Here is a 266,527-nt window from a genome sequence, read left to right as displayed (position 1 = left end):
GGTTTGGTTCACTTGGACGATTGGGTCAGGGCTCAACATTTGTGTGTAGGTAGGTGTGTTTTTTTTAATAAATGCAGCTCACCAGCCTTTGGCTTGCATCATGGACTTGGAGTGCCTTAAACATTTATTCGTCTTGGATCTGATTCTTGTGAACTGAGCTACACCAGCTATAGAACTGCTTAGGTGCACATACATAGACTTCCAAGGAAATAAGTCTTCCCACATGCAGCAAGCTTAGTGGAAGCCTCATTTGTCTTAGGTGAAAGGGGGGGGGGAGACTTGCAGAATAACTGGAGCTGGTTTCAATAGGCCCTCAGCGACTTGTCCTCCACAAATTCTGTGGCCCACCTACGTGGGGCAAGAGTTGATCTGGCATAATAAGAAGACTGTGTGCAAAGAGGAGGTCTTAGGGATCTGCAGTGGGCCCTTAGCAGTTGCCTAGAGGGTTAAAAATAAAAGAATAAACCCGCAAACTAGTACAGTAGGCTTTGTCAGCTACAGAAAGCCTCACTATTTTATCACCATTTCTTTTTACCTCTCTTTAACTGTGAAGTGTACGCTTTCTAAACATGATGTACAAAAGGGGTAAATGTATAATGGTAACTGTAATTGGGTTAACTCACTTTAGGTAGCCCAACTTCAGGAGCAGGGGCCAGAAATACTTCAAAACTCTGTTAGCTCTCACAGTGCAGCATACCAATCTGCTGGCTTTCAGAACCTGTAACTCAGAGCCCCCTCTTATCTCATTCAAATATACCAGTAGTTGCTGCCACCATTGCCTGTCTATACTCCCTTACTTATGGTCTCAGGTAAAAAAAGCCAATACACCTTTAATCGCTTTACTTTCCCAGTTGAGTCTTATCTAAGGCTTCTGGATGTAGACTCAGAATACCTTTAGATTCACCCAACCAAATCAAAACTCGTTTTAAAAAGGGGTTTGTTTAGAACAATAAAATTATGTAGGAATAACAAATGCTCTCAAATAAAATATACAAGGGATAGTACACAGGAAGAAAATAAAAAAGGCTCTTAAATCGATCTACTTTAGTTAGCTGGACTGTAATCAGAACTTCCACAGAGTGAGCTTGCTGGCTAAATGAATACAGCATTCAAACAATTCTATACTACTGTCCCTCAACACAGAGCCTGAAGGTCAGCATTCCAGGAGGCAAAACAAAGGAGAAAGAGTGACCAAATGCTCTCCTTGTATATCTCTGCTTACAACGTTTTGCATGAGGTACCTGGCACGTACACCTCAGGTGACTAGATTGCCACCTGGGCCCTCCAGAAAAGTACTTCCAATTTTGTAACTGCAAGATGTTTCTCAACTGTATTCAGCTACTTATCTTGCTTTACCCCAGTGCAAGAAAGGAACTGCTTCTAACAACCCTTTAGCTACTTCTTCAACTCTTAACCCAATACTGTTTCTCCCTACAGAAGGTAAGTAATCTGGCTGTTCTCACATCAACTTGGGGCACAATCCTAAAGTTCCCTTGGGCTGATGCAAGTCCCTTGTGCAGGCCCAGGAGGGTCAAATGTGCCATAAAGCACATTTGCGCCTTAGGAGCAAGCTGCACTAGCACACGGAGGTTGCATTCAGCCTCTGTTCCAGCTTGCCCCAAGTAGGTTGCATTGTCTAAACTTGGCTGATATAGGGGTGTGGGGAGGAGGCAAGAGGGAAGCATTCCGGGGCAGGAGGAGGGTGGGCGGAGGGTGAACCCAGGAACATGTGACCAGGAAGTGGTTCCAAGCAGCTCTGGAGGTGGCGCAAGTCCGAGGTGACCCACTGGGACTGCAGCGGCTTATCCGGAAGTAAGGGGAAGTGTTTCTCCTTGCCTCCAGCTGAGCTACTTTGGGCACCTACCCTGCGCTGGATACAGCGCAGGCCTCCTGGTTTGCCTATTCCAGTGCAAGATAGGATTGCGCTGTTAGAGGTATTTAATGGTGTAGCTGCTACTGCAGTCCTTTTGTATCTTACAAAGAGGGACAACTGCAATTTTCAGGGCTGCAGGAAGCATTTGTACTTTCCCCTGCTTCTTCCCCAACTTCTATATTTTTTCTTATTGTCTCTAAAGAACAGCCTTTAGCTATTGGTTAAAGGTTTGCCATTGAGTTACCCAAGACCTGGAAGATGGTGCCCTGTGGCATCCATAACAGGCCTGAAGGCCATTGGGCAGTTACACCCCCTACCTGCTAGCTGAAGCAGCCATAGGTGCACACTGGCCAGTACTGCAATGCAAAGAGGTAAGAGACCAGTTGCAGGGCCAGAATGGAAGAAGGAGGCTGTGTTGCTGTGGGAGACGTTTTGGGATAGGACCCTTCAACGAGTTGATACTTAGGGGAGAGAGATTTTTAAAAATCGTATTTTTGTAAGCCCCTTGGGTGTAACCATAGAAAAGGCAGTGGTATAAATGTCTAAAGAATAGAAGCAAAAGTGATAGGTAACCTGTGGTGCATGTTTAAGGAGCTAGTGTGCCCTTTCAACCTGCAAGTGATACTTGGATGTGGTGAGTGCTGTACAGTTTGAAACTTGAAGTCCTCTTGCCTAAATTTACCAAGAGATGTCATGTTCAGAAACTTCTGCAGGTGTTGCCTTTATTTGCTGTCAACAGCATTTGCTGCAGCTGTTCATAGCAGCTAGCAGCTGCTTGCAATGCCATAGCTCATAAGCTAGGGAAAGATGTGCAATTCCCCCACACCAGGTTGCTTCAACAGGAGTGTCCTTCAGCATCAATAAAAACTACACCAACACTATGATGCGAGACTCATGGTGGACTGTAAGCCTGCAATCTCCCAAAGAGGGGATGACCTAGAGTAGAGTTTTACTGCCACTTCCTCATTTGCATGTTTTGCAAGCCCTACAGCAATCCTCTAGGGTTTCTCACCTTTAATAAGGGCCACACATGGAATGCTAATTCGATTCAGGGCCATTTTCTGTAAAATAGAAATATTGTAAGCTTAAAGCTTTTGACATAGAAAATGCTGTATGAATTAAAAGTATCTGTAAACTCTCACTCTTGCCGGATAACAATCTTCTGTCTAATGAGAATGTGTGCAATTTCAGCCTCCGTCTTGACCTGCAGAAACCTTCAAGACTATCTTATTGTCTGTTGTCTGCCACAATTCTTGAGATTTCTTGAGGTTTGCATGTTGTGGATACTCAATGCAGTGTTATCACTGTCTACTTCAGAATGCATGGATTCCTTTACTCTCAAGATAATCAGGCACTGAACTGCAGCACAGCAAGATAATGGCTGGGGAGGAAGGACTAGGCTAGCTTTGAAAATCTGCTCAAGGCTTCATTGACATTTCTATTTATAAAATGCACAGGTTAGGCAGTAGTATGCAATTGATAGTGCACCTTGTACAGTACTTAACCTGTGTTCCCTACTCTGCAGCCTCAAGCTGTATTATGTGCCCTTATAGCCCTCTACAAGCCTCATTCCTTTAACTATTAAAAACCTTCTCCTTGATTTTAATATTAATAAAGCAAATTTTAAAAACAACCTTGAGGAGTATACTGAACCCTGAAATCCACAATAAAAATGCATATCAGTGCTGGATTGGTGAGGTCCTAAGCTATATAAAGCTTTAAGGCTCCTTGTTACTTTACACCAAAATTTGCTGCACATGCTGTTTAAAAAGGTCTATTTTATATATTCAGCACACATACAATTCAAAGTTTATGCGCCCCCCTTCAAATTCTGAAATTTTTTTGCGACCCTAAACTGTAGTTTGTTTAGGCTTATGCCTAAATCCAACACTGTTGAATATACTGAAGCAGAAAAGTGGCTTGAGATGTGGTCAAACAGTATGATGCAAAAGTGACAGATGTGCTAAAGGAGAAGTGGGGAGTAGATGAATGAATATTTTGCTTGTCTTATTGTAGTAGGGTTAACATCTGTGCCTGAATGGGCTTTTCCAGCGAGGGATTCTGAAGAATTGGGTGAAGTAGTTCATAAGAGACAAAATCCTGCGTATTGTCAAATTAAAAATGAACAAATCACTGTATCCAGATGTGAAATTGCTGATGTTATAAAAATATGCAGGAGACATATAATTATAGACTAAAATAATGCCTGGTGTGCACAAACTGGAGAAAAGCATTTCTCCCTCTCATAATAGTAATGGGATCCACTGAAACTGATAGGCAGGAGGGAGGGAATAGTACTTCTGCATACAAAGTGTAATTCATTTTTGGAATTTATGGCCTTGGGATGTGGTGATGACCACTGGCTTAGACCCAATCTAAGCCAGAAGTGTTAGAATTCTGAACTCCTTCAAACTGTAGGTGGAGAGGAATTATTTTTAATTTTCCCCATGCAAAAACAAAAAGGTAGTAAAGCTGCATGTGGTTACCTGTATGTGACAAAGCAGCATATCAAAGAGGACTGTGCTAAACATATCCTCCAATGTGTTAATTTACACCATACAGTGAGGGTTTTTGTTTGTTTTTTGTGCATGGGGAAGCATCTTAAAATATGACTGCATCCCTGCAGGTTGAAGTGGAACTGCCCACATCTTCCTACCTCTTAGAAATCCGTAGATTGTATGTCAGATGGCTTGAAAAAGGGAACAAATTCTTGGCAAAAAAGTCTATTAAACATTAAACTTACGTGTTTGGAGGTAGTGTGCCTCTGAAAACCAGTTGCTGGAAGGTAAGAGCAGAGGAAGGTTATAGTCCCATGCTATGTTTGTGAAGTTCCAAGAGGCATCTGGTTGGCCACTATGGGACTTTTTGGACTTTTGGTTGAATTTGGCAGGCATCTTCTCATATTCTTAACTCAGTTTGTCCCTGAGTTTCTTCTCCTACCTGCTGATGCCTTGCTAGCTAGGCAATGACAGGTCTAGGTTCTCTGTGGTTTATGCCCTGCCACCTATGGAAGTCCACAGTTCCTGACAGTTGGGGCCACTGCACCCATTTTATGCTAGCTGTATTCAGTATCTTGATGACAGAACTTGTTGCGATGCTGAGTTTGGCTTGCTTGTGGTGACTTGGCAAAGGCAAGATTTGTAGTGATGCACAAAGAATTCTAGCAGAAAATACTGGCAGCTTAAAATGATCTTGAATAAGTGGAAGGAACACCAGGCTCTGATTCAGACAGAGCATTTCATTTCTTGATTGCAGGCGGCAGTTCCAACTATGGCACAGCTAAACATTGGCAAGGTATGAACTGATCAGTGGCGCAAGCAAATGTACCAGGCAGTAATCCTGGTGAGTCTCTAGAGTTACAGAAGCAGAAGAACAACTGTTCCAAAACAGATCCCATTTAAACCAGCATCATGCTATGAAAATGTAAGTGCATGCAAGTCAAGAAGGTATGATGATTACAAATATATATACTGCCTTTCAGCAAAAATAAGTTCTCAAAGTGGCTTACGTAGAAGGTGCATGAAAGAGGTGTCATTTTCCACAAACATAATTTGCCAGTTGGCATTTTGCTTCCAAATTCACATCAGAGTGGCCTGCAAAATGTTCACATTCTGCTCACGGAAAATGAGAAGAAACCTACGTATCTTCTGCTAGTGCCAGGTTGATGAGGGCCTGGGGAAAAGCTCTGCACCATAGCGGTCCCTCACCTGCTCAGTGATGGTGCACTAGGTGCTACCACTGCTGCCAGTGCTGAAGGTTCATGGGTGGGTATTGCCCAGGGGACCTTCAGTTAGTGTCTGACCTGGTCAATGATGTTATTCTGCATCTATCACCAGCAGAGCTTCCTCTCCCCCCCCACCCCAACAGCTTGATAAGGAAAAGTGGTTGGCCAGCACAAAGTGGCTATGTGCACCACCCTTGGGAAACAGCAGCATGTAGGATAATAAGACCATGAGGAACATGATGGGTAGAGGTGGGGGCAATGACAAATCAGTAAGAAATGTGAGTAAAGATGCAATCAAAGAGAAAATGGAATTAATTACATAATGCACACAATCTGTCATTCTCCTTGTTACAGGGGCATTATAATCTAAAAACAAAAGATGGCATAAATGAAACATTTTTACTTGTGCTTATCTTTTGGAAACGTTTTCCCCACACAATGCAGAACACATTTCTTTTTCACACATGCAATACAGTATTATGCTCTGTGGATTGTGCGTTTTGTTTTCTTTAAAGCCCTTTCTGCCCAATGTTGCATATATGCTAGCAAATGTGTACACCTGTGGGCCAGGCAAAAATGGGTTAATGAAGGCGCTCAGGTCAATTAAAGCATCTGGCCAGGACAGCATTTAGAGACTGCTTGGTAATTGGGTGAGGTTGGATTAACACCTCTGTCTCCTGTGACTAATCTTTAGCCTCTAAGAAGCAGGTTCGATTCTCTCACTCTGCTTATAGAGAACACGTGGTTTGGAGCTGGACAGTGCCCCAAGCACCTGGAGTAAGCTGTCCGGCAAAGATCTTGGCACTGCTCAGGTCCAGCCTCTCCAGTCAGTTAACAAGCTGTCCCTGAGGACATCTGAAACTGTGCAGTTCCATTGCTGTGATGCCACTGCAGAGGATGGCCGTGACTGTGGGGAATGGAAGGAAAGTTCAGGGGCATAACAAGGGCAGTATGGACCTGCCGGGGTGAAAGAAGCCCCACGTTTTACTGCTTTGCAAAAGAGCCTGGAGCGGCCTGTTTTTAGTTATTGCAAGTATAAATAAAATGGCAGACTGTGCCTTGCAGTTGCCTGGAACTGCCCGAGCCTTTGTCTTCAGTCTGTCAGTGCAGATGCTGGACTAATCAAGCTGTCATGCCTTATTTGCCTTGCGGTGCAAATTTAATCCTGGCCTTTCTTCAGGAAAGAAACCCCCCCTCCTCCATGAATGCCAGTGGCCTGCTGGAGTGCTCTTGGTCCAACTACCTGGCAGCCTTGACTTAGGGTCTTAGCAAGACATGGCTGGAGTGAGACCTTGTCAAAGACAAAGGCCTTGCAGAGATCCAAAGCCTACTTTTCATAGCCATAGCCAACACCAGAGGGTCAGCATGGTTGCCCGCTGCAAAGAGCCCCCTAGGGCTGCTCCAACTCATGATTGCCCTCTTGGCTCATCAACTTATGGCAGTGTTATTCAAACTGTGAGGCACGGCTCTTTAGGAAGGCGCCAGCAACTCAAAGGGGAGGCGCGGGATGTCCTCTTGCAGTGATACAGTCACACCCCTGGGCAGAATATGAGCCCATCTTTTTTTAAAGCAGAAGAAACGGGAGTTGCTCTGAGAGGGACTTCAAGAGTGGCTGCTGCTGCTCCGCCCTCTTTTCCCTCCACTCCAAGGCTGCCGCCTTCTGTGTTCGCTGCATGTTGTTTCCAAAGCTTGCTCAGCTTGCAGTCCTTAACCCTCACTGATCCTTGTCTGGTTGGTTCCTAGTTCCCAGCCTGGGATCGCTTCTTATCAAAGTGAAATCTCTCTTTTCAATCCCCTCCCTCTTCTATTCCCCCCTTTCAATCTCCAAACCTTCCTGCTTTCCTCCCCCTCATGAAATAAAATGCTTCCTATTTTACCAGTCACCAGGGGGTCTTAAAGTTGTTTCCATGCAGTTGCCAAAGCAGGGGAGGGGAGAGAGAGAGAAGCACACACTTTGTGTGTGTGTGTGTGGGTGTGGGTGTGGGGGGGTGTGTGTGTGGGTGTGTGTGCGCGCGCGTAATGTTGGTCAGACTGGTTGTTCACAAAGTTCATTTGATAAAACAATTCTATTGGTATGCTTACAAAGTTAAAAAAATGAGTCTTCCTGGACCAGACAAAATCTACCTACTCCAGCATCCTGTCTCCAACAGTGATCAGCAGCTGATCATTTATAAAGCATGTATATTGCTGTGTATTAATAATATATTTTTAAGATCTGCATTTAATTAATGATATGATATTAAATATTAATATATTTAATATATTTAATATTGGGCCGGATCCCAAAGGATCTCCTCTATGGAGAACTCGTGCAAGGAAAGCGCCCTACAGGTAGACCACAGCTGCGATACAAGGACATCTGCAAGAGGGATCTGAAGGCCTTAGGGATGGACCTCAACAAGTGGGAAACCCTGGCCTCTGAGCGGTCCGCTTGGAGGCAGGCTGTGCAGCATGGCCTTTCCCAGTTTGAAGAGACACTTTGCCAGCAGTCTGAGGCAAAGAAGGAAGGCCCATAGCCAGGGAGACAGATCAGGGACAGACTGCACTTGCTCCCAGTGTGGAAGGGATTGTCACTCCCGGATTGGCCTTTTCAGCCACACTAGATGCTGTGCCAGAACCACCTTTCAGAGCACGATACCATAGTCTTTCGAGACTGAAGGTTGCCAATACAATAATATATTTAATATAGTTAATATTTCTGGCCACTTCCTGTTTAATGATGTCACTTCCAGCCCTCAGGAACATGATTGGGAGTCATGGCCAACAGTCAGGGGGGTCAAGGGAGCCACTGGCTGAAAAAGTTTGAGTACCACTGATTTATGGGGATAATTGGGTCAATGATGGCTTTTCTGAGGAGAAGCAGCAGCTCCCATCTGCTCTCTTTCTGGCAAGGAGAAAGCAATATCAGTAGCTGCTGCTGATACTTCAGTGAAGAGGAAGTGAGCCAAAAGGGAGTATCTGACACAAGCTCCTCCCTTAGCACTATGATGCTGGCATTGTTCCACAGCAGTCCCCTCTTTCTCTGAAATTAATCTATCAAATGCAGGTAAAATATGCACACCTAGGCCTTCTGGAAGCAGAAGTTCATTTCCATTATGGTGCCTTCTTCTCCTATATATGAAAGCAAACAGATGTTTTGAAGCTGGCACAGTGGTGTAGTTAGGAAATTTAGCACCCAGGGCAATAGATTTTTAACACCCCTCATACACCCCCTACTTACCTCAGAAGGCCTTCTGGACACCTTAAAAAGGCACTTTACCAAAGACTGGAAGTGCCTTTCTAAGGCTTCTGAAAGGCACCCCCTTGACACCACCTCAAGGCATGGTACCCAAGGCAATGGACCCCCCTAGCTCCCCTTAGTTATGCCACTCAGTTGGTGTATGCCATGAACACAGGAAAGTGTGTAGCAGAGAAATCTCACAAAAGGACACCACACGCTTCAGTAAAATTGAACATCAGCGGGGATATGGCTGCAACTGGTTTTACTTAAGGCATCTATAAAAGTGATAACATAAATGTTAATGGGGGGCAAAGTACTCCTTTCTACCCCACCCCCAGAGAAATTAAAATCCAGCAAGCTGACGGAGACTGTCGGTTGGGCAGCAGCGGCAGCCCATTACTTGAGGCTGATTAACCATTGATTAACCATTGCTATTGTTTCCAGCCCACCCCTTTCACTCATCATCATTTCAACAGGCACCATGCTTCAAGCGTTGTTCCCACATCTTCATGTCTTCCATCTGAAGGAAAGAGCCCCTTAAACAATCTACAGCAACACTTGAACAGTCTGTTCGTTTTCAAGTTGATTCCTTCAGTTGAGGGGTGTGTGTGTGCGTTACACCAACTCTTTGGGAAGTGGCACCTGGGTAGAGAACAGGAAGAGAATATATTAATGATCGGGGGAGGGGGAAAGGCCTTTCCGTCTCACATGCCCATAGCTACCTCCAAACAAAAATGTCTTTTTGAGACCAATTGCTAACTGTAAAAGTAACCAAAAATGGAATAAAAATAAATACAGAAAAACGCGACAGGGAAAATGCATTTGCCCTAGGGAAGTCTATGGGAGGTACGCAACTGTCACACAGAGGAATTTTATCATAGGGTACAAATTTTCTTTCCATTGGATCAAAATTTCATATGATCCAATAATTTATACGACCATAATTACAATACTGTATATAAAACTATAACTAAACCCATATATAAAAATGTGAATGCTAGTCTTCACCCAATATGTGCAAACATTTTCTGAAATCCCAGGAATTTTTTGGCTCTCTCCTTTAGCTTCCGGGCCCCCCATGAGCCCTGGTATGCCTTGACAATTTTAGCACCTTGGCAGTGTGCTATGAGATGAAAAAGGTTGAAAATTGCTGCACTAGCAATGAGTGATATAAAACATGGGGAATCATGCCTTTCACATTTTGTGTAACTTTTAAAAGTTGCAAACAACCCTGTAGTGCCTATATATGACTTCCTGACCATACAAATGTCACATTCACTGATACACTTAGGGCACAGTCCTAACCAGCTCTACTCAAAAGTAAGTTCTGTTTTGTTCAGTGGGGCTTACTCTCAGGAAAGCGTGGTTAGGATTGCAGCCTCAATGTACCAGAAACAAAATAATCCACACTGAGGGGCAAACAATATGCTTTTCACAACCAGATCCTAAGCACACTACTTAGAAGATCCCTCCATTGCAGATGACCTCACATCTATGTAAGCATTACCAGGGTTTTGTTCAGAATAAGCAGCGGTCCATCATACATATATAAGGTTTAAGTTGAATTTAAACAATTTTTTTTTTAAAGTTTGCCAAGGCAAAGGCTGCAATCCTCCTGGGAGTAAACCCTGTTGAACACAGTGAGGCTTAACTCCATGCATAGGATTGTGTTGAAATAATAATAATTTTGCTGTTGTTAAAGCTTCACATTTTTAAGGTTCCAATTTGGTATTTGTTTGGGATATGCATTCTGCTGAGTTACAAAGAACCAGGAATACTGTCCTCTCCTGACAACACTCAGACTGTGGCACTTCCCACTCCGTGAGATTTGCTTTGCCCCACCCTTTTTTATTTTCCACAACCAAATTAAGTCTGTTTTGTTAGATAAGCATTTGACTTGTCTTTTGTGTAATGGTTCCATTATTATTGTTGTTGTTGTTGTTGTTGTTGTTTAACAGTATTTATATACCGCTTTTCAACAAAAAGTTCACAGAGCGGTTTACAGAGAAAAATCAAATAACTAATGGCTCCCTGTCCCAAAAGGGCTTATAATCTAAAAAGACGCAAAAGAACACCAGCAGACATCCACTAGAAAAGACACTGCTGGGGTGAGGCAGGCCACCCTCTCCCCGTGCTAAAAAGAGGAGCACCCACTTGAAAAATTTTTCATAATGTGTATGGTTGTATTATTTTATACACTTTGTTAGTTTCCTCAGGTGCTCTGCTCAGAGGAGAAAGGCAGCAAATGAATAAATGTCACAGTGGGACTGAGTGTGCTGGTTGCTGGCTTTCCTTTAAAGAGTTTCACGCAGAGCTGGTGCCAGGGGTACACTCAATTGCCAGAGATGGGTATGTTCTGAACCCTCTCTCCCCGATCTGAATTGATCCTAAGTGTCTTCAGCTGGTCAGAAAAAGAAAAGGTTGTGTAATCGAATACAGGGCCGGCTCCTTCTCCTTACTGAGCTGGGCAGATTCCTGGCTTCATCTGGAATTGTTTAGACGAGGTGACAGGTTGTCCTTGCATATGGTCATCAAACACATGTTTAACTATCAAATTCATTTTTACTGAGTTCTGTATCTTGACAGCAAAGAGGGCCAAAGTGAAATTTATTTATCGGGAGGATCACAGTTCAATGAAAGAGTACATTCTCTGCATGCAGGAAGTCCTGGGTTCAATCAACTGGGGTTTCTAGGTAGGGCTGTATTGTGTCCTGAAGAGCCACTAGCGGTAATAGTTGACCAACAGATTGATTCAGTGTAAGATATTGCTTTACATTGGGGCTCTCTGAAGCAGTGCAGTCTCACAGCTTTTATCTTTGCTATCTGTACAGAATTAGGGTCCCATGTGAGTACGTATGACTTGTGAGAAGTTGATGTGCTGAAATATTGGGTCTGCCCTGTCCAACAGCACCAAAAGTCCCATGCAGTAATGTCCCAAAATTGACAAAGGAGATATATGTAGATATGTTCCTTGTGTGGCATCCTGTAGCTAAAGAGTCAGAACTCCAAATGGTGACACCTCCCACTCCCCTCAAAGTAGGAGTGTGTGCACTTGTGAGTGAACAAACAGCATCTGGCCAGTTTTGGAGCAATAGTGGGGAGTTGCACTGGTTCAGGTGCCTGGAGCTATTGAGCCTGCCCTAGTTGGTAGCACCAGGTTTGGGGTGCAGCTCCTCTCTCCAGGGGTCTGATTTGAAGTAGTGGATATGCAGGCTGGTAGGCATGTACCTGGTATGGGCCTTCACTGATGCGCCACTTGTCCACTTGCAAATCAAACACACATCACTAAAGCAACATGAGTCTCCAGTGATCTCTCATTCAAAGGAAAACAAATTCAAATAGTACTGCCTCTGAAAGTTCTCATCGCGCTGGAAATCGTGAGCCTAAAATACTAATAATATAAGGATTGCTCCTAGCAATTCTGCTGTTTGGAATCATGTATTTCAACCCTAAATTAATAAGTTGCAAAAAGAAAAAAGCCGATGGATTCTACAACCTGTAGACAAACTGATTACGCTGCAGATTGTTTGTGCATAAGAGCTGCTAACGTTTAATTTTTAGTTGAGCCTGCTGCATCAGGTCAAAATGAGAAAATATTAAACTGATTCTGATTCTTATATTGTCATTTTTTTCCCCAGACAGGGAATTAGCCCAGGTGTCTTAATGAAGGGAACTGACAATAGCTGAAATATATATTGCTTGACTTTCAACCTTGGAAAATTATTTCTGCACGACTGCGGAAGACTTAATTAAACATGAGTACCATGGGTGACCTCAGTGATTAACAGGTGCAACGCATTGGTCTTGATCCAAGTGAAAATATCTGTGGCATGTCAAACACCCTAAGGACAGAGATCTAATGTGGACCAGCTTGTTCAGTAGGCAGCCAACCAGCTGTGTAATTGAGAGGCGGAGGGATTTGTCAGAAAATGCACCCCATGTCTTTCGGTGCTCTCAATGGCTGTCATTTGAGATGCCCCGCCCAGGACCATAAGGATTAAAAAAGTGCTCCTCACATGAAGCAAGTACCCCAATGCCATGCCAATGTAGCTTTGCTTTATGGTTTGTACTGCCTGTCAATAGTTTTATTTGCAATAATTTATAAATTGGTGGTTATCTTTTACACATATGTAGGACAAATTTACATATATAGGTACATGGCTAACTTGGATCCAACCAATAATGATGGACTCAATGTTCAAGGTACTGAATAAACAAGAGTGCTTGATCAGCACTGCTTAAAACTTAGCCTAGTGCAGTGGTTCCCAACCTGGGGTATGCGTACTCCCACGAGTCCTTGCCAGGACCTTTAGGGGTACTTGAAAAAGAATTGAATAATGGTGGAAAAGGCATGTCTAATATGAGGGGTACAATTTATGGAAATGGGCTGCCAAGGGGTATGCAAGTGAAAAAATATTGGAACAACTGACCTATTGGTATGAGCATACAGATATGAATTTTCCTTGTATTAACAGTGATTCATTAGCCTAAACTCTAGGTATTTCCAATAAAAATAATTGGGTCAGTTAGAGTTTGGTGACAGCAGCTCACCAAGGTCTGAGGAAGAGACCAACCCAGTTACTTTTTACTGGAAATGCCAAAGATAGAATTTGGGACTTTTCTGGCTGCATGTGCCGTGAACTTTTCCCAGAAGTTCTCTGGATCTTATATGGTAGCAGCTTATTCTAATGAAATGTTCTACCTCTTTTAATTATAGTGATGTTTTACATCTAAACATGCAGCACTCAGTTTGCTCAACCCTAGGCTGCAATCCTACCCACACTTACCCAGGAGTAAATCCCATTTACTATCATTGTTAAAAGAATATACAGAGTAGCTTGTTAAAAGTAAAGGTCTGTAACATTTCCCCAAATGCATTCCCCAAAAACCATAGTAACATCAACTCTAATATATTAAAAACAAAATATTGAAATGAATGGAGACCCACCTGAAATTGGCTCACGACCCACCTAGTGGGTCCCGACCCACAGTTTGAGAAAAACCGCTCTAAGATGAGGTTACTGCTCAAACCAGTGGTCTCCAGAGTTTGCACCGTGGCACTGGGGGAGCCTGGGTAAACTCACAGGAGCACCATGGGATGTCCATGGGTGGCCTCTTCTTCCAGCTCTCCTGGGCGCCACCATCTTGGATCATGTAAGATTTCATGATTTCATGGATATTGCACAAGATTTGGTGCGATCCAATATTGTGGTGCCTGGGAGAGTTAGGAAGAAGAGGCTGCCATGACCCTGAAAAGTTTGGGAACTGCTGGGTCATGCAGTATCTTCTTACTTACATCATCTTTCCGTCATATGTACTCACCGGTTTAAGATAAGCCACATTGCTCTGACGAATATCGTTCAGCAGCTTATCTCTAGGGGTTACTTCAACCAGAGGAGGTGGCCGCCTTCTCGGAATAGGTTTTAGTGTCTTGATCACATCTTTGAGATTAGTTTTTTCAGGTGGCTCCACATATTCCGGTATAGCGGGTTTGCGTTGGATTCTCTTGAGTTTCACTATTTTGAAGGAGGGAGGGTCCTTGTGGCTTTCATTTTCAATGACTGGTTTTCTTGGAGGTTCATGTTTTCTGCCCACAGAAGGAGCTTTGGGAACTGGTGGCTTTGGAGGTTGCATTACAGGAGGCATCAAGGAAGCAGGCACTGGTCCCCCTAGTAGTTCCCACATCCCTGGAGGCAACCCAAGTCCATTCTCCAGCATGGCTATTAGCTCCTTCTGCTGCTTTAATTGCTGCTGTCTTTGCTCCTCTATCCTTTTTTGTCTCTGTTTATCAAGGTTTCTGCTGAGCAGATTGGTCACCACCATTCTGGGACCTGGAAGTTCAAAGTGATAACCGATTTTCAGCAGTGTCGGGTTGGCTTTCAGTAGTCTAGAGATCTCCATCTCTGCTTGATGGCCCAGCATACTTCTCTGGTTGTGAAAACGTAACTCAGTCAGCTTCTCGTTATACTGCAGGCACCTCATAATAGCAACAATTCCTTTCCCGGAGATGAAATTGGAATCTATATTCAAAGTCGTGATGCTTCTGTTTTCACGCAGCATGTTGGCCAAGGCGAAAGCAACATTGTCATCTGCCCCCACGTTGGCTAAACTGAATGTTTTGATGTGTTTGTTCTTTTTCATGGCATTGACAAAATCCACCAGCATTTCCTTGGGGATGTTCTCAATGTTGTTCAAGTTGAGTTCTGTCATGCCTGGGTCATTCTTTCGGACTTTTCGCAGGCTCTCATCTAAATTGGTTTGATTTCCTGAAGGCCGTGCACTTAACTGCATGAAACTGGTGTCTATAGCTAATTTTTTGGGAAGATTCAGTTTTGATACTTGCTTTTCATTATTTTCTTGGTTTTCAGGATCTTCTCCTGATTCATTTTTCCTTCTACTATCTTCGTCTCCATTCAGTTTCTTTGTTCCCAGATCTTTATCTTTTCCAATGTCTTCATCTTTTTCAATTTCTTCTCCATCTTTTTCTTCCTCCTCCTCTTCTTCCTCCTCCTCTTCCTCCTCCTCATCTTCTTCCTCTTCTTCCTCTTCCTCTTCTTCCTCCTCTTCATTCTCTTTATAGTCTCTCACATCTCCATTTATTTTCCCTGTAATATCTTTTGCCATTTGGTTTTTAGTTCTAATATCTGCAATATGCTCTCCAGATCTCTCGGCTGTGAGTCTCTATGGAAAACAGAATACTAAAAGCTGAAATAATTTAAAATAATTTTGTCACATCCTCTCCAGGAACAGTATTGCTGCCCCCATCCTTGCACCCACAAAGCCCCCTGGGAGGGTCTGTCACCCTCCCATGTACCCAATGGTATAGCCATTGAGCCCTCTACCAGGGTCACCTAGACAGTCTTATAACACACTGCTGCCAACCCACAGCAAGCACTGCAACCAGGACGTGGGCCTCAAGTATGTCCTGTGATGCCTCTCCCAATGTCGGCTTCTTAGTTGCTGGAGCAACAGGGACACTAGGGAGGTGGGATCTGTGCTGAAAATGGGGTGGAGGCCATATATGCCCACAAGGCAGGCCCCAGTATAAAGGGTTCTGTCAGGGCCAGTGATGGGGCAGTAGTAGCAGGATGCAAGTCTGACTGCTCTGTTTCCACAGCCACTGGAGGAGGCAGTAGCCCCAAGAAGGCTGTCCTATGGAAAGGAGAAAGAAGCAGGTGCTGTACAATCCCCTCCAATCTCGAAGCCAGTCTGAGGTAACAGAAGATGCTCTCCAGGTTGGGCAGCAGGATCCTTCCCAGATGGCTAGAGGGAATGACCCAGAGGCTGAGCAAACAAGTGTTATGTGTACAACAAGAGAGGATTCCCACTTCCATCCTGGGCAAAGGAGTGGGGAGACCACATCCATTCAATTAAACCAAAAAAGCTAACATTTAAATTTGGTTTTCCTCCTGTGATGAGCTACTTTAAAAAGAGATCAGGGGCTCAATCCTATCCAACTTGCCAGCATGCCTGATATACTTATTTTTGGTTTGTGAGGAACTGATGCAGATACCCAGTTCTTGGATAAACACCTGAAAGTGAATGGCTTGGGTTCACGCTTGTCTGTCTTCCCACTGACATGTCTGTTCTTGTACAATTTTCTAACATGAGACTTCAGGACTGGAAGCATTTACTCTTCAAATTATGAAGTACTTTTACATTCCTGTGCAGTCAGGAGGGGGGGTGGAATACTTATCAGTCAATAAGTCAAGAAATAATTTGAAATTAGGCTTATAGTAACACGGCCACTAAACAGTTTCTTAGAACTTTTATTATGGGTTGGAGCTAGACTTCAAATTGAACTTTTCTTTCTTGTTCTTTTTGGCTGCTTGCTCTGTTGTATCATGCTCTAAACCAGCAATTTTCAACCACTGTGCCGTGGCACACTAGTGTGCCGGAGTGGTCCACAGGTGTGCCACAGGTATGGGGGGGGAATCATTTATTAGTAGGGCCAATGGGGATGTGAGCCCCCCACTGGCAGCATGATGTGCCTTGTCAACTGTCAAAAACGTGATGGTGTGACTTGACAATTTTAGTGCCTTGTCAGTGTGCCACAAGATGAAAAAGGTTGAAAATCGCTACTCTAAACAGTAAAGAAGCGTGTTTGCTTGGTTGCAATAGTATGAGTTATTCCTTAACAGAAGTTACAAAAGCAGAGATGAGGACAGGATGAAATTTGTCACAGAGGTGAAGAAAATGTCAGCAGTGAAGGGAGTCATGCAGTATTTCAAGAAGGGCAAGGTACTCTGAAGTTTACAAATTAAAGCCAGACTGTGCAAAAGAGCAAGTCAGCCAAAGTGCTTTAAGGACAAACCAGACCCATATGCCCCCAGGGAGAAGCCTGAAGCTCAACTGGACAGACTGGTGAAGTTTTCCTGTGAAGGAAACTCTCCATTGGAGTTTACAGAATGGGCAGTTCCAGGTGTGCCAATGGCTAAACCAGACCAGACCATCCACATTTGTGGGGATTACAAAGTCATAATAAACCAAGTCTCCAAGTTGGACAACTATCCCATTCCACATACAGAAGTTCTGCTTGCAGTGCTTGAAGGAGTTCTGCACTTTAGCAAATTGAACATGTCCCAGGCCTACCAGCAGATGGATCTGAACTGTAAGAAATGTACCATAATAAATACTCAGATGGGTTTGTACCAATACAATTACATTGCCCTATGAAGTTTCTTCAGCCGCTGGGATATTCCGAGGCTGAACTGGATATGTTATTATTGGTCAACATTATCAACCCTTCAGAACTAACTCCTCAATCTGAGAAGTTCTGAGAAGGGCCTGAAATTCTGTACACTAATCCTTTGATCCGCTCCCTTATTTGGGGACATTGTATAAGTTCTTGGCCTGTTTTCAGCAGAGCTGGTTCCTCCATTGTAATGAGTAAACAGAAGGTGACTTCTTTAACCCCATTTTTCCCACAAGATAGCAGCAACTAATGCCCATTCTGTACAGACAAAAGAGTTTAGACCGATTCACACATGCCCATTCTAATCCATTTCCAATGTCTCAGCCAAATATTTTATTGAGCCACCACAATAAAAAAAACGATCATGCTTTACACTATCTGAGGTGCTATGAAAGCTCAATCTGGGTTGTTTGAATTTTGGGGGTGGGTTTTGTACATGCTAGTCTAGTCTTCATTTGTTTTTGCCAGCACTGAACATATAAATAAGAACTCAACCTTATGGAAAATGGGAGGGAAGCTGATCTCTAATCTGTACTTTGCTTCCCCTACTCCACTCATTCAGGATTACAAATGCTTCTCATGTTATGCCTTTTAGCAGGAACATGCAGTGCACATTCAAAAACCATAATGTGTCAGGGGGCAACAAAACTGTGTTGGAAATAAATTTCTGTATGATGAACTGGTCCTTAAAAGGTTTTTCTAAACCTGCCAGTTTCTAAACCTGCCATTCGTTGAAACATTTGGTTAGACTAGGTGTTATGATGCACACAAATCAAAACCTCACCTGATACATTTTTGGACTGGAGTCTCCCCCCATATTAGGAAAAGGAGCTTAATATGTTTGAGGCAAAAAAAAATTATTATAATGATTAGTGAAGTAAGGGATCTATTTAGATAAGATACATTTAGCCTTTGTTGGCATTGTACTATTCTCCATTAAGGCCAGTTTAACTGTGCAGAGAGATATTTTTCTTTGTCTGAAGTGAGGCCACAAGAGTTACAGGGCCCAATCCTATACAGTGCGCGCAGGCTCACCACCTGCACACACTGTTGCAAATGTGCTGTAAGGCATGTTTGCGGGCCCTAGTGCCGGTGGAGCACTGGTGCTAGCCCAGCCCTGGCTGACGTTAGGTTAGCACTAGGTGAGCACTGGAGCTCCGCTGCTTGGCGGTCATGCGGACCGCCAGCTAGCGGAGAGATAGATGGCGGTGTGGGGGTGGTGGGAAGGAGGTGTTCCAGGGCAGGGGGGAGGCGGGTGGAGGGCAGGGAGAGGGTGGGGAGGAGGCATGCCAGGGGGAAGGGAATGGGGCAGGAGGGAGGCAGGACAGGTAGACCTGTGCTCCACCGGATCCTAAGCCTCCGTTTTGGGCCGCCAGCCTGACACGGAGGCGCAAAATTATATGCCGACCCTTGGGTTGACGTAGAATTCAGTAGCCCCATTGCGGGGCTACTCGGCTTACCCAGGTGAAGGGGACAAAAGAATTGAGTAGCCCCATTGCAGGGCTACTCGGCTTACCCAGGTGAAGGGGCCACTGGCACTGCCTGCGGAGTGTGCAGGATGTAGCGGCAGCCATTTTCAGTGCTGCCCTGGCCACTGGGAGCGCAGGATTGGGCTGCCCATCTCTTGTTCTTTTCAACTGATATCCTATACTAGTATAAAGGCACAGGCTGAGTTTTGGGATTTCGTTCATATAGTTTCCTTTATTTTTGTAAATATATCCAGTAGACCCTCCTTATCTGCTAGCTTGGAATCCACAGGTTTCAGTATCTGTGGCTGCTGAGTGAGCAGCTGGAGGGCCTCGGCATGCAACCGGAAGTGGCTTCTGGTTGTGTCCTGTGATTTCTGAGGCCCTCTAGCTGTGGTTTTAATTATTTGCGGAATTCAGTATCCACAGTGGGTCCTGGAACAGACCTCCACAGGATCCTTAGGACCCACTGCATTGCATTATGTACTAGCTTTCTGCCTTGGCATTCAAAGCTGTTTACAATTTAAAATTACTAGAACAACTTTTTTTTTTAAGATACAAGCAATACAACAGAGTTGTCCCAAGTCATTAGTAGTCCCTTTTAGGAGCTGATGGCATGACCTCCCTGGCCTGGGATCTTTTCTTCTGCCTTCCCTGAAAACAATCAAATCTTAAGTAGCTCCGGATATTTCATTTACTAGGCCTTTGGTAGTGCTGGAGGTACTGAAATGTTTCAGGAGCACTGACAGATGCTGCAGTTGTTGTCCCATTCCTCCACAGATCCTTTCACCCACCTTTCTCCAGCTGCTGAGGGGAAAATCGAGAGTCCTGCTTTTCATAGAGTTGGGTGGATGAGAGTACCACACATGAATTAGAGTTAGATGAGGCAGTGGCATTGCTAGGGGGGGTACAGGCCACACTGGGTGACATGCACAGGGGGGTGACACCACTACTGGCCAAAAATTTTTAAAACTTGGTATTTTCAAATACTACCATCCTATTATATATCATTTGATGTAGTATTTCATGCAGAATTCAATGAAACAAATGTTGTTTAAATATCTCTATTCTAACTAAAGTTATCGCCATAAAACCAGTTTGGGCCGGGCGATGGTGCGTCACCACACTCACTGACCAGGGCATTGCCCCAGCCACTGCATGAGAGGAGGTTCATCTTGGGGGTGATGTGCTGGGGGGGTGACACAAATCCTAAAGACATCACTAAGAGGAGGCAGAGCAGTATCCCCTCTCAGTGTCTCAGAGCATTAAAAGATTACAATAAATATCTTCTTATGAAAATGAATTTAATTATGCTTTATTTTCTGAATTGCCTCATATGAAGGTTAAATGTGACCCTCAGAGCATCAGACTTTAAGCCTGCCTAAGTGTAGGAGCAAATACCTGAATGCTTAGATTGTTCCTAGATTTATTCCTAAGTCAGGTGGAATTTTGTGAGACCCAGGCACGTTTCTACTAAGCACAGTGACAGGGTTTAATGCTTGTGTGTATACAACACATTTGCAGCTGCCAAACACTGGACACAATCTCTGAATACTTTTGTCATTTTCTCTTCTCCACTACCATTAATTCCTCACAGGACCTGTGTTTCTTCTGGCGGATCATTCTAGTTCTCCGCTGCTCCCCACATACTGATCTTTTGGTTATCCCAGCTGCTTCCTTTCCCTGCTTGCCCTTTCCTTCCAGATGCATCATCCCGTTTCAGAAGTACCTATTGTTTAAGCACACTTCCAATCTCTTTCTTCTTCCTCCCCTTCATAGAGAGGGACATTAAATTAACCCCACAGGACACTGTAATGGAACCCAGTTATGGATTACTTTTATGATTTTTAAGTGGGATGCTGAGATTTAGTTGCAAGGACAATAAAACTAAGATGTACTGTGCTCTTTTATGTGTAACAATACGCTATCCTTATGCCAGAGCTAGGAGCATTGTAGAAAGAATATATACCCTGAGGTTGTTTTCAGTAAGTGTAAGACCCTGTCCCATCCCAAGTCAGCAATATATTAAAGCATTTTCTCAGTGTCAACCGCATCTAACAACAGTGGGGTTCTTGAACCCTAATTCTAGTTATTGGTAGTTCCTGCTCTTCCTTCTTTTTTTTATGTGTTCATGGATTTGCTGTGTATGTAAGAGGGGAAGACAAGGATCCACTGAGAGCAGTTTTCCTTTCAGGGCAAATTGTATCTTTAAGGGGACAAGATTTTTGTTCGGACCACAATGCAAGGTGAAAGAGCGAGGGCGCAATCCTAACCAATATTCCAGCACTAACCTAGCCACAGTGCAGGCTCAAGGTAAGGTAAAAAACATGCCCTGACCTTGAGGAAGCACCCCTTGATTGCCTCCCACTGCAGGATGCAGTGCATGCTACATTGGCAGAGCTATGTCAGTGCTTGAAAGTTGGTTAAGATTGCGCCCTAAATCTCCCTTCACACTAGTGCCACAGTCTCAATCTGGATTGAGGCCTCCTACAGCTACTATTTTGGTCAAAAGATAGGAAGATGCTGGCATGTTTTGGGTCATGTCCAATTTGACTTGAAACTCTATGCCTTTTCACTTGTTTCTGCCTATGCACAGCTTTCCCTTTGGTGTTCATCTAGCCATGTTTCTACAAACATTTTTGTCATACATCCATATTGCCTGGCTCATTTTATTCCAGCCTCACTACTAGTTGCCAATGTCTGACTTCTACCACTACATGAGCCTTCCAGGCAGGGACCACATCATCTCTGCACAGTGACAGTCTTATGAATGCACAGTCCTAAGGGAGTGCTGAAGAGCATGGCATTCCCAGATAATAACTGGGGAGAAATTCAAATGGTTGCTGATTTATTGCAAGGGATCCAGGCGACGTTCACCCTGCTTGTGCCTCCATAGAACACATTTTCCCAGCACTGAGATTTTGAAATTCACTTGAAATTCACCCTCAGCTGAAATTGTTGCATTTGTGAAAGGATGCTGTCGTGGTTGCCTACACTAAGCAGGGAGGTGGACTAGATGACCTCCCAGATGTCTGCCAACTCTAACATTCTATGGTTTTGTGAATGATGGGTATGTGATGGTTGCACTAGTGTCATGTGTACATATAGAAAAGTATTTGACACAGAAAGGCCCAGATAATTGCTCAAGCCTATGGTGGCTAGGAGAAGGATAGTAGAGGCTCCCAATATTGCTCCCAATTTTGTCCCAATACAATGGCACCAGTGAGAGCTTATCTCTCAGGGCAAATAACAGCCATGGAAAGGGCATTCCAGAATCCATCTGCACTTAGAATTAAAGCCTTTCTTCCCCACAGTCCCAATATGGATTGCATCCCCCCCCCCAAACAAACACAAAACTGCTATTTACCAAATCAAACAAAAACAAGAATGATAGGTCAAAACAGCTTGTATCTGACCTTGGGGAGCACCTCCCCCTATATGAGCCCTTTTTTCTGTTAAGAACTCACACAGAGGCATGGTCCAGGTGCAACCTACTAGACTATATGCTCAGTTAGGTCACAGAGCAGGGCCTTTATGGTGGTGGGTTTTTCCTGCTTCCTTAAGAAGGCCTATTTAAGTTAGCTTCTTCCTAAATTCGTAAACACTTGGTAGAGAATTCCTTTTCCAGAGTCATTTTTGTACAGTTTAATCTGTTGTGTAGGGATTCCTGAAGTGAATTATTTTAAAATTTTGCAAGAAATTTGATATGTGACAAAGACAAAATAAAACTCTTTCATTAGTACATTGACAGCCCAATCCTATGGGCTCATAGTGCTGCGCCAGTGGGGAAGCGGAGGATAGGATTGGGCTCTAAACATCACCTGTTCTGAAGCATTTTCAGTTATTGTCATTTAACAAAATTAAGACTAAAATCCATAATGTCTTTTCAAACACAGAATGTCTGTACCTTCCATACATTTTCCTTTAAGATGTACAAGATCTTTCCTTAAAGATTCCTTAAAGACGTGTAAGAAACTGTTCATAAGCATATTTAATAGATGCAAGGGGAGCCAATGTAAAAATATGGCACTGCACATGTATGTAAAGCATTTACATTTCCTGCTTCTTACCTTTGATGGTAAGAGAGTGACCGGAACACTTTCATCCTCCTGCGTGTGTCCCGCTGTCTTCTGCCAGTACAGGTAGTCAACAAGGGACCTGTGATCAAAGTTTCCTGTTGGAATTTTTTCAGTCTGATCTCTCTGTATCATTCCCACTGGCACTTGTGGGTCCGGAGCCATGACTTCCATTTCACACTGTAGCTCCCTCAGTTCTTCAGGGGACAGGTTTGCTAAGATTTCATCTTCATCTATCTCCCCAGAGCAGATCTCTTCCTGGTCAGAGTTCTGGCTGAACTCAGACATGTTGTTGATGGATGAACAGAAAGAAGCACCTAAAAGGAAATGTCAAAAGACAGCCACCAGAACGGGCAAAAATCTGGTGATTTCCACAACCCTAGGAAATACTGTCCATGCGTGCTTTGTCAGGAATGGTAGCTCGACTCGAGCGTCAAAGAGGCTTGTGCAAGAGCCAGTGGGGCCGAAGCATATGGTAAATCTATATTAAGCAGCGCTTGGCTGGAGAATGAGAATTTATGAAGGTGCTGCTATGTTCTGTTTTCAGCAGCTTGTGTCAGCTGTGTAAGCCCTTCTGACATTTCAGTACAGCTGCTGTGTAGCTTGAAGCATCTTCATGGCAATTTTCTAGAGGATTCCCCTAGGGAGATGAGTTTTCGTGGCTCATAATATATACACTAAATATTTATATATAGGTGAATGTTACTCCTGGTGACCTGTCCCTGACCTCTACATGTGTAATGTCCAGTTCAAACTTAAGTAATACGCAGGCTTTGTCTTGGCAACTTTTGTCATCAATTATTTTCACTCTTCACATGTGGCCTTTTCCAGTCCTGGGGAAATGACTGATATATGAGGGTGGGTTGAAATGACATTGGCAAACGTCACTCTGTTTGTTGCTGCTAGCAGCACTGACAAGTGCCCTGTTGGGAAAGCAGCACAGATGATTCACATGACCCAAAGGGCCAACTGCAGAAAGAGCATCTAAGGCCAAAAGAAGACAAAATTATTGGCATAAAAGGAAATGGAAAATGTTACTGGCACCATTACTTTGTCAGTGAAAATCTAGCACTCAGCCTTTGGAAAAAGGCCAATCGTTATTCTTTGCTTTTGTCCCATAAATAATTGATCTGGGTATTTTCTCGTGGTTGCAAAACTGACTTGAGTTGTAACAGTGAAATGTTTCCGAATGCTGACTAAAACGTCCAGTGGCATGAAGAAAAATGGGCCCTGCTTTTAATGGAGGTGGCAACACATCAACTCAAAGTAGCCTATGATAGGACCAGTCCAAATTATCATCCTTCATCACTGCCTATGTTGAACTGGTTATAGTCTGCCATTTAGGATCTAGCCAAGATCTTGGGAATCTTTGTAGGATGCTTGAAAGGATTCTTGCACAGGATTATTATGAGATTTTCACACAGTTGGGTAGATATTATTGACTGGTTTGTTTTATCCAGACATCGTCCTTCCCAAGGACATGGGGTGCCTGGTTTATCCCATTCTGATATTGCAAATACCATCGCAAAATGTAAGCTGTTCCCAGTAAAGCTGCTTTTTGCAGTTGATTAGTGGTAATTTCTATGGCCCCTATGCTGTTCAGGTGCTCTTCAAGGTGTTTTGGAATAGCACTGAGGGCCTCAATCACCACTGGGATCATTTGGTCTTCTTCTGTCACAAATTGTTTTTGCTGTTGTTGTTGGCCAGCTTAGAGTCAAATTAGAAGTTATGAGAAGTGCTCTGTTAGTATTGGTGATGTGATAAGGAGACCTTGTGCCAGTGCTTTCCCCTGATCTGCCTTTATGCCTGGGCCAAAATAGGTAGACTTGACTACTTTCATGAGAGACAAGCAGTGAGAGACTATCCTCAGAAGTTTCCTTCCCAGGTATATGGAGTTTTATTAAAGACAACAACAACAACAAAAATGTAGACTATAGTGAGTAGCCAAGGGTGTAGAAGGACTTTGCCAAAGCTCGGGCTAAATTCAGCAGACAACTGTCCAGTGAAGATTTAAAGATTAAAGATTAATGTGAAGATTGAAAAAGTTTATTATAATACACAAAAGGAGGGGAGGTTGAAAAATTAAAAGGATGGAAGAAAAAAACAAGCAGGGTTGGAAATGGAAGGTGTTGTGAATATTAGCCAGCAAAAGTAAAAGCAAAATAATTCTCTAACGCATTTTGGCTTTCTGGTCCCTGCCTGTACGGTACTTACGTAAACCCTTAGCTTTCCAGATGCCATGACAATAATCTGGGTGGAACTGGCCATGTGCAGATTCACTCTGAGAAAGCTGGATCAGAACACCCACAAGAGTCCTTGGGCTTGACTGTAACTAACCTTGGTTCAGTGGGATCATAGGCCCACATGATAGAATGGTTTGTGGTCATTGCTCTTGCTGGACTCAGGTTATGAAGACCAGCAAGCCACAAACTTCCTATTACTTGGGCATGTGGTCTTTCTGCAGTGACATTGATTCCAAAATGTCTCTTTCATGTTGAACTTTACTCTGAGCCTTTGGTTAAGGTAGTTATATGGGTTAAGAAAGGAGCAAGAGAAGGTCAATTATCACCTTTCTTTCTTTCTTTCTTTCTTTCTTTCTTTCTTTCTTTCTTTCTTTCTTTCTTTCTTTCTTTCTTTCTTTCTTTCTTTCTTTCTTTCTTTCTTTCAGTGTTAATTCGAGCAGTGCAGGGGGTTATGGAGTAATATTATGTTGTGTAGAGAGAGGGAGAGGCGTGTACCCTTGCTAATTGGGTAAGAGAGTCACTTTTTCAAGAGAGTCCTCTTTTTAGCAGGGGGAGAGTAACTGGCCCTCCTCACCCAAGAAGTGTCTTTTCTAGTGGCTGTCTGCTGGTGTTTTGCATCTTTTAGATTGTGAGCCCTTTTGGGACAGGGAGCCATTAGTTATTTGATTTTTCTCTGTAAACCGCTTTGTGAACTTTTGTTGAAAAGCAGTATATAAAAACTGTTAATAATAATAATAGGGAGAAGAAGTTTATCCCTTTTCTCCTGCCATGGTCCTGTTTCAGATAGGGCTCCAGGGGCTGCTATTTCAGAATAATCTTGCACTTCTAGGATATTTAATACGATAATTTTGCAGACATTTAACATTTGTCTGTGCTTTGCAAATTAGTGATTTCTTTGAGTCATGAGCATTTAGGGAACAGCGAAATATGGCAACAAATTCATGCAATGTGAGTGTGTGTCCAACAGAAAATTCCTGGTCGTGGGTCCAATTGGGACCAGGACTTGCAGGAAAAGGGAAGGTCATTCTTCCCTCTTGAGCCAAAAATCATCCCTTTGACACTAATTGTTACTTCACTGGCAAATCACTACCTCAGGAAGATGAATGTTAAGCTTTCAGGCAGGATGGAGGAGGGAAGAATGAACCTTCCCCTCCTTTCAAGTTCCTGTCATGACCAGATCACTCCTCATTGCCTGTTCAATTTTTCCCTCCCAGAAAACTAGGAGCTTCTGAGTGGAAGCATGATTGCATGAGAATGGTGAGACCTTGAAGCAGTTGACAAGCTGAGCTGAATGATTCCACCTGCTCTTGGTGTGAGCAAGAAGCATCTTGGCTGCCCTCCATGTGAGAGATGGAGCTGCTTGTCAGCCTGCGTGGCAGAACTGGAGGCCAGAAGTGAGACCAAACCAGGAAGATCCATCTGAAATGTTGTTGGTTCTTGAAAGAGAGAACCTCCATGATTGTAAAAATCCCCTTGAGGGATTTAGAAACGCCTGCCTATGTCAACCGCCTTGAATAAAGTCAGAGGAGTAATCCGATGACCAGAAAGGCGGTATATAAATACCTAGTTGTTATTATTACGTATTATTGCATTGCACAGATTCGTATGCACATTTAGTTTGACCCCCAGCTGTTTTACTCCACCCCACAGGGGTTCCAAACCTGTCCTGGCAGCCTCTGATTTGGAACAAAGAAGCAACAGTTGGAGAAAGGGTTAAGCCCCCCCCCCCACTTCTTCACTGCAATTTCCCTCCCAAAGTATGTGCTCCTGCAGTAAAAAAAAAGGCCTTCAGGTTCTACAAATGTTTGCATGAAGCACATATATTTCCTGCGGTGATGTTCAGAGATGCATTTGGACCCCTGCAACACAGTTTAACTCTCTGCTCAAGCCCGACACCAGTGGCATAGATATGAATATATATATATCTATATATCTATATATCTATAGATATATAGATATATAGATGCCTATAGATAGATAGATAGATAGATAGATAGATAGATAGATTTCAGTTGAACAGGCTTTTCTTCTGGAAGACTCAAGCCACTAAGCTGCTCCAGATGGTTGCTCGGGCAGTTCCTGTTTGTTGTGGGAAGCAGAACATTCAGGAGGAATGTGGCAAGGAAGCCAGACATTGCATATCCCATGACACCGAGCTGTGCCCTTCAGCTATTTCAATAGGATACCGAAGGGGGAAGAGAAGCTGAAGGAGCTCATAAACAGCAGCTATACTCTGAGAGGCTTTTCCCATTGACTCTCCACAGCTTGAGAGATATAGGTGCACACTGGCCACCGTCATGTTGGCTGAGGCAGGTGTGTCACCCTCCCAGCGCACGTCATCCGGGGCAGTTGACCCCCAGTGCCCCCTTAGCTATGCCACTGCCCACAGGTCACGCTCAGCATTTTATCATTGCTGTTATCATGGGTAGGCTAGAAGTTACTCTGCCACTGTGAAGTTTGCACTTCTGCAGCAGCAGTCCTAACTCACTGATAGTTTAGGAAGTGCTGGGGGATGTGACACTGGTTATTCCTCTGCCTGGTTTACCTTACAGTGCAAACCACCGGTGGGGATGATTTTATTCCTTCTCTGTGCCAGGATGAAGTGTAAAGCCAGTTGTGGGTTGTTGTGCTTTCTTTTCACTTTCTGTTTCTCTAATCTGTGAAGAAAAAAAAAATTAAAGCATTAGCCTGCGTCTAACATTTTCAGTCATGTTTCATTTTGTGCAGTATTTATTTACAACACGTCTACCTAGCCAACAAGATCTTCGAAATTCTTACAAACAACTTGAAAACATTTGCAATAAACAAAAAGAAAGCAGCCAACAGGTTAAACAATGTGAGCTCTACTTTAGGACAGTGAGCTCTGCTTTGGACAAAATTGTCTTTTGGGGGCATATCGGTGCCAGCAGAGGGGTGACAACCAATTTCTTGGCTTGGGCGAAGACAGTCAGACATTCTAATGTGAAATTTTCAAAAGCCCCAAGAATTTCATATTTCTAGAACAAATAAGCCAGGATGCAAAGGATCATGCAATTTGTTCCATAAACCCACGGGAGCTTTAGGGTGCAATCCTACCCAACTTTCCAGCACTGGCATAGCTGTGCCAGTGGGGCACGTGCTGCATCCTGCAGTTAGGGGGAGTCCCGGAGGCCTCCTCAAGGTAAGGCGATGCTTGTTCCCTTACCTCGGCATTGCATTGCCCTTACCTCAGTGACAGAAAGTTGGATAGGATTGTGCACTTAGTTGCATTGTTCATGATCTGCAATCCACACCTTGCCACTGTCTTGCATGACAAACTGCTGTTGACATGGAAGGCAGTTTCAAAAGCAGAGGGATAATAAGGCAGGGGGATAACAAATTCTCCTGGGAATTTCCATGAACTGAAGTATTCTTTTGAATCCTGGCCTTACTGTCCAATCCTGCCCTCCCACCAGCACTGGTGCAGCTGCACCAAAAAGTCACGCACTGCATCCTTTGGGGGGGGGGGGTTGGTTGGTGGGTAGACCAGGAGGCTTCAGAAGGAGTTTAAATCCCCTTTCCCCTTCATAAGCCTACCAAAGGGTCTCCTAGCACTAGTCTGAGGGGGAAAAGGAGGTGGAGAAGCTACTGCAGGAGGGGATTGGATCTGACATGCACCATCACTGCCAGATTACCCCTTTCCGCAGCTTCTCCACCCCTGTTCCACCCCCCTCCCACGCATGTTCACTCTCCCCCACCCCGCCCCACCTTCCCTTCCTCAGTAGGCAGTGTATTGGAATCGCAGAAGATTCTTGAGGAGATAGTGTGGTGCTAGCAGTGTCCCCTTGCTCAAGAACAGCCAGGAAACCTAGGGTTAACCCCAGGGCTGCAACTAGCAGTGAGTGTGCTGCACAGCTGCAGCCACTAGAGGCAGCCAGGTCATTAGAGGATGTCATTAGAGGATGAAGGGAGAGTTTGTGGGGTGTAGCTGGGGAGAGAGTGTGGAGGAGCAAGAGGTGACTTGCTAGCTCATCAGATTGACTTTCTGGCTTGCTGACTAACAAACGAATGGACTGACTAATGAACTGGCTAATGGATTAATGAACAGGCACACTGACTGGCGAACTGGCAGATGGACAATGAACTGGCACTAGAAGAGCTGCTGCTTAGAGAACTGGGAGGAGAGTGTATTGGAATCGAAGAAGATCTGGTGAGGAGGTAGATGTGGTGTCAGCAGTGGCCCCTTTAAGGGTAAGGTCTGGGCATCCAGCAGAGTGTGCTGCACAGCTGCAGCCACTTGAAGGCAATAGGGCCCTCAGGGATATAAGGAGTACCTGAGGCAGAAAGGAGGTGTGGGTAGGAGAAGGAGGAGAGACTGGAGAAATTGGTGAATGGACTTTGAAGATACTGGAGTTTGGTGTGTGGCTGCTGTGCCCAAGACCTGCTGAGGACCAAGGGTCTGCTGTAGTGGTGGGAGGCTGCTGGCAGGAGAGAGGACTTCTGCAGGTTGAACAGGCGAGCTACCCTGGAGGTGGTGTTCAGCAGGGCAGAACCAGGGTCATTGGTTGGGGGAAAGAAGGAGAGCTAATTTGCTTAAAGTGGGCATAATTCTCCAGGCAGAGCTTGGCATGGAATCTGGCAGAACAGAGGGACCCTACAGGCAAGCTACCTACTAGTCACCTTCCTGCTGGTGCTGGGGTATGTTTATATGCTACTAGCGTTAGCTATGCTTGGGCCAGGGGGGCTAATTAGCTTGAAGTGGGCATAGGTTCTCTAGGCCAAGCCTAGAACAGGAAGTTGACAAAACAGGTGGCTGTCTCTGTTGATGCATTCAGGAAAGTCCTGGCCTTCCTGCCATTGCCCCAGCATCACGCTACTCACCCACGCTGCCAGAATGTGCTTTTTTTTTTTGCCACAGCTGTTTTGTGACTGTTGCTACCATGTTCTGCTGACAGCAAGGCCCAGTAGGATTGGACCATTACTGTAGACCAAGGGTGATCAAACCCTGGCCTGGCTGCCATTTATGGCCCTTTGGGACCCCAAATCAGGCCCGTGGGGAGCCCCCAGTCTCCAACAAGCCTCTGGTCCACAGGAGACTTGCTGGAGCCTATGCTGGCCTGGGGTGACTATGCTCTGCACAAGTGCTGACTGTTTGACCTCTCACATGAGCTGCAGGCCAAGAGCTCCCTCCACTGCTTGCTGTTTCACAACTGTGAAGCAGCAATGGCAGCAAAGGCCTTTTATAGGCATTGAGCTATTGCGAGACCTTCATTCAGTCATATACATCTCAGTCAGTTTCATATACATATACATCATATACATATACATATACATATACATCTCAGTCAGTTTCATATACAATTCAGTCAGTTTCATCTCTAATATATTCATTTATGTAAATTTATTCAAATTTTAAATGCAGCAACTGTTACCCTGCACATGCCTGATCTTGTCTGATCTTGGAAGCTAAGCAGGGTCAGGCCTGGTTAGTACTTGGATGGGAGACCGCCTGGGAACACTGGGTCCTGTAGGCTTATACCATAGTCTTTCGAGACTGAAGGTTGCCAACCAAATGTAAATTAATTCTTTTCCCCCCAGCCCCCAACACAGTGTCAGAGAGAGGATGTGGGCAGGATGCAGGCCTGGGGCAACTCAATCAGTGTGGGACCTGATGGCTTTTAATGGTCATATGTTGGTCATGGAAGTGTAGGGCCCAGAGTGGCTGCCACCATTGCCCTACCCAAGAGATAGGTCTGTCTAAAAGAAAACTTTCTGTTTTCAGTCAACAAAACTGTTACTTGATAATACAGTTGAAATGTTTGCTTTCAATTTTTCTTTTCATGAATCACTGGAGCAATATCAAGTAGCAGTGCTATGTTGGGTAAAGCAATGATGTAAAACAGGAACAAGCCATTTAGACAGCACTTAATCATGTCATGTAGAGAACTAATATTAGGATATTCCAGGATCTTGTTTACTGCTGAGGAGCATGTAGAGTGTCTTTAAAACAAATTGCCCAGCCACAATATTTCTTCACCAAGTATTATTCTGTGTTTAGGCTGTTTCTCAAGCTGCCCAGAAATATCTCTTCTTACAATTTGTCTTACTTGATTTGTATGCTTAGGAAATGCTTCTTCCTTTTTTGCTGAGAACACCCCCCTGTGAACTGTTCCTTTATTTAAAATAGGACAGTTCTTATTAAGTATTCTGGATACTTCACAATGTAGTGGGATAACAGATCCCAAAATAGGTTATTTTTTACGTCAGACCATGTCATTACAAACCTCTCTGACACTGCACATAATGTGTTTGTTAATAGGAAGCTAGTCTATTTTCCATAAAATGGCTATTTCCACAATCAGTTGCCCTGACCTGCGAATAAGTGTTTTGTTTTTTTTAAAGGACAGGCATGCGCCACTTAACAACTCTTTGCTTAATGATAGACCGCATATATGAAGGTGGTCAAAGCTCAATAAAGATGCTCTTAATGAGGCAATCACATCTCCCATAGCCTGCAGCAGAGTGTCTGTTTACACAACAGAGAGGCTCTTAATGCAAAGAAGAGGCAATCTATCTCCAGTAGCCTGTGCAGCCAGCTAGTGTCTGGCAGGGAGTGTCTGTTTACACAACAAAGGCAATAGATTAGACTGAATGTTCACTTAATGAACTAATCGCATAACAACAGGGATAGGAGAATGTATCCCCATTGTTAAGTGGTGCACACCATAGCGTGTACCTGCACCGTTATGTGAAACCATGGAGTCTCTCCTTATGGAGTCTAACCATATTAAATCCTCTTAACACCTGCATAAGCCTTCTGTTCTGCAATGGGTCTCTTCAGACCTGCTCTAGCAATTTCGCTAGTGCAAGTTCAAGGAAAGAAAGGGGGCCAGGAGGCTGCAGCAAAGCAGGTTAGGATCTGGCACGTGCCATCACTGCTACATCTACCCCTTCCTGTATCCTTCCCACTTCCCTTTATGCCCCCTACCGGCCCAGCTTTGCCCCTCCCCACCCCCGTTCTGCCCTTCACAGGTGAGGGCAAAACATCAGGGAGATCAAATTTGCATGGAAGGTGGTCTTCAACCTCAGAAGCTTATAATTACAAACTTTTGAACTCTGACCATGAAAGCCTGAGGGCATACATTGCTATCCTGTCGCAGATCTGCTTTAGCAATTTTAGAACCCCTCTTGGCATGCTGACTATCATACTCTCTGCTACTATTAGATCCATTAGATCCATGGGCAGGAGGTCTGGTCTAGAGGGTAGAAGCTCCATTAGCCCGAAGATAACATCAGAAGGTCACACAGGCAGCTTCCTGAAGGGCTGAGAATGGTGAGACCTTGAAGCAGTTGACAAGCCCAGCTGAGTGATTCCACCTGCTCTTGGTGCGAGCAAGAAGCGTCTTGGCTGCCCTCCATGTGAGAGATGGAGCTGCTTGTCAGCCTGCGTGGGAGAACCGGAAGCCAGAAGTGAGACCAAACCAGGAAGATCCATTCTGAAATGTTGTTGGTTCTTGGAAGAGAGAACCTCTATGATTGTCAAAATCCCCTTGAGGGATTTAGAAATGCCTGCCTATGTCAACTGCCTTGAATAAAGTCAGAGGTGTAATGCGATGATCAGAAAGGCAGTATATAAATACCTAGGTGTTGTTGTTATTTATTATTATTATTATTATTATTATTATTATTATTAAAGTTACAAACTTTTTTTGTACACTTGTAGGACATATGTCTTTCTGTCATCACCCTGGCTTGTCTCCCTGATGATCACCAATGAAATTTGGCTACATGATTATATCCAATACTACAAAGAACTCTTTCCGAGGAACTGCCTTTGGAGATCCTTTGCTGGAGGTGCTGAGGACTGACTGTGGGGCCTTCTGCTTTTGGAATCCATCAGCTAATGAGGCTGAGAGTAGAAGTAGTCTTAGCACATTTCACTGTGAAGGGGTCAGTTTGTGTAGTGCTTAGCACAGTATGTTCTCCGTTGGGGCATCAAGAAACTTCTTTAAATAGCTTCACCATCAGTTCTATTAAGTGATGAGTTTCTTTCTTTCTTTCTTTGCCTATTAAAGAAGTCTCTGCTTAAGGTGGTTAATCCCTATTACCAACTACAGTACTCTTTCAAAATCATATATGAAAGCCAATTACTGAAGTCCAAGTTTGTATAACCTGTTCAGGACTGCATAATGGGATGAATGCAACAGCGAATCTCTTCACTTTGTCTTACTATGTAGTTTTAATCTATCTTTTCAATATAATCATGAACTCATGTATACACTACTACTGCATATTCATGCTAACAAAAAGTACAGTCAAGCTGAAGGAGAATGATTCAATATCCTGTAGAGACTGCCTATCATAAAATGTAAGGACAACTTGCAGCTAAACTTAAGCATGTGTTTATTATAGTCAATTGGATTCAGAGGTGTCCCATTGTCTGCCATTGCCACTCACCTACTCTTTTAGTAGTGAAAAAACATGTCACACACCTGTCTTATTTTTCTAAGATTGTTTGAGGTGGAAGAACGGTGACATGCATAAGAACATAAGAACAGCCCCACTGGATCAGGCCATAGGCCCATCTAGTCCAGCTTCCCGTATCTCACAGCGGCCCACCAAATGCCCCAAGGAGCACACCAGATAACAAGAGACCTGCATCCTGGTGCCCTCCCTTGTATTGGCATTCTGACATAACCCATTTCTAAAATCAGGAGGTTGCACATACACATCATGGCTTGTAACCCGTAATGGATTTTTCCTCCAGAAACTTGTCTAATCCCCTTTTAAAGGCATCCAGGCCAGATGCCACCCCCACATCCTGCAGCAAGGAGTTCCACAGACTGACCACACACTGAGTAAAGAAATATTTTCTTTAGTCTGTCCTAACTCTCCCAACACTCAATTTTAGTGGATGTCCCCTGGTTCTGGTGTTATGTGAGAGTGTAAAGAACATCTCTCTATCCTTCCCATGCATAATTTTGTACGTCTCAATCATGTCCTCCCTCAGGCGTCTCTTTTCTAGGCTGAAGAGGCCCAAATGCCGTAGCCTTTCCTCATAAGGAAGGTGCCCCAGCCCAGTAATCATCTTAGTCACTCTCTTTTGCAGCTTTTCCATTTCCACTATGTCCTTTTTGAGATGCGGTGACCAGAACTGGACACAATACTCCAGGTGTGGCCTTACCATGCAGAGTGACCATATCTCATAACTACAAAAGAGGACAAGGCACCCCAAAATGCAGAGCATCCAAGAAAAATGTAGGACATGATAAAATAAAAGCTAAAAACACTTGTATATTGATTTCACGTGGTTAATTTAAACACTATATTATTAAATTTAAAACTATATTGCATATAATTTATTAATTGCAAGAAAGCTATGCGGTGCCTGCAGGGGCCCACTCACAGGGAAAAGGAGGACATTTAAGTTCATTTCCAGGACATGTGTCTAAAAAGGAGGACCTGTTCTGGAAAAAGAGGGCGTCTGGTCACCCTGGTGATATGAGATCAGAAATCCTGACACTTCAGCTATATGGTGTAAGGCAGTGAAAGGTGCATTCCAAAAAGCACATGTTGAAGGGAACCCCTCTGAACATTAGGACATATTTCTGCAGAAGCATAAGAACATAGCATAAAAATAGCCTTGCTGGATCAAGTCCAGTGCCCATCTAGCCCAGGTTCCTGTGTCTCACAGTGGCACATCAGATGCCTCAGGGAGCACTGAAGACAATACAGTACCTGTGGGGGCCTCATCGCTCCTCAGAATGTCTTGCACCTTTTGGGCAGTGCCCCCAGAACGCTAGTGCGCAACCCACTTCTGTGGTCTGTCACACCCCAGAATCGACAAGGCATCTGGCTTTAGACCTCTCATATCCAGGGAACATCGTTATTTTATATTTTGCATCTGTAAGCACAACATCAATCCCTCTTGTCTTACTTGTGTTAAACACCAGGGTAGCTATCCATACTGCAGTCCATAAATGGTTTCCTGATGTTATCAAATAAATCAACTGTGGTCTCTGGTTGGCATCTTATTCTCTCAAACCATGTTGTTTGGGTCACTGAAGCTATCCATTCACCACTTGCAAATCTCCTGCTGATTTCTGGTCTGTAAATAAAGTACTTAGCCGCCCTCTTATATTTCCCTGATCTGCAACCATTCCGTCTCGGGGCCATGAGCTTGTCTGATCTGCTCACTTAAGGTCAAGCCTCTTGTTAGGGGCTCTGTGGGGAAGCAATCAAGGAGCAGGAGATTCTGATACTAACGAACAGCAGATTAATTTGACATTTCCACATCCTGTGCCATACTTTTGGTGGCATGGTGCTCACAGCAGAGGAGCTGTCTTGTTTAAGGTTAGGCCTCAGCTGTGCACATTGAAAGTGGACCTGCATTGGTTTTGTACAGTATTTATTGCTCTTTTGTAGTATGGCATCTAACAGCAGGGACTGTGAGCAATAATACAGATGGCCCCTTTTATCTGCAGGGATCCATTCCAGAGGGCCTCCCAGGCAGGTAAGGAAACCACAGATATGGGGGAACTCTATTTCCGCGCACTTCTCCTGCCCACTTCCTGTTAATGTTCAATTAGTCTCTTCAGGTGCTCAAGCTGCCTCCCTTCATATCCTGCTATGAGCTTGCGTGCTTACAGTGTTCAGTAAAAGGAAGAAGCATTTTCACTGTGCCAGTGATAAGAACCTGAAAACATAATTAATGGGGTGGAGAACTGGATCCACAGAAACCGGATCCACTGATATGGGGGACACACACCTGTATTGGCCTATGTATAAAGCTGTTGCAAGAATTACCAGCATCATCTTTAAAGTGATTTTTGAGCTCTTAGAAAAGAAAGTGCTATGAAATGCTGAGTGTTATCACAAGCACTTCATCAACCCACTATTATATTGTTTCATTCTTTCCCAGCATGGTTCTGGAACACTAAACCTGACCTGAATTAACTTCCATCCCTATACTATATGAGGTGGGACGCTGGCCGGCCATTACAGGGGAAAGAGAACAGAAAGAGTCAGAGATGGACCCTCCCTCTTCTTGTTCCTCCCTCCAGCCCAAGGATTGGCTTTAGCAGTGACCCTGAAGCTGCCATTATGAAACTCCAGATCAGTGAATAATAAGATCAACCTGATCTACAACTTAATCCTGGATGAAGGCGCTGACCCGGCATGTATCATGGAGACCTGGTTGGAAGTCATGGGAAGGGGGAGTAGTCTTTCCCACTTGCGTCCCCCAGGTTTCCATGTGCTTCAATAGCTACAGCTACAGGGATAAGAAGGCAGAATTCTACCTAGATGTGATGCTGAGTGGGTGAGACAGGACAGGGATTCTGCTGGTCCACCATCCTCTTTGCTTCTGCTGGTCTATCACCCTCTTTGCTTCCCAGCAGATCCCCTGCCTGAGTTGGGGCGGTCACGGCAGTGGCGCTTGAGTTGTGCTGGAGGATTTTAGTGCCCATGCCAAAACCCCCAGTGTAGGTGCAGCTCAGGGTTTCATAGCTGCCATGGTCACCATGGGCCTGACACATGTGGCCACACAAATATTTGTCCTGGTCTTCTTTGCAGGGCAGATGGATGGTGATCTGATGGCGGAGGAGATTAACATCACTCCTTTGACATGGACAGAACACCTCCCAGTAGGGTATAGAAAAGGGGTGGCTCCTTGCTTCTGTAGAGGTGGTGGACCTAATTGTATGGTCTATCCTTTGAAGGATGATGAAGTCTGAGGGTTTCCCAAACTTCCTTTGGGAAGTTTCCTGCTGCTAGGGCCAGTGGTTTGGCGCTCTGCTTCTGTTGGGCTACAGTGGCTGCTGATTCATTTCCGGGCCCCAATTCAGTGTGTTGCTGTTAACTTTTAAAGCTCTATAGCAGGGGTGCCCAAACCCCGGCCCTGGGGTCACTTGCGGCCCTCGAGGCCTCTCAATGCGGCCCTCAGGGAGCCCCCAGTCTCCAATGAGCCTCTGGCTCTCCGGAGATTTGTTGGAGCCCACACTGGCCCGACACAGCGTGAGGGCGACTGTTTGACCTCTTGTATGAGCTGTGGGACGAGGGCTCCCTCCACTGCTTGTTGTTTCACGTCTGTGATGCAGTAGCAGCAGCAAAGGAAAGGTCAGCCTTGCTTTGTGCAAGGCCTTTTATAGGCCTTGAGCTATTGCAAGACCTTCATTCATTCATATAAGTTCATTTTTAATATATTCATTTATGTAAACATATGTAAATTTATTCAAATTTTAAATGTAAATTAATTCTTTTTTCCCCCGGCCCCCGACACAGTGTCAGAGAGATGAAGCGGCCCTCCTGCCAAAAACTTTGGACACCCCTGCTCTATAGTAAAGCTCTATAGAGACCACCTACTTCTGCATACTCCATCCCATTCCCTTAGGTCAGGGGTGACCAAACATCATTTCTCCACATCATTTCTCTGACACTGTGTTGGGAGCTGGGGAAAAATAATTAATTTACATTTAAAATTTGAATAAATTTACTTAAATAAAGATATTAGAGATGAAACTTATATGAATGAATGAAGGTCTCGCAATAGCTCAAGACCTATAAAAAACCTTGCACAAAGCAAGGCTGGCCTTTCCTTTGCTGTAGCTGCTGCTTCACAGACGTGAAACAGCAAGCAGTGGAGGAAGCCCTTGGCCCGCAGCTCACACAAGAGGTCAAACAGTTGGCCCTTGCACTGAGAGTAGTTGAATTGGTTCAGCATGGGCTCCAGCAAGTCTCCGGAGGACCAGAGGCTCATTGGAGCCTGGGGGCTTTCTGAGGGCCAGATTGGGAGTCCTTGAGGGCTGCAAATGGCCCCTGGGCCAGGGTTTGGGCACCCCTGCTGTAGGTCATTAGATAAGGCCCTGCTGAGAGATTCACCACTGTCAGATATTAAAGGGGTGGTGGCAAGAAGCAGAGTCCTTTCAGTTGTGGCACTGTGCCTCTGGAATTCTCTTCTGTTTCTTCAATCAAAAATTTCCAGTGAGGCCTGGAGTTTTGTTTTGTTTTTTAAAATATTTCAGTTGGTTTTTGAGGATGGGTAGGAGGGTGGACAATGTTTGGTGTGGTCTGACATATTACGTCTATTTGGATGGTGTAGACTAGACTGGCTATAGCCATGCCACTGGTATGCGTCCACTTACAGTTCTGTACCAGTGTTGGAACATACACAAAAGGGCAGGATCATCCCTTGTAAAGACATCTGATTTGCCATTAAGCATTAAGGCTTCAGATTTTAAAAATTTGTCATGGAGAAAAATAATGGCAAGTTACAGTGCAAGCCTCTGCATATCTACTCAGAGATAAGTCCCATTGTGTTTACTGGGGTTTACTCTTAGGAAAGTGTGCATAGGATTACAACCTTAGGCATAAATATAAAGAACAGCTAATAATCCTACATATCTGGTCATCAGCAGTACTTGATTTTTGATGGTTAAAACCTTGAATGTCTCTCAAGTCACCTGCAGCTAATTCAGGGACTGTGATAGTTTAACTAAACAGATTTGTTCTGGAAAAACTTGGCTGCTGCAAGTGGCAGCCCACTGGCATTCTGGGAAGCAGTTTACTGACATTGATGAAGATTAATGACTTGTAGAGGTGCCCCATAATAAGGGCCACTGAATGCTGCATTAACTTTTCCCCACTTAGTTAGTAAAGGAATATCAATACAATGGCTTCAAATTTAAGAACATAAGAACAGCCCCACTGAATCAGGCCATAGGCCCATCTAGTCCAGCTTCCTGTATCTCACAGCGGCCCACCAAATGCCCCAGGGAGCACACCAGATAACAAGAGACCTGCATCCTGGTGCCCTCCCTTGCATTGGCATTCTGACATAGCGCATTTCTAAAATCAGGAGGTTGCACATACACATCATAGCTTCTAACCCATAATGGATTTTTCCTCCAGAAACTTGTCCAATCCCCTTTTAAAGGCATCCAGGCTAGATGCCACCCCCACATCCTGTGGCAAGGAGTTCCACACGCTGAGTAAAGAGATATTTTCTTTTGTCTGTCCTAACCCTCCCAACACTCAATTTTAGTGGATGTCCCCTGGTTCTGGTGTTATGTGAGAGTGTAAAGAGCATCTCCCTATCCACTCTGTCCATCCCCTGCATAATTTTGTATGTCTCAATCATGTCCCCCCTCAGGCGTCTCTTTTCTAGGCTGAAGAAAGTTTAGAAGTGCCACAACACAATCCTAGGCATGTCTACTCAGTGGGATTTACTCTCAGGTAAGTGTGCATTTAATTACAGCCTATGTTTCATAGTCATGGTGAAAAATACATTTTGTGGAACTGTAAAACGTGGGATTGTCTGGGATATGTATATAACGTAATAACTACCACTGCATTACTTGTGAACAAATTATGGAAAAAACAGAAATTTTCTCCAAGAAAAATCAGCTAAGTTTTATCCTCTTGTTTTAGATTTGTTTTGTTTCCTTAATATTAAAGCAGAAGGTATGACAACATCAGAATGCATAGGGCAAAATAATGAGCTGAAAATATGGAAGAGAATATGGATCAAAATTCAAACCACAGATGTTTATACCCAAAACTTTAACTGGACCCTAGTGCCTCCACGCTTCAGTTCTCATCCCAATGCAGTTAAGTATATACACAACTTATATTTATATATATATATAAATACACACATATATGCATGCATGCAAATCTTAGCAGGATTTCCTTTATAATCATAAGAACCAGAAAATTCGTTTTTGAAAAAGGGAAATAAGATTGTCCAGTTTCTGGTATAATCATCTGGTACTCCCAAATCTTTGTCTTATAACAACAATCCTTACGTTCATAGTGTGCCAAAACAAAAGAAAATTCTGTATATTGCTGCCTATAAGTCTTTGATACCGGTGCACCAACTTAGAAGTAAGTGCTAGTGAAATGAACAGGAATTAGTTCTAAGACTGGTGTGTTACTGCATACTCAAAATCATGAAGGGGTGATTTTTCTGAAGAGACTTGATGGTGTAGAAAATGCCAAAACATTGCAAGTAGTTATGATTTCTAATGCAAGTACTCACCTATAGCCTGGGCAGGTATACTAATCCCAGGAGAACAGGACCCTGTCACTGTTGTCGTCAACTTCTGTGCATCTTCTCCAAAAGCTTCAGTCTTTTTTGGTCCACTTAGAAATGAAAAGCCTTGGCAGATAAAAGAGAGGCAGCGGCAAACACATTCACCCGGGGCCTCCTCATGTGTCACCATTTTAATCCTAAGTAGTGGGGTCATCAAAACATGCTTGAAGTTCCTCAAATGTTGAATGGGTTCTATTTTTAAGATAACTGATGGGACATGTGCTTACTCGAAATACTTCAGAGCAAATTCGGCCCTGCTGGCTTTCATTTTTGCTGAGAACCCCACCAGTCACCCACTCCCCTGAAGCCCGTTCATCACCCTCTCTCCATGCATGCCCACTGGCAGTGCCAGAGCATGAACTACAGCCAATTGGAGAAGGATGTATCCATGAAATGTACACCTTGTCTTGTTTGTAAACAACTTTGTAACTAAGCATGATGATGAGGGGGGAGTCTGAAGTTGAAGAACACCGACAGGCACTGAATTATGCCCCTCAAGACCCAGTAATGTCATATGGGGATTATAAAGGGTCAGATGATGGCTTTGTGATAACAACACTGGCCTTGGTTACCAGAGTTGTCATAGAAGTGCTCTGAAAGGATCCCGGAGACCCATCCAGAAACCCAATACGCTTCTACAGTCAATGCAAGCAGTTCTCTGTCTAAAGAATTTATACCTGAACTGGTTTCCCTGTGCAGAGAGGAATAAATGAGGGAGCGATAAGTAGATATTTCTCCTATCTTCTCCCCCAGGGTCTTATATTTCAGATAGAGATACATTTTTAAAATAAATAAAGCAGTGCAGGAATTTTCTTCCCAAGAGTGTTTTCTTCTTTTCAACATTAGCAAGGCATACTTTTCTTCATCAGAATGACCACTGTTAGACTTGCTGGATTTGCTGGCCCTTTGGCCTGCTCCCACAATTCCCCAGATATTCCCCAGGCATCTCCCAAGCAGAGCATGATGGCCATACCTGCTGATTTGGACCCAGCACCTAGCAGTCAGAGGTATCCTTGCTCTGGACATGAAGGTTCCATTCTTAGTATTTACGAATGATTTATTGGTCCATTCCCCCATGAAACTGTCAAACCTTTTCAAAGCCATGTTGTGGCAATCCATTTCAAGAGTTGGGCAAAGTGTCATCTTTCGCTGGTCCTATAATGAATATAACTTTGTTGAATGACATTAAGTTTAGCAGTGTGGGGCGGAGGAAAGGGGACAAATATTAAACTAGATATTATGATGAAAAGGTTGGGTTCCCAACCAAGCATTTATCTCATAATATTAACGCAAGGAGGGGGACATGGAGGGAGAGGATAAGTAAAAGATGAATTTTCCCAAGTGGTTTTGAGCGACTCTCCTCAGTGGGTGCTAAAGCCAAATGTGAGTATGAGCTATTGATTTGTTTATTCACATTTTAATACCACCTTTCCTTCAAGGATGGTCAGGGTGGTGTGCATAGTTCCTTCCCACCTTTTGTCCTCACAACAATGCTGTAAAGTGAGGCTGAGAGATTGTGACTGGCGCAAGGTCACCCAGGAAGCTGTCTGGCTGAGTGGGGATTTGAATCTGGGAGTGCAGGAGATGCTAAGTGCCCCCCCCCTGCTTCCCGTTCACTAATCCTTTTCAGGGTCCCTTTCTCCCAGCTTTCTGTATCATGTATCACAGGTTATGACTGCATGTTTGCCGATGCAGTTCCATCCTCTTCTGTCCATACTGCTTTAAACTTCTGACCCGTTCCCTCTTACTAATCCTGCTTGTGACTCCCTGCTTTTTCAGCCTTTCTTCATAAATGCTAACCCTAGATATTGGATATTTTCTTGTAAATTACTTTGTGAACTTCTTTTGTTGAAAAGCAGTGTATTATTATTATATTTTTGCACTTATTATTATTATTAAATTTTCACACAGTCATGTTGTTTTTGACTAGATTTTGTATATATCCACCTATCAAGTCCTTGCCAAGGGCCTAGGATAGGCAGTTATTTTTGTTTTTATATTGTTACGTTACAAATATTGCTGTGGTATATGCGTTGTTCCTAGTAAGGTGGCCTTTTGTAATTGACTGATGGTGCTTGTGTTCATCCTGATGGTGTCCAAGTGCTTTTCCAGCTGTTTTAGGATAGCATCCAAGGCCCCTATGACAATTGGGATTACTCTAACTTTCTTGTGCCACAGTTTTTCAGTTTGTATTTATAGGTCTTTATACTTGGTGTTTTTCCTCAGTTCTTTATCTTCTGTTTTACTGTCACCAGATACTGCAATGTCTACTATCCAGGGTATTTCTGACCGCAAAGCCAACGCCATGTTCCCTGGTCTCGTTTAGTGGTTTTCCCTGCCAGAAAAATGAGAAATTTCTCTCCTTGACAGATCCTGAATCCGGCAGCCTCATCTCTGGAAGGGCGACGATGTCCATCTGCAGTCTGCTCAGCTCCATGCTGATGACAGCTGTTTTGCATGCATCGTCTATTTCTTGCAGGTTGTCAGAGAAGCCAGGTGTCATTGTCCTTACGTTCCAGGTGCCCTCCACATCAGACCCCTTTGACATCCGAAGTGGAGTGAAGCAGAGCTTTATCACACCGACCTTGTTTGGGATTTTCTTCACTCTCCTGCTGAAGCAGGCCTTTGGAACTGCAACAGAAGGCATCTATCTCCAGACCAGATCAGACGGAAAGCTCTTCAACCTCTCCAGACTGAGAGCAAAGTCCAAGTCCAACTGAAATGTCTGCGTGAATTCCTCTTTGCCGACGATGCAGCTGTCACCTCCCACTCTGCCAAAGATCTTCAGCAGCTCATGGATTGTTTTAGCAAGGCCTGCCAAGACTTTGGACTGACGATCAGCCTGAAGAAAACACAGGCCATGGTTCAGGATGTGGACTCACTTCCCTGCATTGCAATCTCTGTGCATGAGCTGGAGGTTGTCCATGACTTGTGTACCTTGGCTCAACGATTTCCTACACTCTTTCTCTCGATACCGAGCTAAACAAACACATTGGTAAAGCAGCTACCACATTTTCCAGACTCACAAAGAGAGTCTGGTCCAACAAGAAGCTGACAGAACATACCAAGATCCAGGTCTACAGAGCTTGTGTCTTGAATACACTTCTATACTGCAGTGAGTCATGGACTCTTCGCTCACAACAGGAGAAGAAGCTGAATGCTTTCCACATGTGACGCATCCTCAGTATCACCTGGCAGGACAAAGTTCAACACAGTCCTGGAATGAGCTGGAATCCCCAGCATGTATACAGTGCTGAAACAGAGATGCCTGCGTTGGCTCGGTCACGTCGTGAGAATGGGCGATGGTTGGATCCCAAAGGATCTGCTCTATGGAGAACCCGTGCAAGGAAAGCACCCTACGGGTAGACCACAGCTGCAATACAAGGACATCTGCAAGAGGGATCTGAAAGCCTTAGGAATGAACCTCAACAGATGGGAAACCTTGGCCTCTGAGCATTCTGCTTGGAGGCAGGCTGTGCAGCATGGCCTCTCCCCGTTTGAAGAGACACTTGGCCAACAGACTGAGGCAAAGAGGCAAAGAAGGAAGGCCCATAGCCAGGGAGACGGATCAGGGACAGACTGCACTTGCTCCCGTTGTGGAAGGGATTGTCACTCCCAAATCGGCCTTTTCAGCCACACTAGACGCTGTGCCAGAACCACTATTCAGAGCGCGATACCATCGTCTTTCGAGACTGAAGTTTGCCAACAACTATCCAGACTTTCTTATCCTTCTTGTTGCTAATGGTTATGTCTGGTGTGTTTTGTGGCAGATGTTTGTGTTCTAAAATCCCAGCGACTTCTTCATTCTCTACCACTTTTAGTAAGCTCCATTGCACACAGTGGGACTGAGAGCCCAGTCCTGAGCTCAGTGCATTGGCCCTACACTGGTGCTGAGTGTTGCAAACATGCCTTGAGGCATGCCCATGACATTCAGTACTTGGTCAGCACTGGTGTCAGCTCAGAACCAGTCCGTGCTGAGCCCTGCGCCACCCAGAAGCCTGGAGCAAGGGATGAGCTCTGGGCAGCAGAGAGGTTTGCCAGGGTGGGGAGAGGCATTCCAAGGCAGGGGAGGGCAGGGCAGGGGAAGGTAGCAGAGCGGGAGGGGGGCAGGACTGGCAGAGCTCTGCTCCACCGGATCCAGAACCACACGTTGGGCCTTCTGACCTGGGGCCTCTGAACTCTGTGTCAGCAACATAACTGGTGTAGACTTGCGTAGCCCCATTGTGGGGCCTGTGACCTTACCCCACGGTCCCTTCCCCCCAAGGCAACACTGGTGGCTGCCAGGCATGCATAGGATGCAGTGGTAGCTATTTTGGTGCCTCTGCTCCTCTGGGCACCAGGCAGCTCAACTGGTGCTGTAACTTCTCATTGGGCTGTTAGTTCTGAGTGGATATGCACAGGATTATGCTGCCAGGTAGCTAATGCTAGTACTGTATCTGACTAAGCTCCACAGGGGGCAGTATTACCTAAACACAGGAAATACAAAGAGTAATTTTCAATGTCTTTAGAAAAGAACTTTAAATCCAATTAATACATTTTCAGATGGTGACACTTGTGTTGGAAAGAATGCCATTTTTTCCAAGTAGATTCCCAGAGCAACATGGAGGTCCTAGGCTAGGAAGTGGGTCCCTTGCCACCCTGGGATGTGTGAGTGGGCCTTTAGCCAATGCACTTCATTTTGCCTCTTCTTATTTCTCCCTCCTGCCGCTTTGCTGGATTACTCAGAAAGCCATGACCTATGTGGTTCCAGAAATACTTCAGCATATGAAACATCATTATTCATCTTTCTGTTCTCCTCATGGGTCATAACTGACATTTTGCTTATAGGTGAAAGAACACAGAGGTCTGCTCTGTCCATGCCTCCAGTCTGGAATCATTCTGATGTTTGTACAGCTTGACCCCTATTTATCTTAAATTTCTTAGCCTTTGATGACAGGCTTATTCAGACTTTGGCAGGCATTCTCCAAACGTCGGCCTCTTTCATATCTATCTTGTTGTAAGAACCAACTTTCATTCATTTCTCATTCCTTTCAGATTTAGGTAGTGCCTTCCTCTCACAACCAAGAATGTTGCTTTTCTTCTTCTTCTTCTTTAGTCCTTAACTGGCACTCGGGGAGCAGATTGACCTCTCAACCAATAAGCTGCTGCTGGTGCTGCTGGGATCCATGTATCATTCATGACAGGCTTCTACTCTTGGCGATTGTTGGCAATATTCCTAGTCGTTGATGGTCAATGGCTGGTTTTTTTAGATCTTCTTTAATGGGTTTGAGCCACGTTTTCTTAAGTGCTGCCCCTTGAACCCTCCAGTACAGTGGTTCCCAATCTGTGGTCTGGACACCACAGGTGGTCCATGAGACCCTTGGAAGTGGTCCCCCAGGTCTCAGGGCAAAAAGACGATCATGTTTGTTCACTTCCAGTGTCTTGACAAGTGATTGCTGCCTTCCAGACCGTTGAAGTGTCAGCTGTGGCTGTAGGTAGTCTGTTACCTGCCCTCTCTGGTGGCCCAAAGTTTAAAGTGCCAGCTGCAGATGGGTCCATTCTTCACCCTTTCTGGTAGCTTGTGGAGGAGCACTCAATCCATGAGATGCTGCCTCATGGACTATCAGAGAGGGCAGAAAATGGACCTCCCTTAGCTGACATTTTCAGTGTCTTCCTGAGTGCTCCCCCATGGGCTACCAAATTGATTTCTATTGTTTGTGTTGTGGGGATGGAAGGGGTTGGATATAGTCCACGACAATTCCAATGTTTGCCTAAGTGGTCTGCAGGATCCTAAAGGTTGGGAACCACTGCTCTAGTAGGTAGGTTGCTCTCGCTAGAGGATCTTGTGTGGCAGGTGACTGGTGTTCATTCTGAAGATATGGCCAAACCATTGCAGCCTGCATTTTTGTACTTGTTCTTCAACTGATAGTTGATGGTCGTGCCTTATCCAAAGCCTGGAGAGCTTCCCCTTATATGGTATAAAAATGTCACTTCTGGTTTCCCAAGGGAGTTTCCCAAAGTAGTGGTTTGGTTCCTGGTTTCCCAAAGTAGAGTTCTTTTGTTTGAAACAGCCATTCTGAAGCCTGCCAAGGAAGTGGGAAGATGCACCCTGCCTCTTTGGGCTTCAGAAAGCCCTCCGGAGGGGACTGGAGCACAGCTCCAATCCCCTTTGAAGGGTTCCAGGTGGGGCTAAGTCTGGCCCAACACAGGTCCAGGGACCCCACAGTGGGCCTGATCTGCAGATGTAAAATCCATGGATAAATAGGCTCCACCTGTACTTGTTTTTGCAACTTCTTCTACAAGGGAACATGGTCCAACCTAATGATTGCACTAATGAAGATTGGGGGCGGGGGCGGAGCGGTCATCATGACTCAGGATAAGGAAAAAGATTGTAAGGGAACCCGGATAGACCAATCCAATGCTGGGCATACACTAAGAACATAAGAACATAAGAACAGCCCCACTGGATCAGGCCATAGGCCCATCTAGTCCAGCTTCCTGTATCTCACAGCGGCCCACCAAATGCCCCAGGGAGCACACCAGATAACAAGAGACCTCATCCTGGTGCCCTCCCCTACATCTGGCATTCTGACTTAACCCATTCCTAAAATCAGGAGGTTGCGCATACACATCATGGCTTGTACCCCATAATGGATTTTTCCTCCAGAAACTTGTCCAATCCCCTTTTAAAGGCGTCTAGGCTAGACGCCAGCACCACATCCTGTGGCAAGGAGTTCCACAGACCAACCACACGCTGAGTAAAGAAATATTTTCTTTTGTCTGTCCTAACCCACCCAACACTCAATTTTAGTGGATGTCCCCTGGTTCTGGTATTATGTGAGAGTGTAAAGAGCATCTCCCTATCCACTCTGTCCATTCCCTGCATAATTTTGTATGTCTCAATCATGTCCCCCCTCAAGCGTCTCTTTTCTAGGCTGAAGAGGCCCAAACGCCGTAGCCTTTCCTCATAAGGAAGGTGCCCCAGCCCCGTAATCATCTTAGTCGCTCTCTTTTGCACCTTTTCCATTTCCACTATGTCTTTTTTGAGATGCGGCGACCAGAACTGGACACAATACTCCAGGTGTGGCCTTACCATAGATTTGTACAACGGCATTATAATACTAGCTGTTTTGCTCTCAATACCCTTCCTAATGATCCCAAGCATAGAATTGGCCTTCTTCACTGCCGCCGCACATTGGGTTGACACTTTCATCGACCTGTCCACCACCACCCCAAGATCTCTCTCCTGATCTGTCACAGACAGCTCAGAACCCATCAACCTATATCTAAAGTTTTGATTTTTTGCCCCAATGTGCATGACTTTACACTTACTGACATTGAAGCGCATCTGCCATTTTGCTGCCCATTCTGCCAGTCTGGAGAGATCCTTCTGGAGCTCCTCACAATCACTTCTGGTCTTCACCACTCGGAAAAGTTTGGTGTCGTCTGCAAACTTAGCCACTTCACTGCTCAACCCTGTCTCCAGGTCATTTATGAAGAGGTTGAAAAGCACCGGTCCCAGGACAGATCCTTGGGGCACACCGCTTTTCACCTCTCTCCATTGTGAAAATTGCCCATTGACACCCACTCTCTGCTTCCTGGCCTCCAACCAGTTCTCAATCCACGAGAGGACCTGTCCTCTAATTCCCTGACTGTGGAGTTTTTTCAGTAGCCTTTGGTGAGGGACCGTGTCAAACGCCTTCTGAAAGTCCAGATATATAATGTCCACGGGTTCTCCCGCATCCACATGCCTGTTGACCTTTTCAAAGAATTCTATAAGGTTTGTGAGGCAAGACTTACCCTTACAGAAGCCATGCTGACTCTCCCTCAGCAAGGCCTGTTCGTCTATGTGTTTTGAGATCCTATCTTTGATGAGGCATTCCACCATCTTACCCGGTATGGATGTTAGGCTGACCGGCCTATAGTTTCCCGGGTCCCCCCTCTTTCCCTTTTTAAAAATAGGCGTGACATTTGCTATCCTCCAATCCTCTGGCACCATGGCTGTTTTGAGGGACAAGTTGCATACCTTAGTCAAGAGATCTGCAACTTCATTCTTCAATTCCTTAATAACCCTTGGGTGGATGCCATCAGGGCCCGGTGACTTATTGATCTTTAATGGATTGCAGCAGCAGCACACACCAAGATCCCCTTTTCTCAACCCAAAACACCCTCTGAGACTTCTTGTGCTTATGCCAACAAAATAGCTAACATGGATCATTCTAAGGAGACACATTGGAGGCCATTTTTACTTACCTCTCCCAGGCCATCTGTCTTGTTCCCATCCCCACCCTAGCATGTAGCACATGTTCTTTCAGCGCACTGCATTGTACAGGCAGGTGGGGATAGAATTGGGCCATTAATTACTTTAAATGAATTTAAGTCTCCAGGACCAGAAGAACTACATCCCAGGATACTAAAGTAGCTGGTTGGTGTGATCTCAGAGACTTTGTCTATCATCTTGGGGAAATCTTGGAGAATGACAGTGCAATCCTCTGCATGTGTACTCAGAAGTAAGTTCCATGAGTTCAATGAGACTTATTCCCAGGTAAGTGTGTATAGAATTTCAACCTAAATGAAGTGACCAAGGCCAGGAGCTGAATAAATGTTAACCCTACCTTTAAAAAAAGGGGAAAAGGAAGATCCAGGAAAGCACAGACCAGTGAGCCTGACATCAATATCCAAAAAGATGCTGGCTGGAGCAGATTATTAAGTGGAATGTCTGTGAGCACTTAGAAATAATGGGGTTATTTAAAGGAGCTAGCATGGGTTTGTGGAGAACAAGGCATGCCAGACTAATCTTGCTACTTCTTTGATAGAGTGACTAGTCTGGTAGACTATGGGAATGTTATGGACACAGTGTTCTAAGATTCCAGCAAAGCATTAGACAAAGTCTTCCATGATATCCTTGTGAATAAAATGGTAAAATGTGAGCTAGATGATACTACTTTTGTGCGGGTTCAAAGCTGGTTGAACAACCATTCACGATGACAACCATTCAATGACTCTATGTCAACCTGGAGAGAGATATTGAGTACCAGAGGGTTCTCTCTTGGGCACTGTGCTATTCAACATTGTTATAAATGATCTGGATCGGGGTGTCCAAACTTTTTGGCAGGAGGGCCACATCGTCTCTCTGACACTGTGTAGGGGACAGGGGAAAAAAGAATTAATTTACATAAATGAATATATTAGAGATGGAACTTATATGAATGAATGAATGTCTTGCAATAGCTCAAGGCCAAAGAAAGGTCTTTCCTTTGCTGCTGCTGCTGCATCACAGATGTGAAACAGTAAGCAGTGGAGGGAGCCCTTTTCCCACAACTCACGCGAGAGCTCGAACAGTTGGCCGTCACACTGAAAGCAGTTGCGACAGGCCAGCGCGGGCTCCAGCAAGTCTCCAGAGGGCGAGAGACTCATTGGAGACTGGGGGCTCCTGAGGGCCAGATTAGCAGTCCTCGAGGGCCACAAGTGGCCCCAGGGCCGGGGTTTGGGCACCCCTGATCTGGATGATGGGGTGAAGGGAATGCTTATCAAACCTGTCGATGATATGAACCGGGAGGTAGCTAATACCCTAGAAGAAGACAGAATCAATACTCAAAACTATCCTGATAGGCTTGATCATTGGGCCCACACCAAGAAGATGTTCAGCAGAGAGTAACATAAAGCCCTGCATACGGGTATAAAAAATCAGAGGCAGAGGTACAAGATCCTGGAGATCTGGCTTGGCAGCAGCACTCGTGAAAAAGATCTAGGCATTTTAGTGGATCACAAGCAGAACATGAGCCAACAATGTGATGCAGCTATGACAAAGGTTAGTGCAGTAATGGGTTTGCAATAACAAGCATGGGCTTCAGATCATAATAAGTAATAGTTCCACTCTATTCTGCACTTATTTATTTTATTTTTTCACATTTTTATACCGCCCTTCCTCCAAAGAGCTCAGAGCGATTTACAAAGCTGCTCCTCCCCTCCTTCTTGTCCTCACAACAACCCTGTGAGGTAGGTGAGGCTGAGAGAAAGTGATTGGCCCAAGGTCACCCAGGAAGCTTTGTGGCTGAGGGGAGATTTGAACCTGGATCACCCAGGTCTAAGTCCACCTCCCAAACCACTACACTACCCTGTCTCTTGTCAGTCCCCATGTGAAATATTGCATCCAGTTTTGGGCACACATTTTTAGGAGGACATGCACAGAGAAGCGTTCTGGAACTGGTCAGGCATTTAAATCAAAGTTGAAAGTTAGCTGCACCTAAGGTAGCACCGAATCGAAGGAAGGGAGGAGGATAAAGTGAAAAGCAGGTTTTTCTACTTGTTTAAATTAAACCTATACCTAACCCAGGTTAAACTTAATCTAAGTTAGAACATAACCTAAACAGGTCAGTAAATTGGGACACAGGATCTAGAGAGCAATAAATAATTAAACAAACCCAAATAAAAACTAGTTTGAGGTTACAAAAACAGTCCAGCCTAAGAGAACAGAACTAGGAGGGAAAGAACCTAGGAAGGGGCAATTCCCAACCCATTAAGAGCCCCATTAGGCTAATCCAAGCAGTCCATTCAGGAGCCTGCAGAGTAGGTCACGCCCATCAGCAGCCGTTTGCCTTCCTGAGCTTTTGTAAACTCACCTGGGGAGGCCAGCCCCCTTTCAATCAGGAAGGAAGGAGGGAGGAGGAGCCAGCCAGGAGTATAAAGCTAGGCGGGCCATCGCGTGAGGCTCTCTGCAGACGCGTGTGGCCTCTGGGAACCCAGTGCCTCGGGAACTAAGTGCCAGGTAAGGCACGAGAGTTTAGCATCTGGGCGAGTTCAGCAGCAGGGCGAGGAGGCCAGGGCCCCATACACTGCCCTTCCTCGTCCCTTGAGAAAAGGGCTGCTATCCAGTGTACGGTTTTTAAAAGGACCCCTAAATAAAACAACAACAACAACAACAAAAAAGCTATGCAGTCAGACAGCCAGCAGCAGGGTGGGGGCTATCCAGTGTTCTGCATCGAGTGCCACATGTATGATTATATGCCTCTGGGGCATAAGTCATGGGTGTGTCCTCGGTGCAAGGAGCTCCAGGGTCTCAGGGAACGCGTCCGCTCCCTTGAAGCCTTGGTGGCCAACCTGGAGAAGCGCAGGCAGGCAGAGGAGGACCGTGGGGAGACTTCCGGGGACGATCAGGCTTTGTCCCAACCTCAGGCGTGCAGCTCCTCGGCTGCCCGGGTGAGAAGTCTTGGGACTGGAGGACGTCATCCTGGAGAGGAGGGAAACAATCCCCTAGGGAGGACCCCTTCTCCAGGGGATGGGCCCGTATCCGAGCGCACTCGGGATACTCCTTGGTGGGAGGGGGGTCGGGGGCTTCTTGTAGTGGGGGATTCGATTATTAGAAACATAGAGAGGGGGGTTTGCGACGGATGTGAGGACCGCATGGTGACTTGCCTGCCTGGTGCGAAGGTTGCGGACATCACTTCTTGTCTAGACAGGCTAGTAGACAGTGCTGGGGGAGAGGTAGCGGCTGTGGTGCATGTCGGCACCAACGACGTGGGCAAGTGTAGCTGGGAGGTCCTGGAGGCCAAATTTAGGCTTTTAGGCAGGAAGCTGAAAGCCAGGACCTCAAAGGTAGCGTTCTCTGAAATGCTACCTGTTCCACGCGCAGGGCCAGCTAGGCAGGTGGAGATCAGGGGTCTCAATGTGTGGATGAGACGGTGGTGTAGGGAGGAGGGGTTTAGATTCGTTAGGCACTGGGGAACTTTTTGGGACAAGCGGGGCCCATACAAGAGGGACGGGCTCCATTTGAACCAGAATGGAACCAGACTGCTGGCGCATAACATTAAAAAGGTGGCAGAGCAGCTTTTAAACTGATCCCTGGGGGAAGGCCGACAGGAGCTGAGGGGCATCCGGTTCGGGACTCCTCATCCCTATGGGATGAGGATGGGGAGGTTAGAGAACAACAAGACAAAGGCAGAGTAGGAGAAGAAATTGGGAAAGGTAGGGTGATGGGATGTGGTAGACGGTTTGGCACAAGGAGAGGATGCGGGGACAAAGGAGCGAATAAGCAGCCCATCCTGGGGCATTCCGTGTATAAATGCTTTTATGCAAATGCCCGAAGTCTACGAGCAAAGGTGGGAGAACTGGAATGTCTGGTGACAAGGGAAAATATTGACATAGTGGGCAAAACGGAAACCTGGTGGAATGCGGAGAATCAGTGGGATACCGCAATCCCGGGCTATAAACTCTACAGGAGGGACAGGCAGGGGCGTGTTGGAGGTGGGGTGGCCCTTTATGTTAAGGAAGGGATAGAATCCAGCAAAGTAGAGATTGAAGGTGGGTCCGACTCCACCGTAGAATCTCTGTGGGTTAAATTACCAGGCTTGTGCAGCGATGTAATACTGGGGGCGTGCTATCGTCCTCCAGACCAGAAATCTGATGGGGACCTTGAAATGAGGAAACAGATCAGGGAGGGGACAAGGAGGGACAGGGTTGTAATCATGGGGGACTTCAATTATCCTCATATTGACTGGGTCAATTTGTGTTCTGTTCACGATAAGGAAACCGGATTTCTTGACGTGCTAAATGACTGTGGCTTAGATCAGCTAGTCACGGAGCCCACCAGAGGACAGGTGACTCTGGATTTAATTTTGTGCGGTACACAGGACCTGGTTAGAGATGTAAACGTTACTGAGCCATTGGGGAACAGTGATCATGCTGCGATCCGTTTTGACGTGCACATTGGGGGAAGAATACCAGGCAAATCTCTAACAAAAACTCTTGACTTCCGATGGGCGGACTTCCCTCAAATGAGGAGGCTGGTTAGAAGGAGGTTGAAAGGGAGGGTAAAAAGAGTCCAATCTCTCCAGAGTGCATGGAGTCTGCTTAAAACAACAGTAATAGAGGCCCAGCAGTGGTGTATACCGCAAAGAAAGAAGGGTTCCACTAAATCCAGGAGGGTGCCCGCATGGCTAACCAGCCAAGTTAGAGAGGCTGTGAAGGGCAAGGAAGCTTCCTTCCGTAAATGGAAGTCTTGCCCTAATGAGGAGAATAAAAAGGAACATAAACTGTGGCAAAAGAAATGTAAGAAGGTGATACTGGAGGCCAAGCGAGACTATGAGGAATGCATGGCCGGCAACATTAAGGGGAATAATAAAAGCTTCTTCAAATATGTTAGAAGCAGGAAACCCGCCAGAGAAGCGGTTGGCCCTCTGGATGGTGAGGGAGGGAAAGGGGAGATAAAAGGAGACTTAGAGATGGCAGAGAAATTAAATGAGTTCTTTGCATCTGTCTTCACGGCAGAAGACCTCGGGCAGATACTGCTGCCCGAACGGCCCCTCCTGACCGAGGAGTTAAGTCAGATAGAGGTTAAAAGAGAAGATGTTTCAGACCTCATTGATAAATTAAAGATCAATAAGTCACCGGGCCCTGATGGCATCCACCCAAGGGTTATTAAGGAATTGAAGAATGAAGTTGCAGATCTCTTGACTAAGGTATGCAACTTGTCCCTCAAAACGGCCATGGTGCCAGAAGATTGGAGGATAGCAAATGTCGCGCCTATTTTTAAAAAGGGAAAGAGGGGGGACCCGGGAAACTATAGGCCGGTCAGCCTAACATCCATACCGGGTAAGATGGTGGAATGCCTCATCAAAGATAGGATCTCAAAACACATAGACGAACAGGCCTTGCTGAGGGAGAGTCAGCATGGCTTCTGTAAGGGTAAGTCTTGCCTCACAAACCTTATAGAATTCTTTGAAAAGGTCAACAGGCATGTGGATGCGGGAGAACCCGTGGACATTATATATCTGGACTTTCAGAAGGCATTTGACACGGTCCCTCACCAAAGGCTACTGAAAAAACTCCACAGTCAGGGAATTAGAGGACAGGTCCTCTCATGGATTGAGAACTGGTTGGAGGCTAGGAAGCAGAGAGTGGGTGTCAATGGGCAATTTTCACAATGGAGAGAGGTGAAAAGCGGTGTGCCCCAAGGATCTGTCCTGGGACCGGTGCTTTTCAACCTCTTCATAAATGACCTGGAGACAGGGTTGAGCAGTGAAGTGGCTAAGTTTGCAGACGACACCAAACTTTTCCGAGTGGTGAAGACCAGAAGTGATTGTGAGGAGCTCCAGAAGGATCTCTCCAGACTGGCAGAATGGGCAGCAAAATGGCAGATGCGCTTCAATGTCAGTAAGTGTAAAGTCATGCACATTGGGGCAAAAAATCAAAACTTTAGATATAGGTTGATGGGTTCTGAGCTGTCTGTGACAGATCAGGAGAGAGATCTTGGGGTGGTGGTGGACAGGTCGATGAAAGTGTCGACCCAATGTGCGGCGGCAGTGAAGAAGGCCAATTCTATGCTTGGGATCATTAGGAAGGGTATTGAGAGCAAAACAGCTAGTATTATAATGCCGTTGTACAAATCGATGGTAAGGCCACACCTGGAGTATTGTGTCCAGTTCTGGTCGCCGCATCTCAAAAAAGACATAGTGGAAATGGAAAAGGTGCAAAAGAGAGCGACTAAGATGATTACGGGGCTGGGGCACCTTCCTTATGAGGAAAGGCTACGGCATTTGGGCCTCTTCAGCCTAGAAAAGAGACGCTTGAGGGGGGACATGTTTGAGACATACAAAATTATGCAGGGAATGGACAGAGTGGATAGGGAGATGCTCTTTACACTCTCACATAATACCAGAACCAGGGGACATCCACTAAAATTGAGTGTTGGGCGGGTTAGGACAGACAAAAGAAAATATTTCTTTACTCAGCGTGTGGTCAGTCTGTGGAACTCCTTGCCACAGGATGTGGTGCTGGCGTCTAGCCTAGACGCCTTTAAAAGGGGATTGGACAAGTTTCTGGAGGAAAAATCCATTATGGGGTACAAGCCATGATGTGTATGCGCAACTTCCTGATTTTAGAAGTGGGTTATGTCAGAATGCCAGATGCAGGGGAGGGCACCAGGATGAGGTCCCTTGTTATCTGGTGTGCTCCCTGGGGCATTTGGTGGGCCGCTGTGAGATACAGGAAGCTGGACTAGATGGGCCTATGGCCTGATCCAGTGGGGCTGTTCTTATGTTCTTATGTTCTTAACTGAAACGTGTTCAGCTAATTGTTCGGAGGACTGCAGCTAATTTCGTGAGGGGTCTGTAAGTCAAGTCCTAGCAGGAACAGTTTAAAAACTGTGATATGTTTAGCCTAGAGACGACTAAGGGGAGATCAGATCACTAACTTCAAATCTCTGACAGACTGTCATAGGGGGGGAAGGGGATGAGCTACTTCCTGTGGTTCCTGGGGAAAGGATTAGAACTATTGGGTTGAAACTTCAGGGGATTCAGGCATGACATCAGAAATTTCTTAACTTAAGAACTGTCCAGAAATGGAACTGTCTGTCTGCCTTGTGCGGTTGTGAGATCTCCCTCACTTGAGGCCTGTGGGCCAGATGGAGCCTGCAGAAGCTCTTTATCCAGCCTGTGAGATAATTGGGTTCTCCCAGCACCACCATCAGTTGGTCTCATCCACTTTCATCACTGCTATATAGATAAATATAATTCCTCCAAATTTCAGTACATTTGCTTCTGAAGACATCTGGAACAAAGAGGACAGTGTCTCCTAAAATGTGAGAAATTCCAAAGACCAGAGTATGTGGCAGGCACAGAAACTGGAAAGGATCCTCAGTCATGATGTCATTAAGTGGCCCTTGACCACCTGTAACCTCTCAGCTTCAGCCCCTAGCCTACTGTATTGGAACAGAAGCATGATGCTAAGCTTTAATGAGAGAAAGGCCATTTTGTTCATTGACATCATATGCAAACAGTGTTCTGAGACCCTTAGGTTTTATATATTTAAGTGGCCATTAAAGGAAAATAAACCGACTCAGTGAATATTCACTTCTAGAAGAAGCCATCAAGATTCAAGACAAAACTGGGTGTTTGTGCACTTTCTGTTCAGATGTATTGGGACTCTCTTGTCCATAAATGTTCCTCCAGCATGTACTGAGGCACATGAGCACTAGAGGTCACCACTGCTCCAACTCAGAACAGGCTTGGAACATTAGCTAAGATCATTGCAGGCATTTGCCAGTAGTCCTTCCTCAAGAGGTTTGTACCTGTGAGAATCTGCAATTTGTGAACCAGGATCTTCACAACCTGTCATTGAAGCTAGCTTAGCGTGCTACCTGTGACTATGGATGGTCCAGAGCAGGCTAGGAACTCAGGCGGCACCAATTCCACTCCTTGCAAACATACAAGGCGTGGAGGACAGCGTTTGCACACCATGCACTTTGTAAGTAAAGTGAAGGGGGTTCCCCCTGCTCATGCACCTTCCCATATCATCCATAAGGGGGTGCATGCACATGCAGAGGGGGCATTTGGAGAGATTTAAGCAGGACAGAGGCACATGCTGCCCCTGCATGGTATTCATATTGCTTTGACCAGATCTCAGCATTTGTGTTCACATGCACACTGTCCCTGTGCATAGTGTCTGCCTGTGCTGTCCATGCGGAGAGTGGATGGGATGCGTGGCAGAGAAGGTGTTTGCTGGTGTGCTTACACTACTGCCTCCCCGGAAACATAAAAAGAGGGCTTACAAACTTTCTAGGCATGGTGGAAATATCAGGACTGGAGTCTGGATTTTCCCAGTGAACAGAGCAGTCATTTCATCTACTTGGCCCGGATGGAATTAGGTTTTAGGAGAACCTGCGTAGGATGTGTTTGGCAGCATCTCATTACTTATGTCTTAGCAAAACAAATGCCTTCATGGCCCCCTCACAATTGATGGTGGAGGGCCATATTGCTGCCAAAGGAAGGAATGCCCTTTTTTTTCCTGGGCAACGGGCTTGCCACCCTACCTGTTGGAAATGTTTTTTTTTGGACTTTGGGGCTTACTGCCAGATAAGACATCTTTCAGAGGGAAAAGTTTCTTTTGTTGCCTGTGCAAGATCCACACCTACCCCCGTTCTTTTCTTTTTTTTTTAAAAAAAAAACCATTTTAATATACATATTGTGTTTGATGTGTTATGTATATTGGGCAACAGAGAGGCTAATCCTATCCACCTTTCCTGCACCGGTGCAGTCGCAATGCAGTCCCGAGGTAAGGGAACAACTGTTCCCATACATTGAGGAGGTCTCTGTGACTGCCTTCCCTCCGCAGGATGCAGTGCACGCTCCATTGGCACAGCTGCACCAGCACTGGAAAATTGGACAGGATTGGGCCCAGAGATGTCTCAAAAGCAGAGGTGTCATGGCTTGTTGTTGCCCACTGGTGTGACTGTTGCTGCACATTTCTGTGGCTTGCCATCACCGGGAAGGTGAGGGGGACTAAACCAGCTTGGAGGGGACTTCTGAGCTTCTCCTCATTAAATCCAGGGAGAATAGCAAAGGAACAACCAGAGAGTGGGTGGGAGGGAGCAGCATTGGAACTCTGGATGAATTACTAGGCACAGCTCTTCTCCTTTCTGCAGCCCCCCCCCCCGCCACCATATGTTTGCTCCCCAGTCCTAACTGCTGCAGGGACCAGCGGGCATGGGAAGCAGCAGCAGCAAGACTCACTTGATAAGTGGTCTTACTTGGTTGCTCCACCCCCCACCATAACTGAGGCAGACGCAGGACAATTATGGTGGTGGTTTGGTAGGCTTCTTCTCCTGGCCCTGGATGTTGCACAGTAAGGGTTTCAGTGGGAGTGCTTGATTGAGGGAGCAGCTTTGGGGCAAGAGTTTCCTGCCCTGCTATTGTATGAGTGTGCTGTGTGTGGGTGTATTTGCTTGTTGCTAAATGTTTTCTACCATGTCTTTTGCAATAATAATTTATTCAGGTATGCGCTCTCTCCTCCCTCTCATCCTTCAACTACCCCCTCAAAATCCACCTTTTCCACAAGTCCTTTGGCTTAACCCCTTAATTCTTATGAGGGCAGGAATGCTTTGTCCAGCTGTGCAAGATTCTCTCCCACCCTACTGGTGTATTTCTTTTTAAACATTGCGTATCTGAGTTCATATTTGAGCTCATATTCATCACTTTCTCCTCTGTCTTTTCCTCCCCACTGTTTTCTTCCCTTTGTCTGTTTGGGGTTGTGAGATCCATGCAGACAGAGGCCTGTCTGGGTTTTGGTTTGCTTATGAAGCTCTGTGAAGGTCCCTGTATGCCTACAGTGCTGGTCTTACAGAAGTAGCAACAACCAGTGTGGGGAGACAGAATCTGTCAGCTGCCAAGGGCTGAGCATGTCCACCTGCTCTGCCCCACCCTCTTGCCATGTGTCAGGGAGCTGCTGTACTGAGAACAGCTGCTGAAAGGGTACTGCCAAGTGGAATTTTATGCTTTGGGAGGGCACTGCGAGTGCCAGGATGCTGGAGCCCCTGGACTCAGAGCCCTGCACTGAGCTCCTGTGGCACTTCCCGCCTGCCCTCCCAATGACGTACTGGGCCATTGATATTGAGGGTTCAGGGATCAGTCCAGCCATGGATTTTCTAATGAGCAGGAGCCCTTGACCAGTGCCTAACAGCTGAGCCCCCCCCCCCCAGGCCACCTGTGGGGAGAGACCTTCACATGAACCCTGATCTGAGGCACACATACTGTACTTCTGGCTTGCAGCTGTCCCATTGAGCTACAGTTTAGACATTTCATTTACCCATTTTATAATTGCAAGGCACTAGGAGAAGGGGAGAGGGGTTTGTGTGTTTCATTTGCTTGAACTTGTGCTGCTTGCTCGGCTTAGATTCCTTGTTTGAGTCAATTTTTAATATTTTCGGTTTTATTGTACAGAAGAATGATTACAAAGTAGTGAGCATTAAAAAAACTAATAATGCTGAGCTGATCATGTATTCTATTTTACTATATAATAGTTACTAATAAAAAAAGGAAAAGAGGCAGATGACATCTATGAAGATGGAACTCCTTGCCATAGGATGTAGTGATGGCATCTTGCCTGGATGCCTTTAAGAGAGGATTGGACAAATTTCTGGAGGAAAAGTTCATTACAGGTTAAAAGTCATACTAGGTATGTGTAAGCTCTTGGTTTTAGAGGCAAGCTGCCAGATGCAGGGGAGGGCACCAGGATGCAGGTTGTGTCTGTTGTCTTGTGTGCTCCCTGGGGCATTTGGTGGGCCATTGTCAGATACAGGAAGCTGAACCAGATGGGCCCTTGGCCTGATCCAGCGGGGCTCTTCTTATGTTCTCCCCTATAGAACATGGTTTGGTCTGTCATGTGTGACTGAGTCAGCTGGAGCTATTTCCTTTGCGACATCTTCTGCAAGGCGTCTGCTTCCTGCTGATGTCACGTTGTGGTCTGGATTGTGAAAGCTGGTCTGTGGTCAACTACTAGCGGATGAATAATTCCATCTCACGAGAAAGCTTAAACGTGATGCCCTTTTAGCGCCTTTGATTCTATGACAAACGATGTTAAGCACAAATCCTATGAGGTCAGGATGAAAGAACTGAATATGCTCTAAGGCAGTATTTCTCGAACTGTGGGTCGGGACACACTAGGTGGGTCACATAGCACCTAGCTCAGCTGCCGTTGAAAATACAGGGTACAGAGCTGCTCAGCAGGGTAGGCTTCCGGAGGGAGAAAGGCATGGAATGCTGGAAAGGGGGGGAAGGCTCTGTGGTTGGAGAAGGATCCAAGTTGGTGTTCTGCTTTGAATTCAGAGCCATGCAAAATAACAGCATAAGCACGCTGTGTAATGGAACCTTTGGCTGATTGCAGCTTCGGTTTAAAGCCTAAGTTGATGATGTCACTTAGTCACGACGTCATTTCCAGTGGGCCCTGATAGATTATCATTCTAAAAAATGGGACCCAGTGCTAAAAGGTTTGAGAACCACTGCTAAGGTAAAGAAGTTTAAGGGGAGATTCTTAGACCCTTCTAAGTTACTTGAAAACACTAAGTTACTTGAAAACCCTTCTAAGTTACTTGAAAAAACTGTAAATTGTGGGCTGTTGCACCTTTAGTCATGATGATGATGATGATGATGAATACAACAAACCTTTCTTGATAGTGCAAGTGGATGAACCAAATGATCCATGGGGTCAGTTGCGAACCTACCATAAGGTCCAATGGGGCAAAAGCCCCAAGCGTGAGGCGATAGGACCCTGCGGAAGCCTCTCTGAGGCTCCCAACAGGGATGGAAACTGTGCTTCCAGTTTCCAGGAAGCAAAGTTTATCGCGTTGGGGAACCTCAGAGAGGTTTCCCCAATGTGGGCAGAAGTCGCGCGAGGCTCCATGAGCCTCAGGTGAGTGGGGCAGGGTAGCTTTTTGGGGGGGGTGGGGGGTGGTGACAGCCCATGGGGGGCACCATTGTGTACTTTTTCCCCGGGAGCGGGGCTGTGGAGGTCTGCTGCTGCATGGGGTCCATTTTCTGTGAAGGGCTCACACTACTCATCTACAGCATCCTGAGTTTCTTTGAGGAAAAGAGTGGATAGGGAGATGCTCTTTACACTCTCACATAATACCAGAACCAGGGGACATCCACTAAAATTGAGTGTTGGGCGGGTTAGGACAGACAAAAGGAAATATTTCTTTACTCAGCGCGTGGTCGGTCTGTGGAACTCCTTGCCACAGGATGTGGTGCTGGCGTCTAGCCTAGACACCTTTAAAAGGGGATTGGACGAGTTTCTGGAGGAAAAATCCATTATGGGGTACAAGCCATGATGTGTATGCGCAACCTCCTGATTTTAGGAATGGGTTAAGTCAGAATGCCAGATGTAGGGGAGAGCACCAGGACGAGGTCTCTTGTTATCTGGTGTGCTCCCTGGGGCATTTGGTGGGCCGCTGTGAGATACAGGAAGCTGGACTAGATGGGCCTATGGCCTGATCCAGTGGGGCTGTTCTTATGTTCTTATGTTCTTATGAAAGGTGGAACACAAATGATGAGAGGAAGGAGAATGATGACTAGCACTGCAGGAAACTGGGGAGTTTGGCTATGGGGAAAATCATTGCGTTAGTGTCCTATCATGAGCCTTTGGCTACAAAACGGCTTGGTAGTCAACATCTCATTATCTGCAAAGGAAGTTATTTCCAGGGCTACTTTCTTGCAGCAAAGAAACCATTTGGAATGCAGTTCTTGTCTCTAAGGTGTCATAATACTTATTACCACCACTAGTAATGCTATTGGGCAAGGTGCATGCAGATTGGTGGCTGGATGGGGAAATATTTATGTTGGCAAATAGTTTCTGCGTGAAACTATGCCATCGCGCACAAAGCTGCCTTAGGTCCATTTAGCCAAGTGATGTCTGCTGTGACCAACAAAGGCTCATCTCTGCTGTCTGAGCTCCTTCTACGTGGAGGTGCCAGAGGTTGAGACATCCTGAGACATTCTGTATGCAAAACGAGTGTTCTGTACACCATTCAATGGTCCTTCTTCCATCTTTGATGAGCTCTCAAGTCCAGGTCTTTCTGGAATCTTCCACTTACCCAAGATGGCATTTACACTTAAGTGCAGAAACCTCTCATTCTTCACATTGCCTGAGATAAAACAAATAAAACATTTTATCTACATAAAAGGAACTCTACATAGGCTCATCATTATTGTTTCTTACCATTGCACAAATTGCAAGTGCATTAAGGTTGTCATCCCTGATACCATCCAAAAAATGTCATATACTGAGGGGGGAAGGAGCAAAAGTTGCGATTCAAGAGGGACTGGCGATTAGTTAAAATGGAAAGAAGTGTGACAAAGAAGATTAGCAGCATGCCATCCTTTATGGATCCACCCATCCCCTTCACTGGAAGGTGTACTTTCTTCCTCTCAGAGTCTTTATGCTGCTTATTGGTGAACATCCAATCTGAGGTGAGAGGGAGGGGAAAAGCAGGTTTCAGCCAAAATCAGAATTGGTTGGCAACCTTCAGTCTCGAAAGACTATGGTATAAGCCTACAGCACCCGGTATTCCCAAGCAGTCTCCCATCCAAGTACTAACCAGACCCAACCCTGCTTAGCTTCTGAGATCAGACAAGATCGGGCATATGCAAGGTAACAGTTGCTGCCTTGTGAAGGAACATTCTGTGCCACCATGAGGCTTGCTGGCTGCTTTATTTACCTCCTTGACCACATACTTAGCTTTGCTTTGCTTAGAGAAAGGGAGGACAGCTGTCAAGTTGTCAGCACCCCAGGTCAGGTTGTTAGTCAGTCATGACATTAGTTTGCTGGGGAGCAATTGTTTTGATGGGCTGTGTCTCGGAGGCACCAACAGCCTCAGTATCGGGTCAAGGTGTTACAAGCATTTCAAGGACAACAAAAATTAAGAGGTGTCTGCTGAGCCAGAAGAACCTGCAATGCTGGTGAGGGTGCAACCAGAACTTCCCTTCCCTTTCCTTTTCCTGCACTCCTACTGCCTTTGACATTTTGAAAGTTACCTAATTCTCATCTAATTTCATAGAAACCAATTATAATACATGATGAGTTTGGAGAATGAACTGAGCACTGTGGGCTGAAGGACCTACATTCATATGTAGAAGCTGGTAAAAAGCTGGAGAAAAATCTAAGAAAAGGCAAGTCTCACCATGATCGGTAGGTCCTGGAATTAATGGCTCTCTTTGTAAGTAGAAGTGTTTGTTTCCAGTGAGTAAGGCAGAATTACAACCTAAGTCTTACTGAACACAATGGGCTTACTTCCGAGTTAAATAAATAAGTTTTCAAGCACCTCTATTTATAAGCTTCCTATCTCCCTGCATTACAATCTCTGCACATGAACTGGAGGTTGTCCATGACTTTGTGTACCTTGGCTCAACGATCTCCGACACTCTTTCTCTTGATACCAAGCTAAACCAAAGCATCAGTAAAGCAGCTACCACGTTTTCCAGACTCACAAAGAGAGTCTGGTCCAACAAGAAGCTGACAGAACATACCAAGATCCAGGTCTACAGAGCTTGCGTCCTGAGTACACTTCTGTACTGCAGCGAGTCATGGACTCTTCGCTCATAACAGGAGAGGAAACTGAACGCTTTCCACATGCACTGCCTCCGATGCATTCTTGGCATCACCTGGCAGGACAAAGTTCCAAACAACACACGTGCTGGAATCCCAAGCATGTATGTATTGCTGAAACAGAGACGCCTGCGTTGGCTCGGTCATATTGTGAGAATGGATGATGGCCGGATCCCAAAGGATCTCCTCTATGGAGAACTCATGCAAGGAAAGCACCCTACAGGTAGACCACAGCTGCAGTACAAGGACATCTGCAAGAGGGATCTGAAGGCCTTAGGAGTGGAACTCAACAGGTGGGAAACCCTGGCCTCTGAGCAGCCCGCTTGGAGGCAGGCTGTGCAGCATGGCCTTTCCCAGTTTGAAGAGACACTTGGCCAACAGTCTGAGGCTAAGAGGCAAAGAAGGAAGGCCCATAGCCAGGGAGACAGACCAGGGACAGACTGCACTTGCTCCCAGTGTGGAAGGGATTGTCACTCCCGAATTGCCCTTTTCAGCCACACTAGACGCTGTTCCAGAACCACCTTTCAGAGTGCGATACCAGAGTCTTTCGAGACTGAAGGTTGCCAACAATTCCAGAAGCTGCCTTTTCTTTTGAATTTATTTTCAAAATTTATAACCATGGAGAACATTCACCCTGAGATGCACTTCTGTAGCCCGTTGCTGGTATGAAATTCCTTCAACTGTATGTAAGATTCCAGAGAAGGCCAGGGTAAGGACCTCATGCTCTGAAATGACCATCAATGGCGTGAGACAACCCTGCTTTCACAGAGGCAGTATAGAAATGCAATAAATACAACTGATCTCTCTGCCCTGAATCCAAATAGGGAGCTCCATGCAAGACACATTCTTTGCAGTTATTTTGTTCATCTTCAAGATCCTGACTCATCAAAGGAAAGGAACAGAAGGGGAAATACACTAAAAGGAAACGTTGGCAACAGGCATCAAGGAGCTGTCTGGGTGCTTCATTACAATGTTACCAGTTTGGGTGCAAATTGTGGAAGAATGTGGACAGCATTTCCTTTGTTTACAAAGGATTTTGTGCATGTAGGCTACTGAGAGCCATGCTTGCTTATTTTGTTGGGAAAAATCCTGCCAATGTAGGAAGGGGAAAAATTAAGGACAGCATCACAGGTGGCATATTGAACACGACACTGCTAAACAGATTAGAATAGGAACAGGTCTCTTGGCTTTACCCACACCATTACGATTTCATAATGGTGACTAATCAATGGCCTGTGACCAGTATTGCTGGAAAGGTGGCTTATTTCACAATGCAAAAAATGGGAGAGGGGAAGCAGGGTGATTTATCTGAATTTATAAGGGTAAGCAGGGCTGGATTAAAGCAAACAGGACACCTCTCCTAAATAACGCTGTCACAGTTGACATGTCTACAACCTATAGACCAATGATTTTCAACCTTTTCAATCTCAGGGCACAATGACAAGGCACTAAAATTGTCAAGGCACACCTTCAGTTTTTTGACAATTGACAAGGCATACCATGCTGCTGGTGGGGGGCTCACATCCCCCAATGGCTCTACTAATAAATGACCCTCCCCCAAACTCCTGCAGCACACCTGCAGACCATTTGTGGCACACCAGTGTGCCATGGCACAGTGGTTGAAAATGGCTGCTATAGACAATCTCTTTGCTGCCTGCATTCACACAAGAAAATACAGTATTGGCTCTCTAACCTTATCCAATTAATGTCGTACATACACTCTGCCACCAAAAACAGAATATGATCATTCTGCTCAGACTGCTAACGTTAGCAGAAACGTAGAAAGGTGAGGTGTGTTTTCTACACAGATATTCCAAGGAGCTCCTGTTAACAGCAATGAGTATCAGAGATGACCAAGTAATGGAAGGTAATTCAAAAAAGAGGGGAACCAGTCAACACAACTTTGGAGTGCAGAATGGCTAAGAAGAGCTCCAAGACAACTATATAAATGAAAGTTATTTCTATAACTATCTAAATAAAATTAAAAGTTATCCAGGACATAATTGTATAAAACTAAAAATACCTCCCCTTTTAAGACCTTTTTTTTTTTAATCAACTACTCCATTTTTTTAATGACATCTACTTGTTCTGTAATTTAATATGGCATATTTATTTCATCTTTGAACACAGTAAGGCCTCAGTCCTATACACATTTTCCTGGCATTAAGTTCCATTAAACATCATGGGAACTTACAAGTAGACATTCACGTGCTCTTTGTGTCCTTAAATCCCACTTCTAAAATCTGAGTTTAGTTCTGTTTTTAGACTAGTGAAAGCACAAATAACTTTATATTAATAGATTACATTTACCCATCTAACTTTTCTTTCACTCCATTCCAGTTACCACCCTATGCATGTTTCGCATAAAGATGCTCTCCTTCTGAGCAGTACTCTGTTCCATGTAGTTAACTGGGGCTCTTCCTGGAGTGATATGTGCCCTCATCCTATTACCCTGAGGAATTCTTAAGATGTGAGCACTTCAGAAGACAAAACCACAGCATGCCAGAAGAAAACTTGTGGCTGTTGAGGTGAGCGAAGTTCCAGAATTATTGTTTGATGTAAGGCCCCATTGTTAATCTGGTCTGGCCAGTAGCACTAGGTGTGGGCGGTCCAGGTCACACCTTTATCATGGTGCAGAGCCAACGCGCACATGTTTAGGCTTGTTTCAACCTTCAGAGGAGAAAACACAGGATTGTAGGCATGTGGTCAGAGCAACAAGGGGCTTGTCACCTTATATTTTCACCTTCTCTACATCTGAAGCTTCCCAAGAGAATGCAGGAGAGTGCTCCATACCTATGAGCATGTTGTGGGTATTAAATATGGTGAACAATTGTTGTAAAAATAATAATTAGCATTTGTATAGTGCTTTTTGAGTGTGTGAAGTGCATCACTTGTATTATCTTGATGTCATCTTTACAATGAACCTGTAAAGTTAGTAACTTCATAATCCTCACGTTGGAGCTGGGGATGACACAGTCTGGGTTTTCAGGACTGTATGGAATAAAACCTATGTAAACAAATACAAAAGAGAATACTGCAAATATTTAGTAGCGTACTTTTAAGTTTATTGACCTAGACAAAACCATAGGTCTTTAAAAAGTCAAGAGCAGTAAAAGAATAAGCAAAAAAGATTTTCCTGTTTCTAAAAGGCTATACAAATATGCACAAAAGAAATAAATTAATTTTTTTTGTTTCATTTTTCTGTTTATTCCAAACTTTAACTCTAATAATACAAATGACTAAGGACCAGCTTAACAAATTCAGAATCTCTCTGTATATATATATATATTTATATAGAATTCTTTTTACATGCTTTGGAGTAAAAAAAATGGTCAAAAACCTCATTTCTATTCACAATATGAACAAGGAGTGATCCATCCTATTTTTAAAAAAGAGATCCCCGAACAGCACCATTATATGGAATCCTGAAGCACAGTATAGCTGAGAAATGAAAACTTTTTTTTACAGTTTGCAAAATTACACTAGGTAATCTGCAGCTAATTTGTTCCTACAGGTAGATATGAGGTAGGCTTATCCCTCGTTGAAAAAACCTGCAGTTGATTTCTCTCTTTTTTCTTCTTTTGCACAGAAAACAGTATTCTGTGATTTTGTGAAAATGCAAATTTACCACTGTGTTGCCCTGATTTATAGAATCCATGTTGAGGAACAGGCTTTCATACATGGATTAGCTGTGAAGGCAGCAAAAAAGTGGCCTTTCCAGTGGGGAAAGACATGCATCCAGCTTCTAACAGGTGATCTGCATTGTCAGATCTAGGCCAGATTCTAGCCTAGAAAAAGTCCAGGTGCCCTTTCCTCTGCAGTTAGTGAGAATATATTGAAGGTGGAAGAGCTACAGGGGACCAGCAATAGCCACAAAGTCTTCTGTTATGCTCCCAGTTTCCTATACTGGGGTATGCAGCTTTTGCACCTGCTTTTCAGATAACATGTTTTACAATTTGAATGTCCTTAGATTTTAAGGCACCATCTCAAATGGATGTAGCTGCATCCATCTTAAAAGACAATACTGGCCAATATAACCAAATCACGCAACTGTGTTTTTCACACTGGTAATGCACTGTGCTCCAAATTTTCAACTTCTCATGACGCATCAAAATCTAGCATTTCTCTGTGCATTCTACATTAAAACCTACATGCATCCTTGCATAAACGAAATCATGGAAAAAGCGTAAATTACATTTTTATCCTCGAAACAGTTGGACGCTGCCTGCTCCCGCCTCTAAGAGATCCACCAGCTGTAGGCTCAGCCTGATGGAATAGACACTGCAACAACAGTGTCTTTCTTTCACTCAGGACAATATGACTGAAGAACACCGTTAATCTTGTTGCAAATACTGTTTAAAAACCCAAACTTCTTTCAAGGCTGCTGTAATATGAAGTGAACTTTCTTTTCCATTTACAAGCTCATGGTGTCCTTTAGCAGGCCACAAAATCCAGCATACGCAGCGGCAGAAGTGGATTCTGAGATCTCAATTTTCTGTTTGTCTGAATTGTGCTCTTAAAATTTATAAACAAGAATCTCCTTTTTCACATTTTTGGAAGTTTGCATCTTCAGCTATTTCCCAACTTCTAAAAGGTGCAATTAGAAACCCTTCAATTCCGGATTGCATTTGATAGGAGACGTAAAACCAGACTGTTGAGCCTACTGTTCCTCATTTAGGCTATTTGGATTCATAGAGATGTGCTAGTGTGGGTAAGATGTGCTAGTTTTCTTTCAGCTTTGTCTCACTGACCACTTCTTCCCAACAAATTCCTCAAGTTTGAGCTGCACTGGGAAGCTTATTTCATAGAAACACATGGTGCAAGGCACATAGGGGTAACTGAAGCAGACGTTCACACTAAAGTTCCAGGCTTTGAATCCTCATGCCACAACAGTCTCTGTTCACTGCCTTGCAAGTCGCCTTCCAAATGGTTCCTATCACCAATGCCCAATTGGCTTGTCTCGGTGTATAACCTGTAAAAGAAATATGGCATCACTGATATGCAAAGCGAAGAAGAATTTCAGGTGCTGTTCCAGTGAATCTTTGGACATGCTTCTTTTTTAACAACCCTATCCACAAAAGTAGTACTTTGCAACTGGAATCAATGATGTGCGTGACTGGGAGAGAAGCCTCAGTATACTGATTAAAACTTCTCAGTAGTAAAGCAGATGCTTTGTATACAGAAGGTTTCAGCTTCAACCCTCAGCATCTCTATACAGAGCACAGAAATATTCCCGTCTGAAATGCTAGAGACCTTCACCACCTTCTGCCAGTCAATGTTGACAACATAAGAAAGAGTTAGATAACACTGAGCTAGGTGGACGTGGTCTAAGGCAACTGCCTAAAACTGGTCCTTGGGAATGGCCTGAAGATCCATGAGCTAGCTTGTTGAAACTAAGCAGATCTGCTGGGTCAGTTACTAAATTGGAGGTTACCCGGAAACCCCATTGTGAGCTCAATCATCGAAGAAAGGAAGCATATAAATAACAAGAATGGGATCCATGCTGCCTCCAGCAGTTAACCCCTGCTAATTGAGTAAGAGGCACTTTTTAAGTGGGTGCTCTTCTTTTATTTAGTGGACCTCCTAACCCCAGCACAGTCTTCTCTAGTGGCTGTCTGCTGGTGTTCTTTTGCATCCTTTTAGATTGTGAGCCCTTTTGGAACAGGGAGCCATTAATTGTTTGTTTGATTCTCTCTGTAAACCGCTTTGTGAACTTTCCGTTGAAAAGTGGTTTATAAATACTGTTAATCACAACAACAACAACAACAACAACAACAACAACATCCCAGAAGAAAACAATCACACTGAAGATGAATATGGGTTACAGATCAAGCCTGTGTATATGGGTTTACTTGTAGATTGTGAGCCACAACAATTAACAAATGGGTATTATGTTGTAAACACTACAATTAAAAAATGAAGCTGTGTAGTTATTTGAAATTCTATCCTATTCCATTCTGAAGGGTCAAGAGAGGCTACCAATATAAAAAAAGCTCCTTTCAATTATTATTTTGATATTATATGATTTAAAGAGCATATGCAGAAGCAAGTGCAAAAAAATAGATTTCACATGAGTCTTATGGCCATGGGAAAGCCCCATGTGTGCAAGTGGGGCTTCCCCATTGCCAGTAATGACAGATGAAAGCAACTAGTAAGAAAAGGAGCTCCATCTGCCACACTGGCAATGATAGCAGTGCTATGGATCAGAGTTCTTGAAGTGAGTTGCCCAACAACAGTAGCTCACTCAAGAATCTGAAACCCAGTGAAATGTTTTTAGTAAGAAGCTGTTTTTAATGCACATTTTTAGTCAGTCCATAACAAACCATAAAGCTTTAAGATGTTTAGGTAAAAATCAACAGGAATATAGGTAGTTTACATTCCTTTTTAAAGCTATAGTTCAGTGAATGAAAGAAATGCAAACAGTTCACTAGACAACTTCATGCAAGTCAGCTCAGCGATAAGCAACAGGAACAGCAGCCAGCCCATTATAAACCATAGATAAAATGTCTTGAGTACTTACTACACTGAGCTGGCTACATATAGCACCAGAGAATTTAAACATAATCTCATGTCTGCAAGCACAAGCAGTCCCCTGGACAGAAGGTCTTTGTTCTGATGGATGACAGGTGGAGTTGGAGAATGAGAAGAGGGAACAGACACGAAACAGAGTGCACAAGAACTGCTTGAAAACCCACTGGCAGCACTTGAAAGAGGTGCTAGCCTACTTGCTCTTGGCAGAATTACCATGAATACATAGGGGAAATTGAGTGGAAATTATTCCTAAAAAAGGGAGTCGGGACAGCACTCTAAAAATCAATGGAATTTAGGACAATTCTGCTATTGCATTAACATCCTAATTTCATCTCATCTCACCTCAACAATTGTGCATGCCTCCCTCCCCCCTAGACCAGACTGAAGCCAAATAGGCTGGATCCCCTTCCCACACTCATCCAGTTAAGTCTGTTGAGAGAATGTATGCTAAGGATGTGCTGTCTTCCACCATGCATAGAAGCTGACATCAGTAACCAACTCTGACAGTTTGCTTTGGTTAATGTTGCAGTTTGGGGGTTGCAGTAGTAAGTGAGAGAATTGTGTCTGCTCATGCTGCTGCTGTAAACTATGAACCAACTCACATCTGGCCAAAGATTCTTCCTGTACGTTGGAGGAACTGATGTACAGCTCTCCATCATGGATATTCAGGTATATATATTAGGCAATGTATCATAAAGTAAAATCTTATGTTTTCACAAAGAAGTCCAATTAGAACAATGGAGGGGAGGGGGGGGAGAGAATTGCACAATCTAGGTATGAAGCACTCATGATACTGATGGAGGAGGCAGCATACACAACCACTCCTATATTGCATGGTGGGATCCTTGGCTGAACAAGGGAGTGTAAAAAATTTGCATGCTGTTTCCAGCATGTAGGAACGCAGGAATCATAAAGCACAAGAAATTGTGGACTTGAAGGACTGTACAGGTAGGTGTAGGAATGCTTCTGCAATGATTAAGAGCCCAGTCCTGAGCTCCCGGGGTGCACGGCTGTGGCAGCACCGAAAACAGCTATGGGCAGCTGTGGTTGGCACCTTGGGAGAAGGGGACTTGTCCCCTTCCCCCGGGTAAAGGGAGTAGCCCTGGAATGGGGCTAGTCAATTCATTGTCCCCTTTCCCCAGGTAAAGGGAGTAGCCCTGGAATAGGGCTAGTCAATTCATTGCCGAACAAAAGGTTGGTGGTGAGGTAAGAGCCTTTGCATCAGGTGCCGAGCCTGACGCAAAGGCTCAGGATCCAGTGGAGCGTTGCTCCATGAGTCCCGCCTCCCTCCCTCCCTGCTCCCTCCCCTGGTGCGCCTCCCCGTCCTCTCCCCGCCTCTCCGACATGCCTCCTCCCTGCCCTCCACCCGCCCACCACTTGCCTCCCTCCTCCTTGGAACGCCTCCACTCGCCCCCGCTTTCCTCTCTGTTGCTCGGCAGTCCATGTGACTGCTGAGTAGCGGAGGCCAGGCATCTGCCAGAGCTTGCCCAATGCCGGCCAGTGCTTGGCTATTATGGGCACTCGCCCAGTGTTAGAGCTTGAAAACATGCTTTGTGGCACGTTTGCGACAGTGACAGTGTGCACTGGCGGTAAGCCAGCGTGTCGAGCTCAGGATTGGGCTCTGAAAAACAAATCCAACTGAAAACATAAACCAAAAGCAACTGTAGATGGTTGGCAATTTAGGTAGAAGATGTTCAGACTTGAATATATGACATCAGTGGAACCATATTATATCCAGTCTGCCAAAACTGTGACTGCCAAAGGATATGGAAGGAAGCCTGCTCTCCATCACTAAGGGTGCTACAATACAAGACTGCATCCTTCTTTATCAGCAATTTAAATGTTGCTGGGTATTCTAAAAGGCAGCAGTACTTCCTTTCTTTCAGAAACAAACGTGTCTACAGTTGTCTCACAAAGAAGAAGAATTAAGGAGATTCAAGGCCTCTGTCAACTTTAAATCTCTTGGGTTGATAAACTGAATTTTGAAGCTTGCTGGGTAAAAGCAGATTTTGCATTTCCCAAGTCAGACTTCTTCAAACAGAAGTAAAAATGGCATTGGTGGTGTGCACTATATGAGATTTCACTTCCTCTGTTACTGCAATGCATAGCATTGTGTTTTTTTCCCTTTCTCCCTCCCTGTATTTAATGCCTGCAGACAGACCCTATGATGTTCTTGCATGCAAATATAATGCTATTTCTGGAAGTGATCTTCCAGTGGTGAGTTTACCACCATGCATTTAGGAACATTACATGATTGATACAAATACAGAATGCAATTACATTTGGATTGGGGCCTAAACGAACAGGTACAATTTTTCAATTCTCTAAACTGGGATAGGTAACACAAGGCCTGCCCTTGGCCTGTGCATCTCTGATACTTCTGTCATATAATGGCCCCTGCAGACCAATTGTTTGGGAAGAAAGGGTGATGAAGTACCTATGGCCCACAGCCCCACAAGACAAACTCTCATTGTACTTTAACTCTAATGCAGTGGTTCTCACACATTTAGCACCAAGACCCACTGTTTAGAAAGATAATCTGTCAGGACTCACCAGAAGTGATGTCATGACTGGAAGTGACATCATCAAGCAGGAAAATTTTTAAAAATTCTAGGCTGCAATTCTACCCATACTTACCCAGGAGTAAGTCCCATTTACTATCATTGTTAAAAGAATATACAGAGTAGCTTGTGGTCTGTAACATTTCCCCAAATGCAGTCACATACCATGGGAGCATCAAGTCTAATATATTAAAAATAAAATATTGAAATGAATGGGGACCCACCTGAAATTGACTCACGACCCACCTAGTGTTTGAGAAACACTGCTCTAATGAATTTCTGGCTCAACCCAATCTCAATACATTTTAAACTCAAATCTTATTGATAAATAGATGCCTTGAACGCTATGATATACAACAGAGGTCTCAAAACTTTTTGGCCAAAGGACCACATCAAATATCTGGCATGGTGTCGAGGGCCGCAAAAAATTTTTTTTAAATATAAAATTTAAACAAACACATCAGAGATGGAACTTAGATGAATGAATGAATAAATGAATGAAGGGGATCAATTTCCAGGATTTCTTCAAGCACCAACATACACCATGGAAATAAAGAACACACATGAATGGTCTCCCATTCTCCCACCTCCCAAGCAGCTTACTCAAATACACAACAGTAAATACCTCAGAACCAGCACATCACAAGAAACACCTGGAATGTGTTTTGGCCTTCTAAGGCCTTCAGAGGGAACAAAAAGTTACGGCAGATTTTTTTTGGAAAACCAGGAAATGACTTTTTAGGCCATTAGAAGGTGTTCCTTGGCCCTTAGCACACCCTCCGGATGGCCGTGGGCAACACAGAGGCTTGCTGCGGGCCACTTCTGGCCCATGGGCTGGGGTTTGGAGACCCCTGATATACAACATAAAATACTGTGACGAATAAAAACAACAGTCATAATATAAAAAGAGCCATGCTGGATCAGGCCTATGTAGTTCAGCTTCCTGTATTGCATAGTGACCCTCCAGATGCATGAGTTCTGTATTAAGTCAACAAGTTCTGTGTGAACATTCAAAAGGTGACCTTCCTGCATACCGTCCAACATAAACAAGCTACAACAGTTTACTGTAGATGGCTCACCTGCTCTGCAATGGATGGGGACCATACACATTCCCATACCCGCTAGCGTAAGACGACTGAGACAGTGTGTCATAATCAGAAAGTCCTAGAGGAATCTGATTCCGCCAGTTCACAGAGGCATTTGTAGAAGATGCTAAAAGCAAAGAACGATAAATAACAAGAGGAGTGAACAACTTGGTTTGTTAAATATTCAAGAATACGTCACAAAGCAAATACTTATAACTATGGTCCTATCTGACGCACACACAGTGAACCAGAGGATGCCTGGAACCTCCAACTGATCTGTTGACCTGTGGAATCCATGTTGGCTTTACCAGGGTTGTCCAAAGTTTTTGGCAGGAGGGCCACATCAGCTCTCTGACACGGTGTCAGGGGCCTGGGGGGGGAATTAATTTACCTTTAAAATTTGAATAAATTTACATAAGTTTAAATAAATGAATATATTAAAGATGAACTTATATGAATGAATGAAGGTCTTGCAATAGCTCAATGCCTATAAAAGGCCTTGCACAAAGCAAGGCTGGCCTTTCCTTTGCTGCCACTGCTGCATCACAGATGTGAAAGAGCAAGCAGTGGAGGGAGCTCTCATCCCACAGCTCACACGAGAGGTCAAACAGTCGCCCTCACGCTGAGAGAAGTTGCATTGGGCCAGTGCAGGCTTCAACAAATCTCTGGAGGGCCAGAGGCTCATTGGAGACTGGGGGCTCCCTGAGGGCCGCATTGAGAGGCCTCAAGGGCCACATTGAGAGGCCTCAAGGGCCGCAAGTGGCCCGCGGCCCGGGGTTTGGGCACCCCTGGGCTATACGAATGTGTTCAAAGAAGAACGACATAAATTCATGGGTGATAGCGATGTACTTGGTCAACCTGATACAGAAAATGCGCAAGTATGTGGCAGGGATTCTCTCCTATATCCAGATGCTAATCCAATTAAGCCACAAAATGAACAACAGCAAACTAAGTGCTCTACTGCTTCCTTCTTTTAAGTTTCAGTTTCATATTAATGCAGAACATGCAACAACAGAACAAAAAAAATTAACGTGCCCTTATCCTTCCTACCCAACTTCCTTTACTACATTTTAACATAATAGTGTATATACTGTATATCTATAAGTAAAAATCCTATATACCTTCTTTATTTCTTTCTTTTATTTTCCTGGGCATGAATTAGTAGCCAGTACACTGTCTTAAAATTATCTTTGTTGCATCTTGAAGTCTGGCTTGAATTTGAGGTGAGAATTTATTATTAAAATCGCCCAGCATTATCCAATCTATTTCTTTCAATGTCCTCAGAATTTTCCAATGTACTATAAGGATCTTAGCAGCTATCAGTTTCTCATAAGAACAGGTGGTATTTTCCTCCATCTATACAGCCCAATGGATGAAATTCAAGACTAAATTCTATTATTGCTATCCTTTTCTTACCTACTTCTCCTGTTTACACAACAATATTGGAAGTATCCATTTTGAGGTTAAACACACTGTTTTAACTACAGTACTTTTATCCAGTCACTACGGGAGGCAGGATATAGAACTGGACAAACCATTTGTGTGAGACAGTAGGCTTGTCCCTAGTTTCTTAACCTCCTACACAGTGTTCACACCCAACTATTGTCTAAACCAGTTTGACCATCCTCTGAAAACCAGTCTAGCAAGCTTATTTGCAAATTGTTTTAGCTTAATTCTGCACAGTAGGCTGGATACAGAGCTAGCCTCTCATAGGGCTTGTGTGAGTGAGTGAGTGAGTGAGAGAGAAATTACAGAGCTAGTGTAGTCCATTGGCTAGAGAGTTTGACTTGGATCTGAGGGATCCAAGTTCAAGCCACAATTCTGCCACAGATTTGTTGTGTGGCCTTCGGCAAACCACTGCAACCTGCCAAATAGAATAATAGAGTCCTACATCACAGGACCATTGTAGGGGCAAGAAGTGGTTGAACATTAAACTTTCTGTGAAATAGTAGTACTAGGCAGAGTTGAAATTTGCTGTGCTGTATACCTCCTCTAACCCTGAATTCTCCAGCAGTTGTTACGCTCCCAATGGCTAACAACAAGACAGCTGGTCAGGCTCACTACATTGATGAAACACCTCAAGTTATTCTCAAAGGTACTGATAATCTTCAGCCGGGCTTTGTGTCTACCAGCTGAACAGTGTAAAGTCAGTGGTTCCCAAACTGTGAGCAGTGGCTCTCCCAGGAGCTGTGGAAACTAGCTGGGAGTCACAAAATCCACATGAAAAACCCATTAGCTTATATACAATGCATAGGATTGTAGCCCTAATGGGGAGCTGGAACCAATGACCTAGTAAGTCAAGGGAGCTGCCAGTCGAAAAAGTTTGGGAACCACTTGTCTAAAGCCCTGATACACACACAGGGAGTAAATTTCACCATCTGTCAGGCTGGAGGGGCAGTTCTACACATTTAGCAGTATGACTTTGCAGTGAAATGGAAAAGTTATTATGATCAGAGCAGACTCTCTGTGCATATTGGGACCTCTATACCATCAAAAGATTAGTAGGCAGTGGTAAATGGTAAATGGCATCTGTGAGGTCGCACAATGAGAGGCAGGAGTGACAAGTCTCATAAACTGCTCATTACCTGAAGAGAAAGATGATGCCCGGCTGCTTGGACAACATGGCACCTGCAGTCCAGCAAAACCCAAGCTCCTCTGTGATCCTCTGTCAAGATCATAGCCTGCCTGCAGGCCAAGAGGGGGGTCTTTGTGACCAGAGGCACGTTGGTACCAGCCACGAAGATGCTCAGCCACTAAGGCCTTGTTAATGTTTTTGGTGATGTGCTCTGTTTTCACAGACGGCTTCCGCGGCAGACGCAAAGTGGCATAAGGGTTATGCGATGCTCTTTCTATCTCGTCTTCATGGAAGGACCTGAATTCCCGATAGCGACGTTCATAACCATAATGAGCCGACGAGCGGTAGGAAGGGTTCACAGTGTACTGTCCCTCTGTGCCATTCTCGTACACATAGCCACTATTATAATATACATCATGTTCTGCATAAGGGGCATAGCCAAGAATGTAGCAGTTGGCTGAGGGCTGCCCTGGACTTTTTGGGATGCCATTGCGGATGTCCTTCTGGGCTAGGTTTGGCATGCTTCCTGAATTGGCAGCAAAAATGTTCTGTTTTTTGGACCGTCTCCTGTTCCGGGGACGATTGTCAAGCGTCTGGGTCGTATAGTAGGGGCTGGGGGTCACACAGCAGTATTCCGCGCTGGATTGGCTGGTATAGGATGACCCATCGTCTAGGATTTCTGTACTGTTACTTCTTTGAGATTTTGAGAGTGTGAGCACAGGTGCTTCGCTGGCAGTCTCAGCTAGTAAGTTGGTTTGAGACCCTAAACTACCGCTCCGCTGCCTGCAGTGCTGTGGGGAAATATCTGGCCTGGAGAAACAGAAAATAGTATTTGTAACCAACAGGACAGTTGTATAAAATTGCAGAGCAGGACAGGCTACAACAGTTTAGATAGACTGGGGTTAAGTGTAAGCGTTCAAAAGACCGAGCAAGAAAAAACTCGTCAAGATGCCTTGACAAGTCTCTTGAGGCATAAAATGATAAGCAGGAACTTCTTCAGTGTTCATATCAATTCTGTGCATTTGGCATTTAAACATATGACATGGTATGGACAAGGCAGTACTGGACATTTTTACAGAAATGTTTCTGAGTAGAGTGGTATCTGCATATTGTTTTTGTTTTAAGTGCAAGCAGGGGATATCTGACTGCACCCATTTCAGCATTTTTCTTCTGATTTCCTTCCAACTGGGAACAAGTTCCAAAAGGAGACTCAAGCCAACCTCTGAATTTTGCAAAAGGAATTTGTGCCTGGGAATCAAAGTCTATCTACTGCAGTCCTACATCTCCAAATAATAATAATGATATCAAATAAAGAGTACTAGTTAATAAGACCAGATGCTGGGTGTTTCTGGCATTTGTCCTGGAAAGAGTGGAATTCTCAGTGGGTCTGACCTATAAAAGCTCAGTTTCCAACATTCCATACACTTGAGCTGACCAAGAAATGGAACCCAAGGTAGGATTATGAAGATAAGGGCTGGGTTCTCAGTGATCCTGGAACTGTCTGTATCCTCTCCTATCCCCATTCATCAAAACTGATGGGCCTGTTAACTGATACAGTTAACATTTCTATTCAGTAACATCCTTTTCAGAGTAATGAGATAATGTCATCTTGAGATTTGCAAGAATTCAACACAATCAGACTGACTAATCAAAGACAACATGTGCTATCCCAATGCCTGCTTGAAGATATAAAGTACAATAATCAAACAAGCTATTTTCAACCACTGTGCTGTGGCAGACTGGTGTGCCGTGGATGGACTGCAGATGTGCCGTGGGAGTTTGGGGGAGGGTCATTTGTTAGCAGGGCCACTGGAGGATGTGAGCCCCTGCTGTCAGTGCGGTATGCCTTGTCAATTGCCCAAAAACCTGATGGTGTGACTTGACCATTTTAGCGCCTTGTCAGTGTGCCGTGAGATGAAAAAGGTTGAAAATCACTGAGTTAAACACATGCATTTGCTTAGTCTAAAGGTCACTAAAGTGCACCTACATTTTCTATGGAGTATTAGAAGGGAATCAACTTACGGTAAATGAGTGCTACTGTAGGCATTGCGGGTGAGAACTGGTGTCGTAGGCATACTTCTTCCCCCAAGGTGTTGCCTCTCCACAGTTCTGTAGGGACTGCTGTGTGTTGACAAAGGGTCTCTATGATAATAAATAGAGGAATCCAATATATGGCCACCATCCCAATATCTTCAAAAAGATGCAAAGCAGAAAAGGAAAGAGCATTGGCATTAGTTGCCGACAGATTGAAAGGGCAAGATTTCTAGAACAAAGAGGAGAGAAAACAGCAAAGAACATGCAGAACAAAAGAACATTTATCTTGTTGTACAGCAGTTTGCAAAACAGCTGATATTCTGAGAACTAAGAAGGAAGAATGTAAAAGATAATGAAAAAGGATGACGACCATATTAATGTTCCACTGGCAAGATGATATAAATTCACTGAATACTATGTGAACTATGTATTATAATCCCAAGCAACAGAGAATGTAAGAGAGTTTTTTTTTTTTTTTAAATGTTAGTGGAGATTCAGAGAAGTCCATGGCTGCACTCAGGCAAATCTATGTTTGCACCAGGAATCTTTGAACATCTCTCTCCTATTGTAACCCCATCAGAGGCTGCTCAAAAGGATCACCTAACTTTCTGAAACAGCTTTCTGTGGGACACAAGAAGTTGCAGCAGAAAGAGGAGGACCCAAAAATCCCTAAGTATGAATGGAGGATCACTGCATCAAGCCCAGGCTCAATAAATGTGAGCTTTACCCAACATCACCATAATAGAAATTTTTTTAAAATCTAGTCTCCAACACATAAGATGAAATAGGAATCTGGGATTTTTAAAGGCGCAAAGACAGCACTAGAAATTCATATTTGGTTTTCAGATGAAAGCTCAGATGGAAGAAATTACTCCAAAAACACAAACATTTGTGCTATGCTGCATTTCCACACTAATTTTTAGAAGAGAAAGGCAACTAATTAATAACAAAACCAACAGTTTTCTGAAATCTCATCATGTTAAAGGAAGTGATCATGCAGAAAAAGTCTTTAAAATAAAACCACACAAATGGCCACACAAACCACATCATGCTGTTGTGGTTTTTGGCAATGTCAGAAATCTTATACCTGGAATTTCTGGATTCCAGAAGCTGTTCATTCATGGAAGGCTTCCTGAGATGGATTCTCTCCACACCAAGGGATTTGGGTGGTGGAGTTTTTGGAGAAACTGGCACAGAATTTGTTCTCTGGCCTGGTATTGCAAGGGAATCGTTGCCTGTTCAAAGAAACATAATTAAAATTTGGTGAGATGTGAGGTTCCACGTAGAATACTTGCAAGCTGTACATCTTTAACAAAGAAAAGCTCTCTGGACCATGCAAGGTCACTTACCAGCAAGTTTATGGCTATGCAGAAAACTAGGCAATGCTAAAGGTAAGAGGTATTATGTGATAGATAAAACTAATGGATTTATTAAGATACTAACAAGGTCCCATTGTTATTAATAATGGAAACAGGGTTTTAAAACACATTTCCGAAGATATTGTTTAGGGAGCAAAACTTCAGACTAAAGTTCCTTGACAAAAGAGTGAGGAAATGCAGCAAAGCAATTTAATACTGTCAGTGGCGCAGCTAAGCGGGCGCAGCATGTAGCAACTGCACAGAGCAACAAGCTTTAGGAGGGCAACAACTTGAGCTTGACACCAGTGGCCAAAATTGCGAAAACCTTGGTTAATACCATCAAGTTATAGACCATTTGATGCAGAATTTAATGCAGAACGCAATGAAACAAACTGTGTCATAATATCTCTATTCTATAAAAAGTTATAGCCAAATAACCAGAAAAACAGAATTGCATTACGTAACAAAATCAGGATTTTCTTAATTCAAAGTTGACCAATGAGACTGATTGTTCTGAGAGCCAATTAGGCGTTATGATACAGCAGGGAACTAATAAGCATATGAGGTTCTGGGCTTCCCACATCCGGGGCCACCTCTGCTTTTGCCATCTCCTGACCCTGACCCAGAAATAATTGTGGTGATGTCATCTTCACCGCAATTACTTCTGTGCACTGCCTCCTCTGTTCCCTTGAAGAAAAGGGGGAACGAAGGAGCCAGCCCAGGCTCTGACGGAACCTTTCACGCTGCTTCTGAGCTGTGCAAAAGGCTTCATTGGAGTGTTTTGGGGACACTGGAAGCGGCACCCAGGACAGGCGAGCATCAGTTCTAGAAGGCAGGCGGCGCGCTCTTCCTGTGCACAGCTTCCAGTGACCCGAAAGCAATCCCATGGAGCTTTTCACCCTAGAGCCTTACAAGGCAAGGAGAGGAGGTGGCCTTGGATGCAGCTGCGAACTGCGCCGAGAGTGGCTGAAGGAGCGAGGTCACTCTGTAAGGTTCCCTGCTGGTCTAAGCGCCACCCCTTCTCCATCAGCAGGGGAGTGAGCTAAGAGTATCTGCGCTCCTCCAGCCACTCTCTGTGCGATTCTTGGTGTACGGGAGAGGGCAGGTGGCAGCAGTGCCCCTCCCAGTGCAGGGCCTGGGGCATTTTCCCACTTGACCCACTCTAGGTACACCACTGCTAATAAGGTGTTAATAAGTGGGAAGTGGGGGGGGGGGAAGGCAGCAAAGCAAGTGGGCAGTGAGCTGCTGGGGGGAGGAGGGAATTTTCCCCCATTTTCACTTTTCTAAAAGCCCCATCGTGGTGTCTCTTCCAGGGCATCATTTTGAACTTGGCACTGGGCTACATGATCATTAGCTATGCCACTGAATACTTTGCAACAATCATAGTAATATCTCATACATAAACTTTTCAAATAACTTCAAAGTAAACATTCTAAAAACAAAATGTAACCATCATTCAGATATAAAAATATCTCAGTAATTTCTCCCATTCTTTTTTCCAAATTTAGTAACTCAGTCTGCATAAACAGCTTCTTTTCTAATAACTCCTCTCAATTATTTGCTATTGTAAATGAATGTTACTGAATTAAAACAAGGCCTCTGTTTCTTATGGACAAACGGCGAACATAAGTTTGTTTATCTGAAGATTTATATACCACTTCCCCACAGACTGGCTCTCAAGTTCAGAAGGTAATATGAAAAATTATCTAACTCTCCAGAGTCACAACTACATGTTCACTTGGCTCTCTCATGGAATACTTTTCTAGCACGGGAATAAAAATAGAACACTAGTTGAATGGAATGATGTTTATTTACTTCTGTTCTGCAGTGTGACACTTTCAGTGCAATATCTTGTGGCTTTCAGCCTGCATTGACAAATCTTTCCCAAAGAACATCACATCTAGACATACTTCAGTAGTGATGCTAATTACAAGTTTGAAAACACCCTCCCCTCATGCACAAATATTAGACACCCACTCACCCACCCATACACAGAGGCTTTGGAACCAACTTTGGAAATCCCATGGGGTCAAGAATGCGTAGAAACATTCTCACAGCTAACAAAAATTTAGAAGAGATTCTGTATGACTGGATACAATTGAGATATACACAATGAGCTGTCAAGGGGGGGAAAAACACACACACAGCCAGGAGAAAAGATTGTGAAGAGAGGTAAGGAAGGTTAAGAGTTATTTTCATGGATATCTGCCAAGGACATCATCAACTTGGAAGCAAATGGTTAGTGGAAAGCAGTTGCTCCTTGGCACTGTCTTTTCTTGAAGATACCAGTTGCATTTTAGTTCAGTCTCAAGTATATAACAGCTGTGGCAAAACAGCTAGGGATAGGGAACATCTATAGGAAGGCTACTAATAGTCCCATATATTATTAGGTTTATCTGTCTCTTGGCAGTATTTTATTATTAAATCAGACTTTAGTCATATGGCTTTTAAAGTATATATAGGGCCAGGTTGATAAATCCACTTAAGTGTATACATTTTTTTGAAGTAAGCTTTCTTTTTGCTGGAGGCATTTGTGAATAATCCAGACTCTCTTTATACAGTTAATCTTATGTACACAGTAAATACTTTAATATTTACAGTACTGTAGTAATATAGTTATGAATTGAAGATTTGTTGCAAAGAAAAAAAATTTATGGTTGTATTTTCCTTTTGCTTGCTCAAAAGCAAGATCACATAGACATGGCAGACTGTGTAGAACCATAATCCATGTTTTTGGGAATAGTCAATCAGAAAAGCATATAGCTGCGGTTTTCAAACTCCCAGGGAGTTTGAAAGCCACAGTAAGTTCTTGCAGGGGTGAGGGCCAGTCTGAAAAGCCCTGGCATATAGAGTGGTGGTTTCCAAACTTTTTAAAGGTCCTAGAGGCTGCTGCCTAATTTATAAATGCCAGGGGACATGGCTATAATGGTGATTGGGCAGCAGGGCTCCCCGCCAGGAAGCAGATTGTTTAACCCTTGACGCACATTGCCTAATCTGCCCTTTCAAGTTTTGTGATCCAACAAAAATTGGGTAAAGATCCAGCGGTGGGTCACAGATTCACAGTTTGAGAGCTACTAATATAGAGGATCAAAATTACGGGACACTTCAAGGGTTGTATGAGTCACATATGCATAAAAATGTTAATATTTCTGTTGAAGTGATAATGAACGGAAAGGGAAGGTGCGTCTTGAGAACTAATGATTAGCTGAAGGAATATTGCTGTTGAACCCAACCTATCGTTTAGGTGTCAGGAAATACCCAAACCAGATGTCACTATGGTAATTAAATAAATCCTATGAATCCATCTCTCTCCCCCCCCCCCCATCCACTGGGTTTGCCATTGCCCTCACTATGTAAGTTCTGTTTAGGTTCCATAGGATATCATGGGTTGACGTTGTTAATGGTGGTAACACCAACAGAGTGAGCATGAAGAGAAACATACTGTAGTTGATTGTATTATATGATGCACTATGCTGATTTGTAATTATTCTGGTGATGCACAACATGCCTATTTTATTGCTAAGTTAATAAAACCATCAGCAAGTAACTCTAGTTTTTCCAGATTATAACTTTAGGACACATGCAAGTTACTGTGGAGAAAATGGCCAAAGTAGTCACTCTTTGTAACATCAAAATGGTCAGCTTTATTCAAGGGATAAGCCGCTAGAAGGCTTTGCCAATTGCCCAAATCCTACTTGCATGTGACTATCCTGATATTATGAACAGCCAATTCCTCCCTGCTTGTTCAGCATAGGAGTAGGGAGAAGTACTCAGAGATCCTCTCCCTATATGTAACCTGAAGTGTGACTTCGAGATCTCTATAAGTAACCTTAAATCCTTATAAGTACTCCCTTTAAGTAACCTGAAATATGACTTAGAGATTCCCTGCAATGTCGTGTCTGAAGACATTATCCCATGTCTGAATCCTTCATGTTGAGCTAATGAACTTGTCCAAAACTAGCATTTGGTATTGATCCTATGAGCCGATATGAGTCTATTGTGGCAAGCCAGCTGATACATCTTCTCACTCTACACGCTGTATTTAGCTCCCTAGCATAAGAATTGGATTTAAATTGCATTATGCTTCCCAGACTTTAGCAATACATCTTTTAACTTTTATAATTTTAATTTTCTGGCTGTGATTGAGGATGTGGACACTAAAACTAGAAAACCTTTAGTACTAAGTCTGACATTTCAGGAGAGCTCAGCTTGTGCGGCAAATACATTTGCACACTGTTCAGCAAATAGAATTAACCCTGAGACTACAGAGGTTGGTTATAACTAATTTTAAACAATGATTTGTGTATCTGAGCCATAACATAATGGTCACATACCTTCTTCAAACGTTGTTGTATCAGACAAGGAGCTGCTCTCAGATGGGATTATTTCATCTGTGGGAAATGAAAAAATGGTTTTAAAATGACACACTGCAACATGGAACATTAAATACAGGACACAGTTTCAGGAGTCAGACAGGCACAGTTAGGTATATGCCACACATACAAGATGGGGTATAATCGAGGATGAAACAAATCTAACACACAACATAAACGCAAACCTGCAACTTTAAAAGAATCTAAATATACATTCTGATTGCAGGAGCGTTTTTTACTCTACAAATGTCTGATGCTGCCCATGTCAGCTGTTTCCAATTTTTAAAGTTATCTTTATATTATAATAGACCTTATTGATGCTGGGCGACACACACACACCATTTGCTACATTCTGCACAAGTGTTAATCACTATGCAATGTGCAGGACTCATACCAGAGGCTTCTGCAGTCATCCAGGAACTGCCTAGGACAAGTGACACTGACAAGACTGTGGGCATGACTGCCAAGTACATCCTTAATCTCCTTTGCAGGGAACAACCGAGACCAATTGTCTGGGCACCGTCCAATGAACACTCGAGACAACACACATGGGAGAAAGGACCACTTTATTCGCATTTTAATACAGCAAGGAGGCTGAGACCTGCAGTTGCAGGGGCAACGACAACCCCTTTGTGGTGCGGAGGTGGGACCACTGGGCGGCCCCAGAACCAACTCTGTCCCCCAGGCTGGATGTGCACCTGACTCTAAGCTGTGCCCCGTTCTTGGGCGACACAGCTCATCCAGGTCTGTCCCATAAGGGGAAGGCAGCCGGACTGCGGGCTGTGCCTCCTTGAGCCACTGAGCCTCTGAGGAGGACCTCCACTGTCCTGGCCAGGGCCCTGGTCAATGTCCTCGTGCCACTGAGCCCCTGAGGACTGCTATTGGGTTCTGCCCTGCCTATGCTGTCTGAAGGTGCACTCCAAAGTCCCAAGCATGCCTCTACCGCACCACCTGCCACAAGGAGGGGTCAGCCTAGCGCTTGATCCCCCCGCTCCCAAACGGGGAGAAGCGCCTTAAGGCCATCCTGCAGGTCTCTCAGAAAGATGTCCGCTCCCTGCTCAGACAAGTACACCCCATCTTTCCTGCAGAGAGCAGGCATCGAGAAGGCAATGGCTGGATGCAAAATGACCTGTCCACTGGTCCATGCCACAAACTGGCCAATCTCTTTGGTAACCTTTCTCCTCATCCTCTCCATCTTAGCACAGCGGCTGGCACCATGCCAAGACCAAGACAGTTGGTACATCTATTGAGCTACTTGGAAAAACCACAGCTGCAACTGATTCACTGCTCAACCAGAAGGCCAGTCCTTTGAAAGTAACTATTAATCTCTCTTTGTATTGGTTATGTCAGAATGATAGAGATGATTGGCTATAATCACAGTAACTTTTGCAGAGTGGAAAGAAAAGCATTTAGAAGATCCCAAATAAAGAAGTTGATAGAGATATCATCTCCTAACATGGTTAGCTGTTTGCAGTTCACAATGAGAATGGGTGATGCATATGGGAAAGGCACATTCATCTATCGACTATACTTTAATTGTTTAATTGGCAAGGACTTTGAGAAATTTTTTTTTAAATAGAAGTTTAAGAAGTTTAAACTGAAATTCCACTTCCGGTTTAATCACTCTTGCAACTTCCACTATTTAGAAGCCACGGGGAGTTCTGCTCCTTAGGGCTCTCCACACACCCAGACCCTGAAAGCATGTATGATTAGTTTAAAAATAGCCCCCCTTCCCCTGCAGCAGCACGATCCTGGTGACTGGTTCACTGTTTTCCCCTCCCCCAGCCCCTTAAAGGGACAGGGCATCATTACATGAACTGGTGGGTCGTGACCCACCAGTTTGAGTACCACTGCTCTAGACCAATTGTTCCCAAACTTTTTAGCACTGGGACCCACTTTTAAAAATGACACTCTATCGGGACCCAGCTAGCTTTACAAGACTTTTTTAAAAAGGTGATCTAGAAAGATTTATTTATTTATTTATTATGTAATAATAAACAGAAAAAGACAAACATCATCTCCCTATATTACACATGCTTGCAAACTGCAGGAGCAGCTCCAGTATCAGATTTTTTGAATAGCCTCAGAACTTGAGGCAGTTAGTTATCTGATCTTTCCATCACCCTTTGGTGACCCACCAAAAATCAGGTTGCAATCCACAGTTTGGGAACCACTGCTCTAGCTCTTATATTAGTAGATTATTGAAATGGAACTTTTTGCCGTTTCTGTTCTTTTCCTTGTCTGAGAAATTCTGGATGAGTATGTGTGACTGTACATGTCTTTTCTCTGTATTAGCAAAGAATGCTGCTACAATTGTATCATTTCCCCTTTTGTTTGTGCAAAAATGTTTCAAACATGCCATTCCCATTTTAGAGTCTTGCAGTAGTTAAAATCTTGTTTCCAAGTAAAATACACCAGTGCGGGGCATATGTTCCAATTCCACTGTGAAGCAACATCTCTCACACATAAAACAGTGAAGGATGCACACAGGAGGTAGCAACAGCCCATTGTGAACAAGTCCCAAGAGGGACTTCCTGCTGTGTTATCACACCATATACTTAATTCATGGATCTCTAAGGGCAGGAGCAAACATCAGGATAATCTACTCTAATGTCCTCTAATTATTACTCACTGGGTCATGCCCCTTGATTTATGTTTTTCGAAAACACATCAGTGCAAGTCACATAAGGAGTAATTCCCAAATAATATTACACAGGTATTTCTTGGGTTTTTTTTTCACTCCCCACAATTCTATGTGATTTCTGGAAAAACCTGAAATCTTGAATCCTTTTGCAAGAAACAAATCATGCCAAAGGGGCTCTGCATTAATCCAAAGATTAATGCACAAAGACTTTGTGCAACTTCTTTCAAACACAAAGCCTCCATATACAAGGGAAGGGCAGAAGCTCGGTAGCAGAGCACAATCTTTGCATGCAGAAGGTAGGACTGAGAAAAATTCCTCTCTGAATCCTTGGAGAGTTGCTGCCAGTTGGTCTCAACTACATTATAGTGAGCTATACTGACCAACTATTGTATCAGACAGCTTCCTATGAAAATGGAATGGCTCCATCACATTGGACGGATAGAGAAGACATCAGCAATTCAGTGTTGATGGCAAAGCCAGGCTGATGAACTCCTGATGCGTGGAAGGAGAAATTGGCAGGGGCCATCAATACAGGCAGACTCAACAAAACTTCTTTTATCAGGAGCAACTCTACCAATTTCACTCTATAGCTATAAAATTTCACTCTGAACAACGAAATTACAGCCAGCACATACTGCTAATTTTGGTACAAAAATATACTACAAAAAGGCTACACCAAACCTTGTCTTTATGCTGACATGCAGTGTAAGGGAATTAATTAATTGTAATTAAGAGTAAGGGGATTAGCAGTGTCTGGATACAAATATCAGGTTCAGTATTCAAAACATACGTTTTGTTTTTAAGGTCTTGTCAACACAGTCCCAGGTGGAAGCTCTGACACTAAAAACAGCTAAGGTGAAGGACAAACTCCAGCTTTAAAGTCAGAAATGTTCTGACACAGGACGACAACCCCACGTGCCTAAAGCCATGCTGATGTCAAGGAAAGCAAGCACATCAGTACCAGGGCAGGTCTGCTAAGCAGATCCAATGGCTCAGTTGCGCTTTGCTATGTAGTTGTTAGACAGTTGCACAGTGCAGGCCAGAAGGAATTGGTTTTTCAGTGGCACACAGCTGAGAATAAAGATACCCATGGATTGGCACCTCTTGCTGGTGCTGCTCCAATAGGAATTGTTCAAATTTCTCTCCCAGCTACTGGCACTTCTCAGGCTCTCTCCTACTTGATTAAAAATACCATTTTAGTGTCTACTCATTTTCTCCCCATGAAAGCACTGTCATACTATAATCACTCTTAAACCCCTTATCCAGGTCTACATATCAGGTCTACAGATCAGGTCTACCCCTGCTCCAGGTCTACAGAGCTTGCGTCCTAAGTACACTTCTGTACTGCAGCGAGTCATGGACTCTTTGCTCACAACAGGAGAGGAAACTGAATGCTTTCCACATGCGCTGCGTCCGACGCATTCTTGGCATCACCTGGCAGGACAAAGTTCCAAACAACACAGTCCTGGAACGTGCTGGAATCCCTAGCATGTATGCACTGCTGAAACAGAGACGCCTGCGTTGGCTTGGTCATGTCGTGAGAATGGATGATGGCCGGATCCCAAAGGATCTCCTCTATGGAGAACTTGTGCAAGGAAAGCGCCCTACAGGTAGACCACAGCTGCGATACAAGGACATCTGCAAGAGGGATCTGAAGGCCTTAGGAGTGGACCTCAACAAGTGGGAAACCCTGGCCTCTGAGCGGCCCGCTTGGAGGCAGGCTGTGCAGCATGGCCTTTCCCAGTTTGAAGAGACACTTTGCCAACAGTCTGAGGCAAAGAGGCAAAGAAGGAAGGCCCATAGCCAGGGAGACAGACCAGGGAGAGACTGCACTTGCTCCCAGTGTGGAAGGGATTGTCACTCCCAAATTGGCCTTTTCAGCCACACTAGACGCTGTTCCAGAACCACCATTCAGAGCGCGATACCATAGTCTTTCGAGACTGAAGGTTGCCAACAATATAAAAACTCCTTAATCTTCAGTTTGATAAAGTGAACTCCTTAAGTTTCCCCATGCAGCTGCCTTTTCTCAAACCCCTGAGGCATTCATATTGCTCACTCTCTCTCTCTCTCTCACACACACACACATATCCCACAAAATACAGGCACTAACCACTCATATCTGTCCATTTACTAGCATTCACTTCTCCTATATGCATGACCACAGAGGTGTAGCTAGGTCATTTGACACCCAGGGCCCATAAATTTTTGTCACCTCATACAACATAATCAATCAATCAATCAATTATATTATATTATTAATTAATTCACATTTTTATACCACCCTTCCTCTAAGCAGGTCAGGGTGGTGTACAAAGTTCCTCCCTTTATTTTGTCCTCACCACAACCATGTGAGGTAGGTGAGACAGAAATAATAATAGTCATGACATGAAATGAATAATAATAATGGCCAGAAAATAAATGAAGTGAATATTTCCCCACAAGCAATGGATGAAATTCTGCACCTAATGGTATATAACATGATGGTATTATTCCTGAAAGCCACGATTTCCAGAATTTTGGTCACTAGGGTGTCCCGTCCCCCCGGATGTCTCATTGGCCTGTTTTGAGTTAAGGCAGTGGTTCTCAAACTTTTAACACTGGGAACCACTTTTTAGAATGACAATCTGCCCAGGACCTACTGGAAATGACATAAAGCAAAATAAAATAATTATAAATAATTAAATTAAAGAAAAACAGGTAATTAAATAAGGGGAAGCTAGTCAAGTTTCACCAAGTGAATTTTCTCTGTAGCCTGCCTATAATAACACCCCCCACCCCGCACACAAAAAATCAGTGAGATTTTCAGCCCTCCCCAATGCCCACCTTACCAGCTCAAGCCTCTGTTTTATTCTTTGGGGGTGCTGTCTTCTGGAGCAGTTGTTGAGCTCCACTTTCATCAGATTGGGACCATGCAGCTAGCCTTGCATTCCCCTTTGCCTGATTTGATCAGGAGCCAAGGCACATTTGCTTACTCGCGAGTAAACACGACTGTGTGATTTACTTTTGCTTTCCATAGGGCTCAATACATTCATCTGCTTGGAGGAAGCAAACTCCTTCTTGGGTGTTTTTTTGGGGCTGCTTTCATTGGATAGGAACCAACCTGGTGTTGTTGCATTCCTCTCAGCCTGCTCTTCCTGTCGCACGACGGCATGTTTGCCTACTCACAAGTAAACGTGCGATATGGCTTGGTTTCACTTTCCATAGGGCTCCATGCATTTTTTGGTTTCCGGTTTTTGGGCTATAACATTTGATGGAAAGGAGATAATTTCCTCCGGTCTTCTGCATTGCATTCAGCTGGAAATTCCACCTCTAACAGTATGATGAGGTTACTTGTAACCTCTGTGATGTTAGCGATATTGGGTCATTTGTGGTGTCACCCCCCAAGACTGGTACCTGGGGCAGACTGCCCCCCGCTAGCTACACCACTGCATGACCAATACTGCTGTGACACACATATGCCCAATATAGCTAAATAAAACAAATGACTGTACCCCAGTCCCCAGGGTAGTCTAGGCTAAAGCACTTGAATACAATGTGGCATAAGAATATCATTAATTCTCAAGCAGGTTAGGTTCTTAGCTGAACCTTAGGTGAAACTAAAGTGAAACTTCTTAGGTGACATTTGTTACCTTCTTAGGTAATAAATGCAAAGGGGCATAACACTGTCAGAGGCCACCATCCCCCCCCCCAAAAAAAAAGTTCCTTGGAACAATGTTATAACATGACTTAGCATCACTTAGAGGTGCATTCCGGGGGCAGGAGACGGAATGGAAGCCACCTTGAGATGCTCTGCTGCCACTGCCACAAAACAGATGGCAAAGGGGTGGCAGAAAGGGTAGGCTAATTTGACCTTCTGTCTCTGAGCACTTGCCCACTGCTCCAAATTTAACTGCAAGTTCTCTCCCTGGAGAACTATTAGCTCAGTCCCAGTTATTAAAGTCAGTCTCCTGATCACTAAAATGAAGGCAGTATGTACAGCAAAGGGAAGCAGGTAGCAAGGCAGGCAGAACAGCTCTGAACTTGAAAGTCTGACACTTAAAAAAAAAGAAAGAGCCCACAGACAGTTGATGGAAGACCTGAATTATGGATGGCCTGGTTAGTAATTGCTGAGGGTGTTAAATCTGCCCCAGGTGGTTCCCGAGTCACCATCGACAAAAATCAGCGCATTTTCAAATCTTCTCTCAAAAGCCACTTTTTCCACCAAATCTTTAATGCAATCCCTGAGCTCCTACAATATACTGTAGTTAAGCCAAGTAAGTGTAACTAAAATAAACCCATATATAACACCTCCTATTTGCCACCAACTTCCATTTCTCTACTGTTTCTCGGTTATCTCTCCCATTTCAAACTTTAGATTATAAGCTCCCCAAAGCAGGGACCTAACATTTTGTGCTTAGCAGAGCACCATGCACAATGACAGCAGTTTACCAATAATGAAAACATCATAATTCCAGTCCTTAAAAGATTTCTATAATCATGTATACACTTCTCTTTCAATGAGTTTCTAATACAGGCCCTTCTTCATCCAGTTTCCAAACTTTAACAGTGCAATTCTTTGCATATCTATGCAGAAGTAAGTTCCACTGTGTTCAATGTGGATTACTCCCAGGAAAGTATCTACAGGACTGCAGCATTAGACAACCTGCATAGGGCACAAGCCTAACCATGTCTACTCAGAAGTAAGTCCTATTTTGTTCAATGGGGCTTACTCGCAGGAAAGTGTGGTTAGGATTGCAGCCTTAAAAACATTTTTTTCTTATTATGTTGCTGGGAATTTAAAAGATGTGACATGCTGTGTTTTGTTCTCATTCTGCACTAGCCTTAGCCAACGTTTGCTACACTTGTTAGGACCAGGCAGAGTAAAAATAAAAAGCAGTGCTTTAATTATGTGCTTGAATCATCACAGGACCAGTACTAGCCAAGGCAGCAGGCACATGGCAGCCAGTTTTTGCTCAAATCAGCAGCATTTAATACACAACAGAATAAGGTACCGCACTCATTTTGGCTAGAAGGGTGCCGCCAGCTGTGCACAGCAATTCTTTGGTTTGTGTTCTCCCTCAAACATGCCTGTGCTTGTGTTACTTTGTCTGTATTCCCTTTTAACCACATCTTACATAAAACACACCAGTTAGATTATAGGTAAGCTCCAGACTTTGCTGAAGTCAGGGGATAAAGAGCTATAGATTTCAGCTAGGTAGAACTGCATTGTTCCATCAAAAAGATATTTTTGTTCCAAGGGAAGAGAACTAAAACAAACACACAATAACACACATACTTGGAAAAACAGAATACCCCATCTGGCTCTTTCTCATAAGGAACACTGGAGGAATTTTGGTACCTGGTAAAGTCAGGGCTGACTTCTGTGAAGGTTTTTTCCCACATTTAATCCGATACTCGTTAATGGAATTTTCAATCTCCTGAAGCTTTTTCACTGCCTCGGTATATTCCTGCTTCCTTTTCTTCTTCACATTTTTGCATAGATCTGGTTCACCAGCAAGTTTCTTCGCTGCTTCTACCAGCTTTTGCTGTATAAGAAAGTTGCTCTCCAGGTTTTGCAGAGCTGGGTCCTGCACAGACACACACGCACACACAAAATCAGGGATTTTCTGCCTTAGAATTTAGACTGAAGTCATGTATTTAAGGTTTAAATTGAGAGAAATGTAGTCTCTTTCATAACTGTAAGAAGTCCTGGGCAGGGGCATCAGCAGAACCACCACTGCCAGTAGATTACAAGGTATGGTGTGATATGCCAACCTATACTATGCTTCTTAGTTCTGCCATGGTGTCAGGAATCTTACAAAATCTTCACTCTTTGAAACCAGTGAACACCAAGGTTTCACCATAGCCACCAATGAATTTGTCTCGCCACATTCAGAAAAAACAGGAACCAAGCTTTCCTGCAAAGGCTATAGTAAAACAACAATGCCCATAACGCTGGAAGCTTTTATGAGTCAATGTTTGTAAACAATTAGGTAGACCAGATGAAAGACAAAACAACATGTATCAAAGCAGTGCCTTATTATGTACCATGCAATTTTGCTTCAAAAGCATTTATAGAAGCATATACTCCTTATACTTGCTCTATGCAGGGGATGAGGTCCTATTAGCAGAGAGACTGTAAATGCCCATTAGCCATGAGGACAGTAAAAGCCAGCCAGCCACAGCCTTTAAGGCAAATTCTCAAGTCACTCCCTATCTAAAGAGAATGATAATATGTAAAAATGTAATGCAAGAACCAGAATACATTCACCTCTCTCTCTATTCCCACCCCCCCCACCCCCCAGAGAAGATCTATGAGCTAAGAAGTAGCTTCTGGCTTCTTGTTATCTCCAGATCTTCTCAAGTATGTTTTTGGCAAGAGTTCATGTTGACCTTTTGGTGCAGTATCTCCTACCGTGATAAGCCTAAAACTGTCAGTTCCAAGATACTAGAAAGGTAAATTAAAAATAATTTCTCAATCATAATATAAATGGGCAGAACTAAGAACTACTGGTAAGTAACAGCTTTCCTATGCCTTACAAGTTTTACTGAAACCAATGGTCAACATTACCAATAATAAAAATAAAACCAGGTTCTTTGCAATGACCAGATAGCCTTTAAAGCCTTCCAGTCTGCATGGAAGCAATGGTGGGAGAGAAGCAAGTGTTTTTCCCTCTGTGTGGTCAGCTGGTGGGCTACTGAACAGAATGCTGAATTAGATGCTGGATTTTGGTCTGATCCAGCAGGGCTTTTCTTGTGTTTTTACATAAGGACTTATCTAGCACATAAATGATTGGCAGTGCAATCATATGCAGGTCTATTCAGAAGCAAGCCCCAATTAGTTCAACAGAACTTACTCCCAGGTAAATATGTATAGAATTGCAGCATAGGAATGGCTTAATCTTTGTTTTAGAACAGAACTGAACATATTTTCAGCGATTCCTTATTTGAGAAAGCTTCTCACTTACTCGATGCAGCTAAAAGGAAACAAAAGAGCCAACAGAGGCTACAGCTTTTTATAAAATGTTCTTCCAACACTTTTTGGCTGCCCCATTTTTGCTAATGAAATCTCAAAGGGGCTGTACGTACCTCCTCGCTGGGAAGCAGGTTGCCATCCAATTTGAATGTTGTGCCTACACGCCTTCTGACCTGAGGTGGTTTTTCTCCTGTATTCAGTGGATATTCCTTTGGCATTTTCCCAGTGAGCTCCTATGAAATGGGGAAAAGGCACCATTAGGAACATTAGAATGATTAAGTTCTAAAACTCATGCCGACAGCAAGTAAGGAACAGGCCTCACCGCTTCTCGCAGGCATATCTTCTTTAGCTCCTCAACTTTCTGGATAAGCTTCTCTTGTAAAAGCTTTTCTTTCTTTTTCAGCTCCAAGATTTTCTCTTTCTTTTGCTCTTCGCTGACCTCTGAATCTTGTGAGCCTGGCAGAGTAAACAATTTTAATGTGGATTTCTTTTCTTGGTTTTAAACAGTGGAGATGTTTTCACAGCTTTTCTTAGTTCAAGTAGGGCTTTTCAAAGTGAATCATCAGTATGTTACATTGGCACCACCAACAAAACTCAATGGACGCACTCAGTTTCCAGCCAAGATTATTTATTAAATGATTTATATACTGCCTTTCCCTTCAGATAATGGCCATTGCATATGAATAAGTTTTGAGAAACCCGACTGCACAAGATTTGAAACATTAGTTAATAAACAAATGCAGAAAGTGCATTGTTTGCTTTTCACCTTCTGAGAGACTTGCAATCACATTAGAATCAACTTTTCCATATTTACTGCAGACCAAGAATGACAAGCATCTGTATTTTGCACTGTTCAGTAAATAGGTTGCAAGGCTTCACTCAGCAGGTCATATGCATAGCTTAAGACAGATTCTTAAGATTCTTCCCCGCCCCATAGTTGCATGTTTTATAGAGAAATCTTGATCAAAGATTCTTTGTATTCAGTCTTCAATGTGGAACAACCTTTCAAGTCTAGAATTTTCATTCTGTATACTGACTGGATGGGAGGGTATCTGGGACCCCTGCCTTCCCCATGCACATGATCTTGAGCACCACGATGGAGAAAATGTAGGTTATAAATACAATTAAAAAAGACATATTGGCAAGCAAAAGCAGATCACATATATGAGTCTTCTACCTTAAGTCTTGCTAAGCAGCTCCCACAAAAACAGCATATATAGTCATGTCTTGGTATCCATTGGGGTTTGGTTCTGGGGCTCCCCACAGATACCGAAAACCGTGTTAAATAAAAGCAGTTTAAAAAAAAAACAAGACAAAACAAAAACAAAGTCAGGCAGTCAATTGGGATGCTGTTTTCAGCTCACTCAGAGAAGGGTGGCCCCCCTCCCTTTGCCTTGGTCTGTTGGGGAGTGAAATAAGAAAGTAAAATAATCACTTCTGCATTCCATTCTTCGGTGGGCTGGGCAAAGGGAAGGGGTCGTTTTTCTTGGAACAAGCTGAAAATAGAAGTTCTAATAGAGTATTAGAACTCCTTGACCAATTCCCTAGAAAAGAAGTTTTTAGGACGGGGATGTGTTTTTCCCCCTTCTCCACAGATCAGCAGCATCCTTCTTATCTCCAGTCGCCATCAATGTCAAGTCTAATCCTTAGACAAAAAACTAGTGTATAAAAAGGTTGGACCTGTACAATGAATTTGCTTGGTAATGATAAAGGCATATTTTCTCTGCTGACCCTTCCTCTATTCAGTAACGAAACTCAGATGGTCATCAAGAATCAGACAGCAGGCATTTGAAACAAGATGGCTTACCTGATGAGATTAAGCTACCATTGCTGGCCATGATAAGTTGATTCTTTGCCTCCAAAGCTGCTAGTTTTGAAACCTTTGGTGTTCCCATCTCTGTCAGGTCCATTGCAATATCATCCAAACTTCTGGCAGAGGGAATTTTTGCCTGCAGCAATTTACAAGCACACAAAATACAGTGAACCCACTATGTATCATCAGGTTACCTCTAACAAGTCTCTGAACAAAAGGTAATGGAAGATGGCATTTCAGATTACACCAAGAACTTAATGTGTATTATTTCACAACTTAACTTATTTCAGGGACACTGATTATTAAAACATATTGAGTTAGAGACTCGAAATGAACAAAGGTGAGAAGTGGGGGAAAGTTATTGCATAGGTTGAATACTTCATACATGTGGTGAATGTCTTTTTATAGTTCTTAACTGAAGGCAGCATGAAACAGATTAAATAACTGTTTTTGGTGAATCAAGTAACAATGGCAAATCCAGTCTATATGTAAACTGAGCTTATAAACAGTCACACACCTACTTACTGTGGTTAGTAAAAATGGCCTCTAGCTGACAAGATAGAAAGGCATTTGCAGATTAGAAGAGAACCAACTCTTCTTTTAAATGGTGATATACCACAAATGACTAATAAGTTCTGTGTGGGTGAGTTAGGAAAAATGTTTGTGGGCCTAGGAACACAAGAACTTCAAAAGGGCCAAGCTAGGTCAGATCAAGTGTTTACTGCTCTGAACTGGGAGGTTCCTTCAAGCAATCATAGCTAATAGCCACTGACAGGCCTATCCAGCATTAATTTGTCTGCTCTCTTTCCAAAGCCAACATTCTAGACATATGAAGGTGCCACATATGAAATTAGACTAACTTCTACATAAAAAGGATGTGATCTACCACTGAGCTATAACCTCTCCATCTTGTGGACTGCTGTGAAAGACCAATATAATCTCCCTAAGGAAGTCCCCAACGAACAGGACAGTTATACATTTTAAGCAATGCAACTAAAGCATTTTTTTTTGCTGTTGATGATGACAGTAACTTACTTTGCTTTGTTTTCTGTCCAAGTAAAACTGATGTTGACTGATTGCCATAACCCAGATGGATTTAATCAAAGAAGTGTTCGCGTACCAGGTTTGCACCACAAGGCCGCTCTGCCCAAAAGTCCGTCTTGAAACTGAAATTCTAAAACATTTAAAAACAAATTCACATAAAGCTTCTTCTTTTTAACCTTTTCAGGCTTTCCTATCTCTTTCTGAGTCGAAACACACAACACTCTGCAATGTAGTGGCTAATCCCTGTCCTCCACTCCACCCAAAGAAACTGTCAGCCTGTTTTCATTGTTGGAATTTCTGGTCTTGTCCTCACTGAGGTGGTAAACCAGTGTCCGGGCTACACTGCTGCAGACTGGAACTTACATGATTTGAATGTTCCTCCATACAAAACAAACAGACAAACAACCTTTCACATGAAAAACTAGATGTTGGAGAGAGAGGTTCTAGTATAGCCCCCTCTCAATGAGCCACTTTGCTATGTGGAGGGGACTGGGTTCAGCCCAGGCACCAGCTTCCTGCTTTGGTAAGAACTACGTCTGTTACACCCAGGTCTTTTCTTTGTTAGAGAACTAAGTCACAAGAGCAAAACCACTCCCTACATAACTGTATAATATACTGTATTAAGTGTAAAACAGGTTGCTACTATGGTCAGAAATTTCGTGGAAAATAAGTTAATTCATACAGGCTCTGTAAAAGGAGAGGTCAGATGCCTGTGAAAACACTTAAATTCTGTGCCCCTTTTCCATTTTCAGTTCAAGTGTCCATCAATCTACTCCTTTATCACTTCAAAGAAAAATGTTTTTCCCTGTTTTGGAAGTTTGTGGGGCAGGAGGTCTGGTCTAGAGGGCAGAGCCTCCATTTGCCTGAAGATAACATCCACAAGGTCGCCAGTTCGAGGCCACCGGCACCGTGCGACCTTGAAGCAGCTGACAAGCTGAAGCCGAGCGATTCCATCTGCTCTGAGCGTGGGAGGATGGAGGCCAGAATGTGAAACCAGATCAGAGTGAAACACCTGGACTGTTGTGGTTCTTGAAAGATAGAACCTTCTTTCAATTGTAAAAATCCCTACAGGGATTTAATCAGCCTGCCTATGTAAACCACCTTGAATAAAGTCTTGAATAAAGACCAAGAAAGGCGGTATATAAATACCTGTATTATTATTATTATTATCTCTGTTACTGTATTTCAAAATAGTGGTTTGAAACAATGGAGATGGTACACACAAGGTGAAACAGTTGTGGAAGTGGCCAACGGACTCAGAGTGCCACCTATGTCCATACGCCACTCAAAGGAGCTTTTTACCTCATTTCCTGGGCGGGTCAGCCATTTCAATTTACATTACTGAGCCTGGACAGGAAACTTCATGGGGAAAAACATAACACTAGTATCGGTGCAGGATACAGGAGCAGCATAACTGTGAAGACAGCTCCTGAGAAAACCTTTCTACACACACCTGCCATCTTGATTCGGTACATGGATAATACTGTGAAGGGGGATGCTCTTTAAACTAGATTCCTAATGGAAGTCTTCCAATTTGGGTTATATTAATAAGGTTTTGGCTGTAATTATTTTTTAAATATCAATGACTACTATAGCTATACACTGAAGCTTCTCTGACCTAATATAATCCCCACATTTAAAGCATACTATTAAACTGTGCAAAATAAATTGTAACATTGGAGTATCTACCATTCCAACGAATATTTGTAGTATGAATGGAAGAGGTGTGTGTGTGGGGGGGGGGGTTGTGTGTGTAATAGCAAGTGTGCTATATTGAATTTAGAAATTTTTTTGAGTGATCACTTAGAAATATTGTCCCCAAATTGTTTAGGCACAAGTTTTACAGCCTATTTAAGTATCACCTGTTCATTTATAAATTAGATTTGTTGTAAACATTCCCAGTAGAATATGACCACAACATATTCCGTACAGTCTTTTACAACAGAAACTATTATGTATATCTTCTTAAATAAAAGTGGGTCCATACAGCTCCTTTTTGTGAAGTGACTTAAAATACATCGGTAAATTGGAAAACCAACTGCCCAATACAGGGCCCAATCCTATGGCTGGGCAGTGCAGGTCTCCCTGGCAATACTCATCGCAAACTCGCTGTAAGGCATATTGTGGAGCTGAGAGAGGAAAGGCACTACTGGGGAAGCCAGCAGTGGTTGACGCTGGGCGTCTAAGTCAGTCAGATGACTATTAGGAGCCACCAGCGGTAAGCTTCCCTGCTGAAATTGGGCGTGGGGAGGGTGGCCTGGGAGTGGTGGTTCAGGCCTGGGAGGGGGACGGGGACAGCAGCAGAGGCTGCTGTGCATCCTGTCCCCCCTCCCGGGCCTTGGAGCCCAGGTCTCCTCAGTTCTGCATCAGCTAAATAGCTGGTGTAGATCAGAGTAGACCCATAGGGACTGCTGCGGCCCAAACACAGAGTAAGGAAACCAATGTTCCCGTACCTCCAAGCTGCCTCTTTGACCCTGTGGCGGCCATTTTGGCACCGCTGTACCACGGGCCTGCATAGGATTAGGCTGACAATCTCTTTTCCACTGTTGCTCAGATAAATATTGGATGTTGCTACAATATCTGTGGTGAAATATTGGCACATCATGTACAATTAAATACATTGAACCTCCACAGAATTCACTGTACTATACACAGATACCTGTGGATACAGAACACCTGCTTACCTACGAGGATCATGAACTTCAACCGCAAATTTCTTCTCACGGAAATAGAGATTCTCCAGTTGTTTCCATTGAAATAACTAGAGGAGAGAGAGAAATAAAACAAAATAATACAATGATCTAAGAATCAGCACTTTCTTTCTTTACCCTGGCACATTATTAATAATTCCACTGAGCATGAATATGAATGCAACCCAACTTGCAGCTGAGGATCAACTATGCAGAAAGTCTCAAATTAATTTTTAAAGTGCAAAAGGCCTAAGCAGTGAACTTACAGCATTTCTCTTAAAGAGCACACTGCAAATTGTTTTCTGCAGATGAATCTGAACTGTAGATAGTTGCATCTCCTTCATTCACTTGTCCACTGCTCCCCTCCCCTCCCCCCAAACCAGGAACTGTATCCCCCCAAACCATTCTGTATCCAAGACCACCAGACTTGGGGTGGGGGAAAGAAATCACTAGTTTTTCATTTATTTACATGTTATCTGAGAAATATAAAGCAACAAAAACATCATGTATTCTTCTCCCTGTGACCTCTGCCACAACCACTTCTCCACCATGCAACAGGATCCTTGGTTGAGTGAGGAAGTGTGAAAAATTTAACTGTGGGTCAAGAAAGATCAGATGTGTTTCTGTTTCAGCATGGCACATCATGGCCCAGTAGGAGTACTGGGAAAATTCAGCGTTTAGAAAACCCAGGTGTCCCAATGCATAGGCACCAGAAAGCTCATATCCCATACTGCCTTATTTCTAAAATCTCACACCATGGGCATCACATAAGATGCAGCAATGTGGTAGCCTACTTTTATCCCTCCAATTCCCAGGGATGCAGATCAATCCCTTTTAAAGAAACCATGAATTGTTATGGTAAATAGCTCAAACAGTGTTGCTAGGGTTAATACATTGTTGGGAGTGCAAAGTGCTTCACATGTATCATCATGATTGTATCCTAACAACTATGCTAAGTGGTTATTATCCCAATTTGCAGAGGTGGAACTGAGGCCAAGACTGAGTGGCTTATCTAAGGCAACCTAATGAGTCCATGGCATTGGCAAGAGACAAATGCTGGGAAAACTCTGATTCACAACTGAGTCTCTTTGCTGATACATTACACCAATTTTTAAGCACATCTGATTCTGCACTTGATTGTGGCCATAGTTCCCGAGATATGTAGTCTTAGAACTGATCTTGTATATGGTCACAGAACTGTGGTGTTCTTACTTATAAGTGGTCTTACACTTACAGCACGATCCTATAAAGTTTATGAAGAAGCAAGCCCCATCCTATGTCAGTGTTCAACAAAACATACTAACGGGTGAGGGCAAGAGGGAAGTTCAGTGGTGTCAATGAATTTAGACACAATTTCCAAGAAACTCATGATGATTCAACTCCTCCTTTTACTGAACTGAAAGTCAAACAGGAAGTAAACTGCAAAGTAGAATTTAAATAAACTGTACAGTTTCATTTTATTTTTCTCCTTCTATCTCTTCCACCATGCGTATAAGGTAACATGATTAGAGCTTTCCACATATAGCTGCCATTAGTCCAATAAGTCAAGGGGAATGGCCTGCGTTTGGAGCATTCATGTCCCAGAGTGAAGGCAGAAGCATCCACAATCCCTCCCTCCACCATGCAGAGGACCTTTGGTCAAGTGATGAGTGTGAAAAGTCACCCTGTAGTTTTCAGCACCTGAAAAGTGGTATATAAATTATTAATTATTATTAACAGTATTTATATACCGCTTTTCAACTAAAAGTTCACAAAGCGGTTTACAGAGAAAAAATCAAATAACTAAATGGCTCCCTGTCCCAAAAGGGCTCACAATCTAAAAAGATGCAAATGAATACCAGCAGACTGCCACTAGAACAGACAGTGCTGGGGGGAGGTGGGCCAGATATAAATAATATCTAAAAGCCCAAACCTACATAACTCCCCCAACCCCAAAGCAGCCAAGCTAATGTGGCACATACTGCATTCCAAGGGGGAGTTTTAGGTCCCATAAGCTTCCTTGAGGTAAGTGAACATTAGTTGTCTTGCCTCGGGGCAAGGCTCTGCTGCTTTGATGGGTCTACTTAGACCTGTGCCAGCTACTTTCCATATACAAATACACTTGAAGTGGTTAATAGGAAATAAAATGACACAATGAATTTAAACGGACAACACCAGTACTTATTACACTGTTGTTCAATACACATAGTTAGTAGTTGGCAACCTTCAGTCTCAAAAGACTGAAAAACACACCACAAAGTAACTTCTTTTCTCAAGTGACACATTATTTTGTGAACATAGGTTTATATCGCAAACTATTCCACGGACTGAAAAATTACACTTTTGGAATTTTCTAATATATAAAAAATTGCTCCTAGAAAGGCAGCTAGCGTGCCTGCATGGGCACGCTAGCGCTGATTGACACGCTAAACCCCCTATCAGCCGGCAGCAGGGCTTTGCTGCCAGCTGATTGGCTGGCTGGCCTTGGGGGGCAGGACAACTGAGCCTGATCTAGCGCGCAGGCGCTAGACCCGGCTCAGTTCCGTTCCTGGAAGCGACCCCCTCCCACCCGCCCTGTTAGCTAGTCTGGGATTAGCTGGTCGTTCTACGGAGGACCGGGTAGGAATTTTTGAGCATCATCTGATTGGCAATATGATGGTGCTTTGTTTTCGCCTACCTCAGACTGGCTATGGAGCGTGTTTGGGTCTGCATATATCTCTTACTGTCCTGGTCACTGGCGGTAGAAGTGCGGGGTGGGTAGACAGAAGACCTTCTCCGGCGTCCGATCTAAGCCAGCAAGGGCAGCGGTGAGCCAGAACCGCTCTTTGGATGCTTGTCCGGCTCGAGGAGGCAGGCTGGCTAGCCCCTGGTCTGAACTTTGGGGCCTTGCAGGGGTGACCTGAAGGCAGAGTAGTTCGGCTGGCTTACCCTCTTTGGGCGACAGTGAAAGGCGGGCTTAAGAACAATTGAGCTACGCCTGGAGTTGGGTGGACGCCCCATGAGACTGGGGGACGTAGACGGCTAGGCCGTTTCCCCCATTTAGAACCCCGCACTTAGTTTGGGTATTGTTGCCTATTTTGCCTTGTTGCGCTTGTTGTAAGTTAATAAAGTGGCCCATTTAATCCCATACCTGCTGTCGGCTGTATTTATTGGGGAATGCGTGGTAAAGAGCTCATTCACATTGCTTCCCTGCCTGGAAATTTCAGGGAAAAAATGACTTTGGACAGAATTTCACATGCCAAAAAGATAGTCCTGCGAGCCCTAAGAACCCTAACTCATGTTGCGTACAGAGTTCCTGAGAGGAGTTTTACTGATGCTACCATTTGAGCAGAGTTGGCACTCAGTGCTGGCAGCAGTGGTAATGCCTGAGGGATTTATTTGTTGGCATATGCAATAGGTTTTGCATAGTTCCTGAAAGCAACTTTGTGTGTCAGTTTTCAGTGGGAACAGGAAGTATGGGGGAAGCAACAGGGGAGCTGTGGGTGGAGCAAGGAAAGAAGAAGCACAAGAGATGGGACTGAAGTGTGGAGAACAGACAACTTGGAATGAGTGGGGCATGGCAAAGGAGTCAGAGTCTATCCACAAATCCAATAAGCTATTAGCTTGTATGAAATAAACTTTTCCATGAGAACTGTCTTCCTCTCAGTGGTAGACTAATCAAGAAAAGTTATTTCTATTATAATCAACAAACCTATAGAAGTTACCTTCTTCTGGGCCTTGCAGAAGGAGGTGATGCTGCTCCCCAAAGTTCTCGAACACCTGTACAGAATAATGCTTTTCATAGCTGCCTGTCAAGGACACTTTGGACGCACAGAGTTTGCACAGGTGTAGTCAATAGAATGATTTAGTTCAAAAACCTTTTGTGGCTGATACTGATGTAGGAGATGAAAATATTCCTAAAGGACAAATTTGGACTAAGGAGGCTCCCAATGCACCATATTGCAGAAGTGACCTCAACTTTTCTGAAATTGCAAAATGCCGGCTTTCACAAAGCTTTTACTGATATGCAGAATGATTGTTTCTATGGCACTAACAATCCAATCTTGTGCACAGTTACTTGGAAGGAAATGAAATCCACTGGTCTTTGAAATTTACCTTTGATCAAGCCTGCTCTAGATTGCAGTCTTACTAAAGGTTTACAGTAGACCAAGTTCCAGAATTTTTATCTATTTAAATTATTCATACCTGGTCACGCTTCGGTGTTTCCATTTTCAGGGCAGCTTACTTCCAAGTCAGTGTGCATACAACTAGTTGGGAGTAAGACCCACTGAACATTAAGCCTTGTGATGTTCAGTTGCCTTAGGCTGCAATACTATGCACACTCAACCTAGGAGTAAACCCCAGAAATAATTTTTTGAGTAATTGTGCATAGGAAACATTTAAAGCTGCAGCACAATTACAATGCAATCTTGTGCATGTTTACTCAGAAGTCAGTACTACTGAGTTAAATGGGTTGCTTGCAGGTTAGCACGCACAGGATTGCAGCCTCAGTATACACAGTAACAGTTTGTGTGGAAAGAGCTTTACCATCAGTGCCCCCCCCCCCAAGTCTCATGCAACATTTCACTGCTCATATATATAAGCCTGGGATGTTACATTTTTAATGGTCACGTACCTCTGCAGCAGCTAAACATAAATTGTAGACAACAGCACTCAGCAAGCATATATTTCAAACACATAAAAGCTTATATTTTTATTTTAAATGCACTTATCCCATGCCATAAATAAAACATAATCTTTTGCATGTGTTCATAGAAACACCACAACAGCGCTATTTGGACAAGCCTTTCATCTTCAGAAATCCTGCCAGATCCAAACAGTATCTTTGCCCAAACTGAACTTTATTATTGTTATTAAACCCTAATCCACTCAAAAGTGCTGAAAATGGAACTGGATTGGACTCTGTTTATTACAAACCCAGTTCTCCTTCCAAGAAAAGAAAATAAACATTCTCAAAATAGGTTTAAAAAAAAAAAAAAGAAGGAAAAGAAAAAGAACTGGAAGGTTAACCATTGCAAAATAGAAATTTCACCCAGGGGAAAAAATAGGGACTCTGTATCAAGGGAGAATTTGAAACCATTTCAGCCTGTAAGATGATTCTTCTGATAGCTGGGCAAAAACTATACAGTGAGCTCTCTAACCTTAAACAACAATAAAGAATCAAACAGCTGACTTCAGCTGAACTATATATCCATCTAGATATCCTTTCGGTCCCAGATCTAATACAATCGCTATTTCCTGCCTATTTTGAAAAAGCACAAGCACTCGGTCTAATGTACACTAACACTTCCCAGCAGTAAGAAGGTAGAGCAGATGAAAGCAGGATGTAAGATATACTGAACGTACCTGTTAGCTAATCAGATCTTCTGGTTTTCTTGAACGTTCTGTTAATCCAGAGGTTTCAAAAGTGCAGGGATGTAATCCAAGGTTTCAAAAAAAAAAAGCATTCTTAGGAAATCTTCCCCCCAACCCTTTTCCCCTAGTGCCAGGAAAACTTCCTGGCTCAACTCCTCTGTACAGCTTCCAGGCACTTAGGTGTAACTAGTTTCGCAGACAGCCTCCCTCTGCTGACACACTGCTGACATCATCAGCTTTATCAGCAGGGCTGTCTCCCCATTCCACCTTCTCTCCTCCGCAGATACCAGAAAGCTCAAGAGGGCAAAGGAGGCACAGTGATGGGTGCCTCACAAGAGGAAAGCCAAACCTTAAGCTACCATGGGAGAGAGGGAACAGCTCTCCGCTGCAGTTCTGGTAACGTCAAACAGCAATATAACAACTCAGCAGCTTGTAAGAACTACTCACACTTAGCAAAAGGCAACAGGTTCACTACAGGAAGAGTCTGCCACATTCCAGCTGCATTTCCCTTCAGCTCAGATGTCACATTCAAAAAAAGGAGGTGTGTGTGAAACAAGATATCTTCACAGTACAGCCTCCTTTTTCTTGCTGCCTTATCACACTGACTAATGATGACTCCTACCCTGCCTCCCCCCTCTTTACGACTTCCTTTGGAATTTTTAATCTGCAATGACATACGCAGTGCTTTCTGTATGGCTGAAGGATGTGGGAAACCAAAGAGGGTACTGACAACTCACCAAGAGACAACCTGTTCTACTGCAAGCCTGTGAACCAGGTGGAGTTTTGGCACAAGAATACGCAGGAGTCATTTCACCTTGGTGAGCCCTTGTGGTTTGCTGTTGGAAATGGCTGTATCAGATGGCCAGGTAGATCTGAATATGTTGCTACGGAGATTTCAGCAACAGAGACAATTTTAAGAAGACTCTCCGGGCATATAGCTACTTGTTCTGTTGCAAACTTTCCAAGTGAAGATGAGTCTAGACATATAGCCAAATGAGGTGGGAGAATGGACTGTAATTTTTTTTTAAATCACTCTGTCTGGAGAAAACTAGCACAATGAGGAAAGGGCTATACCAAAACCTTTCCCCTGAAGTGCTAGTTTTTTACTCACAGGGAGGTTTTCCCCCTGCGAAGAGGAGTATTCAAAACCAGTATTTCTGTTACCCTGCACATGCCTGATCTTGTCTGATCTCAGAAGCTAAGCAGGGTCAGGCCTGGTTAGTACTTGGATGGGAGACCGCCTGGGAATACTGGGTGCTGTAGGCTTATACCATAGTCTTTCGAGACTGAAGGTTGCCAACCAACCAACCAGACTGAAGCAGCACAATCCATTGTACTCCCTCAGCATTTTGCCACCTCATTCTGCTGCATGTGTAGGCCAAACCTGTTCAAGCCAATTTTATGTGCCTATATTGGCAAATAAATCCTAGTGACTTCAATGGGGCTTACTCCCAGGTAAGCAGGCACAGCATTTCTCCACACAAACAGACTTCAATTTCTCCATGTGTTGATCCATCTGTACAAAGGGATCAGGGCCAGAGTAGCAAGGATACCTGAGGATACTCTCAGGGTAGTGGGGGCAGCAAGGATTTGGAGGTGGCCAGGTAGAGAATACACCACAATTCCATACGCACATCATTCAAGTGAAGAATTTATTAGGTGCAGAACTTAGTTTCCTGAACACTGCATTTCTTTCTAAATCTTAAGGCAGTGATTCCCAAACTTTTTTGACTAGCAGCTCTCTTGACCTACCGAGTCATTAGCTGCAGCTTCCTATTAAGGCTACAATCCTATACATTTTATATGGGGGTGGGATTTTCCTGAAGATTCTGTGGCTTTCCTGGTTAGTTTCCGCAGCTCCCTGGGAAGTCAGCACTCACAGTTTGGGAACCACTGGCTTAAGGCATATCTTCAGTCTCAAAAGTTGTAGGGAGAGATGGCTGAAAAGGATTTCCAGTTTGGGGAAAAAGACCTTCCATACCTTGACTAGCTCTTTGCTGACTTCCCAATTGACATAAACATCAAATTATGCAGAAATAATAAGTTGCAAGGAAATACACACAATTTGCATCACGAATCCTTACAGCATGAAAAGTTGGTGGGTGCATGTATGTTTAGCCCAGAATAGATTCAGTAGCCTGGCTCACAAGAACCTCATTGTGAGACATGGAATCATCCTTTAGTGCTTTATACTGTACTTGTCATCTATTTGTCCAAAGCACCCTTGAATTTGCTCTCTCTCTGTGTCTCACTACAGGCTCTCTGACCATATGCTGTAGTGCCAAGTTCTTGCATAAGCTTAGTCTAACAGTGTCCCTAAAGAAGAGAAATTAAAAAATGTGCATGATACAGAACAGCCAAGCATTAACGGGACATTAGTGCAGCAGAGATTTTTGTTTTTAGAAGAAGGGTGTCACACTAATAACATTTTGCTCGAGACTCCTGCCCTAAAAAGCATAATCCTTTCATAAAGTACTTCACTTTTTGTCAAGCAGACACCAATCAGCACCAGAAGATCCACAACGTCACTTATCAGTTAGAAATCGTTCTGGAATGAATTACCTAAAGCACCTTCAGATTCATTCTAGAAGAAAAACCTATCCATTCATTACAAGAGTGTACAATGTTTAAGTGATTATGTGTTTATTTCCCTTCTCCCATTCATGAAAAGAAAGTAGAAGCTATCCTGATGTATGGTGGACCACAACTCTTCAAGCTATCTCTCTCCCCAGTTTCTTATAAGGCTAAATTTGCCACCCTCATCAAGGATCTTGGCAGCTCCTTCATTCATTAGCAGTCCTCACAGCAGCTTGGCCCAGCTTCACCCTACTGCTCTGACCCTGTTAGGATGTAGACAGCTGACTTTCACAACTAGAAACATCGATATCAGCTGAGGAAATGTGACAAGTTTCTGACACCTCTGGTGTGAAGTCCGTCTTCAGGACAGTGACGAATTTAAAGGAAACTGAATTACACTTTCACATAAAGCAGCCTTGTAGAAATGTCACAATGAGCTATTTGATCTTGGTCTGAGTGACTTTCTATGTACTAACAGCCCATTTGCTACCTGGATGAGTTCCAATAACCAACAATGACAGTAGAAAAAAACTACTGTTGGCCCGCCAATTGTGCGAGGGTTACATTTTGAGGTTGGCATGTAAAACCAACATTGCATATAGTCAAAACACCCTTAAATCCAACAAACACGCACTATATCTTTAAGAACTAAACACACAATACAAGAGACAAGCGGTAATTGAGGGATCAGTAGCTTCATTCTCCAATTTCAGGCTTGCTCCTGGGCATAAACAGCATAAGTGAATGGTGGTCAGAACTGCCTACACAAGTGGTTCTCAAACTGGTGGGTTGCAACCCACCCGTTTGTGTAACTTTCCCCCCGTTCCTTTAAGGGGAAGGGGAGGGAGGCAGGGATTCGATCCCCAGGATTGCGTCACTAAGGGGGGCGAGGGGGGTGCTTTGCACTCATGTTATGTAGGCAGGGCTCCAGCAGGCTGCAGGAGGTGCGGGGAACCCTGCGCTACGCAGGGCTCCCCACACCTCCTGCAGCCTTGCCTACATAATGTGAGTGCAAAGCACCCCTCCTCGCCCCCCTCAGTGCGTGATCCTGGGGACTGCATCACTGTCTTAGCCCCTCCCCCACAAGAACTTACTGAGGGAGTAAAGTTCCCTTAAAGTTTGAGAACCTCTGGCCTACACTATTTGCATGTTTTTCTTTTGGGGGGAGGGGGTAAGTATGTATTCTTGAATTTGTGCAAGTCAGTCACATGTAAGATGTGGGTGGACTATATCTTTTTCTTGCCATTGCTACCATTCCATTGGTTTGCTAACAGCATGCTCAGTCACACTCAATACAACACTTCCACCATTCCACGCCCAACAGTTTCACAACTCCTATCTCTTTTGCAGGGCCTAGGAGAGGGGGGTAAAGGGGGTAATTTATACCCAGGCCCAGGGTCAAAAGGGGGCCCCAGGAGCCAAAGGAAGGGGCCCAGAAATTTCCTGGGATCTGACATTTTCCTATCTACTCAGACTTGTTGCCTGTATGGGATGCTGGGGACACTACCATGACGGGATGCTGGGGACACTACAGATGTCACATGGGGGCGTAGATCTGGGCTCCAAAGACTTTTCCAGTTGTCTCTACCCTCCTCTCACCCTGCTTTGCCCCTCCCTGCCCCTTCTCTGCTCACCCATCTCCACCCTCACCTGCTCTGTTTCACCCCTCCCCTTTGCAAAGGGGCCCAAAAGAAACTTTGTACCCCCTGATAACATTCTTCTCAGAGGACCTGCTCTTTTGTAAACTAGGGAGCCAAAGTCCTCTCAGTGGGTGCTGTTGTATCACTAGACAACTACATAAGAGTCTATGAACATCCTCAACTAGGCAGTCTTGAACATCCATATTCCCCCAGAGCATTCTTGTATCCAGTTGGATTCATAAACCTTCATGGGCGAACTGAATAGAGAAGAGTTGAAACATATCGAATGAACATACGAAGGGCCCTGCTGGAAAAGGTTAAGGGTCCAACCAGCACATGGAGGTTTGATTTCACCATCATGACTAACCCCCAGGAATTTGTCCAAATCCCTTTAATACCATCTAGCCAAAGACAATCTTTGCAGCAAATCCTAGAAATTTGTCATGTGTTGCCACGAGCAAGTCTTTTCCTAAAACTACTGCTTCCATTTTCCAGCGTTTTGGGAGATAATTTCTTTTCATCCACTCCCTCCACACTATTCATGATGTTATTTATCATGCCTCACCCAAGCTATCTTTATTTTTTTTCCCTAAACTAGGAAGCAAGCAGTAAAGCAAATCAATCCATATCAGAATTTTTGTTCCGTGTTCCCTAATATGATTGGTCTTCATAGTTTAAAAAAAGAAAAGAAAAGGAAACTGTACCTTATACAGTCAAAGTGTTGCTGAGTCTTGAAATGTTTACTGGTGCTGGGGGATTTCCCTATGCTACACATGAAGAGAGATTACAAACTGCAAGCAGTACTAATTTAACAGTTTTGGTTCAATAGCTTTGGGGAGTGCTGCTTTTCCATTAGAATGATTTGTGTTTGATAGGGGCAGTTCCTCTCTAGTTGTATTGTATTGGCAACCTTCAGTCTCGAAAGACTATGGTATCGCACTCTGAAAGGTAGTTCTCTCTAGTTACATTATCAGTTTATCACAGATGGTTTTCTTGGACTTCCTTTTTCAATTCCCCTATCTACCTGCTCACAGAACATAGCTCAATCCTAAATAGCAACACCGGCAAAAAGCTCAGCAATGATTATCAACCAGCAGGTTCACAAAGATGCACAATGCCATTGCTGTGTAGGATAACTCAAAGGCAGCTAAACGACTGCAGTACTTTATCTTAAAGCTGTACCATGAAGCGTGTGCAGCTGAACACACACATTTGCTATGTACATAAGTGATGGCTTTAGTAAAGCCATTTATCATGCTTTGTATCAGTGTTAATCATACAAGTGCACTAGAACAGCAGGAAAAATTAGTTTTGAATGAAGAGAACAGTGAACGTTATATATGAGAGCAATCTGGACTAGCAGAATGGGAGACTAAGTGCCACTGGCTAGAACCTTTCCATTATGTAACAACACTGGTGTGTCTGCTATTGCTTGGTGACAAACTGCAGCCAATCCTGATTCCCTGGCACAAGTGTCTCTATCATTCACACATTTTGTTGTGTCCAGACATTACATCTGTATGCATATATATGAAATAGTCCTAAGTAGGTTGGCTGAAGTCTTGACTTGCTCTTTCTGCCAAGATTGCCCAATCCCAATATCTGCTGTTAGGGGAGAAAAGTATGCTGGACTATTAAAAAGGGGCAAGTGTTGCAATGTCAGTCAATGAATCACAGAGCCAAGACATCAAATGAAGTAGGCAACAAATTTTCCCCTCTGTAAAATGGGACCCTGGCAAGATGATCAAGAACAGGAAAGGATTATCACTCTAAACTTAAAGGCAAAGTCAAGGACATAGAAGCATAAATAAACTGATTCCAGCCCCCTCCAAACCAACAGATCAGGCATATGTGTACCTGTCATAGGCCAAACTGTAGAAGTTTATTCCATTAACTTTAGTTGCTCCTAGGTTGTACATTTCAAGAAGCATGAATGATCCACATCATGAGATTACTTTGTGATGACCGAGAACTATGACCTTTCTTCAGCAGTGTTTCTCCATCAGTGGTATGGGCACCACCAGTTGTACTTGATGGTGTCTGGTGGTGCTTTTGAGACCCTTGTACATCTGCCACCTGGCAGTGAGACCAGGAACATGGCACAACAAACAGCGGAAGGAGGCTCAGCAAAGTGAGCAGAGTGCCAAAGCATGCTTTTCCGCATTCAAAAATGTCCTCCCATCCACCTGAACCTCTTACTGGTGTTTGTCATGTCGCCTCTGGCCTCCCAAACCCAGAAGCAACCGGTGATAATGTCATCACCAGTTACTTCTGGTGGTACTTCGAATAGGTGGACCATGTGAGGTGGTACAGTGGAGGACAAATGTTGAAAAACACTGCCCTACAGCTAATGACAAAAACCTCTACAACTATATGACTGAAGAAGCAAGAAAAAGAGCTGGCCTGGCCTCTGCAGCATTTGGTAAGGCAGTGGAGCCCTTTAATCACCAAGATGGGTGATAAAACTACTTCAGATATATGCAGCCAATGTGGGCTGATATTCACGTACACCAATACTTCCCTGCACGTTTCACTTTTGAAACATTTTTCAAGTTGATAGCTATAACCTATTGCCACAAGTCAATACCTGAACTAATGAAGATGATGTTGCAATGATAAGCCAGAAATTTCAGAAGTGCATCATTGTTCATTAACTTATTAAACCTTGCAACACTTACCAAAGTTATATGTTAATAACTTGTTAAGACTTTGAGAATTGACCAACTGAGTGCTACAGAAATATCTGCTCAAATACTCAAGGGAAGAGCCAACATTTTTCATCCAGGGGCAAACCATAAGCCTATATATTCAGGAGGGTATCAGATTTGCCACTGAAAAGCAGACTCTTAACACTAGCACAAAAGCCAGCCCTAAACCTGGTAGAAAGAATATCATCACATACCAAAAAAGTGAAATGTTTGGGTTATTCTGTTTAGTTGCAGAAAGCTGCATATTCATACTAAGGCTGCAACTGAATAAACATGCATAAGATTGGATTGTAAGTTTTAGCAATTCAACTGGTTGTACATTTCCTAGCTTCTCCTAGGCACAATCCTGATAGGCAAAATCTGGGAACTTCTCCTGCACAAACTCTACCAGGAATTATGCAATAATCATTGACACTGAGAAGTGAAGAAGGCCTCACACAACCATGAATTCATGATGCCAGCAAGTTGGGCTGGTTCCATCTTAGTGGTGCTGCATCCACACAGTGTATCCTATCCTATCATCTTGTTTTTGCTCATTGGTTAGTAATCTTTCTAAACTGACTGAAAAGCATGTGGTCTGATTTCACAGTGCATGCAAAGGTCCAATATAGTGGTTCCTTGGCCGCTCTCCCAATCTGTTAGGCCGGGTCCAGAATCTGGCTACACCTGAGGTTGAGGTCTCAATTGCTGCTTCCCTACCTGATGGCATGTGGTGCCTTCCTACAACAAAAGCCCCAAACCTTACCTCTAAACCTGCCATTCCTGTCCACCTCCACTGCATGTTCCACACTGTCTAGTGTATATGTAAGAAGGCAAAAGTGCTGAAAATGAAGGGTGAGGAGAGGGAAGGGGTGGGATTGAACAGCAAAAGAGGAATGAACAGGAGTTAGAACAGTAAAAGAAGAATTAACAGATGCAAGGGCTGTGGTCAAATTATGGGGGCGGGGGCAGAGATGTGCTGCAGAGACGGTTGAGGAAAAGCGTAGTTCCTGCCAACCTACTTTATTCGCAACAGTCTGCCTCATAGACCATTAAAGGTCCTATGGCAGTGGTTCTCAAATGGTGAGCCATGGCTCCCAGGGGAGTCACAGAAACCAGCCAGGGGAGCTGTGGAATCTCACAAAAAATCTGTCATTCTATACAACATATAAGATTGTAGCCCCAATGGGGGACTGTGGCCAATCACAGCAGGTGATTCAAAAGGTCACCAATCAAAAAAATGGGGAACCACCACCCTATGGTAATCCTCACAAGGGAGTAAGGCCTCAATCCTACTGGGGCCTTGCGTTGCAGGAACTAGTGTTCCAACAGCGCAAGGTCTTTTACAATGGCATGAAAGCTGGACCAAGGTCATGCGCTGCCAGACCGCTGCCATAAACAGTGAGAGGCATGGGATATTATGCAACAGCCCTAAGAGGCTTCAAAGATGCTGGTGACTTGGCAGCGGGGGTGGGCTGTGCTTGGGGAAAGAGAATTACAGGTGGTTTGGGGGGGGAAGGGGGGTGTTAGGGAAGAGGTAAATGGATCTGACAGCAATTGTGCATGCTGGATCTTATCCCCATTTTTCTGTTTGGACTGCCCCACTGTCTCTGCTGACTTGCGCCAGTTATATCGTTGATGTAGGTCTGAGGAGACTCAAAGGCAACTGGGCAGCCTACCGGGGGTTAAGTAAAAAGTATTGCCTCCTGCAGGCTATACTATGTTAGGTCTTACTATCTTATCTTATCGGTCTTACTATCGTTGCACCATTGAGAGTGTCCTAACCTATGATATCTTGGTGTGGTACGGAAATTGCTCTGCAGAGGACAAAAAAGCTCTGCAGAGAATTATTAAGATCGCACAGCACATCATCAACCTTCATCTACCAGCTTTCGAGGACATCTATACATCTAGCTGTCTGCAGAAGTCACATAGTATTCTGAGAGACCCCTTCCATCTGGCTCATAAATTCTTTGAACTGTTGCCTTCGGGTAGACGATACAGAACTATTAGAGCATGCACCACACGATTCCTGAACAGTTTTTATCCCACAGCCATAATTACGTTGAATAAGGTGATATAGTTGTTACCATGCTCCTGGGCATTATGGTCTGTTATATGTTTTTATATTATGATGCATGTTCTATAGAATGTGTGGGTGAGTGTGTAGAGTGTGATTGTTGGAATTGTAGTACATATTTATGCTTGTATCTCAAAGGTGCATAAATTTCGTTGTGCTGTAGCACAATGACAATAACGTTACTACTACTACTACTACTACTACTACATGTGGTGGGGGATAGAATTGGGCAGTCAGTGAGCTATTAGTACCTTTTTTAATGATGCAATAGATTTTCCTACCTCCAGAAATAAGACTAAAAATGTGACACTTCTAGTAATATTTTCTAGTAATATTCTTCTAGTAATATTTTCCCCTGGGGGCTGGGGCTAAGAATAGGCCCTCAGTTTGGCTGTACGTGTCGTAAGAGGCGACTAAACAGCCACCAGGTAAATGGGACTCATTAGCCTGGGAAGGCAGCTCATCTGAGAGAAGGAAAACTCTGATCCCAAACCTCCACTACCTTGTGGCTACATCCAGTTATGGAAAAGGCTTCAGGAGTCAACCTCTGGAGCCGAAGTCCCTGAGGCAGTTCATGGCTGAACATAGTCACATTCTGGCAACTCCTGCGACGCTGCTGGAACCAACCGTACTGGCTTCTGCCTTTCCATTGGACCATTTCAGCGACGTGGAGAGGGGGGATTTGCTGCATGGGTAACAGTCTATCCTCCATATCTACCTTACCCAGGCTTCGCGCACTGGAGAGGACACTGTTCTGGAACCACTATTCAGAGTGCGATACCATAGTCTTCCGAGACTGAAGGATGCCAACTAATAATATTCAAAGAGCAACTATCACCTGATTTTGAAAGGTTAAGAGAAAAGAAATATCATGATAGTGTTTCTGCAGGAATTGGACAAACTGAATTAACAACCAGTCAGTTCATACAAAGGTCTAGAATGAAACTCATTATCTTCCTGATCCCTCTACAGGGAAGTGATGCAACATCAATAGTAGTCTGACAGGGGTAGTCTGACAGAATTTATTGGCAGTTCATTACTGGAAATATAAAATCTAGACTGAGATGAAGCAACTAGATATTAGAGATGATCACAGGATCCAGAACACATGCATCAGATGATGAATCATGAAACGAGGCCTCGCATATTGCTAGGGGCAAAAATAAAGTCAGGTACTAGAAAGTATACTGATAGTTTCCTTTATTTCTTTCTTAATTTCCATCCTTTACAGAAGACAAAACCAACTGCATTTCTGAACTCCTGAATAAAGAGCACTCTTCCAGAGAAGTTGATGAAGTACCAGACTTGGACTGAGAAAATGCAGGTTCAAATCCCTGCTTAAAAATGAAACTTAGAGCGCAATCCCTTATGCAGCTCTAAGGTAAGCGAACAAACATTCCCTTACTTTTAGGAGGCCTCTGTGAGTGAAACCCAAATGCAGGATGCAGCACACGGCACTGAGATAAGGGGTTAGGACTAGCCCTTAGTGGATGAACTTGGGTAAATCATCACCTGTCAGTTTAATCTACCTCACAGACTTATTACAAAGATAAAAAGAAAAAACCACAATGTACAAGCTTTCTCCCCATATCCAATATCTGCAGATCCCATCCACTCACATCTTTGGCCCTTCACACCCCTTAACACATTATTTTACACAAGCTTATTCCAAATCAAGTCAAAAGAGAGCTTGCTGATCAACATCTATAAGAACTGAGCTAGAACTTAAATCTTGTGCAATCTTTCTTGGATGAACTGTGTCACTGCACAGGACACAGCTCAGTCTCTGGAGAATTCTATAGATTAGAGTTCTCAATGTTTATCCCTCACTGTACCACTTCGCATGGTCTACCTATTGTAAGTACCACCAGAAGTAACTGGTGATGACATCATTGCCTGTTGCTTCTGGGTTGAGAGGCCTGATGCAATGTGACAAACACCAGTAAGAGGCTCAGGGTGGACAGGAGGGCTTTTTATAGCACATGAAAAGCATGCTTTAGTGTACCAATTTAGTGTACCAATGTTTGTCACGTCACATTGTTGGTCTTGCTGCCAGGTGGTGAATGTTCAGGGGGGTCCCACAACTACTACCAGAAACCACCTCAAGTACCATTGGTGGTACACATGCCACTGATTGAGCAACAATGCTATAGATGGTAAGAATATATGGAGGGGGGTGAGAGTGCATCAGTTAACAGTGTAATCCCAAAACAGCACTTAATGCAGGTTCATTTTTGGGTCAAAGGTTGTCCCTTGTAAAAGAGCCTATGAACTGAGCTGCAACAACAGATGCTTCCAATGCTGCATCACCTTTTCAAGTTTTGGAGATGTGCAATGGGAATAACCTGAAGATTCTGGAAGGACTAGATGCAAGAATGAGACAAGGGCTTTGCCATAAAGATTCCAAAACCTTTGCAAGACACTTCTCTTATTTCTGCATATTTACTGACATTAAACAATTACCAAGATATGCATCTCTCAATGTGCGTTTTCTGGTTATTTTGTTCCCTACATGCATTAAAGGGACAAAGCAAGAAAATGTAATGTCGGAACAAAAACATTTTCTAAACCTTGGAATTCTCAAGATTAAGGAAAGTGAAAACCTGAAACTATTTTAGTGGGTTTTTGTTTTTGTTTTTAAATGTGTTCCAAGTTGATAATTCGACAGGTTTCCCTATTTTAGAAAATTAAAAAAAAAGAAGTAAGCAGAAATTGTTTTCATGATCGTATTGTGAAAAATACTGTATACCAAAGCCTTTCCTTTCCATAACCAGTCACTGGTTGTGAATTTATTGATAGTTTGGGAAAGTATGAGATTTAATATGTTAAGACCTGTTGTCCCAGAGGAAGGTGAGGAGAGATTTGAAGGAAATGAGAGGCAGCTTCACAGCATTCTGGGAAGTTCTTGGCATAAAGAACAACAAGGAAGAAAGGGCAAAATTGTTTGAAGGAGCAGAATACCTTTGAATGGGTGAGCAGGTGGGAAATTACTATTTTGACAAATAAGGATACAAAAACTTATTTACATTTATAAATGCCCTATATAATGTTAATCTATTAGAAAGGTAGAACTGCCCACTGCAGATTCATTTCTATTCAAGGAATCGTTTAGTTTACCAGATTAGAATTCTGCTTTGTCCTCAATATACCATGCCAAAATCATCTACGCCCCAATAGCAAAACCTTATTATTTTATGCATACACATAATGACAATGTTCAGACATCTATAAAAGCTTCTAAGATTATAGTATAACCAATTTATTTAAAACCAGTTCATTGCCATCTAATCCATGGCTTTCGTTTACTCAGAAAATCCACACTAGATGGCAAAAGGGTTTTGCATAATCAGATGTTTTTGCCGAAAACCCAAAAATGTTCACACACATGATCTGGAACAGTGATGAATTCACTGCAACAATGAAGGACTTCACTTCTGCACAGTGGGGAGAAAGCCGAGTTGGCAGTGCAGGCAGTGTGGAAATAACATACATTACTTCAGCGGAAATCCATTATTGTTGAAATTACTGCTGTTGAAAACAACTACTTCTTGAGTGTGAACCAAACGCACCCAGCCACATTGATATAATCATGGCTAGTTCACATTTATTTTCAAGTGGATTCTGATTATTTTAATGAGTTTCAATCTTCTCTTCAAAGCTTCAAACTCCTCTAAAAGTAATTTGTAATCAAATTATAAGTGTTACTATTTAGAGCAATTTCCATTATAATTATTCACACTAGGCAAAACTGTTCCATTTATTTCAATGGGAATAGTTTAAGTACATCCTTCTCTCTTTCCCATTCAAGTGCTGAAACATGCTTAACTTTGGTTTGTGTGCTTTAAGGGAGAGGCGGGACATGCAACCACAAAAAAAGCTATGCCACTCTTCCCGTGGATTAGATAGGGAGCTAATTCCAGCTGCTTCTCCTAGCTTGAGCAAAGTAGCCCCAAGCACTGTGCACTGTTCTTTCTGGTTATACACAGAGCTAGTGGTAGAAGGCAGTGACGGAGGAAGGGGGAGAGGGGTGTTCACACCACAGGTACTGCAAGTGGCAGCTGTAGACAGGATTTACAAAATAATTTCCCATTTTCTTCTTGTAATAAGAGTAGGGTGATTAGAGTTCCCCACCCCCACCCTTTTGCCTGGGACAGAATTATTCCCAGACTCTGTGTTGAAACTAAAGGATGCTTGCAGTCATCTCTGACAGCAGCTTCAAAGAATGTGGAATTGACTAAAGGCCAGGGAAATAGAGAATCTTTCCAGCTGGAATAGTGCCAGAGAAAGGTAACACACCTAACTTTTGCTAGAGATCCCATATCTAAAAAAATCACAGAAGCTTTCCAGACTCGAATGCATCAGTAGAAACTACATACAGTCAGCAGTTCCTAGTAAATGCAGTTAATACAGTGTGAGTTTCAGCATATTAAAATTCTAAATCTTGCAAGATATAATCCATGTATATCATGGTTAATCTGTAAACTACAATGGAAATTGTAAAGTTTTATAGGGAGCAGCTGACAATGGAACACAAATAAAAGTCTGTGTGAACAAGTGTGCCTAGGGTAAAAAAATTGTCTCTGAAACAGAAAGCTTTACCATACAGACACTTTCCTTTTCAAAACCAAATGAAAACTCTGAGGACATCAGTGTTCACTTATGCTTATATCTTGTGCTCATCGTGCCAGCTTCCTTGAATCTGTATTACCAGCTTTGATGTATACACAGTGAACAGTAGGCAGAAGCCTATTTTCTCCTCTATATGAGCAGATACTCTAATGCAGTGATTTTCAACCTTTTACGTCTCATGGCACACTGACAAGGTACTAAAATTGTCAAGGCACACCATCAGTTTTTTGACAATTGACAAGGCACACTGTGCTGTTGGTGGGGTGCTCACATCCCCATTGGCCCTATTAACAAGTGATCCTCCCCCAAACTCTCGAGGCACACCTGCAGACCATTTGCGGCACACCAGTGTGCCACGGCACAGCAGTTGAAAATGGCTGCTCTAGTGATTGCCTTTGGTATCAAACAATTACTGTTTTAGGTCTAATGTAAGTAGATCCTCACAAGCCTATGTGGTGGAGCCATGGAAGTGTTCATAACATAAGTTTTATGTTGTATATACTCAGAGGCAAATACCCGTTCCTACATATTTTTTTCTTTTCTTCATTACCTTTGTTTATAATGTGGGTTTACACATGTTCATAGCCATGATTATTTCCCTTTGTGTAAAACACACACACAGAGCAGCATGCAAACTGATGTTAATGTAGAAGGATTTCTATAACAAAGATGGGTACATCCATTATCTAAGAGGAAACAATAATCCTCTCTTCTCTGTTCATTAAGACAGGCAGAAACTAAGCAAGTTAAAGTATCAGGAGGTAATACAGTATTACCATCTTGGCTAACATTCCATTGCTAAGAATCTTTTTGAATGTGCCATGTACTTTCCGTGCATCTTATCAAGCATACCTACTCTCTTATGCTGAGAGACATCCATGCTGACACGAAGGAACAAGCTCATAACCTGAACTACTTCTGTACATCTGACTTGCTAGTTGATCTGGCCTATTCTAGGCAAATATGCATTTGATTTTGAGGGGAGAACATAGAACTGAAAATACTCACAAATATGCTTGCTGGGTGATAAGCACTTGTACTATCACAGACTTTAATCCCTGGCATAAATAGTTAAGAGAGCTGTAGCACTGGGCCTCCTGGGTAGATAATTCTGACAGATAATGTCTGATATATGGATCCAGCAAAGCCTGTGCTATGAGGAAAGAGAGGCATGGGTACTGTCATCTAATCAGCTGCAAATGGCATTTCCCTCCTCAAATAGCTACCTAATTACAAAGTCCATTTTTCTCCTGTTGTCATGCCATGCCTGGAATTAGTGGATCTTAGCAATCAAACTGCAGTGTATAAGTGTACTTGTCCCAGATCTTTCCTTTTAGAATTAACCATTGATCAAGACTTAACCATTGATCAACATTTGATATAATAGAGATATTTCAACATAGTTTGTTTCATTGCACTCTGCATGAAATTACACATCAAATGATATATAACATGTTTGTATTATTGAAAATACCAAGATTTAAAATTTTTTGGCTAATAGTGCTGTCCCCCCACCCCCCGGCGCATGTCACCCGGTGCGGCCTGCACCCCCCACACCCCTCTAGCACTAGAAAGAAGCCAAGTTGTCTTGTTAGAGCCAGTTAAAATATTCAGTGACACATGGAAAAGACCTCTGATGGGCCACTTCAGTATGCTCCCTGCACAAGGAAAGCTAAAGTATCAGGGACAAGCGTTCTAGCTTAGCTTAATCCTTTCCATGGTAAGCCAACTGTCAATGAACAGGGGGAGTCTAATGCGGGTGTTTTCAAACAGAGGATCCCTCCACAACAGGACTGTACCACATGCCTCCCTGAATCTCTGGATACACTTTAAGGGTTACACTACTGCACTACACATTTGCTGGAAATATACCACTGTGGAATGCAGGTGATGGATTTCAAGCTTTAGGGCTTCTCTGTCTAAAAAGAAAAGCAAATCCAAATCTAGAAAATGAAGTCAACATGGAGAAGGCAGAGTTTAAAATCTCCCAGACATTCATGAAGCTTACTATCAGCCCATTAGAAAGAAAATGCCTGATAAAGGGAAGCATCTAAATACACTCTTAGGTCCAGAGAAGGCTAACAGCCAAACAACACGGCTGAAGCTACGTGAAAGAGCAGGCAGACCATGTTTGACTTGGTGATTAATGGGCCCTTGTACATTTTTTAAACATTCTGTCTAGACAGTGGAGGTTAACTGCCCCTTAACTTGACATGCTGTCACACCCCTGCTCAAAATAACAGGGAAAAGTGAATAGCGACTACTCTCTCAACAAAAACAATGGAATGGAACACCACATTTGGGGAGAGGCCAAAAGCTCAGTTATGAAGCACATACTTTGCATGCCTGGCATTCCCAATTTGACCCCCAAATCTTCCAGTTAAAAGGAACTCAGGTACCACTGTCAGAGAGCTAGGGGTGCTGCTATCTTACGGAGTAATGGTACTAGGCTAGAGGGCTCATTTATGTTCTGGAAACTCCATGTTCAGAGACAAAATACTAATGGGAGCCAGGGACAAAGACAAAGGAAAAGTGGATACCTTCCTGCCTAGATTGTCATTTTTCTATACGCACCTGGCAAGCCATTGTGGGGAAAAAACGGATGCTAGACTGGATGGATTTTTTATTTGATCAGGTAGTGCTGTTTGTATGAACTAATGGTGTGACAAGTATAAAAAAGAATAGCTTATACAAGAGTTGGTCTAGCAACATGGCTAAAGTTGCACAGGGTGGCCCTTGGGGGTTCTGTTCCCAGAATTCCATGAATATCAAATCAGCGGATGTAAAAATCAGCAGATTTGGGCACCCCAAAGCCTCAGAACGATGATTTCATTGTGTACAAACATTGTGTAGTCCGACTACACAATGATCAGATAACTAGTATTTTTGTGTTTCAAATGTTCTTAACTTGCCTTTTCTTTTTTTTATAAAGTGTATTTTGGAAAGATTGCCTGCATGTATCCCTTTGGTGAAACACTAGATTGGATTATAAGAGTTTGCACTTCTAGATGACTCAAGCAGGCTTTCTAGAGTTAATAGTATTCAAAAACTAAAATATAGGAACATTCCCAATCAAAGAAAGATGGAATGCTGTTAGTGAAAGGCACGCAATGTGATTCTAAGCATGTTTTTTTTTTCCTTAGAATTGTGTTCCGTGGGATTTACTCCCAGGTATGTTTGCACAGGTTTGCAATATGAGATACATAGCTATCACCCCAGGCAATCTTTAAGTGTAGGAGAATTCATGTTTTCATTATCCACCATAGATATACCAATTATAGATATACCACTTAGCCCATTTCTGTCCTGCCCATAGGTGCACACATTTGGTCCCTGTTGCATATACACAACACTGGACAGAAATGGCTTTTAAACTCAGTGGAAACTTATGGTGAAGTGAATGGTCAAAGGTTTGCTTTCTCCAACAAAGACACATCTGTAGATTGTTCAACAAGGCAACATACCTGTATGCAGCTCCCACAACAGCTGTGCGGCATACAACAGAGAATGAAAGAAAAGGCCAGGGCAATGGAGAGAAAGTGGGTGGGGGATATCAGCAGTTGATGCCAAGCAACTTGTGGAAGTTATGACTTATTCTAAAACAAGGAGTTATGGAAGAAGTGATGAGAGTGCAAACAGTTTCTTTACGCAGAGGGTGGTTCTGTGTTTGCCATGCACAACAAAACTGCTAGCTCAAAGTCAGTGAAAGGAATTAGGCTAAGAGTGGTTGCAAGGAGAAAGTAGTGTACCTGTTTGGCAAGGGTGTGAGTTAGAGATGAACAAACATGGGATATAAGATGTCAAACAGCTTATTTCATCACACATGGTAAAGACACTGGCCACAACCCCCAACCCATTATAATTTATGAAAATATGAAATTGCTAATAGTGAGTAGCACTTGTATAGCGCTTATGAGTGTTGAGAATATTTCACATGCACAACTGAGTAGTAATACTTTCAACACCCCTGTAAGGTACTTCGTGTTTGTATGTTGCAGAGCCTGCATGGAAGGCCGAGCCTGAGAAAAGAGTGACTTGCTTAAGGCCACAGGGTGAGTTTGTCACAGAGGCAAGCTTCAGATTGGGAAGTCCTGATTCACAGTGTAGTCTCTCACAACCCAATCCTATGCGTGTCTACTCAGAAGTAAGTTCCACTGCAGTCAATGGGGATTACTCCCAGGAAAGTGTGTACAGGCAATCCTTGGTATCTGCGGGTTCAGTACCCGCATATTTGAATAGCCACAGGTTCTGAACATATGAGTGGGCCACCTGTTGCCCTATAAAAAACCAGAGCTCTGCTCTAGTTGGGTCTAGAGCGCCTTCTGAGGGCCAAAAAGCACAACTTCCAGTTTTTGGCTGAAAACTGGAAGTTGTGCTTCTCAGCCCTCAGAAGGCTCTCTGGACCTGACCGGAACTCTGCTCAGAAAGCAACGTTTGTGCACGATGAAAACCTAATGATTGAATAAACAAAAAATGAAACTGAGAGCCACCTGAAAACTGAGTCATGGTAACAAATGCTATAGGAGTTCAAATCCAGTTCTTCAGTCACTCAGAGAGCAACTAGGTATGACAGTAGCAAGACTTTTGGTCTAGCCCATTCTCTGTAAAGCGGTACAGTAGTAATTAGAACACATAATGGGCAGGCAGGGTAGAACTGAACTCCCCCCTCCCCATTTGTGTCCACCAGAAAATGCTCTTAAAAAAAAGAAAAAAAAACTGGTTGCCTCTACAAGGAGAAAAAGTTTTAGACACTTTGTGAGTGATAGTGATAGGGGTCCCGTTCTCCCTTGGCACCTTAAATCACTCCAGCTATCAAACTGCTTTACAATGATTTCGCAGCAAATCCAAGTTTGCATGTTCAGCATTTAGAAAAAACGTCTTTAGCTTCAGCATTTAAGTGAAGATACCACAGATCAACCTAGGATCTTACGCATGCAAAGTGCTCTACCACAGACAGCCCAACCCTGAAGCTGGTGCTAAGGCTCAGCGCTGGCTCTGGGTGTTGTGAACGTGCCGTAAAACACATTCATGGTACCTGGCAAGGAGTGACAGTGCCGGTTGGCGACAAGCCTCACTGCCACAAAGAGGATGCTGTGCCACCGCTAGAAGTAAACAAGGCCGCCGGGGTGGCGCGACTTTTCGGGGTGCGGAGGGCAAGCGGGAGGCATGGGGGAGACATAACTTGGCAGGGGAAGGGGAGAATCAGGCCTTCCAGTGTCTGCTGCTGCATCCTCAACCCCCCTGAGAGCCGGGTGGCCCGACATTTGGGAGGTTGCGACCAGATTGTGGGTGGGTCACAAAACTGCACATCACAAGCTATTAGCAGACAAGCAAAATGCACTGAGCCCTATAGAAAGTACTGAAGTTTACCCACAAGTAGATTACCATGCCTTGGTCCATTGTAAAGGAAAGGTTGAGATGAATCCAATGCCATGAGAATGATCCTGATTCGATGAACACAGCGCCCAAAACACACCTGAGAATGAAGTTCCTCCCTCTAAGCTGACAAACATATTGAGCCCTATGGAATGCAAAACTAAGCCATACGTTTGGGTTTACGCATGAGTAAGCAAACACGCCTTGGCTTATGTGGAAGGTCAGGTGAAAGGGAGCGCAAGGCTACCAGAATTGCCCTGCTCCTATGCACATGGAGCTCAGCAAGTGCTCCAGAAGACAGCCCCCCCACCATAGTACAGTTAAAAGAGGCTTGAGCTAGTAAGACTTTTTTTCTTTTTTAATCTTCTACATGTACTCTCATTGGCACACTCAGGTTTGACCTCCATTCTGTGTACATAGGACTTCAGAGGTAAAGAACCACTGACATCTACAGTCATAGGTCTCAGGGTTGGGAAAAAGCTCATCTTGGGAAAACGCTCCCTGTGAGAAAGGGCAGGACTGAACTCTATGCACTATTAAGAAGAGTAATATTTAGATACTGTATTGCTTTTAAGCAAAAAAACTTCCTGGAGCAGTCTAGGTAACAGACAGTAGCTTAATTCTGCTATCCAAGTCTACTTGGGACACATGATCCCAATTCACCTTCCTCCTAAAAAGTGGCAGTCCACTCTGTAGCAGAATGCACGCACAACCGAATACAGGTTGAGTCTCATTATTCGCGAGGGTTCCGTTCCCAGGACTCTACAACAGTAAAAAGCAGTTTTTAAAACTGTGATTTTAAAGGAGTGCATTTTTTCCCTTCTCCAGAGATCAGCACATTCCTTCTCATTTGCAGAGGCCATTCGGACTGAGTCAAATTCGTGTATAAAAAATCTGTGTATAACAAGGTTGGACCTGTACTTGTGTTGGCTGAAGCTTACATGGGGGATATATTAAGATAGAAATATTTTTAGCAGATTGGCCAAGTGACCTACATGCTTGTATTTTGAGGACACAGAGGCACCTAATGCCCTCAGCAAAATGTGCCGCTGGCAGAAAATCCTTGCAAAAACTTGACCCCTATTTGCTCTGAGGGCAGGAAGAACAGCAGAAGAACCAGCTCCTGGCTCAGATATGTAGGTAAGGCAGAGAGGTGTGGCTGAGAAGAAACAAGGTGTGTTTCCCCTGAGGCGTCATTGTCACTACACATGCTTATGTCTCCTTATTACACCTACCAGGGCAAATGAGCTCTTCCCAAAGGACTTTAGGGCTCATTCCAAAGGTTTATGATCTGTTCAGGAATGAGGTTGGGACAGTTCCTATACATACCATATACCAGAAAGGAGGAAAAAGGTCTCAAGGAGGGGGCTGAGGAAAGCAATGGAGTATCACAGAAAATAAGGAAATGTTCGAAGGAACAGTTTATGTGGCTAAGGGTACTAAGGGCCCAATCCTATACTTATCCCAGCACCAGTGCTGGGTGCTGTAAATGTGCCATAAAGCACGTCTAAGGCACCAGGAGAGCATGGAGCACTGGTGCTGGGCCTACGCCAGTCTGTGCTAGGCCCCGCGTGGGGATGCTGACGCCGGGTAGCACCTGTGGTAAAGTGCACCGCCAGGTGGCAGTGCGGGGTTTCTGGGCAGGAGGGAGGTGTTCTGTGGTGGGGGAAGGTGGGGTAGGGAGAGGAATCGGGATACGGATAGGAGCTCTGCTCCGCCGGACCCTATGCTCCATGTCAGGCTGAAAAGCCCAACACAGAGCTCCTCCAGTCTGTACCAGCAAAACAATCGGCACAGACTGGAAGAGACTCATTGCGGCCCCTGCACCCTTACTTGGGGGAAGGGGACAAAAGTCACCTTCCCTCCCCCCGAGGAGGAGGCCTCCTGCAGTCCCAGTGGGGCCACTGGATACAGTGGTTGCCATTTTGGCACTGCTTCATCCAGTGCCGCTGTTCGAATGGGGTTCTAAGTTTCCATATTCTCTAGTTACTCACTGAGACCCTAATCCTATTCTTCCCCCTGCCCCGCTGGTGCAACAATCGCCAAAATGGCTACCGCTGCACCCTAAGGGGAGGGGCAGTTGCAAAGGGATCTTCTGTTTACCTGGGGGTAAGCATCTGCAGCACAGAGGAGTCTACTTGGACCTGCTCTAGCAAATGAAAAGTTTTTTCCAACTTTTGTTTTTACTGTCCTGCTAGAAGAAGCTTCGCATATTACATTTCTGCATGTTAAAAGCACAGTGGCAGGACGGTTTTTTAAAGTACAGAGTTTCTCTCCAAAAGAAGCTTATAAGCCTCTATTTATATGATATAGAAAAAACTGCCTAAAATCTCTTACGACACAGCATTGGACAATTGGCATATTTTTGCAGTAGGAGAAAATCACAAAACAGACACTGTGGCTGTGATTTTCTATTCTGAACAATTACTTTAGAATGATCTGCACCAGCTTTCCAATATTGATCTGCACTAGATCTGTAAGAATGCAGAGGGCCAGCACAACGCTTTCGGCTGCAAACCTAAATAAAAGTATTAAAAGTATTATTAAAAGTATTTTAAATACTCATTAAAAGTATTAAGAAGAACTAATTAGAAACCACACACTGTGCTCGTAAGGGAGGCGCTCCCAGAAGTAAACATAGCTCCTCATCTTTTGAAGCCTATAGAAGAGTTGAGAGGGTTAGGAAAGATTCTGTACTACAAAGTTCCAGAAACATTTTGTAAAATAAATCAAACCACTTTTTTTAAATTGAATCGTCATAGCACCACAAATGATGCAAGCAATTGCCGAACTTGGGAAACAGTGCTTTTAGATCTCTTTAAACAAAGATATGTATAAAATTCTATGGTTCAAAGAGCCATAGCACACACACCCAGCAAAAAACAAAGTATATGATGAATGGCTTTATGTTCAGTGATAACTTGGAAAGGACGATAAAACTACCATATGAATGATTTTCAAAGTTACCATCAGCAAACAAGTCCAACAACACATTGCCGCTCCTTTCATTTTCTCATTACATTGCACCAATAAGGAAACACCACTTATAAAAAAAAAAAAAAACCCTTCCATCTCTCTTCCAAAATTCCCACAACCACTTTACATACGCATCTGAATGGAGATTCCAAAGGGGACATGCTAGTTCAGTGTTTTTCAATCACTGGGTCATGACACCAATGGGGTCACAAAGCCTCAGCTGGGGCATTGCAGCAACCTTTCAAAGCCTGCGTAAGAGAGGGCTTCAATGATTGTAGGGCCTTATCAAAACTGAGTTTTTGATATAATCCTGCATTGTCTCTTCCCGCTGTCTTGCCCAGCAGCTCCTAACGCTGGCCATGCTCAAGTTGCTACTTCACAGAGTTGATGTGATGACACAAAAGTAGGGGAAATGGGGTGGGCAGGATTGGGGGAAGATCCAATCGGGTCCCGGGAGTGGCTGGTGTCAGTGGTGGGTCCCCAGACTCATTCATTCATGGCATGAAAAAGGTTGAAGACCACTGTGCTAGTGTACTATTATTACTGCCAGCACTGAGTTGAGTTCACTTATCTGAATGAGGAGGAACAATCTTTTCCCAAAAGAGATAATTCATTAGATTATTAGTATTATTTTTTAACTGAACAATTACTTCACATTCATTTTATCATGCTGCTTCAACTTATATGTGTTTAAAACAGAGATGGACTTACCTTTCTAGGTTTGACTTTATCTTGTAAATCGTACTGACCGATTCCTTTATAACTGATCCCAAGCCACCATGGGATGCCTTGCTTATCCTGCAGGACAAAAGTGGGCAAATGTTGAGGCCTAGTTAAAAACTGCAGAGTTGGTATAACATTTAACTGCCTCACTTTGCAACAAGTATCTGCAGGTTAGGGAGGCTAAAGCAGCTCTTTGTTAGCACACCTGCAGCCAGCAGAGCAAGGATTATTGTTTAAAAGTGGTCTGCCATTCCTTTCCCAGCTGGAAGATGCTGTGCAAACAGGCAGAAAAACAGTGGGGAAGGGAAGCTGCATTCTTTGAATTGGTGGCCACAGGAGGGGCATGTGGAGGAACGTTTGTGGGCCGTAAAAAACAAACTAGGATAGAAGCGGGATGTGACTAAAGTTCAGCTGCACTGGGCCACTGTAGAAGGGAAACAGAGGGCTATACGTTTAACCTTTCATAAATGACTATGTGCAATAAAGAGGCAGAAAAGACACAAAGAAAGGAAGCAAGTAAAAAGGTAGCTTTTTACTGTGTCTGCTTCTTCTCTTGGTGATATTGTGGTAGTTGTCAAGTTTTACAGAGTTCTACAAACAAGAAAATAATGCAACATAGTATTGTGTAACAATTTAGAGTGTTCAAATACTATTAGTATAATTTTACTATTGCAGGTGGGGGGGACTGAAGCTGGGAGACAGTGGTTTGCCTAAATTTATGCCAGTGGTCAGACTCAATCTAGACACTCCTAGCTCAGAGCACAGGCTGCAATCCAACCTACACTTACCTGGAAGTAAGCCCCTTTGATTATAATGGACTTATAGTAGTAGACATGCATAGGCTTGTCTGAGGCCCTGAGTCTATTAGCCACTAGCTTACTGTTGTAATTCCTGTGTATCTTTTTACAGCTGCATGGTGAAAGCATAACAGTGCTGGCAGAAGAGCTCTGTGAATGCTGAAACCAGGAAGAACCGATGATATAAAGTATAAATAGTGTAGGTATAATCTGAAAAACTAACAGAACAATGCTGCATCTGTTTAAGCTCTGGAGAACTGTCAGGGTGAATGATTCTGTGAATGATTACATCCTGCTAAGGATCCAAAGTCCAACTAATTGATTTTCAGATCCTACATATACCCACAAAATACATATAAGTACATTATTAGCAGGGGCTTTTAGTGCTTCTGTCTACCAACTTTTACTGGGCTGAGCTTAACTTACTGCCACTATACTGTGGACAAACATGCCAGTCACACACTTTATGCTGACTTGCCTAGAGCTTTCCAGTTCTAAGTATTCAGCAATTCAGAAACCATATTTAGAAGAGAAGCTCTTACGCAGTCCCCACAAATGTATCATTACAAAATATTGTATCTCTTTAGTGTGCTTGCCTCAAAATGTTTAAAAAATTAAACACACAAAGAGCTTGAGGACAAAAGTTAGCATGAATGGATCTCCTAAAGTCTTTTGCGCAAAGTAGTTCTGGTATGGGGGTCGCAATTTGGACTAGGGTTAATATGTGGGATTACCCGTTGTCCATATGCTTGCATTTTTTCATTGCAAATCAATCACCCTCAGGCCACTATTCAAATGGAGGAGAAAACAGCAGATACAATGTGGATGGTCCACTGTGAACAGCAAGCCCAGGTGGGCTGAATTTGCATTATGGAGGGTTCGAGCACCATGACAGAGCTCATGCTTTGCATACAGAAGGACCCAGGTGCAATTCCTGACATAGGGTTAAGAATGACTCTTGTCTGAAACCCTGGACAGCTGCTGCCAGCCAGTGGACCAATGGTCTGACTGGTTAGCTTCCCATGATTCAAACAATCAGTATACATGTTGAAGGAGAACGGGTTAATCCCCTCCCTTATCTCCTTGTTTCAAATTCCCTTCACCCCATGGTAGGTCTCTGCAGAAGAAAAAGATCCAACTGCAAATCTTTCACATCACATAATTGCACATAATAAACAAGATATTCAAAGTAATCTTCAGGTCACTAACCTTTACTCCGTAATAATGGACTCCATAAGTAGGCAGAGCTTCAACCACTTTCATGTACCTATGGAAAGATTTACAGGTAAATGGACTGGTTATTTTAGAAAATCTTTTGTTAAACACGCATTCTCAAAGTGATGACTTTAGAGCAGGGGTGTCCAAAGTTTTTGGCAGGAGGGCCACATCAGCTCTCTGACACTGTGTCAGGGGCTGGAGGAAAAAGAATTAATTTACATTTAAAATTTGAATAAATTTACTTATGTTTACATAAATGTATATATTAAAGATGAACTTATATGAATGAATGAAGGTCTTACAATAGCTCAAGGCCTATAAAAGGCCTTGCACAAAGCAAGGCTGGCCTTTCCTTTGCTGCCGCTACTGCATCATAGATATGAAACAGCAAGCAGTGGAGGGAGCCCTCATCCCACAGCTCATGCAAGAGGTCAAACAGTCGCCCTCACGCTGAGAGCAGTTGCGACAGGCCAGTGTGGGCTCCAGCAAATCTCCGGAGGGCCAGAGGTTCATTGGAGACTAGGGGCTCCCCGAGGGCCGCATTGGGAGTCCTCGAGGGCCGCAAGTGGCCCCAGGGCCGGGGTTTGGGCACCCCTGCTTTAGAGTAATATTTAAGTTGGCTTTAAGCAGCAGCAGAGGATTTTTAGGTTTCATATTTTCAGAATGGATCAGTCAACAACTTCATACACAGATGTTCAAAAATAGGAGTTCAAACAGCAACAAGTTGCATGGTCAACATTTCAAAAGAGCTCAGTAAAAGGACATTATGTATTCTTTTATTTAAAAATTCTTTTATTTAAAAATATTTTATTTATTTTTATTTAAAAAAAATCAGCAACTCAAGCTATTATCTGCGCGGTGAAGTTTGCCAGGTACTCACCCTGTTTGACTTGCCTAAATAACAGCTGAATTCCATTAAAAATTTGGCTCCAACTGTAGTGGCTGAGTGCTCTACAGTGTAGGTTTGAACTATTTTCCAACTTTAGCTCTAAGGCATGTTATGTTCTACTGAACACACTCCCATTGTAAATGTAGCTGACCTACTTCATGGTTATATGACAGAAATTTGAATAGTAAAGGAGATATAACATCAGAGAAAACCAACCAGGAAATGAGATCTGACCAGCAAAGTATCCATTCATATTTGTCAGATGTCTACACAGATTTTGGATCAGTTTCTGGTTATGGTCCAGGTACCAAAATACAACGTTGGTTCAAGACTTCCTGCTACCTGAGGTGACATACTAAAAGTCCCCCCCACCCCCTCAGAACCTAGTGATCTGCCAGTTTCTGCTCCTTCCACTTCCTGGATTTGAAAAAGAAGAGGGGGGCAGAGGAGATGTCTAGCCCACTTAACTCCTCTTTCCACATTTCCTGTTCTGTTCTGCATGCCCTTTGGCATTTCCAATCTAGGGAGTGGCAGGGCAGTTAAGGTGAGTGCCCTTCCCCCGAGGAGACCTCCGGTAGCCATTCTGGCACTGCTGCATTCAGCGGCGCTGCTGAGCATACAATTGGGATGCCTGGATTTGGGGGCTTGCTTTGAAGCCCTTTTCCCCTTTGTACCCTGCCTTTAATCAGGAGATTCGCTCAGTCTTGACACCCTTGCCCTGTAACCACTGCAAAGCACTGCATTCAAATTCAGCAGATACATAAGAAACATAAGAACAGCCCCACTGGATCAAGCCATAGGCACATCTAGTCCAGCTTCCTGTATCTCACAGCGGCCCCACCAAATGCCCCAGGGAGCACACCTGATAACAAGAGACCTGCATCCTGCTGCCCTCCCTTGCATCTGACATAGCCCATTTCTAAAATCAGGAGGTGGCACATACACATCATGGCTTGTAACCCTTAATGGATTTTTCCTCCAGAAACTTGTCCAATCCCCTTTTAAAGGCATCCAGGCCAGATGCCATCACCACATCCTATGGCAAGGAGTTCCACAGACCAACTTCACGCTGAGTAAAGAAATATTTTCTTTTGTCTGGTCTAACTCTCCCAACACTCAATTTTAGTGGATGTCCCCTGGTTCTGGTGTTATGTGAGAGTGTAAAGAGCATCTCTCTATCCACTTTATTCTTCCCCTGCATAATTTTGTATGTCTCAATCATGTCCCCCCTCAGGTGTCTTTTCTAGGCTGAAGAGGCCCAAAACGCCATAGCCTTTCCTCAAAGGGAAGGTGCCCCAGCCCAGTAATCATCTTAGTCGCTCTCTTTTGCACCTTTTTCATTTCCACTATGTCTTTTTTGAGATGTGGCAACCAGAACTGGACACAATACTCCAGGTAGGGCCTTACCATCGATTTGTACAACGGCATTATAATATTAGCTATTTTGTTCTTGATACCTTTTCTAATGATTCCAAGCACAGAATTGGCCTTCTTTACTGCCGCCGCACATTGAGTCGACACTTTCATTGAGCTGTCCACCACCACCCTAAGATCTCTCTCCTGATCTGTCACAGACAGTTCAAAACCCATTAGCCTATATGTGAAGTTTTGATTTTTTGCCCCAATGTGCATGACTTTACACTTAACTTACATTGAAACGCATTTGCCAACATTTACAGATCAGTAAACTTGCTCTGCAGTGCAACCTCGCCACTGGTTCACAGATCAGTGCCAGAGGAAGGGGAGTGCCGGTAAAAAAATTTAAATATAACATTTAAATAAATCAATTAGAGATGGAACTTAGATGAGTGAATAAAAGAATGAATGGGCTCATTCATTCAACCTCTCCAGCCCTCAGAACACCCTCCAGACACAATTAGTTCTGGTCAAGTTCGGTTGAGCGGGGCCAGAGGTTTCAGGGGACAAGAGGTTGGCCACGGGCTGGAAAGAGGCTTGCTGTGTACCGCATCGGCCCCTGGGCCGGGGTTTGGAGACCCCTGATCTACACAATAAAGTCTATTTTGCTGCACTTTTCACCCTTTTCCTTTCCTGCTGAGCCATTAACTGTGCGAATGGCCATTACACAAAATCTGCACAAAAATTAGTTTCCCTCCATGTGCGCATATTTAAAAGCATACCTGGTAACAAGGGGAATCTGAAGCACATGTCCCATGATGAACCGAAGAAAGCAGGCACCATTACAACTCTGCAGTGCCAAAATCCAAACTGCCACACATTTGTTAATGGTGCATTTTTTGGTCACAGACCTCACTAAGCTCTCTACACTTTGATTTCCAAACTAAACTATCAAGTGTATTTCTATGAAGCAGATATTGAATGTAGATTTGAATGCAGGTTATGAAAAATGATTTGTAGAGTAAGTATAAACCAATTAAAGAAAATAATTGCATATTATGCTTCAGAAGACCAAAGATCATGGGCAGGAAAGTAGTGGAATATGAGAACATAAAAGTAAGGCTATGAAGGACTTTGAAAGAAGAGTCAGGAATTTGTGCTGGATCTAGTGCAGGGAACACATATCTTCTACATTATGCAATGAACCAAGGATAATGTCAAAATAACAAGCTTTTAGTAAGGCCCATTCTGCCACTCCATCTCTCTCCAAAATATTAATAGTTACATAATGTTTTTCAACATAATGTAGTTCACAAAGTGGTTTACATAGAAAAATATATCAGTAAATGATTCCTGGTTCCCAAAAAGACTCGCAGTCTTAAAAGAGGTGTAGAAGAGACACCAGCAACAGCCACTGGAAAGGACATCATGCTGGAGTAAAGAAGGACAGTTGCTCTCTCCCTGCTAAATATAAGAGGGCAGCATTTCAAAAGGTGCCTCTTTGCTCAGATAGCAGGAAATAGCCAAGTAAACACTTACTCAACAATGGCTTGTCCTCTGGTCAGCCCCTTATTTTGTATGTAATGTTCAATGACTCGGTCCTCACTGTGGAACAAACAAAATGGTTCATTAAGGGAGATATTATTTTACACTAAAGAATGTTGTGGGTGTTTTAAAACATTTTAAAACAGATACTAACCAAATCAACACAGCTTATCTGAAATTTGCCTATTGTGTATGGAACTACTGATGTATTATATTTCTACCTCATCCTTCTTCAAGGGAGCTCAAGGCCCCTCTTTTTGGAATAAATCTGCATGGTACGTTGAAGATTAGGACAGGACTGTTCACATGATATGTTTTACCAGGGTACTGGATGTCTGTACCCAAATATATATTTCCATATGAATTACTGTACCTAGGTTCATTTTTACAGGCCAGCAATTCAAGTACAATGCAAGAAGATTAAGGGAAAGTGTAAATAACTGTTTCGAGGTATGAAGATATACCAAATTGCAGCTTAATATGTGAACATCCCCAAAGTGACAGCCTCAAGGCCACCCAGTACGCTTGCGGCTGTAGGGATCCAGGTCTCCTTGGTCCACATCCAATATTCAAGGAATGTGCCATTGCAAATTATCTCCTAATAATATCTATTCTGAAGCTTGAATACATGAAGAATTAACTTGGAAGCAAAGATTATCATATATTTTATCTCTCACACACATTCACACAGCCCCCCCCCCCATTTTATCAATTTCAGCTAAAAGCCAAGATGAACATTGCCACAAGAAATCTTGGAGAAAACCCTGATATCCATGCTGACTATGTCTGCAAGCATTTGCTAGTAGTTTCTAGCATTCATTCAGGGCCCCAACTGGATTTTCAGGCTGCCATTTACAAACAATTTACTACTGTGAATGTCAATTTCTCTAATTTTCACACAATTAGAATTATTCTTAAATGCATATACTTACACTTAAATACAGTAAACAGATTCATATTTATGTATAGCCTCCTAAACTTTGGCACTATTTACATTCAGAGTTTGGGATTAAACACATTTACATTATTTATTCAACAGCTTTTCAAACAAATAAGAATTGGAAGGTACGTTTAACTGTCTCATTAAAATATTTACATGTGTATGTTAGTTGGGTGTGAGAGTAAGGGTGCTGTGGTATATAGCGTTTTGACCTGGGGCTGAAAAAATCTCAATATAAACTTTCACTCAGCTGTAAATTTCACTGGATGACCTTGGGCAAGCCACAGTCTCACAAGGATAACTTACTTCATAGGGCTGTTGTGAGGACAACCTCGGGGTGTGTGTGTGATTATGGACACGGGCCTAAGAGGCTTGGAGAAGAGGCAGGATACAAACATTAGATGTGTCTTACCAATAGGCCAGTGATGGGTGCTCCTGGAGCGTCTTAGTAGGAAAGACAGGCAAGTTCTTTAGATCTTTTCTTGCATTTTCATCACTTAAAATACAAAAGAAAGGTAGAGTGTTTCAATCTTGAAATCACAGAAGTGGCTATCAGCTTTAGCAAAAAGTGTTGAGTTTTACCCACTCGAAAGCATGTTCATTCACACTATACACACCCACTCGAAAGCATGTTCATTCACACTATACATTCACACAGCTGTCATAGCAATATAACTCTATAGCCTTTCTTGCCTAACAAGTCAGAAGAAAAGGAATTCACCTATTCTACTGTTCTGATTAGAAACACAGTGCTATTGATGAAGGCCAGATTCTAAAGAAAAACAAATGATAACATTCAGTGTCCACTAAACCTTTACAATTGAAGAAGTTTTGATGAGTGATACATTCTGGTCCAATTACCTGATAAAGTTTATCAAATCCCCCACCCCAAAGCAACGTGAAAAATGGATGTCAAAGATCCTAAGCAAATTGTATTCAACTTTTAAACAACAACTAATCAGGGCATCCCAATTATTCCCGTTTAGGGGATAGAAAAAAGGAACAGCTAAAGGGGAAGAAGAAGAAAAATTGTTTTTCAAAATTATAACTTTCCCAAGATCTAGGGATTGGATAGAAATCTATTATTTTCTGAAGATCAAAAAGCACATGTGGCTGTTGGCAAGGACAATGTGGGTAATGTTTTTAAACACCTGTTTATTTGTTTAATTTAGCCAATCAGTTTCTGCAATATTTCCAAAAGCATCCGCAGAGATCGGAACAAGAACCAACATGACTTCAGCATCAAGAATGCACTGGGCTGACTGATTCATTAACATATGCCCCATTTCTCAATGAATCAAGCTGCACAAGTCATACAAGGTGTTCAGTTCTAGTTCAAAATGAGGTTGCAAAGCACACTACATCCTTAAATAATTTAGTATATGGGAAAATTACACCTCAGTCCCAAACCTCTTGTCGTGTATATATCTGCTCTCCATAAAGCATAGCCTAAGAATGCAACAGTAAGCAGCATTAAGCATTAAGCAGCATCCAAATTTTTTTACTAAAAAACTCCAGCTGATAGAGGAGCCTCTTTTGTTGAACTGGAAGATTCAACATCAAAAATATTTCTCCATAACTTAGAATACATTATTTTTACATTTAGATACAACACATTGGAATATTGAGAATATCTGTGACTAGTTAAGGCTCAAAATATTCTAATTTTCACCTAGGCCAAGAAAATTACACCTACTAATTTTAGAAACTTTAAAATTTTTATCATGGATTAAGGACTGGATGGTCTGAAAATTCCACAACTGTGGGTAGCCTCAGCAGCAATTGACTGAAAGTTTTGGAATTAAACTTTCAGCCAACTGCTGTTGAGAAGAACCAAAACAATTGGAACAAGTACACTGGCCCTCCTTATACTGAGAAGAATGTTGCAAAGGAGGCTTATCATGAAAGTCTCTAGTCCAGTGGTTCTCACATTTTTAGCACTGGGACCCATTTTTTAGAATGAGAATCTGTCAGGACCCACCAGAAGTGACGTCATGATCAGAAGTGACATCATCAAGCAGGAAAATTTTTAACAATCCTAGGCTTCAATCCTACCCACATTTACCCAGGAGTAAGTCCCATTTACTAGCATTGTTAAAAGTATAAACAGAGTAGCCTCTTAAAAGTATAGATCTGTAACATTTCCCCAAATGCAGTCACATGCCATGGTAGCACCAAGTCTAATATATTAAAAATAATATATTGAAATGAATGGGGACCCACCTGAAATTGGCTCACTACCCACCTAGTGGGTCCTGACCCACAGTTTGAGGAACACTGCTCTAGTCTGAAGGTGCCTCCTCCTTGCCCTGACAGCCTCAGAGAAGTCTGAATTTAAAACCCAGCTTACATGAGAGAGAAGCAATAAGGTTGGACAATCAGAAGAAAAGCAGGGTTAATTAGATAGTGACAGCCTAGGCCACCTAGAAATCTTTAAATGAATGATTTAATGCAAATAAGGGTTCAATCCTATCCAACTTTCCAGCACTGATGCAGCCATGCCAATGGGCCATGCATTATATCCTGAAGTAGGGGGACAACTGCAGAGGCCTCTTCAAGGTAAGGGAATGTTTGTTCCCTTACTGTGGTCTGCACTGATGCTACATAGGTGCTGGAAAGTTGGATAGGTCTGAGTCTTCAAATGCATGCTTTCTTTTTTTTCTTGGAGGGGCCTAGCCCCATTTGCCCTTATGGAGGAACCTCCACCAACAAACAGACGAACAGCAAAACCAAAAGGTAACACCTATGTGTGAGTCTCTTAATAATGTCTTTTCCAAGCCTGTGTGATTTAGATCTTCCTTGTGGGAGAAGGCAGATGGAGGTGGAGGCATGACAACCAGCAATGCTAGAAAATTGTACCGTGGGGCCTTGGTACCCGCGAGTGATCCATTCTCTGACTCTTCACTGATACAGAAAATTGCAGATAATCAAATCTGTGATTTTCTGCCCTTTTCTCACTCTGAAGGGGGCCAGAGCTGTGCTCCCAAGGTTGTGCTGGCTCTAATCCAGGCTCTAGTGGCATCTGCAGGTCTCAGAGTGGCCTGAAGAAGTCTCTGAAAGCCGGAAACTGGTTTGCTTTTGAAAACCAGAAGTAGCTTTCAGATGATTCTGCTGGTCATTCTGAGGTCTGCGGCAGCCACTAGAGCCTGGATCAGAGCTGGCACAATCCTGGATGAGATACCAACACAAAGGTAAGCAGTTAGTAAACAAGAGTAAATCCCTGGTTTCCAAACTTTTTCAACTGGTGGCTTCCTTCACCTATTCGGCCATTGGCTGCGGCTCCCCATTAGGGCTTCAATCTTATACATTATAAAGAGCAGTGGGGTTTTTGTGAGGATGCCATGGCTCCCCTGGTTGGTTTCTGAGGCTTCCTGGGGAGACACAGGTCACAGTTGAGGAACCACTGCCCTACACCAACAATGGACTGTCGTATATGCACTTCGTATATGTGCTAAGCAACACACCTCTGTATAATAAAATATTATGCAACATGAATGAACGTACGTATAGGAAAATAATTTTTACCCAAGCCATACCACGAAAGTATTATGCTATGTACTGCAGGAGGCTTTGTACTGAAAGTGGCAAGAGAACATACAGTATTTAGGGCTCCATCCCTTCTTGTAGCAGCGAGTAACGAAGTGCTTCATGGACTGTTCCTAATTAGCAAGTCACATGTCTGGCTCCAGCAGACAGTATGAAGAGATCACACACAGACTGACTTTTTTTTTTCCTTCTCTATTGCAGATATTTACAACTCGAATATTTACAAAGAACGTTTGAAAACCAAGGGGTTATAACTTTTGTAAAAAAGCAACCAATGGTCAAACAATCTCATTCAAAGTCAATATGGAATACTGACAACTTGCAAGAATGACCTCAGGGTATCAGGCGCACTCTCCCATGCATCAGGGAGGAAACGCTTCTCTCTACCTGGGGATTTATTGTCAAGCGAGTGGGGATTATTCACGGTCTGTATGATGCTAGAAGAACCCCATAAGGCTCTACAAGCAGCAGGCTTGTTATTGCTAAAATTCATGGGTTCTTCCTCTTTGCACAAAAGTCAGATTAGCCAAATTAGTCCTGGTTCTTTTGTGCAGCAGCAAAACTGAAAGCTTGTTATCATAGTCCTATGTGCTGATTACAAAGACACCTCAGACGACAAAGAAAAATAAGGCATATGTACACTGGCAGAGAGTTGGCAAAACTTCAAGGGAAAGTGGCATTAGAGTGCAAGCACTATTCTTACTGTGCCTGCTGTGCACAATCAGTCTAGTCACAGAAGCGCATAGGCAGGAGAAAACAGGGAAAAAAATTAGAAATAGTGGAGTAAAACTGTATACAACAGAATATCTGCAATGTGCTATGAACTGTATGGACTATGTGAATATTATGTGAAAACTATAATAATTTCTGGCTCTGTCAATTGAAGAGTTGGACTGGGCATGTACAGAAAAACCGGAAGTGACTTTCTTTTGACCTAAACAGCCATTCTGAGACTGCAGAGGCTGCAGCTCAGAAGAGCCTCCGGGCGTTGCGCAGGGGGGCCCCCTGCATCCGCAGATAATTGAAACTGAGGATATGGGATCTGTGGATACAGGACCCCCTGTACTAAGTAGGTTATATTGGTGGTATAATGTCAGGAGATGCGGCCACAGTCATCACAATTAGGTGTTAGAAAATGGTTTTATTTTTCACAGATTTTGGGGTGCAGTGTTTTTAAAAACAAAAAACAAAAATGAGACGTGCAAAAAGCAGTGTTATATGTTTTCATTTTATTATCATTTTTTTTAAAAAATCGCACCTCTATTCATTGTCTCCTACAGGCCTCCTGAATTCTACTCTTCTTCATCACTGCACTCAGTTAAATTCTGTAAATATGAATGGGCTTTATCCAGGTCATCTATTAGTACAGCAACCAACTTAGCATTGCAGATATTCATTAACCAATTAACTAATCTCAAAATACAAAGGACACAATCTTGCCAAATGGGAGTACTTCTAAATTGTATTGATTTCAATGAATGAGTTAAAGGTCTGGGTTTAAATCTTTCTACATCAATTAGACTTGGAAAAGTGATTAATCTGGATTGGAGTGTTCCTATCCTTTACTGATCTAAATCACTGTTTGCTCTCCAAACATATTTACACACACTGATTGAATTGACTGTCTTCTACACAGATAACTGAAATCTATTTCTATAAAACAGACATAAACTTACTCCAGAGACTGCAAATGCTCCTTTAACTAATCTGCTACAAGGTCAAATGTTTTTGAAGAAAAGTGGAATTATCTTAAAAGTAGATAATATTTTGAAACTAGTTATACCTATTCCTAAAGTGCACTATTATTAATTGCTTAAAAAGAATTTGTCACTTGCAATGCATATTGTCTGGCCTGCACAACTACCCTGTAAGGTGGATCACTATTCTTTGCATCTTATATACGAAGAGCTGAGAATGCGGACAGTGCTTTGCTTAAGGCCAACAACGACCATATGAAATAGCAAGGATTTGAATCCAGATTGCTCTAATCCTTGGACACTTGTCTCACAAACCAATGGGGCTGTTGAGATTTGTAAATCTGCAACAAAGGAAACAGAATTGCCATCCACCAAGAGATGCATCGCATTTTTACATCCATTAGTATTTCGCAAATGAACCGCATTGGTGAGTGAAAGCTTATGCCACAGTAAATCTGTTAAGTCTTTAAGGGGCCTCAAGTCTCTTGTGCGTGTCCACTGCTGGTAGACATTCTTGGTGTTGAGCAATACAGAATATTTAATACTTATTTTGCAGGGCTATACAGCTGAAAAACAAAAACTCTGCTCAACTGAAAACGAAATGTAATTACGGTTTTAGATTGTGCCTGTGAGAGTAAATTAAAAACCTCTACAAACAGGCATCTATCCTGAATGTGGTGACAATTCCTGGAGCACAGCTCAAACATTAAAACCTCAATTGGTTTTAGACTCTTAGGAACATAAAACAATTTCTGCTGCAACTCCATCTAAAATAAAGCATGGGCACACACTTGGTAAAAACAATGATGAATTTGGCCTATAGTGCCATACACTTCACTCATACTGCTAGCTAATCTTATCATACATATAGAACATAAGACCTTACAACCTCATGCATCAACCTGACAGCTTTAAGGAGTTACCCTAGATACTGCTTTCCACTGCACACCATCAAAAAAGCATTGTTTTTTCAGAATCCAAAGCACTACACAGTCTCAGAGCCCCAGACAGTGACATTCACCAGGAATCTCAACCCCATTGCTGCAACTGAAGCTGTAGCTTGGCAAAGGAAGGGGCTTACCATGAAAGAGGAGAGGAAGCCCAAGGAGAACACCCATATATCCTCCATCCATCCTGCTCCCTCTCTAACTCCCAAGAAAAGAGATGGGTGTAAAGGGCATACATGAACTCATGATAAAAAAAAAAAATTCAACTTCCCTGGTTCACTGCAATTAGGATAATAGAAAACTGATCTTGTACTGGCTAAACTGTCCTTTTCCTCAAAAGTCCTTTACATCACTGTATGCCAAAAAAACAGGATGCAAGGTAAACTTGTATTCTTCAGAAAGGAAAGCCCTGTTGGCCATGAACCCACCAACTCCCATGCATCGCAAAAAACAATGATGAGTAGCTCAGCCACCTTGGTTGGCGAATGTCAAGCACTCCACTCCATTTGTTAATGCGAGTGGTCAAAACACTCATGACACATTCATCCTGTCAGAGCTGACGCATACAGCAAACAGGGGCAACAGACATCACAGTAATGCAATTCCTGTATTGGATTAATGAGTATTTTCTTAACGGTAACAGTACCTCCTCAACAGATAAATTCCAAATGTAGACACCAAGGGGGCTACTAAATGGGTGCACACCTATAGAGGCTGGAGCAAGGCTGCTGACTGGAAGCGCTTTCGCAACTGTACCCATTATCAAGCACTTATTCTCCATGAGAATACAGAAAATCGCAGATAATCAAATCCACTATTTTCTTCCCACCTACACTGAGACTGTGACCAGAGTCTTGCTCCAGTCATGTCCTGAGCCCTTCTGAGCCTTGGAGAGGACATGCGTCACTGTGCATAGCCTCTCTGAGGCTCAGAAGGGCTCCCAGACGTGGCCAGAACGAGGTTCTGGTTGCGTCTGGGAGATCAGCAGGAGGGAATCCTTGGGTCCAGAATCTGAGGTAAGATGGATCCACAGATAAAGAGGCCCCACTTGTATCTGTTTAACACAAGGTTCAGTCTCCATCTTCTTCACCTGGAAGATTTCAGACAGCAGCACAGCTGGGAAAAATCAGCTGCCAGGTTAGATAGGCCTGCATTACATGGGTCTCAACGGTACAGGGTTGCTCTTTACAGCCTGCCCAAGATGCCCAATACTCCGTAATCTGCCGGTGACTCCACAGACTGCACTGCTTTTAAAAAAGCCAAGTCAGTTTTATGAGAAGAAATGCGCCAAACAGGTGTTTCACCATAGCACAGCTCTGGCTGTTTTTAAATTAGAGCAGCTGCTTTCCTTTGAACAGCTTTCCAATGTTTTTCCCCTGGTAACATACATAAATCGTTATCATTGCAATCCTCTCTGCGAGTCTGCAATGTGATATGACTACAAGTAGTTAGCATTTATTCAGCACCAACTAACTGCATTCTGTACAAGGAGCAGAAGGAGGAAAAGATATACTCCTTCCATTTGATGTACAAGTTCCTGACTTTACAATTAAGTCACAACATCAGCGTCTGTCTTCGGGATATATTTTTCAACAAACTCTTTCCTCTTACAAACTGTGTTTATCGCCCAAACAATGATAACCCACCCTCTACTTCCTCACGCTTGTCAGCTATCAGGAATTCATTACGTTTTTTGTGTTCTGCTACACCAGACAGTAGTTATCTTTGCAGCCCATGGGCTATAATGGAAATCCAATGCGTCAGCTATTTAAAGAAATGGGAAGCCCTCCTGGCAGCAATTTAATTAACTTTCAGGGAGTACGCATGGCTAGCTCTGAGCTCTGGAAAAAAAAGTACTATAAGAAAATGGAATCTGAGATCATTTATCAGAAAATAAACTTTTAAAGAGGTAACAGACTCTCAAGATCAACTATATGCAATACACACAGCACAATCCCTAAACATTCCTAGTCAGACCTAAGTTCCAATGAGTTAATTGGACTAAGACTTGCCCATCTATGAAGATGACTTAGGCCAGGGGTGTCAAACTCGTTTCATACAGAGGGCCGAATGGCATTCACGATGCCTGCTGAGGGCCGGAAGGGATGTCATTAGGCAAAAAGTAATGTCATTAAACAGGTCATAACCAAAAATAAGAACTTCTCACTTAGAAATTCATTAGCTGCAAATGACAGAAGAGAAAACACACAAATCTTTATCATGTTTCAAGATATGGGAGAGCCCAATTTTCATGCAGGCTGCCCTTTCAGCAGCAGTAACACCTCAGCACTGCTCAGCAGCTGAGAGCCTGAGGGCCAGATAAAAAGCTTCCGCGGGCCGCATCTGGCCCCCGGGCCTTATGTTTGACATCCCTGACTTAGGCAATTGCCTTGGACAGCACTCTGGCACAGGCACCCACTGCCTGCCTGCCTGCCTGCCTGTACTCCTCTACCAACTCCCTACATTCAAAGAGGAGTAGGGGAATGGACCTAAAATGCAAGTGTGGAGGAGAGGAACTTGAAACTTTGCAGGGATGGCTGGCAATACCAGCCCATCCTACCTGGTGCAGTGCAGCCTTGGTCATAATGTCTAAAATGAGAATGGATTGGGTGCATTGCTGGATAGTTTTTCATTTACTTTTATGTTAACCGTATGCAGGGAACACAAGCATATGCACAAGTGTACATGGTGCTGGGTGATCACCAGAAGAACATAGCCCCAGGCCAGTAATGTGATGCTGATTCTAGAACTGATGGCAAGAGGCTCCAGATCTACAGGTCAAGAGGAAGGTCATACTTTTAATCATCAGAGCAATCGTTGCTGCACCCCACTCTGTTACGTTCACTTGGATAGTCTTGCCTGCTCTGAAAATCCTTATGCAGGCACAACTTGGTGGTTTCGCAAGTTTGACCTTGTGACACAAGTCATCTTCTAGGAGCCTCCTGACCCAGAAAACAAGTTGTTAGCAAAACAAAAGCATCTCCAACCTCCTTCCTTACCAACCCCATGGCTAGACTCCGTCAAGGAGGCATAACCAACCTCCTGAGATAGTTAATGCACCCTCAACCAGATGAAGAAACAAAAGAAGCACCCATTTAGAACTGGGGAAAAGCTACCAAGGACCATCAGCTAACAAAGAAAGGTCCCTTCATGAGTTCACCCCACAAAAAGCTCCCATAGGTATGAGTGAAAAATATATTAAAAACTGGGTCACTAGAGCCTTGGGGTACATTGCTTTCATCTTGCCTCGTTGTCACTGTGCACTGGCCCACTGGTACTATGTGAATCCATCCCCATTTCAGCTGCAATCCAAGGACCACTGTGCCCAACTGGCACTAAGGATCAGCAACCCTTGCTTCCCTCCCCTTTCCAGTCTCTCTTCCCACTTCTCTTTCCAATGCAACCCAAGCTGCTGTGCTAGTGCTGGCTGGTCAGGCATCCTTGTGGGCCACTTTGCAGCACAACCATTCTTCCCAGGAAAGCAGCTCTAGTTCTCTTTCTCTGCTTCCCTCCTTGGACTTACTAAGGATACTGACTAGTACAAGGCTGGCCAAACTGCGGCTTGCAAGTCACATGTGGCTCTGACATAAAACGTGCGACTCTCACAAATATGGTGCCTGAGTTCCTTTCTGTATTACAATTGATATAAAAAGGTAAATAAAAACTTTTCAAGCTGTATGTTTACCAGGTATAAACAGAGTTCACTGGATAAAAAATGAAAGTTTAATGTTCATTGTGAATAAATATAAAAATTTAAATGCTTCTTAAACATTGTGGCTCTCAAACACCTGTAGTTTATGTTGCTCTTATGTTAAATAAGTTTGACATGGTCTAGTATTTAAGAGTTAGCTTCAAAGCCCTCTTTCTGCCCTAGTACCCTGCTTTAATCATGAGATTCGCACAGACCTTACACCCTTAGGGTCTACAGGGTGTAGATCTACCCTGTAGATCCAGCAGACTGGTAACCTTGCTCTTTTGTGCAGCCTCACCATAAACTTGTAAATTCCCAACATTTCTTTGTTTCATGTGCAGTCAAATTAATGACATGTTTACTGTAGGTTCTTATAACTTTCTGTGAGTGCTGTGCATATGAGAATGAAACTACTTCTTCCTTCTGATCCTCCAGTTTCTCTTTCTTCTTTCCAATCCCCCAGTTTTAATTCTCTTACATTCTTCCCCTACATGCTCAAGCCCCCAATTTCTTAACCCATGGTCTTCTTATGTCACTTTTCCCCTTCTTCTCCCCCTCTGTGCCTCTGCCATGATGCACTTCCTATCTCTTCTGAGAATTTCCTTTCTCCTTCTCTTCAATTTTCTCCACTCCGTAGCAATGGCTTACATTTAGGACCTGCGAAGGAAGTGCTTTATTTTGATTCCCTGACTTCTGTGAATTATCCCCTTAATAGAATTGCACCATTCACTCTTATCTCTCTCTTCATTTTCCACCGAACCATCGAGCTATGCCACTGACTACTACATAGGATCCCAACACAGGAGGTAGTTTCCCCTCCCCCATGTGCTCAAGTTAAATGTGTTTAAAAACATATAAAGTAACAGGTAGTTGTGACCTGGACCTCTACTGCTAATTTAAGTGGTCATTAGCCTTCTGATATGACAATATGTCACTAAGGCCCAAATCTTAACCATCTTTCCAGCACTGGCATAGCAGTGATAATGGGAGGTGTGCTGCAGTTGGGGGGCACTCATGGAGGCCTCCTCAAAGTAAGGGACTGTTTGTTCCCTTACCTTGGAGCTGCACTGCCCTTATGTTGGTGCTGGAAAGCGGGTTAGGATTGCGCCCCAAGTCACTCTGTGTCTTTAAGAGGTTAAACAAAAGCAAGTATAGCTCCAGCAGAGATTTTTCCTCCACTGGGACTGTACACTATCAGTGCAGTCTGCTTTGTTCTAACAGAAAGGAGGAAAAAGTGCTGCGACCCTCAGCAACATTTCGTGGACATTCCACACTTTGTTTTCTTATACACTAGAGGGTAGGAAGAAGGCAGAGAGAATACCAGCTGTCTCCACTCTTCAGTCTGTTTATATACACACATGTGCAAGTTTGAGAGAAAAGCAACTCCAGTTGTGGGAGCTCCCAAACAAAATTTAGCTGATGAACAACTGTTCTCCCTGCTTCAGCGACAAAGGTGATAGAAGTAGCATCAACGTTATCCTTGTTTTGTGGCAAGTTAGGGGAGAAGCTGCAACTCTGCAGCAGCAGAGCAAATGCTTTGCTTGAAGAAAGCCTCAGAGGCTATTCCAAGTATTTCCAGTTAAGGAATGTTAGCTAGCAGACCTGTGAAAGATTTCAGCCTAAGACCTTAGAAAACCTCTGCCAGTGTGAGTATACAGGTCTTGCCTAGTTGGACAGAAGGTCTGACTCAGTGTAAAGTAGATCTTATCTATTCAACATTTGCCTTGCACTACCATCTGGTGTGCATTTCTTCTGGCTGTCCAAATAAAAGCCTGTGTGATACATGCTAACTACAATGGTTCTTATCTAGAACTAGAAACCTAGAAAACAGCCTTGCACTCAGCCAGTTCATTAGTTTGTTTAGCTCAGTACCACCACAATAACAGACTGTCGCTCTAGACCAGAGGTCTCCAAACCCTGGCCTGGGGGCCAGATGAGGCCCCCTCTGATCTCCTGATCCCCTCTGGCCCAGCTGACCAAATACAACCAGAATTGTGCTTGTGGGATGAAGGAATGGGGGTCCATTTAAGTGTGTGCTTTATTTCTTGAGCTTTGTTGGTGCTTGGAGAAATCCTGGGCATTTGAGCCCATTCATTCATTTATCTTCCATCTCTAAAGTATTTACTTAAATTTTATATTTAATTTTTTTCTGGCCCTCAACACTGTGCCAGATATTTGATGAGGACCTTCAGTCGAAAAGTTTAGAGACCCCTGCTCTAGATTCTAAGGGTCATTCCCAACTCTACCTCTCAATGCCAGGGATTGAACCTGGGCGTCCTCTGCATGCAAAGCAGTTGCTCTATCACTGAGCTATGGTCCCATAGCCAAAGTCACACAAAATTTGCTTAGAAGAATGGATTTAGAGATTATAAGGACTTACAATTCTATCAAAGCACTATGGAAACTGCCATTTATAACTGGTTGGCAACCTTCAGTCTCGAAAGACTATGGTATTCCCTGGTATTCCCAGGCGGTCTCCCTGGGAATTCCCAGCACCTGGTATTCCCAGGCGGTCTCCCATCCAAGTACTAACCAGGCCTGACCCTGCTTAGCTTCCGAGATCAGACAAGATTGGGCATGTGCAGGGTAACAGTTGCTGACATTTATAACTAGACACTGAGTATTTGTAATAGATTGTACTGTACAGTATTTCACAATATGGCCTTCAGTTCAGACTTGTGTAGTTCCTGTATACTCAGAATACACACAACCTCTTAAAGGGAAAGAAAAGAAACATTTGAGCCCTTAATAATTAGGGCAGAAGATTCAAAAACACTGGCAGCATTTGCTAAAACCACAGGAAGCAGTGGCATCATTAGGGGGTTGCGGGCCACACTGGGTGACTCACTTGGTGGGGTAACACAACTACTGGCCAAAATTTTTTTAATCTTGGCATTTTTGATTAATACCATCATGTTATATACCATTCAATGTGTAATTTCATGCAGAATGCAATGAAACAAACCACGTTGAAAAAAATCTCTATTCTACCAAACGTTCACCAAAAAAACCAGTGGGGGCAAGATGATGGTGCACCACCACACCCACAGCCCAGGGTGTTGCCCCGCTAACTGCATGGGAGGAGGTCCATCATGGGGGTGATGCACTGGCCTCCTGCACTGGGTGACACAAAGCCTAGTAACATCACTGACAGGAAGTCTAAGGCCCAAATCCTAACCAACTTTCCAGCATAGGCATAGCAGTGCCAATGGGACATGTGCTGCATCCTGCAGTTGGGTGCCGCTCATGCAGGGCTCCTCAGAGTAAGGAAATTTTTGTTCCCTTACTTCGGAGCTGCATAGCCCTTATGTTGGTGCTGGAAAGTGCATTAGGATTGTGCCCATAGTGTATGATCACATATGACACTAAAGTAACTTTTACGCCTCTCTTATGCTATTTACATTAATCCCTAACCATGCTAAGGAAGAGAAAAGTTGAAGAGAGGCATTTGTCCTGTGCATGAACATTCTGATGACCTTCTGAAGTGAGAACACTTAATAACCATAGTAGGGTTTCAATAGTTAAGATAGCTGAGGTTCCCTCCACAACTCTTGCTCACTCCTAAGTCTAAATACTTGCTAATTCTTTTTCATTGTCTGTTAGAGACCCAGGCTGCTCAAAGCATATGGCTATCTTCATAAACAGCCACCATAAATGTTCTATAAATATCTCATCTGGGAACCTTCCCATGCTGAGCTGCTCTGGCAAAAATTCCCTGGCTTACTTCAAAAGGTTTTGCATCTTCCAAATCTGCCATTCTCTTGCCAGATTTTTTTTTTAGCTTTTAACCTACTGCAGAGCTTTCAAGTAAGGAAACACTGTGATCTCTCAGTATTTAAAGCAAACATTGCCTTCCCTCTAAAACACTGATGCTGCCTTCCCTCGGGCCCTCATTAGCAGCCTACAGTAATCATGCTGATACAAAGTGATCAGTACATAGGCTGATGCCTGGGCAAGACCCAGGCTTTTGAAAATGAACAGGGCATCATTTTCTCTAGTTTGCAGATCCATCTTGAACAACAACGAGGTAGGAAGTCTAAAGTCCACAGTTTTGCCTCCAATGCTTTGTCTCATAGCTTGGAGACTCATAGCCCAATCCTGAGCTCCCGTGGCGCACAGCTTCGGTGGCCCCGAAAACAGCTGCCGCTGGATCCTGCGCGCCACAGGCTACCGCAGACGGCACCTCGGGAGAAGGGGACTTTCATCCCCTTTTCCTGCATTAGGGAAGTAAGGGATGTTTTTATTTGTTTTAAATTATGTTTTTAATCTGTTTTAACCTGTTGCAAGCCGACTTGAGTCCCTTCGGGGAGAAAGGCGGGGTAAAAATAAAGTTTATTATTATTATTAGCCCCGCAATGGGGTTTTAGGTCAGTGGTAGGGTAAAAGCATTTGTGTAGGGCGCCGAGTCCACATGAACGCAGAGCTCCACCGAACCCGCCTCCCTCCCTCCCCCCAGCACACCTCCCACCTGTGCTTTCCCCGCCTCCCTGTCACGCCTTCTTCCTGCCTCTGCTTACTGTACTGCAGCTCAGCGGTCCATGCAACTGCCGAGCGCTGTCCCAGCGGTAAGGCTCGCAAATGTGGTTCCAGCTTTAACCACCAGTTAACTGCATTTCACAGCAAAGACCTAAGAGAGGCCACTGCCAATCTGAATTGACAGTACTGGGCTGAACAGACCAGTAGTCTAACCTTCATCTTATGTCAGAACTGTTGGGTGGAAAAAAGAAACATCAAAATTTTGAACAGATTTTTTTTTTTCCAAAGAACTGTTGTGTTGACTCTTTTATAAAAAATCCTATAAAACATAGTATTTTTTGACATTATAAAAGATTATTTTGGCCCCCAGTTTAACGTTGTGAAATGACAAAATGAAATGCTGACATTTAAAACAAACAAAAAAACTGCCACTCAAAATCTTTGGAGGACAGTAATGTTTATCGTCAAAGCCCAATTTCAAAGCAGCAATTCTTTCTTTCAGAACCAAAGTCGGATATCGGCTGAGTGTTATGACTGGCACTTCAAAACATATGCCTCCCACCTGCTACTCTGACAAATGCCCCAACATTTTCATCAGCCAACTTCCACATTTTTATCAATGCAGCTATTGTCTATAGGACTATCCTATACATGCCTCATTGCAACCCCCAACACAGCAGCTATTAAGGGAAAACCAGTAGGAAAACAAGTTATAATTAAGGCTGCAATGTTTACTCTCTTACTTGTTTAATCAATTAAGCCTGCTCTTCTAAACAAACTTACTAGAGAGTAAGCCTCACTGAACATAGTGACTTCGTTGTTTACTTCAAGTAAACATGTAGATGACTACGCTGAAAAATCCGTTTAGTCAACTAAAATATTCCCCAGCTTCATCAGATAGCAGATTTAAAAAACTTGTTCCCTCTTGTTACTACACAGACACAAGTGTAGGCATATAAGAGGAATCTCCTTACACAAACTCAGACACACACACTTTTTCTAAGGTGTATTTTCTAGAATACATTTTTAGAATAGACTAAATAGAATACAGAATAAAAGAATACAAGAATAAAAGAATACACTTTTAGAATAGAATACACTTTTTCAAAGTGGATTCTAAGATACACTTTTTTCTTGTGACACATGAATTCATCTAAAAAAAACAACCAGAAATCATATAAATTATTATTGAAAACTAGAAGACCTCTTTCCTTTTAGAAATCTTGCTTTATTCACATGCAAGTATATGCAGATTTAATCAACCGATCGACTGAAAGTCATATGATTACCAGTAATTAAGGGTGCAATCCTAACCCCTTAAGTCTGTGCTTTCCAGCACTGACATAAGGGCAATGCAGTTCTGAGGTAAGGAAACAAACATTCCCTTACTTAGAGGAGTGACACCCAACTGCATGGTGCAGCACATGTCCCACTGGCACCATTATGCCAGTGCTGGAAAGGGGTTTGTACCCAAAATGTCTTTAAGGTGGAGCCAGCCTTTGTAATATTAAGACTTTAACTGCACACAGGCACCAGACTAAAATTTGCATCATGACATTTTCTTGTAAGCGCTCAACTCCTCTCTGGAAATTACATCACTATTCTAATCCTCAAGCCAAGTCTAACTGCTTCTATACAGAACTCATTGCTTTTCTGCTGCTCCCAATTCTCGGATTCCACCTTTTTCTACTTCCTATTATCCTACAGGTTCCTGCCCTGCATTGCCAAACCCTTCCCCGGCAGTTTCTCAGAGCAATGTGTCTGAGATTATGAAAGTAACCCTAGGTAGGTACATCCTGCTAAGATGTTTGCATATGGAAAATATTAGGAGCCATACCCCTGAGGAGTCATATTCCTCCAGAATGACAGGAATAACTTTCCTTTTCTCTCCTCAGGATTGTGACGCATCATACTGTGGGGGCAGGGAGAAGGGAAGATGTCCACTGCACATCTGACTGCATGTTAGCCATACCAGCTGTTTTAACAGGCTCAGATAGTAATCTAACTTATTTGGGGAGACTGACACATGGTGGTGACCTTGCTTTAACTCTAGTAGCTAGTTCAGGCGTTTCCTGAATGCATATGTTTGTCCTGGGGGAACACTAACCAGCTGGCCTATTTGACATCAGAAATCCCACTGCATGAAGCAAGAAACCAAAGCCAAGGGCCATACGCATGGCCTAAGCTACAAATTGAAGTCAGAACTCCCACAGTGCTCTAGTGACCTAAGGAACTACACTAGCACTGAGAAACTTGTAGAGCTAATTCTTCTCTCTGCCTTCTGCGTACCGCTTGATGCATTTTACTGCACACTGAGTGGCATACGCTGTAGTCTTTAGCATGAACTTCGGTAGTGCGTGGCAGTTTGACAAAGGAAACAGCAAGTATATCGAATAAGTGGCTTTGCTGAGCAGAGGCAGTTCACGTGTTTGGAGATCACTTGATTTGCCAGCACTTGATGACTGGGAGCAGTCAGCAGGAGCCGATTTCAAAACCTTCTTTTAATTTTTGTTCTTTATGGTTGACTCATAAGTTGATAGCTGTGGTATAAAGTGGGAGGTGCTTCTTTGTGGCCCATTCCCCACACCACTCCAGCAGACCAGGATTCCACACATGGAATGGAACAAATTATCCATTTCTAGGCATTTTTATCCTGCTTTTCTATTCAAGAGATATTCAAAGTAGTTTACAGTATTTTAAGTCCACAGTAAATACACAGTAAAATAAAAACAATGACAAACCCAGATTGCAGCAAGTTGTTCAAAACACAAGAGAACCCAAAGGATCACTAAAATAAAACTGGCTTTACTTTCCACCTAGAGGCAGGAAAACAGACAGGCAGATTTCCCCTTCTCCTAGAAGGGTGTTTCAAAGTCTTGGTGTCACAAAGGAAAAGGTTCTGCCCCTTGTGTCCACCCCTCCCCACTTCTGGCAAAGGGGGAACATGGAGCAGGAGATAGTTCTTAAGATAACCTGGTCACAGCAAGTGAATGTCAGCAAATATCCAGGAAATGAAAATGGCTTCATACAGCAGTAATACAATTTAATGGCTAGCTCCAGCAAATCATTGGGGATTCACCTAAATTTTCTGACAGTTCTTCAAGGGCAGCCCCATGTAGAGCATATGGTTCCTTCCCACCCTAATGTCACATCCTCCCTGCCAGGCAATAATCAGGTGGCAAGGAACCATATCATTGGCTCTCCCCATACAGTTTCTGGATCCAAATATTAGCAGACCAGAGTGGGAAGAAGCTATAGGGAAGTGGCTTGCAGCTGCTACCGGCAACATATGCAAGGAAGCAAAACAAAAGCTTGATCTGTGGTGCATGATCTGCCATTGCAGGAGGTCTGGTCTAGAGGGTAGAGCCTCTTAGCCTGAACATTTGAAGGTCGCCAGTTCAAGGCCACCAGCAGCCAACTTGAAGCAGCCGACCAGCTGAGTTATTCAACCTGCTCTTTAGTGTGAGTGAAAAAGCGTCTAGGCTGCCCTTCAAGTGAGAGATTCAGGAGCTGCTTGTCAGCCAGCGTGGGAGACAACTGGGGGCCAGACGTTATACCAGACCATGAAAAATCCATCTGAAATGTTGGGCGGTTCTTGAAAGATAGAACCTTTCAAAATCCCCTCAGGGGTTTAGAGATAGCCTGCCTATGTGAACCGCCTTGAATAAAGTCAGAGGAGTAATTTGATGACCAGAAAGGCGGTATATAAATACCGGTATTATTATAATTATTTTTCACACATGATGTTCATCAACTGTAATAAAACGTGTATGTGTGAACCAGGCCTATGTGATGACAGAAAAAAAGGGTCAACCCACAAATTTATAGTTCAGGGGTGCCCAAACCCCAGCCCTGGGGCCACTTGCGGCCCTCGAGGCCTCTCAATGTGGCCCTCAGGGAGCCCCCAGTCTCCAATGAGCCTCTGGCCCTCCGGAAATTTGTTGGAGCCCACACTGGCCCAACGCTACTGCTCAGTGTGAGGGCAACTGTTTGACCTCTCGCATGAGCTGTAGGATGAGGGCTCCCTCCACTGCTTGTTGTTTCACATCTGTGATGCAGTAGTGGCAGCAAATGAAAGGCCAGCCTTGCTTTGTGCAAGGTCTTTTATAGGCCTTGAGCTATTGCAAGACCTTCATTCATTCACATAAGTTCATCTTTAATATATTCATTTTATATTGAAGCTGACAGAACATACCAAGATCCAGATCTACAGAGCTTGTGTCCTGAGTACACTTCTGTACTGCAGCGAGTCATGGACTCTCCGCTCACAACAGGAGAGGAAACTGAACGCTTTCCACATGTGCTGCCTCCAGCGCATTCTCGGCATCACCTGGCAGGACAAAGTTCCTAACAACACAGTCCTGGAACGTGCTGGAATCCCTAGCATGTATGCACTGCTGAAACAGAGATGCCTGTGTTGGCTCAGTCATGTCGTGAGAATGGATGATGGCTGGATCCCAAAGGATCTCCTCTATGGAGAGCTCGTGCAAGGAAAGCGCCCTACAGGTAGACCACAGCTGCGATACAAGGACATCTGCAAGAGGGATCTGAAGGTCTTAGGGATGGACCTCAACAAGTGGGAAACCCTGGCCTCTGAGCGGCCCGCTTGGAGGCAGGCTGTGCAGCATGGCCTTTACCAGTTTGAAGAGACACTTTGCCAACAGTCTGAGGCAAAGAGGCAAAGAAGGAAGGCCCATAGCCAGGGAGACAGACCAGGGTCAGACTGCACTTGCTCCCGGTGTGGAAGGGATTGTCACTCCCGGATTGGCCTTTTCAGCCACACTAGACGCTGTGCCAGAACCACCTTTCAGAGTGCGATACCATAGTCTTTTCGAGACTGAAGGTTGCCAATACAATACATGAATATATTCATTTATGTAAATTTATATAAATTTATTCAAATTTTAAAGGTGAATTAATTATTTTCTTCCCCGGCCCCTGAAACAGTGTCAGTGAGACGATGTGGCCCCCCTGCCAAGAACTTTGGACACCCCTGTTATAGTTCATGGAACAATTAAAGAAGCACACCAGAACTCTAGGCAAGGCAGAGAATACTGCAGTTCTATCGCAACATTTCAATGTAGAGGAGACTTTAAAGGATATTTAATTAAGACAGTGGCTTCTCCACAAGTCAGGTATATCATTTAATGCAGGAAGGTCCCTTAAATGCTTTGCCCAACTCACAATATGCACATAGAAATCTGCAGGATGATGTCTTCCTTACTCTGCAAATCCTTCCATGGTTTAAATCGGATTGAAGTTCAGCATTCTAATCTGTGATTAATTGGTTAATCTTACCAATTAAAAACCTGAATGCCTTCAAGCCCTATTTGTAAGAATCACCACCCTTAATCATTAGTTGTTTTCTGTTACAAAATCCCCAGCAATTGCTCCATCAGGGCACTTGCACATGGAAAACATTTTGGTGCCAGGAACACTGATTGAGTGCACACGAAAGCCAAAAGCAGCACAGAGAGTAAACGGATCCCTGTGACAATACCCACTACCCCAAACAAAGGACCAGCACAGGCAGCACAGATATTATATTATTATTATTATTATTATTATTATTAACAACAACTAGGTATTTATATACCACCTTTCTGGTCATTGGACTACTCCTCTGACTTTATTCAAGGTGGTTTACATAGGCAGGCGTTTCTAAATCCCTCAAGGGGATTTTGCCAATCATAGAGTTTCTCTCTTTCAAGAAGCAACAACATTTCAGAATGGATCTTCCTGGTTTGGTCTCACTTCTGGCCTCCGGTTCTCCCACGCAGGCTGACAAGCAGCTCCATCTCTCACATGGAGCGCAGCCAAGACGCTTCTTGCTCACACCAAGAGCAGCTGGAATCATTCAGCTCGGCTTGTCAGCTGCTTCAATGTCTCGCCATTCACAGCTGTTCAGGGAGCAGTCGGTGGCCTCAAACTGGCAACCTTCTGATGTTATCTTCGGCCTTATGGAGGCTCTACCCTCCTGACCAGACCTCTATAGCTATAGATTGTATACCTATACAGGAAATTCATTGAATAAACACCTGTGTAACTTTTTGGTTCTTTTATCTCATAGTGTTCTGTACACAAAGGTGTTTGCTAAAAGCAGCCTCTTGGCTACAGGGAATAACCATGGATGCTAACTGATGTCAAAAGTCCTTGCTAGAAAGTTTCACTATTATGTTAGTCTTATGGAGTAATACTATTGGAAGTCCTTGAATTCTAACTTTTAGCACACTGCAGCATGAACAGGAAATGGAATCTAGCATGGGACTATGCAGACGGAGGCAGAGACAGTGGCAGCTAGTGATCACTGCTGGCCACTGTGTGGCTATTGCAAATAGAGGAGAATTTGTGCTCTTAGCCTTAGGTGCTGGGAGGTAGCAGCAGAGTTAGGAGGAGAAAGCACATGTTGCTGAAGTGGCCTCCTAGCAAACCACTTCACTGGCCAACACTGGGCAGGAATAAGATTGAAACGGGCACCGCTGGACTAAATCAAAATTTCACCTTGCTCAATGTACTGTATCCCACAGCAGCCAACCTGATAGCATGGAGAATTCCACAAGCAGGGCTCCTGAGGAGCTGGTAGGCAATAGCACACAGCCTCTGAACCTGAAAATTCCATCTAGCCATTGACAGACCTACCACTATGAATCTGTCTAATCCTTTTCAAAGCCATCCAAGTTAGCAGCCATCACCACATCTTATGCCAGGAGAAGAGTGGATCGGTTATCAGTGGCATCCGCTAAGTTCCAAGCAATCAAATGAACAGGCTCCAATAATCAAGACTAGGTGCCTCTGAACTGCGGCCCTTGGGTTGGATCCAGCATTACAAAAAAGCCATCTGACGGCTTTCTGCTACAAAAAAAGCCATCTTGGCTTGGCACTTTCTGTTCTGTTCCGCAGCCACCTTGCTTCAGGTTCAATCGTCTCACAGTCTCGTGCAGGGCAGCTGCTGCCCCTGGGAAATTGGGATGCAGAGGGCCGGGGGCAACAGGTATTGGAAGTGACTGCCCTACATGAGGCTGCAAGACGATTGGGTGTGAAAAAAGGTGGCTATGGAACATAAAGTGTCAAGCCAAGATGGCTTTTTTTGTAGCAGAAAGCTGTGGTTTGGAGATTGCTGATCAAGACCATTGGTGGAGCAGCAAAATTTCCACCCCATAAAGCTCTGGAGTCACATGGGGTGGGCTTAGCACCTTCTGTAACACTGCATCATGGGACACTGTTGCAGTGTGGGGAAGAAGAAACCCAACCGTTTCCAAGTACTCATTCAGAAGGGCTCTCATCAAGAGACACAGTACAGAAAAGGACACCTGGAAGTTCATTTAATAGCCAGGCCATTGCTCTGCCCCAGAATAGCTAACCGAATGACTGACATTTAGCTAGTCACTAACTTGCAGAACTGAATTTGACTGTATATTGCCCAAACCTGACAGGAGTTAAAAATCACTGGGGACTGCAACAGCTCCTGCCAGAACCTTGTCATGTATAAGAGGCTTCTATGTCACCAGAAAACTGTTGTAGCAGAATTGTAAACAAGCCACCTTTCCTTTGCAGAAATGCAGGCAAGTAGTAAAACATTAACATACCTAAAGCTGACCTTTTGAATTTCTATTTGTTCAGTGAGCCACTGCTAATTAACAATGCTCTCCCCCCCCCCCTTCAGAGGAGACAACCTTCCTTTTTTAAAAATTTCTGTCCTTAAAAACAAAGCAAAGCCCTTTTCCTTCTACTGGCTTCTCCTTGCACTGAAGGTGGCTGGGTTTAACAGGTAGAAAGGGATGAAAGGGGCAAAGGCTGCCTGATTTATGCATCAGTAGGTAAGAGTTAAGCTGAACAAGCTCCAAGCCTCTCACCAGCCACAATACAACTGTCAGGTCAAGAGCATGATGGGTGAGGCCCCTCTGGGGCAGCTGCAAAAGAAACGTCGCACATTGATCTCCAAAGCAGGCAGCTGACAAACTTCATCTTTCTGTGCATACATCAGGGCTATTCACAGACAGGGTCATTAGGAGCTTCAGATTTTTTTTTTGTTATAACCCAAGGAAAGGAAAGAAACCAAAATGGAGTAGAGTATCTGCAGAAGGCTCTACTACAAAAAACTGGAATTGTTTATTCAAGTTCCACCTTATAAGAGATTAGCCAATGTCAGCAAGCAAGCTATTGCACTTTGAAAGAACTGCTTTTCCATTCACACCCTGTTCACAAAAGAATCATAACCCCACTCTAGAGTGAACTGTTCTGTTCAGCATGGATGCAATGATTATGCCCAGGAGCCGCAGGCTGTTTGGGTTCTTTTCCTTTAATTTGCTGTTTGTTAAAAGATAAAGTGCAAGATCATTTCATGGCAAACTTGAAAGAAGTATGTTATTATTGGAAAGGGAAATTTAATTACCTGGAATAGTCCCCTTTCGATTCCTACAATTGGAAGGAAAAAGTAGTGACATTAAAAACATTATCCTATACAGTAGCTTGCATGTTAAATTTAGACATCACATCATTAAAGGGTTTTTTTTCCCCTAACCCAACACATATTTTTTGGCCAAAATCTGACCTCTCTTGCAGTTCAGAGGATGTTGCTGGTTTTACAATGCTTTTTTCCCCTGTAGTGTAGACCTTATACTTTTAAAAGAACCAGAAAGCCCATCCTTGGTATGTTCCACTGCAGGCAGCCAGAAACAGAAATCACAAAGAACATCAGCCCTTTTAATTGGCTGGGTTCATCCAAAATAACTTCACAGTTAAAAAAAAATCAAAGTTCCCAAAAGTGCACTGATGCAGTTTGCCAATGAAAGCGCAAATGTCTTGTTATGAATACATTTACACAACAGATGATCGAACATATATAATGATGAAGCTTAATAATTGAAACAATTTACATTATAGAATGGACAGTGGAACTGCACGTACAGATACTGCTTTAGAAATAAGATATTATTCTCTGGGTTTTTCAAAGGAGAGGTTATGAAAGGTTCAAAAGTGTCTGCAGTGACATTCAAAATAATCACTCCACTTTTTCTCCCAACACTTCAGTATACATATCAACATTTGCATTTCAGAGAACAATTATAATTATGCTATAAAAACATTGCACTGATATAACTTACTCAAATCATTCTATGCACCTCCCTCCAAAATGCTTTTTCTTTCATACTCCTCCTGCTTCACCCAAAATGTTTGCATACTAATATCTGTGACTTGTCTAAGTTTGATGACAATTTGGCGGCACCTAAACCATGAAAATGTGCATTTTGTTTACTGGGGACTAGGAGAAGGAAACTGGTATATTTGCAACACAAGCAATAAATGCAAATTGCTATAGAAATGGAAAAGTTTGGAAGCCTGAAGGCATGTTGCAAAGAGTACTGTAAATGAACACACCATCACACTCACACACACACACACACACACACACACACACACACACACACAGAGAGAGAGAGAGAGAGAGAGAGAGAGAGAAATCTTACCTGTAAAATCAAAGCAGCTAATTTGAAGATGGTCTCACTTTCCACTTCAATATGTCCCTGTTTAAATAAAGTGGAAAATATTAAGTGGACATTGACTTACTCTGCAGCAGAAGGATGCCCCCGCCACTACAATGAATCTGTTAGTCTGTCACTACTCAGCACCACTGGCTTTCCTTCAATTGCAGACCATACCATTATAGAAGAAGGGGTGGGTGTAATTTGAGCAGTAAAGTTCAACGTCACAGTGCTTAATGTAAACACTTGGGAAAAAATTATTCTGCAAAAAGGAAGGTGAAGGACAGCAGAGGAAGCAGGCATGTGAATTTGCCTGCAATCTTTGATGAATCACACCTTCACATTACAAATTTAGCTCATTCGGGCCCTACAGGTTTCCCAAGATCTGGTGGTTGCACTGACTGGATTCCTTGCTAAAACTTCTGTCAGCTGAGAGTTCTAGGATTTATGTAAACACACACACCCCTTCTGCAGTGAGACCTGGGAATTTGAGCTACTTTGTTTCAGCATAAAATAATTTCTAAATGAAAATGTAACATATTGCACTTTAAAAAAGGAATAAAAAAAACCTGTTTATAAATAAATTGCTTAAAATTTTAACTGCACTCTTGAATAACGTTCTTCAATCTATATATTTTTCTTCTTCACAGCAAGGCTGTTGAGTAGGCTGCTGGTGTATTCATTTTACAAATGGGGAACCAAAAGTAAGAGGATGTAAATCGCTAATTGTCAGGTGTTCATAATTTTAGCAGTCTGATCAATAACACTGCGTTCTAGTAGGTAATCTATATTTGGGTCTGGACAAAGGTGGTGCTGGGCATTGGCCAGTCAGACACCAACCTAAATCCCACATCCAGCAAAGAGTCCTTGTGGCTGGATCAAACTCTAGAACCTTCACTACTGGTAGCAGTGATGGTGTCTGGTGATAGTCAGGTGGTGCCATGGTACAGGGCTATGCAAAGGACAATAGGAACCAGGTATCAGGACAGATTCTCAAAACTTAAACCTAGACTCAGACCTAGCCTGAAAGAGTGTTATTTTTCTGCTACAAACTCCTATTCTTCACACACCTGACAGTAAAACTCATCTGCCAGGTTCTGTCCTGCTCCACTCATGCCCCTCCATGAGGAATGAAATATTTTAGGAAGCTGTCCTGATTTACCATGGGCACTCAGTTTGTAATTCTATACAAACTTACTAGTGACTAGATTCCATTAAACTCAGTGGGACTGACTTCTGCGTAGACATTTTGAGGATTGTTCTCATAAATGACCAGGGATCCAAACCTATGCTTCTTAATTTGTTCTGCCAGAGTCCCCTAGGGTCAAACTTCTGAGAAGCTTGAAAGGGATTAAGGTGATAGGATATCACAACAAGTCTACCAGATCTAACATAGTGTCCACTGAAATGCATTGGCTTTCATTTACATTTATTTCTGCTGAAAGTGAAAACCACCTGGCAGTGAGACTAGGAATGCGACAAAACAAACAGCAGTAGGAGGCTCCAAAGCAAGCTGTTCCATGTTCAAAAAAGCCCTTCCATCCTTTCTGAGCCTCTTACTGGTGCTTGTTGTATCACATCTGGCCTCCCAACCCAGAAGTAACTGGCAATGATGGTTGGCAACCTTCAGTCTCGAAAGACTATGGTATAAGCCTACAGTACCCAGTATTCCCAGGCGGTCTCCCATCCAAGTACTAACCAGGCCTGACCCTGCTTAGCTTCCAAGATCAGACAAGATTGGGCATGTGCAGGGTAACAGTTGCTGCAAGTTACTTCAGGTGATACTTCAAAGAGGTGGACCATGTGAAGTGGCACAACAGAAGACAAACATTGAGAAACACTGCACTAGAGGTTACGATGAATCGATCACACCAATGACAACTCATTATAGGTTAGTCTGATATACAAAAGAGTTGTTTGGTTGCAAGGAATGCAATGTATCCAGCGTGTACTGCTTGCAAAAGCTATGCTGATGGAAGCCACATTCTCCACTCCATCCTCCCTACGACAGGCCCAGACCACGCCCCTAAAATTGCTGCTGAGGATGGAAGGTTTTTGACAGCAGTATAGTATACAGTATGGGACTACAATGGAAGAGAAGGAAGCACCTGGGAGTTGGGACCCATGTCTTTCCACACTGCATACTATGCCACTGTTGAGATTCTCCAATCTGCAGTAGTGATTTTTTTTGGGGGGGGCAGGGGGAGGGCAGGTGGTTAAGTAGAAAGGTAAGAACATAGGAAGAGCTTTGTTGGATCTTCAATGAAGGGCCCATCTAGGTCAGCTTCTTATATCTCACAGTGGCCCACCAGCTGCTTCAGAGAGCACTCAAGACAACAAGAGACTTGGATCCTGTTGACACTCCCTTGCACCTGGCATTCAGAGATAAGCTCTCTCTAAAACCCAGCAGTTGCATGGAGTCATCTTGTCTCGCAACCTGTGATGGATTGTCCCTCCATAAATCTGTCTAATTTAAAGACATCCAGGTCATGAGCCATCACAATATCCTGTAGGAAGGAGTCCTATAGATTAATTACACATTGGGTAAAGAAAGGTTTCCTTTTGAGCATTTGGACTATCCCGCCAGTCAATTTTAGCGGATGGCCTCTGGTTCTGGTATTGTGCAAGAGGGAAAAGAACTTCCCTCTATCCACTCTGCCCATCCCATGCACAATTTTACATGTCTCAATCATGTCCCCGCTCAAGCATCTTCTTTCTAGACCACAAACACTGCAGTCTCTCTTTGTAAGGTGCCCAGCCCACTAATCACTCTTCTGCACCTTTGACCCCTGCAGATACTGAATTAAGTGGATAATTAAATTCGTAACACTTGATGTGATTTTTTATTCATACTTCTCCTACAAGGACTCAGAGCAGAGCAGAGCGATTGGTTTAGCACTTGTGCTTCAGAACTGTGACTCTACCTGCCTTTACTCTCCAGCCAGTCACGTTCAAGTTGCAGGTACTAACATACCACATATTCCAGGTACTCAGATCCAACTCTGCTGTGACTAATGAGATAAAAGAGAGATAAATGACAATCTGTACTAGGGGGGTCAAACATAAGGGCCGGGGGCCAAATGCAGCCAAAGGAAGTTCTTTATCCAAGTCTTAGCCTCTCCCAGCATCACCATCAGTTTTTCTCAGCTGCTGAGCTGTGCTGACACGTCACTGCTGAAAGGGCAGCCTGCAAGAGAATCGGGCTCTCCCAAATCTTTAAAACAGCGGTTTTCAAACTCTCAGGGAGAGTTTGAGCTGCTCTAAGTTCTTGTGAGGTTGGGGGGAAGGCAGCGGTGTGATCCCCAGGATCACGCCACTCAGGGGGGCTGCAGGGGCTTGGGTCCACTTACCCTAGCCTCCTGCAGCCTCCCGGGGGTGCAGGGAGCCTCGCGTAGCTGTCCGCAGGGCTGGGAGCTTCAGAAGTGAAAGTGGAGCAATCGCGCTCCACTTCTGCTTAGCGGAAGCAGGGCACAATCGCTCCACTTTTGCTTTCAAAGCTGCGGGGAGCCCTGCAGAAAGTCGCGCAGAGCTTCCTGCAACCCTGGGAGGCTGCAGAAGGCTAGGGTAAGTGGACCCAAGCCCCTGCAGCCCCCCCCCCCGAGTGGCATGATCCTGGGGATTGTGCCGCTGCCTCCTCCCTGCCTCCTGGGTGCCTCCGCCTCTTAAGGAGGTAGAGGCCAGGGCCCACAGCCCTGCTTTAAAATATGATTATTTTCTCTTCTGACGCTTGTAGATATTGAGTTCCTATGTGAGAAAAAAGTGCTTATTTCATGTCATATTTTTATGTCATGACCTGCTTAATGACATCACTTCCTGCTTTATTACCCAGACCTCAACAAGCATCATGAATGCTATTGGGCCCTCTGTATGAAATGAGTTTGACACTCCTGATCTTCTTAGGTAGCCTTAGGTACCTTAGGTAGCCCATGCCTTAGGTAGCTTGCCCAGAATAGAGGATAATCATTAAACATACATAAACATACATACATACATACATACATACATACATACATACATACATACATACATACATACATACATATTTTAGACTTGCAGATCCCACCTTCAAAAGATCAATATATTTTGTAAAGGATTCCCCTTTCTCCCATGAAATAATGGGGGAATGATGCCACTGGAATATCTCCTTATTTCAGAGATCCTAATAGAAACAAAGCTCCAGCTGGAGCAAACATGATTACACAGGTCCATGCGTAAGCTTACCCTAATGTAAAATGGTTTTAATACTTGTATATGCACAGCCTAACAACCTTTTGGTCAACGAGGGATGGCATATATGACGATGATCCCTTATGATTATAATGGAGCTGCGGTTCCCAAATAGTGGGTTGCGACCTGATTTTTGGTAGGTCAGGGCTGGCACTACCTGCGGTGCCACGAAACATTCTGGGACATTACCTAGCTGCCACATGACATTCTGGGGTGCTACCCAGCTGCCACTCTTTGATATTCACAATGATGAATGCACCTACATTTCGCAGAACGTATCCCAGTCGTTAGACGCACACCTTTATTAGCATAGGTCATGCAGCATTATGACTGTATCTTTTTCTTATAGGTATGTGGCTTCCAATTTTTTTTTTTAACTGGCAACTTTCCTAACCTAATGGGCCACTGGTTGCTACTCCCCATTAGGCCTACAATTCTATACATTGTAGAGGATTTTTTTTTTTTTTTTGGCAAGGATTCCACAGCTTCTCTGGCTGGTTTCTGCAGCTCCCCAGGGAGCCACAACTCAGTTTGAGAACTATTGCAAACAAATCTTTAGTCAGCTCCTTTAAGTTTTTATGTATGAAAGTGTTCAATGTTTTGTAACTGTATGCCAATAAAGGTACTGAAACTGAGAACTATTGCTATAGGTGTTACCTGAGTAGGAAGTTTACATTCTCATATCTAAATTGAAAGGGAAAATTCAACTCTGTGACTCTTCAAACATGGTCATGTATATCAATACTTAACAAGGTAGTTAAAAGTCTTCAAATGCAATGAGAGCACAAATGCAATGAAGGATTTCTATCCTTGTCTTGATTTAATATTTTGCTTATAAAAAGTAATTCTAAGTTTGCTGACCCCAGACTGACCAATCTGGCAAATCTGGCAAATCATTCAATTCCCTTTTGCTTTAACCTTCTCCTCATTCCCTCATGGACTGAACATAACCCATATTAAAGATTCAAAGCACATTTGTAAGTTTGACAGTTCAGCATATTGCAGCCTTATGAAAAATTCAGTGGATGACAGAAGAGAAACCCCAATGCTCTGTTTACCTCAAAATAAGACTTCATCACTTACAGAAATGAATGCAAAAATTATCAAGTGCCACCTTGGGTTTTCTACAATGGAACAAACAGAAAATTCTTCCAGACATAGGCAAGGTAATTTTTTTTTTTTTAAGTAACATGTAAACTTCAAGTTCCAACAGAGTTACCACATTTGAGCAGGTGTCATGACCCCTACTCTGAGCAGTAGCTCAGAGTCTGTAGCTGAGGTGCAGGGTGCAGTTGGGTCAAAAGATCAGCTCTGGACCCTGTCCCAGGCCAACACCAATAAAAGTACCATAAAACATTCCCAGAAACTCTAGCACAGATGCTGCAGAATAGGTGGAGTTTGCTGCTGAACCGAGTCTTTGATGACTCACTGATCTGCTGACCAGCTTGGGGAAGAAGTCAAACTCCTTACGTGGGAGCTGTACACTCTTGCGGTCAGATCTCCTAGGAATAACGCCCTCAGCCATGAGCTCACACTCAGGGTGAGCTAACAGAAAATAAGGGTGTTTGAAGTGGAAGTTTAGCAGAGAAGTGTCTCTCTGCTAAGCAGAGGAATCTAGAGATTGTTGCTGGTGTGTTTGTAGCTCCAAGCAACAACGTCAACGTATAGAACAAGAAAATGTAATGGCGACTGGTGGGATATTGTCATGCTTGTTTTTCTACCTGAGAAGAATGTGAATTACACCTGTTTCAAATGCAAGCTAGTCCCCCTGCTGGAAGAGAAGTTGATAGGTCTTGAGACATGCCTTTCCACAGTGAAACTCATTAGGGTAGATAAAGAGTTCCTGGACAAGGCAGAAGAAAGGAGTTTTCTGCTTGAGAAGAGGCAATTCCAAGGGAAGTTATGGACACATCAGGCACAGAGGAATAGAATTATCAAGCAGTATTCTGTGCCACTGAAACTCAGCAGCCAATGCAAGGCTCTTTCTGTGGAGAACAATTCATGCCCATCTGGACAAGAACTGCCACTCCACAACTCAGGAAGGACGACTGTTACTCATGGATGAGAGGAACCCAAACTCCATCCCAAGGAGGAGATGACATATAATAGTAGAAGGCTCTTTACTGAGAGGGACAGAGGCAGTAGTGTGCAGACTGAACATGACATGTCAGCAATTCTGGGGAGTTCCTGGTGCCCTTATCCAGAATGGGATGGAGAGGTTGCTGAGGCTCATCTAATAATAATAATAATAAGTAGGTATTTATATACCGCCTTTCTGGTCATCGGATTACTTCTCTGACTTTATTTAAGGCGGTTTACATAGGCAGGCATTTCTAAATCCCTCAAGGGGATTTTTACAATCATAGAGGTTCTCTCATTCAAGAACCAACATAAAAACATAAGAACAGCTCCACTGGATTAGGCCATAGGCCCATCTAGTCCAGTTTCCTGTATCTCACAGCGGCCCACCAAATGCCCCAGGAAGCACATCTGATAACAACATTTCAGAATGGATCTTCCTGGTTTGGTCTCACTTCTGGCCTCCAGTTCTCCCACACAGGCTGACAAGCAGCTCCATCTCTCACATGGAGGGCAGCCAAGATGCTTCTTGCTCACACCAAGAGCAGCTGGAATCATTCAGCTCGGCTTGTCAGCTGCTTCAAGGTCTTGCTATTCTCAGCCGTTCAGGGACCTGCCGGTGTCCTCAAACTGGCAACCTTCTGATGTTATCTTCGGCCTAATGGAGGCTCTACCCTCTAGACCAGACCTTCTGCCCTCCTGGCTCCTGAATCAATTACCAATACTCCTTCCTGCTGTACAATGTAGAAATATACTGCCAGCAGTAGAAGGATTTCAAGAGATCACAAGGCCGGGGGAAGGGTGGTGAAGATGTTGGGAGGTACAAGTGTTGTTTTAATCTATTCTTCCTATTGAAGGTCAAGGCACAGCAAGGGAAAGCAGGATCCTGGCTGTGAACTGCTGGCTACTAAGATAGTTGGGAACAATTTGGTTTCTTGGACACTTTTGAAATAAAGACTCTTGGCAACAGATGGGCTGCACTTTACAAGTATTGGGAGAAGTATATTTGGCAAGAACCACCAAAAGTGTGTGTAACTGATAGGGCACTGTCCCTCCTGGCTGAAACGATTAAGCCAATCACCTTCCACCCAGGGGCAGAAAGTAGAGAGCTGGTGAGTTGCCAACCAGAGGTATACAGTACAAGTTCCTAGAAAGAAAATGGGTTGTCAGCATTTAGTTGCTTAACCGGGGGGGGGGGGGGGAGTTACATTTGTTGGAGCCATGTGGAAAAGTCAGGGCCTTGTCACATGCCTTTTATTATTGTTACTGTATTTCTGTAATAATTATTGTAATAATTATTGTTATTATTGTTACTGTATTGTTACTGCCTTTCCCAGTTTGAAGAGACACTTTGCCAACAGTCTGAGGCTAAGAGGCAAAGAAGGAAGGCCCATAGCCAGGGAGACAGACCAGGGATAGACTGCACTTGCTCCTGGTGTGGAAGGGATTGTCACTCCCGGATTGGCCTTTTCAGCCACACTAGACGCTGTGCCAGAACCACCTTTCAGAGCGCGATACCATAGTCTTTCGAGACTGAAGGTTGCCAATGCAATGCAATGCTACTGTATTGTATACAGGGAAGGAAAGGCCTGCCCAGAATCTTTTTAAAACCAAAATTTAAGACAATGCAGTCACAGGGGGTTTAAAAACTAAATACAAAACGGACGGGAGGAGGGCACACAGAACCAAATCTAAAGAGGGGCTCTGGAGACAAGAAAGTGAGAGACAAAGGAAGACAAAGGTTTGCAGATGGGTAATCAGAGACTCATAAGAAACTGCACTAGGAAAGCTAGTAGAAGGTGTTACTCATGATCTCCAGTGTCTATAGACAAATGCACAGAGAATGGGAAACAAAGAAGTCAAATTTGAAATTCCAATACAAGAGGCAAATATCTGATAGGTAACATGTAAGCTGGTGGGATGGGAACCACAAATGGAATATAGAAAGCTATAAGTTCTTCAAAAGGATACAGACCCAACAGAAAGAGAGATGGAATTGCATTATCTGTAGAGAATGTGTACACTTGCAAAAAAAATCCAGGAATCTGAGAACAAAAACCCAACAAAAAGTGTCTGGGCAAAAATAAAAGGAGAGAAGAACAAGAGTGATGTCATGGGAGTCTACTACAGACCACCATGATGCTTTCATAAAACCATTTACCAAGCTATCCAAGAGGCAAGCCATAATGGAGGACTCAAATATCCTGACATCTGCTGGAAGGCTAACTTGGCCGAGAGAGAGAAGCCCAATAAATTCTTAATTTGCTGACAACTTTATCATTGAGAAGGTGGAGGAAGGAACACGGGAGTCTGCTACCCTGGATTTAATCCTGACTAACAGGGAAGAATGATTCAAGGATGTGAAAATTGCAGGGAAGGTAGAGGAGGAAAGTAAACTAAGGAACAATACACAAGTATAACTGCAACTGCAGGGATAATGCTCAGTTCTTATTTTGCACAAGAGAAAGATGGTCCCCTGAAACAGCTGTAGTAATGAAGAACTGAGGGTCTCACAGCTCAAGATAGGTAAAGTGATATATGGGAAAACCTGGTTACTATGAATGACGTCCCCCAGACCAGATGAACTACATCTGACCCCATGATACATCTGACCCCATGAAGACTAAAAAGTCTTGCAGATATGATATTGGGTACACTATTTATACTCTTTGAAGCCTCCTGGATGAGGTGCCAGAGGACCGGATTGGACTGGACACATGCAAATGTCATACCTATGTTAAAAAGGGGAATGGAAGATAAGTGAAACTACAATCAGCCTGACATCAATCTCCAGAAAGTTCATGGAACAGATTATTAAGTGGAATGTCTGTGAGCACTTAGAAAATAATGGGGTGATTGCTAGGAGCCAGCATGGGTTTGTAAATAATAAATTTTGCTCAGCAGTTGATTTGCTCAACAGAGGTTGAACAACCACTCCAAATGAATGCTACTAAAGCAGTCTGAAAGGAGATATCAAGTGCCACAGGGTTCTGTCTTGGGTCATATGTTTTTCAACATTTTTTTATAAATGATCTGGATGAAGGGCTAGAAGGAATGCTTATCAAATTTGCAGCTGACACAAAGCTGGGGAGACAGCTAACACCTGGAAGATAGAATCAAGATTCAAAATTATCTTGACAGATTAAATTGTTTGGCCCACACTAAAAAGATGAAATTCAACAAAGACAAATGTACAGACCTGCACATAGGTACAAAAAAAAAAATCAGAGGCACAGGAACAGGATGGGGAACCTGGCTTGGCAGCAGCACATATAAAATAAGATCCTGGTGTCTTCACAGACTGCAAACTGAACATGAGCTATCAGTATGATACAGCTGCAAAAAAAGCAAATGCACTGCAAAGCTCCATTAGCAGAAACATTGAGTCCATATCACAAGAAGCAATAGTTTCACTTATTCAGCTGTAGACCTCTCTGCATACAGTTTCCGGCACCATGTTTTAAGAAAGACATTGATAAGCTGTAGCAGGTTCAGGGGAGAGCGGCTAAGGGCACAATCCTATGCACATCTACTCAAATGTTTGTCCTATTGTGTTCAGTGGGGCTTACTCCTAGGAAAGTGTAGATTGCAGCCTAAGGTGGCAGGGGGTGGAAACCAATTCCTATGAGGAAGTTTTAAAAGAACGTGTTCTGTTTAGTCCTAGAGAAGAGAAGGCTAAAAGAATACAATGGCTTGTCGTCAAGGGGTGTCATGTGGGAGAAGAGGAGGACCTTCTATGGTTCCTGAGGCAGGACTAGAACCTGAGGGTTGAAACGATAAGGAAGTAGATTTAGGCTAGGCACAAGGAAGAATTTCCTAACTCAAACAGCTGCCTGCCATGGGAATAGTCTACCTTGTGCAGTGCTGGACATTCTGTCATTGGATGTCTCCAAGCAGAGGCTGGATGGCCATCTGTCAGGAATGTCACAGTTACCTGCATTGAGCAGGGGTTTGGACAAAAAGACCTTTAAGATTCCTTCCAACTCTTAACATTCTATGATTTTATTCATAATCAATGTTTGTGGCTGCAGACAAAACATTAATCATTGGGAAGGGCTATTATTGCACATGAATCAGCAGTAGATAGGGAAATAGTGCAAAACCATCTTGTCAAGCCCACATACGCTTGAGACAAATTCATGAAAAGGGTATATGAAAAGGGTTTTAGTCTTTCTTGACTAAATTCATTGTCTCTCAGTCTCAGTTATCCAACAGTAAAACAGGAATAATTGCAACCTTGATTTCCTGCAAGGAAGAACCAAAAAAAATTAGGGATTTCCTATTAACCATTCTGAATCATATGGATATGCAACTAGGGTTCAAAATAATAAAATAAGAGAAACTTTGGCACTGAAATTTTGGAAATAGGAGTTATCTTTTATATTCTGTGGAAGTGTGAAGAATGTTTGTGACCAGGAATAAGCAAAAAGCTGTAAAAAAAAAATTCTAGCCTCTTATCTGTGGTACTAGAGAATGGCCAAGGGCACCCTGGGACACTGTCTTGGAATCCTTTTGTAGATGGACTTCAGTGGCAAACAGTCTGAATACTACAGCAAATAATAAATTTCATCACTGAGCAAATGAGCACTGTTTGTCAAGAGGTGAACGTGATGGTTCACAAGCAACCTTGCTCTTAACTCTGCTTAATGCCCAATTAGTGCTCATTGACCTTATTTGAGTAACACTTCTACAGATGAGCCTTTAAGGCCCTATTAGCTACAAAGTTCAGCTAAGCTTCTAAAGTCAGCTGTGCGCATCAGCAAAAAATTTTTCTCTTGTATTTAGTCCAGTGGACACTAATAGCACTACGGGACATGCTGATGTTAGTTTGTGGAGGAAGGATGGATTTAAGCATTAGACAAACCTAATGTGAAATGGATGGACAAACAAAGAGTATAGATGAGAGTAACTTTAAAAACTGTAAATAATAAGGATAAGAAGTGTGTAATTGACCCATTGAATTTCCCACTAAAAGCTAGAAACCTTGGTGTCTGAACTGGAACAGGCACTTCAGACTACATACAATACTAGCTCTTTGTTGCAAAAAGCTAACACACACACTAGCAAGTGACAGCTCTATCTACATGCACACACAAAAAGAAGCCTCTGGGGCCAAGGCTCATTATTCTCTCCGTGTCATGCAGTATACAACACCTGTGCTCTTGCAGTTCTAACACTATGAAACAGATTGACCAAAGCTGCTTGCATACACATTGATCATACTTCCTTCTGTTTGTAAAACTGTAGTTTCCATGGGGAAGTAATTTAGCTCTTCACAAGAAACAACTGGTCAACACAGTTTGTCATTGGGAACAAATACATCTTGTCCAATAGTGCTGTTTGTCTACATGCCTTCTAAGGAGCACTTCCATCACATTTCAAAAAATTCTAGAAGTGTATCCAGCCTTGCTACTTGCTCTGTAGGTCAGTTCAGCCAACTTGCTTACATATACACTGAAACAGTCCATGCAATTACAGCAATCTCAAATTACTGTTTTTTTACTTCAGGTTTGTGCTTGAAATTGAAGTTAGCTCTAGAATTAAACAGCAGCGTCAACCTCAGACTTGCAAACGCCCCATAATTATTTCAGTTGGCCAAGAAATGAGGTAATTACCAAGTTCAAAATGCCACTCTATCCTGCACCACTCACATGGGATCCCTTGTATTGACATATGTCAGTACAGGTTAGCTGTATCAGTTTGTAAACAACATTGAGTCAACTGGTCAACAACTCCAATGTTTTCCAGGGTTTTTTTGGCTTTTTGGCCAGCGTTGTCTTCCATTTATCTCAGGATGTTTTCATAAAAGGAACAAGGAAGACAAGGCAAGCTGTTCCCCTCCCTCTCTTGAGAGTGAGGCAGGGCTGCAGAACCTCAGATAGCTACAAGAGGACAACTTGCTTGAATAAGAGCTAGAGGATGAATGAGATTTTAAATACCTCCAGGTCCAGACTCTTTCACCTAGGCTTCTCCTCCTTGACTACAGAGAAGGCAGATTTAAAGAGCCATTCCTCTGGCTTGGAAGTCTTACACTTCTCCTTCACTCCATTCCTCATAGTCTGTTTTCAGAGCTAATGTGCAGTTCCAGGGGAACATGAAGTTCTCAGTGGGGAAGGGACTGGATCTCAGAGTGGTTCCAGCCTGGTGTGTGCTAGATTTAGGGTCTCCAGGTCTGTGGTTGCAGCAGACAAATGCTCATCAGAGACAAAACGTGGGATGGACATGCTTCACCAGAGGCGGGCAGGATACCCTAATGCAATTTTGGTAAGCCTACGCACTTTTGTTTTCCTGTGGAGAGGAACAACTGAACAGGTTTTTTATGACTTTTGTACTTGGTTAGAAATCAGAAGTAGAGAATAGGTGTGTGCTGTGCCATACGCTCGCACACATTGGTGCTTGTCCCTTGTGAATCAGGGTGACCAGATGTCCTCTTTTTTAGCTTCACGTCCTAGAAAAGAAATTTTCTCCTTTTCCCTGTGAGCAGGCCCCTGCAATCCTTCATGTAATTAATTTTATGTAATAAATTATATATAATATAGTTTTAAATTTAATAGAGGCATGTGTTAACAACCATCCATTTGATGATGGATAGCATATACCATGGTGGTCAAAGAACAACAAAATGAGGCAGTTAGGACTCCCATAGCCTACAGCAGAAGGTCTTTTTACACAACAAAGAGGTTCTTAATGCAAAGATGAGGCAATCTATCTCCAGTATCCAGTGCAGCTAGCTTGTGTCAGGCAGGGAGAGACTGTTCTCAGGAAGGCACTAGATTGGGCTGAATGTTCGCTTAATGACCTAATCGCATAACGATGGGGATATGTTCTCTAATCCTTGTTAAGTGGCATACCTGTTTAGTGCCTAACCACACAGAATCCATATATGGGTGTTTTCAGCTTTCATTTTGTCATATTCTACATTTTTTGGTTGTGCTACATTTTGGGTGCCTTGTTCTTTTTTGCAGTTATGACACCTGGTCACACAATAATACAGTAAATTTCCAATAATCTGGCAAACTACAGGGCCTGAGTGGTGCCAGATTATCAGATGTGCTGGACTATCAGGAGGGGTGCTTGTGGGTGTGTGGATATACAATCAGAATGACAGGTTGAGTCTCATTATTCACGAGGGTTCCGTTCCAAGAATTCACTGGATGGCAAAAAACACACTATAGCAAATCAATTTAAAAAACAAAGTTTCTTTGCTCTGGTGATTAAAAAACAGCCTTGCTGACCTTTGTAAAGCACACAGAGTCAATCAGTCTCTCTCCAGGAGCTTAGCGTTCACTAGGAGGTAGCAATCCCTCCCTTCACCAGGAGCCCCAGAAAGGGGGAAAGAATGGAGAAGGTGATAATCGCTGCCATTTAGCCTTCTTTCAAGTGCTCAGGGGGAAGGGAGAAGTGAAGCCTGCAGAGAGAATAATTGATAGATTGTCAGCTGGCTGCCTTCTCTGGCATTATTAAATGACTGTTTTCCTTTAATTTAAAGGGCCCTTCTCATCAGCTTTAAGATAGAAAAATCTGTGAATACTTAGGTTATACCTGTATGACTGTCTTTCTGCAACAGTAAAAAGCAGTTTTTTAAACTGTGATTTTAAAGGGGTGCACTTTTTCAGTTCTCCAGGGATCAGCACATTCCTTCTCATTTGCAGGGGTCATTCGTGTTGAGTCAAATCTGTGTATAAAAAATACCTGTATAACAAGGCTGGACCTGTATATAGCTAGCCCTATCGTGTATGCTTCCCTGACCCTCTCTCTTCCTCCCTACTCAATTTTGCAGCCTTGTTGCTGAAGTGACAAGTTTGCTACTTTCAGTACTCCAAGTTGTTTGGTTTGGCCCCAAGTCATTTTTCAAATATGTCTGCACCAGCACAGAGACCAGCACATTTAGGAGTCTACTTTGGAGCTGAAAGTTCTTTCAGCAAAATTTTGATACTAGTCAATCGGAATTTTATTGGAATCGGAAAAGGGGTCCTCACATCCTTGTTTGTATGTATTTATAAAGGACCCAGTACCAAAAAATTCATTCATGTAGACCTCACAAAATACAAATATTTTTGTATTATTTGGAGTACAAAATATTTGTGCATGAAAAGTAAAACTGAAAATCTGTCCTGAGTAGCATCTTGAAATCAGATCTCTCAAACTAATCTTGACATTGTACTGACTGATTCACACTACAAATATGCTAATTTCTTCAAGAGCACTCAAGGCAGTAGAAGTATATAAATACAGCACAAATTTAGTATCAAATTGCTATAGAAAAGGTAGAAAGCAGGTCAAAAGTTGATGCTCATTGAAATCTCCTTCAGGAGAGATGGTATTTTGTTGTTTAACTCAGGTTGGAAACATGCATCCAAAGGTCTGTTGTGGATCCATACACAGCAATCACTGTATGGAAATGATGACAGAGGAGCATTGCTAGGATGAATTAAATGTATTTAGCTCTTTTACCCCACAACTGGTGGTGGTTTACATTGCATTCCACCATTTCTCCAGGATGTTAGCAACCTGTGACAGCAACTGTTACCCTGCACATGCCTGATCTCGGAAGCTAAGCAGAGTCAGGCCTGGTTAGTAGTTGGATGGGAGACTGCCTGGGAATACCAGGTGCTGTAGGCTTATACCATAGTCTTTCGAGACTGAAGGTTGCCAACCAACCATATTGAAGTTAATATTATCTCAGCCTTGCAGCTGGGGACTGAGCCTGAAAGGATGTGGCTTAGCTAAGGCCTCTTAGAAGAGGGCATGACCTGGGAAGTCTTCATCTGCAGTTCAGTCTCTTAGCCACTATACTACTCCAGGTATGTGGATGGACCTAGTGGCATAGCTAATGATTTCGTAGCCTGGTGCAAAGCTCAAAATGATGCCCCGGAAGTGATGTCACAACCGGAAGTGATAGCACACCCAGGCTTTTTAAAATGTGAAAATCAGAGGAAAACCTGCCTCCTCCCCCCCAGAAGCTCCCCGTCCACTTGCTCTGCTGCTTCCCCCCAGCCAGTGGCATAGCTAAGGCATCTATCTGCTACCTGGGGTCAAAGAAGATTTTGTAGCCCCCCACGACAAAATCAAAGTTAAATAAGTAAATAAAAGTGTGCCCCTTATTGGTCAGAGATACTGTGCTGTGGTGAAAAGAGACAGTTCTTCCCCTGCTAACTATAAGAGGAGCACCACTTGAAAAACTACCTCTTTACTCATTTAGCAGGGGTAACGATTATGATACAAAGAAATGATAGCTGACTCATATTAACACCCCATTGGTTCCATGTTGTATCATAATAACATCTCACAGGCTCTCAGAAAAATCAGTTTCATAGGTCAGTTTTAAGTTAAGAAAATTAACTTTTTGTTCCATAAGGCAGTTGTGTTTTCATTCTCTGGTTAATTGGCCATAACTTTTGATAGAACACAGATATTCCAATGAAGTTTGCTTCATTTAATTCTGCATTAAATTACCTTTCCAACAATATATAATATGATAGTATTACTCACACATACCAATTTTTTCACAATTTTGGTCACTGGTGTTAAGCTCAGCTTGTTGCCCCCCTAAAGCTTGTTGCCCGGTGCGACTGCTATCCCCTGCACCCCCTTAGCTACGCCACTGGATGGACCAACAGTCTGAGATAGCTTTGTATGTATGTCCCAGATCTCTCACATTTAACACTATGGTCAAAACACCGGAGTGGCTCCCCTGTTGCACCACAGGTCAGTGATTTTCAACCTTTTTCATCTTGCAGCACACTGAAAAGGCACTAAAATGGTCAAGGCACACTACCAGGTTTTTGACAACTGACAAATCACACCATGCTGCCAGTGAGGGCTCACATATCCCATTGGCCCTATTAATAAATGACCTTCCACCAAATTCCTGTGGCACACCTGTGGACCACTCACGGCACACCAGTGTGCCATGGCACAATGGTTGAAAATGGCTGCCAGAGGTTCTTATTCTGGTGAAGTTAATTAAGATATTAATGTACAGAATAAAGACGATCAAAAAGGCAGCCTGAAGTGGTTTTGATCTAAACAGATACAGAGATCATACTTTAAATACCTTAAAGGGTAAGACTGCACAGTATGCAAGAAAAAGATAAACATCAATGGCAATCACAGAGACTTCAAAAGTATCAGCACCTATGTGAGCACAGAGTCATAGGGCAAAGAGTGCCTCCCCTTTAGTCATAAACTTGATTTTCTTCCTAACATGGTGACATTCAGAGGAGGAGGCTACTGTGGTGTGAATAGCCTCAAGAAATCTTAGGGTAAAGCAGTGGTGTGCAATTACCCATGATTGACAGGATGTTGTGGAGAAGAAAGTAAAAGGAGAGTGGATGAACTAGGGTGAGTGGAAGAAAAAATGAAAAGAGAAAGGCGTGCTATGCGAGGCAATTACTTGGGTGTGGACATGCTGGTAAACTAATTAAAGTGGAAGAATGCACAGTACAAGTCCATGCCAGCACAATTCCAAACAAGTGGTTTTGGATGTATCTCAAAACAAGGTGGCACTATACCTGGTATCAAAGGTTACGACAACATGAGTTGTCACATGTTAAAGACCCAACACATTTATTATGGCGGACTAGAGCCTAATACATCGGATGTGCACCCTCCATTTGGCCTGTGGGTATGCACATATATGTGCACACATACAATTATAAACGGTGGAACAATACACTCAATGTATAGTGCCAATGGCCCTATATCTTATACCCTTGTTTTGTCTCTTATGCACTCTGTTTGGCATCAATTTTAATTTCATTTCCAGTAAAAAAAAAAAAAAGCTACACTTAAGGCATGGAAGATTTATCAAAATTGCTTTTGTAGATTGCTGTATAATTTCCATTTATAGCACCGACTATAGCACATTTATAGCACAGACTTGCTTAGTGCTAGCACATCAGACGCATTTGTTGCCACTCTGCTAAAATTTGTGACTTTTCTAAAATTTCAAGGTTTGGCAGCTGAACACAGTCAGTAGTGATAGGGGAGAGCCTTGGAGTTGGTGCCTCCCTCCTTTTTCCAGATCTGCTCCCACACTAGGACCAAAAAAATCAGTAAACTCTGTTGTCACCATAATTACAAAGCCAGACAGACAAAAGTCTCCCTCCAAGTTATGTGAAGAACGCCTTCAACCCTTTCCAACAGTATGTAGCCAATGGTCCAGAACTGGGACAAGGCTCTGATTGATTTCAACCAGTCAGAGGCAGGCAAACATTTAAAATGTAAAAAGCATTTATTAAAAACAAGGAGTTGGGTGTATAATACAAGAAGGAAAAAGTAAGACAAGCACACTTTGAAAATAACTTAGGCCTGAAGTGCCCAAACATGGATATCAGGGGGGGAGGGGGGCAATTGCTGGCAAATTTAAGCACAAATTCCTAGTGCATCAAAATCTCACTAAAGTACATACACTACTGCACTTCAGCATCAGCTTGAGTCCATTACATCTCTCTATTGTGCTGGGGTACAGGTAAGAACTTGACCTTGACATACATGGATGCATTCTCTGACAAGTCAAGTCAAAACGCAAATAAGCCTCTTGGGGCATGACCTTAAGAAAATGTTTGACGATTGTCACTGTCCCATCTTACTGGACATTCTACAACTGCGTATGCTTCTCTGCCAACTCTCTGACCTGCCCAGTCAGATGGTCTTGGATTCCCAATTGCGAGGTGTGTGCCAGTCCAGCATGTAGGCTCGCTAGGATGCTAGGATTTTGTTCTTGGAGAAGCCAGAAGATGACATGCAATACACCAAACAAGCTGCCTGCTTGGCCATGTGGTCATTATGTAATGGCACTGCTTTCCAAGTGTCTCAGGAAAGTCTCTTTTGGATTGAGCCTTATGCAGAGGCTCAGACATAACAAAACCTATTGTGACATGGTGAAGAACAGATCTGGAAACTAGAGTAGATGAAGAAATGAAGAGCTTTTAACACAGATGTATGCAGGTCTCTGGGAGAATCCAGCAAACTTTTGCAATCTCCGATGGTGTGTTTTGTTTTTGTCAACAAGAACAAACAAATGTTAAGAGGTATTGAACCTAAAAAGCATCCTCCTTAAAAACAAAGGTGTAATGTTGGCAAACTAATCAAATACAGCATGCTGTAGAGAAGGCTGGATTAAAAAAAATGAACTACACATTAGTGAAGCACTAAATCTGAAGTGTGAAAAAGGTACTTCTACTAATATGGCATTGATGCACTGCAGTTGAGTAACATGTTAACATGTTCTGTCATCAAGTCCACCTGGATTAGCAACTATCAGTACCAGGGCCAGAACAACCTGCTTGTGGTTTGAAGGTTCTCCCTATATGCAGAGGCCTGCACTTTTAGAAGTTTTCCTCTCTCAAAACAATATTAGCTACTCAAAGCAACTCTTCTCTTTCAAAGCAAAGCAATGCATAGAACAGCTTTACCTTAGAAATTCAGATAGTAAGTGGTCCTAAGGTACAACAGGGTAAATTCAGTTTGTTGAAATGTAGGTTGCAGAATTGAAAAATCAAGGCCTTCTATTATTACCAGTGTCAAGCCTGTTTTTCCCATCTGTAAAATGGAAATAATAATTGACATTATTATTATTATTTCCATTTTACAGATGGGAAATACAGGCTTAACATTGTCGCAAGCTGCTAGTGAGGCCTGGTCTACACCTGCAGCAGGTTTTAATGAGGTAGCAGACACCTGTTGGGCAATATTAATTCAGACTGCAGATGGGAGGATCCCATTTTTTAATGGTGCAGTATGAAAACAAACAAACTTGCTGCATAATGAAAACTAGCAGAGCAGGATAGAACTTTTCTTCCTGATGCGCTAGTTTTTAATTTGCAAAGAGTATTCACATGGGGAGCATTTAAAAATGGCACACCCAGCTGCAGCCTGAAGAGGTACAGACTGCACCGCCCTGGGAAGGTTCTTTTCTGTTCCATATATAGATGATATGCAAAGCCAATATACTACCTACCCATTCATTCCATTGTTTTCTAGTTAACATTTCCAAGCAGATTCCTTTTATCATGGCTAGGAAAACATTACCTAACATGTGCTGCAATCCTAACTTCACTTTCCTTGAGTAAGTCCCACTGAACACAATAGGACTTACTTCTGAGTAGACCTGGTTAGGATTGTGTCCATGGTTTCTTTCATTATAAAGTTGCAAAGTCAAAACATACCTGCTAAACTGCATCTTGCTACTTAGCTGCTGAATATTTGCAGTGAATGCTTTCACAAAACTGAAGAATGCCTATATAGGTGGGCCCCAGTATTCATGAGGATGAATTCCTCCCACCCACCTTGGATACTAGAAACAGCTCTGTTAAAGCAAGAGCCATTGTGTGCATGATTATGAACATAAACAAAGGTAATGGGTGCAATGGGGCCAGGGCCTGCAGGGAACTGCAGATACCAGAGCCCTTCTATACTCCTTTATGCCTCTACGGAAACCACGTTTTCCAAACTCACAAAGAGAGTCCGGTCCAAGAAGAAGCTGACGGATCATACCAAGATCTACAGAGCTTGCGTCTTGAGTACACTTCTGTACTGCAGTGAGTCATGGACTCTTCGCTGACAACAGGAGAGGAAACTGAACACTTTCCACATGCGCTGCCTCCGACACACTCTCGGCATCACCTGGCAGGACAAAGTTCCAAACAACACAGTCCTGGAACGTGCTGGAATCCCTAGCATGTATGCACTGCTGAAACAGAGACGCCTGTGTTGGCTCGGTCATGTCGTGAGAATGGATGATGGACGGATCCCAAAGGATCTCCTCTATGGAGAACTCGTGCAAGGAAAGCACCCTACAGGTAGACCACAGCTGCAAAACAAGGACATCTGCAAGAGGGATCTGAAGGCCTTAGGAGTGGACCTCAACAGGTGGGAATTCCTGGCCTCTGAGCAGCCTGCTTGGAGGCAGGCTGTGCAGCATGGCCTTTACCAGTTTGAAGAGACACTTGGCCAACAGACTGAGGCAAAGAGGCAAAGAAGGAAGGCCCACAGCCAGGGAGACAGACCAGGGACAGACTGCACTTGCTCCCGGTGTGGAAGGGATTGTCACTCCCGAATTGGCCTTTTTAGCAACACTAGACGCTGTTCCAGAACCACCATTTAGAGTGCGATACCATAGTCTTCGAGACTGAAGGTTGCCAACTACCTACTACTACCTCAACCGAAGAGATGAAGAATGTCTTACGTGAATGCTTTTCGTGAAGGGTGCACTGGAGAGTAAAGTACCAGGCAGGTCTATACCATAGTTTTTAAACACACAAATACAATGCAAAATACAAATGGAACTGTATTCACTTGTCACTGCCAACACCAAGCTTGTGAACTTGAAGTAGAAAGTAACTAGTCCTAGACAAGTGTGTGCAGTTTGCAATTCCAGCATTAATGAAAAGGTCTCAGTATGCTGAATCTGGACTTTCTCATCAGAGATCCATCTGTCTCCTCCTCCGCCTTTCTTTCGGTGCTCATAGAAATGCTATCTTTAGGAACAGAAATAAATCTAGTCAACTGCAATGTATGCTTAAGTAGTCTCAGACAGAAACAGAACACCTTTCAGCGCGAGAACTCTCCTCTCTTCCAGACAAGAGACTGGGGAATTGTGAAATGTTTGTTACAAAACTTGCAACAGCTCTTGACTTTCTGAAAACTGGCAGGTAGCCAGACTTTGTAAACACTCCTGGGGCCAGTTGGAGGAGTTTTCTTTTTTCAATCAATGCTAAGTGCTAAACTACCAAATGTTAAGAAAAATTCATGTGCATGAGAGGCAGGTGAGAACTCAAATGCAGCCATTTTTAGTGTTTAAATTTCAGTGACTCTTGCAAGCACGGGGAATAAACTGGCCCTCTCCACCACCAGCCATATGCTTAATAAAGAAAATAAGAACCACTGAAGTGAATTAACCAAGAGCCGAATTTACACAATGGACTACAACAGAGATGATATCAGGGATTGGCCAGGGTCCATCCAGCCAGGCTGACTGCTGAACCATTGGCAGCAGTACTTGTGCCCAGTAAACCATCAGGGCAGGCAACTGATGCCATGAAAAGCCCAGTTTTCCATGAGAGGCCACAGCTACTTGGCTCCAGCATTGGACTATTATAATCCAACTATCAAATCAAATACATAATTGCAGAAATTCTGCACATGAACACTGAGGGAATCTAAATTTTGTTTTGTTTTAAATGCCAGTGATTTGTTAGCTAGCTGATTTGTTGCCTTGAATGGAACAAGGTATAATTTGGAAGCTTCTCTTCCAAAGACTGTTAAGAAACTAGCCCAATTAAAACTACACTAAACCTACAGAATCAATTTATTCAGTGTTACGATTGCCCAGAAAGTAATGCACCACATTTTTTTTCTTCAACAATTATTTACTGAACACAATGAAACTTACACACAAGAAAGAATGATGTTTCTTCTACACTCCCTATTTTTCCACTTAATCTCCATCCAGTTCTATGGCCTTACTCCAGCGAGACACAAGGGCATGTATGCCCTGTCGGTACCACTCCTTGTTCTGGTCACGAAGCCATTTCTGCTCTGTGCAAATCAACTCTTCGTCATCCTCAAAATGTCTTCCGCAAATGGCATCCTTTAACGGCCCAAACAAGTGGAAGTCTGAGGGAGCTAGGTCAGGGCTGTAGGGTGGATGAAGTAACACAGTCCAACCCTGTTTAGTGATGTGTTCCGAAGTCCTCAAACTTGTGTGAGACCGAGCGTTATCATGTTGAATCAAACATTCACCTGGGTTGTTATGGCGCCAAAGTCGCTGGAAGCGCTTCTTGAGTTTGGTTAATGTCTTCACATAAGCTTCAGAATTAATGGTGCTGTCTCTTGGCATCACATCAATGAGTATTGATGTGATGCCCTCACAGTCCCAAAACACAGTGATCATGACCTTACCGGCGGAAGCAGTTGCTTTGAATTTTTTCTTCTGTGGAGATTGAGGATGACGCCATTCCATCAACTGTCATTTTGTTTCGGGCTCAAAATGGTGAACCCAGGTTTCATCACCTGTCACAATCCTGGACAAGAATGCTTCCCCCTCATCTTCAAAACGTTTCAGCAACTCAGAAGAAATGTTTTTTCTGAGAGATTTGTGGTCCACCGTAAGACAGCGCGGAACCCATCGTGCACACACTTTTGAGTAATCAAGAGCACGGATGATTGCATCCACACTTCCTTTGCTGATTGGCAGCTTCAGCGCCAACTGCCTAGTTGTTATGCGTCGGTCCTCGCGAATGAGCACATCAGCAAGCTGCATCTTGTCAGGTGTGACAGCTGTGGATGGCTGCCCCGAACGCTGCAAATCTTGGAGCTCTGCCGAACCACCTTCTAATGGCCTCACCCTCTGTGCCCAGCGACTAAACGTACTTCTGTCAACTGCAGATTCTCCATAAACTGTACACAAACGTTTGTGAATGTTCCCAACAGTTTCTTTCTCCGCAGTGAGAAATTCAATGACGACACGCTGCTTGTAACGTACATCACTTACAGACGCCATTTCGAAACACTGCTGCAGCTACGCTATCTGTCTGAAGAAACCAAAAATTTGTGTGCGCACTCCTGAAAATTCAAATAATGTATATCTAAAGTTTCGCATTCGTACCATTACTGTAGGCTGAGAAAAAAAATGTGGTGCATTACTTTCTGGGCGACCCTCATATATAGCCCTAAAATCTTTCTTGCAGACCTAAACATTTTATATCTATACACATTTATCTAAATAGTTCACAGCATAATCTGTTACAGTTTGATCTCAATTTTCCATTCACACTGGAAATGTTTGAAAGGTTTTCCAATTAAAGTTCTTACAATACCACTTGAGCAGTGGAAGATGCATTTTGTAAGAGAAAAAAGATATAAAATAGGCCCTCTAGGTTATTTTTCATGTTCTAACTATTGTAGACTCTAGCACAAAAGAACACTCAAGCATCTGTCAGCATATGAATCTCGACTGAGCAGCATGCATCTTGCGAAGTCTACAGTTCTGGGTTTAAACCTGCTATCCTGTTTGTTGCCTGTCTTAAATGGGGACCTGTTGCTCCCATAAAATGAATATAGCTGACCACTTGTGTTAAATGGAAAATTATAGCCCTTTTCACTCCTTCCCCCTTCACATGCACAATAAACATAGGGAGAAGGAGATGACAAAAAGCCTGCTAGCCCCACCCCACTTCTGGTCTGTGCATTCAGCAGGATGTGCAAAAAGCTATATGTACACAGGCTGCCCTTTCAGGTATTATACCAAATGCATGGACATTGGGATTGGAATGTTCCCCATGCTCACTGTACATGGGGAATATGCTATGTACTGTGGGACAGAAAGGACTGAAAAGGGCATACATCTCTTCCACCAATTTCCTGGAAGACCAGGTATCACGCACATTATATATAGTAAGATATACTACAACGTGTGAGCTACATGGGCAAAATATTCAGCATTTCTATGGTATTAAGCATGAACTGTTATTTACCATTCTTATTTATGCTTACTGAAAAACTGTGAGCTTAGTTAGGCTGAAAGAGAGAAAGTGTGCCATTTGTCCAATTCATACAACTGTTACCCTGCAGATGCCTGATCTCCTCTAATCTTGGAAGCTAAGCAGGGTCAGGCCTGGTTAGTACTTGGATGGGGGACCGCCTGGGAATACTGGGTGCTGTAGGCTTATACCACGGGTGTCCAAAGTTTTTGGCAGGAGGGCCACATCGTCTCTCTGACACTGTGTCGGGGGCCAGGGGAAAAAAGAATTAATTTACATTTAAAATTTGAATACATTTACATAAATGAATATATTAAAGATGAACTTATATGAATGAATGAAGGTCTTGCAATAGCTCAAGGCCGATAAAGGGCCTTGCACAAAGCAAGGCCGGCCTTTCCTTTGCTGCCGCTACTGCATCACAGACGTGAAACAGCAAGCAGTGGAGGAAGCCCTCATCCCACAGCTCACGCGAGAGGTCAAACAGTTGCCCTCACGCTGACAGCAGTTGCGTCAGGCCAGTGTGGGCTCCAACAAATCTCTGGAGGGCCAGAGGCTCATTGGAGACTTGGGGCTCCCCGAGGGCCGCATTGAGAGGCCTCGAGGGCCGCAAGTGGCCCCCAGGCTGGGGTTTGGGCACCCCTGGCTTATACCATAGTCTTTTGAGACTGAAGGTTGCCAGCCAACCAACTTACAATATTTGAATGGGAATGCCTACCTTAAGTGGCATTTGGTTGCTGAGCAGCCACTCAGCAACCAAATGCCACCTAAGGTAGGCATTCAGAGGCATCTGCCCTCTGAAATACTGCTGTGGCTTGACTGCTTCCCTGGAATAGTTTATTCCCCAATGGCTCTATGATATGAGTTAGGTTTTTGCTTTGTTTTTATGTTTCACTGTTTAACATCAAAATTAACATTTTAATGCTTTTTTGATGTTTTTCCTTCTACCTGTTGTGATACTTTGTACATTTATTACGAATCTTTGTAAGCCACCTTGGGCATTTGCTTCAGCATTGGAAAGGAGAATATAAACTTCACAAATGAATAAATAAATATAAATAAAAATTTTTCTCATTTATCCCACGTTAGCCTCATCAGGATCTTGGCATGCCAGCAAGAAATGTGTTATCTTTCACATATTTATTATGATGATACATTATTAATGCCCTGAAGTTTTGACTACAGTGTAGAAGCAGACAGGCACATATGCTCCATTTGTTTATTTAAAAACACTGCTGTCCTAGATCTCAAAGTGGATGACAACAATTAAAAATCTAGGGAAAACAAAAGATCACAACAAAATCCCAGGTGTCCCAACATTGGCAAATTCTTAACAAAACAAACAGAGATAAAATAAGAACAGCACCACCACTACATTCAGGGTAATTTTAAAATTCTACTCCAAATGCATTCTGCAGCAAGATTTCAATAGAGCACCAAAAGGCAAGTTATAAAGGGGGGGCCAAGGAAAGAGAGTTCCAGAGCTTGAGTACAAAACACCAAGGTGGCTGGTTAGCATGTCCATCCACTTCATCTTGGATAGTGAAGACAGGCAGGCCTCAGAGGAAGACCAAAGATGATGGGCAGATTACCCTTATAGGTAAATAGTTTACCCTTTAAAAAAAGCCTACTGTTTTGTTTCCACCCCCATAAACTGTGCTTCCTTTGTCTCTAGGTGAGTTGATCTCCATGGGACTAAACCTTGTTTATCAACTTAGCTTGCCCTATCATCTGAAGTCGTCCCCACCCCCACCCCCACCCCCCAGACAGAGTTATCCATGCACTGGTAACATGCTCTGGAAACCTGCCAGAGAAGCGGTTGGCCCTCTGGATGGTGAGGGAGGGGAAGGGGAGATAAAAGGAGACTTAGAGATGGCAGAGAAATTAAATGAGTTCTTTGCATCTGTCTTCACGGCAGAAGACCTCGGGCAGATACCACTGCCCGAACGGCCCCTCCTGACCGAGGAGTTAAGTCAGATAGAGGTTAAAAGAGAAGATGTTTCAGACCTCATTGATAAATTAAAGATCAATAAGTCACCGGGCCCTGATGGCATCCACCCAAGGGTTATTAAGGAATTGAAGAATGAAGTTGCAGATCTCTTGACTAAGGTATGCAACTTGTCCCTCAAAACGGCCACGGTGCCAGAAGATTGGAGGATAGCAAATGTCACGCCTATCTTTAAAAAGGGAAAGAGGAGGGACCCGGGAAACTATAGGCCGGTCAGCCTAACATCTATACTGGGTAAGATGGTGGAATGCCTCATCAAAGATAGGATCTCAAAACACATAGACGAACAGGCCTCGCTGAGGGAAAATCAGCATGGCTTCTGTAAGGGTAAGTCTTGCCTCACGAACCTTATAGAATTCTTTGAAAAGGTCAACAGGCATGTGGATGTGGGAGAACCCATGGACATTATATATCTGGACTTTCAGAAGGCGTTCGACACAGTCCCTCACCAAAGGCTACTGAAAAAACTCCACAGTCAGGGAATTAGAGGACAGGTCCTCTCATGGATTGAGAACTGGTTGAAGGCCAGGAAACAGAGAGTGGGTGTCAAAGGGCAATTTTCACAATGGAGAGAAGTGAAAAGCGGTGTGCCCCAAGGATCTGTCCTGGGACTGGTGCTTTTCAACCTCTTCATAAATGACCTGGAGAAAGGGTTGAGCAGTGAGGTTGCAAAGTTTGCAGACGACACCAAACTTTTCCAAGTGGTGAAGACCAGAAGTGATTGTGAGGAGCTCCAGAAGGATCACTCCAGACTGGCAGAATGGGCAGCAAAATGGCAGATGCGCTTCAATGTCAGTAAGTGTAAAGTCATGCACATTGGGGCAAAAAATCAAAACTTTAGATATAGACGGGTTCTGAGCTGTCTGTGACAGATCAGGAGAGAGATCTTGGGGTGGTGGTGGACAGGTCGATGAAAGTGTCAACCCAATGTGCGGCGGCAGTGAAGAAGGCCAATTCTATGCTTGGGATCATTAGGAAGAGTATTGAGAACAAAACGGCTAATATTATAATGCCGTTGTACAAATCTACGGTAAGGCCACACCTGGAGTATTGTGTCCAGTCCTGGTCGCCGCATCTCAAAAAAAGACATAGTGGAAATGGAAAAGGTGCAAAAGAGAGCGACTAAGATGATTACGGGGCTGGGGCACCTTCCTTATGAGGAAAGGCTACGGCGTTTGGGCCTCTTCAGCCTAGAAAAGAGACGCCTGAGGGGGGGACATGATTGAGACATGATTGAGACATACAAAATTATGCAGGGGATGGACAGATTAGATAGGGAGATGCTCTTTACACTCTCACATAACACCAGAACCAGGGGACATCCACTAAAATTGAGTGTTGGGAGAGTTTCTCCCTACAGCAGAAGGGTGTATTGGTTTTGAGGTGCCCAACATTAGGGAAACATAGCCAGAAAATTGGGTGTTTAGCTATTTACCACATGTTACTATTTACCACATGAACATAACTGCTTCAGAAGGTATGCAGAATAGGCTATTCCAGGGAGCTATTCAAAATCAATGGATTCAGGTAGTCATCAATGGGTGCAATCCTAACCCCTTATGTCTGTGCTTTCCAGCACGGACATAAGGGCAATGCAATTCTGAGGTAAGGGAACAACATTCACTTACTTTGAGGAGGCCTCAGTGAGTGACACCCAACTGCAGGATGCAGCACACGTCCCATTGGCACTGCTATGCCACTGCTGGAAAGCACTGACATAAGGGGTTAGCATTGTGCCCTAAATTAGTTTCTACTATCATAAGGGTGCATAAGAAGGCTGTGAGGTCACGGGTTCTGCTTTCCCCATCTTTCTTCTTTATGTACCAGAGAAGGAGAAGAAAAGTTTTCTGCTTTAAGATAAGCCACAGCTCTGCAATACATTTGAACTTGAGAAGCAGAGGTTTGTTAGCAAACCAGAATTTGAAAAACCATGCATTTTACTATGGTTTATTAAAACAAATTGGTGACAAAAATAAATCCAATCTTGGGAAACTGTAATTTATCACAGAACTGCGGTTTACTATAAAGTAAAATCTTTCCTTCTCCTCTGGTGCGCTAAGGTGGAGAGGGAATGCATGAGCCCAAAGAGTATTTGAACCAGCCCAAGGTTACAACAAGGTGTGATAGAGGTTCAGGGCACAAAGTCAGTGATCCTTGGTATAAGAATAAGAGTATTAGAAATGAGCAAGAACATCCCTATGCTTATCTGTGAAACTGTTGATGGGTATACATGCAATATCTGTGATCTGTTGTTGGCACTGGTGTGCCTGCTCATTAAGTTAGCAGACATTTGTTAGCTGGGATAATTAAGCTATCTCCCACTCAGTGATTATTCTACTATCTGTATTAGCACAACAAAATTATAGTCAAAGCAGTGTGCATGCCATGTGAGCTGGTGTACAAGGAGGCAAACTAATAGGCCACACAGGTGGTGCAGACAGTGGTACAGGAATACCCTGCAAAAGGGAAAAAAATAAACCAGATAGATAAGTAAGGCGTGAATTAGATGCCTAGACGTAGCAGTTCAAAAAGCAATAAACAGCATTATGAGTGACTGCATCAGTAATGCGGAAACAATGCCACAAGGGATGGGTTTTGGAAGGAACTTGCTGCCCTAACCTAACTTCTTAAAGTATGAATTGGGAACATTCTTGTGCCTCACGCGAAGCACACATTTGCATACCTTGATTACTATCTTCAAGTGTTGGAAAGGTTGTAAACACAAACATGAGGGAGAACCACCTTCATCCAGTGCCTCAGACACTATGGCAAACAGCAAGAGCAGCACAGAACAAAACCACATAAAATAAGGCAAATTTTATACAGTTGACCAAGCTTCTTAGCAATTAGAACTGGCTTGAATCAAGAATTACCATTCACGTTCTCTGGAAGTTTCTAAAAAGAACTAGGGCAAAATTCGGTAGGCAAAGTTAGGGATAGGCATAAGGAGCACTGCATCTATTGCAGTTTGGCATGTCTAGAATTTAACGTATGACTTGGTTACCTGGTGCAGGATGTTGATTCTCGAAAATGTCACATCTCATTGACGGGAATTGAAGACAATGTTGAAGACAGTTGAAGTGATGCCTGCCTTGCCCTTCATTGTCTCCAGCCATATTCTCTCTAACTGCATAGAATATCCCAATGTCCCTGCTGTGCATGAATTATATCAATTCACAAAATATATTTTGAGCAAAGAATTTGAGGTCCCCCTGTGAAACTTTTTTTTTTTTTAAATAAAAAGGACACAGTCCTAAAATATAAGAGGTCAAATACTTGGGGTGCAGGCAACAGATTAGCTGAACGTTTATTTTCTTCCAAGAAAGAATGACATGGCTGAAACCAGAAGATCACCATCATCTAAGGTACATCCTCAACTTTCCAACACTGCAAAGCATCCATCTTCACAGGTTGTTCTACAAAATCATAGCGCACCAGCAGGATCTAGGAGAGGGGGGTAAAAGGGGTAATTTGTACCCGGGCCCAGGGTCACCAAGGGGGCCCAGGAACCAAAGGAGGTTGCCCAGAAATTTCCTGGGAACTTACATTTTCCTATCTACTCAGACTTGTCGTCTACATGGGATGCTGGGGGCACTACCACAAGCATGCAGCTGCAGCTGCTGGCAAGCCATATATGCTTGGGAGTGTGTTTGGTTTTCCATGTTACTGTATCTATCTGCTGATGCCACATGCGTCTGTAGACCAGGGCTCAGAAGACTTTTCAGCTGTCTCCACCCTCCCCCCATCCTGTCTTGCTCCTCCCAGCAAATCACCTTCTGCACCTTCTGCATGCCAATCACCACTCTCCTCCACTCTGTTTCACCCCTCCCCCTTTCCAAAGGGACCCAAAAGAAACTTTGTACCCCCTGATAAAATCCTCTCAGAGGCCCTGTGCACCAGAATCAAAAGAGCAGGAACAATAAGAGTGGAACAAGTCGTACGCAAAGCTGGTACCTCTAGTGAGCAAATCAAACTACAAGGGAAGGCAAAACATGGCTAAGATCATTGGCAACCTGATTTGAGCAATCCAACACATGACCCCAAAATAAAAGTTACCGTATTTTTCGCTCCATAAGATGCACTTTCCCCCCCAAAAAAAGTGGGGGCGGAAGTGTGTGCGTCTTATGGAGCGAATACTGCAAAGCTGCAGGCGTTCTCAGGGCAGCAGAGCCTCCTTGGCAGGTGCTTCTGCCCCTGACCAGGGTCCTGCCTGCGCTCAATGGTAAAGCAAATGCAATGGTAATGCAAATGCAAATTGAAATGCAAATGCAGGCGCTCAGTGGTAATGCAAATGTTCAGGGCTTAGTGACAATGCACTTGCAGAAAAATACTACAGTACCTCATTCTACCAGTGCAAGGATGATAAAGCAGAAAAGGCTAGCATATAAAATTCCTTTTAAACTAGAGGTAGTAAAATATGCTAAGGAGCATGGAAACAGAGCAGCGGAGAAACATATTTTATTACACTATTTGGTTCAGAATATTTTTTTTCCTGTTTTCCTCCTCTAAAAACTAGGTGCGTCTTATGGTCAGGTGCGTCTTATAGAGCGAAAAATAGGTAATTTGTTTTGCAGATCATATAGTGCTACTTGCCTTGCATGAACACAAATAAGATTGAGCACTTCTAATTGTTGCTAATTGGCTTTCAGTGATATTTCAGTCTGTGGAGTGCCATTTATGTTTTTTATGCCATAAGCGTAGAGTAAGGCATGTTGGGTGTAGAGTGAAACAAAAAGAGAAATCAACTGTGCTGGCAGGTTTATCAGATAAGTGTGTGAAGTGTTGGTTTCAATTGGAAAGGCCTTGTGCAATGCTCATTGTAAGAGCCTGCCCAGTGTTGAAAGACATGTCACTGAAAAAGGACAACCCTTTTCTAAAATGTCTGCGATCAAAATTCCAGGGCATACAAAAAACAAACACGGCCAGTAAGTTACAAACTAGTACATTCAATTAATGAAGTTTGATCTTTTTTCTATCCAACTCATCCTTTTCAGAAAGCCTGAAGCAATGATTCCCAAACTTCTGCAAGGGAATTGGGAGCACTGTAAGTATGAACGGGGAGAGGCTATGGAAGTAACACAATCCCCAGGACTGAAAACCGGAAGTGGCTTTCAATTGAGGTTTTTTTTTCCCCACTATTACAGAGGTTTGGGAAGCCCTGCAAACGTGTCCCTGGACACACACACACACACACACACACACACACACACACACACCCAAGTCCAGCAGTCACTAAGGTAAGGTGAAAATCCCTCTCCCCCTGCAGCAGCGTGATCCTGGGGATTGTGTTGCTGCCTTTCCCCCCCACCCCCATCCCTTAAAGGGCCAGAGTTAAGTGCTTCCCAGGCTGGTAGGTCACAACCTACCAGTATGGGAATCACTGACCTAAAGGAAGAAAAGGGAAAGAGGGAAAAAAAGGAAAGGGAGATATTTGCATGCAGCAGGGTGTTATTAAATCATTTGCTCCTCTTCGGAGGTTAAGTAATTTTAGCTGTGTACAATGCCTGGAGCAAGGGAGTTCCTGGACAGTTCTGAGACAAATGGGCCACCAAGCACAGTAATTGATGCCTTGGTTAGAGCAGAAGCATCCCAACCTGTTGAAGAGCTTGTTGGTTCTGAAAGGCCTGGATTAACTAAAGTTAAGCAGTTTCAGTTCTGTAGCACTGTACTTGTTTAAGAACTGCTTTATGTATGGAGAAACCTCTTCTACTCTCACTGCTGGGCTTGATTTTACTCTCCCAGCAGCTCAGTATGTGGCATCTGTTATGAACAGTTATGTGGTACATATTGCAAGTAGAGCCCACATATTGCAGAAACCCTTAAAAGAGCTTCAATGCTAACACTATCATGACCAGGACCTATTTATCTGACTACTGTTTTTATGATATGTTGTCATGTTTATATCTGTTTTTAAATTATGTTTTTTAATTTGTTTTAACCTTATTTGTAAGCCGCCTTGAATCCCTCTGGGGAGAAAGGCGGGGTAAAACGTTAACAACAACAACAACAACAGAGACCAAGCCATCAGATGTCAGGGTTGGGAGGGCAAAACTGCATGTCGAAGCATCTCCCTAAGGCCACAAAGGGCGCCGAGGTACTAAAGTGATTTCAGGCGCAATCCTAACCAACTTTCCAGTGTTGACTTAGCTGCAAAGCAGCCCCAAGTTAAGGTAACATGCATGCCCTTACCTTGAGGAGGCCCCCTTGATTGCCTCCCCACTGGAGGATGCAGTGCACACCACGCTGGCACAGTTATGTCAGTGCTGGAAAGTTGGTTAGGTTTGTGTCCTTCATCAGTTGGTAATTGCCTCACTTCAGTAGGTTTGACTATAAAGACCCTGTTCAGATTTGGACTTTGTCTAATGTAATGAGATTCCAATATACATTTGAGAGGGAAAATGCTATTCAAGATGTGCAACTTGGGGCTCTGGAAAAAAATGTGACAGACTGTAATTTAGGGAATAATGGGGGAGGTAACAAGAGAGGGGTGCTTGTTCATGACATTCCTGGAGAGCAAGTTACAGCTGTACTTCTGCCAAGGGGTCCAAACCACATTGTGGACAACGGGTGAGGGGGAAGGAGTGAAGCGTTTTGCAAAGCAGCAAAATCCTTGCTGTTTGAAGTACCAGGTGTCAGTTTACCTGGAAGGACGTAATTCTGGAAGGGGAAACCTGATGGTAGAACATGGAATCCTATTCAGGGCTAGGTGGATTAGTCAGGCTCAGTGGGAAGAAGCGTGTTTCAGAGTTCTACATCCCAGGTATGTTGCAAACACGTCTGCCCTTGGCTAGGATTCCAAAGACACCAGCTGACAGTCTGGTTGGAGAGGCAGAGGAACCTAGCTGCAGCTAAGGCTATTGTGAGGACCGACAGTTGTCAGTGCTCAGTAGAGGTCTGAGCTTAGTCTCCTTTGCTGACCCAAGGTGACAACACAGCAAATTGATGAACTTGAATCCCTGTTTAGACATGAATACAATGGGGGAAGTCATTGTCACTGATTTTTAGTCTCTGTCATAGATATCTGTACAAGATAAGCCATTCCAGCATTGTAGACGGACAACAAATTCTGATTTTAAGCTTTACCTTAGTATCTACAGGAGTATATAAAGACACAGAACTATTATTTTTTCTAGGCATTTTCATCATGCCTCTCCTGACTGAAAGCAAAACAAGTGGAAATTCTCCAGTGCTTTGTACTGTATCTGAACTATAGAGCCATCTCCCTCTTCACGTGCCTGCTAGAGAAACAGGATTCCAAGGACAGCTGTTTTTCTCTTGGGCTGACAGGCAGGCTCAGCAAGAAACTTTCACCTGGCACCTTTAGCCCGATACCAATTAATACACTCCTAGCAAATGGAAAGTTGTTCTCAATCCAAACTGTTCAAGACACCCTCTAAGTCTTTAAATCAATCACTGAGGCCGCACAGTACTTACAATTCCACATCTGTACATCACTGTCATCATTACCAGTTCAACTCAAAAACTTATGTGTAAGCCACAGCAATAGTTTAGCATCATCAAACTTGTCAAGGTAACAATAGCAGTGTTGACTTTTGGAGCGTTCTCTTTTCTTATGCATATATAAATATTTACCATTTACATGGTAATAGGATTCCATGTTCTACCATCAGGTTTCCCCTTCCAGAATTACGTCCTTCCAGGTAAACTGACACCTGGTACTTCAAACAGCAAGGATTTTGCTGCTTTGCAAAACGCTTCACTCCTTCCCCCTCACCCGTTGTCCACAATGTGGTTTGGACCCCTTGGCAGAAGTACAGCTGTAACTTGCTCTCCAGGAATGTCATTTGCACAGCCACGTGGACATCCCCACCCACCTGCTTTGGTAATTTACTGAAAATGTCATGCCCACCTTTGTCCTGATTTATGCTTATGACTAATGCAGAAAAATGTTTTTCATACCGGTTCATTTGTAATTTTTGTTTCTGGTAAAACTGATCTTGCACTCCCAGAAACTAGAATTACAATGACCAAGATGCTTATCTGAAGTGGCAACTACTGTTGACTTCAGCATCTTCCCTATAAATTTAAACTCTGTGGATCCTGTGATTCTGATTCTTATTTTTGCAGAAATCCTTTGCCTTACTTTTTTTCCATTCATTCACTCACTGAGTTTATATACCACTTTTCCCTCCCATCAAAAGGCTTACAATAAAATAACGATTTATGCAACAACAACAAAATTATCCATTAAAAATCCAAACACACCACTACAACAGAATACAAAACACACATGCAAAACCAATAGCAGCAGCAGCATATGAAACAAAAGTGTCTTTAACATGCTTCTCAAACATTAGAAGGAACAGAAAACAAATGCAAAACCCACAGAAGGGGCTTCTAGAGCAGTGGTTCTCAAACTTTTTAGAAGCCTTAGAGCAACCATTTTCAACCACTGTGCCATGGCACACTGGTGTGTCACAGATGGTCTGCAGGTGTGCCATGGGAATTTGGGGGAGGATCATTTGTTAGTAGGGCCACTAGGGGATGAGAGTCCCTGCTGTCAGTAAGATATGCCTTGTCAATGGTCAAAAAACCGATGGTGTGTCTTGACAATTTAAGCACCTTGTCAGTGTGCCATGAGATGAAAAAGATTGAAAATCATTGCCTTAGAGGCTTCTGCCTGATTTATAAATGCCAGGGTGTGTGGTTATAATGGTGATTTGAATGCAGTGCTCCCCCCCCCCCAGTAGCAGCTTGTTTAACCCTTGATGCACATAACCCAATCTGCCTTATCAGTTTCACAAATGACCAAATTGGGGTCATGATCCACTGGTGGGTCCCAGACCCACATTTTGAGAATCACTGTTCTAGAGATTTGGAGTGACAATCATGAAGGACACATATCTTGGGAAGGCCAATCTGGCCTCCAAAAAAACTTTAAACACAGACTTCTAAGTGTTTGTTCCCTACCTCAGGGCTGCATTAGCACTGGAAAGTTGGTTAGGATTGGACTATTACTGATTTGAGTAGCTCAACACTTTTCCCCAGAATGTATTGCATTACAAAAGAACACTACAGAGTGCTATAAAAGCACATACTACTGAGATAGGCAAGAGGCAGATGCTTTGATGTCAGCAGAAGTGACCTTTGCTTTGATATGCCTAAAAAATAAAATGTGACAACTGACCATTCTAATTTGAGACATGTACACACACAAGTTCAATCTTGACAGAACAGATCTGAGATTTTCCTTTGGCCCATTGTAATACCTCACTATTGTATGATGCCTGGAAGCTACCCATGTATTTTGCTCTAACCATGATAATAAACCATCAGTGATGTAAATCAGAGCCACGCAAACCACAGATTGGGGGTGGGATCCAGCATTCACTCATATCTGTCCACCCGGTGAGTGGACTTTTGGTTCCGCCCGGGAACCGCATGAAGTCCCCCTCGATTGGTGACAGGGATGCTCTGGACAGTCACATTGAAGGCATCCCAGAAGGACATGTAACAGCACTTTCAGGTAGACGTAACTGCACAGAGCGTCCCTGCCTCCTGATTGAGGGGGACTTTGCGTGGCACCCGAGCGGAATACTCAGATGCGGTTTGGATGGAGACCACATTCCAGGTGCGCAGGGGTTGCTACTTTGAGCGCTGCTGATGTAAATGATCACATGGACTCATTTGTGACTAAACAAAGTGCAAATTCACAGTTTGAGCAGTGTCTATCATGCAATGATAGGAAATGAGCTATGTAGCGAATTACCTTATGCACGCAGGACTTTGCATTCAGGAAGAAGAGCTCCACTGTAGTTTTGTCCTTCAGAAAGGAAATGCTTTCAATGTAAAACCTGAAAGAAAGGGGGTGGTGAAAAAAGGCTTCATTATCTTATCGCAGTTAAAGCAGAAAACCACAATAGTCAGCTACTTTGTGAAACATGAAGTAAGCTGACGATGCCATGGATGATGCATAATGATGATTATTCAAAAACACACAAATAAGGATTATTGGCAAATGCATCATGAGCAATCACACTGGTTATTTATTGTCAGAGTATCCAGCCAAGAAAGAACCTCTCATGAAACAAAGGCGCCCCCAAGCCTTTAAATATTGAACTGGGCCTGGCTACGGTCATACCAAAGTGGCAGAAATGCCCCAATACAGAATGTACCAGAAACATTCCCCAGTTGAGAAGACTCAAAGGGCAGGGCTGGGAAAGACTACAGAGCCACTAAAAGTCGGAAAGGATGGATTGGCCAGATGGACCAATTCAGGACACAGGACTACAGAGCCACTAAAAGTCGGAAAGGAAGGATTGGCCAGATGGACCAATTCAGGACACAGGTTCCTTGAGTTACAGAAGTCCAAGTTATAGACACCCGCACTGGCACTTTTGTGCAGATGCAGTCTATCCACTGTGATGCTTTTGTTCAGGCATGATAACGCTGGGCCAGCAAGATCCAGTTGCTTCAATTTCCAAACATTCCGACTTCTGGACAAACCTCCAGAATTGAACGAGTACACAACCTGGGGACTGAGCGTATATGGCAGCTTGCTATGCTCACACAAATCCGCCCAGTTGTCCACAGTCGAATATGCTACTATGCTGTTAGAACAACACTTGGACTTTAGGTTTGCTTCACATGTAGGCGTTCAGAATTGCCTCTTCGGACTTGCTTCTCTTCAAGACATTTGTAACTTGTAATGGTATCAGCACACATTTTCTCAAGCACACCTACATCTAGATTGCATAGGAGGGGCTGCGGCAACATGGCAGATAACATGCTTTACATACAGAAGGTTTCTGGTTCAAGTGCTAACATCTTTGAAGCAGAGCAGAGAAAAATTCCTATCTGAAACCCTGAAGTCATGGCAAGTCACTATTGACAATACTCAGATGGACCAATGGTCTGGCTCTGTATAAGGCAGTTGCCTAAATTTTAAAGGCAAAATAGATGTTTGAATAATACTCCACAAAAAAATGGCACACAAAATTCCTTCTGTGTACAAAAGGTTGGTTATTATCTTGCTAAATAATGCCAAAAATTCCTTTAGAATTCAGTGGTCTTAGTACAGCACTCCTGATGGTGATCCCAGAGTGATTATGCATTTAACTTTTATGATGTTTTCATAAAAGAGTTGAGAATTCAAATTGTCATGGGGCACTAGTATGCAGCTACAGATAGTTTCATAAAAGAGTTTTATTTCTTCTACAATGTGCACTGTATGTTCTTATCACACAATGAGCAGCACATGTCAGAACCACAGACAGAAGAATGCTGAGGAGTATGACAGCATATTTCCTGTGGTCTCCTTTTAGCTATCTGTGCTGTCATTGTTCTGAAGCGAGTCAAACTTCCATCACTTGACTTATGAAAGCCACATAATATGTTGAAATGCATCATGGCATATACGAAATATACAGTTCATGCAACTCTGTTGCTTTTGCAGATTGCTGCTATTCTATAGAACATTACGTATTTGAACTGAAAATACAGTTCTAAATAAAAAGGGACAGTCTTACACACCTCCTGACATGCCATCCATACCTGTGAGTTTGAAACAATGTCTGAAAGGGAAGCCTACACATGTATACTGAGAGCGTGGGGGCCAGAGAGATATTGGCATTCTCCCTCTACATGTTTGCCATATGCATGTAGAAGGATTTCTGAAAGGTGCAGATGCAGACAGCCCAATCCTAATGAAAGTCCCGTGCTGTGATCTAGCGGAGGGTGCTGGAGGTCTCCTTGTAGTAAAGCAGAATTTGTCCCCTTACCCTGGGTAAAGCTCCAGGGTTACAAGTCACAGTAAGTATGTGCAAGCTCTTGGTTTTAGAGGCAGGCTGCCTCTGATTGCCAGATGCAGGGGAGGGCACCAGGCTGCAGGTTGTGTCTGTTGTCTTGTGTGCTCCCTGGGGCATTTGGTGGGCCACTGTGAGATGCAGGAAGCTGGACTAGATGGGCCTTTGGTCTGATCCAGCAGGGCTCTTCTTATGTTCTTAACCTCTATGGAGCTACTTGGATCCATGCCAGTGATATTGCCGACACAAATCTGAGCTGCCCCATACTTGGCTTTCAGGCCTGGAAGGGGGGAAGGGATAGACGTGGCTGCCGTCCCCACTCCTGGGCCTGAATACCCTCTTCCCCACCCCATAATGCCCCCTCTGCCCTTGTTCTGCCATCCCCCATGCCTCCCACCTCTCAGCAGAGAGCCTACCTACTCTGGCAGGCAGAGGCCTCCCAGTGATGGCTGGCACAGTCCTTGCCACCAGCGCCACAGGCCTCTGCACTTCCACAGTGTACCTCACAGCATGTTTGTGACAGATGCATGCCCATTTTGCCAGTGCTAACCAGAAAAGGATTGGGCCATTAATAATTTCTAGAAGTAAAAAACTGTGACAGTGAAATTGAAGTCTGACCTTATTCAGGCCAGCATAACTTAGGGAAAACAGGGCCCACCAGCCAGGTGTAGAGGGTTGCCAGAGGCTCAGAAGTCCTCTCTCTGTATCTAATTTCTGCAGACCAAAACAGGCAGCAAAAAGGGAAAAAAGAACAGCATTTCTGATTAACTGCCATATGTTGCTGGTGTACTGTTTGGTGGGTCACAACTTGTGCAAGCCTATTTTAGGCAGTCATAAAGAAATTATCAGGGTAAGTGATAAAAGAAAGAAATTAATGAAATTTTAGTACTATTTGCTCACATGGATTTCCTACGTCCATACTGGGTTTCTATTTCTTTTTTCATATTGGATACCATACATAGAACTTGTCCTTTATAGAAGAGAATGGAAAACTTGTATGCATGTAGGGATATGAATCATTCCCAGTGCTAAGCAATGTTCCGCAAAAGGAACATGATAGACATATTCTTGAAACCTGCATTTACACCAAAGACATCTATATGAACACAGCTATATGAAGCATTTTGAGTAGTCATATTGAGTTTAAATAAAGGATCGGAACATGACAAGGCAGATTGTGTTAGGTAGTGATAGGGATGTGAATGCAACCCAGCTGCTCTTACATCCTGTACTGTATTATGTTTTTGTTTTTTTTAAAAAAAGCTCAGATGAACAGACAGCTTGTGAGTTTAATTAACTCAAAAAAGAGTTCTGAACCAAGGACAATTTTCAAATTCCATATTGCCAATTTATTTAAATCAGTGTTTCTTGAACTGTGGGTTGGGAATCACTAGGTGGATTGTGAGCCAATTTCAGGTGGGTTCCCATCCATTTCAATGTGTAATTTATTTTTTAATCTACAGGGGGCACCAGTATCTGCAGATCCCATGTCTGCAGATTGGGTCCATGCCCTCCCCCACTCCATGCTCCGCTCTCCTTGCCTCCAGAAGGTCCTCTGAGTCCAGCAGAAGCTGTGGGCGCCCGTCTGCCACCTCTGCTGTACTCAGATTGAGCCTTTCTGTTTTTAATGCCTTATAAGGGATTAGGAAAGTCACTTCCAGTTTCTACATGAAACCAGAGGTTGTGTTTTTTTTTAAACAAAAAAGCTCAGTCCAAGCCCAGGAGAGGCCGCTGACGTCCGTCCATGGCCTCTGCTGAGTTCAGAAGACCCCCAGAGATAAGGGGAGCGGAGCTTTCCTCACCTCCAGAGGGTAGAGAGTGGTAGTTGCCCATATCTGTAGTTTCATTTAACCGCAGAGGGTTCCAGAATCCTTGTGGATATGGGGCATGCCTGTATTAGACTTGATGCTACTATGGTATGTGAATGTATTTGGGGAAATGTTACAGATCTGTACTTTTAAGAGGCTACTATGTATGTAATTTTTAACAGTGATAGTGAATGGGGCTTGCTCCTTGGTAAATGTGGATAGGATTGCAACCTTTAAGATGTCTGGGAAATTTTTTAAAAAATAGATTAGCAAGCGTTTTTGTTTTTTAATGAATTAGCAAGCTTTGAAGAGTTAGGAAGGTGGTTCTTTATTTTAAATAATTTTTTGAACTTATAGTTTTTGTAAACTTTTAATTTACTTGATTTGATTTTGTGGTATAGGGATTTAATTTTCCTGCTTGATTATGTCACTTCTGGTCAAGACATCACTTCCAGTTCAATGACATCACTTCCGGAAGGCTGCAACAGACTGTCATTCTAGAAAGTAGGTCCCGGTGCTACAAAGTTTTAGAACCACCAATTTAAAGTATTTATATCCTGCTTCTTTCCACCCAGTTACTAGGATGCCCAAGACGGCATGCAAGTTCATAATACCACAACAAAACATTAATGGCTAAAAATAGAAATGTAGTAAACAGCATTTAAAATTCCATTCCTGCCAGCAGAACAAACCAAAAAGTTAAATAAAGTAACTAAAATAAAACAATTTATTCAATATTGTATTTCTATAAAATCACCACTCACCTGACTGCAAAATACAAAGTTGCTGGACCAGGTTTCTTTGGCAAGTCATGATCCAGAACTCTGTGATCCAATTGTAGCCAGATATTTTGCCCACTGAAACAACACATACACAATTAGTGATGTAAAAGAATAAGGGTGTAATCCTAACCCCTTATGTCAGTGCTTTCCAGCATTGGCATAGTGGTGCCAGTAGGACGTGTGCTGCATCCTGCAGTTGGGTGTCACACACAGAGACCTCCTCAAAGTAAGGGAAGATTTGTTCCCTCACCTTAGAGCTGCATTGCCCTTTATGTCAGTGCTGGAAAGCACTGACTTAAGGGGTTAGGATTGCGCCCTAAGAGATTCAGTTCAGAATAGTGGAGCACATCATCCAAGGGCATAACAATTCAAGTGAGAAAGAAAACTGGTTGCCCATATTGGTGTTCTGATACCATCAAGCTGTTTCCAAATTCCTTCAACCCAACCAATCAAGATGGTGTTATTTTACACAAACACACATCTGAAAGAACACCTGAAAAAGCCATGCCTTCTTTTCTCAGGGCCAACTAACAAAAATCAAGGACTTGTAATCCATGATGGATTGAAGTGGGGTTGTAAGATCAGGTGCCAAAAGCAAGTCTAGGAGACAGCAGTTGACACGTACATGATTGACTCAGCCGATGGGAAAGACGTTGGAAGTTAGCCCAAACTTATCACAGATTCAAAATTGTCACAGATTCTAAGGGCTACATGAAAGGATTTGGGTATGTGGTACAAATGAAAGCACAATTGCTTTACTTCATTAAAGGCAGGATAGAAGATAGGGCTGTAGCACAGTGATAGAGCATGTGCTCGTACAGAGAAGGTCCCAAGTGTAATCTCTTACATTTCTAGGTACAGTTGCGGGTGGGGGGGGGAAGACTCATCTCTGAAATCCTACAGAAGGCTGAATGAATGGACTTGGTACAAGGTAACTTCCTGGGCACCTAATACGCCAGTCCTGGCTTTATAGTGAATTTAATTATATCATTCCCAACTCACTCTCAAGCCTTATGAAGGTTCGGTAACTTAAAAAAATTATATCGAATCTGCACACACAGTAAAGCAGTCACTGAACCACTTCAAAGTACTCTGACAGTCCATATTCGTTCAAAGGTATTTCATCTAATTTTCAACATTGTGCAGATCTGTATGGAGCCTAATAAAATATAATTCACTTCAAATCTGGGTTTTATGAATTACATTAGTGCTCCCTTTTCTCAACAAGCTTATGCTTTATCCATAGTTGCCTCATTCCTTAGGAATATATTGGTCTAGATCCAGAATCTTCAGTCACAAAATTAATGGGTATGGATGTTAATCAGAAATTGAAATAAAGCTAAAGATCAGCTGTGAAAGGCAACCCGCTATGGATGAGTGAGTTATACTACACAGAACTTTTCTGATAATCTTCTGGCCAAATAAGGGTAAAATTAGACATAAGCTTGCATTCTAAGGAAGTTCCCAGAATCAAAATTTCCCCATCTTCTCCTAAACACAGCAGCCTTCCGTGCCTGCCAAGCATCTATTCCAAGGGGGCTCTGCCAGAATAGGATTGCAGAGGGTACAAGGAGTCTGCAGAATTAAAAGATCAGCTAAAACCACACTTCTCCCCCATGAGTGGAATTGCCTTCTGTTCCCAGAAGAGAAACTTAGGATTCAAGCCATTACTGTATATAAAAAGAGAACCTTCCCATGTCATGTAGGCATGTTTCATTTCTATTATTTATACTGCAAAGTATTGTAGATGTGCATGCCAACTGAATAAACTCTGGTTCAGTAGCAAGTCTTGCCCCCAAACTTCAGGTGGACTTCCTGCTTTTATTGAAAAAGTATGCACACATATATTTAATCATCCTTTGCCATATTTTTAAAAAATGTAATTATTTTCACAGTAATAGAACTGTTTCAGGGATTCAGGGGACTTTTCTTGTGAGAACACAGGCGCTACCCAATCAGCCCTGTCTATAGCCTGTTTCTACTGACTCTTTACTTTTTTAATTTAACGCTGGTAACACGTTATTTTTACCTTTACAGTCATATGAAACTCCAAACTTAGGTAGCCTGCATCAAGATTATACCAACTATATTGGATGTTTTGGGATTATAACTCTCATTTTTTTTCCAGTCTCAAGACAACCACATTAGTAACCAAACTCAAAGGAAACAAATTGTCAGGCAATGTAAACTCGAATAGACCTGTTTTTTCTCTAGGACTCAACATAATGCCTCAAAAAGAATTGGTGCACTTCTTTAAGAATTTGAACCTCAGTTGCATGACTAAATTAAATTTGCAGAAGAAAAAAAGCTCGTTTCCAAAAAGAATTTTTTAAGTTGCAAACCAAGCATTATTTTGCCCTTTCACAGCTGAATTTTACAATGGATTTATGATAGAATCTGTGTAGAAGAAAAGTCACTGAAGAGGAACAGCATAAGCAAAATACAGTACTGCACATTAATATTTTTCAGGTCACAGTCTAAACAAGATTTCTGTCATGCAGTCCTTGCCACATGCAGAGCTTGCTCTGTGAGTTTTGCAAGAAAGAAACTCAGGGCTACATTTTGCTGCTACCATATGAACTCATTTAGCAAACTTGGGGAATTGTTCCAATAGAAGAAGGCTTGACTGCCCTCTGGAGGTTACAATCTCAAACCTCCATTAAACAGAACAGTATTGATGGTTGTTTTCAAGATCTCTCAAATGTATTAAATAGCTGCTTTGTATTGAAGGACATTTCTGTAAAATGCAAGAAGCAGTTTTGATAGGATTATTGGGTGGAAATGCTGCTAAGATGATGATGATGATGATAATAATATGGTCATTGGAAGGTTCTGTGGGGAAAAACAGAATCCCCAAAAGGTGTTTGAGCACTTTTTAAATTATGGAAACACAAAAGCAGAAAAAAAAAATCTCTTTTCCAAGAAGACTTCCCCAATTGGGAGCACCTAAAAATATACTGATGACATTACAGAAATCTTCAGAGAATGTTAACATAGCAGAGATAATAGTACACAACTGGGAAAACATGCCACAAGAAATTCAGAACTCTCATAGCAAGCAGGCATATTACATGCGCACATATGTAACAAAATCCTGACAACTACAAATTTGAGGTGGAAACCTGGAGCAGGGAAAAGGCAGGCAAGGATAGTAAACCTGCTGCAAACTGCACCTTCCAGTTACTATTCCCTCCCCTCAATTGCAGAGATCCAAATACAGGTTGGGCATCGCTTATCTGGAATTCTGAAATCCAAAATATTCCAAAAACCACAACATTTAAAAATGCTGACATAATGCAACAAATGGAACATTCCACACCTGAGCTCATGGGCGAGATCACACAAAATGCACAAAATTATTAAAAATATTGTATAAAATTGCATTCAGGCTATGTGTATAAGGTGTATATGAAACATAATTGAATTTCATATTTAGACCTTGGTCACATCCCCAATATCTCTCATAGTTGCGGACCTCCCTTGCCCCGAGCCTTGAGCACACACAAATTCCCCCCCCCCCCACCTGGAGCACATGGAGCCTTGTGCAACTCCAGGACAGGCTGGGGAAGCCCACAGTACCTAAAAGCACTTACATATGATTCTAGTCAAAACATTTCAAAAATACTTGTATATACTTACGTATCATCTATAAATGTTAACCCAAAATATTCTTTTTCCTTGAGGTTAAAATGTGATGCCACCAGATCCAACAGCTCCCGGGACAGAAGTTTAGGCTAGGAAAAAAAACGTCTTGCTTATATGTGGCTGAGCGTCAATCAATTTCCATACATAACACATACAGTTAACCCTTGAATTGACCGAGTTTGTAAACATCAGACATTTTCTGATGTGCATGGTCCCACTTGTTTCAATGCATTCAGACTGGATGAGCTTTCAGCATTAACACCCTTTCTCCTAATTAGTCCATTAAACCAAGGGTCCACTATACAAAAATGCTGTTCATATCCTAGCAATGTTATCAGGAGCAGACACACAAATGGAAATTGCTTTTACTTTTGCTTTCACTCCAATAACTTCTTGCTTCCCTGAGTAAACAATTTTATTTTAATCCCTGTTACATATAGAGCTCTCTCGTTCTGCATCCACTTGCGTGACAAGTGAAATACTTTACATTAGAAAGTGCTTTCTGTACAATATGATACAATAACAATTATCTCTGTATTCTTATAATGTACTGTAGACAAGTATTACATTATTATGAAAGAGGGGCAGAATGCTGAGAGAGAGAGAGAGAGAGAAGGTTACTACTGAGATCATCCAGCAAAAGTATGAGGCCATGCTGAGATTTGAACCGGGCAACATACAGTTCCTAGCCCCTGCTTCTAGCTGATATATTGCACCAGCTCTCTCTATACCTCAGCTAAGGGAATCTTGGCTATAATTTAAACCTCTTAAAGATATTTGGTTTTTGCAATAGAATGGTTCACGCTCCCCCCCCCCAGAAAAACAGAACCATTTAACCCTTTCTCAAAGTGTGCCTTGTACACCATGATACCATGAACCACATGGCCATGCCTTTTCTACCCAAGGTTCTGATCTGGCAAAGACCTATGCAGTTGGTTCTGCTCATATAATTGGAGTATTCCCATCAACTCCACTGTGGTATAGAATCATACAATGGGGCCCAAAGACAACTATGTTAAATTTATGTCCAAACAGGTTATATGTTTCCCTTATATCAGGAGGATCTGAACTAGGTTGGACTCTCAAACTCCCTGTAACGCGTGTCTATTGTGCATTGCAAGTTTTAAAACAAGTTGCTTAAAACTACCTCCTAGGGCTGAGGACTAAAAGCAATACAAAATTGGTATCTGAAAACATCAAAGAAGATTCTTCATGCAGCACCCAATGTGAACCTGAACTCTAAAACAGTGAGTTGCTCACTCATGCTCTGTTCATATCTGAGCATCCACAGTTTTTAAAACAGAAGTGCTCTCCTGAAGTCAGTGATAGCAAACTGATGAGAATGGATCTTGAAGCAAACTGACGAGGATGAATTTTGAATAAAGCAACACTAGAATAATATTATGATATGATGATAGAAATGCTTAGTTGGGGGGGGGGGGTCTCACCTGAACCAGCAGCTCCAACTTCCTGTCATCCAAAAGCTGTATTTGGCAGTGTCTCCCTTCTGCCATCTGCAAAGCAAAAGGCATATCATTCATAGCTGTACTTTAGTGGTTTGAGTGACTTAATTATGAGGTGTGTTAATTCTCTTTTTTTTGGATCCAAAGTCTATTCCTAACTGGAATGAATGTGTCACTTTACAGTATGTGGAGAATTTAAATAGATAGTGGTTAAGGAAAACACAGCCCAGCCTAGAAAAGTAAAACTGCCACCCTAGGCATACTTCTCTGGGAGCATACCCCATACATTACACAGGCCTACAAAACTGAGGGTCAGAAAAGTTTTTCCTAAACTTTATGGTGGTTTGATATGAATTTGGGGTGCTGATTCCAAAAATGGCATCCGTTTTGCCCTATCACATCTAGTTTTGGAGATATAGTATAGCCTCATTAGTGAATGGTTCAAGCAGCTTCCTCATGAGGAAGCCAGGGTGTAGGCTTCCTCATGAGGAAACTGCTTGAACCATTCACTAAAAGGCTATGTCATGTCTCCAAAATTAGACGTGATAGGGCAAAACGGATGCCATTTTTGGAATCAGCATCCCGAATATACCCAGGAATTGGTGTAACGTTTAAGGAAGCAAAATGTTTGTTGGCCTGTGTTATCAGTGGGAATTACTACACAAAATCAGGCTGCAACAGTACATCTGTCCATGTCCACAGCATTACTATGAAGGCTTCCATCATCAAATACTTAATACACACAAACCAAATTTGCAACCCTATGCACATTGACTTGAGTGAGAGCCCAATCCTATATAAGTATGCTCAGAAGTAAGTCCCATTATAATCAGTGGGGTTTACTCCCAGGTAAGTGTGGATTACAGTTTTAGGATTGCAGCCTAAGTCTCATTAGATTCAGTGAAAAGGATCCACATGCACAGGTCTTAAGGGTTTTTTTTTTGCCTACCCCAGACTGGTGATGGAGGGAAGGTATGTTCAGTAGGTTTCATGCATTAAAAATTGGTCCTTTGTGTTTAATAAAGTGGCCCAAGTTAAACCCAAGCTGCAGTCTGGCGTCTTCTTCAGAGGGTGCAAGGGTAAATAGAATGCCAGATGCAGGGGAGTGGCAGTGAGATGGAAGTATCTTGTGGTCTTGTGTGCTCCCTGAGGCATCTGGCAGGCTGCTGTGAGTTACAGGCAGCTGGACTAGATGGGGACTGGGCCTGATCCAGAAGGGCTTTTCTTATGTTAAAGAGAACTGAAATGGATTTGTAACTTCAATCTGACTGACCCACATGATTAAGAACAGATTGTAAGGTCCTCATTTCCAGGAGAATCCAAAGCTACTTTCAAATTTCAACACAAGGGTATTGAAATTATTACACAAGGAAAGAAGTGAACGTTTTTTAGCCCACAGATAAGGGCGATAAAGAATACAACTTTGCTCACCAAGAACCTGTTTTAACTATGGCTGACTGAGCTGGTGGGCTACTGAGAACAGCCTCAGAAAGAATCCTCTGAGGATCAAAATGAACCATATCATAATTCTTCCCTCCTTCCTGTGCTAATGGACAAGACAAAAGGTCCTGTTCTTGAACTTTTACAAAAACCAAAACTGTACAATGCACAAAACTGTAAGATTCATTCAGCTGCCAAGACAAATGATTTGTACACAGGAGTTCGACAAATGAAGTGATACAATTAAAAATGTTTACTGCAGCATGACTAACTGAGAAAAGTGAAAAAGAGCACAACTTCTGATTCCCTCTGTAACATTAGACTTGTTTGGAGTAAAACCTTCAGGATATTTTTACTATTCCTTCCCAGGAACAGCATCCTCTTCACTCAAACCATGCTGTTAGAAGTTATATTTTTAGACTCCACAGTGTCATCCAGTTATACACCCAACATATTTAGATGCTGTATAAACAGGAAACCTCCAGAAAAAAAATAAACCTAACTGAGCAAATAAAAAACAGGGACAAACCTGCATGTCTAAATACAGAATAGGTTTGTACCAAGGAGGTATTTAAAGAGGATATACACAAAACAGCATTGCATTTTCTTCATAGGAACTACAATTCTACTTTCAAGAGATGGGAACCCATTTGGTTTGGCAAACTACATCTGTCACCCTCTCTTATTATAATGTTAATGCACCCAAAGAAGGTGCATAAATAAGGGTGAAATCCTCCCGCAGTATTTTGAAAGCAAGATGTATCTGTAATTTAAAGCAAAATGTATATGTAATTTCAGGATATAATTTGAGTTAGATAACTCAAATATACTTTTCACTTGTTTTTTTTAAACTAAGCTCACATCCATTTCAGTCTTGATGAATTGAGAAAATAGAAGCAATTGCTTTCATCATAAAAAGTCCATCAACTCTACATTTTGGAGATGCCACATTTAGGACGAACCCACTTATCACATTTGAAACATTATATACAGTACAGGTACAGCCTATTTATACACGGATTTTTTATACACGGATTTGACTCAACAGGAATGGCCACTGCAAATGAGACGGAATATGCTGATCCCTGGAGAAGGGGAAAAATGCACCCCTTTAAAATCAGTTTAAAAAACTGAACAGTCCTTTAACAATAGCTCCTTAATATGAGAGAGAGAGAGAGAGAGAGAGAGAGAGAGAGAGAGGCTGGCTGACAATCCATCAATCCTTCTCTCTCCAGCGGATCCCTCCCTTCCCCCTGAGCACATGAATGAAAGGTGATCACTTCTAAACGTATTTTGACCAGTAAGAGAAGCAGGAAAGTAATAAGAGCCCAAGCTACACAATACAGTAATAGCTTCTTGCAAAATAATGCACATGGCAGACTTCAGACACAGAAAAGTTTAAGTCAAGCTTTCAGACATAGGAATACCACCAAAAATTCAAATGAAATTTACTGTTTCCACTACGTAATGTGTTTATATTTAGAGCAGAGCTGAGAATTTGCACCTATGTCTGTTTTTACTTTTTCCGTGAACATATATTTAGTAGGCTACTCAGAATACTTGTCTGCAACTATAATTCAAATTAACCTACCAGCACTACCATATGTAATGACATTAAGACAGACTATTAAATGTTGCATTTGGAGAAGGGCCATAGCTTTCCATAATGAAAGACACATTTTTTCATATATAAGGTCCCAGGCATCACAATCCCTGCAAGCAGGGTTGGAGATGTTTTATTTCCAAAATCCTCAAGACAATACTGATCTGACAGTACTAATAGACACAGTGTCTGAATCAGCATAAGACAACTTACAACCACCACTCTGCCCTGTGAATAGGACTGTTTTGGGATTTTAAAAAGAATGCTAGAAAACAAATGGCTCATCCCTCTGCATGTGTGTGGTCATGTTGCAGTCTTGAAACAAAATTAAAGTAACTAAACCGAGAACATATCATGTAGGAGCTAATTTTATCAGCATTCTTTCCCACACAGCTCAAAGGGTTTGTGTGTTTGAGGGGGAAGGATCCTGTATTATCCCTATTTTAAATGTTCAAATGCTGGTAGGAAACCATACAATATTACAGTAGAAATTTCTTTCTTTTTTAAATTATCCAAGAGGATTCTCCCCCATTCCTCCAGCCATTTAGTTAAACCAGTTAAGCTTCTTGTAGAATGTCCCCCTGCTTTAAGAATGGTTTATAGCGTATTAGCGTAATCCCGTTACCCCAGATGAATGAACATAAACCCATGTTAATTCACACTTAATTGAAAAGGAAGAGTATCTGTGTGGAGTTGTGCTGATATTGCAAAAAAGGAGTGAATGTCCATCTCACTATAGCAGAGAGTAACACAATCCAGGTTCTACCAGCAGGCAGTAGTAAAGAAAAATCAGCAGAGAATCTCACAGCAATCCTATAACACTTACCCAGAAGTAAGCCCCAGTGAGCTCAATGAGACTTGCTTCCGATGACACACGGACAAGATTGTCCTGTTACTATCTTCAGGCTAGAACCCACTTTTCAGTCAGAGGATGAGGGATACATACCAAAGAAAGAAGCCTTCAGTTAATAAAGCAAAATTTGTTCTCAAATGATGCTAAGTAGGCTAGCATGCAGGTTGCCAATTTACAAAAAAAAAAATTGCGAATTTGCCAGTGTCTGCCCTAAGACACTATTCAGCACAAAACAGAAGATCCTAGTCAACACAATAATCCCCAAACAAAAATCGCACTGTATGTTGGTTTGAAACAACTCAACTAAACTGAGCCCCAAACAACAGATTTTTCATAAACACATAGCTATCTCAGCCCTTTCCATATCTCACCAGTATGGCTGACCAATCCGTGACACAAACAAACAATGACATCTGCATCAGGTAGCAGACTGACAGTTACCTGCTGCCTTCCCCCAGCCTTCCCCCATTCCCCCTGATGGAGCTGGGTCCTTTACCTTGCTCTTTCCACTACATGGGTTTGCTAAATGTAGCATAAAACAAAAAGCATGCACGGTAAGCAGTGTGCAGGTTGGTGGGGCAAAGCAACATGGAGGATGAGGTAGTTTCAGACAACACAACAGCTTCAACCAGCTTTGCCCCCCAGTAACATTTCTTTGAAGATACTTGACATGATATCGTGCTCAGGAATACCAGGGCCCAGCAGAGATCAAATTTCAGAACCACAGGGAGTACTGACTGTCCTGATTCCAGGGCGTTAAAGACAGGTAGTACAGCTCAGGGCAGGCATAAGTCGTTCCTAAAAGTGGCAAGCAAAATAGTCCAACACATACAAGAGGTTCAATTTTTTTTTAAAGTTCAAGTGTTACTCGAGACATGCAGGAGGTTGGGTTCCCAAAGGCATGAGTAATGGGAAGGGGAACAATTATGCAATCAAATTATTATGTTGTTGGCAACCTTCAGTCTCGAAAGACTATGGTATCGTGCTCTGAATGGTGGTTCTGGAACAGCGCCTAGTATGGCTGAAAAGGCCGATTCAGGAGTGACAATTCCTTCCACACTGGGAGCAAGTGCAGTCTGTCCCTGGTCTGTCTCCCTGGCTATGGGCCTTCCTTCTTTGCCTCAGACTGCTGGCCAAGTGTCTCTTCAAACTGGGAGAGGCCATGCTGTACAGCCTGCTTCCAAGCGGGCCGCTCAGAGGCCAGGGTTTCCCACTTGTTCACTCCTAAGGCCTTCAGATCCCTCTTGCAGATGTCCTTGTATCGCAGCTGTGGTCTACCTGTAGGGTGCTTTCCTTGCATGAGTTCTCCATAGAGGAGATCCTTTGGGATCCGGCCATCATCCATTCTCACGACATGACCGAGCCAACGCAGGCGTCTCTGTTTCAGCAGTGCATACGTGCTAGGGATTCCAGCACGGTCCAGGACTGTGTTGTTTGGAACTTTGTCCTGCCAGGTGATACCGAGGATGCGTCGGAGGCAGCGCATGTGGAAAGCGTTCAGTTTCCTCTCCTGTTGTGAGCGGAGAGTCCATGACTCGCTGCAGTACAGAAGTGTACTCAGGACGCAAGCTCTGTAGACCTGGACCTTGGTATGTTCCATCAGCTTCTTGTTGGACCAGACTCTCTTTGTGAGTCTGGAAAATGTGGAAGCTGCTTTACTGATGCATTTGTTTAGCTTGGTATTGAGAGAAAGAGAGTCGGAAATCGTTGAGCCAAGGTACACAAAGTCATGGACAACCTCCAGTTCATGCGCAGAGATTGTAATGCAGGGAGGTGAGTCCACATTCTGAACCATGACCTGGCAGAGTGGGTAGTGACAGCTGCATCGTTGGCAAAGAGGAAGTCACGCAGACATTTCAGCTGGACTTTGGACTTTGCTCTCAGTCTGGAGAGGTTGAAGAGCTTTCTGTCTGATCCGGTCTGTTAACCTCAAGGGGTGCGTGGGGTTTAAGGTGAAAACCGACAAGCGGATCGACAACTCTGCACCATGCAACAGAAAACAGAAAACTCCTGCCCTAAAGCTGGGCACCTGGAATGTAAGGACAATGACACCTGACTTCTCTGATGACCTGCAAGAAATAGACAACACACGCAAAACAGCTGTCATTGACATGGAGCTGAGCAGACTGCAGATGGACATCGTCGCCTTTCAAGAGACGAGGATGCCAGATTCCGGATCTGTCACGGAGAGAAATTTCTCATTCTTCTGGCAAGGAAAATCACCAAACGAAACCAGGGAACATGGTGTTGGCTTTGCGGTCAGAAATACCCTACTGAAATCCATCATCCCACCTACTGTGTGAAGTGAAAGAATTTGTCCATGCAGCTCCAGTCATCAGCAGGACCTGTCACTCTCATCAGTGCTTATGCACCAACTCTGTTGTCTCCAGCAGAAGCCAAAGACAAATTCTATGATGACCTGGCCACCACTATCAGGAAGATCCTGTAAATTATTATACGATAAGATAAAGCTCCTCAAACTGAGGCTGCAATTCTATACACACTAGACATCACTAGATTGCTCTATGGGGAGCACATTCTGAATCTAAGGCTTTACAGGTCCTGGTTAACAGAAAGTGGTCCTTAGAGACAGCTGATGCACTCTATCAGAAGACAAGACTGGTACTGAGGCCTAGATCATGTACAGAGCTCAATCTGTCAGGCTTGTGGATGGCATCACAGCCTGGCTTCTGGTATCCCTAGCTTGAAGCCACATGTCAGTGGTGCCTTAAACAGCCCCTGTCCTACTTCATCACTCTACTGCCCAATACAATGACATCAACATGTTGTTTAAAGGCTACCAAGGAGAAGCAGGAGGAGATATGGTGTGATAAAAGTTCATTTCAATCAGTTGTTTGAACTGAACCAATTTCTTATATATTTTTTTCTGAATTTTCTCTGAAGACATACTGAGAAATAGTCGTGGGGCTCATGCTGGTCCCTATTGAAGAAGCTAGCTGAGGCACCACAGGAGGAAGGGAAGGAAAAAAGTCACAGAAAGCTTTTCTGGCTAAATGAACTCAGATGTTTATCTTAATTGAAGAGTTCACAGCAGCAAGAACCCAACAAGAAAACCAAATGATATACAGTGATGAAGAAACAGTGAAAAGCATCCTTGGAAATGCCTTCTGGACTGACTGACCAGGTTGGGGCTCAGAGGCACTGTTTTGCAGTGGTTCCTCTCCTACCTGACATATCGGACCCAGATGGTAAGACTGGGGGACACCTGTTCGGCTTCCTGGCCACTGACTTGTGGGTTGCCTCAGGGATCTATATTGTCCCCTATGTTGCTTAACATCCACTTGAAGCCTCTGGGCGAGGTCATCCAGGGATTTAGAGATGCGTGTCACCATGTGAATGACACCCAGTTCTCTCTCTTTTCCACCAAGTTCTAATGGGGCTATTGAAGTTCTGGGGCGCTGTCTGGAAGCAGTCAGGGCCTGGATGAGGGCTAATAAACTGAAATTAAATCTGGACAAGACAGAGGTCCCCCTGATTCAGAAGGCGGCTACGCAGGTATTAGACTCACAACTTGCTCTGGACAGGGTAGAATTCCCTATGAAAAAGCAAGTTCACAGCCTGGGAGACCTCCTGGACACACAGCTGTCCCTGGATATTCAGGTGGCACCTATAGTCAGGGGGGCTTTTAACCAGCTTTGACTTGTGTGCCAGTTGCAGCCATACCTGTGTTAGTTGGATCTGGCGACAGTGGTCCATGAACTAGTGACATCTTGGTTAGACTACTGTAATGCACTCTACATGGGGCTACCCCTGAAAACAGTTCGAAAGTTGCAGTTGATGGGAATGTGACAGCTTGGTCGATCACTGGGGCTCGGTGTGAGGAATTCACTATGAAGTTACTCTGGTAGCTACACTAGTCGCCCATTCCTTTCTGAGCCAATTCAAGGTTTTGGTGAAGACTAAAGTCCTATATGGCATAGGACCAGAACACCTCAAGGACTATCTTCTCCCTTATTCTCCTGCAGGTCCCCTGCGGTCATCAGAGAGGACCTTCTTAGGATACTGCTGCCATTTGAAGCCAGGGGGTGGCAACAAGGTGTAGGGCCTTCTTGATTGTGGCACCACGCCTCTGGAATCAGCTGCCAAAAAACTGAGTGCAGCTTCTTCAGTACAGGTGGGCACACCTTAGCGACGTTCAGGCTGACACCAGGATTGCAAAACTGATAACCATGCGTGGTCATCGGGGGTGCACACCCCAACCCTCCAGAAGTGAGGGGAGCTCTGCTCCCCTCCAGAGGGCTGTCTGAGCCTCCCAGTGGCAGTGCACATCCGAGTGCTGCCTCTGCAAGGCTCAGACTGAGGTCTCAATCAGTGTCTCTTGCAGGGTTTCCTTCGTGAAACCGGAAGCCATGCAAAAGACGCCATTTCCCTCAGTCTGAGCTCCACAGAGGCAGCATGAGGACGTGCATTGCCTCTGGGAAGCTGAGACAACCCTCCGGAAAGAGGGGAGTGGAGCAGTCCCTTCTCTGTGGAGGGTCTGGATTGCATCAAGCACCACTTGACAGGGATCGCAGTCCTGATCCCTGTCGTTAAGCGGCGCACAACTGTATATGGTTTCTGGTGAGGTTTGAAGACCCATCTGTTTTGCCTGGAATTTGGGGAGGGAAGAACTCCTTAGGGACCCCTTCTTAACATTTATGCTGCTGTACACTCTTCTGACATTTAAAATGGTTTTTAAGGTTTCTATTTTAATATTTGCTTCTGATTTTGTATCGCTATGTGTTTGTTGTACACCGCTTTGCGTTTTTGAAAAGTGGTATAGAAATCTGCTAAATAAATAAATTCACTGGTAGAGCTGAAGAAAACTAAATACATTGTTTTCTAAAATTGCAATTATATGAATATTTTCTTAGGAGTAGTCCTAAGAAACCAGTGGGACTTACCTCTGAGGCAACATGGCTAAGATCAGAGCACAGAAGATGTTTACACCCTGAATGCTAAAAGACTGACTGCCCAATCCTATCCCCCAACATGTTACAGCATGTAGCCATGCCAATGAAGGCTACACTGACTGCTATGACGGGGGGTGCCACTGTACAGCCTGTAGGAGATATTTTTTATATACCCCTAGTAAGCTGCTTGATTGTCTATGGGTCTCCTCAGACCGATGCCAAGTCCGAGGACAGACGGGGGAGGGATGGGCAGAAAAATGGGGAATAAGATCTGGTGAACATGACTGCCATTGAATCCACCCCCTTCCTCCCCGACATGCCCTGGTTCCTCCCCTTCCTATCCTCAGCCCACTCCCACAGCCAGCTTGCAAGTGCCTGTGGAGCCTCCTGGGGTGACTGCCATGCACACCATGCCTCTTGCCATTTGTGGCAGAATGCAACAGTGGTCCAGCTTTCGTACCACCATAAAGCGCCTTGCACCACCAAAACATTCCGGTGGTGCAAGGCCTCAATACGATTGGGGCCTCAGTCTCGCTTACATTATTTGATTACAGTCCCAGACAGATTGAGACTCATTTAAGCCAATTGAATCAATGGGCTTAAACATGCCCAAGTCTAATTTGGATTGTGGCTTTTACATGCATAGGGCAGATACTGTTAATGCAAAATAGAAAGCAGAAGAAAGCCATTTTTAAATACATTCTAGCTAAAGTATTTATTACGTTCAAGTTATAGGTTATGAAAATCCAAAATAATCATCAACTAAAGCTTTACCTGTGATAATACCTTAGCCGTATAGCAGCAAATGATGGAAAATCCTGTTAGATACAAAATCTGACTGACAGATTAAACTGCAGTACTTTAATGTATTTTTAATTAAATGCTTTTCAAAGGTGCTTTTTTTTTTTTTAAGGTAAGTTCACCAAGGATAGGTCTGTCACAGGTAATTTGCTATGAGGTTATATGCAGCGTTCCCTCTAAGCTGCAAGGCCATGCGGCTAGAATTGGAGCCCTGTGCAGCTTCCATCACAGCACTCTTCAGCTGCCCCCACTCAGTGGACATGCAGGCTCTGCGCCCTACTTGTAAAAGTTATTGGGAACACTGGTTTTATGGAAACTCCATGTTTAGAAGTTGTATTTCACTAAATACCAGTGGGGGGGGGGGGGGAACAGTGCTATTATGAAGGATATGCGAGTCTCAATCAGCTTGCCTCCAAACACAGTGTTTTATTAACATGAACAGCTCAACTTAGGGGGTGTTCCACCATTCTTACTAGTTCTTACCTTTCCCAGGAAAATCACTGGCCTTGGGGGAAAAAAGATAGTAACTAATGGTGAGGGTTTCCACTGGTACAGAAAAGCCACATGGGGCCCTCTCCTCATCTTCACCTCTCCCTGCCCCATTTCTCCTCCCCCTGCCTCCTTCACCATCTTTATCTGTCTCAGTGGGCTGCTGATGCTAGCAGAAAGGTTCTGGCCTTCCCACCAGCACTCCAGCAGCATGCTACTCGGGGTGCTGCTGGAACACACTTTATGGCTGTTTTGTAGCAGTCACTGCCAGTGGAACCCACATTCCACAGGCACCAAGACCCAATAGGATTTGGCCCATCACGCATTGTAATTAATGCCTCAGGCCTCTGCAGAAAGAGGGTTTCAATTCATCACATTATTACAGCATTTAAGATTTTCTTGATCTGGGCAACCACCATTATTGGCAATTCCATGTTGTTATAGTGGCATGGAAATAGCCACACCAAAGCACTAACATAAGAACTGGACTCTTATGACACAGTGTAAGCACATAGGCCAGAAGACAACAATGGAACAATCAGAAGTGCCTGGAGCAGGGTCAAGGAGCCATAGAAACAAGGCCAGGATGCGAATGGTAATATCTGTACTCAGGCCAGGTCAGCAGGAACCAATGGACTGACTGGGGATGGAGCCCAAGTGAATACTACTGCCCCTTCTCAGCTCTGCAGCCCTGAATGGCACAGCACTAAAGAGCAGCTCTATACTGATTGGTGGCTCAAACCCCATTCCCAGACAATCCTGACATGAACAGAGCCTTCATGGTGGGCAAGAAAGAATTGACTGGGACCTGGAGATTGGTGAAAGACAGGATAATTTGGCTACAAGGAGCTGAAGTCTTTTGAGCTTTCACTTCTGCTGGACCAACATCTCTCTCCAAACCAAGCAGCATTACAGCCCTAACACCTTTCTGCTGAGGTTTCCCATAGATGTTTTGGCTTCCTAGTGTTAATATTGGCAAAGTCTTTGAGCTGCTTTGGGACAGTTTCAAAACTATTCAGAGAAAGCTTAGTTTGATTTTACTACAGTCTTTTTCTGTCTGTATAGAAGGGTTTGTTTTTCAAAAAGGAGAAAAAAATTACTTGGCTCCTACATTACATCAACTGACTTTCAAGTAATCTCTACCAGCTGAGCCAGGGTTTAAAAAAATCCCTGGCAAGGTAAAAGGCGCATAACATTCCTCACCCTGAAAGGAGAAGGCACAGTGCCATTGTATATTCATCAGGTTTATGTGTATACTGCATCCTCAAGTCTTTATAAAAACACAAATTCTACACAAAGGTGATCCAAAACATGATGCCAAGAAAATGAAGAGCCTCTATTTGCTTATTCTGCTTAACTTTTATTCTGCTTCCAAGTTTTAAAAGTTGGATTTTTGTTTTAGAAGGGGTCAGGAGTGACAGGGAGGAAGGATCTGAAAGGAATTGACAGGTAGTCATTTAGGGAAGAGACTGGATTCAGACTGGCATACTAGTAGGAGGGATTGAAACCATGTAAAGCATCCAAGCAAAAACATATAGTAAGTAGGATGTATAATCACATTTTGGATTCAATTCCTCCCCCCTTCCCAAACAGGTTATGAGCCATATGTTGCCCATTTCTGTTGCCCAACTTGCCCCTGCTTAATATTTTCTTCTGCTACCAATTCCATTATATTTTCCCATCAAAAAAATTCACTTTAGGTTTAACAGATCACAATGGTGGTGAATGAGGAAAAGATGCTCATGAATCCCCCTCCAACCAAAAACTTGATACTCAGCAATTATTCAAAACCAATACTAGCTCTATGTGCTCAAGCATGTAACCCAGTGGTTCCCAAACTGTGAGCTGTGGCTCCCTGGGGAGCCATGGAACCAATTGAGGAGCCACAGAATCCTCACAAAAACCCACCCCCTATACAACTGTAGTTGCATACAATTTAGTCCTAGTGGGCGAGTTGCAGACTTGGCTCAGTATGTCAAGGGAGCTGCCAGTCAGAAAGTTTGGGGACCACTGATGTAACTCTGTTTGTCTCCCTATCTAGCTTCTGAAATTTTGCCAGATATATTTCTTCAAGTTTTTAATCTGTAGTCATAAGAACTAGAGATGGGATTTTCCTAAATGGAATTGTCAAGATGCCATGTTTTGTGGCAAACCAAACACACAAAGAAAATAAATTAACATCACACACACAGAGGCCTCAAATGGTACAGTTAAGAATATAATTAGAAAACTGATAGGGAGCAATCAGTACAAAATAACTCTAAATACAGAGACAGTGAAATACTTTGTGTGCATCTGCTTTTCTTGGCAGCAATACTGCAAATTAATTAGAGCTTGCACATAGCATACTCATCCCATACAATGCAAGCTGTACTGCAAGCCACAGTAACCAATCAACTGCTCATGAGCGTGTTTTGTTTCAGCGTCTTGCATAGAGTTGTTGCTAAATCTCCTGGGTAATCTCATGGGATTGGATAATTCCTATAGTAACGGAACAGCGGCGGCAGCCCTGGCTATATTTACTAGTGGAAGGCAGTCAGGATGAGCAAGGAATGGGAGATAGTGAGTTGCATTCCTGTCTTCGCAACTGTCTCTAAATTTCAGCCGATTCCCTTAAACTTGCATCTGCATAAATGTACATCTGCATAGTAAACCATACTTAGTTCGCTACATCTGGTTCTTACACACTTAGAGCAGTTAGAATTCTGCACTGATCACTTGCATTTTACTAAACTTTTTTCGCTCTAAAGAAACTGATGGTATAGTGGTTCTTGTTTGTTTTTTCCTAATTTCTATAATTGACACCATAATACTATACACCGTGTATTATATAGATCAATCGTGTGTAGTTGGGTATTTCATACAAGATAATTCATAGTTTATGGTCACTTGTGACTTTACAGAATTTAGCCTAAGACTAAATGTACAATTACTACTGTACATATATATCAAATTTTGGCAGATACAGGTAGATTTTTCCTTCCCAATTTCTCCCTTGCAACCAAAGAAACACCACAGCATATGTTCATAATCCATTGGTGTACTGAAGAGATGAGAAGACCTTCAATAAGGATTATGTTTTTGATCAAGTAAGCATTTCTTGATAAACTAGCTTGCCTTTTTTTCTATCGCACATGCATGCGGTATGCAAACAGATTTAGGTTGCTAGACTTCCAAGGTTATTAACCCTCAAAATAAGGGAGTGCATTAAAAAATCCTTTCAAAAAAGCTGCTAATGAGTTCCATGCCTGTCGTTGCTCTTCCCAGTGCCAAGAATTGCATCAGATGAAACGGGGACAGAGAAAAAGCAGATCTCACTCATGAGACGTTAACGGCTGCAACTGAAAAAAGGTTTCTCTGCCTGTAATGGGCAGTGATCTTGTCAATAATTGGGAGGTTTTGAAATCATTCCTTGCTTGCAAGAACTTTGTGGAAACTCATTATCTTTCAAAGGCTAACATTGTAAGATGTGCAAACTGGTAAATGTGAAAACAGAATCTATGTTTTGCTTGAGGATTATCAAGGGGTCAGATGTGATGCAACATTTTTTCAAGGAAGTTAAGAACATGCCTATTACAATGGCAATAATACTATATTCAGAGCAAAGAAATGTGTGTCCTTACTCTGGATACATCTAAACTATGGAAACATAATATTGCCTACAAGAGTAATCAACAGAAATACTAGATCTTGATGCCAAGCTTGCTACTTTCTAACAAAGTTATTAACTTTGTAGTTATATTTCATTCTGTTTAAAATCAGTTTACAATAGCCAGGACTAATGAGGCTCAACAAAAGAAACACATATAAAATTCTCTTACCTCTAAATGGAGCACTCCGGCAATTTTTAAAGGGCTGGGTTGAGGGTAAAAGGTACCAAAAACGTGGCTACTAAGCCTTTGTCTGTGTGTTTTGCTAAAAAAAAAAGCTATTTGGAGAACAGACTCGCACAATCCCAGACTTCTTCCGTTGCCATATAATCTCTAGGAAATGACCTTACTGTTTGTTGCTTTGATTACAGATTCAGAAACAAAAGCTTTCCAACATGAGCTGGGCAGCACAAGATATTAAAGATTTGTACAGAATGGAAAGCAACAATTAAGTTTGAAAACGTTTGTTACTGTTAATATGTCCCATTACAATTGAGCAGTGGTTCTCACACATTTAGCACCAGGACCCACCTTTTAAAATGAGAATCTGTCAGGACCCACTGGAAGTGATGTCATGACCAGAAGTGACAACATCAAGCAGGAAACTTTTTAACAATCCTAGGCTGCAATCCTACCCACAAGTACCCAGGAGTAAGTCCCATTGACTATCGTTGATAAAAGCATACACACAGTAGCCTGTTGAAAGTACAGATCTGTAACATTTCCCCAAATGCAATCACATACCAGGGTAGAAGCAAGTCTAATATGCTAAAAATAAAAACTGAAATGAATAGGAACCCACCTGAAATTGGCTCACGACTCACCCAGTGGGTCCCAACTCACAGATTGAGAAACACTGCAATAGAGTAATTTGCCTTTTACTATGGTTAATCCAGAATACAAAATAACCTATCCCTACAGCTTTAATCTAAATTTGTAAATTCTTAATACACAGAGAGCTCTGAAATGTTTTCTGCACAAACAGAAGTGTTCACATCCATACAGTTGCTTCGTCAATGCCAGGCAGAAGTCCCTACCTGGGACAGTTCACACATGTTCACATCGCTTGATTACTAAACATTTGAGGACTATTCAGGAATTATGAGCCACACTACAGAGATAGAGGGACTGAAAGTGTCAGGGGAAGGAAGAAATGGGTTCTCTTTCATTTATCCCATCCCATTCCTTATGTTCCATCAGCATAACCTCTAAAATAACTGTGGCCTCCCTGCACCTCAGAAGGCTTTGTGGACAAGGCTGGAAGTCACCAGCGCGGACTTAAAGCAACTTCTTGTTGCATCTTAGAGGCTTCCTTTTTGAATTTATATAACTGCAAACTGGGCCTCAGAGACATCAGAGTTAGGCACCATCCTCTAGATGGCAACTTCAATGAGAATCACTGAGAACAGAACACCACACCATATTTGTTCCATCTGCTGCCATCACCTCTTCTCAGATAATCCCTAGATTCCCTAGCATCACCTTATATCTATCTTCTTCCCCAACATGCTCTCCCACTTACTCCTACGTGATCCTCTGATCCTGTGCCCTACTTCTGTGTGTATTAACAAATGAACTGGCTGAGCAGGAGATTTGCTACAAGCACTCCTACGCAGCAGCTAAGAGTCGAGAGGCAAACAGAGGCTCAAACAAGGGAAATCCGATCTAAAGTATTATTGTTTGTATAGACAAAACTATCTGGGGAAAGAGATGGGTCACATGATGAGGGTGCGGGTTGTCACATTCACAACCGAACCAATGTTCCACCTCCATTCTAGTATTCTTCCAGTGCCAAGATTGGCCAATAAGCAATGTAAAGAGACAACAGAAGGACAACTATTAACTTAGAAGGGCAGGCTCTAGGACCCAATGACAACAGAGGACTCTCCCATTTATTTTAAATATTTTTATCCTGCATTTCAGTTAAATGACTCTCAAAGCGGTGCACATCACCACTTTGTTAACTGCTCTGCACACCCAGGAAGCTCTCGATGCTTCCTTTACAACAACACTGTAAGGGAAGTATTAGTATCCTCTTATAGGCTGCAGGGGAGCCAAGGGTGAGACAGAGTAGTTTGCCTAAGTCCACTAGGTGCATCCATGGCAGAGGATGTGCGTGTGTGAGAATCACTGAGGTTGTGCGATTGGTTGTGTGATTGTGTGTGGGACACACACACAAAATAAGCGAACATGGCAAAACAAAAATGGCAAAGTTGCAGCTGAATCTCAAACATACACATGGCCCACACGCTTGCTAAAATAACCCCATCCCCACAGCTTGCCAAGAGAGAAGCAGTGCTGAGGCCCAGTGGGGCTCTTCTGGGATGATGTTTCACAGTTTGGGTGATAACTGGAAATGTCTAGTTAGTGCCTTTTAACTAGTTATCTTTGGTACCCATTTGTCAATCTCAGTGGAGAAACACAAAGCATACTCTCCAATATTTATCTGAGTGTGTTGGTAGGTTCATATGGTCAATGGCAATCACCACTTTCCTGCCATCTGCCACATAAAGCGATAGAACTCAATCAGGACTAGGCATTTCTCAACAGTGCCATCACTACTGTAGAGAAAAGGTTATTGATATAGTGCCTGTCCAACCATACATAGGGCGCATTCCTAACCAACTTTCCAGCACTGATATAGCTGTACCAATGCGGCGTGCACTGCATCCTATAGTGGGGAGGCAGTCAAGGAGGCCTCCTCATGGTAAGGGTATGTTTGTTACCTTATCTTGGGTCTGCAACGCGGCTAGGTCAGTGCTGGAAAATTGGTTAGGATTGTGCCCATAGAGAACCAGCTAGCACTGCAGAAGTCTTGATACCGGAACCTCTTCTCTACCAGAGCCTTTCACTGACTAGATTATTTGGAGTCAGGCAGCTTGCACTTTGCCCATTGGAATTTTGAAGCACTGAGCTAAAAGATTAGTTATCTTTACTTCTACATAATAACATTTATTCAGCTATTTGTTTGGAAACTTGTTAGTCATTCTAAGAACCAAGGGAAGTCTAATTTAAGAGACCACCAAAATGACCAGTGAAGCAGTTACTACACAAGCTGCTTTAAGACCCGAGACTTTAATTCAGTGATTTTCAACCCTTTTCATGTCATGGCACACTGACAAGGCACTAAAATTGTCAAGGCACACCATCAGGTTTTTGACAATAGACAAGGCACACCATGCTGCCAGTGGGGGGTTCACATTCCCTATTGGCCCTACTAATAAATGACCTCCCCCCAAATTCCTGTGGCACACCTGTGGACCACTTGTGGCACACCAGTGTGCCATGGCACAGTGGTTGAAAATGACTGCCTTAATTCAATCCATATCGTAATATACAATATTTGAGAATCACTGTGACAATCTTAGAACTCAGCATCACCTACATTAGCAGTACCTAGCCTTGGGAAACTTCTACCCTAAACAGGTGACAACCCACCCTGATTGAAATATAGCATTAAGCACTGGACTACATTGAAAGGCTGTCAAACCAATTTCTCAGCCTCATATACACCCACTCATTACAGAATTAATATCTCCAAGACTCTTAGACAAACATCTACCTGCAATGTGTGCACAATATTGGAAAATTTATTTCGCTCTCTTAATACAGTGCATAAGTATACATGCAGAGCATTGGGGGGGGGAATGAAGTCAGCAAAATTGCATTTTCCTCCCACACAAGATGACTTGTGTTTGAAAGGGCATGAAGTGAACAACTGTCACAGCAATGATAGTCTTCCAAAAACAAGAAAACTTGCAAACAAAAGCACTTCCCTACCTCCTTTGTTGACACAGCTAAAGTTAGCCTAGCATGAACTTCATCTATTTTTATTGGTGACTATTTCTTATAACTGCACCCTCCTGTGGTGACAGCTGATATTTAACACTGGATAGCAAATTCTGATAAGATGATGACCAAAAATCTGAACTGGGATCCTGCTCGAAGTAACTGCCTTCAGAGGTGACACAGGGTCTTCTCAGTCATAGTGCTTCCCTGAGAATACCCTCCTCAGAAAAGGTAGGTTAGTTCTATCTCTGCTGTCTTTTAAGATGGTAAGTTAACCCCCCCAGCTGCTGATTATTAGTTCTGCTTTAATCCTAATGTTTTGTTTCTGCTCTTTGTTTTACTTTCATAAATAAACACAAAAACATGATTTTATGCAAACTGCCTTGGAGAGGAGGTGGAAAAATGGAAAGTTATTTTATAACAAGAGGCACTATTACTGGTTGGCGACCTTCAGTCTCGAAAGACTATGGTATAAGCCTACAGCACCCGGTATTCCCAGGTGGTCTCCCATCCAAGTACTAACCAAGCCTGACCCTGCTTAGCTTCCAAGATCAGACAAGATAACAAGAGGCATTTTATGGTTAAGAGGCAATTTACCAGTGGGTGCTCCTCTTTCATGTAGCAGGAGAGTAACTGGCCCACCTAACCCCAGCAGTGACTTTTCTAGTGGCTGTCTGCAGACTTGCACCTTTTTAGATTGTGAGCCCTTTTGGGACAGGGAGCCATTGTTATTTGATTTTTTTCTGTAAACCGCTTTGTGAACTTTTGTTGAAAAAGTGGTATATAAACACTGTTAATTATAACAACAACAACTGGAGAGTTATGGGATTTCATGAACATTCCCTCCCACCCCAATATAGGACTATGTTTACAGTGGCAGTGGTGGAAATAGGTGAAACAGAGGTCTTTCTTAGGGTTTATTGAATGAAGCTGCCTGCAGGGAACCAGATGTCATAACTGCAACAGAGGACAAGGCACTCCAAAATGTAGGACATCAAGAAACATGTAGGACAAAATCAAAGCTGACAACACTCATGTAGACATTTCATGTGTTAATTGTGTTAATGTAAATTAACACAAATTAATTGTGTTAATTTGAACACAATATTACTTACTAAATTTAAAACTGTATTACATATAATTTATTAATTGCAAGAAGGCTATGCACTGCCTGCAGGGACCTGCTCTTAGGGATAATTAATTTCCTTTCCAGGACATGAGGCGAAAAAGAGAGGACATGTCCTGGGAAAAAAAAAAAAGAGGACATCTGGTCACTTTGGCTGCCAGGCATTGGTTTTTTTAGAACATCTCCTCAACCCTTAAACTCTCCCTCCCTAAACTATCAGATGAGATTCTGAAAAAAAAATTGTCAGTTAAAAAGGGTGACAAAGACCAAGCATTAATTTCATTGGCTATAGTAGCAGCTCCTTTATTTTTTTCAGTTTACTCCCAATCTATTGGAAGGGAATTTCTGATGGGGAGGGGAAGAATAGCCAACCTGAAGTTGTGCAGTCACAAGTTGTGCAGTCACAAGAACTCTGTGCTACATTATGTCAAAAGTGTAAACTTTGCTTTAAGTGTCTAAGGGCCCAATGCTTTTGAGCCACTGCCTCACTGAATGTGTACTGCAGAGTGCTTTACTGCAGCCACAAAAACATGACAGGCCATCCTGTGTAGTTTGGCTACAACTGCATGGCAGCACCCACCAGAGAAGTCCCAAAGCTGGTTAAGTCAGTGTAGGGGTAGGTGGGTGGGAGGAATGGGGAGGAAGAGAAACAGGTCAGAGACTGGGGCAGGGAGGGGTGTGCATTGAGGCCATGAAGGGGGTAGTATCAGCAGCAGCAGCTCTGTTGATATCCTACTGTTCCTGGCTTCTATTCACCTACCTGGACCTACTTGGAGTTGCACCAGCAGCAAGTTGGATCAGCAGGTCCAAGTAGTTCCAGTGGGCCAGCAAAGGCTTACCCTGGGACAAGGGTATACATGATCCCTTGCCTCAAGGACATCTTCTCAGTTTGAAACTTCCATGCAGCACATGCCACACTACCGCAACTACATCGGTGCCAGGGGAGTTGCACTGGACTGGGTTGTAGTTATCTGACGAATCAGAGGAAGCACTTTGCTGCTTTGTCCACACAGAGAACTGGCAGGTTCATGCATATTGCAGGAGGTAGGTTCTTAACATTATACATAACAGATGTCACCATAAAAACATTCACTATGTTGGATTAATGAGACAAAATCATTTCACCATGCCAGTAGTAATTCAAAGATTAATGTTTAATTAGATCAGAGGTGGAATGAAGTACAGTATAAACCCCAGCTTCAAAGGGATGGAATATCCACAGCAAAGGAATGGACACATGTGGTCAACACACACCTAGTATTCTCTGAACTCTGTAAATGTACAATCACAAACCAGCTCTCACCACTAGGGATTGCAGGGCTAAGACGACGGATAACATTGATGCAACTGGGATTGTACCCCAAATGTATCTTCAGACTTACATAAGAACAGCCCCACTGGATCAGGCCATAGGCCCATCTAGTCCAGCTTCCTGTATCTCACAGCAGCCCACCAAATGCCCCAGGGAGCACACCAGATAACAAGAGACCTCATCCTGGTGCCCTCCCTTGCATCTGGCATTCTGACATAGCCCATTTCTAAAATCAGGAGGTTGCGCATACACATCATGGCTTGTACCCTGTAATGGATTTTTTCTCCAGAAACTTGTCCAATCCCTTTTTAAAGGCGTCCAGGCCAGATGCCGTCACCACATCCTGTGGCAAGGAGTTCCACAGACCAACCACATGCTGTGTAAAGAAATATTTTCTCTTGTCTGTTCTAACTCTCCCAACACTCAATTTTAGTGGATGTCCCCTGGTTCTGGTGTTATGTGAGAGTGTAAAGAGCATCTCCCTATCCACTCTGTCCATCCCCTGAATAATTTTGTATGTCTCAATCATGCCCCCCCCTCAGGCGTCACTTTTCTAGGCTGTTCTTTGTCAATATTGACAGGTTTTTTTATGTGTCTTATTTGTGGAAGTCACCTTAGGTATTTCCAAGAATGTTCCCAAGGGGCAAAGCTGTTCTCAGGCTGAGCAACAAAATGTTGAATTAACATTTTGGTAGGAGACTTGTAATGTTATTTCTCAATTCCTCTTGAGAACATTTAATAGTTTCACCCAAGAAATGGTATTTTTCCTTAAAAGAAGTCTTGATACAATGAAGTAATCCATACATTGAAGTTGAAATACTGATCTGAATAAGCAGTAGCAAACAGAGAAAAGTGGCCATATGAGCCTATAGGGGTTAAAGATCATTTATCCCAGTACCAGCATTATCCTCTTTGCAATAACTGAGAGTGTGACCACCTCCATCTGTACAGGAGATCAGTGGAACTGCTAGTGACTAATTACAACACAGTAATCTTCACAGTTAAAATGTAGCATGTGGGTTCAGCAAAATCAGCAAACAAAACTGGTGCAGTACTATTCTAACATAGCTGGAGTTCTGAATGCATAGCTAAAGATAAGAGACTATCAACCAACATTTAAAGAGGAAATCTGAGGGACCATTAGCACTGGGGCTCAACTAGCATAGGAAACGTCACTATTGCTGAAGGATTCACACTTCATTAGCTATACGTGGATGATGCATTTAGCAGCATTCCCAAGAAACCTGTGGAAATAGTTTTACACCCCAACCTAAAATAAGGCTAAGCCAAAATAGGGATCACAGCTCATGATGTCATCACCTAGTCAAATCCGTTTAGCTGTGTGGTGTCATCAGGAAGTATTTGAGAATGATGTCAGTGCTTCCTCATTTCACTCCAATTCAGTTATGGGCCATTACTATGCAGTCAAATTCAATTGGCTGTGTAACAAAGACTTGCAATCATGCTGCCTATGTGATCCCTGACTGGGTAGGACTGCTTCAGTAAGAAGCCCTTATTACTTGTTTTAAATGGCACTGAGTTACAGGTCAAGTAAAGCTGGAGCTTTACATTGATTAGGGGACACACACACACACACACACACACACACACACACACACACACACACAGAGAGAGAGAGAGAGAGAGAGAGAGAGATAAGGGGGGAGCAAGAATGATGGCTCAGGAAAGTTGTTCACTTCCTTGAACTACCCCTTTTGTTCCCCAAATCTGACATATCCCTACTCCTTAGCTTCTGTGCTTGTATCTCTCTTATTTGATGCTTCATTACATAACCAGTCTCCCTTGTGACAGAGATGACAGAGTTGTTATCAAGGACATGTTACCAAGATTTAGCTTTGCTCAGCATCCATCTCCTTTCTTTTATCCACAAGAAAAATGCAGGCAGAGCCAAAGCCCAACTGCTGTTTGAGGTAGGGTACAACTGCTGCTGCTGCTGCTATGAGCCACGCTGTTTTCCAGTGATGCTGTAGAAAGAGAAGGGGAAAAAGAAAAAGGTGTCCTGAGTACCTCCACTGCCTCCTCCCCAATCTCCTCCTATTTCCAGCCTCTCTGATATACTTCTCGTTCTGTTTCCAGGGGCTCTACTAAGGCTCTTGCTAATAGGTTTTGGGTTTTCTGGCCAGTGCAAGTTAAGGAGCTCTACCTTCAGGTGGCTTGCCAGAAACGGAAAAGATTATTCTTGTTCTTTTGTTTCACAAAACCACACCAAGTTAGGTCCTCTTGTCTCTTCTCCCACATTTCTGCTTCTCCTTCCCTCCTCTGAGGCTCTTTTCCCCTGCACCTCTTTTTCCTTCATCTCCTCCACATTTCTCCTTCCACATCAAATTTGCCTTCCTCGCCCCCCCCAACCTCTATTTGAATTGGCTATGACATGTCAGAATTTGTAATGATTTAATTTACATATGTGGTTAATTTGAATTTTAATGGAATTATATTTTACACAGTTGTACTTATTCTGAGGGGAAAAGTGCAGAATTTGAAGATCAACACCATCCACACAAAGAAAGAAGCAAATCCACTTCTCTGAGTCTCAAGTATGGAAAAGTTGGAGTCTAGGAGCTAGATCTGAACCTGGGAAATTGATCCTTAGAGGAAATGAACATATAGGATGCTAAATGAATCTATGAGAAATGCCTCGAGAAAGAGACATGCCTGCTCACCACAAGATTGAATCTGTACATTCCATACTTTCTAGAGGCTAAACAGTTGGATTGAGATTTGGAAGGACTGTCACTCACTGAATACAAGTGTCAGTCTTGGCCCCTTCTGCACATCTAAGAACTTGGGGCTGTCAAACAAGCTTGTCAAGTATGTGACGACCTTCTGTGAGAGGCCACAGTGGCCTAGAAAAGAGCCCTGGTGTCAATAAACCAGCAAAGAGTGGGTGGGTAGGTAGACAGAATTTGGTGGGGAGAGAGGAGACTGGAACTTGTAAGTAAGTGCATTCAAATGGCATCTACCTATAGGTGGGATGGAACACATACATTTTAATCTACTATTTAACATTTATATAGTGCCTTGCGAATCTGCAAAGTGCTTCATGTGTAATAACCTACTCTAGAAGGAATTCTTACAACAGTCCTGTAAGATAATAACCATTATCCTTATGTCACAGCTAAAGTTGAGACAAAACAGTTTACCTAAGACTACCTAACAGTTTACCTAAGAGTTCATGGCAGAAGTGAGATTTGAACCAGGGAAGTCCCAGTTCATAGTTCAATCTCTCAGCCATTGTTTATGCCACTGGATATTTGGAACACGGTATTCTATAAATGTATTTATTTTTCAAGAAGATGTTTACTGAATTGTATTAAGAGAGCTCAATTTTAAAAAATCCAAGAGCTCCGTTAGCTGCATATGAAACTTCACATGAAAACACATCAGCACAGAAAATTTATATATACATACACACCCATAGCTAGTGAATAAGGGCACACTGTTTGGAAATTGGCATATGGTGGACCAAGGAGGAAATGAGATGAAATCCACAGGCTGGAAATAAAATTTGCTCAGAAATGGAAAAGGAGGGGCAATACAAAGTGTTATTTCACTCAGTTTCGCTTTTTTGTCCAGAAGCAAAACATATTTCACAAGCTGAAGTGGAAATATGCCTGGCTGAAATAGTTATAAGGAAAATTAAAATTTAACCGTCAATGGGTAGGATAGATTTCACTACATTTTCATTATTTCAGAATGTGTTAGAATGGTTCACCCACTGAAAAGAAAGAAAACAAAGACCACCAAATCTGTATGAATAACGCCCATTTTAAAAAAAATAAACAGAACAAGCTTGACAGCCCAGTCTTATCAACTCCCCACCACAAGGCAATGCTGCTGTGCTACCAGAGCTTGTGGAACATCCAACCGGGGAGGGGGGGCAGTCCCAGAGTTCTCCTTTGGTAAGGAGAAATTTGTAAAAGATCCCCTTTGCCCATTGTCTTGAATGGGCTCCATTTTCTATCTGGAAAGACTATAAAGACCTCCCCACCAACTTTTTTTTTTTTTTTTTTTTTTTTTGCACAATATTTTGTAAAATTCATCCAGGGTGGGTAGCAGTACAGGAAATATTAATAGTCCAGGTTCCCAAGCTCACTAGATCCGAATGAGAGGAAACTGAAATTACCCATTTCCTTCTTTATTTCTCTATCCCAAGTTAGCAGTTCATGTACTGGGCCAAACTTATGCATTATGCTAAAGTACTTGGTCAGCACTTTCTTACCTGACCTAGAAGAAACAACCTTCCTGATAAAAGAATAAACTCTCTCCACCCTTTCTACATGCTACACTTGTTCAATTTCAGTAGTTTCAGGTCAGTCTTCAACAAACCTTAACACTGACATTTTGACTGACTAACACATAACAGCAGACATTTTGACTTCTCTGAAAATATTTTTACTCCTCCAATGAAATATTTTAAACAGTGTATTTTATACATCCCGACTCTGCCCCATATCAGTCCAGCATGAGGGTGTAAGGGGAACATTTCAAGTATTTTTGTCATTTATTTATGTAAACAGCAGACACTGGCATAGTTGCAAAAGTTTTTTGCTTTGTTTTGGCAAAACTGAATTTATTTTTAAGAAGAGACTCAGCATCTTTTTCACAATGTACATACATTGTTGGTGGTTTATTGATCAAAAAATAACCATGACTCAAGGGTGAAGGGAATGCTTTGTCCAAAGACAAGCTACAGTTAAAGTCTTCCAGATAATAGGGCTGTGTAGGATCCCCAAATGACACCTACTGAGATCCCCAGTCAGTCAGGGGAAACAGTCAGGGACTGTCCCAGAAGCATCAGTATAAGTTTCCATTTAAGGAAACCTCAACTGTTCATAAAACAAAGGTAGGTTGTTGGGAGAGGAGTCATAGCTCAGTTTAGAGCACACACTTTGCACTTGAAAGTTCTAGGGTCAAGTCCTAGTATCTCTAGTTACAAGGCATCAGGTGGCAACGCTGAAAAGATTATACTCAATGTCCTTGAAAGCTACTGCTAATGAATAGTTAATATGGAGCCGGAGGGACAATGGCCTGACTCCGTACAAGGCAGCTCCATATGTCCATATTAGCTCAAGATATCATCTTACTTTCCTCCCCTTCACTTTTTCTTATGGTCCAAACCTATCCTCCCCACCCACCCCTGGCAGTGCAGCTGTGCTGAAAAAGATACACACTGTATCCAGCGAGAGAGGGGGAAGAACAGGAGGCGTCTTAAGGAAAAGGGGGTTTAAACCTCCTTTCCATTCTGTAAGCCTCCCATCCTGCAATGGTCTCTTTGGACCTGGGCCAGCAATTCTGCTGACACAATTGGAAGAAAAGGGATGGGGAGGCTGTGGAAGAGGAGGACAAGATCAGGAATGCACCTTCACCAGCAGCATTGTGCAGCCTCCTTGCCCCATTCCTCCTCCTCCCTGCCCAGGTTTGCCAATTCCCTGCCCGCATTCTGCCCTCCCCACCTACACCCACCTCCTATGCTGGCTTATCTGCTCCAGTGGACAGCCAGTACAGTGACAATGCACATGGGAAGGCTTCAGCTGTCCTGCTGGTACTCTGGCAAAATGCTCTTTATGGCTGCCAGTGCTGGTGGAACACTAGTTCCACTAGCAGGGAAGCCCAAAAGGATTGGGCTGTCCATCTTAGCCATACCATCGACATGTCATACCCTTACCACCAAAAGTTTAGTACCTGCATCAATGTTTCAATATTTTAACCCAAGCAATTTTTAAACTATGAGCCAAGGCAGGTTCTTGGTATAAAGGAGCAAAGGATTTGAATCACCATCTCTGAGGATGAACGTGTCACCACCACTTATGCCTTGAGTCACATTTCTGTTTATAAAAATAGTTTTTCCTGACTTGTTATGGGATAGACATATACACACTAAGCAAAAAATGAGCAGAATGGTGTAGAGCTGTAGAAATCAGAGAATGAAACATGAATAGTGAACAAATACAACTGTCACTAAATGTGAGAGGAACATCCCACAGTAGTTAAACATGGGAAAATTTGGCATTTATTTAAACCCTTAGGAATTTGACCTTCAATACAACAGGATCACATTCTTGGAAACTTCTAAACTTCAAGCTTTATTTGGGATTTCAGCCAAATCTTATTCTATTAGCTCTTTTTAGCTTGCAAAGGATCCTGCTGGAAATGCAAAGATCTCCGGTGCCAACACTTCCATCAGCACCTTCCAAGATAGTTTTGCGAGATCTTGTACGGAGTATTTGGGACAAAATTTGAGGTCATATTGCCATCACTTCCAAATACAATAAAGGTTATCTGTCAATGCTCAGTTAATTGACATGGTGATCTTATCCTGTACCATATCCTGGGGTCTTCTACCCGTTTGGTCCACATACATGTGATGTAACACTAAAATGGCAGTCAGCACTCCAAAGGTGGCAAACATGAATGCCGTAAGACAGGTATAGTTTTAGCTGCAGCATTAGGAAGACAAGTTTTAAAAAAGTAAAAGAGAAGTGATGAACATTTTCCATAGCTGTAACTACAGTATCTGTATTAGGAATGGCTGTTGACATTGCACAAGTTGTAGATAGGTAGAGTGAAGTAAAAAGAGTGTAGAGATATACAACTATGCATATCTAGTCAGTGGGAAATAAGCCCCACTGAACCAAATAAATTAATCCTGAGCACGTTTCTATAGGATTGAAGCCTGAGCGCCAGTACTGAACCAATATGCACTTGATGACATTTGATGTGCAAATGGAGCTTCTGTAGGAAAAGGTATTCCCATTTATTTCAGTGGAGCAGATGCAGTATGCAAGCAGGCAGGTGTAGGAGATTGGTCATAACAGCGATAAAGGCAGTCTCATCACCTCTTTCTTCTTCTAAACCCTGCAGGAGACCAATGTGTTAATGCAGCTAGAACTGGAGAGTACTGGGGAATTGAGAAAAATGGAAAAATTTCATGGCAGTTTAATGTCTAGAGAGCAAGGGCTGTGAGAATATTTGAATGAGGTTCTTGATCATTCTTTACGCAAACATTAAATCAAACTGACACAGGCTGCAATCCTAACCACACTTTCCCGAGAGTAAGCCCCATTGAACAAAATAGAATTTACTTCTGAGTAGACCTGGTTAGGATTGTGCCCACATTGTCTTAAAAAGGACTCCAAGAAGGTCAAGATACAACATAAAGCTACTAGCTGCCTGTATCCATAACACAGGCTGGTTAGCCAGTGAAGTTCAGCTCCCACTTCTCCCTGCTCATCTCTTATTAACCACTCCTTGACTCACTCTCTTATCTTTGTTATTTTCCTCAAATTCCTTCTCCTTCACCTACCCAATGGTACATAATCTGATCAATATGTTATTTCAGATTATCTTCTTTCATTCAAGGTATGCAAGAGACATGCATCTAAACATGTTGTGGGCACCTCGACCCTCTCATCCCAAAGGGGTAGTTCTATGTTGAAAAATAAAGGGAACAGAGTAGCTTTAGCACGAGCCCTTAAAATGATGAAGGCAAGTGCTGCTGCTATCTGAAGTCTATGTTTCAGGAAGGGCACAGAAAAGAAAAGGAGGGTGGTATGGAAGGCTCAGTCTCTACTCACTTGTCTTTCCCTTACAATACTTTCAGGGGCTTATATGGATGCCCTTCAAAGGCTCATAAGAACATAAGAACAGCCCCACTGGATCAGGCCATAGGCCCATCTAGTCCAGCTTCCTGTATCTCACAGCAGCCCACCAGATGCCCCAGAGAGCACACCAGATTACAAGAGACCTGCATCCTGGTGCCCTCCCTTGCATCTGGCATTCTGACATAGCCCATTTCTAAAATCAGGAGGTTGCACATAAACATCAAGGCTTGTAACCCACAATGGATTTTTCCTCCAGAAACTTGTCCAATTCCCTTGTAGGAATGGACAAACCCCTTGTCCAATCCCCTAAACCCTACAGCTCAAACTACCCTGGGATTGCTGGCACTCCCCTAGAGGGCAGATCAGGGTCTCTAAGCAGAATTTTATCAGGGTGTACAAAGTTTATTTTGGGCCCCTTCCCAAAGGGAAGGAGAAATTTTCACTACTCCAAAACGCAGATGAAGCCATCCAGCTCCAAATCTTACTGGGATGGCTTATTTGTTACCTTGTGACTACAGCCACCTCCCTGGACTCCCAAGTCTGGTAAAAACAACCTTTGTAAGACAAAAGAGTTCATACTTCCAATGGTCCTCATGAGCCCCATGACTGAACTCATCCACCTAGTTACCAGCCCCTCTACGGGGTGGGAAAAGGCAGAACCCAGCAGGGGTCCCCCATTAGCAAGAGAGGATTGAGTCACCCCATCCAAGAATCCCATACGATTCTATGAGGTGAAAACCTATAAAAACCCAGGCTTCAGAGACTTGTGTTGTTTGCTCTGTTGCTTGTTCTGCCTGTGCCCATGGCATCCTGCCTTGCTGTTAGTCTGTGGAGTCATAGCCTACCAGTGCTGCTTCAAATCACCCCCCATTCCAGCACAGGTTGATAACACCATGCAACTCCCTTTCTGCTCTCTCTGAACATGACTGAAGCTATGGAGGCATCACAGGCTCATCACCTAAACTTCTGGGTCATTTCTCTCTCCCAAAACATCCTACAAATCATCTCCTAGATGATCCTACAAATCATCTCAAGAAAGACAGCTTGGTTCCTTAGTCCTGCTCCCTCTTAGTGTCAAGAGCTTGCTTCATAGCCCTCTTTCTGTCTTTGAGATGCCTCTTTGTCCAAGGAGAATTGCTTGATCAGACCCTTGCTGCCATGACCTCTGCTGCTAAACATTCTCAAGCCTCACCGAAACAGGACACATAACTTCGGTCCATCGTGCATCCTTGTAAAAAACCCACCAAATCCCCACTATCCTTCTGTGTCTTTTGCCTCTTGTGAAGTCAATCAACCCACTAACTCTCCCCATTTCCCTTCTTCCCAGCACCCCAAATGCTTCCTTCTCCTCCCCAAAGTTTCCATGGGAAGCCCATCTAATCACTCTACATCTCTTTTCCCCTCTACATTCCTTTTCCCCTCAGATTTTTCCCCTTCTTTGCTCTGTCCCTTCTCCTTCTAAGGTATTCTTCTCTCTTCCTCCTAACTGCTTTCCCCAGAGCTCCACTATTAGTGATAGTTAGCTGTAAAGTTCCCCCTGTATAGACTGGTGCGTGTGAACAAATTAAGTTACATCCAGTCTGAACCCTCCCTTTAATTTTGGAACACTATATAAACTTTTGTGCACCTCCACCCTTGTCTTCATTACACCACTGAATTATACCGTTATACGATTACACAATTGTTTTTCCCCTGTGCATGTATGTGTTTTAAAAAAGGACTGCCGGTAACACTTTCCCCTGGGTTTTTGCTCCTTAGTAGACTGCCTACTCTTGCCTTTGGTCTCCCTGTCCTATTTCCCAGGCTCTCTCTTTCTGTTGTTAGTATGTCCCAGAAACTAGTATCCCTAGACCTTGTGCAAAGTTTCAGTACCAACCAAAACGGATCATTTTCTCTTCAAAGAAATGACAAACACATCATACAGTTTTGTTCTCCAAACATTTGGGATGCTCAAAAACTTCAATGCCAGAAGCACAATACAATATAGTTTGGCTACATGGAATAATCATACTTTGATGTCCAAGCCAAAGATCAACAACCCGCCCTGGGTCCCTTTGGGGAGAAGGGCGGGGTATAAATAAAGTTTATTAATATCATCATCATCATCATCATCATCATCAACAGGCAACTAAGGCCCCTAAATTTATGCTGCTCACAGGGGCCAAGCAAAACTCTAAGAGGGGATTGCATGTTGAACAAAATGAAAACAGTTCCTTTACTACAGGGTTAATAGAACAAAATCAAAGAGTCCCCCAATAATCAGTCTGCTCCACTGTATGAAGCTCAAGGGAGTATACAGTACATTGTGTTCTAGAGTTGTGTTATCCTGGGCCTTGAGAATGCACAGGGAGATCTCTTGCAATTTTTTCCAAGTTAAGTAACATTGTGCAAGAAGTTTGGGCTGAAAATTTTAGTATCCTAGGCAAACTCAGGAGCATGTTCTAGGTCAAATCAGGAAGCCACACCACAAAGAAAAGTGGGTGTGAGTACAATTTTCACAGCTGAAGTGTCACATTGTTTTGACACCACCTAGGCTGCCTCCCTCATCTCAATGGATCTTTTGGGGGATGGCAATGAAGGAATCATGAACATACATACACCATACATGCAGCTGTGTCTTGAAGCAGTGTGCAGTGACTGAATTCAGCAAACTGGTGACCTAGTACTCATACGTCAACATTATTTTTCACTTACTACGCAGTAAGTGAAAAATAAAACTGGCTTTTACTCAAAAGGCTCCAACTGTGGAAAAAAACCTGGAAACCAGGGCAAAATTGTTAGTGTTTACATTAACATGTTCTGGTAACTGATACAGACATCAAACAATGATTGGGTTTTTCTTCTAATCAATTGACAACTTTACAAAAGAACTAATTCAAAGATACAGTCCTCAACGCTGCTACAAGTGAAGACTGTGGCAGCCACTCCCCTTCCCCCCAAACAACTCATCCACTTGGCAGTTGAGTACGGGAGATCAGACTTCAAACCTCCCTCACTTGGTACCCCTAAACATTAAGTTCTAGTTGTAACTGGACTGTTGTGAAGATAACTGCAAGGTAGGTATCATTCGTGCAAGCACCAAGTTGCTGGTACCCATGCAAAATCCTGCATCAAGGTCCCTCCTGTGTCCACTGCTGATGTACTTTGTGGAACTGCTGCTACCAATTTGAGGGTTCAGTGTTGACTTGGCCAGCTAGGCCCTCTGATGGCCCACCGGAGCTGGCTGATCTCAGTATCACCATGGACATCACGACAACCTCAAAAATGCCATATACACCTCACAACAGCAGGACAGGTACAGAGGACAGAACTATCCCTGGTGGTCATTTTGACAGTCTATTCAAATTAGAGCTAGTTCTAAGTTCTGGAAGGAAATGTATTCATTGAGTCAGATAAAGTCTAATGGATTCCAAGGAAAAGAGAACTTCCAAGTAGATTCCCTTATCTGACTGGAATCCAAGCTAGGCCACTATACACATTGCTGGCCATATGTTAAGAATAGTATAACCTCAGGCGAATCTAGATGGTTCTCTAAACCATTCATGCACTCTCTTTTAAAACTGCACATACACAACCCATAACAGCAAGCTAAATATTTCAAAAATATTCCCCCGAGGCATGGAACAGTGCTTTCATGTGGAAATTACATATGGTGGGGGGGGGGGGAGTGTCAGATGCCAATATTAGCCTTGTGGACTTAAAACACCCGGTTTCTTTAATGAGTTAGTTTTAAAGCCAAGCACAGTGGAACACAAGGCATAATCAACAGTACTTCCAGTATAGTTTGTAAACCAAGTATATATGGGGTAAAGAAGGGAGGAAGGAGCTGCTGGAATAACAGTTTTTTCAATGCACTGTTTTATCCTCCTCTCCGCACCAGAATCAAACTACAAGCATATGGCACATTTTAAAATAAACTCATCCAGAAAAGAGAGCAAAGGGAGAGAGAAAAGAGCAACCCGGAAGATGTAGGAAGCTGGTCCTTTTGCACCATTTCATGCTTTGCCTGCCTACTTCTGACAGACATGAAGGGCAGATACTGAATTAACCTCATTGGATTTAAAAGCATGTGGTGGGGATGGAAAGAGCAATCAATCCTGATTAATGGTTTTAAGCAACGCTGGTCCAGCAGGGATTCCCTGAAAGTCTCTTAATGAAAAGGCAGATGCACCAAACCCAACATTCCCAGGATCAGAAATATCATCATCATCACCACCACCACCATGGACTTCCACACTGCCCTTCCTACTAGTTTTTGTGTGGCTCACAAAGAATCCAAATGTGTACTCCTAACCCTGCTCTGGCACAGAAAGCCTTGCCTGGCACTCCACTGAAGAGCATCCCACAGGTGGCTTAGTAGGGGTTAGCTCTAGCTGGATTTTCTTCTTGGGGGGGGGGGGAGAAGAGAAGAGGGCGATGCGAAGCCTGAAAAGCGGCCAGAGGGGGCTGGCTGCGGCTTCCTTTACCTGATAAACGTCCCTGATGCCACACCAGGTCCTCAGCGCCTGGTGGCATCCCCGCACCCGCTGCGTGTACCACCTGCGCAGCGTCGAGACGGTCAAGTTCCACACCAAGCGGCTGCCGCTGAACAGCAGGTCCTCCACTCCGCACATGAACACCGAAGCCATGGCCTCGCCTCGCCTCTGCTCTGCGCGCCACGCGTCCTGCCTGGGGTGCGCTAGTCCCCTTCACAAGGCCACCTCTGTGCGAGCAGGCTCATTTTCTATGGGGCGGGAAAGGGGGGCGAGGAGGGCGCGCCGCTGCTGCCGCCGCCGCCCAGGGTCAAGCGAGGCGCGCACAAACTCCCCTTTCACTCTCCCTTCTTGGGCGGCCTCGCCGGCGCCGCTTGAAGCGCGGCCAAGTGCTGCAGCTCAGCCCCGGCGAGAGGCTGCCCCAGCAGCCTGTCCTTCTTAACAGCTTAGACAAAGCTCCCCTAAGCTGCGCCGTCACCACTTCTAATTAAACGTTTAACCCACTTCTGTTGCGCGCGCTCGCCTGCCTGCCTGCCTGCCCCCCCCCCCGGACAATCACCTCAGCTCCACGCGGGGGGGGGGGGAAATAAAACTAAACAGAGACCACGAAGAGTCATTCCTCTCAGTGACTCAACGCGCTCTGCTCCCCCCTCCAACACTTCGACATGGAAACGGGCACGCAGGGAGCCGGGGAGGGCGCACGGCGCGCGCACACACTGGAGTCCCTGCAGGACCTCGTTACGCGCGCCTGGAGAGAAACACAAGGGTCGCCGTTTTGTGCAGACCAGAGGGAGTCCACACACACACACACACTCCCCCCACCCCCAAGACCCCTTTCACTGCCTCCCTTTCCCACAATGTGGAGAGAGCCCTCCATCCCCGGGCGCGCTCCTTGGGCTGCTGCGCCTCCCTCTCTCCCTCCCCAACTGCTTTGGCGCGCAACTCATCGCCACAGAGAGGCGCCTGGGGCTATCAGCCTTTGGGGCTGAAAGGGAGCTGCGAGCCCCCGTTCCAGGAACTGCAGTCCTCTCCCAGCGCAGGGGCAACGGGACAAAGGCCCCCAGAAGCGCCTGGCGCAGCAGGCACAGCCTCCCACCGGCGCACCCGAGAAACAGGCGCGAAGAGTAGCCCGCAAGAGAACTGCAGCCTTTCGCGCTACAAGCCTGTCCTGGGCGACACGCCAACAAGCTGGCACTGAATCCCGAGGAAGATGGTTCAAGTCAAAAAAGCCCCTCCCCCAGTCAAACACCGTCAGATGCCCCGAGAGAGCCCCAGAGTCACTGTCCCTGTTCAATGTCCTGCAGGCCGGGTGACCAGGCACAATGGAGGACAGAGTGCCTCTACCTTCCACCAGTGTATAGAAGAGCAGGTGCACCTTAACATGGAAGGGTATAAAAAGCTATACACTGGTGAAAGTGCAGTGTGAACATAAGAACAGCCCCACTGGATCAGGCCATAGGCCCATCTAGTCCAGCTTCCTGTATCTCACAGCGGCCCACCAAATGCCCCAGGACATTGCTGCATGACAGCAGCAGCAGTACAAGAACAAGGGAATGGGTTGGCAAGGCATGGAAGTGTGGAGGGATACTGGCATTAAGTTGTGATCTGATATAGTCAAATCCCTCTGAATTTTCGCACACAGCTTCATCATTTGCTTACATAATACTGCTTAGTATTTTCAAGGCACTTTCTGTACATTTAAAGCCCGTCATGCATATTATCTTGATGGGGTCATTATAAAAACCCTGCAAGTAAGAGTTCGAAAACAGTGTTATTTGTTTTATTTGGAAGTAAGCCCATTGTGTTTGGTAAGACTTAGGCTGTGACTCTGTCTTACTCACAGGAAACAAACAACTCTACCTGTAAGGTTAGTGAGATTATGCCCATACTGTAGATAGGAAAGACTGAGGCTGAGAGGGAGTGGCTTCCCCAAGACCACCTGGTAAGTTCCTGGCAGAGGTCAGAGGCAAACCAGGGAAGAACTGCATCACTTAATTACGACACTACTCACACTGGTGCATGTGAGCCAAGAGGTTATTTTCAGTGACAGACCTGAATACAAAACTTTGATATTTACAGCTAAGAAAAAGGGGATCAAGGAAGCACAGAACAGGTGATGAATGGGAATAAATGGAAATGTTCTGTTCCCTTGATTACAATAATTGGTGGTCCTTCTTACACCTCAGTCTCAGGATTGCGGAAATTACAAAAATATTGATGATGATGATAAAAACATTCATAGTGCACCAGGAGTTTGGACTGGCATTTTTTGGACTCTCAGTTTGAATTATAGCCAAGAATTTAGGAGCTAGTGAAGTACTGTCACAGTATTTGGCATGTTCCTAGTAGTGTGGTTTTTTGCAGCTATCCGGTTGTTATCCCATCTATGCCAGATCTATCCTATTATTGCCCAGATGTTTTCCCCAAACACTTGGAGCTGTGCCTAGTGCTCTGATCACTACTGGGATTGTGTAATTTTCTTTCCCAAGAGATGCTGAACTTCAATTTCTAAATCTCTTATTTTGTCATCTTTTCCAGCTGCTCCTGCTGCTACTACCACTACTATTGAGGCAAGATGGAAGTAACTGCACTGGACCAACTTGTTCTTCTAGCCATGTATTCAGAAACCGTTGCCTTTAGGGTTGCTAGGTCATATCCAAAAAAATGATATTTTTGGATTGGACCCTGGTGATGTTACAAGACTGCCAACCCATGAAAAACTGAAGAAAATTTGGTAAACAGTCTGAGCCCAGTGGTTGTCCCAAATGCCTGAGCTTAATCTTTGCCACTTGTTTGCCTGAGCAAAAAAGTTGGATCAAGAGTCATGATAGTTCACTCTTCTATCAAATCAGCTTGCTATTTAAATTTTAAAAAAAACAAAGAGGCTCATGGTAGTAAGGGGAAATGATCTGGGTTAACAGCTTTCTTTAAACAAGCAACTTAGGGCCCAATCCTATCCAACTTTCCAATGCCAGTGCATCTGTGCTAATGAGGCATGCGCTGCATCCTGTGGTGGGGAGACAGTCACAGAGGCCTCCTTAAGGTATGGGAACATTTGTTCCCTTGCACTGGGGCTGCATTGCAGCTGCACTGGTGCTGGAAAGTTGGATAGGATTGGGCCCTAAATGTACATTGCCCTCAAATTGTTAAACCTTTTTTATATACAAAAAGTTGTAGCCACTTTCTAAGTTAGACTAGGGTTGCAGGAAATATAATTAATAACCAGGATGGGATAGCAAAAACAGATTGGGAGCTACTGGGTGATTTGGAGTAGATTGCCAAGGGTTTCATCCCAAAAGTTTAACAGCAGCAACTTAGATTGCAAACAAAGCAAACTCTTTACCAAGGCTGACCTTGCACTCATTGATTATCTCTCAGTGTTCCTCACCTATACTGTAAGAGCATTAATTGGATGCCGGTGCCCTGAACTTTTGTGCAACTCTGCTGGCCAGTTTTAGACTTTAATGTTAGGATACCTGATTTGTAGAGGTGTTCTTAAGCATTTTAATTTTTTTTTCAAAGATTTTGTTTTTTCCCCAAGATGGAAAAGTGCGTAAGTAGTGTTATGTGTTTTTATTCTAAAACTGTACATTTTTATAAATTATAATTATAAATTTTAATCACTTTACAAGTTAGGTGATATAGTGTCAGCAGATGCAGTCGCAGTCGTTACCCATGCACCCCCACCAGTCCAGCCCATTATTTATTTTTTAGCAAATTTCCCAATTTATTTTTTGCAGATTTATGTTTTTTGTTTGTTTGAGAAGCGCAGAAAGCACAGTTATATGTTTTTATTTCGTCACCACTGAAAAACACACCCCTACTAATTTGTAACAACTCAGATGTACAGGTGGAACCTGTTTATTCGTGGAATTTCTATCTGTGAATCTGGCTCAATACAGGTCCCCAGGACCTGCGTGGAGCCAGACCTGGCCCACCTGAGCCTTCCAGAGGCAGGCTCTGGTCGCATTCGGAGCTTGGTGGACCCCAAATTTTGTGTTGCATGCGAAATTTGGTATTTCCGTTCCAGGAACAGAACCCTCACAAATAACAAGGGTCTAACTGTATATTCACCCTTATATATGCAGGTTTTCCCAGTGTGTGGCTCATGGGGTACAGTCACGAATTGGTTCTGATCCCTAAACCACATTTTGCACCTGACTCAAGAGTGACAGACCTGAGGTTGTAGTTAAAGATAATATAGATCCTACAAGTTTGAAGATTGTCCACCCCTAATGATCAGTGGTCAGATGAAAGGCAAGGCTCCTGGTATTTTTAGCTGTCATGGCCAATCAGGATGCCTCTTTCTGCCTGCCTATCAAAAGAATGTTAGGAATTCCTACTCTGAATCTCAATATACTGTACAGTTTTGCAGGTATGAATTCTAATGCTGCACTCCTTGTCACCTCCCTGCATTACAATCTCTGAGCATGAACTGGAGGTTGTCCATGACTTTGTGTACCTTGGCTCAACGATCTCCGACACTCTTTCTCTCGATACCGAGCTAAACAAGCGCATCGGTAAAGCAGCTACCACGTTTTCCAGACTCACAAAGAGAGTCTGGTCCAACAAGAAGCTGACGGAACATACCAAGATCCAGGTCTACAGAGCTTGCGTCCTGAGTACACTTCTGTACTGCAGCGAGTCATGGACTCTTCGCTCACAACAGGAGAGGAAACTGAGCGCTTTCCACATGCGCTGCCTCCGACGCATCCTCGGCATCACCTGGCAGGACAAAGTTCCAAACAACACAGTCCTGGAACGTGCTGGAATCCCTAGCATGTATTCACTGCTGAAACAGAGACGCCTGCGTTGGCTTGGTCATGTCGTGAGAATGGATGATGGCCGGATCCCAAAGGATCTCCTCTATGGAGAACTCGTGCAAGGAAAGCGCCCTACAGGTAGACCACAGCTGCGATACAAGGACATCTGCAAGAGGGATCTGAAGGCCTTAGGGATGGACCTCAACAAGTGGGAAACCCTGGCCTCTGAGCGGCCCGCTTGGAGGCAGGCTGTGCAGCATGGCCTTTCCCAGTTTGAAGAGACACTTTGCCAACAGTCTGAGGCAAAGAGGCAAAGAAGGAAGGCCCATAGCCAGGGAGACAGACCAGGGACAGACTGCACTTGCTCCCGGTGTGGAAGGGATTGTCACTCCCGGATTGGCCTTTTCAGCCACACTAGACGCTGTGCCAGAACCACCTTTCAGAGCGCGATACCATAGTCTTTCGAGACTGAAGGTTGCCAATACTAATACTCCTTGTTAGCTATACAGAATGTGATTAGTGATCACAAAAAAAGTGCTTTCAACCTTGGCTTCCCTCACCCACTTCATAATTCAGTAGGGAGTGGTATAGTCATTAACGCCCAGGCCTCTCCAACACTCAGGGAGTCCTCTGCCACACCCTCCTCAGGGTACAAAACAATAGGGTCATCATACACACAAGAATGGTCCTTGATGAGTTCACCCTACAATGGCCTCTGCTGTCCTCTATGGGGATGTTGGCTATAATAAGCTAGGTCACAGACCTGTCATGTTCCCCTTTTCTTCTGCTTATAGTTTGCTCAGGTAACCACTGATATTGCATCAAACAACCCCATTCTAGGAGCACCTTTCCCAAGCATCAGCCCAGAGCACCACCTGTGCCCAATTCTGTTTCAGATTGATCTGGCTATGGTTACTCATGCTGGGCAGTCCAATCCAAACCGCACTGGGACAGGCAGGCTAGCTTGCCTGCCTGTATCCAGCGTGGGGCTGGGGCTGGCTATGGCAAAAGTCGGAGTAAAGGGAATAAACCCCCCTTACACTGTGTTGCGCTGCAGCCAGCCCTATGTGGTTACTCAGATTTGCAGCAACAAAATAACTGATGCAAATCAGAGCAGCCCAGGTTGGGCCAACCAGCTGAGGATGGGGATTGGGATCCAGCCTAAGTGCCAGAGTCCAGTGCCATCTCCCAACCCAGACTGGTCAGATGAGGGTGGGGCACATGTTCCACAAAGTAATGAACTAATCACTAGAATTGGGTGGGAAACAAGAGGTTTAATTAGGTTGTCCAGGTAAAATTAACCTACTTGTAGATATTTTAGGTACATGTTACAAAGGATTATTTAGCTGTGACTCTGGTCACTCACATTTTTTGACAAATGAGCCTTGAAAGAACTACCGAGAGCAAAGTTTTCTGTGTCTCTCATTTTACGATTGGTATCTTACATGAAGCAGCAGGGAAGAAACCAGTGTGACACCTAAAGGCTTACTATAACCATGTCTGGATTCTGCAGGGGGGGAAAGGAGATCAATGGGAGGAACTGTAAAAGCATGTAGCATTTTGAAGATAAATGCAGGCAGGTGCTACATGTAGCTTTGTATGTCATTTGAGTTTTCAGAACTTTAGCCAAGGAAAAAGCTAGGGATGAAGTTCAAAGGGAGCTGCCAGACTGTCCCATCCCCATTCATGCTTATATAGGAATGTTCCTATTTATATCTGTGAAATGCTGGGCAATATGACTTCTCCCCTACCCCCTCAAAATATAAAGCAAGTATTATTATGAGGTTTTTTTTTGTAGCTACTAATTGATTTTATATTCTATTTTAAATCAATGTTGTAAGCTATATTATCATTGTTATTAATTTATGGAGACTGTTTATATTACACTTTTTAACAACAGCAGCAGAAGTTTACAAAACAGTTTCTATAGCAAAGTGAGGCTGCAATTCTATAGACACTTACCTGGGAGTAAGCCCCATTGATATAATAGGATGCCTGAATATATAGTGTATATATATAGCACTGGGCCCAAAGATCACCAAGAGAGGTTGACACACCCCCTTGAGCCTTGCAACCTACCCCCCTCGCCCTGGCTTAGTGATGCCACTGCTAATTACTGCAGATATGAATCATAGTTCACACATTCAGCTTACCCCACAATAAGTTATCTCCTCCCGCTTACTGCTCTCTTTAGAAACGAAGCGTTCTCACAGTGTCTTATCATAGTGTTTCTCAAACTGTGGGTCAGGACACATGAGGAGGGTTGCAGGACATTTCAGGCATGTCCCTATTAATTTCAAGGTGTATTCTATTTTTAATATATTAGACTTCATGCTACTATAGTATGTGACTGCATTTGGGGAAATGTTACAGACCTGTATTTTTACAAGCTACTAAGTACATGCTTTTAATGATGATAGTCAATGGGGCTTACTCCCAGGTAAGTGTGGCTAGGATTGCAGTCTTTGGGATGTTTGGGGAATTTTTTTTTAAACAGAGCAGCAACTGCTTGGGAAGGTTAGGAGAGTTCTTCTTTTTGAAAAAAAAAATATTTTTTTAAATACTTATTGTACTTACTAATTGATTTGATTTTGTCATTTTGGTTGTATTAAAAATTTTCCTGCTTAATGACGTCACTTCTGGCCATTATATCACTTCCAGGTTGATGACATCACTTCTGGTGGGTCCCAACAGACCATCATTCTAAAAAATGGGCCCTGAAGCTAAAAAGTTCAAGAACCACTGCCTTATCAGGTAATCGGTCTATTGTGAATGTTCAGGACAGGTATACACTCAATTTAGATACAATTCATTTTTAACTATGTGCAATATGAACCTTCTGTAGTCGGTATCAAGCACTGAACAAGTTGCTATGTTCAGTTGGGAACAACAAAAGCATGTAGTTTAATACTTTATGCATCTTTAAACACTGAAGTCAAATTTCTTGATAAGCAGATTGGTTTGCTCATAAGTAGAGCACACAGGCAGATCACATTCAGACAGATATGATTTGACATGTCTACTTTCACAAAACCCAGTTTTAATGCTGCAGAGGCATGAAACAGAGGACAGGTTCCTGCCAGCCCAGTGCTATTGCGCTGGTTCAGAAGCACCAACAAAGAATTACTGCAGTGCCACCAAAGTGCCAGTTCAGCCACCTGTAACTTGGACCTCCATAAGTCAGAGAGCATGTGCACCTGGCCCCATAGAACAATGGGCCACCAAAGACTCAGTGGACTCCTGTTGAGTTTTGCTTGCACCCGTCCATTGGATAAACTGACTATAACTTAGGGGGGATCTGGGGGATTGGACAAGGCTTATTCTATTTCTACTCCTTTCCACCTTTTAAAGCATCTCTTCCTATTTCTGAGAAAGTGCATGCCTGACTCATGATGCCAAGAGCTCTGAGCAATTGCCTCTCATTCTCCAACAGACAGATCATGGCCAATCTGGTTTTGTATTTTATTAGGTAGAGTAGGGAATTATAGTATGCTCTAAGATAGTCTGGTCTTTATTATTATATAAACAGAAGTTAACCAATAGTGTTATTTTATGTTTATTTGTTTTTAACTTTCATGCAACAGAATCTCTCTTCATACCAGGGTGGAAAGAAAAGCACATAGACACACCATTTTCACAAGAGTAGGTGGTTCTCCAAGGACGGATTTGGAAATACCAGTTTCTAAATGTGAATTGCAATAGAAGCTGCCCTTTGTTTAAGATACTTGCAAGTTTCATTACTTATTTTAAAAAAATGTCTTTACAAAGCTGAACTTAAAAGCTATAGCAATATACAGCTAAAATTTAAGAGATAGGCCAGTGAATGGGTGGGGAGAGGGCAGAAGGTGGCCAGGACCATGGGCAAGTGGGTGGGGAGCAGGAGGTGGGGCCAGGATCTGGCAATTATGCCAGATCCTGATCCTGTTCCCAGGCAGCCTGGAACATTCCCAGGTTGCTTGGATTTGTGTTGCCGATTTAGGTGGCGTAGATTCAAGTAGCCCCATTAGGGCTGCAGTGGCTCTCCCTGGCGGAAGGGGAAAAGTTCCCCCTTACCTTGGGGTGAGCCACAAACTGCCCAAAACTTGTACTGGATGCCCATTGGCCTGCCTGTTTCCAGTGCAAGTTAGGATTGCACCCTAAGGCTACAATCCTATCCACACTTTCCTGGGAGTAAACCCCATTGATTATAATGGGACTTACATCTGAGTAGATATGCATAAGATTGGGCACTAAGCATAACAGCTTGGCCAACCTGGAAGCCTGGAAGGTATACCCAGATGCTAGAAAGGATGACCAAGCCATGAAGGATTCCATGTGGAGTGAAGGGTTCTAAGTGTTTGTATAACAATTATTGTAAAAACTCATTTGAAATAAAGATGAGTTTAACACAACTTGCTTTTGTGAACCACCTTCAGTCTGTAAGACACTCACAATGTGTTGTGCAAATCAGTGAGAAAGGTAGTGTACAAATGTTATTAACAAAATAAATTCAAAACATATGATATTTTGCTGGCTACTCTTTGAACTGGGTAGGCAGGGCGGTTTGCTGTCAGTTGTCTAATTCCTCCTTTAGCTTCTTCCAGCTAACTTCTGATTAAGGTTTCTCCAGTGATCTCTCTGATTCGTTACTATGAAATAACCTCAAAGGGCTCAACATTTCATTTTGAACAAAAGCTGCCCAGAGGAGAGGCTGCACCTAGTGCTTTGGTAAGTAAAGGGAAGTGAAGTGGGAGTGCCTCTCTTCCCCCTCCCTAGCCCTGGGTGATTGCTGGCCTACCCACCTGCCCTCATCCTCCAGGGTATGCATGCAAGCAAATGCACAGGTGGCAAAATGGGGCGGGGAATTCAGGGGGGGGGACACAGGCCATTGCTAGAAGCCGCTTTAGCAACAGATCATCCTCTATCTTCCCCCAAAAGACTACAGTTCCAAGATGCTTGGCTCCTAGTGCAGCACTGGGTGGACTGGATAGGTCAACTGGGAATTACAAAATAGCACTGAGAAGAATACAGTGCTCTGCTGTCACTGCTTCCCCATTCAGGAACATCCCCAGAGCCCAGGCTTATGAGGGAGCACCAAAAACAGTGGATCCTTACTGTCTAAGGAATTGGTGGCCAGTTATGGATATGGGTCCTTTTATGGGCATTTACCCCAGGTTTGTGCTCCATCAGGTCCCACATGTAGCTCCAAGACACAATAGATACAATGCAAAAGAAGGCATACAGGACTGTGAACAATGATGGTTTTAAGAGTAATCAAGTCAATTCCTGTTCTCCTTTATTAATGAGGTGCTGGCACACCTAGACCGACTAGGGCAAAAAAACTCAATAGTGATCTAAAATTTGAAGAGGCAACGGTTCAATAGAAATAGTTTATTATAGCAAATTAAAGTTGGCATAAGTGCTGCTGTGATGAACAGCAAACATCTAGAAATCAGATCTCAGCATTATCTGGGGCATTTGACCATAGAAGAGAAATGACAGCTTGAAGAAAGCAATTGAACATTCATTCCCATGCCATAGAGCTATAAACTTTATTCACCTAAAACTGAGGCAAATCCAGGGCAGAGCTTGCAAGCTGCTGGAGTAATAATAGTTGCTTCTTATACTGAAAGGAATAGAGAGAAAAAAAAAATAAACCCAAAGCTTTATTACCAGAGCACAGGCATTTCACAGAGATCAGCCATGTACAGAAACTGTTTTTTTTTTTTTTTAGGAGAAGGGCTGGTTTAACCAGAATACAAAATGAACTGCTGCTCCTTGGGCAAAATCTTACGTGGGAGCTTTCCTACTGTGCGATCCAATTCTCTGTGCATACTTGATTTTTGCTTGGGCCTTGGATCATATATATTTATTTTCCGTAGTATTTTGATTGAGAGCCAGACTGGCAACCTAAGGCAATACAGACTTCTGTTTGCTTTTCTTGCTGTATGGATAATAAAGGTAGAAGTACCATACGCTTTCCACAAAGCTAAGGCAAGTTTTCTCCACTTAATAGTGCCAACAGCTACAACCAGCTTATTTAAAATTGTGCATTTAGAATTATGCCTGCAGAAAGTTTTCCACCCAAAGACAGTTTTTCAAGACATTCAGAGGGATTAAAGCACCTACTGACAGTGATTTTGCAATGTTTAGTCTCAGAATGGAAAGAAACCATGTTATCCACCCAACTGATGTAGTTGTCAGATGTAAATGCATGTGATAACTGGTGTGTGTGATTCAACCGTTTGGAAATGGCCCCTGAACCCTATGAACAGGTCCTTAGCTTTAAACCCTATCCCAGCCATCTCCTAGGTTCCATCCCTTACCTGTCAGCCATCAAATTCTCCTTCTCTCTGATATCATTCTAGTATACCCCAATGTTTCTACATCCACTTACTTTCCTGTTTCCCTGAATTCCCCCATATGATGCTCACCCCACTGGCCCCCTTCTAAAAGGAAGGTCCTGCTGGATTGGGTCAAATAACTATCTAGACCAGCATCTTGTTTTCCACAATGGCCCATTAGCTGGGAAAGTTGTGCCAAGCTGTCATTATATTATCATTCATTACTTTTTTACTGATATTAATGCGGTGTACTATTTTACATTTTATTGTTACTTTAATGCTGTTTTTTTAACTGAAACTATGTTCTGTCTTTGTTTTCATATCTATATTGTCTGCTGCTCCTGATTGGCTATTTTATGCATAGTTTATTGTTCCAATTTATTGTCTTACTATGTATAAAGTATTCTATGGTACTCACCTTGGGTGCCCACATCAGTGGAGGAAAGGCAGAATAGAAATATTATAAATAAAGTCACAAGCAGGAGAAAACAGTATCCTTTCCCACTACTGGTCTGTCAGAGTCAAAATGTCACCATCTTGCCAAAACAGGAAAAATGGATTCTGTGTTTATTATTAAGTGCCCCCCAAAAAAAACTAAAAAAAAAAACATTGGTTGATTTCTCTGTCAATCTGTTGCAGAAGTAAGGTTTAAGCACAATACAGCAAGTTGTAGTGTGCGTGAATGAGTCAGGTGACATCAGAGATACATAGCCCAAACTTAAGGGAGAGCTGAACTTGGAAGAAAAACTGGAAAGCCTGAGGGTCAAAGTGTATTGCAAAACTCCTTGTAATACAAGGCACGTGTGTACCTTGCACAAGAGGGGAAGAGGGTGAGTGATGACTGAGAAAAAAGAGAAACTTGCAACTTTTGCCAAGGCGATGGAAAAATCCAGTTCAGCACAGTCCAGAGAACCCCTCCCCACCCTGAATGATGATGCTAGAAGAACCAAAGAGAGAGCACCTCCCTGAGGGTCTAAACAAGGGGCTAAAGAAACTCACTGAGATTACATAATAGCTATCTCTCTCCTTTCCCCAGACCAGTGATTTTCAACCTTATGTGTCTCACGGCACATTGACAAGGCATTAAAATTATCAAAAAAATCCATCGGTTTTTTGACAATTGGCAAGGCACATTATGCTATTGGTGGACGGCTTACATCCCCCAATGGCCCTACTAATAAATGACCCTCTCCCAAACTCCCGCAACACACCTATAGACGATTTGCAGCACACCAATGTGCCACGGCACAGTGGTTGAAATTGGCTCCCCCAGACAGTAATTCCATCATATGCACATCTTTGGCTAGCTTGGGTGTGTATGGAGGGTGCACAGAGTGACAGCCCAATCCTATCCAACTTTCCAGCACCGGTGCAACTGCAGTGCAGCCCTGGGGTAAGGGAACAAATGTTCCCATACCTTAAGGAGGCCTCTGTGACTGCATCCCCAACACTGGAAGCAGTGCATACCCCATGGGCACAGCAGCAGCGGCACTGGAAAATTGGATAGGATTTGGCCCTGAGTGAGTTAGTGAGTGAGTGAGAGAGAAAGAGAGAGAAAGAACCCAGTTTACTTAACAAAGGCAGGATCACATTCCCATTCCCTGAGAGCTAATAAAAGCAGCCTGGGGCACAATCCTAACCCCTTATGTCAGTACTTTCCATCACTGGCATAGAGGTGCCAATGGGACGTGTGCTGCATCCTGCAGTTGGGTGTCACTCAAGGAGGCCTCCTCAAAGTAAGGGAATGTTTGTTCCCTTACCTCAGAGCTGCACTGCCCTTATGGCAGTGCTGGAAAGCCCTTACATAAGGGGTTAGGATTGCTCCCCTGGTCTATTTCTTTACTGTAACTATTAAGATTGGTTTAGATTTGTATTGCTGTTTGGATGTGACTCTCCTTATAGAGGAGATAAGATTCCCCTTTCAGGGTGCAGAAGTGGGCAGGCCTGATCAACACTCCTGCTTCTCCCCTTGGAGCAGGCTTCTGTTGGCCCTGGGCCTGTTTTAGATCCAGCATGTTCCCTGCAACTGGTCATCTGAGGCACACTGGTGCTGAAGCAGAATGCAGCACCTCACCAATGTGACTAGTAGTTAGACCTCTCTCTCTCTTTCCACTTCCACTCACTGCTGGGGTAATGTTTCGTAGTTTCTGTTCTCACTTCCAACCCTTTCAAGCACCTCACTAAATTATTCAACTTGCCCTGTTTCTTCAATTCCCCCCATCCTTTCCCACCAAGAATACATAGCTGCTGCAATTCCTAGACCCTTCTCATTGGTTTAATTCCTCAGCAAATGGAACGTGAACAAATATTCCATGCCTCATTTGCTGGGGTTCATTTTGTAGGACGTTTAGGCTTCTGTGATAGTGCCACAACTCACATTTGATCCATTTTTCAAATCCCCATGACTTTTTGAAGCACACTGGCACAAATCTATCATGTTGTTCTTTAGTTGGCTCTATCCATCATTTCTTTGTGACTGTATTTTCACGCACTGCTATCCCACCCCCTTCCAAGGAGGTCAGGATAGAATACATGGTTTCTCTGCCCCCCACATTTGATCCTCATAGTAACCCTGTAGAGGCAGGATAGTCTGCAAGTTAGTATCTGGTCCAAAGTAACTTACGGCACAATCCAATCTTGCACTGGAACAGGTAAGCCAGGAGGCTTGCGCTGTATCCAGCACAAGATAGGGCTCCAAAGTGGCTCAGCCAAAGGTAAGGAGAAACTTTTCCCCTTACCCCCAAGTAAGCCACTGCAGCACCTATGGGTCTCCCTGGACTTGTGCCACCTTAGGAGGGAGGCATTCCAGGGTGGGGGGAGGGCAGGCAGAGGGTGGCCCCAGGGGCAGATGGGGAGCAGGAGGCGGGGCTAGGGTCCGGCAACCCAGCCCCGCCTCCCACTCCCCACCGGTCCCTGGGGCCACCCTCTGCCTGCCCTCCCCCCACCCTGGAATGCTTCCCTCCTTCCTCCTCCCCACCTTCTCCCTGCACTCCCCAGAGCCTTGCGACGCTGAACTCGGCTGACACAAGACTCACTCCATAAGTCAGTGCAGAGGTTGGATTCAGCATCTGTGGGACAGTGCCCCTCTGTGCACTGGTCCAGCCGACTCTTGAGGAGGCACATTTTGACCCTCCTGGGCCAGTGCACCAGCCCAAGGGCAAGTCTGGATTGTGCCTCAGTGAGCTTTCAAGGCTGAGCAAAGACTTTAACCTAGGTCACTCCTAGTCCAGCCCTCTAACCATTACAACACACTGGCTCTCAATAATGTTCTGTGATAAGTGCTCCGATTGATATCCGAATTGTGTCTATGTGTGTTTCCCCTCCCCCATATGTTTCCACCATTGTTCATGGTTTTGCCTTACACACTGGGCAGACAGGAAGAGGGGATACGTCTCTTCAAGCAGAACATGGCATAGAGAGCAGAGTTCCTGCCATTTTAGAATTAACACATGGAAAATCAGGAAAGCCCCACCTCCACATTTATTTGTTTGTTTTCTTAAGTCAAAGGGGAGGAGGACAATCAGATATGATTGTATGATCCTTCCCTGCAACAAGTGAAATCTATAGCAGATGGAGGTGAGAACTGTGACAATTTAGAATATTACAGTATTTGTTTATGACAAAGGCACTAGGTTACATCCTTTTTTTAAAAAAGTGGGGAGGCAAGTTTTGCAAGGCAATGGATTGACAACAGCAGCAGCTTTGTCCAGTGGGAATGGTGACATTTGGAAAAGTTTAAAAAAACAAAACACCAGTGAAAAAGGATGTTAGAAAGGAAGTCAGCAGCACTGCCCATATTCATTGTCCTGGTTTAGCTGAGTCAGCCAAAAGAAGGCAGGAAAAGGGAGGAAAGGCCACACCCAAAAGGAAAAAAGAAAAAAGGGACATTGGCATAAATTAAGGGACTTTGGAGGGTCACATTCGGGAGTTGGAGGCTCTGGTTTCTACATGAAAGGTGGAAATTTCAAACTTCTGGTATGATCTGAGTTCATTCCTATTTGAGTTAGAGTAAGGGCAGTTTACACTGGCATTTTCAGAGAGAAGGAACATCACATGGTGGGAAAAGTCTTCTTCTGTGTTTATTTCTTATCTTAGAAAAGCCATCATCAAGTGACCACAGGGCAAGATATTCAGTAAGGTCTCACAGTATGTTTCTGGATATTGTTCAACTGCAGAAAAACAGGAGCCACAATACAGAAAAAGGTCACTTGGGAAAAGGGTCACCATGATGGCAACAGACAGCCCAAGGGAGAGATACAGGATCGAAGCTTAGGGCTGCTGGAGTGTGCCAAACATCTCTGTTACTATAGTGATGGGGGCGCACCACCTGCATCCAAAGAAGGTGGGGTGGGAGATGCTGGAGGAGGCACAGGTGACATAAAATCCTCACTGCTAGTCAGGGATGAGGGCTTGAAGTCCAGGAGAGAGAGGCCCTGCCTCTCTCTGGAGGTCCTGTAAGCTCATGACACTGGTCCAACTAATCACCCCACAGAGGATGATCTGGGTGACACCTGAATCCTATGGATTTTCTAAAATCCTGGCACCAGACCTGCATCACCCTCCTTGTGGTACACTGGGCTGCTGAGTGAAGGGGTGGGCATGATGTTCCCTTGGTTCCCCCCTCTACTGCCCCCTCCATGGGAATGTGCTACAGTCACATTAGTCTCCAGTGAAAGAAATGCCACTGTTGGACCACACTGACGTGTATAAAGGACTGTGCCACCAGGGGAGACAGTGATGGGACAGTAAAAACTCTGAAGGGCAGGAGCTCATCAGGACACCCTCCCATAGCCACTTACTGACCCCACTTGTGTCTCCTGCAGCCCCTCATCCAATGAAACAAGCCTCCCATCTCCTTGGTGAGTGTTGTTATTAATTATTAACAGTATTTATATACCGCTTTTCAACTAAAAGTTCACAAAGTGGTTTACAGAGAAAAATCAAATAACTAGCAGTGTTTCAGGCTTTCCCCTCCTTCCATTCACCTGTTCCTTCTTCTATCCCATCATCTATCCATTAATCTGCAACTGAGAGTAGGGCACTTATGTCCTGAGGCAAATTTCTCACTTTGCCTCCTCCTGACACTGATGCTTCTCAGCTCAGTTCCTTTGAAAAGGGATCAAAAGGCAGCACTTGAGCACTCCATGCTGATGACATCACCACACCTGCTGTATGAGAAGTCCTGGTGCTGCACTCCACCTGTCTCCCTCCCTGACTAGACCTTTGGGTGAACAGGCAGGAAGCAGAGATATTGCCAAGTTGGATTCACAAAGGATGAAGCAGATGTCAGATGTTAATTCTTTGTGCAACACAATTCTTGGTTGGTTACTCTGAGCAAAAGAGCAAAGTAGTTCACCAGGAAAAAGCAGGCAAAGAATGGAACAGGCAGATATTAAAACACCGAGGAAAAGAGCTGTGAAAGACTAAATACCTTGGCCACCTAGTTTCATATCCCATATATTTGAGATTATAACATTAAAAATTCATTTTGAACTTCACCACCAAAAGAACAAGTGTACATATGCATGAGTTGAATCCATGGCTTATGATTATGTTGCTGTTAATGTAAGCAACGCCTCTGGCCCATTTATTTTTCTTTCAGTGTGGTTTTTTTCTTTTGCCAAGAAGTTGTTCATGAAGAAATGTGCTCCTTAGAGAGAACATAAGGTGCGCCGGGCCCGTCAGAGGAAGCCATTTGGAGCCGGAAAAGGATGTCTGGCACTGAAGTTCAAGTGCTCATAGATAGCCATTAGGCAGCCATAGGAAGGCCAGCCTGATGTTTCAATGCTCCTTGCACAATTAGCCAAGGGAATTCTCACGTGGGCCTAGCAATGCACAGCTATTTTACACAGAACCTTACACAACTTATAGAAATTGATGCGAGAAGGCTCACCTCTGAGAGGAAATGAAATATTAACATCCGTGCCTTGCACTTAGACTGGTGATAGTCGGTCAGTAGTCAGACCAGTGATAACTGACGATAGTCAGTTCTGGCAAAGCTGCTGGCTGGAGTGGAAGCCAGCTAACCTGTAAGCCAGGAACCAGACACAGCTGCAGGGGAGAAGGACGAGGGTGGCGCAACCCCATTCCCCTGCAACCTGACTGTGGCCTTTGGGCTGGGTCTTCAGTGCTGCTCCACTGCTACCCCTTGTGAACCTGCTAGAGCTCTGTGACCCCAGGGCACAGGGATCTGCCCCCAGAGTGCTACACCTACAAATCCTTCAACGGTTTTGGGACCAAGTACTCCTTCAGCCTGAATCTGCCCATCATATGAGACCATCAAAGATGGCCCTGTTGAGGGCATCACTGCCTTTTGATGTTCCGCTGGTGGCAATTTGCGTCAGGGTTTATTCAGTTGTGGTTCTTCGTGTGTGGAATTCTCTTCCACTTGCAACTTAGAATTGCCCCTTCTGTTGCCATTTCTCTCCTTTATCTATTCATGTAAGCTGCTTTGAACTCGAACAAGGTAGAAAGGCAGGGTTTAATGTTTCCAAATAAACAAATGTGTTGGATCTGTTAAGAGCCTAAAGTAAGAGCTTGGAAATCCTCAACTCAGATCTCTTCTTCCTCTGTTCTACAAGGTGACCCAAAAAAAAAAACAAAAAAAACCCCACAAATCTTTGAATAAAACTGTTAATTTTAAGTTTTCTTCTTTTTTCTTTCAGGGTATACAAGTCGACTATGTGCATGAAATATTGGAACAATAATCTTCCCCAATATGTCTTGGTCAACCAAGGAAAAGTTTCTTGAAATTTACTGGACCCATGTAGGATTTAATAAAATTTTTATGGGTTCTGTTTTTTGGGGGTCACCCTGTACATAGAACTTAAATGCACTCACTGAAACCAGCGGGGGAGGGGGGAGGGAAGGGTTCTTGAAATCTTGGGGAAGGGTTCTTGAATTCTCTTGGCTCTGAGAATCTTGTGGAATAAAGGATGCAAAACTCCTTAGGGCTACATCTGGGCATTTTAGGGGAGTACTTCTATAATAGTTTATTTGTGGCATTTTTATCCTGCATTTATACAATAATCCACTGTTTTGTTTTTATATATAGCAAGCCGTTCAAGAGTCAATCTGAGCACTTTAGGGCTGGATTATTTTGCTGTGATTTTAAATATAGATATTTTTATATTTGTTTCTCATAAGCTGCCTTAAGCACCATATTTAGGTGGAAAAGGCAGAGTAGATAAATTTAGTAAATAAAGTGCATAAATGTTAACACTCTTGGAAGAAGACTTTTACACTGTATAAAAACCATCCAACATAACTCAACAAAATTCAGAAACATTCCAGCCTCCAATTAAAGGAGGCTGTAACCCTTAACACACCTAACTGGGAGCAAGTCCCATTGAACTCAGTGGGACTTACTTCTGAGTAGACATGCATAGGATTGTGCTGTAAGATAGTCAACAGAAACCTTAAAATGACCACTGTTACATCAGCAGCAGAACCAAGACAGAACCAATCTCTTCCTCCCATGACCCAAGTCCTTCTCAAAACTTTTGAAAAGTTCAGAATAAGCTGGCCAGATGGCTTTCCAGAGACAGGGTATCAACGTGGAAAAAACTTGCTCTGTAGTAACTTTTTTGTTACTCAGCACTCAAATGATCTGAGAAAGAGGTAAAAAAATAAGCTAGATGTAATAGTAAAACTAAGCATTCTGAGTTCATACCAAGCACACTTTGAACATAACTGATCTGTTACCATTGTGAAATTATGCATCCTTCCGTTCGGCAGAATTGTGGATGTGCACCATCTGTTACCCAATAGTGTATCTCCTGGTGGCCGTAGCAAGGATTTATGCTCCTTTCGATGTGCTACAGAGATGATGAGCATGGACGGTCTCTGCCATCAGACCAAGACATCTGTCACCAGCATACCAGACATTTGGGAGTCTGCCTAGTGGTGAGTCAGTTACGGCTTCGTTATTTGCTGGCATATGGGATATAACGTGCATATTGCCAGCTCTAATGAACGGCGTTGGATGACGCCACATGTCCTGAGAATATCGCAGCAGCATATTTTCCAGCTGTTTGTTTGCTGCGATGGAACCCACTAATGCCAGCCGTTTCATTTCCAAGCATTCAGTCTTTCATTATGAGATTATGACCATTATGATTTGGAAGAGAAGTTGTCACGTCCGGAGCATTTTATCCTTTAAGTATGAAAAAGGAACTCACATAAATATGAGCCTCGGTGCAAGACTTGCGCAAATGAAAGACAGTGGTGAGAGCAAGGATAATGTGGAAGTTATAAAATATAAAGTTGCAATCCTATACTGTACACATTACCAGGAAATAAGTCCCACTGAACTCAATGAACCTTACTTCTGAGTAGCCATGCAGAGGATTGTGTTGTAAGCTTGCTGGTGTGATGTCTGATGGTACTTTCTCTCAAAAACTAGGAAGGAAAATGGGAAGAGTTCAGCTGCAAGGGAAAGTTTCCTTCCCATTTTCTTCTGGAGCACTGATTTAAAAAACATGCGGAACACTTCACTCATACACTTCTCCATACAAAGGCCATTCGAATCAGCCAGGCTTCTATTAAACTGAACAGTACCCATTTTACTATCCAAACCACTATCCCACTAACAGCATCATGTTTAACCAAGTTAACCTTTCATTCCTATGAGGTTTGGTTTCCTTTGACTTTCCAGTGCCTGGTAATAACTTGAGACAACCAGATTGGAAGGTTCAGATCCCTCACCCAAGCCTGATCCTTCCAGGCTGCACTGCTTTTCCAGAGATGATCAGATGTCACCCATTTGACTGCATGGGTTCTTGCCCTGGGCCAACCTGTTAAATATCTGGCAATGCAACAAAGGAGAATGGCTATTATGTTGACATTGCAGAGAGAATCCCCAAACCCAGCAAGTCTATTCATCATGTTCCCTCTGCTGGTCACTCCACGCAATTACAACTGACAGACTAGATTAATCATAAAAGAATGAACTTCTGGTAAGAACAGCAGAGGAGCTCTGCTGGATCAGGCCAAGAGCCATTTAGACCAGCTTTCTATATCTCACAGTGGCCCACCAGATGCCTAAAGGAGCACTCGAGACAACAAGTTACCCATACCCTGTGCTATCACTTGCTTCCAGCATTCAGGTAAGCTACCTCTAAACTGCAGAGGTTGCATATAGTCACCATGGCTTGTAACCTTTGATTGACTTTTCCTCTAGAAATCTGTCCAGTCCCCTTTTAAAGACATCTAGACTTTCAAGTGTCACTACAACATCCTGTGGCAAGGAGTCCCACAGATTAATCTTGAAGATACTCTGAAAGGGTGGGAAGAGAAATACACATGGCTAATAGTTCTAGGAGGACTACTGCTTTTTAAAAGGCTTTTAAGAGTAGACCATGCAGCCACTATGATGGCCATTTGAGGAAAAGTTCAGTGCTAAAGGAGCGGAGTTTCTTAACCCACTCCCTATATATTGTATTTCTGTTGAAAATCAGCACTCTGCCAAGCTGATTTTACCCTCCTGGGTAAAATTTTACCCTCCTGGGTATATAAAGCATTGCACTAGCATCCAGCTCCCTATATGCTGATTTTTACTTATTTGTTTATTTATTTAAAATAAATATTTAAAAGATTTAGATTGCACCTCCCCCCCCCCCCACAAATGTGATGTGTCCAAGATGGCTAACAGTTAATAAAAACTGCAGCGTCAGAATGCAGCGGCCACAACTATATTGTATTTAAGTAAAGAAAAAGGAATCATGAAACTACATATAATGTGTATTTCTACCCTGAGCCACAATGCTAAGTTGATCCTCCCCATATAAACTGAAAGGATTAGCATATCTGACCAAGATGCTGAAAATGTGCTCAGTGCGCCTGCCTCTTATTCTTGATGTGTGTGTTTTTAGTGTGTATGTCCAATACTCCTGGCTTCCCCTACTCTGTGCAAACTTTCAAATAATGCCCCGTCTCGGAAGTTCAATCTTTATGCTTCCTTTCACATGTTTGGAGCAGCAGTAGCACAGCTATAGGGGAGCATAGCACTAAGTTTCGTGCTTACATTCTGTGTAAGCTGCCCCTCCCCCTCGTCATCAGAGCCATTCCCAGAGCTTAGAGCAAAGTGGAGGGGGTCTTGCCCCCTCCCGCCCCGTTCCCTCTGCTTTGCTCTGGGTGACAGGAGCGGCTCTGATGGCGAGGGGGTACAGTAGCTTACATAGCACATTGAGGCACCCTGCAAAATGCTGTGCACCTCTTTGTAGCTATGCTACTGTGGAGCAGAAACATACCAGCTTGTCTTACCCTTGAACTTTGTGCACTACGCTAAAGGTGAAAATGGGCTCTACATGTGTACAACCATATGCACGCAGGGGTTGTACTCATTATCAGAAATCTTAGTAGTGCTACGAGTTCCCGACTGCATGCAGTTGCATTCAGGTAAAGCCCTTTTACACATTCAGCCTAATGCACAGAGGTCACTGGCAGACCAGAGCAATCCTATTCTCCCTCCATACATTTAACCATGGAGGAGAAGGTGGGGTGGGTTTACTGTCTTTGTCCCAATCCCCATTTTTCCCTGACAGCCAGGGACTTCTAACAGAAGGAAGGCCAAGTGCCTAGTAATTGGTGTCTATGCACTGTTTTCTGCTCCCTGCTTTCCCTTTATTGGACCAGTAGCTGAATGGGGGAGGGGTAGTATATATTCTGCTTCCAAACATTCCAGGCTACAGAGACCAGGGAGAGGAGGAGCCTCTAAAAAACCCTACCCAGGAGAGTACTGAACCCTAGTGGTCTTATTAAAAATCAAACCCACAGCAGTGTATTCAGGGTAAGAGATCTAAACGATCATCTGAATTACCTGTGAACACGGACCACGCAGGCAAGGGGTCAAAATGTCATTTATTAAAAGAAGGAATGTGGGGAAAGAAAGGGAGGTGGTAAAAGCACAAGTAGGCAGATAGAAAAGCTTCAAGGGAAAGCACAAAGAAATGTTTTTATCAAATGAATTCAGTAACCACTAACACCTAGTAGCTGATGGAGCTGGGCTGCTGACCCAAACTGTAAGCAAACGGCCCTCTTCCAAAACACAGCTGCAGTTAAACCTGATGAGGTTTGCATGCTGGCTGGAGTTGCTTAGCAGGCAAAGCAAAAATGATAATCTTGATGTGAAATTCCAGCTGGGTTTTCAGAATTTAGTGTAATATTCCATATTTGCGATCGGTACCTGGGTTGTTTACAACCATACCTGGATTGAACTCCCACAGCCAAGTCATTCAGTAGGGGAAATGTTTGATCGATCCCTACCTTTATCTCGGCACAGTCTCCCGTATACTTGATTCTCACTGCAGTGTTTTTCAGCCTTCTGTTCTTTGTGACATCCTTCTAATTCTTCCATTTCTCCTTTACTTTTTCCATTTTCCTGTAATGGGAAAACATGGCAAGTGCATGGAATGTCCAGATTAGGCAGAATATTCTTCCACAGCAGCCCTCCCCCCCCCCATTAGCTGTCCAGATGCTGTTAGGGAAGCACCTTGAGAAAAGTCCAGCAGAGTTTCCCATTTATTGCACAAAACTGAAATGTTCAGCTTTGGGAAGCAAACACAATGTCCAGCCATAGCTCAAGGGGAGAGCACATGGCTGGCATGCAAAAGGTCCAGGGTCAGTCTCCAACATTTCAAAACTGGCCAATCCCTGAAAGCCAACTGGAGTGGTCAGCCCAAGCAGCAGCTTGGTGGTAGCATCCATCTCTCCATTCCCCCAACTTCATGCAGTCTTCCCACTCTCTGGATTGGAAAGGGGGTAGCACAGCGACAGAGGAAGTGTGGAGAAGTAGCATTCCCTCTAAGGCATGGGTCTCCAAAGTGCAGCCTGCGGGCCACTTCCGGCCCCGAGGACTGCCAGCCCCCAACAACCCTCCAGCCCATGCAAGAGACTTTCAGCCCCTCCCCGGTTTGCCTATCTTCAATGGCTCTGCCTCAGAGCCAAAGTAGAGTTGCTTTGAAATGACTCTGCTTCAGCTTGGAGGTGGAGCCACTAAGTGTGGGCACACCAGGGGCTGTTGCCTTTCCCTGTAGCCTGTGGCAGGCTGCCCACTCTCCCTGCACAGGAATGGAAGAAGCAGGGCCAGCCACATCTGCTGCCAGATTCAAGCAAGCTGTGGAAGCAGGAAAGCCGGAGTTACCATGCCCCAGCTCTTCCCTAGCCAAGTGGTGACCTGAGGAAGAACAAGGAGCCTGCCCTGCCCTGCCCTGCCCAGCCAGCGCCTTACCAAAGCATAAGTGGCAGCAGAGAAAAAGAAGGAACAACAAACCACTGTGACAGCATTATGTGGAAGAGGGAACCAGAATTCAGCTGGTAAGCTGCTTGGAAGAAGTGGGGTAGAGCAGGTCTGCGAGAATCTGCCCATGTCCAGATTGAAGTTCTTTGGAAGGGGCACTGATTCCATAAGGGTCTGTTTGCAAGGGGAGAGGGCACTTTGGAAAGCTGTTTGGAGGGGGAGGGAAAGCTGTTTGGAAGGGGAGGGGCATTGAGTCCATGAGGATCTTCAAGAGCTGTTTGGAAGGGGAGGGGGTAATGACTCCATGGGGATCTACAAAAGCTGTTTGGAAGGGGAAAGCTGTTTTAAAGGGGAGGGGGCATTGGTGAGCTGTTAGAAAGGGGAGGGAGTTTTGAGTCCATGAGGATCTGCAGAACTCAAAAGTTCATTCTCCCAAAATTTATTTTCCTTTTCAAAATCCATTCCCTACTTCCTGTGTAAATCATTTCCCCCTCTGCTCCCCTATCCTTTTTCAAAATCAATTCCCCTCTCTTCAGTGTCTAATTATTATTTATTTATATTTACTCATTTATTTTCTGGCCCTCAACACTGTGTCAGAATTACAATGCAGCCCTTGTGCCGAAAAGTTTGGAGAGCCCTGACCTAAGTGATTCCTAGAAAAGTTGATGCGAGAATGGAGTGACTGAAATTTATCAAATAAATTCAGGTGTTTATGGCACAAATGGTCAAGGAGACAAAAAAATGAGCACACCCTTATAAAAAAAAAGCAATAGGTTATGACAATGAAGGCAAATGCATAGGGCAATGGCTAGAAAAGAGGGCAGCCTAGGAATGCACCAAGAATTGGTGTACAAATTGCTTGTGCCTTTTTAATGATGCTTTAAAACAAACAACCTGTAAAAAAAAAAAAACTTTACAATACTTTTCTCCTCCAACATGTCTTTTAGATTTTATAAGTAGAATACTAGACAGGGACAGAAGGTTATAGGATGAAGAATTCTGTAGAATTTGAAAGCTGACCTTTTAAAAAACTTTGTTGCTCTTTGATTGGTCCTAACTAAAGCATTGTCTTTCCTTTGATTGTGGATTTTCCTTCTAATGAACCAGCATTACCACCAACTATTCTAGGATATGGTATGTTTTGCCTGTCACATTCTACTCATATTTAGTGGATCATATGACAAGCAGTTCATCTGAACCCTAAGACAATATCAATTGCTGCATCCTTATTTCTTTTTTCCTCTGGTTTTTAAGTGCCTCCATCTCTACACCAGGGGGCAGACTATGCAAAACTCCAATTTCACTAGCTCAAGCATGCACTGTCATAAAAAAAAATTACAAAACATAAATGTAAAAAGCTGCTAGTTAGAAAGTGGTGAAAACTTAGGAACAGACTCAAATTTGTACTTATGCCTTTGAAATCTTAGGATTCTGGAACACAAACCAGTTTAAGCCACTGAGTTTAGTTCAAAGAGTCATTAGTACAAACTGCATTTTGGCAGCACATATGAACCAACTCATAGCATCATGAAGTATGAAATAATGCTACATGTATTTTATATGTAGCCCTTTAGAAGCTTTAGAAGTCCGTAGCAGACAAGGAGAGTTAAGGAGCTGTAGTATGGTTTACCTTGCCCGAGTTAATACCCACAATGTATTCTTACTTGCGTTAAAACAAGTGTATCATAGCATCGCATTTCATCCAGATCCTCAAACAGCAGCCCATGGTTCAAAGGTCTGGCAAAAGGGTAATGTCTGTTGCGTGGCAATGCTGGCACTCTTTAATGAATTAAAGGCTAGCTCTGAGATGGAGAGAAAGCCTAATCAGCAAAGATCCATCAATAAAATATTGACTGTGCTTATATTTCAGACTCCTGCCAAGTCACAGTAATCAAATGAGGAACTGTAGAATTAACTCAAGTCCTATATTGAATTAAGAACAATCAAAACACCCCACCAAACTCCTTCTGGCTTCACACAGTGCTAATCCCAGCAATTTAGAAGAGCTCTTAAATCACGCTGCTTGTATATTGAGAAATCTGGCAATAATCCAGCCTGACTACAATCCCAAATTCTTGCTGCGAAAGACTCTGCCAGGTTTTAACAGCTTCTCACAGAGGTCATAATTTACAGCAATAGAACGTGAGGCAGGAGAGATGAGAAATTGACATTGCACATTACAAAAGCCAGTATTTTTATTCCATTCAATTCTGTTTAATAGCCAGCCATTTCCACCTGCGGTTCCTAAAGAATAGTAATGTTAACTAATGCTGATGGTAATTAAATTAAGAGGAATTAAAGTGATTTTTTTTCTTTGTGGATCACTTTCTTTGAGAACTGTTTTGCAGATGCATTCATAAAGATGTAATAAAGACTAATTTTCCATTCAAAATGCTTTTGAATGAAAAAAGATAGTTCATGTTGGTGAACTACATCAGATTACTGGGGGATAGGGTCCCCAACATTCTAGAACTTAAGACCTCTCAGGAGGTCTCCCAGCCAGACACTGAGAAAACACACACACAAGAAAAAAATAGTCCTGGTCTGGTTTTTTTTGTTGTTTTTTTTGTTTTTGTTTTTGTTTTTTTTTGCAGCTAGGCTATTTTCACAGCTATACCTTTTCCATAGGGAGGTATAACTAAAACTTCCAACCACTAATCCACTACAGGGGGTAAATATGTATAGAGGGTAGATCACATTCAGAAAATTGTGCTGCTTCCGAGACTCACAAAACCTAATCTACAAAAACCCCAAATCAAGCCCTGTAAGAACTTGGCTGATTTTCGATGGCTACACGTCAACTGAGATGCAAGGAAACAGAAAGGAAATTGTGAACTTTTATACAAGGATGTTCTTTTCTTTGGTCAGTTATATTTCCACTGGAAGAGCAAGACATGAATTAACATCACTCAGCCTCTCATCACTCAATAACACAGCACTGAACATGCAAACTGCCTATATCCAAAGTATTGTGTGTGATGTGATATGAAAGCTCTTTCTATGGGGCTGGATCTGAGAATTGCTCTTTCATCTATGAAATGCTTGATGGTGCAGTACTGAAAAATAAGACTACATATATATCTATTCCCGTGTATTTCTTTTGTTTTATTCTTTAAAATAATTCAGAATTTTGTTTTAAACAAACCATCCAACTAAATAATTAAGAGTTAATCTTCAATCACACTCTCTTAACATGACTGATCTCTCCAGACTGGCAGAATGGGCAGCAAAATGGCAGATGCGCTTCAATGTCAGTAAGTGTAAAGTCATGCACATTGGGGCAAAAAATCAAAACTTTAGATATAGGCTGATGGGTTCTGAGCTGTCTGTGACAGATCAGGAGAGAGATCTTGGGGTGGTGGTGGACAGGTCGATGAAAGTGTCGACCCAATGTGCGGCGGCAGTGAAGAAGGCCAATTCTATGCTTGGGATCATTAGGAAGGGTATTGAGAACAAAACGGCTAATATTATAATGCCGTTGTACAAATCTATGGTAAGGCCACACCTGGAGTATTGTGTCCAGTTCTGGTCGCCGCATCTCAAAAAAGACATAGTGGAAATGGAAAAGATGCAAAAGAGAGCGACTAAGATGGTTACGGGGCTGGGGCACTTTCCTTATGAGGAAAAGCTACGGCGTTTAGGCCTCTTCAGCCTAGAAAAGAGACGCCTGAGGGGGGACATGATTGAGACATACAAAATTATGCAGGGAATGGACAGAGTGGATAGGGAGATGCTCTTTACACTCTCACATAATACCAGAACCAGGGGACATCCACTAAAATTGAGTGTTGGGCGGGTTAGGACAGACAAAAGAAAATATTTCTTTACTCAGCGTGTGCTCGGTCTGTGGAACTCCTTGCCGCAGAATGTGGTGCTGGCGTCTAGCCTAGACGCCTTTAAAAGGGAATTGGACAAGTTTCTGAAGGAAAAATCCATTACGGGGTACAAGCCATGATGTGTATGCGCAACCTCCTGATTTTAGAAATGGGTTATATCAGAATGCCAGATGCAAGGGAGGGCACCAGGATGAGGTCTCTTGTTATCTGGTGTGCTCCCTGGGGCATTTGGTGGGCCGCTGTGAGATACAGGAAGCTGGACTAGATGGGCCTATGGCCTGATCCAGTGGGGCTGTTCTTATGTTCTTATGACTGGGAAAAAATCCGTGCAGGTTCAGCAACTGCAGAGTTAATATCTGCAATCCTATTTACAATTGCTAAATAGCATCCAATTTTCCCCACGATGACAATCATGTGCCTTATAGCACAAGCAGGACATAAATCAAAAAGTCCCTGGCACCAATTATATGAAGGATTCCAAGAAATAATCAAGATAAATGAAAGAACACACTATCAGTAGAATATACAATATCTAGTATAATGATAGGAACCGTTGGATAATGATGATAAATACATTGGCTTAATTCAGATAGCGCATTAAGCTACTGTTCAAGGAGTTTAACTATAGATTGGTATGATGAACCATAACTACAGATCTGCATTGACAAACCATGGTCCACCAGCAAGTGATAAAAAAAAAAATTAGGGTCTTAAGTGGGCTTCTAATCTAAACCATGGTTTATGCCAACTATAGTTTGGTATTAATTCCTAAATTGACAGACCATAGTTAAAACCATTGTTTTGCCTCTGAAAGTTACTATATCCTAGAAATGAGATGAAAATCAGGTAAAAAATGAAAGCCTATAAGAGCTCTAAGCCAAGGGTCCCCAACCTATGACTTGGATGTTACATCTGCCCCATCAACACATTTTGACCAGCCTGCTTATCCTGTACAGTTACACGTACTCAACCACTTCATCTTCTCCTCCCCCACCTGCACATTCCTCTTCCTTGGCTGAGAGCTCAGCTCAGCCCAGGAGAGAGAGAGAGAGAGAGAAAGCACTGCAGTTGCAAATATTTTTTAATTATTATGAACATTTTTAGTTATATACAAAACAGATATATTAGTTTCTATAACTGAACTACAGCCCAATCCTGAGCTGCCTGGAGCGCCCAGGCTCGGTGGCAACGAAAAGGGCTGCTGCCGAATCCTGCGTCTCCCGCACTACTGTGGAAGGCTCCTTGGGAGAAGGGGACGTTCATCCCCTTCCCCCCGAGTAAGGTAAGCAGCCCCGCAATGGGGCTACTCACTTTACCGCCAACCAAAAGGTTGGCGGAAAGGAAAAGGCGCTCATGCAGGGCACGCAGCCCTCCAAGAGCGCCCTGGATCCTGCGGAGCTCAGCTCCACGGATCCTCCTCCCGTCCACCCCCCCGGCACGCCTCCTCCCTGCTTCCGCCAGCCTCCCCCTTCCCTGGAACGCCTCCTCCACACCCCCATCCACGCCCCCACCTCCCATTCTGCTGCTCTGCGGTCCAGGATACCGCCAAGCCGTGGAACCTGGACGACCGCCCCGCGCTAGCCCAGCACCGGCTGGCGCTGGGCTAGCACTGGCGTAAGGCCAGCGGTGAGACCCACGATTGTGCCTTATGGCATGTTTGCGACTGGTCAGCGGTACAGAGCCGTGCCGCCAATCATAGGATTGAGCTCCTACTCTGTACCAACCAAGAGCAAGACTCAGTGATGTGGCCCCAGCAGCCGAAAGTTTGGAGTCTCTATGCCAAACCTGGTTTGCCTCTACATCTGGAAACTCAAAAGCTTGTCTGAAATCAATACTATCGTCAATGTGAATCATGGTTTAGCATGATAACTGAGAAGAGTCAGAGATTGCCAGTTTTGGGAGACATACACTTTCTCTAAAGCACATGTAACATACTAAAGACTTATATCAACAATTCAGATGTCTCTAGCAGTTCACAATTTCTGTTTAATTTCACTCAATGCTGGCAGTATCCCCAAAAGCCAGCACAAGTTGCAACATGGTAGAAATCCTGGAAAACTAAAAATAATTAAGAAGAGCCAGAAAAGAAATCCCACAAGACCCCAGCTGATTAAGAGACCAATCCTGAACTCATTGTGCCGGCCTTGCACTAGTGCAGGGTGTTGCAAATGTGCTGCAAGGCATGCCCGTGACACTCAGCGCCAGGTCAGTGCTGGAGCCAGCCCAGTACCAGATGACACTGTGGACAGTGCCAGCCGCACGCCCACTGCCTGGAGCAAGGGAAGAGCTCCAGGTAGCAGAGAGGTTTACATAAGAACATAAGAACAACCCCACTGGATCAGGCCATAGGCCCATCTAGTCCAGCTTCCTGTATCTCACAGCGGCTCACCAGGTTTGTCAGGGCAGGGGACGGAGGCGTTCTAGGACAGGGGAGGGTGGGGAAGGAAGCAGAGCAGGAAGCAACGGGACCAGCAGAGCTCTGCTCCACAGAATCCAGAACCCCATTTTGGGCCTTCCAGCCTGACACAGAAACTCTCAACTCTGAGCCAGCGCAGACTTGAGAAGCCCCATTGTGGGGCCTGCATCCTAACCAAGGGGAAAGGAACAAGTGTCCACTTCCCCCGAGGATACTGCAGTGGCTGCCGCAGTACCCATAAGATGCAGTGGTCTGTTACCCTGCACATGCCCAATCTCGTCTGATCTTGGAAGCTAAGCAGGGTCAGGCCTGGTTAGTACTTGGATGGGAGACGGCCTGGCAATACTGGGTGCTGTAGGCTTATACCATGGTCTTTCGAGACTGAAGGTTGCCAACCAGCCGTTTTGGCAATGCTGCTCCTCTGGATGCTGGGCAGCAGATTTGGGCTGTAAAACCCTAATTAAACCAAGCAATATCCTAACATCACAGTATGAAATACACAGCATGGAAATAATCAGTGAGACTTATTTCCACATAATGGACCAGTGTTGTTTGCGCTCTTGTGGTTTTCCTTTGTGTCACGGCAGGACTCATCCATCCAACTCTTTGCTAAACTAAATGGTGTGTTAAACTTGGGGAATTAAAAAATTTAAAAAAAGATGAGCCACAGTTCAACATACGGTGTGTTTAAATGGTTTTTACTGTAAAGGTTTTAACCAGTGGCTTCAATCCAGTGGGTTTGGACTGAAACAAAGAATAGTTCAGAAGATAAAAATAAAGAGAAGGTCAACTTATGAACAAAACCAATGACTCTTTACATAGCAATGTGATATCTCTAGGGGACTGTTCTTTGTAACCTGTCTATAGCTTCAGCCCATACCCACTGGATTGAAGCCACTGGTTAAAATCCTTACAGTAAAACTGCTAACCCATGCACCCTGTATTGAACATGTTGCTTTTAAAGAGTTTTTTTTTTTAATGCAGCATGGGGTTGAAGTTAATGAGAATACCCTTCGTTGTGTGGGAGCTCCATAAATGGTGAACACAGGTGAACAAAGAATCAACTAAGAATTAAGAAGAATGTTACCAGAGGGGGACACTCCTGCATACAGTGAGTCCTATGGTACAAAAGTCTGTAGTACAAAGACATGACAAACATGAGAAGCTTCAGTCAACCCAACAGGTTGCTGGGAGCCCTGGGCAAAAGCTCTGCTCTTGCGACTCCAGGGTGCCCCTTACCCAACTTGAGGACACATTGAGCACTACTGCTGCCACTAGTACTGGCCAGGTGGACGCTCTGATGGGTGTGGGCCCTGGGTCACTGCCTGATCCCTGATGCCACCCTTGGTCAATCTGTCTCTGCTCACCCATGCTGCACCGGCTGCAAAAATCATGGATCTCAGAGCTCTGGCTAGTAGACAGATGGGGCTGAAGGAGAAATGGAGCAGATGAAGGAAGGAGATAAGCGATCCACTCGTTGCCCTGTCCTGCAGACTTTGCACATACTCTCCCTCATTGCTTTGTTGCTTTTGGAAAAGTGGCAGCTGGGATTCCCAGACTTTTTTTTGCTATCAATTTGGTTTTACTCTGAGAGATATCTGAAGATTTGGGGATTTGGACCTGGTTCTTCCAAGAAAAAAAGAGATTTCTATTGCAAAGTGTTCCAGTAGAGTCATCTTGCATTTTGTTAGTAAAGTTATGTACCCCATAACAGATACTGAAGATACCCATCGCCCACCCACCTCCCGCCCAGTAATGCCCCCTCCCACCTCCTCCCCGCCCCCCACACCTACCTTCGCCGCTTGTGTCACCACGGGTGCGTTGGCACAAGCGGCAAGGAGGAAGCCGTTGTGGAGGCCTCCGCCGACCTCCCTGCGTCAGCACAGCTGGATGCGCTGCTGCAGCTTCCTCCCATGGAGGTGCAAACGTGCTTTACAGCATGTTTGCGACCCTCCCAGGGCTCCTATGCCAGTATAATTGTGCTTAGGATTGCACCCTTAGAGACACAAAAAATATGCTCCTATATGTTTATTCCTCTATTTTCTCCTCTACTTGCTATGGCAAGTAGCAACTTTGGGGAGAAACTTTAAGTTGGGGAAGTTGTGCAGGGGCAAGCAGTAAAGCCTCCTTCTCCCATCCCACGGCCCTATCC

General features: G+C 43.5%; 2 protein-coding genes and 3 pseudogenes across 2 annotated transcripts; 1 reads left to right on the top strand and 4 right to left on the bottom strand.

Moving 5' to 3' along the window:
- Positions 1–9,062: 9,062 nt before the first annotated feature.
- Positions 9,063–23,508, bottom strand: LMOD3 (leiomodin 3). The gene is made up of 3 exons (XM_066618186.1): positions 23,049–23,508; positions 14,140–15,498; positions 9,063–9,459 (listed from the first exon to the last, which is right to left on the bottom strand). The coding sequence occupies exons 1-3, from the start codon at positions 23,340–23,342 to the stop codon at positions 9,433–9,435; spliced, it is 1,680 nt and encodes a 559-aa protein (XP_066474283.1). The 5' UTR covers positions 23,343–23,508; the 3' UTR covers positions 9,063–9,432.
- A 42,837-nt stretch (positions 23,509–66,345) lies between these two features.
- On the bottom strand, positions 66,346–234,955 carry FRMD4B (FERM domain containing 4B). Its single transcript, XM_066616285.1, has 23 exons — positions 234,794–234,955; positions 202,715–202,780; positions 201,261–201,355; positions 197,604–197,696; positions 192,997–193,081; positions 157,452–157,508; positions 156,377–156,399; positions 134,040–134,123; positions 132,682–132,747; positions 128,889–128,946; positions 126,871–126,957; positions 98,855–98,931; positions 96,162–96,300; positions 95,121–95,262; positions 93,636–93,769; positions 93,427–93,546; positions 91,697–91,925; positions 83,676–83,732; positions 79,071–79,218; positions 77,972–78,091; positions 75,960–76,759; positions 73,369–73,501; positions 66,346–68,169 (listed from the first exon to the last, which is right to left on the bottom strand). The coding sequence occupies exons 1-23, from the start codon at positions 234,953–234,955 to the stop codon at positions 68,049–68,051; spliced, it is 3,096 nt and encodes a 1,031-aa protein (XP_066472382.1). The 3' UTR covers positions 66,346–68,048.
- LOC136642357 (5S ribosomal RNA) lies at positions 105,342–105,460 on the top strand (annotated as a pseudogene).
- LOC136642720 (5S ribosomal RNA) lies at positions 145,993–146,112 on the bottom strand (annotated as a pseudogene).
- LOC136642542 (5S ribosomal RNA) lies at positions 159,117–159,236 on the bottom strand (annotated as a pseudogene).
- Positions 234,956–266,527: the final 31,572 nt, after the last annotated feature.

This window comes from Tiliqua scincoides, chromosome 2 (genome assembly GCF_035046505.1).
Source record: "Tiliqua scincoides isolate rTilSci1 chromosome 2, rTilSci1.hap2, whole genome shotgun sequence".
Lineage (NCBI taxonomy): Eukaryota > Metazoa > Chordata > Lepidosauria > Squamata > Scincidae > Tiliqua > Tiliqua scincoides.
Note: the sequence above shows the minus strand (reverse complement) of the source record. Positions and strands in the feature narration are given on the sequence as shown.

Bases quoted from the DNA above. Each gene is read 5' to 3' on its own strand.
- LMOD3 (XM_066618186.1), bottom strand. From the start codon at position 23,342: ATGTCTGAGTTCAGCCAGAACTCTGACCAGGAAGAGATCTGCTCTGGG. The intron at 15,499-23,048 runs GTAAGAAGCAGG...TGTTTTCCATAG, and splicing joins TCACTCTCTTACCATCAAAG to AGACTCACAGCCGAGAGATC. The intron at 9,460-14,139 runs GTGAGTACATAT...TTCTCTACCCAG, and splicing joins ATGTGGCTTATCTTAAACCG to GTGCCACTTCCCAAAGAGTT.
- FRMD4B (XM_066616285.1), bottom strand. From the start codon at position 234,955: ATGGCTTCGGTGTTCATGTGCGGAGTGGAGGACCTGCTGTTCAGCGGC. The intron at 132,748-134,039 runs GTAAGACACATC...TTTGTTCCACAG, and splicing joins CACCCATCACTGGCCTATTG to TGAGGACCGAGTCATTGAAC. The intron at 95,263-96,161 runs GTAAGTTACTGT...AAATTGCTGCAG, and splicing joins TGGACAGAAAACAAAGCAAA to GCAAAAATTCCCTCTGCCAG.